This window comes from Plectropomus leopardus, chromosome 6 (assembly GCF_026936395.1).
Source record: "Plectropomus leopardus strain MGB_pleo_1.0 chromosome 6, ASM2693639v1, whole genome shotgun sequence".
Taxonomy (NCBI): Eukaryota; Metazoa; Chordata; class Actinopteri; order Perciformes; family Serranidae; genus Plectropomus; species Plectropomus leopardus.
Genome location: NC_142181.1, coordinates 30,167,024 through 30,426,246, shown reverse-complemented (window position 1 = coordinate 30,426,246; position 259,223 = coordinate 30,167,024). Strand labels below are relative to the sequence as shown.

Here is a 259,223-nt window from a genome sequence, read left to right as displayed (position 1 = left end):
GTAGGTCTGCATCCCCTAAAACTACTAAAATGATGTGTTATCTGACGTATGCTTAAAAAAATAACTGTTCAGTCTAATCTAGGTCACTCTACATGTACAGCAACTCACAGCTACAACCTAAACCATATTACAAATTACATATTGGTGCAATATTGATATGCAGTATGTGAATTAATAAAGTGTTTATTACAAGGCCTATCAACCAAACATTTTCCTTTTTTCTCCATGTTTTTGCCAAAGTGACATCAACTCACCAACTCATGTGCCAAAAATTTCCCTGACTTTTCATGTTGTTGCTCCAACTGGAGGGTTGTTTATGTGAATTTGCCCTGTCGGAAACTTATTTTTCTGATTATTCCAACATGAAGGCATTCAGCCCTGATAAGTAAAATATTTATTTAAACAGAAACATTGTTGCGTTGAACAGCCTCTTGTTTCATGCAGGCATGCTGCCTTTGAACACCGCAAGTTTGGTTCAATTCAAAGGGACTGTATTGGCATGGGAAATGTGTTTACATTGCCAAAGCAATTGTTAAATAAAAAATAAGTCAAGATCTACCAGAATTTGGTTTGCATGCACTTCACTACTGATTGGCTAACACTTCTAAAATGTTATATAAATGTTTTCTTTTGTTTGCTGGGTGTGGAATCATTACCATCTCTCACTGACTAAAGTGAGAGCGTGGCTCATAGCCACAGCCTAACTGCTGCACTCCTGCAACCACATTAATTTAAGATACATAATTTGTCTGACTATATTCATTTATTTTTATTTTTCATTTATTTATTTATTATTTCCAGTAGTGACACTAGCAGAAAGACTGTCTCACTTTTTTTTCCTTTTTTTTTTTTTAAATGAAAAAGTAACAGCCAGTGGGGAAACTCCAATAGTCTATGAACAATGGCTATGGAGTATCTTTCATTTGGGACTTTGGCACTTTGCACAGAGCAGAAACCATCAGATTTAATAAATCTGAGAACATTTCTCTATCTGCCATTACAACAGCAGCTGTGCAGCTCAGTGCAGCTTGGTGTTTGTAGCCTGGCCTGCATTTTTGAGTTAACCAAATGCAGATGTCCTCAGTGCAGGCAAAACTCAAAGTCCACCTCTGCTTCCGCCCCCTCCTCTGATTGGCTGGTGGAAATGGCTGAAGTTAAGGGAAGACAAATTCTCCACCCAGCTGTAATTTAGGAGTCATGATTTCTTTCTCTGCTTTTTCTACAGACAACGGTAAGATGGCCACAGCACATGACAGAGCTGTACTCCAGGCTATATTCAACCCCACCACCCCCTTTGGAGACATCCCCGGCCTGAACCAAGAGGAGGAATTAATTGATGATGGTGAGCGTGAGCTTCTGACTTGATATGTCACTGCATATCATGTCACAGCTTTTTATGTTTATCATTTCATAGCATATTGAATTTATTTGAACGCATTCCATTTCTGGAGTAAAAAAAACATGACATTTTAATCCAAGTTGAGTTCTGGGTGACATTTCTGTGTTTTCCTTGCCACGGTACCTGTCAATTGAGTTTGAGTGCTTTTTCAACCTGTTTATCTCCTCCTGCCAGACAGTGGCTTTGACACAGAGTTGCTGAAGCAAGTGAAAGAATTGGAGATGCGGGGTGTCTCGGCAGCAGAGGCTGGGGATTTGCAAGCTGCACTTCAGCTGTTCAGCCAGGCAATCCAGATCTTGCCTCAGCGAGCCTCAGCCTATAACAACCGGGCACAGGCCCTGCGGCTGCAGGGGAACACAGCAGGTACATGCCACAAACTCAATAATAACCCTTTCCACAGACGCTGCAGTGTGCTGACATATCAGACGGCTGTTTCTGAGACCAGCATGACATCATATCAGAGCTTTGTCTACCTGATGCACTTTGTCAACAGTGTTACTGTAGAAGCTCTGAGTTTGCCTCGTGTCAGGTTTGTTTTACGTGCTGTCTGTCACAAGGGTGGCAGGATTGTATAAACTGAATGCAAAGAATTACAGGGAGTCATACTTAAATCGTCTAAAGCAGGGGTCTTTGACGTTTTTCAGGCCAAGTACCCCTTAGCTGATAGACAGATGGAGCAGGGACCCCCAACTACATATCCTTTAAAAAACTGAGGTACATTATAAACTGGGTTCACAATAGCATGTACGATAGCCTAAAGTGACATATATAAACACATATCCAATACTGAGACATTCAATTTATAAATATTGGCAGATTCATAGATTTATAATTATGTTTGTTTCTGAGTTGGACATATTTAAGATCCTTTGGCTTGAAAACGTACAAAACAATCCATTGGGACTAACGAAAATATCTTAACATAATAATATACCTAAATGGCCATTATGTTTAAATAGTTTGTAAATGTTAGCTTACTAGTTCATTGCATTGTCATGGACTAGTACCAGTCATTCATTTAGCATTAACATGATTGCACAAGAATTCATGTGTAACAGTTAGCCCGTGATTAATTATTTGTACTGTAAATTATGTTTTGTTTATGTTGTTTGTTTGTGTTTATTTAATGAAAAGGCTAGTTTATCTTTGCAAATAATTTTTTGGATTCATTCTTATGTGTATGCCTTGACCTTTTTTTTCCAAAAACAAACAAAAATAAAAAATATTAATAAATAAAATTATTGAAATTAAACTTAAATTACCAAACACACTCTGGCAGACCTCTGAGGACCCACTTGGGGTCACAGACCCCCTGTTGAAGGCCCAGAGTCTAAAGGCATAAGAATTACCTGTGCTTAAAGGAAATAAAGTGTCCCCTGTATTTTGTAGATGCAGTGTATTATGACAAATGACAAAAGTCAGGGGTTGTAACCAGTTTTGTAGTAATCAAGATCATATTGGACTAGACCATATTTGTACTTGGTCTTGTTGCGGTCTTGAACAAAGAAAACAGAGATGGTAACATTGATTTCATCTCCTTAGTGTTTGTATTGGTTTGCATATTAAAAACAAAAAAAATTTCCAATACATAAAATTCCCCTCTTCTGTTTACACTAATACACATACACAGAGAAATACAGAGCATGGCCATAAAAGAGTAAAACGAGGGATCTTCTTTTGTTTTTTTGTGTGGGTGTTTTTATGAGAATGTAGATGTTTCTGAGCAATTTGAGGAGTGCCTGTGGTTTTCATGTTCCACATATTACTGTAAATGAGTCATGCAGCTTGAGCGTCACGCTGGTCTGATCTTGGTCTTGACTCGGTCTGAACACCTCAAGGTCTTGTCTCAGTGTTGATACACTCAGGTCAGTGGTGGAACAAGTACTGACATCTTTTACTTAAGTAAAAGCAGCAATACCAAAATGTAAAAATACTCTTACAAGTGAAAGTCCTGTATTTGAAATGTAACTAAAGTAAAAGTATTGGCATAATAATAAGTATTGGCATCGAAATATACTTAAAGTACTAAATGCAAAAGTGCTCATTGAGTGCAGATACATGGACATGAATAACCCAGTATATATCCTGGAGCCTTTCAGAGAACTAGCATAGCTAACAAACCTCAATCATAAACAGGCTATTCATTTCCATGTAATCGCACTTATTATGTTGAATGGCCCATTTCAGAATAATATGTTATATTAATGGAAAATAATTAGTGATGCATTCAAGAAGCAGTAATGCTGATAAAGGGGAACCTAATTCCACATACTAGTTCTATCCATAATAAGATTTCACAATTCAATCGTTCAAATATCTGTTGTATTCATAATCTGCATCTAAATGGTCACTATAACTAAAGCTGTGAGGTGTATGTAGTGGAGTAAAAAGTACAATATTGGCTGCAAAAATGTAGTGAAGTAGAAGTAAAAAGCAGCATGAAATGAAAATACTCAAGTAAAGTAATACCTCCAAATTGTACATAAGTACAGTACTTGAGTAAATGTACTTAGTTACATTCCACCACTGACACTGGTCTTGGTCATAACTATGTTTTGGTAGTCTTGACTCCAACACTAGTTATAACCAACACTTGTGACATGACCCTTGTCATTTTGATCATTTTCCGTCTTTGGCACATGTGAGTGTTCCTGTGGTATTTTTACATACACTCCCAGGAGATCACCTCCAGTCAATCACAGTATGCACTCAACACTGCAGCACCATTTTTTTTTTCTTGCATCATCTGCTTCTAAAATTACAGATTCTATGTAAAGGTGATGCTTTTCAGTGTGTCTGTAGCCTGGTGCCAGCTATTGTTCATGCTGGCTTACAATTGAGTATTCCCGATAAAACACCTACATGTCTTTCAAATAATATGCAGAACTTGTGAAAAGGAAGCATCACTGCTGTATTGCAGAGGAATGCATTCATCTGAAAATGTCTTTGTACATAAATTGAGATTGCCATTTAGTTTTAGACTACTGTACTTTTTGGATGAATGAAAAATACCAGATTTTTAAATTAAAGTCAATTCAGAATAATATTTTAATTATTATGCAATTATTTTTGTTTTGTTTTTATTTGACTGCAAACTTTACAATATTTAGTGGAAAAATCATCGAAAGCAAATGAAGCTGCATTCCTCAGAGTGAATATTGCAGCAGACCCAGACTGTGAGGACATTTCTGATTGTAAATCAACTTTGAAGATGGGTATGTGCCTTACAGAGCTCTTCTCCCCCTTCAGGAGCCCTGGGGGACCTGGACCGAGCCATCTCTCTGAGTGGCAGCACAGGGCGTACTGCCTGCCAGGCGCTGGTGCAAAGAGGCCTTTTACGTAGATTAGCATGCCAGAGTGATGAAGCCAGAGCAGATTTTGAGAAAGCAGCTGCACTTGGAAGTGAATTTGCTCGACAACAGGCTGTGTTGCTCAATCCGTACGCAGCCCTGTGCAATAAAATGCTTTCTGAGGTGATCAACAAACTACGAAATCCTGAAGTGTCTGAGAATCTGTAGTTAGTGTAGACTGTTGGTCTTTACTTCTCTGTTACTGTATGAAGTCTGTGGTTAATAAATGATTAATTTTAGCTTTTAATGTCTTTTTTATTCCACAGAGTATGTTGCTGTATACTAAATGTGAAGTCACGTTTAGTATACAGTATATAATATCAGTGACACACATGGATCATTTTTCTCATTTTCCTTGCGGACAGCCTAAATTAGAATGTCAGTGTCCTCAGTGAACCTACTGTGTATAATGAAATATGATATGTAGGATATATGATACTGTGCTGGGCATTCAAACACCAAACCAGTTTTATTATGTGTGAAGTGTCAACAATCCACACAGACGAGGCACTTCAGCTTCTCTCCAGCAGATGTCAGTCTTGTCATGTTGAAAACAGTCAACAGCAGCAACATCTGCTGCCCTCCTTTCTTTGAAGTAATGCTTCTCACCATGGGAATGAAATAAGATCTTTTGGGTGAGGTCAGGTCATTTGGGACACTTTTTTTTTTTTTAGATTACCAAGAAAACAACCTAAAATTCTTAAGAGCACCTTCAGTGCTTCCAGATCTTGTTATGTGTCTTTGCTATAAAGAAAATATGTTGCCAAATAAAATAAATTAGACACTTTGAACTTTAAACACACCATGAACCTCTAGCCTAACTCACTGTGATGACTTGTTCAGCTAAAGTCAGTGGTGTAATACTTTGTTACTGTTCTTAATTTTTGGAAGTCCATGCGTAACTTGACTTTTTATATATCTGTCAACTTTCAATTTTTCTTTACTACATTTCCCATAAGCATGTTAGTTACTCATTTTAAAATAATAGAAGAATTAGGAAGGGACGGACAGAAGAATGAAGAAGGGATTGGATTTTGTTCTTTAAATCATTTTAGCTATGACGAAGACATAAGAAGTGTAATATACACCCCACTTTTTAGGTGGTGTATATTATGAAGAAATAAACTTTATAATTCTGAAAATTCTGACATCCTGCTTTTTTATTACCAGCATTTACTTGTAGCCTATTTCTGACTTTCAATACTTAAGTACATTTAATATGTAATAAAAATGGTTTTGAGACATAAGTACAGTAAATATCTGATACTTTAAGACTTTTACTCAAATAATATTCTAATAGGTGACTCTTACTTCTACCAAGTCATTTTCTGCTAGAAAATATATACTTTTACTCAAGTGTGACTTTGAGGTATTTCATCCACCACATGGTAAAATGGGACACTTGGTAAAGTAATATGGGGCATTCGTGTTTTTCTTTTTTTAATGTTAAATCTATCTTTAGTTCAGTAAATAATTTATTGAATCAATTATGTAACCTGACTATGTATTTAAAAAGGTCTTAAAAATTTCAAAAAGTGAGAAAAATATGATGTGACAAGGTGGCACACAATAACACACTAACAATGATTTTATGGCATCTGGTAGCCTAAACACTAACTGATTTTACTTTGGAAAAATGTTAAATTTTAGCTTGATTTTTTTTGTCTTTTTTTACCTGATTAAGTACTCACTCAAAAGACTTTGCCATACAGAGTTAAGTGTATTGTGAAAATATTTTGGTTATTTAAGTCAAACGGTAAACAAAATGCAAATACAACTTTTTTTTTTTTTTTTTTAAATTTCACCCTTATTGTTTTAGGTGAAATACTCTTATTATCAAAAAGAGGAAATGACATATAATCACCATGCCACATAGCTTTTCTGGCAAGTTCTAGGACCAATGGATTTTTGACATCCTAGATATAAAATTTAAACTCAAAGAGGCTTTATTGACATGACCATATTAAAATAAAGTATTGCCAAAGCACATTGTACATGGGGATTTAAATAGGGAAAAATACAGTTTTTAAAAAGCAATTAATAAAACATTCTTATAGTGCAAAAGGGAAAACCATGTCAACAATATTATCTAATGCAAGCTTAACATATGTAGAGGATTTTTATAGCAACAAAACAATAACATGTTTGGTGACTAGCTGCTAATATTTAAGGTGCTCAAAATGTAAAACCTCGTTGTTCTCATTTTGCCTGTTGTCCCAAATGACCTGACTTCACTCTATCAATTCAAAACAACTGGGATATAGGCAACGAGCAAATGGGCAAGTAATGTTCTTCAAACTGCATGAAATTAGTAGATTTAAAAGTTTATTTTTAAAAAAGTTTAAATTATTATTATTGATAATATAATTATTGATATTATCATTATTATTGTTGATAATTTAAAATTATTTTGCAGACATATTGTTATTTTTAAGCAGTTTTTCAGGTAATTTTCTTGTACTTTTTTTTTCAAATTAATTTGGGGGGCAGTCCTTCGTAAACTGCTCTTTGTCTTTTTCCCATCTTTTTGAAAGAAATCAAGCCAATTTGCTCAGGTTAAAGGGTTAATGTCCTCAGTGGGGTTATTTAACTTATTCACTATTCAACTGTTAAAAACACTGCATAAATACATTAATCTTTATGTTTTTTCTTTCTTTTTTTCTCTAACCTACAGGTAAAATGCTGTTTGGCGATGTAACAAGAAATGGCAGCTCAGTAAATCAAAAATCAATCTACACAAATTGTACTTGAATTCAATACATGTTCATTGTACGTCTGCAGCCTTCAGCATACAAGCAGTTCTGAATTACCTTTTGTTTCTAGCTGTATATGCAGAGGATACATGTCATGCCTGAGTGATTCTAAACACGGCATCACTTGTATTGCGGTCCGCCCACTGAGCTCTGGGACCATGAGCATTATCTTTTATGCTTTACTTCTCCGTGTCTGTCTCCGACCTCTCCCAGGCAGGCTAAAGCCACAGGGTCAGTGTGCTCCTCTCTCTGGTAGAAGGAGCAGGTTTTCAAGTGATCTGACATGGAAGGATTGTTGCTGAAGCTCCATCTGTCCACAGATGAAAAGAGAGAGCTGAACTCCCAAACCTGTGAAACACAGAGACAGAGGTGAAGTAGGTGTAGGAGGCTGCTGTCAGGGAATCTATCAACTGTACTGCACCAATGACCATGAGGATACATGTATTTTCAATATCTGTGGAATCTAGATTGAAGAGTATTTTTACCACATGTCAGGATGTTATTTCCGTATCCATCCATTACAAACATATACAAATGATGCCCTTCATTGGGGAGCAAATACCCAGCTGTCGCCCACTCGGTCTTATCAACATCTTGTTTCCATGAATGATCACATCTGACTTGTTATGGTAGCGCTGTGTTTACTGGCAGCGAGCCCTCAGGCCATTCCACATCACTGATATCATCAGCACACTCTTTGTCACCTGATCACTGCAGTTCAAAGAGAGTTGAGGTAAAAATAGACACTTGTGCATTTATTCTTTATTTATCTTTTATTACCTCCAGCAGAGCAGAGAGGTTGTTTGTTTGTCCGCAGGATATCTGGAAAAAGTCATGAACAGATTTTAAAAATAAATGGTGGAAAGTTATCCACACAGCCAAAGAACAACTGATTGGTATAGCATAATTGACTTAATAATTAGCCTAAATGATGTGTATGAGCCATCAAATGACATTTTTGTTTGTTTGTTTATTGTTTAATATTTGCTGTATTGTTTCCTATTTCTTCCCTGGGGACCAAATTCATTAACTCCCGGTTAGGATTCCTTTAGTGCTCATTGTTCGGGAGGTTTTTACCAGGAAAAAAATGATCTGCAGAAGTCTCTTTTTCTGAAAACAAATGGACTTGGTGATTTAAACTAGTAAAAACACTGAAAAAATCAGTTTCACATTAAAAAAATGTGTGCTCTCATGATGAAGGGGGTTGCTAACTACAGTGGCTGATACTGCAAGTGTTCATTCATTTATTTATTCATTAGCAGTGACGGCTTATCTTCTCAAGGGTCGTGGGGGGCCGGAGCCTATCCCAGCTGATATTGGGAGAAATTTAGCCAGACTATTGCAGGGCTGACACAAAAAGACAAACAACCATTCCTGCCCACATTCACACCCATAACCGATTTGGAGTCACTGATTAACCTGACCTGCATATCTTTGGACTGTGGGATGAGGGCGGATAATTTGTAGAAAACCTATGCTGACACTGGGAGAACATGCAAACTCCACATAGAAGGGCCCCTCCCCCAAGGTCCAAACCACATCAACAACAAACAAAGGAGTGCGTGAAATGTAGACATGATGTACAGATTAAGCAGCGATATTTGACGAGTCAGGATAAGAACATGTTGGGAAGGCCCTATTTAGAGCTAGTATTTGGTTTTTCCATTCTGGGCTACTGTACAAACACAGCAGTGCAACATGGTGATCTTGATGGACGATCACCCACTCCCTATTTAGATATAAACGGCTCATTCTAAGATAACAAAAACTCAGCAATTTTTTTCAAGTGATTAAACACGATAGAAAACTTTTATACAAAATCCTTTTTTTACTAGTATATCCCTCCAAATCCTACACACTGGTCCTTGAAGGAATCCTGCACACTTGTCAGCGCTTTATTGAAAGATAGCAGCAACATAATGAATTTAATGGTCTTAACTCAGTGTTCATGAGTCTGAATCACTTAGAATTTCATCCTCATACAGTATACAGTGCTCATAATTCCCAACAGGATTTAGATAATCTCCAGAAATCAAGGCAGCTGGGGGCGTCCACAAGGCTCAGACCACCAGCCTGCTGGGCGTCCCTGTGGCCTGGCAGCCTAAACCATGGGGTCTAAGATCTAGCTTAGTGGTCTGATGTAAACACAGCATCCCTGGTTTGAATCCCCCTGACTGCTGTTTTTCCAGAATCTCTTTGCTGTCAACTATCAAATAAATGAAAAATACAGTATGGAAGCTACCACCAGGTTAAAACTGGTTGTCAATAGATATATTATTGTGCGTCCTATAGAGCTTTGATTTTTTGCTGTAGAATGAAATCAGCCTTTTGCAAAACTAAATGATAGTTCTGCTGCCTTTTTACCAGACTATTGCTCAGACACCAGAAAAAAATCTCTCCCTGAACACTTCCTCCTGGTGCCTGACCCCACATGCAGCTGGAATATGATAAGGAAGGACACAGAAAAATGTCTCCACGTCTCCAGTGGCTACTTCAGTGGGAACCCATTAACTGTTGCCAACACGGCTGTGATTCAGTTTGTAATATTGTTAGAGAGAAGCACGGTGAGTCTGGAGAGTGTTTACAATGCAGCAGCTGTCAGGCTGTATGAACGACTGAAATTTTCTGATGACAGTAAACAGAATGGGGCCAGATACGAGAAGGGAACTGATTTAGAAGTTTGGCCTTGTGTTTACTTTCCCTTACAAGGTTTAGATCATATATGAGATGTAATGGCAGCACTCAATCAGTATATTAAATACATAAAATACATTTAATGAAAGAAACAAGGCTATTTAATGATACTTGCTTTCTTTCGACATTTCCAGGAACTTCCCCCATGGGAATATGTCTTTTTCTCCCACTTGAGGGACACCATCCCTCTCTCCTGCAGCAATGTGGCACACACCTCCCTCATCAGATGGGAGACTCGGGACAGCTGAGATAATGTAAAACTGTCAAGGTAAGCAGCAATGTGCTGAAGGATCTCCAGGGGCAGGCTGCTCAGGGGATCCACATTATGTGCACCGTTTCTCTGAGGGCTGAAGGTTTTCCCGCCTTCACAGAGGAACGGAGGGATGTCTGGCTGGAGGACAAAGGCGCTGACATCTTGACAGAACTTGATTGTAGCTCGGTGACCTGCTGGGTGAAACCTCGTCTGGGTGAAAGCACAGCCAAGGTATGCTAAGGGGCAGCGTTGTTGGAACCAACCACTCAGAGAGGCCTGGATGTCAGAGTGCACGTTCCTGAAATGAGAGCGGTATTCGTCGCGGCGGAAGAAGTGGCCACACATGTAGCTGAAGGCCGAGCTTGTTTTGTTGTGTCTTCTGGTGACGGATTCGGTTTCGACTTGTACATAAAGACCATGATGTTTGTCTGCAATGACATCCGCAAGCGATGCATCTGTTTTGAAAGGAGCAGATGCAAAGTTGTATGTCTGTGTCCCTTCGTCTACGTATAGACCGTCTCTTCCCACGCTCTCTGAGATTAAATGTCCTTTTAGCTCCTTTTCCAGAGAGTGCAGGAGTGTGGCGCTTACTTCATCACACTTTGGAAGATTCTCTACTGATATTCCCAGATCTGCAGTGTCAACACTCTGGTGGTAGGTCTTGACCTTTAGCGCCTGGTCTTTCAGATATCTACGTTTTGCTCGATAACTCGTAGGAACGTTAAATGTGCGGACAGTTTTCACCTCGATTGGCTCCAAATTTCCATAAACAAAATCTTTCTCTCTTGGTGTGCAAGCAGCAAGTTGCCCAAAGTCAATCAACATTGCCCCATTGTGTGTCAGATACATGTTATACTCAGCAATGTTGACTTCCCTGCCTAACCTCTCGAGGACCCCGTCTTGCCATGGCGCCAGGCCAGTTGCACCATTCGTGCTTGGATCGGCAGCAGCGCTGTCTTGGCTCCTGGGTGTCTCCCCTCGAAGGTTTGATGACTCTTGCTCTACTCTTGTCTTTCCCTTTTCCTCGTTCTTATTCAGGATTTTGACAGTTTGCTTGCATCCCTCCATCTCCTTGTTGAATATTTTCTCCCAGGAGCTGTACCTCTGAATACCATCCACGTCCTGGCTCATTGCCAGAGCATCCCTCTCCTCCTGGCTCAGCTCTGTTTCCATCCTTGTGCAGCCATTTTCTGTAAATTCACCACAATCTACAGAACAGGTTGCTTCATCTGTGTGACTCTTGACCCCGGCAGAAACATCCTCCTCCATCAATTCGGGAAAAATGTTCTTCATTTTGATGGATTGAAAAAGTAGCTCTTGGTCCCGGAGTGCCATGGCAACATCGAGGTTTAGCTCAGTTTGAGTGCTGTCTGAAATATTTTTGTAGAAGGTGAGATCTGTTTCTGAAACAGGCCAACGGTTCCACTCCTGAGAGCAGCAGACCACGCTGGCAGGACAGACCTCCAGGTGTTTGGCCAGCTTGTGGCGCAGCATCGTGAGAGGACAGCCATAGATGACATTGAGACAGGGGACAGTCTCATTTGGACACAGAAGCTGGTGCTCCTCTTGTTTGCACATATGAAAGGTGGCGCCGCAGTTTTTATGACACTTGATGAGCATGCATGAGACTGAGATCTGCACTGGGACTTGACAGTGGGCATTGTAACACGTAACACAATGATCATGGTGGCCGAAAGGTGTCTTTCTGTTCTTCACCTTAAGAGAGAAATAACAGGAAATATCCAAAAAGGGGCAAATTAAAAGCTAAAATATGATTTTCTACTAATGTGAGAATCAGATTTATTTAGTTTTACATCTTTAATTCTGATGAGAAACAGTGAAAATAAATGCACTTACCATTATGAACAAAATGATAATCTGAGGAGCCAGAAACACTGTTGGAGGATAAGATGAAATATTTCAAGTTTGCATTTTTGTGTTGCACATACGCTGCTTCCAAGAAAGATACAGATCATGTACAAGTCTAACTCATTTTGAACACTAACATAAAGAAGATGGTTTGACATTCAGACTTTAAATGCATCATTAATTGAATTTTAACCCTTTGAAACCTAGATCAGCATTACTTTTCTTGTCTGGCATTTGGACACCTTTTTAACAATAATTTAAACCTTCAGATCCAAACAAATTTCTTTTCTGAAAACACGGGGAAAAGGGCAATGAGCAACATGTCAAGAAATGTCAAGGAAATTGCAAAATTGTGTAGATTTCTAATAATTATTTCTAGAATGAAATGAAATAAGATTAAATTAGTGTTTTCAAAAAGACAGGGAAAAAACCCTGTATTTGAAATGATCATAATCACAAATTCAAAATTATGTCCTAAAATGTTATTTTTAAGCACTTTTTCAGGTCATCACTTTCTTTGTTCTTGTTTTTTCACTTTTTGTTTTTGCTATCTTCTTTTATCAGTTTTTTTGTTACTAATTTAACAACAATTTTTTTCATCATTTCTCATTAACTTGCTCATCACTTTCTCCCTATGTTTTTGTTCTCTCCAAGACATCAACCGAATTTGCTCATGTTCTAAAGGGTTAATCATGAATTTTAAAATATACATTAGATTACATACAATATAATTAATGCAAAGAAGACATTCACTTTAACAAGAATACTATTTGAAAAAAAATCTGCATGTGAGTAAATAAAAAGTGAACAAGTGGAACAATAACAGTAAAATGTCTCACCCTTTGCTTCTCTGTGCCTGTCACCTTTTGTTTGCCGGCACCCCCTTAATAACCTCTGCACTGTGTCTGGACATTATAAATAGACACAACAGAGGGGCGACGGGGCCAGTGGGACGGGGCACCATTGTCACCACAGCCATTAAGAGGCAAGGTCAAGTTACAGCCTCCACCTCTGCTTCACTGTGAGAGGGTGGTGATAATGGCAGGTAATCCAGCTCCACGACAGTTTAACTACCGTATGCTCAAAAACATCAACATCTCACCATGTGTAGCACTCTGTCTGTGCTGACAACTTTTATCAAACACTATCAGAAATAATGTGTTTGCATTTCCCTCCACTATGAAAGCAGTAGTTAAAAATAACTTTGGATCAAATAAAAATAAAATCACTTAAAAAATGTCTTGAACACTTTAATAGACGGGCAAATATACATATACTGTAAAATTAATTAATTGCTAATGAGTCATTTCAATAATAACAGCCTGTTATGGATGCTTTTTTTTGTTTTAAAAAAGAGCTTTAACTCTTTCAAACCTGGATAGCAATCAGCTTTCTTGTATTACGTTTCAGCATCTTCCACAAGCTGTTTGAGCATTTGAAACCTGAGCATATTGGTTTGATTTCTTTCTAAAATATGGGGAAAAAAGCCTATGACGCACTTGGCAAGAAATGTCACACAAACTGCAAGAAATTAATAAAGAGTATCAAGAAATTTATTTTTAAAAATAATTTAGATAATTTAGAGATGAGTTTCATTAGATAATTATCCCCAAAACAGAAAAAAATGTCCAGAAAACTATGTTTACATTATGAGAATTTGAAATTATGTTACAGAAATCGATCTTTCGATGTCTCTCTCTCTCTCTCTCTCTCTCTCTCTCTCTCTCTATATATATATATATATATATATATATATTCAGGTAATTTCCCGCATCTCCTCCACTAGATGTCAGTCACACACTTCCAAAAACCCAACCAACACTTCTGTCAGATAATATTCCTAACATGGATTAGTTAAATTCTTTGAGGTTACAATGCAAGATGAAAAAGGTATTTTTCATAGTGTTTTGAAATTGTTGCTTATAATACAGATTCATCATCCCCAGCCTGTGCAGCTGATTATATCCCAGTATGAACTGAAATTTGAGGTTGTTTTAGTATCCTTGTGTACTTTTAAAAAAGAAATGATCTGGGGGAGATTTATCTTCAAAAAGTGATGTTTTGGTTTAACACAGAAACTGATGCATCCTTACCACATTGTAACATTTATGTGATGAACCCAAACTGCTGCTTTGCTGCTTGCTTTTAATCAAATCACCATTCAGTATTGTTGTAACACAAACCACTGCTGCTCTACAACAGCAGTTTGATTGTGCGCATACAGAGCTCATTATTTGTACATGGCACAAATTGTATATAAAACACGTACACCTGTCACTCTGTGTTCTTTGTCATTCATGTCATCTCCTTCATTCACTTGCAGAATTAATGTGTTGTGGAACATAGTGGGGCATTGATCCAGTCTATCTAATTACACTCATTTACATTAAAGGCTGCCTGAACGATCATCCAGTTAACTCCCCCACATCACCCTGCAAACACCACCGGACACCCATTTCCACCCTGTGTAAAATGTGCTGGATCCAAGGTGTGCATCTGGAAGTCTTCACGCAACTTTTTTTTTGTCTGCTGGCACAGATTAAGATGAACAGCTTATCAGGGGCAGCTGCTTTGCTCTCTATAGGCTCTGCAATCAGCATACATTTCATAGAGAGAGAGAGAGAGAGAGAGAGAGAGAGAGAGAGAGAGAGAGAGAGAGAGAGAGACTTTGGTGTTTGAAAAAATACCTGCTTTTTCTGTGTCTTGTTGCCATACAACAGCAGCACTGCTCAGACTGGAGAGGTCTGTTATTGCGGTTAGAAGAGTCAAATACAGCTGTAAATGTGTTTTAAGGCAGATGTGGAAATAATGGATTAGTAGCTATGCTAATGACAGTGTTGTTTAATAAAGACAGCAGAGCATTAACAAAAAGCAGTGGATTGCTTTTTTGTGCATTGATCTGCTCCATTATTGTTTACAATATCATACTACTGTATGTCATAGACTGATCAGGCTGTGTCATTTTAAGATTAGAATTTGAATGCAATTGAATGCAAGGATTAAATCATAATTGATATTGTGGTGAAGTTTTCAGCCACACAGTTTTAAAGGAATAGTTTGGGAAGTAGTACTTTGGGAAATGTGCTGGTTTCCTTTCTTGCAGAGATTTAGGGGATTGACACCACTCTCATTCTTGTCTGTTAAATACAAGGCTAACAACCCAGTTGCCTGGAGAAAATGCTGGCATTGTACATTTCTGGAAACCATGAACACCTTTCATTTACATTTTTATATGTGTCATATCAACCTTTCTAAAGTGACATAATCTCATAATCTATGAGCTGACTCTGTCATCAGGAGGTAGAGGGGATTGCGGATGTCATGACACCTTGGCATGATGCCAAAGCAGTTGTGTTTATGTGAGAAATTGCTGTGTTTCCAATGGTTTCATAGTCACCAAACATGGGTGTAGACCCAATGCTGTTTTCTTATTTTCAACTGGCATAGTGGCATGAAAAGCAGTTGTTTTTTTTACAGAGACATTGTAGCATTTCTTGCTGGGATAGTGCCAAAAAAGTAATTGTTTTTTCTTGAGACAGCAGCTTTTTAGCCACCCAATATAGGTGTTTTTTCAGCAACCCATTGCCGTTTTTCCACCTGGGATAGAGCCATGGAAAGGGTTTGTCTTTTCCAAGACATCACTGCATTTCCAGGCAAGGTTGTGCCCTCAAAACCAAGTATTTAAGCCACAACATGATGTTTCCTTGAGTTTTTTTGGCCTTAACCTAACTGCACTCAAGATAACAGATCTGTCGTACAATGCAGAGATAAAAAGAAATTAACTTGCATGAAGCATGAAGAGTAAAAGACAGTTGGAAAAGCAAATCTAGCAATAAATAAATAAAATAAATCAAATCACTTATCATTCCCTCTAAAGCTAATTAACACATCAGCCTTTTCTCAATATTCTAATGAGTACAAACAGTCATTTGTAGTTTACAGAGGTGATGTGCCAGACTATTTTTGGTCTGGTTTGGCTCCCGGCTACTAAATAGCTCTGCACATAGCCTCAAATTATATTAAACAATGAGATAAAAAATTGTCAAGGGCATTTAGAGAAGCTGGTCCACTTTGTCACTTTGAACAGGCTAGCTGTTGGCTTGCTAAACTAACCCTTAACTTTCAAAGACATTCCACTGAGCAAAAGAGTCCTTTTGCAAAGTAACAATGTTTAACGGAACATAGACGTCTCATTTAATAAAATCCATTTGAACACTCAGCTTGAGTTATGCAACCTGGCAGCTCAAAAAGAGGATAATTACAGCTTGTCCATTTTCTGTTGTGCGGATTTGAGCAATTCTGAGGCTATGGGTTAATGATTCATGCAAGCTCCATGTCATTTAACTCTAATTTAATGTTCTGGGATGTGACTGGACAGCTTTAGATGGCAGACTTGATTAATATTCAAGGCATTCAAAAGCTGTCAGCACACAGCAGGACTACTAAAAGCAGCAAGTTTTATACTGAAGTTTTGCCGGCTTCTACCAACACACCGAGCACAGTGCATCGTGATTATGGTCGGCAGAGCTTCCTATAAATCTTGCCCAATTCTCAGAGATTTTCCCTTCTTATTGCCATGCCTCTTAAAAGATTGCCCCTATTTCGGGATTTCCATCTGCTTTATTGTACCTGGAAAAACATATTAATAAGGCCAAACCACTGAGAGAAATATGGGCCATTGCTGAATATCCAAAGACCCGGGAAACTGTGTTGTTGCTGTGTTTATTACAGAGTTCGACCCAGCAGAGGCCTATAAATAAGCTGCAGACTGCTATGGAAATGCATAATGAAAGTGAAAACATATCAACTCAAAGCACAGCTCAAATACTGAACTTCTAGGAAAGAAACCAAAGACTGCAACATGCATGTTTTGGCTCAAATGAATGCCTTTAAAACACAAATAGATGAGTCACTTGTTAATTATTTGAATCTATTCTATCTATGAATGTAATACATCGCATTCCTCTTTACATTTTGTCTCCACGCAAACATGATATTCTATAATTCTACAATTTCATTTAGCAGACGCTTTTATCCAAAGCGACGTACAACACAAGCAAGTATATTATATTATATTAAGGATTATGAAGACGCAGAACGTGTTTCTGTTAGTAGTACTCACTTAGACTTCTGCAATGCCGCTAATGATACATCATGCATTACCTAACCTTATTAGTTAGACGTTTTCTATAATCCCTTTACTTTAATAGAGTAATACAAAATCATTTTAGAATAATCAATTAATTAGTTGTAAGATTAGTTGACAGAAATTGTTAGATTAATCGAGAAAAATTAAATTATTAGCTGCAGCCCTAATGTGAGAAGAAAAGTGCGTGATGAAGCGCTGTATATGGTCATGCGTGGAGTAAATGTGATGTGCATGTGGGTACTATATGTGATTGTGTCTGGGTTTTTGTTATTTTAATGTTGAGTCTTGGGAAATTAGCCATTGGATAAAAGAGTTTTTAAATAACAAATGGATAAACATTTTTTTGGGGGAAAAAAAGCACATACTGTATGTACTTAAATCAAACATTTATCAGATATTAAAATATTAAAAAAAAATCTTTTGCTTGTTTTCAGTGGTGGATTTTCTATAGGTGAAAAAGGACTGGTCACTGAGGATTCCAAATGTGCTAGATCCAGCACAGCCACTCTGAACCTGTTCGATGACAATGTTTTAAAAATGTCTATTCAACTCATTAAAACTATAAAACATCTTCATCAAAAGTCTTTTAAACCTGACACTGCAAATTACTTCACAGCTGCAGGATACAGTTAATGTACACGCCTTTGGGTGAGTATTATCCTACAAGCCCCTCCTGGACGACATACTGTAACATATGGTCAGCCTAAAATAGGAGAAAATGTAGATGGCCCAACTTCACACCTAGTTTTCACTCTCTCATTATACAGCTCTCCTCCCTCCCTCCTTCCTTTTAATTAGGAGGGTCTCATACACGCTTTATTTTCAATCCCTGTGCGGTTCAACTCTCCAGCCTCGGACCTGACTGAGTAAAAATGAGACGGTCGCTAACCCTGACCAATGAACATGCAAATGTTTATGGGCATATCAATTTAGCTTCCAGCCTTCCTGCTCCCAATATTCTGCTTTTAATTACAAAGACTAATTAAAAGTACCTTGTAATGAAGTCGGTGTAGGTTCCCCCAGGGCAGCGTACGTTGTGTCATTTTGCATCATTAATGGAGAAAACGCTGAGGAATGACAAAAATCTCAAAAAAAACTGTAAATGAGACATTTCACTCCGCTTGTTTTTGTAATGTTGGGAGCTAATAACTGCGAAGAGAAGGAGGACACAGTGTGGGGGACGTTTCCTGCACCAAGTCATTTCATGCCTGAGATACAGCTGTAATAAATGATAGGTCATATAAAATTCATGAAAGTAGTAAAAAAGCTTGTTGTGGACAAGTTAAATAATAAAATTCACTGGAGCCATTTATCAGCTCTGTCTCGTCTCTGCAGGAGGAACTTTTATATGTTAGAAAGTGCACACCCAAAGTCGTCTCATATGTACTTCCACACACAAATCAAAAATATAAAATCTGAACTGAATTCTTGCCAAACCTCGATTTTTTTGACTCTCTGCCCGTTTAATGTCCAGTGGGACTTGTCTGGTTGTGTGTGCGGGGGTGTATGTTTCCATGCATGTGTGTTCCATTTGTTATTTGTAAGCTTCTGTCAAATCTGGTTTGACAGTTCTCTGCCATGCAAATGTCGGGAGAGCATAAAGCTGTGCTTGCACTCAGATAGAAATTTGGAAAAGAGGTTGTGTTTGTTTTGTTTTTATATTTCCTCCACATATATTTCTGTATGCAAGATCTGTATGGCCTACACCACAGCATTACACAGTAATGGAGCAGTTTTTACTTGCTGTGATGGAAGAGCTAGCTATCTACCAGCTATGCGCATGACCTGCAGCAAATGGCAGATATGTAAGGTCATATACAGCAGTTGCTGGTACATTTTGGGTAGGGTAAAATAGAGATACAGCTGCATTAGTGTTGTAATATTGACAGCTGGCAGAAGCACTGATGATATTATATAAAGTGGTTATGGATACTATGCGGTACATTGAGTCGTGTTATTGTCATTTGAAGTAATATTTCTGTCCATGTGATTAATACAAGTTTTGTGCTTTTTTGGCTTTCAGCAATTTTCAGTCCGTTCTCATTCCGAAGTCGTCAAATACTGCCGCTATGTGAGTAATTTCAGTGTAAGATACTGACACCATGTACCACCTGTTGCTGCAGTATGATAAGTGAACAGGCAGCCTCAGCTGACAACGTGGCCACACCAACTGATGACGTCAAGTTGAAATGCTGTTAGTAACAATGTGATATAAGGGCCTGGAGGGTGCCTATAGGGCGGGTGACACGGGTGGTTGATAGGTCCAACTAACCATGAACACTTGGGAGCCCTGTGTTTGCTTTCAGTATGAATGCAGAGCCAAAACATGATGTTTTTTTCATAAACTTAACCAGATTCTTCTATTGCCCATACCTAACCATCTGTGCCTTTGTAGCCATATCCTAACCATGTGCTTTTGTTGACCTACCTGTATTGATTGTGGTATCCTGGAACATCAACAGCAGACGCAGGACAATATGTTAAGTGTCATATCGTCGTTGCTGGCCTCAAACCTTGTATCTCCACATTCTTTTTTTTTCATAAAAAAATACTATTGGTCAACCGCTACGTCTGTCAGTCACAGATCTCCTGGACTCAGTGCTGTATGTGAAAGTATCTGGACACAAATCACTCATTTTCTCCCAGTGTCTGCTGCTCATGTGTTATGCATAATTCTATCTGGGATACACAGAAAAAAACCCAGCAGAATGTCATGCAACAGACACTGATAAAGATAATTTCTTCTCATGTGGTGCAGCTAAAATAATCTCTGTGTCTTTCTGCTGTTGTGTGGTTGAGTGATAAGGAGCAGACACTGATAAGAGACCTCAGCAGAACCACAGGATGTCACTCTCATCGCTAACCTTGTACTTCCCAAGTTTGGCAGTGCACCTTAGTGTGTTTGTGTGTTTGTGTGTGTGTGTGTGTGTGTTACATGTGATGTTATCATACTAGAAGCACAAATGATACATTGGATTTGCAGTATTTTTGTGCCTGCTGTGACTATGTATGCAGTGCTTATGCATATGCATTATATTGTAGGGTTCTGTGTCATCTCGTCTCCCACCACCAACTCCACAGCATAACACATTACAAATAAAAGATAATAACAGCACAAACTATGCCTCGGAAATTACCATAAAGTAGAAACACCTCTGTGAAAGAGCCTAAAAAAAAATGAACATTATAAGTATTCAGGGATATTTTATGGAATTGTGTTATATTTTACAGGTGTTCATATTATCTAATTTTTACACAACAACTTTTGTTTCCAACACATTCTCACTCCAAACTCCCTAGATACCAATGATTGGTCAGTTACCTTACATGTCAAACTATGAAATTATATGTACCCCTCCAGTGTCAGTTTTGGACACTTAGGGGCATGTAAAAAAATTAACATAGAACATAAGTTTTACATATCTATTGCTTCTATGCTTGGGCAGTATCATTGTATTATGGTACACCAGTATATTTGGAAATCCTGAAGGCATGTTTTTTAATACCATAATAAATACAGGCGCTCCTGTTTCTATTAAACTTATTATATGTAGCGCACAGCATGCACCACCAGACCTCTGTCTCTACTGGTGGAACAGACAGCTGAACTAAAAGACAGGCGACAACTAGTGGTAAAGGGAAAGGTTACAGGACTGTAAAGACCCGGCAGCCAGCAGGCAGAGAGAGACTGCTGGGAATGATGGTGTGTTTTTTTTTTTTTTTTACATCTGACATGGTTAATTAAGCATTTATTTTGACCAAACTAGAGCTGGTGATTGTTGGGGCAGTGGACTTAATAATCAGATCACTAGCAAAAGTACCCTATAGAGTTTGGGTGCATTTTATTTTGTTTCTGTCAAGTTTGAATGAAGAGTTTTTAATGTTAGCGCCACAGACTTATACCGTCATATATCATATACCCCTGTGAAATTTCAGGAAGGTATGAAATATTACATATCGCCCAAGCCAGTTAACTTTCTTAGGTTTAGGCAACAAAAACATGTGGTTGGGGTTAGAAAAAACAGGATTTAGCTTAGGATAAGTGTTTCTCACTAATATAAAGTAATGTCACATGACATATGTTACAAAGGTCATACAAATACAAATATGTTGCTATTAAAATAACTCAATTGATTTACTGGACACAAACATCAGTGTCTTTGGTAAAAGTCCGGAGTTTGTTTGACCCATCCACCTTCCCTCCCCTCACCCTGTGCTAACTTTATCCGTCTTTATACTGCAACATTTGCTTGGAGCATCGAAAAATGCAGCCACCTGTGTGTATCATGCCGCCTCTAAAGTATGCCTCGGCCCATCTTGATCTGATGACAACTGACCAAGCGGCGGTATTTTAAGAGATGTTTGAGTACGGTTTGCTGCAACCTGCTTTGCAACCCAAACACAAAGAATTAATGCAAAAAGAAGAAAGTAAGGACAGATGGATAGATTGAAAAGGAGCCCCTTAAACACCTGTAATGGCTGACTAATTATATTGATTCAATCTAATTACAAAAACAGGACTAATAGCTCCACTGGAGCTCCACTAAATTAGAAAAAGTGATGGACAGCAGTTTGGTGTGTTAGTGGCAAACAAGTCTTCATCTACGTCTGCATCAACAAATACAACCTCTGCATTTAAACATTCTCAGCATCTCCATCCAAAGGGATTCTTCTGAGACGGTGGGTTCTGTTCTTATTCCATCAATGAAATCTTGACCTATAAAATTTATGCGCACTATGTAGCATGTGGAGCTCAGCAAATTCTGTTCAGAGGCAGAGAAGACCTTTGGCATACAGACATTCACTCCTTTTCAACTCGAAAAGTCCACAGTCAGGATATTCTCCACTGAGCCACATGGATCAGAAATGTATGAAATTCCCTGCTGTGTTGTTCTCCAATTACTGCCACTGATGTTTACCCCTGAATTGGCCCAGAGTCTCACAGCATGCCCTCCTGGTCTCAGTCTCACACAACTGCTGCCTGCAGCTCCTCTCCAAACGGGGGCGTGACTCAGCTACACAACTCCGGGGGAACTGCCGCTCTCATGCTCCATTAGCCCCTGCGTCCCCAGTGGATGAAGAAAAATGTATTCACTACTGGGATGCTGCTGCCACAGACATCTAAATAGCAACCGTTCGTCCTTACTGCTGTGTCCTCGCCGCTTTGGATGACCTCGTGACTGGAAGCACGCTCGTGGTTAAATCAGGCGAGGAGAAAGTAAGTTTATAATCACAGCAGGTGAAGATCAGGAGGTTGACAGTGATTGTTTTATCCTGAAATTGCGCTGAAGGATGAAGCACTGGTTATTTCATGCAAACATAAGTGGCTTAAAAGGTGCACAGATTCGCATATCAAGTGAATTTTTCCAACAAAGCAGTGCAATGACTTTCAGCCAAGGTTTTTGAGGGTTTACTGCAGGAGGAGGGATGATGGCATTAGGTGTCAGGGACTATGTAGATATAGAAGTGACCACGTAAAGCAGGTGGATTTGCCGTGGCTAAATCCAGAGGGAAATCATGGAGTTGTCTCTGTCAGACAGCCAACCCTGTAGCTCTAAATGGGATGAATCACAGAGCAAACGCTCAGGTCACTGCTGCAGTATTGATTACCAATGGAAGATGTCTGATTCTCTTTCTCAAGTCTCACTCTCTCACCCTACCACACACACTCAGACACACACAGGCACACTACTGAATTATACTTTGCTCTTCGTTTGAACTCGTTTGCAGTTGGACTGTGTGTTGGAAATGTTAATACACAAGCTGTAAGACATACAACAGCACACACTGTACATGGTGATTGCTTTAAAACCCATTTGCAATTTACAGGGAAAGTGTTTTGCAATGGGCGTTTGTTGAACATACAGTATCATTCATTGGGCGGACATTAAATTTGAAAGCTTGGTGGGGTGTTTATTGAAGTCCTGACCCCGTCCTCCACTCATTAAATTGATTCATGGATTCAATAAGTGGGGCACAGGCGGCAGGTGTGCATGTCGGTGTGCGTACAAGGCTCACAGGCATCCATCACGCTGATCAGGTATCTTCTGCTGCTTCTCCATGCAGCACTCTCACAAGACCCCTGCAGATGTTGCTGGCTTACAGCCAAGCCTAACCCAAGGCTAGACTGTACGCAGGCACATATACATGCACACACACATGTACAGGGGTGCACCGATAAACACACACACGAAAGCAGGCGTCCTCACAAGCCCAAAGCCTCCGTTTCATTATACTAACTGTGTTTCATTCAGGCCAAATGCCAAATGAGGTTAAACTGTCTTCTGGAAAGAGATCATTCATGTTCCACTGGACACTGAGAGCCTTATCTGAAGCCTCACAACTAAAAATAGGAACGATTCAAAACATTTTTTTTATCTTCGGTGTACTGATGCCAGTGACTTTTTGATGTTTGGTGAGGCTATCAAAGGTTAGCTAGTATCTAGTATACAATATGTGTAAACAACAAACAGCCTGTGGCTAAATGCCATCTGATGAAATCGCAACATCCATGGCCAGTTTGTCTGGATGTGTAAAAATGAGAAGTTTTTATCACAATGACAGAGAAAAGATGATTGTATTTACAGAACATACAGTGTATTTACAGACTCACACTGAAAGAAAACATCATTATTAATGATGGGTGAAAATGAATGAACAAATCCTTTTGAACAACTTTTGAGTTTTCAATGTCCACTGGGTCAGCATGTCCAAATGTTCATGAATCCTGATGACTCGCTAGGCCATTTTTGGACATTCATGGATGGCATTTCAGTTGACACTTGTTCAATGCATTGTGTCTCTTAAACATTTACATTTGTTTTTAAAGGAAAGGTACGGTTTCTGCTAGTCACATGCATACAATATTTTTTTTCAAAATGAATTTACAATCTATTCAATTCAGTTCAATTCAGTTTTATTTATAAAGCCCATTATCACAAAACACAGTCTGCCTCAGAGGCCTTTACAGCATATGACATCCCTCTTCCCTTAGACCCTCACATCGACTAAGGAAAAACTCCCCCCAAAAAGACCTGTAATTAGGGGAAAAAATGGTAGAAACCTCAGGAAGAGCCACTGAGGAGGGATCCCTCTTCCAGGATGGACAGAAATGCAATAGATGTCGTAAATAACAATAAAATCACAGTAATGACAAAAAGGAAAGAGAATGAGAAAGAGAGAGAGAGAGGGGAAGAAAGAGGGAGAGAGGGGGAGAGGTGCATAGCAATAATGGTAAAAGTAACATATCATATGATAATAGTGATAGACGTAAGATTACTAAATGCACTCTATGATAGCATGTGATGTTATGTGCAAATATCGTAGGTGTTGATCTCGGTAAAACTATTTGTTTTTAGGTTAAGTTTAGGCGACAAAAGTCTATGATCAGGTCCAGGCAACACAAGCACGTGGTTAGGTTTAGAATAAAACATCATGGTTTGGCTTAAAATAAGTACTGCTGTTATTAATGTCATACCTCATGTGACATACATACTAGCACACTACTTTGTTGTTAAGATAACTTCATAGACTTTTGGAAGCGCACAGTGGGCTCCCAGGTGAAAGTCTTGTTTGTTTGACCCATCCACCTCCAAAAGGAAAGGATGGGTTCAAAGGGTGCCTTTGTTTGTTGGCATCTGACACTGAGATCCACTGAAAAAGTGGCGATATTTGAGGAGTTGGGGTGTTGCCTGCTGTATCAGAAACAGCCTCGCCCAGTGCACATTGTACTGCTATGGCAGGAAATTCTTTGCATGTGTTTCTGATGCCAGTGCCACTGACAAAGCACTGGTATTTGACTTGTTAGGGGTCAGAACTAGTGCTGTCGGGTACTGCTCACACTGCCTGCTACTACTGTATAAGTGAATGAAAAGTGACTGAATCAGAATCAAGCTGAGACCTCTCAGCCAAGACCAATAGTGCAATCAACTGCTTCTTGGATGGCTGTGTTTCCAACATCGGTATGTTCATGAGCTTTAAGTTGTAATTTCGAAACATGGACACTATCAAGAAGATGTGTTGTATTTTGTTGCTCGGACCCTTAAAACATCACATGGATAAGGAAACGGATCAGGTGAGCCATGAAATGTGATCGGGAACTTAGTTTTCAGATTTTTCTAACACAACGTGAATGCAGCAAAAGGCTGAGAAAGTAACTTAGACTTCTGCTACTTAACCCTCAAAGAGCAACAGACTGCTGGTAGCTTACATAGCCTACCCACACACATTTATGTCAACAAGATGACTGTAATGGAGTGTCATGGAGACACTGATGTAGTATTTTGCAAAAAGTATCAAAACTTGAAAAGTTCAAAACATTTACATATCTCATCTTGGAGGAACCAATACTGTGAAAAGGATCGGCCTGCCTATCACTAATCGGCATCACATCGTTAACTCAGATTTCACTGCTTCATATGGTGATTGGATCCTATTTTTTTCTTACATGATGCTTGATCCAGTGTTCATTAGAGAGAACATGGAAAACATTCAGCCGTGAGGAAATAAAATGACCTGCGGCACTCCTGCCTGAACCTGTAACATTTCCCAGAACTGACTGACTAATAAAAACATGTCATGCAAAGTTGCTTGTTGTTGACTCATTAGCTTTTCAAAATTAAAACTTTTTGTGCATGTTTGCCTGAGGTTCTGAGTCATAACTAAAAAAAAAAAAAAATCAATCAAATCCCAAAGATGATACATGAGTTATGCTATGCAATGGTCATTTTAATTTAATTACTTGCTGCTGGTAAACGAGATGAGCCTTATTAACAGTCTGTCATCCAAGTTATTTTCCAGCCCCCACACAAAAGGATTATTTGAATAGACACTTAGGTGCAAGATACAGTGTCACCAAGACAGACTCTGCGAGATCTGACAGTGGCAACTCATTAGCCCAAAACAAAGCCATTATCATATCACTTAGCACCATTTTTCTCTTCAGTTAGACTGAGCAAAGAAGTGCTTAATAAATGCAGATTGAAAATAACTGATTTGAGTTATTACACACAACTAAAATTCAATTTCAGTGTAAAAGGACATAAAAAAGGCTCAGACAGGTCCATTTGCAATGAATGTTTTAAGAGGTTTGGATGCAAGTCACAAATTTAATGACTTTAGACTTGACATAATCAAAAATGACTTGACTTGCACTTTAACGCCAATGACTCATGACTTCACTTGGACTTAGGCCGTTTGACTTGAAAATACGTGATGTCTTCCCCCAAGCCCACAGATTAAAAAGTTATTTAAGTTATTTATGTAAAGTATTAACATGGATAATGCTCCAGATCTGTTATGTTTAATCCAATCCAACAGCAGCTTTGACAGTGCTTTTTGCGTAAGATTGCAACTCCATAAACCACCTTTGTCATCCACATGAAACGTCACTGGATGGCGTCAGCTGAGAACATGGCTGGACAGATACAGTCACAGTGTTATTATACGCCAGTGACTATCCGGATGGCACCTGCTGTGTCACTTGAGAATATGGTCGGACAGAACCTGTCAAGTCCAACAAAATCCCTGACTTGATGTCAGAGTCTGATGTTTGTCTTCTGTCTGAATGTGATGGGCTTTTTTTTTTACATCTTACTATGTGCTTTATTCCCCAAATCTTAACCATCCGTGACAGCATGTGCGTTTATTGATGCTGTTGCCTAAACATAACAATGTGCAGTGTAATCCAACTATGTGCTTGTGTTGACATCATGGTAGCAGTGTCCCAAAACATAAAGAACAGACACAGAAGGATACTAAGAGTGTAATATAAAGACAGGGAAGTCCACTGCAAAGTAGCATGATGTGATGACTTGGGATGAGAACCTGTAGGCCATCAGATAGAAGAGTGAGTCGTCCACGAACAGTAAGGTTGGTGGTTTGATGTTATCAACATGTCAAAGTATCCTTGGGCAAGATAGTGACCCCAAAAATAACTCTCAATGATCCATCAGTGTGTGTGTTTCAAAAACTGAATAGAAAGTGGCATCTTGTACAGTAGCCTCGGCCATCAGTGTATGAATGTGTGAGTGTGAATGGTACTACTCATAGTATGAAAGAACTTAAGTTTTGTTCGCAAAAATGAAAGCTTCTAACAAACTTGTTTTAACAAATATAACATTTAAAAAGTAGTCATGATTTTTGTAAATATCATATATTATTAGTCTGTTGTTAAAATGGCATTACATTTGGTAAGGAGCACTTTAGGACTTTAGGACTTGGGACCTCTTAGTCTTGATTTGAGACTTAATTTGAGATTTGTCTTTCTTGACGTGGGACTCCAGTGCAAGGACTCAGACTTACATGTGACTTGCAAAACAATGATATGGTCACAGCTCTGATTGTTATTAATGTTTAGGAATTAGTGCTTTTTTATTAAATTGAAGCTACATAGAAAAATATTGCTGAGCAATTCCAAGTAATCTAACTTCTTATCATTCTCTTAAAAAAAAAAAAGAGTCCAGGATGGCAGCCAAAGCTACTAATCACTGTGGCAGCTTTTTATTACCAAACTGCTTATCAATCCACCACTGCAGATCTCCCTGATGGATGCAGATTATCGTTGGTTTTGTGTTTGCCGTTTGTCTTATGCGACATGCTAGCTCGGTAGCCAGCGGGCTTTTCTTGCAGTAGCTCTGTCGTATTTACAGTTCAGCTTGTGCTGATGGCTTGTGGGATTGTCCCAAGAACAGCTATTGAGTCACTTTAAGCTTCAGACCTCAAACATAAAGAATAAAAGATTCTCTAGATGCTTTTCATCTCTGCTTTCCCAAGTACAAAGACAGACTGAGTCAGTTTAAAGTCTCTGAAGTAAAGTGTATTTATAGCAGCAACAATCACATCAAAAGAGAAAAGAGGACTTAAGAGGAAAATCTCCCTCCTAAACCTCTAAAGGATGATGAAAACCCAGGTTTGTGAGTCTCTTCTACTGTATGTCGGACCACTGCTGTCACTGCAGGTCACAGTCAGCTCTTTGCCACAGGCTCTGCACGCTGCTCAGGAAGGGCTGCAGACAGGAAAACCCACTGGTGTCCTCATCAGCGCCCCAAACACCTACTGGAACCGAAGCTTTAGGCATGAAACCACAATTAAAGGCAAGTGCACTTTCCCTGGCGTCCTCTGAGCATTACATCTCCCTCTACCCTCTTTGCTTGTACACGCTGGTGCTCCATGGCCAAACGTTGGCATTCTGAGTTCTGCTTAGAGCTGTGTGCACTCAGCAAAACTGAATCTATTTTACTCCTAGTTAGAGGTAAGGAGCCATGTCATTCTCCTCGCTGTCCCCACATGCACCTACAAAGCAAACTCCCTGAGCACGTGAAAAAGAACAAAGATGATGGAGCATCTGTCAAATTTTTGTTATTCTTTAGTAGATCTGTCAATGACCGACCGCACAATGTGAACTGAAAACTAGTATTTACTGAAGTGATGAAGTTAGAGGGCATTTAAATTGTCAGTTGGAAAGGTGTGACTACAACATTACGTAAGAGCAGAGGACGAAAAGCAGTGCATACACCATTTCTATGATTCAGCAAACTCCTTTATATAGGCCTACTGTCTGGAAACAATGACAAAATAATTGAAAAACATCAGAATACTCCAAAGTCATTTATAAGTCAGTACTGTAAGGGGTATATGACACTGTATTTTCATTATTTTAACTGTGTTTGTTGTACATTCAGCTGGGAGAGATGAAAAAATGCCAAGATGGATACTAAAAACATTTGATTTCTAAGTGCAGTGTTGATATACACAGTTATCCCACACAGAAAGAAGGCAACAGATGACTCTCTAAAGAAAAATAAATAATATCTGGTGATGGGAAAATGGCTCTGAGAATAAAAAATAAACTATACATTCCTTGGAAATACATGTACTTCTCACTTTTCTGCGAATTTAAATCTTGAGATAGTGTTTTAAACTCCTGATTGACATCAGTGCAAAAACAATTATGGAACAGACGTTCAAATAAGTACATGTATGTAATTTGTGTACAACCTGAATTATAAAGTTTTAAAGTATTTGAGGCCCTGAAAGAATTTCTAAGGGAGCCACGAGTCCACGAAAGATACATAAAATCAGGAGTCATAACAATATCCAAAAGGTATGTGATAAACTTGTCTAAACAAGTCCTTATATTCTTAGATGCTCAGATTATTTATTGTACAGAGAATAGAGGGATATCAACAGTTACCTGCTGAGAATATTGTTGACCAGTTACACATGTTGGTCAAAAGGTGAAATTTTGTTGCACTGCCCTTTGCACCCCCTGGATTTTGTGGGAGACAGACAGCTGAATTGTGGTGTTAACGTGAAAACATAATATCCACTGCCTGCCTTAACTAGCCATGGCTGTTCTGTGCTGCACACCAACTGGGCCTGGTGGGATCTAGCAAGCAGCGCTGCTTATTCGGTGATTACTTCTAGTGTCACATATTGGGTTTCAAAGTCATTCATTCCATCTGCTATCAGGCTGTTAAACCTTGACAGTAGTTTCTGGGAATGGAAATTTCATTTTACTGTCTTGGGTGTTCTCAGCTTGTGTATGCTTTGTCTTGCACCCTTATTTTTTTTTTAACATTTCTTTTCATTGTTCTTTAACAACTGAACTGTGTACAACTTGCGTTGCCCTCGTGGCCACACGAGGTTGCTATTGTGCCAGTCAACATAGTGGTTTATTTATTTGCTCATTTGTTGTCTCTGGTTTGCTCCTTGCTCCTGTCTGCTGTTGTTTTGTGGATGTTTGTGTGGTCTGTAGACTGTTGAAACTGAATTGCCCTTCTGGATAAAAAATGCTCTTTGAACTGAATTAGTTTAGGATGAGGCACAAGCGCAGAACAAAGGCAGACAGTGGTTCAAATCCAAAAAAGTTATCAAAAATCAGGCAGGTAACAAAAGTCAAAGTGCCAAAGAAATATGGATCAAAACTAAGCTGAATTTCATCCATGTAAACAGCGAGGAACACCATGAGGAAAACTTTAGCAGGGAAGGCAGTGGCGACGACAGGGAAACTGACAAAGGACAAGGGGAGAGACACGAGTATTTATACGTAGGGAACTTATTACAAGACCAAAACACAGAGATAGGCTAACAGCTAGCATGTGGCAGGGAACACGAGGGTGGATCAAACAAGTCAAACAGAACAGGTGTGCAGGTAAGACTCTGGGATCAGGGAAGGACAAACGAGACCAATAAAAGATAGGTGTCGCAGAAATCAGGCAGGAAACAGACAAAGACAGGAAGAACTAAGAAAGCAGTGAAACCCCAGGGGAAAGTGAGGATAGGGTTGCATTTGAGAAGTCCAAATAATGTCCTTTCCCAACAAAAATGTCACAAGGTCAAGGAAAGATGTGAAGAAAAATTCATAAGGACTTAGGAAAAGATGACTGTGGTGTTTAAAGAATTTGACTGCATTACCTTCGGCTCTGTAATGATGCAGATGTTATTGAATCAAGTCTGCTGTGATGAAACTACAATGTTTAGATGATGGCACACCAAAAGCACATCTTCATTGTATTGGTTTTATTGCACCAAATAGTTTTTTTCTTCTAAGTTGTTATTTTATGTGTTTTCTTAAACACTTGATGATTTGTTGCCTTCTTGAAGCACTCTTTATCTTGAAAAGTGCACTATAAATTGAGAGTATCATTATCATTATGATCATTATCATGATTATGCTAATTATTATACTTTTTACCATTATTGTTATTATCTTTTAATATTAGTTTTGGGCTTTTTGCCTTAATCTGACAGGACAGCTTAAGTGTGAAAGGGGAAGAGAGAGGAGATGAAGCAAAGGGCCAAGGTTGGAACTGAACCCACGGATGCTGTTGCAAGGATGTAACCTTTGTACATGGAGCCCCTGCTCCACCAACTGAGGCTTTATTATTATCTTAAAATATGCCCAATGCAATCTTACTTTAGTCTTTCATGCACATTAGGTCAGGTTATACATGAACAACCCGCTGAAAAAAATTACATCATTACCAAGGTTTATAAGAAAAGGAAAGAAGAAGAAAAAAACCCAAAACATAATATAGGCTCCCAGTCACAGAGGTGAAATTTAACGTTGTCACATGAGATGGTTGCTCATACTTACCCGCCTTTACGCTCATATTTGATGCTGTGAAAACTAATAAGATTATATGCGGTGCTGAGTCAATGGAGCACCAGACCAAAGGTAAAAGCCTCTTTTATTTCACATAATTTGCCTTTTTTTTCTTAAATATTAACTGGTTAGTTATGGTTAATGGGTGTAGGGCTAGTCCAGAGTTGTACCATGTTCACATTCCTGTGGGGGGAGTCTGAAATAGGCTGAGGTACATTTAGAGAAAGCAGCAGAAAATTAAAAAGCAGTTGTGCAAGGTTACAGAACTGGCAGCTGTGATTAGTCTTGTAGCTGACAGCAGTTCATATCTGTGCATGCATGGTTGACGTGGTCAGCCTGTCACAAAGAGGTGATGACACCACTCACTGGCACGCATGTTGTAGCTGACTGGTAACTTCACAGCTGAAACACCTTCTATCTTAGCTAATGTGTGAACTACACTCCCAGGAGGCAGCCCAAAATAAAAGGTAAGAGAGAATTGCATACAAGCTCTATGTGTGTTTACACCAGTACCAGGTTCCCAGCTCCCACCACTGAGGCAGTGTGGTCAAAATCTGACAGGCATGTAGGCCTACCTGCTGAATTCTCTGTGGTGCATGAAAAGAATTGACAGTTCTCATAGTTGGAGGTTCTGTTGTTAGGAATGTTGTACCCTGACAATAATTTTCTTGGGTGTGAAATCTCTAAATATAAATGAAAGCAACGTACTAAGGATGTATTTATTTCTTGTCAGAGCCTCTGAGATCACACATTCAGAGACAGCTGACATACATTATCTTCACTTTATTTGGGTGGTGTAATTTAGAAGACAACAAGTGTGTTATTCAGCGTCTCTTCACTGTTTGTTGCATCTCAGCGAAGCAGTTGCTCTAAATTCTGCTCGTCTAATCAGAGGCAGACTGAGAACATCTTGGGACGTAGGTGAAAACATTTAACTGCAAAATAGGAGAGAAAACTGACCTGAGCCTGAACTCATGTTAAACCCTAACCTTACCTGCTGCTGAATGCTGAAACATTGTTCAAACTAACAGAACTTTATTTTAAATCACACACAGAGAATTTTAAAAGCAAATTGAATGGTATTTCTGAGAGACTTCAAACAGAATTTAGATACAGAACCCTCTGTCTATTATCTGCATTCATTTTGTCCATACTTTTGCATGTTTTCTGAAAGCTGACAGATATAGATTAAACAGAACAGTACCATCAGCGGTTACTGAGGCAGTGTCATGTAGTTCAAGCAAGATACGGTTGTGGGTGATGAGGAAGCAACATGTTCTCATCCCAAGTCTTCAAAATTTTGCTGCTTTGTCAGGGGACATCTGCGTCCACATATTACACTCCAGCCCGTGCTCACTCTGAACTCATGTAGCGCCATTCTGTCAGTGCATTTGGTGTGTGAGCGTGACACCAAAAGCTACCTTCTGCAAGCGTCAGATGAGAGCACGCTGGGTCAGTACCGGTGACATTGTTATTATACGCTGGCAGATGGTACTGGGCGGGTCTACATGCAACGTGCACAGGCGGCGTCACTTGAATGCACTTACAGGGTGGATAGGGAGGTGGATGGATCCCACAAACAACTAACTTTATTGCGGGAGTGTAGAGTTTGCTTCCCGTTTGGATGTGTGTTTTTTTCCTATGCCTCACCATGTGCGTCATTTGCCTAAGCCCATGACTTTTTTACCTAATCCAAACCATCATGACAGTCTGCGCTGTTGTGTAAACATTAGGAACATGCTGTTTGAAGCCACCATGTGCATTTGTTAACATCACAATAATGGCATTCTGAAGCATGAACAGCTGACCTAGAAATTTATCTAAAACATCATAAGTAGAGGCGGAAGGTCACTGAGAGACTGACATCACAACGAGTTGGGATGGGAACAAGTTGTACACTCTTGGTATCCCTCTGCATCTGCTGCCGATGTTTCAGGATGCCGCTATACGGTTATGTCAATAGCAGCACATAGTGGGATTACACTGCACTTCTGTTTGGGCAACAAAAGCAGATGGCAACCAACACCAGAATGTTAGCAAATGCATATGCTGGCACGAATGCTCAGGAATAGTAAAAAAGGACACACTTTAAGGTGTAGCATAACACATAACATTAAGCGAAGTGAACACCGACCTCCAGGGTGAAAGTCCGAGGTTTGCTGGACCCATCCAACACCCCTTGCGCCTACACTATAGGGACCTGCTCCCGTGCTCTGGCATATCACTGCAACTGGTTCTGTCCAGCCATGTACTCTGCTGATCATATATATCATACAACAGTGAAAGGTGGCTTTTTGCGTCAGAATCTTACACCAGAATCCCTGCGAAAGCGACAGTATTTGATGACTTTGGAATGAGAATGGACTGATGCCACTGGAAATCATCGGCAGTTTAGCGTAGCTCAAGCAAGATACGACCGTAGGTAATAACGAAGATTAAAAAGTGGAGCAGTACGAATTGGTAATAAAATGAAAAGATTTCGCAATCCATGTTGCCATGTTTTCAATGTCCTTTGAAATAGGAGGGCAGTGACAAATGGACGTATCTATTTTCATACGTAAAGGGAGTTTAAATGAGCCTTTAGAGCCAAACAAAATGACAGCTCTTAATGAGAAAAAAACAAAAATGTGAAACATGGGGAGAAAAATCCTGAAAAACAAAAACAAGACAAACCCTATTTTTGAAATTTTAATTAACACTCAGCACATTATTTTATGTCTCACTTTGACTTGTTTTTTTTTTTTTTGTCAACAGAAAATAATGATTTGAGCTCTGAGTGAGCAGCAACTATATTTGATAAAAGCTTATTTGGAGGCTGTCAGGTGAAAAGCTTAATGATTTGGGTCATTCGATTATATTTGAACTGATGGACATTTTTTGCAGCATGTCAGAAAAATAAACAGTTTTCATACTTTTTCATATAAACTGCTCCCAAAATGTTAGATTATTTTGAGCAAAAAGTAGCATTTAATTGTAAAAAAACAAAAATATCCAACACTTATAAATCTGCTACAACTGGAACAGACGGTTTGATGTTAAAAATGACTCCCAGTTTGATTAACAAACCTTTTTCATCCATATATCACATCTTTAATGCCATGTTTTATTCAGCAGAGTTCCTGGAGACTAATTGATGAGAATGTACATTTTGGTGTCTTAAGTCTATCTATATTCATGTACTGCTGCATGCTCTGTTATTCACGTTAATTATCTCCAAGCCAGAAAAGACAGAAATACATCTGCAATGTGAGAATGTTACATTGACTTGATAAAATTTTGTGAACTTTTAGTGACAAATAATTATTGGGAGAACAAATTAGATACAAAGAAATGAATATGGAATCTGACACGTTGTTTAAAAATATAATGATATAATATGGATGTTACTTAAAAAAAATTATAGGGGGATGAAAATTTACAGCCACAGTAGTAGGCGATTATTCAGAAATCCAAATATTAAAATATGAAAATGTTAACTTCATGTGCATGAATGTGATCAAAGATCAACTGATTCATTTTACTGAGAGGCAGCTTAAAGTCAAGCCCAGATACACAATTTGGAAGTTTTAGTCTGAATTATTCTTTTGATTAAAAAGTAATTTTTAGTTTTTACAATTGAGGAGCTGCTGTTGGTACCTGCATTACATGTATGCCTGCAAGGACTTTGTCTCTAAATTAACTCATTAAATAACATTTTCACAAAATTGCTGTTATTTGCAAATGACCAGTACTGTTATCTTTGGCCATCTTTTGGTAGCAAAATCATGAAAACTAAATAGGACCTTTTGAAAATCGGTGTGTACAAAGGTTGCCCTCTGACTTAAACGCCTCATTCCTCATCCCAATAACTGTAACATAAATGTCCGGGTGACCATTATGGTTATTGATGGCTTTGATGGCAGTCATTATACATGCTGTGGGCAGCATATGCTCTTCCAGTGCTCTTGAAAGTCCTGCAGGGTTTAAAAAACTCTAAGAAAGGACGTGTGTCTGGAGCTCACTGTTTACACCAAACCAATTATGTGTCCCTATTTTCACAGCAATTGCAAGCATGAGCAATCATGTGCATTTAAACTCAATATATCTAAATGGTGCTTCGCTCATTATGATGGTATGAAATTAACCCAACTGAACTGTACATGATGAGTCTTCAATAATATCAATAGAATGACCCCAGCTAAGTAAAAATAAATCAAAGAATTGCACTATATAGCAAAATAAAGCCTTTTTCTGATGGCGCACACATTGCTAAATTGGTTTTATTCTTCAGTGTAGAACGAAATGTGCTTTCATTGACATAAAATATACTTTCATGGTCCCCAATGGGATGAATGACTTTGATCATCATGTAACATTTCTTCTAGCGCCATCATCAGGTAATATTCTAATTTGGTCAATGCTTTGATTAACTACCCACAATACTAAAGACGATCCCATCAGCCTCATCTATAATTTGTGTTTAGAGTTAATCCTAGGCAAGGGTCGGACAAAGCACATTCATCTCTTAGGTGATTGTGATCTGTTTGATTAAGAGACAATCCACTCTCAGATTGAGGCAATCAAATCCAAAACCTGATATTATATAATTATATTTCCCTGACATCACCAAATGGTTTTTGTGCCTAAAAAATAACCACACATAAACCATGGCGTAAATAAATGTAAAGTTTTAATGTATCTCCTTCATTACAGTGACCAAATGTAACTTATCCATGGTTTGCATAAATGTGCAATGCCATCATTTATTCTCATGAATTATTTGGAAACAAATTTTGCTAAACATTAGCATTTTAGGACTGCACAGCCTCAAATAGCAGCTAATTTAGCTGCATGACTTTTTTTTCTTTTCAGATGTCTAGAATATTCTAAACCTGATTGTATATAAAATATTGAAATGTATAAAATACCTTTCAACATCTTAAAGAATTGTGCAGATAAAAGCTAGATCTGCACCAAGAGAATTTAAGTTATCAAAACAGAATTTGTCCTTTGACACTTGGCCAGAACTCCACAAATTTTATTGAAATGTTTACATTATTTTGACGTATTACAAAATTTAAGAACAAAGGTTCCGTCCTTACTGGGTAAGAAATCTGTCAGTCATTAAAGAAAAAAAACGCTCTCTGCCCTTTTATTTTGTTGAACAGTGAAAGCTATAACATGTCATGAGGCCCCTCAGTCATCACTCAATCAATCATATAACATGTCATGAGGCCCCTCAATCATCACTGGATAATATAACTGTGTCTACATTCACGGTTACTGATTTTCAAACACTTGTTCCATTGGGAAAAAAAAAGACATTGCAATTTCAAGCTACATTTCTCGCCAGTGACTTCAAAAAGCTGTGATGTTCTTATGAGTGATTGCTGTTTAAGCAGGGATTTGCTGACATGCTCTGAGCATCTGTTCCTCGCCTCTTTCTGAGCAATATCTCCACTTTTGATTGAGATGTCAGAGGTAAGCAACCCACTGCAGACTAATGGATGGAGCTTGAGTAAGGATTTGGATGGGTATTTCAATCTGAAGTCTAACTGGGGAAAAGGAAAGCATCGTCCGAAAGTTTTGGAGTAATGTGCTTTCACATTACAGTGCAAGCCACATGCAGCTGTTGTTTTAGTATACATTTATTCATAGGTCTCCTCACAGAAACATAGGCTTTATGAAAAAAACATTTGAGGGGGGATTTAATTCACTCTTTTCTTCAACCTCAGAACAGCAACTTGACTTCCTCTGTTCATCCTTTCACTTTCAATTGTAACATACAATGCTGATCCTTCTCAAAAGGCCATAAACAGTCTAAATGGAAAGTAAATCGTTTTTAATTCAATGAAAATCTTTAAGAACTTGTCTTGTGGACACTGACTACATCAGTGAATATGATAAGGACATTAGGAATTGCATTGAATATTTTAGCATTTTTAGACATTCATATCAGCACTTTTCCAGCTCAGACATTAACACTTGAGGTTAAATTATTCATCCATAAACTCGTGTTAGTACAGTTCTCACATACCACTCCTCCAACACCTTAAAAAAACAAAAACAAAATAAAAATATTACACACAATAAAAACACAAAGGTCATGCCAACCCACTATAGTCCTCATTATGCAGGATAATGCAGGCGATAATACTCAGCTTCCATAAAACCACAGAACCCAGACAGCTGAGCACAGTCCAGCGTATTTGGACACTTTAAACAGTTAAGAATAATTCTTCCACAGTCTGCTCTGCCTCGCTCCTGCTGCTTTGGGATTTTTTCCATTCACTCCGCCCCCACCTTTCTCTCCACCTGGCCACTCCCCCTCATCAGCCTCATCACCTCCACCTGGTGCTCCCAGTAGCTCTTCATCTCCAATCAAGACAATATTTAAGCAGCCTCACTCCACTCACTCTTTGCCAGATTGTCTTCGCTTCCATGCTTGACCTTCCAGCACTCACTCTTGAGTGCTGGACTGTTTTACTGTTTTACTGTTTTCAACTTGGCTCACCTCTGACCACCTCTCCTCATTTCTGCCCGAACAGTCTTCTGTCTCTGACCACGAGTTTTGCCTGTGCACTTCCTGGTTCTCATCTGCCTGTGGCTGTGCGATGTTTTACTGCTTCAGCTCCGTTGAGAGACATCGCCATTCTTCCAGCCGTCTTCAGAGCCTCCCGCTGAGTGAAACATCTCCTCCGTGTGAGTGCTGCTGGTGTTTATTGTTCTGATGCTACATGGATTCCCCGCCTGTCCTTGCTGATCCCACTGCCTGCTCCTTCTGGATTTGTCTGCTCCACTGCCTCCCTGCCTGCCTGATGCCAACTCTGCTTCCTCCTTGACCACGAGCCCTGCCTGCTACTCTCTGGAGTCCCCGCTTTTCCCACAAGACCCCTGCTGTAAGTGTTTATGCAACTTACCTGATACAGTCACCTCAGTCCGCTCCACATTCACAATTTCCCTGCTCCAACTCTGAACTGTCACCTGTGAACTGAGCTCACCCCAGTCTCTCTACAATCTCTACTTGACCCATGAACTCTGCTCCTCCCCAGAACTGATAACTGTCTAACTTAAACCATAAAATTATTCAGAAAATTAACAAATGTGTGTAAAAAAATTTAACAGGATGCAGACAATTAGTTTTATGTGCAGGTTTTTAATTGGCTTTGCAATCGTTTTACAACAAAATAAAGGTGACATAAATCTGATGAGGGAGCCACAATAGTGACTAAAAAGGATGTCTTTAACTGAATAATGACCATACAGGACTCCATGCATTATGATGTGCTCATACACTATATAGATAAAAGTATTGAGCCACACCTCTTAATCATTGGATTCAGGTGTTTCATTCAGTCCCATTGCCACAGGTGTATAAAATCAAGCACCTCCCCATGCAGTCTGCCTTTATTAACATTTGTGAAATAATGGGTTGCTCTAAGGAGCTCACTGAATTTGAGTGTGGTTCCTTTAATAGGATGCCACTATTGCAACAAGTCAGTTTGTGAAATTTCTTCCCTCCTAGATATTCCACGATTAACTGTAGGTAGTATTATTGCAAAGTGGAAGCATTTAAGAACCACAGCAACACAACCACAAAGTGGCAGGCCATGTAAAGTTACAGAGGGGGTTCGCGCATAGTGTGTAAAAGTCGCCAAGGCTCTGCTGGCTCAATAACTGCAGAGTTCCAAACCTCCTGTGGCATTAACATCAGCACAAAAACTGTGTGCTGGAAGCTTCATAGCAGGGGTTTCAATGGCCGAGCTGCTGCATGTGAGCCTTACATCACCAAGCACAATGCCAAGCAGCAGATGGAGTGGTGTAAAGCATGCCGCCACTGGACTAAGGAGCAGTGGAAATGTGTTCTGTGAAGTGACGAATCCTGCTTTTCTATCTGGCAGTCTGATAGATGAGTCTGGGTTTGGCAAATGCCAGGAGAACGTTGCCTGACTGCATTATGCCAATTGTGAAGTTCGGTGGAGGAGGGATAATGCTATGGGTCGTTTTTCTGGGGTTGGCCTGGGCCCCTTAGATCCACTGAAGAATCCACTGATCTTAATGCTTCAGCTTACCAAGACATTTTACAATTCTATGCTTCCAACTTTGTGGGAACAGTTTGGGGATGGCCCTTTTCTGGTCCAGCATGACTGTGTCCCAGTGCACAAAGTAAGGTCCATAAAGGCATGGTCGGATGAGTTTGGTGTGGACGAACTTGACTGGCCCACACAGAGCCCTGACCTCAGTCCTATCGAACACCTTTGGGATGAACTAGAACGGAGATTGCGAGCCAGGCCCTCTTGTCCAACATCCCTTGTCTGACCTCACAGATGCTCTTCTGGATGAATGGACCAAAATTTCCACAGACACACTCCAAAGTCTTGTAGAAAGCTTTCCCAGAAGAGTGGAACTGTTATAGCTTCAAAGAGGGGACCAACTCCATATTGATGCCTATGAATTTAGAATGGGATGTCATAAAAGCTCCTGTAGGTGGCCCAATACTTTGTAAGTTGAGACTTCATGGGACCTGTGGCTTATCCTACATGTGCTGCCAGAAAAGTCTACACACATTCTCTCCTGCAAGGAATGCAAGCCTCCTCTCTCCTGTCCAAGAAAACAGAAGACATCATGTTAATAGGTGTGAAAACTATCACCCACACAGACCTCCTGCTCTCTGCTGCTGCGCCATGTCTCTCAAACCCTCAGCTGCCTCCAGTGTCCAGCGTCTAATAGTGGTGTGGAGAAGTGTGAGAGCCTTCAGGTTGGTAATTGTGAGCCAATTGCATCATCTCCCATGGATGCATGCTCAAGGCAGCCATCATTAATGACAGAATAGTGTGTGTTATTATATATACAGTACATATAGTGTACAGTATTTTATTAGTATGGTTTTGAGTATTTAGTCACCTTATAAACACTTTTAGCTATGCCAGAATATGGGTCTATGTCTGTTGGCCCACTGCTTTGATCCAGACTGAAATATGTTAACTACTATCAAATAGATTGCCAACAAACTTTGCACAGACAGTCATACTCTCCTGAGGATCAATTCCACTGACAACATTTACAGAATGACCTGGTAAAAAAACCTGGTGCAGATATCTGGTGATCAGACGATAATGTATCTGACTGACTTTGGAGATCCTGATGTTTTGTGCCACTGGTCCACATTTGTGGTTGAGAGTGAAATGTCTCAACAGCTGTTGGATGGACTGCCTTGACGTTTGTTTCAAACATTTATTTTCCCCTCAGGATTTTTATTTTAACCCTGGTTATTGCTTAACATTTCATCTAGTGCTACCATCTGGTCATATATGATGATGACTTAATACCTGTAAATAAATGACATAAGTCACAGCTGTACTTAATGTTAAGTGTTAATTATTGTGAATATATTTACATAGTTTAACTATGTAAACTCATCTACAGCATTACTTAACTCTGAGAGACTGAAGTCATATACAGAGCAAGACAGTCCACATGGGGAGGAGGGAGGGCTGGTGAATGAGTCAAACAAAACTTGACCTTCACTCAGGAGACACTGGTCTGTGTTCATATTGTTTTAATACAACTTTAGGCAATTATGTGTGGTCGTTGCGCACAGACAATTTCAAAACATCAACCATGTTCTATAATGTGCTTCAGCTGTGCATTACAAAGATAAGGTGCCTAGTGCACCACTGTGAGATTCCGAGGTTCGATCGAAAGCATCAGTATGAGAATGTGTTGATTGGCAAACTGACGTCAGCATTTATCTGAAAGCATCACTGTTACTAAGTAACGCAGACAAGAAAGTTTGGCCACAACCATTAATTTTAGATGCATCATGTCAAAGAACTGTTGTGCCGGATAGGTGGGATTAATGACCTGTTGATTACGCTCAATAAAAAGTCAAAAGAATATCAACTTCATTGGGATTAATCCTCTGCAGACGATAAATGTCTGTACTACATTTTATGGTCACCCCTCCAGTAGTTTAAGATACTTTCTCACTAGTACATAAAAAAATTGCTAGAAAAGCTAAAAAGTAAAATGTTGATACAGTGGATGAAGTTCTGGACCTGAAAAAGGTTAGAAAAAAGAATATTTCCTCTTAGGGGAATCCCAGAAGTTTACCTGGTAGAGTACACACCCCATGTACTAAGGTTGTGTCTTTACTGTGGTGGTCTGGATTTGATTTCAACCCTGGGCTCTCCTCGTTCTCACTCCCTGTTTAATGCCACACTATACTTCTATACTTTTTAAGGTAAAACACAAATAAATAAAGAAATCAAAAATAATTAAATAAAATAAAAACCTCATATTTAAAAGCAATCTCACCTACCATTTTAGTCTGGCTTTTAATTGAACCTTATTTATTTTATATATTGACTATATCAATTTAAAAAAAAATCTGTTTTAAGAAATGATACATCATTTTATTTTTTACATGTTTATCTATTATTATACTTTATGCTGTTATCCTTTTATTTAGCTATTACCTACTCTTTAAAGTATTTTTATGTGTCATTGTTATTATCATATGTATTGGTTTGTTTATTTTAATCTTTTTATCTATAGGTCTTATCGTGCCTCTGGTGTTTCCTCGCCTATGGTAGCCTTTCCTCAGTTCCTGGTTTTAATGTATACTTGTATTTTAGTGCGTTACTTAATTACTAAGTCTTTTAATCCATGTGCTTGTTTGTTATATACTTTTGCTTGTATGAAAAGTGCCATACAAATATGATTGAATGTGAAAGGTAACATAAATCAAAACTTCTGTAAAAAGGGACCTTATGGGCCTTTCTCACGGAAAACATTTTGAACAGCCAAACACAGGTGCAACTAATATCATGAACAAGTGCATTTCACTTGGGTATGCCAGTGTCAGAGCCCTGCTAGTCTTCATGCTGCCTTACTGACCTCTAAAGAGAAGGGAGTCTTAATTAAGGTTTTTCGTTACACCTGTGCTCTTCCTGCTATGACAAGTGAAAATGTCTGCAACAGTTGGGTACATGAGTCTTTGCCATTTCAACACCAGTTTTCCCTTTAAATGTTTAATAAGCTAAACGTGCTCATAAATTGTTTTGGAATTAAATTAGTGTCACTTTCTTTCTCCAGCAAATGTAGGACACAAAGAGTAGTTGGTTAGTCCTCTAACTGTTTGGTCAGTTTAAAAGAAAAAATCTAGATGAAAACAGCACAAGCATGAGCATATGATGGATGTGGCAGCTTGTGTTATTGAATTTGATGCTGTTTGTGCTGGCCATTATTGGTTTATACACATGCATTTGTTTCCTTAATTGCAATATTGAGATTGTGGAAGTCCAGCGTGATTAATTGTTTTCTAAAAAAAAGTGGACCTGCAACACTGAGGGAGTCTGCAGAGTTTAGATGCACTTTGAACCACTTTGATGCAGCACCACTGAACATGAGCTATGAGGTTGCAAAATATTAATAAATCCATTAAAACTGCACATATTAGCAATCATAACCACATGTTTTAACAGTGTATATACTTCTAAAGCACATCAGTGAATTCAGAATGAATGGATAATATTTTTAATTTAATTTCAGAACAATTTATCACCAACAACACTAACTAATGCTTATAAATGAATGAGAATAGTTTTTGTGTTTTGAGAAGCCATGATTTCATCCATTTATTCATGACTGCATTTACATGCACACTAATGTTCTACTGTTATTCCAAATATGAGATTATTCTGAATTTGATACAGGTCACGTAAACAGCATATTCTGTTTGGATATTTAGCCATTTTAGGTAGAATATTTGGATCAACGCATGTGGAATATGCTGGTATGCTTATTCAGATATTAGAAGCATTCTTTGGATTTATTTACAGCACATTTGGAAAATTTGTCCAAACTGAGGTTCCTACTGCAGTTTGCTTGTTTGTACCAGCACTGTTTGCAAGGCTGGTGTAGAGATACATGCCCAAAACAAAAGCCCACATATATGGTCAGAAGGAGAAACACACCTGCTTTTAAACATTATAAAGGACTTCAGGATATCACCAGGTTTTTTAATGAGCACAGGTATCGCAACAACCTTTTAAAGAAGATAATTGGAGGTGTGAAAGAGGGAGGCTGTGTTTGCATGGTTGAACAAGTCCTCCACTTGTAGAAGACTTTGAAAAAATCCTGCTTTGATGCAAATAAGCAAAATGAACCAAGCAGCTCCAGCCATTCTACCGCTACATATTTTGACAGTATAATCAACATGTTAGGGCATGTTATACAGGGCTGCATACAAACAGATATATTAGTGAAACATTGATTTTAATTAACAATGTAAAACGTTCATGTACAGCAATAATTTCCCAACGATCCACATGTCACAGCCCCTGTCTCTCATTCCCCTCCTGCCTCAGAGCTGCAGCTCATTACAATCAGCCTTGCATATAAGCCTCTCCAGCACTCTCACTCGTTGCCAGATTGTTCTTCAGCGTCATGCGAGACTTTCCAGCATTCATCTCCTGTCTGATCTCCCGGTGCCGACTCTGCCTGTTCCCGACCTGCTCTCCTCGTCTGCCTCCCAGTAAACTCACCTTCCTTCTGTCCCTGACCTCGTGCTCTGCCTCAGCGTTTCTGGTATCTGACTGCTCTGCTGGTAACGACTCCTCTGCCTGACCTCGTCTATCCTCCTGCCTGCTCCCCATCGGTGCCTCTGCCTTCGCGGACTGCTCATCTGGCTACGAACCCCCCGCCTGCCTCCGATCACTCCTCTGCTCTCTCCCCGTTGGCACCCCCACACGAACAGCCGGCTCTTCGGGCCACGGAGCTTCCTCCTCGTCGTCATTGGCTGAAGTAAGCTGCGTCTCTTCCCCTCGTCTGAGCCCCAGAGACACAAACTTTATTCTGTGTTGTTGTTCTGCTCCGTACCTTGTTTGCTGTGTTGAAAATAAAGGTCATTACCAACTGTTCCTGAGCGCCAGTGTACTGCATTTGGGTCCAAACCACACCCGTTTCAGTACAATCTGGCCACAAATGGACCCAGCAGACCCCGCCTCTCCCCAGTCTTGTCTAGCCCGGGTGGAGGGAATGCTCTAGCAGCATGAGGCTCAGCTCGCCTCCAACGTGGCAGAGGCTCGTCAGTCAGCTTCGGCTCTGGAACGAGCGCTAACCTCGCTAGCCACCCAGGTACAACAGATGGCTACCTCCATGACTCAACACGCCACCCCTGCCCCAGTTCCAGCCCCACCTGCTTCGACCCCGGCGCCATCTTCGAGCACCACATCCGAGCCCCATGTGGGGGCGCCAGAGTGCTATGCCGGGGATCCTGAGGGCTGCAGTCCTTTCCTGACTAACTGCTCAATCCTGTTTGCCCTGCAACCCCACACCTTCGCCACAGAGGGAGCAAGAGTCGCCTTCGCCATCAACCACCTCACTGGAAGGGCGCGTTTGTGGGGAACGGCGGAGTGGGAGAGAGGCACGCCAGCCTGCGCCTCCTTCCAGGCTTTCGCAGAGGAGCTACGCAAGGTGTTCGGACCCGTTTCCATGGGCCCCGACGCCACAGGGGGACTCATGAGCCAGAGGCAGGGGGATTGGACAGTTGCTGACTATGCCATAGACTTCAGAACCCGAGCTCGGCTCAGTGACTGGAACACTGCTGCCCAGTGTGACTCCTTCCTCAATGGGCTAGCTCCTTACATCAAGGATGAGCTGGTCTCGTTCGACCTCCCTAATTCCCTGGACGGACTCATCGAGCTGACCACGAGACTGGACAGGCATATACAGGCGAGGAGGAGAGAGCAGCGCCAAGAGGGAGTGGATCATCAGGTTTCCGTCCGCCAGCATGGGTTTCCTGCTGCCCCCGGCCGTCCCTCAGAACCCGCTCAAGGAGGGGCGGAGCCTATGCAGGTGGGACGCATCAGTCTAATGCCAGAGGAACGAGAGAGATGACGCCGAGGGAATCTCTACCTCTACTGTGGCCAGGCCGGTCACTTCGTCTCCAGGTGCCCAGTAAAAGGGAGGGCTCAGCAGAGGGGCATCCTGCTGAGCCAATCCCAGAACTCTGCCCCCAACCCTCGTCCACTGTTCCACGTCCAGCTCCTGCTGGCGGGGGGATCTCATACCCTCTCCACCTTCATCGACTCTGGGGCAGATGTTAATCTAATCGACGAGGAACTCGCCCGTCAGCTGGAGATTGAGCAGGTCCCTCTTCCTCATCCAATGCTGGCCAGCGCCCTGGATAGTCATCTTCTGGGGACCGTCACTCATCAAACCACACCCATCTCGATGCTCCTGTCTGGCACGCACCATGAGACCATCAGGTTCTACATCCTAAGGTCTCCCAACCTTCCCCTAATCCTCGGTTACCCCTGGCTTCGCCGTCATAATCCCCATATAGACTGGTCCACGGGGTCTATCCTGGGTTGGAGCCCCTCCTGCTGACAGATCTGCCTCAGACAAACGGTTGCACCCAAGCCGCCTGCCAGCTCCTGCTCCACCCCACACCTCTCCAAGGTGCCTCCAGACTACCACAATTTCCGAGAGGTGTTCAGTAAGACGAGGGCCACCTCTCTGCCCCCTCATCGGCCCTACGACTGCGCCATCGACCTCCTGCCCGGCTCTACTCCTCCCAAGGGTCGCCTCTACTCCCTGTCCACACCTGAAAGGGAGGCTATGGAGACCTACATCAGTGATGCCTTGGCCGCCGGGATCATCTGACCCTCCTCGTCTCCTGCTGGGGCGGGGTTCTTCTTCGTCGACAAAAAGGATGGTTCTCTGAGGCCCTGCATCGACTACAGAGGTCTGAACGACATCACGGTAAAGAACTGCTATCCTCTCCCCCTCCTCGCCTCTGCTTTCGAGCTGCTCCAGGGGGCCACCATCTACACCAAGCTGGACCTCCGCAACGCCTATCATCTGGTTCGGATCCAAGAGGGGGATGAGTGGAAGACAGCCTTTAACACCCCCACAGGACACTATGAGTACCTGGTGATGCCTTTCAGGCTCACCAATGCCCTGGCTGTTTTCCAAGCCCTAATTAATGACGTTCTCAGGGACATGCTCAACAAGTATGTGTTCGTCTACCTAGACGATATCCTGATCTTCTCCCGCTCCAAGCAAGAACACATACATCATGTCCAGACGGTTCTGCAACGCCTGCTGGAGAACGCGCTGTTCGTCAAGGCTGAGAAGTGCGAGTTCCATGCCTCTTCTGTCTCCTTCCTGGGGTACATCATCAGCCAGAACCTCATGGAGATGGACCCCGCTAAGGTCTCAGCCGTTTACCTCCTGGCCAGTCCCTGACTCTCGCAAGCAGTTGCAACGTTTCCTGGGGTTCGCCAACTTCTACAGGAGGTTCATCCGAGGCTACAGCGCAGTGGCTGCAGCTCTCACCGCCCTCACCTCCTCCAAAGTCCCTTTTCGATGGACCTCGGCCGCCGAGGAGGCGTTCCAGCACCTGAAGGGGCGATTCAGCTCGGCCCCCATTCTCCTGATTCCTGACCCCGAGAGACAGTTCGTAGTGGAGGTAGACGCTTCTGATGTGGGGGTGGGGGCCGTTCTCTCCCAACGTTCTGCTGAGGACCAGAAATTACACCCCTGTGCCTTCTTCTCCAGACGTCTGTCCCCAGCAGAGAGAATTTATGACATCGGTAATCAGGAACTGTTGGCGGTGAAGCTGGCGTTGGAAGAGTGGCGCCATTGGCTGGAGGGAACCAAGACCCCCTTCCTCGTCTGAACGGACCATAAGAACTTGGAGTACATCCGCTCAGCCAAAAGACTGAACTCTCGCTCTGGGCTCTGTTCTTCGCCAGATTCAACTTTACCCTCTCTTATCGACCAGGTTCCCGCAACGTCAAACCTGACGCCCTGTCCAGACAGTTTCTGGTCTGGGAGGAGAACCCCTCCAGCCCGGACAGCATCCTCCCCGCTTCCCGTCTGCTGGCCGCTCTCACCTGGGAGGTGGAGGAGCGGGTTAGAATGGCTTTGGAGGACCAGCCAGGGCCCAGCTCTTGTCCCCCAGACCGCCTATTCGTCCCTCAGGAGTTGAGGTCTGAGGTTCTGCAGTGGGCCCACGGTTCCCGACTCACCTGCCACCCTGGAATTCTACGAACCAAGGAGGTTCTGCAACGGCGGTTCTGGTGGGCCACCCTGGATGAGGACACCAGAGGCTTTGTTAACGCCTGCCCAGTCTGTAACCAGAACAAGGCCCCACGGCTGGCCCCTGCCGGCCACCTGCAACCTCTGCCTGTGCCTCATCGCCCCTGGTCCCACATCTCTTTGTACTTCGTCACTGGGCTGCCGCTGTCAGGAGTCAACGCCACCATTCTGACAGTAGTGGACCGCTTTAGTAAGATGGCTCATTTCGTGCCCCTGCCCAAGCTCCCATCGGCCAAGGAGACTGCTGAGCTAGTTCTGCAACACGTGTTCCGGCTCCACGGCCTCCCGTCCGACGTGGTCTCCACCAGCCTGTCCTCTGGATTTCATCCCCAGTCCAACGGTCAGTCCGAGAGGCTGAATCAGGAGATGGAGACGGCACTCCGCTGCATGGCCTCCAAGCACCCTGCCTCCTAGTCCACGCAACTGCTGTGGGTGGAATACGCCCACAATACCCTCATCAGCTCCGCCACTGGACTTTCTCCTTTCCAATGCGCTTACGGCTTCCAGCCTCCCCTGTTTCCTGCCCAGGAGAAGGAAACCGTCTGCCCGTCAGTGGAGGCATTCATCCGCCGCTGCCGCCGGACCTGGACACAGGCCAGGTCTGCACTTCTACGGGCCGCAGATCGATATTCGACAGCTGCCAACCGTCGCCGCTCCCAGGCCCCCCCTTACCAGGTGGGACAGAAGGTGTGGCTGTCAACCCGGGACCTTCCTCTGAGGGTGGAGTTGAGGAAGTTGGCTCCTAAGTTTATCGGTCCATTCCCCATCGAGAGGGTTGTTAACCCAGTGGTGGTTCGGCTCAAGCTGCCCCGCACCATGCGGATTCATCCCACTTTCCACGTCTCCTGCTTAAGCCGTTCCGGGAGAGTCCCCTGCAGCCTGCCTCTCAGCCACCTCCACCTCCTCGCATCATTGACGGGGCCCCTGCTTACACGGTGCACCGCCTGCTACGCTCTCGTTGTCGTGGGAGGGGCCTGCAATACCTCGTCGACTGGGAGGGGTACGGCCCGGAGGAGCAGTCATGGGTTCCAGCCCGTCAGATCCTGGATGCGCGGCTCATTGAGGAGTTTCATCGCCAACACCCTGACCAGCCCTCCAACACCGACCCTCAGTCTCCTCCTGCATCTGGGGCATCTGGATCTGAAGAGGATGACGTGAGCTCAGCCTCAGAGGAGGACAAGTCTCTCTCTGCGGACGAGCGTGCTGGGACGGAGGCCTCCGAAGTATTATAGCTCTCCTCCAGGCCCCCTCCACCTTCCCGGCTCCTCTGGGACTGTTTGGGACGTCAGGGGCCGTCCCTTGAGGGAGGGGTTCTGTCACAGCCCCTGTCTCTCATTCCCCCCTGTCACACTACTGCAGTGTTTTTCCACTCTCCCTCCCTCTGCTCCACTTTACCTGCCAGCCACGCCCACCTCATCAGCCCAACTCTGCTCACCTGCCTCAGAGCTGCAGCTCATTACAATCAGCCCTGCATATAAGCCTCTCCAGCACTCTCACTCATTGCCAGATTGTTCTTCAGCGTCATGCGAGACTTTCCAGCATTCATCTCCTGTCTGATCTCCCGGTGCCGACTCTGCCTGTTCCCGACCTGCTCTCCTCGTCTGCCTCCCGGTAAACTCACCTTCCTTCTGTCCCTGACCTCGTGCTCTGCCTCAGCGTTTCTGGTATCTGACTGCTCTGCTGGTAACGACTCCTCTGCCTGACCTCGTCTATCCTCCTGCCTGCTCCCCATCGGTGCCTCTGCCTTCGCGGACTGCTCATCTGGCTATGAACCCCCCGCCTGCCTCCGATCACTCCTTTGCTCTCTCCCCGTTGGCACCCCCGCACGAACAGCTGGCTCTTCGGGCCACGGAGTTTCCTCCTCGTCGTCATTGGCTGAAGTAAGCTACGTCTCTTCCCCTCGTCTGAGCCCCAGAGACTGTGTGAGGGCTTTCAGCCCGAAGAACGAACTTTATTCTGTGTTTATTCTATCTGCTCCGTACCTTGTTTGCTGTGGTGAAAATAAAGGTCATTACCAACTGTTCCTGAGTGCCAGTGTACTGCATTTGGGTCCAAACCACACCCGTTTCACCGCGGACACGAAACACACAAACAGACATGGTGACAACCGATAAAAACACTGAGTACACCAGTTTTGTGAAAAAACAACAAAAAAAACCCACTCTTGTCGCGGAGGGGTTTCCAACTACAGTAGCTGATGCAAAAATTTAAATGTCCCTGTTTAGAGTCGTTTTGGGCTTCCTGTGGAAACATGGCTGTACAATGGTGGTGGATTTTGTGGACGAGGACCAGCTGCCTATGTAAATATAAATGTCTCATTGTAAATTAACAAAAAACACAACATTTTTATTTTTAGGTGATTATACACTAAATAAAAAAACTATTACATTATATTCAATTTTTTGCCAATAAATCCACCTAAATCCTATACACGTTTAGTTTAAGTCCACTAATGCAACACATGTAACATATTAAAAAAATAAGGTTAGAATTTTATATCACATTTGAATATGACTTTATTTTTATGGGTCTTTGGTCAGCTTCTCCAAGGCAAAAAATATGTTGCAAAGTCTAAAGAAAATACATCCAAATTATACATGAATATTGTAACGAAAGACAATTAGAGCTTGTCATGAATTTAAATGTGGCTCTATTTCCAGCATGTTTGTGGTGGACCTAATATGACCTTTTGAAGCTTTTTCCCCATTATGTGTTTTATGTTTGCTCTTCCTAACTGTTGTTAATTTAAAAAAATATAAAGGAAATAAGTATGGGCTGAAGGTCTTCCCAAGTGGCAGTTATTCATTAAAAAAAAAAAAAAAACATACTCACGTTGATATTCCATTTACCAACAGTTGGTAATAAAGCTGCTAATGTTTAGTGTGTCTCATTTTATGTAACCTATTGTCCCTGTTGGTCAAATCCAGAGAGACATTTCATTATGGGTATTGAAATGTCATGCCTCCTATGAATATAATAACAAAAGGTTTGATTGGGTTACATACTGTACATGCACCGTGTTCGTGGCATTCTAGGTGATGTCGACAGGAAGCAAAATGTGTCCACGTGTGCCAAACTCAGGAATCATTTTCACAGCTTTGTTTGGTTTTGTAACATCACTTAGAGGCGCCCTCTTTTTCTTCTCTTCTTCCTGCCTCTTTACCCCCTCAGTTGGAGTTTTTAAAATCATTTTACCATAAAATAAATGATCACTTTTGGCTGGGTGTGGAGTTTTCCATGATGCCGACCTGCCGTTCCAGCTGTGCTTTACTGAGGTCGTAACACATGCCATCTAGCCCAGATGCTTTGCACAGGCTTTAAGTATTATTCTTGTCTTGACACTTCCATTTTGGCAGTTGGTCCACAGAATGGGCTCCCCTTCCTCTACAGTAACATGAGCAAAATGTGTCCGTGAACATAAGGTGATTATTATGACAGTTCTTTCAGCTAACTGCTCTTTCAAAGTAGTTACTTTCCATGAAATACTCATGATAAGCACATGTGTGGTAACATTTGCAGTCCAATAGAGGTGTGATGGTTCCCAAGGAGTGGCAGATTTATCCTCCCCTGCCAACACAACTGAGTCCCTATTTTCTTGTTCAGTGAAGTGGAAGTGGGTGGTTCAGCACTGTTTGCCAATGTAATACCAAACAGATCTTATACAAACACAATTAGAGCAGTGTTTGGATCTGTTGTGCATAAAACTGATTGACAATCGGAAAAACAGGCATTAGTGAGATGCATTGTGCAGCTTTCTGAGCTATTGCTGTCTTTAGAGGAGAAAGGAAAGGTATATGCCGACTGCGAAGGTGACTTACCCTCAGAGCTGCAGGTTATTATGCTGAAAAATAATCTGTGATTCCCCAGAGGAAAAAAGTAAAGAATACATTTTCTGTCACATCAAATGCTTTGGTTTCATTGATGAGTTTGACAGGTGATCTTTGACTTTTGACCATGTCCCTATTTTCCTAAGACCTTTTGACTGATAGATCACATGTCCCACCGGCCGAGGTACACTTACTGTCTGAAAATCTGGGTATCAAAAAATTAATCAGACAGAATTCACAAAAAACTTGTAATTATCATCCAAGACTTCCTTCTTGTGACCTCCTCCTCTGCTCCACCCCAGCAAAGACAGCATGGTGAGAGGCTCACCTTGCAAGTGGCTCTTATTGTTTAAAAGTCCTTAAATGGGGATACAACAATGTTGCAATGTCATTTAAGTTTTCTTTCTTGTATAACTGTGAATCTCACCCCCCAACAATGAGCTTACAGATCACATGTCGCGCTGAGTGATGGGCATTGTTTGCAAGTCTGGGTATCAGGGAAGAAGTGATGGAAAAGAAGCACGCACATCTCCCCTATAAAAAGGCTCCCCTCAAAGGGCTGCCTCATTCTCACTGAAAGAGAGCCTCCGAGACCTGCAAGACAGAAGATGGCATCTAGTAAGTGTTCTTTTTAAATAATTGAATTTTTTTTCTCCTTATACATTGTTTTACACTTTTATTTATTGGGGTTACTGCATTTTTCTTTAAGACAACAGTGGATACTGAAATCTTAAATTTAAATCTTAAATTTAAAGAACTTTAAATGTAATATGTTTTCTAATATACAAAGCTGCTTCACATGTACACATTGATTTGATAATTATAACATGCTCTTTTTGCATTTGCAGACAGCCCAACTGCACTTCCTGATCAGCCAGAGACATCAGCTGAATACAGTGAGTTTAAATATTTGTATTTAAACTGATATGGTTTTATTGTGTTCTTTTACTCTCATGAGTCAGGCACCTTTTATCTGATGTTTTGACATTTCTTCTTTTTATTTGTCTGTAGGATCTCAAGAGAATCAAGAGTGGGGATTTGAAGGTAAACTAACATTTTCTTGTTTGTCTTAATGTTTCTAAAACAGTGTTTCAAGCATATGAGACTTCTTTTGACCACGCGAGATCCTGCGAGATCTCATTGTCCTTATGGCTGAGGTTCATGAGAAACAGTGTCAGTTCACAGACTACAGTAGACCAGTACACACTGATGAATGTGGATGGGTAGTTTTACTAGTCTTGTTTGATCGTTGATGATACAATAAGGTGAAAAGTGCTGTTATTATTTTTATCTTTAAGAAATTCCATTTATATGTCTAATTATTTTGTGGTTCCTATTTAATGTTGAAATGATACATTTCTTATTGTTTCAAGGTGCACTTGATTTAGTGTTGATTTTTTTGGTTTGTTTTATTCTAGGCTTGGAAGAGGCTTTGAAGAAGGCAGACATGCTGTCAGTTCCTATAATGGTGGAGGATTCCCACTCTGACTCTGATGCAACAGATAATTTCACAGCAGGTAGACTCTTTTCTCAGATGTATAGCTCAAAACTGTTACCTTTTTTTAAAAAAATACATCTTTTACATTTTTTTTCCATTGGCACCAGTGGGATTGAGGGCAGGAGCAGAAGCAGAGAGAGAAAAAGAATTGCAGGCAGACGCAGCAGGGAAATCCAGCAGACCGAAGGATTCGGACCGGGTTTTAGTTGCCAGTGAGTATCTTTATTGTTATCTGTTTTTGTTATTTATTTTTTAGTTATTGTTATTTGTAAGACTACATTTTTCTTTTTTTCAACAGAAGAAAAAGAAGCAGCGTCAAATGGTGCTCAATCAAAAGCAATGACAAGAAGAACACCTTGGATTGCTGGAGGACGCCAGAGATCCCTTGTTGGGGGGAGAAGAAGAAAAAGAACAGGAAAAATTGCTGGCAGACATGGTCTTTTCGGAAGTGAGGATATTTTACACTTCTGTGCGAAATTTACTGCAGCCACAGTAAGATATTTAATGCAAAATTAAATAAAGAGTTGGTTGGAGATTTGAACATAAGCTTTGTCTCAGGGTTTTATAATTATTTTTAATCATAGGTGAAAATAATCAAGGCATTCCGCTCTCTGATCTTAAGCATCTAGAAAATTTGAATGAGGCTCTAAATGTCTTGACACAACCCTTTACCAGTCAAAATGGCGTCCAATTCCTTCAATCAAAAATTGATGCTCTGATACACAATATTAGTAGACAAAATGATCCAGACCCTGCTCTCATAATGGTTGAACCTCCTGAATTACAAACCCAGATCTTGTGACTTGTGACCATCCTCCACCGGCTCTGTCCACTGTGTGTGGCAAACAAGTCTTGGATGATCAATAACCAGGGCTATCAAACGTGGATATGATGAGTGGTGAGAATACTCCACATATGCCTAGAGTTATTCCAAGAAATAGAAATAGAAATTATACAGCTACTAAATTTTCCCTCCCCAGAGTTTTACAATCTCACGGGTTCTGCACAAGGGGTGGGAGTGTAACGGGTGTGGTAGGACCCAATTACAGCGCAACAGAGCAGGTGAGTAGTTGGTTATGACCTTTATTTAATCTTTTGGCATGGAGAATGGAGCAAAGGTGATTAGAATCAGGTTGCCGGTAAGAAGGGTGAGTTAGCAGTTCTGGGGTGGAGCAGAGTTTGTAGAGACTGGGGTGAGCTCACGTTCACAGGTAATAGTTTGGAGTTCGACCAGGGAAACAATGAATGTATCAGGTAAGTTGCAGAAACACTTAAAGCAGGGATCTTGTAGGAAAAGCGAGGACTCCAGAGAGTAGCAGGCAGGACTTGTGGTCAAGGAGGAAGCAGAGTTGGCGTCAGGCAGGCAGGGAGGCAGTGGAGCAGACAAATCCAGAAGGAGCAGGCAGCGGGATCAACAAGGACAGGCGGGGAATTGTTGTACCGTCAGAACAATAAACACCAGCAGCACTCACATGGAAGAGATGTTTCACTCAACAGGAGGCTCTGTGCTTCAGAAGAATGGCAATCTCTCTCGACAGAACCGAAGCAGTAAAACACCGCACAGCCACAGGCAGATGAGAACCAAGTAGGGCATAGGCAAAACTCGTGATCGGAGACAGAAGGCTGTTAGGTTTACCTGGGCAGAGATGAGGAGAGGTGGTCAGAGGCGAGCCGAGTCGAAACCAGTCTGAGAGCGAGTGTTGGAAGGTCAAGCGAAGACAATCTGGCAACACACTGTAAAAACGATAACTAGTAATTGTTGATTTCATTAAAGTTTTCAAATTAAACTGACTCAGAAATAAAGCTTTCCATTTACAACTCACAAAAACTTGTCTGCCCAGCAAATTTCTCTCATTGTTGTCCTAACTAAGATTTTCTAAACAGCACAACAAAGATTATCAACTTTTGAGTAGATTTTTTGAGTTAAGTTGGGAACCAGTGGGAAACCCCATAGATGACTGACCTGCGCATGCACACATGGTCTGAACAAGTTTGAACAGACCAAACGGACGTTCTACTGAACCTGAGCAGACCTGAGCCGTGTGATGGTGGATATTTTCTGTACTGAAAACCCCCCAAGAAAAGTTGACCAAACGTGACCAAAGTTGGATGTGAACTGAATTGTTTCGACCATTACGGATTTTCGCCTGGTCTGCAGATTGAGTGTAGTGTTTGGACATTTTCTGGACAGAAGCGGGAGCTGACGACCATTTTGCCCCAGCAGGTAAGCTAATTAAGTGTGTTGTTAGGGTTTTCTAGCGCCTAACAACATTTCCAGCCCTTCACCTACTTCTATGCTAAGGTTTTATTTCAGAGCATCGGTTAACATTGACCAACAAACAAACTGCCGCCCATGTAAGCTACGCTGGTGCAGGCAGACGTCCTCATGCAGACGCTTTCATGGGTCGGTGTATGGTAGACGTGCGCCAATTATATGACAGTGATGTAAGTAACGTGCATATTAGCTAACGTTGTTTTTCTTCTTTTCAATAGACACCGTTTATCTGTTGCTTTACAATAATGTATAAAGCTAACTTGACAGTTTGACAGCTGGTGTGACACTGTCTAATGTCCTTAATTACTGTAAGTTAATTGTCACATACAAATTAAAGTTGTGCTTCATGCTCTGTGTTATAAGATTGCTACATTTTCAGAGCTTTTTACATAATGGGAAAGGAGACAGAATATTTGAGGAATAACTGGTGTGTGTTGTTGATGTCACATTACATATAGTATTAATTTTTTCATAGTTATTGTATTTTTATCATAGTAACAAAGACAAATGTTTGAATTCATGTTTGCATTTATGTTACATGTCATGTATGTTATCAATTATATGCCAGATATAGTAGAAGATATAGTAGAAGAATGGTCATATATAAGTTAATATGATTACCTACATACTTTTTTCGCGTTGTCTCTGGTTTTGGCTTGTTGATGTATTCAGCTCCTGCATCTAGAGATTCCTTCTGTGTGTTATATATGGATGTTTTATCCCATAATGGCTGTTACAATTAGATTTCAGGCAAGTAGGGCTGCAGGCGATATTGATAAAATTCTTAATGTGATACTTCAAAGTCTCTTTAAACTTAGGTTTTCTTATAAGTACATTCAGAATATATTACAATGTTTTTGACCAAATACTTTTATTAATATTGCAACAATATTGTAGTGATGACAGTTGGTGCTTTCACAAACTATGGACATAATGAGACTTTAAAATCAGTAATCATCAGTAATATGGATATAACAACTAAATGGGTAAAGGAAAATAATAGAACAGCAAGGACAGTCTGGTAAGTTAGGAAAATTACATTGGCCATTTGATATATCCTCTTCTCCTTGCATGACAAATTCACCCTGGATATTGTCTATTCAGTCATGGAACATCACAAATTGGGGAAATAGAGCTGTATTGTTATTTTATGTTTACAAATTACAGCGACTGTTGCAAAAGTGCTTTTAGCAAAACTGATTGTGTCCTATGTGTCTCTTGTGTTTCAGGGGTGGATTTCATGGAGTGCAGATTTTGCAAATTCACAAGCTCCAGTCAAGAGACTCTTCTGAAACATTTTCGCCTTCATCACGGACAAGGTGCACATTGGCCTTGCATTCACACAGACTGTGTATGTGTATTTAAAACACCTGGAGCATTACGATCACACCTCTCAAGATCACACTCAATAGCGAAAATCCACAAAAGTTCAACATTTCAATGTGAAATGTGTGATTTTAAGGAGATTTGCAGTGAAAAAACTTTTTGGAACCATCTTGGACATCATTTAAAGAACCGAGAAACTGTACAATGTCCCTTTCTAAGGTGTACCTTTAAAACAAACCTTCGCCCAACCTTCAGTTCTCACAGAAGTCGAAACCATAAAAATTGTACACTTGAGGATTTTCGAACAATTGCAAGAACTGTATCTGAAGATGAGATAATTGAAAGTAAGCAATCTGATAGTGAAGCAGGAACATCAGCTTATAATATTGTGAGACCAGATGAGGTTGAAGAAATTGTAGAGGATGTGGATAGTGAGACACTTGAACACAAATTGGCTTCTCTCTTTCTGTGTATGTAAACAGTGTTGCATGTTTCTCGAGCTGCAACACAAAAGATTGTAGAGGATTTGCGTAACCTGCTCTCTTTCTCTAACATTCATATTCTATCTAACATTCGTATTTTAAAAGATTTGTTGATGTGTTGTCCACTTCACATGAAGCGCAGAACTGGTGTTTTACCTGTTAGTTCCCTGTTCATTGATTTTGAATTGAAATTTCTAAGAACTTTTAACTGCTCTAGTTCATCATAGTTATGCCCATGTAAACCTTCAGTGTCTGGGTACACAGCCAATCATTTGTGGCACTATTCTATTTAATGTGCAAGTGGTCAAGTTTTTACAAGACAGTCAGGGTGTGTGTATGAGTGACTATGTGTTACTGGACACTTTTTTCCCCCATACTTTGTTTTTCTTTTTTGGTTCTGGACTTCAATTTTAATGTCTCTGCTGCGGTGCTCAAAGCACCCCAAAAAAGAAACCAATACTTTTTTACAGAAATTGACCCGACTACCCATGGCATTCTGAAATGTACTTGAGGCACTATTCAACTAATTAAATAAGATTTCAGATAACATTCAGTTGTGCTTTGTTTTATTCAATATCTATTTATTGAGCATTTTTCAAATATAATTACAGCAACATACATTTTCCTTTATTTATATAGGTAAATTTTCAACTCACTGGAGTAAGAATTGTATGATTATTCAACAAGATTATCTGTGTTTGGTGAATTTAGGAATACATGGCATTGAAGGAATAATTGTATGTTTATTCAACAAGAATATCTGCATTTGGTGAAGGCAGAAATACATGGCATTGAAACTAGAATTTCTTCGTTAGCCTTCCAGGATTATCCTAATTAGGTGAACAAGAAGATCCAAGTTGGCAGAACTCTTGTCAGAACTTGTAAACCTTAGTTAAGTCAACAACAGTAGGCAAAAGTTTAGAAAACTCAAAATCTCTTGCATCACGTTGCCTTGATTTTTTAAGTTTTCTCAACTTTTTCTTTTTTACAGTGCAGGAGAGAGGCAGAGCAGACTGTATTAGGTAGATAGAGCCTTATCACATGCAAGGCAGGGGGATGTGGTGCAGTTTGAATTAAAGGGAGAGAGTCTTCAAAACAATATCTCTCTTATTGATAATCATGACGGGGACGTGTCTCTGAATGAATTTCAACATCTTCTTGACAGATTAGTACAATCTAACATGACAATTATGACTGACAGCTTACTAGAACAAATCATGCAAGTGGTGCATAGTTCTCATGGCGGCGCAAAAAGAAAGCTTGAACACATTTTAGACAATGACATTGTCAAGAAAAAAATGCACTGCCTGACGATCACTTAGGCTTTGCCTTTAACCTAGCACTTTTGCTGCATCCCAATTAAATCTGGATGAGGCTACTGTACAAGCCTTTGAAATACAGAATCAGATGGGATTATCTCCCCACAGTCCTGTGTCCTTAATGATATTACTGTGGTGGTTGCTGCTTTTGGAGTGCTTGTGTGGCTGTTTTGTGTGCATGCTTGGTGTTTGTTGTTCTGTGTCTTCTGTGGTGCAGGGGCTGGGTGTGGCTTCCAGGAGCTCAGAGCACACTTCCTCACCTGCGCCTCATCAGCAATCACCTCCCTCACTGCATTTAAGCTTCAGCCTCACCCGACTTCAGCGTCAGATTGTTTCCACTCCTACTGTGGTAGATCGACCGTCTCTCTCATGAGATTCGCTCTTGTAATTTTTGTGATTATTGTTGTCTCAAGTTCTCAAGCTCATTGTGTTTTTGTGCCTTCCTCTTTCCAGCGCCTACCATCTCCAAGCTCCAGTGCCTTGCCACCCAGCCTTTGCCATCGTGCCCAGCCACTCGCTTCCACCCCATCCTTAGATCATCACCACCCTCTGCTTTACCAATCTCACCAGCACCCTTCACCTACCTACCTACCTTGGAGATCCCCAGCTCCCATTCCCCGACCGCCATTCCTCACCCCCTCCTCCTTATCTTCATTAAAGCCCTTTGTTTGTGCATCTCAAACCTGTCTGTGTCCGCTTTTGGGTCCACCTCGCACACACGGTGTATACACACCGTAACAGAACAATCTGACCAAGAATGGACCCAGCAGGCCCGGACGCTATCAAAAATGCCCTCTCAAGTCAAGGAGCTCTCATCAGTCGTCACGACGAAATGCTTCATGGAGTCATGGAGTCTCTGCAAAGTTTGAGTGGTCACATCACCCACATTACAGCACAGCTTGACTAACTCACCCTCCACGCTGCAAATCCCAGTGGATCCAACTCCGTGAGTAACCCACCTGTTTCAACTGCGCCGCCTCCCCTCCCCCACGCAGTAAGGGAGCCCTTTATTCCTCCTCCCAAACACTATGCGGGAGATTTGGGTTCATGCGGTCGGTTTCTACTTCAGTGTTCCCTAGACTTTGACCAACAACCTTCCAATTACCCCTCTGATAAATCGCAGATAGCCTATGTAATGAATTAACTCCGGGGAAAAGCTGCTCAGTGGGCTGCCGCGCTTAGGGATAAAGGTTCCCTGGCTTTGCTGTATTTTTCGGAGTTCTCTACTGAGCTTCGCAGGGTTTTTGACCAGCCTGTTCAGGGTAGGGAAGCCACTAATCGTTTGTTTTCTTTATGCCAGGGGGATAATTCGGCAGTGGCTTATTCAATTGACTTTCGTATTTTGGCCGCTGAGCATGGGTGTGATGAGCCAACCCTTATGGGGGGTTTTCTTAGGGGATTGTCAGAGGAATTGAAGGACAAATTGGCTTCCCGTGATGAACCTTCATCATTAGAAAATTTGATTTCTCTTGCCATCAAAATTGATAATGACCGTAGGGAGAGAATCAGGGATAGAGTAGGGACACCCTGTAGGTATGCCCCTTCCCTTGCTGCTCACCCTCCACCCACTGTTCTCCGTCCCTCTCAGTCTTCGTCCCAGCTTCCAGCGCCCCCTGTTGTACTGGAAGAGCCAATGCAGCTTGGCCGCACCCGACTTCAACCTGCAGAGCGCCAACACCTGTTCCTGAACGATCTTTGTATCTACTGTGGTCTTGCCGGACACTACATAGCTAACTGTCCCTCATCGCCAACAGACCGGGCTCATCAGTAGAGGAGAGCGCACTGGTGAGCCAAACAACCATTCCCTCTAGCTCTCCTTTCCGTATCTCCCTTTCAGCTAGTTTTACACAAGGTAACAGTCCCATCCCTATTCGCGTTCTGATTGACTCTGGGGCCGACGATAATTTTGTTGATTGTCCCATGGTTAAGAAATTCAGTTTTCAATGATAGCTCTGTACGGGTGGGTGGCATTGGATTGAGAAATCAGTCTATCACCTAGGTTCACATCCACCTGCGAGAAGATTGTATTGATGGGATAGTTTTTCACCCCCATGTGGACATTCTGCGCCAAGTTTGTTTCATCTCTGTTAACAACTTGCAGACGCAGAGTGTTACTGAGGTCCAGGTAGTATTCGCTCATAGTATTCCCACTGAACCACCAACTCTATGGAGTCACAATCCATAAGAGCTGCGACAGGCATTATCTCCACATACTGGCTTTGATCAATAGAAAGCTGATTGGGCAGAGCTGCAAATAAGTCCAGCTCTGACATGCTGCACTCTGGAGATTAATGATATAAAAGAGCCATCACAATATTTTTAGAGTCAAGAGAATACATCACTGGACCTTCTACTCGTGGACCGTCTTCTCTGCACTGATTTGCTTTAAACGTTGATTTTGCTGCTACGCGATGCCCTGGGGGCCTTTTTCCAGGTCTTTGAGCAAGAAGCATAAGGCCAGATCCATCTTGATCTTCACTGGAGCTTGTTTGTGAGTCACTCTTCTGACGGTCCTGTTGACTACATTCAATGCAATATTTTGTGCAGCGATTTTAAGATGGCGAAACCTTTTTTAACCATTGGTGTAACAAAGCAGAATAATTTTGAAGATATGGATCCCAGTCCCTTGCAGTACATCATAGAAGCCCCGTGGAACGCAGGCATCCCATTTCCTACTTGATTTTCATAATAACTAAAATCAATAAAGGTCGGGGTTAGACTCTGCTGGCACCATTTTTTTTTTTTTTTTCACTTAGTTTTTTATTGTTGATTTCTACATCCATATATTTGCATATACAAACCTTACATGTACAACCCACATTCAAAACAATACAAAAATATGAAATACATATTTGGGAGTCACATCACCAGCAGTTCATCTTTTGTCTTAGTGCCTTAATCTATATCTGTTGTTTCTGTCTGTCGTCTTTGTCGCTGTTTTTGGCTTTGAATAGTGTCCATTTCTCCCACTTTTCTTCCATCTGTGCTTGTTGTAGTCTCAGGCGATATGTCAGTCTTTCCATTGTGTGGATTTCTTCTACAATCTCAATCAGCTGGTCCTGACTGGGAGGGTCCACTTTACCCCAATTCCTCGTAATAGCTTTCTTACTTGCTATCAACAGTATTTTGATCAAATACTTATCCCTTACTGTTATAGTCTCTTTAATAGAATTAAAATTACAGAAATATAGCACCATGTAGCTCATAGGAATATCATACTCCAGAATCTTTTGTATAGTTTTGTGTACAATTTCCCAAAACTTCTGTACTTTATGACATTTCCAAAATATGTGTGAGTGGTCTGTATCTACTGCTCCACATTTCCTCCAACATGATGAGTCTTAGTTGAATGTTTATGTACCATCAATTTTTGGTATACAACAGATATGATTTTAATTTTTATTCCGTTGTAAGAATTTATTATCATTTGAATCACACCATTCATTTCCATGGAGGGATCCACCCTGATTTCCTTTTTGTAATAGTCTCTTAATTGGAGGTACCTGTAGAACTCATGCTTATCTAAATCATATTTGTCTTTCATGTTTTGGAAACTCTCCAGCTCCCCGTCCTTCTGTAAAGTGTACCATGCTGTGACTCCTTTGTTTACTCACTGTTTGAATCCTTTATAATACATCGCTGGTTTGAAATTACTGTCAAATGCTACCCATCTAAGCACATCTCTTTCTTTCTTTATCCTGTATTTTTTCAATACTCTGAACCATAATTCCAGTGTAAACACTGTAATTGAATCCATACAATTTTTAATTTTCTTGTATGCATCTTCGTCTCCAATTATGCTCTGAATTGGGTATCCTCCAAATTCTTTCTCCATGTCTTTCCACTTGGCTGTATAATCTGGCGTACACCAGCATATAATATGTCTTATCTGGGCAGCATAAAAATATTCTTTAAGTTTTGGGAGTCCCATACCCCCTTTATCTTTTGGTAGCTGGAGAGTTTCATATCTAACTCTAGGTTTTTTACCTCCCCAAACAAACCTTGATATTATCTTGTCCCAGGTCACAAATTGTGTTTGGGGGACCTCTATAGGTAAGGACTGGAATAAATAAAGAAGTCTTGGTTGTACATTGATTTTTATAGTCTCAATTCTTGAGTTGAGGTCTAGGGGCAGTGTAGACCATCTCTCAATGTCTTTTTGTATCTCTTGACTTATCTTATTATAATTTGCTTTGTAAAGTTTAGACAGTCCTGTAGTGATGTTAACCCCTAGATATTTAATTTTCTTTGTATTCCAATCGAAGTGGAATGATTCCTGAATCTCTTTTGATGGTGTATAATTAAGTGCTAGAATTTGTGTTTTTGATACATTAATTTTATATCCCGAAAGATAACCATACTTTTCTAGGAGGTTCATCAGCACAGGTAGTGATATATCTGGTTGTTCAAGGAAGGTTATAACGTCATCAGCAAAAAGTCCTATTTTGTGTTCCTTGCCATTTACTATAACCCCCTTAATTTCTTCGTTTTGCCGTATCGTTTGTGCCAGTGGTTCTATGAAGAGAGCAAATAGGGTGGGTGATAAGCAGCATCCTTGCCTGGTTGATCTCTGTATATTAAATTTGTCAGTCAGGCTTCCATTTATTTTGATTCTCGCAGTGGGCTGATGGTATAATGTCTTTATGCACTGTACTGATTTACTACTGAATCCAAATCGTTCTAACACTTTATATAAGAATTCCCAGTTTACCATATCAAACGCCTTTTCTGCGTCTATGCTTACTAGTATAGTACTTAATTTTTTCTTTTGTGCTTGATCTATGATATGCAGGACTCTTCTAATATTATCGTGTGTTTGACATCCTCTTATAAATCCTGTCTGATCTTCCTCTATCAGTTCTGTTATAAAAGTATTCAATCGGTTAGAAATAATTGTTGTATATATTTTATAATCTACATTTAATAATGAAATTGGTCTATAATTCTCACAGCGTTCTTTATCCCTTCCTGGTTTTGGTATAACTGAGACGATGGCTTCAGCCCATGATGGAGGTATTTTATTGCTGTGGAGTGTCCAATTAAAAGAGGCCATGAGTAGTGGCGTCAGCTCCTCCCTGAACGTCTTGTACCATTCTGCTGGGTATCCATCACTACTCAGAGATTTATTATTCTTTAATGTGTTTATTGCATCTTTCACTTCCTTTACTGTAATATCAGCCATTAATGTCTCATTTTGTATATGGCCTATTGATGGTAAATCCAGTGTATTTAAAAAAGCTCTCATTTCCTCCTCATAAGCGGATGTGGGTTGTGTATATAATTCCTCATAATATAACCAAAAGATTTCCTCCATTTCCTCTGGTTTATCTGTAAATTTATTTGTATGGGGATCTCTGATTTTATGAATATTATTAAGCACTTGTTGATTACGTATTCGCTTTGCTAACAATTTCGTTGCCCTTGAGCCTGCTTCATAATACTTTTGTTTCAAGAATGTGTTCCTTTTTTCAACCTCATCTAGTAATATGTCATTTATCTTTGTTTTCATTACCTTGATTTCTTGATATATCTTTGGATCTTTTGTTTTCTGATAGCCCTGTTCTAATTCCCTCAATCTCTCTATATTTGTTCTATATGACTCTAATTTAACTTTTTTTTTGTGTGCTGTTTCAGCTATCAATTTTCCCCTGATAACTACCTTCATGGCATCCCATAATATTGTTGGGTCTACTATTCCATTGTTATTGTCTTCTATATATCTTTTTATTTCTGTTCTTATTTTCTCTTTTCGTTGTTCACTGTTCAGTATCCCCACATTCAATCGCCATATAGTATTTCGTTTTCTACTTCTTAGGCATATTTTTAAATAAAGTGGATTGTGGTCTGACACATCTGCCCCTCCTATCCTACATTCCTTCACTCTATGTTTATCCTCTTCATTCATTAAGAAATAGTCTATCCTTGTATGGACTTTATGAGCAGCTGAGTAATGTGTGTAGTCTTTTTCCTTAGGATGTAGGCTTCGCCATATATCTATCATTCCCATCTCTTTTAATGATACATTTATAAATCTTGTTAACCGCATTTTAGTTCTTTTGTAACTTGTAGTATCCATACTATGATTCATAACTACATTTAAATCACCTCCACAAATTAAAATTCCTTCTGTTTCTGCTATAGAACATCGAAAAGGGTCTTGAAAAAGTATTTATTGCTCTCTGGAGGCGCATATACATTTACCAGTGTCACAGGTTCATTTTCTACTCTTCCCTTTACTATTATATACCTTCCTTCTTTGTCTTTGATTTCCTTTTCATACTCAAATTGTGTTGTGTTTGATATTAATATTACCACTCTTCTGCGCCCCTCTTTATATGTACTGTGATATAAATTCCTGTAACCGTACCTTTTTAATTTTTTGTGTTCTGGTCTAGATAGGTGTGTCTGTTGTAAGAACATAATTTGTGCTTTTTCCTTCTTCAACTTTGTCATTACCCTTTCTTTTTTCATTTGTGCATTAAGACCGTTCACATTCAGCGACATTATCTTGATGTTGTTAGTCATAATTATGATTTACTACTCCCTGAAAATGTGCTCCCAAACAATGCAGAACAAAATAATCATGAACATCCATTAACCGCACATAAACCAAAAATCTGGTAAACTTCCAACCTGGGGGTATTCTTTCACTTCTCCCCAAATCCCCGTTGGTGGGTGGAGGGGAAATCCTCATCTCTAATAAGGGCCCCTCCCTAGACCTTGAACTACACCCAATTTGTGGGGTACCACAATGTCTAGACATGTCCAACTTAAGTAACTCGACCTCTCTGAGTCAGTTTTTTGTATATTGTATAAACTAAAGAAGTCTGAATGATTTCAGATATTCACACTGTGGATCTCTTCTTTTGTCAGTCATTTTAACCCTTATATGAGCATAATTCCGTACAGTGTTTAATAATTAGTCTTTGTTAAATATTCTGTTATGGTCTTTGTCTATACCTGTTTTTCCATTGTCCACTTTGTTGTCTCCTTCCTCGAGCAAAACGTTTCTAAGATCTCCACTGGTAGTTTTGTAGCTTTTCTTTCGCTCGGTGTGCCGTCCCGGGTCCCCGTTCTTTCCCCTTCACTCGCTGCCACACCTCCGCTCCTCGCTGCCTCTCCTCCGCCGTAGGTGTTGTGTTCCCACCTGGCTCGTCAACATTGTAGCCTCTCTCCTTCATGTCCCGCGTAGCTTCCCTGGCACTTTGGTACATCTTCGTTCCGTTGTTCCAGTGTATCCGTATTTTAGCGAGTGGTGTCTGGAAACGGATACCTTTTTCCTTAAGTATTTTTTTAATGCCCACATATGCCTTTCGTTTCTGGACAATTTCTGTTGGGTAATCGTAGTCAAAATATATTTGTTTGCCCGTTACTTGTATCTTTTTCTACCAGGCTTTCTTCAAAACCATTTCTTTCGTCTCAAACTGTAGGAAGTTGATCACGATTGATCTGGGGGCAGCGTTCGGGCTCGGTTTTTGGGCGTGGGCTCGGTGGGCTCGCTGGATCTGGAGATTAGTTCCTTCAGGGAGCTCGAGCTCGGTTTTTAGAAGTTGCTCCAAATATTTGGCTGTGGAGCTCCATCTGTGTCCTCTGGTAGTCCGAAGACTCGAATATTGTTCCTCCTTGAGCTTCCCTCAAGGTCGGTCAGTTTTTCTTGCATTCGACGTGTTTGCTCCATCATCTCTGTTATCGTATCATTAGCGTCTGTCCTCCACTCCTCAACCTCTGCTATGCGTGCCTGAGCCTCGTTGATGCTCGCCTGTTGAGCCTGTAGCTCTCGGTTGTTCTCTTACGGTCTATTTCTTGTCGGAGACTAATTATTTCTTCCTTCATCTCTCTCTTCAGCTCGTCTTTAAATGTAGTCAGTTCGTGGCGCAGCTCCTGTTTCAAGTCCTGAATATCTTTACTGATAGTAGCTAGCCCGATTCGCAGCGTCTCCATGCTGTCGTGTCCGTCCATTTTTTCAATTTGATCTTTTCCGTGTTCGCTGACGTCCTGTTCGGAGATTTCTTCCATAACAGGTTGCTTTTCGACTTTGTCTTGCTTGTTATTATTCGTCCGACTTCTTCTCTTGCTTGTCCCACTCATGCCTTCGTTTTGTCTGTCGAGTTCAGCTTTTGTTGTGGGCATATTTTAACCGACTCTGGAGAGCTAATTGACTATGCGCCTACTCTCTCCGCCATCTTGGATCCCTTCCTGCTGGCACCATTTTTAATTTTTTTTAATTATTATTTTCGGCAAGCCTCTGTGTTTTAAGTGGTTTAAAATGTAATGTCAAAATCACGAATGTGAAAATTACTGGTTGGTTTTGATCCATCTTTATTTCCACTCGATTGTTTTCAATATGTCTTTTTGTCACTCGTTGTAGTAAGCCGAGTTAAAGGTTTTAGTGACCATGTCAACAAAATTTCCCTCTATTTGAACAGTTCCTATGAGTGTCCGACAAGCTGTGATGGCACCAGATCACATAGCAGAAGAACTGGTACTTCCCTGCTTTTATATCAGATGAATGAGGGGAGCTTATAGGGCTCAGACTGCATATGAACCATTCACTGGCGACGTGTACAGCATTGGCAGAAAAAACACACTTGATAGCATCCTTTAAAATTAGTGTTTTAGGGGGTTATCCCTAAGAGTGACATCAGTTGTATCCTTTTCAGCATTTATTGTCTCAAAATGACTCATCTTTACCAACCGTTTATAGCTTGGCTTCATAAAAGGTCCAGCAAATGAGCTCTTCAGTGTAATCTTTTATTTTATATCAGCATGTGAATTCTCTCCTGACAGTGCGGCTTAGATTTCAAACTCCATGTGCAGACTGTATGACTGATGTGTCAATAATGCACGACAAGTTCTTGTTTAATTCTCGCAGTGTAGGTTATTAAGCTGCATAAATAATCATCAGAGCAGAACTTTTTTTATTAGACCTGTTGGGCGGAAATAAAGCACAATTTCAGTGCAACTCTCTGTGGATAGTCATCTGACTGAAGCTCAAAAGGGACAAAAATAAAAGTTTGAGTGGGCACCGAAGGAGAGAGTCAATGAAGCGAGAAGAAAACATACCCAAGGTTCAAAATGTTAATGAAGCCCAAGGTTGTTCAGGGAAGGGAAGTTTAAGTTCTGACAAGCCTTAATAACTTATTAATATGAATTTGACATGAAAAATAACTTTGACAAAAAAACGCCCTTCTCACTGGAATAAGCCTAAAACATCAAAAACGTGTTGACAGTAAATTGATGATTTCAAATTATAAATGCAGAAAAACACTTTCAATCTTCCATCCCTTTGTGTTTGCAGAACAAACGCTTTCTCCATGAAAACAAAATTCACTGACAGAAATGGCTTTTCATTCAACTGTTAAAAGCATGTCTTTACAATTTGTAGCCCAGACTGTTTTTATCTAATATATCAATATCGAGATTAAGCTCGGGAAAGAAAGAAAGGAATGGAAGCGCAGAACAGTGGGGGGTATACTTGTGCTCCACAGCAATCAATATACGTATCAGTGGGCTGCTTCCAACTGCTGACTGACATCAAAGAGGCCGACTGTAGGGGGCTTCTAGCCTCACGCAATGCAAATTTGGCACTGAGGAGTGCTGGAAATAAAGTGGAGATGTGAGTAACAGAGCACAGGGTTCTGAAAATACTCTGCATTATGTCTGCATGTTTCTTTGTTCCCTTTTGCATACATACAGTGCACCTGTGGCTCCAACAAGTCAAAATATTTTAATATTTTCCAAATTTTTTAGCTGTTGGCTCTTTTAGATCAGGCCATTGATAGCAAACAAAACAAAGCATTCTACAAGTGTCAGTGTACAACAGAGTTGAATTAGAAAGACGAGAAAAGATAATGGAATTTGTACGAGCTCAGTCTTCAGAGGGCCAGTGGAGCCATGCAAAAAGCTGTTACGATGTCTGAAACTTTTGCAATTCATTTTTTTACTTCACTTTTTCTGTATGTGACCAAAGATATTCCAGAAATTAAAGTGCATCATTTGTTTGTATGGTAAACTTTGCTCGTACATACCCTGACCCGTGTTGTTAAAGAATGGCAATACCTTACAGGTGTTCCAAAAGTTACACGTCAACATTAATAAATCAATTAATTTCTGGCTCTGCTGACCATAGAGGGATTGCAAACTAAGGCAGCTGATGAAAAAACCCAAATTGCGCTATTTAGAGTCAATCAGTCTGGCTGTTTTGTGGACTTTACGTGGTGGTATTACACACCATCGGGCAGCATGATATATGATATAATGCAGGGTGGCTGGATGGCCCCTTTTGCAGTGGTATGATATGCTCCTGGGCGGTGTCAATTTGAAACACTGCCCTGCGAGTGACAATATAATGAAATGAGCTGGAAAGTCCCTATAGGGTGGATGGATGGGTCCAACAAACCCTAGACTTTCACCTGAGAGCCTGATGTTTGCGTCCCACGTGAATGTTCAGCCAAACCATTTTTTTTAAACATAACCACTTGCTTTTGTTGTGAAAACAGAAATGTATTTTGAGAAGACACAATGCATTTAACAGGTGTAAATTGACACTCTGTCTTGGAATTTCAACAACAGACACAGGAGGATAGCTAGCGTATCATGTGTAGACGTGATCAGCACTGACCAAGCGGTGCTATCTTGACGAGTTTAGATGCGAAAGTGTTGTCTCGCTATGTAGATATAAACTGACTTATAAAATGACTTATTCTAAGGTAACAAAAACACAGTTCTTATTGTCAGGTGATTATATACTAAAGAAAACATACTTATTATATTATATACCATCTCTGCCAATATATCTCTCCTGAATCCCACACACTTTTAGAATGAAAAACAAACAACTACAAACATATCGTCTTTATTCTTGAAAAAGGTCACCACCCAATGTTCTACTGTATGACTGCTCAAATAGCAGAACAGTACATTATTGAAAACTGATCAGTAACGTCATGAATCAGTGTGTGGCGAGCAGTCTGCCAGTGAAGCCTGCATGTTTCAGCTTAGCTTCAGCTCCCAAATGAAGGGGGGGGGGGGGGGGCGCACCATTTCCTCTAATAAATTTAGATCTCCTGGTAATGTGAAACTTATCTCAAGTCAAATATTTGCCTGTAGATGCTGTCAAGGAAAGTAAAGAGCCAGGGAATGATGAGAGACAGCTCTCTGCTGGCCACTCTGTTTGCTCGATACTCATGGGAAGTCCTGATACATACGAGTCAATAATGGAGGAAGCACCAAAGCAGATGTCTGCTCGGTGGACGAGGCTGGCCTGACTAAATGTCTTCTGAGAGGCAGTACTCTTAAATATTTTTGACTAGTCTTAAAAAACTGTGACACTGAAATGAAAATATGTTTTTTTTCTCATGTTTTTTTTTTAAAGCTATATCTAATATTTCAGTTTCAACCTTTGTGTAAAATGTTCAAAAAAATGTTTCTAAATGATTTTCACTGATTTTTAGGATGAGTGAAACACTATGGGCGCCTGTGTGTTGCACAAAATAAGCACAAAAAAGGGATCCATTCACAGTTTGCATGACTCTTTGTAGCTGTGGTGATACTGGTATTAACTGGTTTTCTGTCACTGAAGAAGCTCTGCTGAGCTGCCGGTCAGAAAAAAAAGGATGCACACTGAAGCGTTACCTCCTTTCATGAGCTGTCAATCCATCAGGCTCACATCACTGCTGATAATGTAGGTTAACCCTCTCTGTGCCGCTCTTCACAACAACCAGATACAGTAGAGGTGAATTGGGTTTTGTTTACAGTTTTTACTGCATTAAAAATGTAACCCTTCGATGCATACTGTTACTGTTACAGCTCGTCTGATATCAGTATTTCACATTCAAGTATTTAAATTTACTATGTTTACCTTGTAAGGTCTCATTTATATTCAATGTTTGATACATATACAGAGATTGACGAAGCCTTCTGTCCGTACTCTGACTTCATTTCATTTGTATTTGTGCATGTTTTTGAAAGCTTACTCTGTAAAATATGACAAGTTGAACTTACTTAAAATAATCTTGGAAAAGTAGATATAACTGATCATAATTTATGTTAACTTATATCTATATAATGTAGCTATATTTACAGATTTTTGTGAAGTTGTTGCTACTTAAAATGACAACTGAAATGACCTTGTTCTTTCTAAATTTGAGAAACTTCAGTAACCAAGTTAGTCTGATTAGAGGATTTTGCCAATGATGAAGTTAGGAGATCTGCCAGTTCTGTTTTGTTATCATGTTTAAGAATATAAAAATATGACTGACTAGTTTGCAACCAGCAGAATACACTTATATAGCTCAGGAAACCTCTTTTCCTTAAGTTGCTAAAACTTGGAAAGATTGATTTAATTGAACTTGTCATATTTAAGTTTCAACAACTTCACAAAATCAAGTAAATGTAACAACATTTTAAGTAAACTTAATAATAATAAGGCAAAGTAAACACAAATTAGGACTAACAAATTCTGAACAATCAATTTTCAAGTTTTTTTTTTTTTAAGTAAAATGAACTGCTCAGATTTTGCAGTGTAGGGGCATGGACAAAACTGAGCCATACCACCAGGAATCAGAGGGGTGAGGGAGGGTTACGGTGCAATATAAGTGAAAGATGACCGCAAATGCAGACATTTTAAAAATGGTGAAAAGAGACAAATAAACAATATAGAGAAAGAATTCTCAGTCCATGTGTCGCGATTAAAAGGCCTCCGTTAAAAGGTAAAATGTCCTCTACCATCACCTTGTTTGTTGTTGCCTGAAACGTTTGACTCGGTCTTCTGGTGCCAACTATTGGCAACATAAAGGAAGCAAATATGAGGGCAGTGACGTTTACAACATTTGAAACAGACATCTTTTTTTCATACGTAAAGGGGGTATAAATGAGACTGAATGGTTGTGGGTTTTTGCTGTTTGTTTCATGTTGTATTTTGAAAGTCACTCTCCTAATATGTAATGTCTTGTTTTACTTCCTGGCTTTATCTTTTTCTACTTGTTTTCTATCTAACCTGCGTTTTATTAGTTAATTAGACCCTTGTGTATTTAGTCCCCGTGTCCTTAGTTCCTGTTATTTCCTAGTCTTTTGAGTTGCGAGTTCATTCTTTTGGTAGTGTTCCAGCCCCTTATCCTCAAGTTCAGCTTTTGTTACTGTTTATTACAGTAATATTGTCATATTACTGGTATTGTTGGATCAGCATGTTACCTGCTTGCCTTGAAGCCCCCATTTATAATCTGTTTTTGGGTTTTTTTTTCACAATAAACCGTCGAACTCTCCTCGCTGCATTATTCACTGTTTCTGTGTAGGTTCAAACCTGTGAATGGTGAGATTATGACTGAATGATGGAATACACAAGGAACTAATTAACTAATGAAACATAGGTGTGATAGAAAACAGGCTGGAAGTAATATAAGACATGACACATTAGGAAAGTGACTTTAAAAATGAAACAATAGTCAAATACAAAAACTCCAGTATGCAGTAGTAATATAAAAGGATGTAGAATTTTAAAATGAAAATGAAAAAGGAACTTCAATACATGTTTACACAAAGCGAGAACTGTGGATTTTGTCCCTTGTCAATTACATTTGTGAGCAAAACCTGTTTCTGTTTAAAATTGTGAACCTCTCCTTTAAGTTTTGTATGACTCATTTTCCATAAGTGGGTCAATCTTCCCTCCCTATTATTTACTCACACTGTGGGCTATATTTGCATCATTAGTCACCTACATTTTTATTACACAGCTAGACAAATTTACATTTGATACATATCTTTATTTTCACCTTGGAAAGTAAAGCAATACATATTCACTTACCAGCTAATATAAGAGAAATGTTGTTGTGTATAAACTGATGCCATAACTACATAGCTGAGCCAGCTCTGAATCTAATGTGAGTAGCATTACTGAAAGAGATGGACTGTATACACACACACACACACACACACACACACACACACACACATATTATTGATCTTTTTACAGAGGAATGTAGCTTCCAATGAGGAAGGAATGGAATGGAGCGAATCATGTTGGTTTACAATAACTTCCCGGTAGATACCCCCACGTTATGTACATTAAATATTATGGTGCTGGGCAAACGCCGCCTCCATTGGCCAGTTTTTAGCCTCCTTAAACAGCACATGTAAAAGAAGTTTAAGTTTGTGCTGTATTTAGTGTATTTAAACTGTTTTACCTTTGTCTTCAGGCAGTAATTTCGGGGGGGGAACTAATTGTTGACAAAACCGTAACTTTACTTCGTAAAACAGTGGAGTTGCTGGCTGTCTCCATCTAGCAATGTGTAAAATAAGGCAGTGAAAATTTTTAACTGCTATCGATATTTTTAGGTGGCTAAAATATGTTTTTCTGCAGCTTGCATCCACAGCAATGCATTGCTCAGCTTCTGTACAGGTAGATTTGGTTTATCAAAAACGCAAAGCAACACAATACACAAAATAAGCACAACAGAAATGTCAGATAGGTCAGACCAGCTTGTTTAGCTAACTATCTTTTTTCAAAAAAAACACTACAGTTACGTCTGAAAATGAGAACAGAAATAAGTTTGCCAATAACAAATATTTCCACCACTGAAATCAGTTGTTAGTTGTCTACTTGGAAGTGACTGATTTTGATGCTGTGGGGTTATTTTATTTTTTATTTTTTATTTCAGTGAATCAGCCCTTAATTATTCATCCCAGTGTTACATACAAGACGCTCATTTTCATGCTGAAGTTGTCCCTCCAAATGAATCTGTATATTAAGGTGTATAAATGATGGCAGTCACAAAGTGCTGCAGACAGTGTATTTATTCAGCAATAAGCTGTTGTAAAGAACAACACTTAATGGGGATGGGATTAATGCTTTCAAGTCTTGGCTCGGGAGACACAACAGCTCTAAAATGAGCTACAAACCATTTGATAAATCATTCATGGAGTCAGACCAGTGCATTTAGTGGTAGAGCACTCAGTCCTGTAAGACCCCCCTGAGGGTGACTTCATTTGTTTAGCTTGCTTTTGTTGAAATGCTATGATGTTGTACAGGAAGAGCTATTTAGGGAGTGGAATATCTAACAGCTGCCCAGAGGTTCAGTTCAGGGATATCACTGTATTAGTTCAGGGTGTTCCTCCATCATCTTTAAAATAAGACAGGACAAGAAGATGTGTATGGGAGTATCCACCTTAAAAGAGAGGAGGGAAGAGGAGATATTGATTTATGACCTCCTGCAGCTTTCTTCCCTCATTCATCATGCTGTCCCTGTGCACGCTGCCTTCACTCCCCGGTAGGGAGCTTCTCTTCCTCTGTGTGCAGCTGGCCACTCATCCTCATGTCTGGGTAACAAGCTGTGTGCTCAGACCCCCAGCAACCCCCTCCAACCCCCGTCCTCCCCACTTTACTGTCACACTCCTACACCCAGAGACGTACCATGACAGGATTACTCACAACACGCTAGGCTCTGAAATATGGCAGAGCCAGATATGTGCGGACGAATACCTCCTGTCATAGCCCATCAAATAGCTTTTTTATTCCTGATTCATTAACAGAATGCTCTGTTTGTCAGCTAATTTGTTTTACTCAACGTTTGTCTTTTATAATTAAACATTTTTAAGAATTATTGGTTTTAAGCGCAATCTTGTCATTCCACCTTAAATGTAGCTGCGTGACAATTGCACATACGAGTGATATTTGCACGTGGCCTTTCAGTGAGTGGGTCTGACTCGCACAGATCTCTGTACAAGAAGTAACAAGCCCTTGAAACAAGTGTCAACTCCTTCATTATTCAACAAAACAAAGTGACAATTGCACCTGTGTGATACTGGCTCATCTCATCATGCAGAAGAAGTCTGATGCTAATTAGCACCATTTCTCGCTGTGGGAGGTCTAAATAATTTAATTGCTCGACGTGCTCCATCCAGAGAGCTATTTCTCTAAAAGGATTTATTATTTCGTCAAATTTTAATGACCTCCTCCAGAAAGTCATACACTTTTATTGCATTTTTACTGCTGCATTCATTTAAAAAAACATTTTGTGTTTTATTAATGCATTCAAACACAGGGGTCTACAGAACTTATGAATATTCAAATCAGGCTTTGCCCTTTTATAAGAAAAAAAGCCTTTAGTGATATGCTGTCACGGGGAAAAAAAAGGAAGAAGATTTCTCCAGGAATATCACAACACTGTGCTACAGTCTCTTTTTGACTTCTTTTCATTTTCAAGCCTCTGTTTTGCATCTAGAAAAGACAACACAATGACACAAGGCAAGGTCCCGCTAACTTAGTGTTTTTTTCTCCCAGGTCACTGATGAAAATGAGAATGTCAACTCGGTTTGACGTTGCCATTTGAATAAGATCTTCCTCTCCTTTCACGGCGACGCCAGTGGCTGGGTCATCTGCCCTTCACCCTTACAAAGGTCTCATGAAGCTTCGCCGCCTCCCTCACCTAACATTACCATTGCTTCTCATCTTCCATGAATATTATCCTGCAGCATAGCAACAGCACATTCTCATTCCATTCCCTTTCCCTTCCTTCAAGGCCCTCACAAAGTCAACCCCAATTTATTCGCCAGGGATAGACTCATCATCGCTCTGGCCTGCCTCTCTCCAAGCTCCACTCTGCATAGGGATGACAGAGCCCTACTGCTCATTCGCATGCAGCTGTTCCTACTGTATTTCATATATCTTGACTCCGAGTCACAATGATCCCTGGTCAGTTGGAGTAAATTAAAAACAGCTGCTGCATTCAGATGAATGAGATATTAATAATTCAAATGATACCAAAGATTTAAATGCCTGCAATTTAGTGGAATATTAAATCCATTCTGTATCATTCTGTACATCCTGCCATCTCATAATGCTGCTCTTGGGACAACAGTTTAAGTGATGTTTCTTTGGGTTGGGCTGGTGTTAAAATTTTTCAACCGGTTTTATCAATCCAAACACAGGATCTGACCAGTATACTAAAATTTGTTGGGTTTTTTTGTACAGAGTATAATAATAAATCATATAAACACAGCTGCATCTCATCCAAGTGAAAATTCACCTCCTGTCTAACCCTTCCCTTTCGTGATTTTAGTTTTTGTGTTATATTGTGGTGTTGTGGTGTTGTGTTGTGTGTATATTTGTTTTGGGGTTTTCTGGTTTTGTTTTCCTTGATTCTTGTTTCTTGTGTCCTGTTTCGTTTTATTTTGTAGTATCACTCCTCTTGTGTCGACTGGTTTTACTTCCTGTCTTTGTCTTTTCCATTCTTGTGTTACCCTAATTAGTTTCACCTGTTCTCACTTTCCCTTATGATTCTCCCTCTCTTTGTCTGTTTCCCTCCTGTTTTTTGTCATACCTGTCTTTTATCAGTTCTGGTTTTTCCTTCCCTGTTACCCGAGTGTTCTCTGCCACATCCCTATGTTTTCCTCCTTCAGCTCTGCCCAGCTGTGTGTCATAGTCCTGATTACTTCCCTGTATATATAAACCTCTGTGTTTCCCTTCGTTCCTTGCTGCTTCTTTAACCCAAGTTCTTCCTTGTTATCCTTGTTTGTTTCAATTTAGTTTTTTTTATTTGTGTTTCATTTGTACTTTGTTTATTTTTTTTTTGATACCTGTTTGTTGTATGTCTGACCACTTGTTTTTGTTCTACATTCCCTCCCCTTCCTACCCTGGGTGGTTTAGGATGACCTGTGAAGCCCAAGTTGTTTAATATAAAGAGTAGCAAAACAAAGCAAAACAAAAAAAAATAATAGTAATAGGACTGTCACATATACTGCTAGTACACATATACTGTATTTATATATCGAAATGCCTACAGATATGTCTACCTGAAAAAAACCCACTATCAAGTGTGTGCTATTGAGATCAGACTGGACATGTCATGACTTAGGAGATGGGTGAGTAGCCATAAACAGAATAAAAATAACATTTTTATTTTGAAATTTCCTGGAAATTATATACAACAGCAAGTAGTTTGTTATTAGCAATGGTGATTTACCTTAACAGAGACTTTTATGGTAATCTACCTACCTCCAGCTGCTTCCTTATTTTGATTTTGTTGTGAAATGAGGAGGTTTAATATAGATTACTCCAAATTTCAGCTTTATGAATCAGATGGTCATCATCCACTGCAGCACTTTCAAAGCGAGTGACATGAGTAAAAAGAAACAGGAGTGTGACAAAAGGTGAGCTCAAAACAGCACACCACATTTTTTTGTGGTCAATTTGGACACCTCTTTCCTCAGCTTCAAATCAAGCAATAACTTCTGAGGCTAAAAAATGAAGCCAATGAGGAAGTTCCAGAAAACTGCAGTTCATCGAATGGCCACTTGAGGCTGGCTCCAAAACTAAGTAAATCCTGATAGACCCCCATGTTAAAATGCCCAACTGTACAGCAAAAATAAACATGTTTACAGCCTAGTATGAAAACATTTTTTGGTCACTATAGCTAATTGAAACATTCATTACAACTGTGCGGGGGCGGAATTTTTTAAATTGACTCAACCAATTACATTACAAGCCCAAAGTTACGCATATTTAAGGGCTCAGATCCACCCTTTGCTCCTCCACAACTCCATCCTCTCCTCCAAATATAATCACTTCTACCACCCCCCCCCAAAAAATGCAACAAATACACCAGTGGGTGACACACTATGTCCATAATTTGTGCCAACTCTCGTCTCATCACCCCAAAAAACACATGAAGTTTTCGGTAAACAAACAAACAAACAAACAAACACAAAGTGCGCCTTTGTACCATGTACCTTTACTGAAATTTGATCTCTTTCATGTTGCAGGTCTGGAATCCCGTAAATTGTGCACAGTATGTCAAAAACTAGTTTGTAAATAAAACATGATGTTCTGTTTATCACATTGTCATATTGCTTGATATCAACACAATACAAGCTGGGTTAAGCAATTGGCACAGGTTGTTGCTGTGGACTATTTTATTTTTGCACAAATGTGCCTCAATGACAAATGCCGGTTCAGCTGATTTACATAAAAGCAAACTGGTTTAAACTTGTACACTGCACCAGACTGGCAAAATGGGAAATCAACTCAACTCTACTGCTTCTACCAAACTATAAAACAAAACAAAACAGATTCTCTCACTTACCTCTACTGGGCAAGGCTGATAGTTTTGGTTCTGTTCTGTTGAGTGTTCTTTTTGTTGTTGTTTTTTTGTATGATGCTTGTCATTTATTTCTGTGAGCACCACAAATGAAATTCAATTCACCCTCAGCGTACTGGGATGGAGGTTCAAATCTCTGAGACAGGTTTTTCAAAACTTGGGCAAACAAACCAGAAATATCTGAAGGGCTGCAAACTGGAGAAAGTGTTTTTTTTTAGTTTTTTCTTTCTGTTTTTTTTTTATTTGTAATTTGTGTGAACTGACCCTTCAAATTGTTTGTGTCGTTGGAAAAAGTGTCTCAGCCAATCAATCTTTTGTCTACTTTAAGTTTGCAATTTGCAGCTGTGTTGGACTTGCCATGAAAAATATAACAGCCTGCTTGTAAAACTCTTGGTGAATAACATCAGGTGCTCTATGTCTAACAACAGTACCACAGAAATTACCATGGCTTTACTCCTCTTGACTATGCAGGGAAACATCAGAGGAATGTCAAGCAACCAGTGGGCTGAGACCCATCTCATCCTTTATTTACCTTTACAACAAGCTGGAGTTGTTTCCATCTGTTATGTGAACAGATGAGCCATAAGGATGGAGAAGAAATGCAATTTCTACTCAGGATCAACCCCCATGGTTAGCATAAAAAAGTTTGTTTTTTTATTTTATATTTGCCATCACCTCATGTTGAAACTATCTCTGTGAATTTCTACACCATCTCCAAAATCTCCTCACCAACATCAGCAGAGAACAAATGAACATGTCAAATAAATCTTTTCGATTGGGAAAAATTACTTTGCATTTGAAGACTGAATTCTCCCATTTTGTGCCTGTGTGGCTCTCACACTGTGAGCATTGTCATTCTTTGATAACTCAGTCTGAATAGTATCAACCTGGGCCAGCAGCAGCTGCTGCTTTTGGATTTGCTGTGTTGGCTGACTGATTCCAAAGCTGGAAAAAAAAGAAAAAAAAACCCAACCAGATCTTCCCCTAGATTTTACTGTACCCACATCATGCCTGCCACCCAATTTTATGTCCTTCAAGAACAATTCTAGTCTGACTAATGAAGCCAAGCTGATTTAGAGGCACCCAGGCTGCACAAATTGAGTGCAGCATCCCTTTCATTCCATCTCCTATCAGGAACAATGTTGTTGTTAGAATTTATTTTGAGACTTTCTTTGTGCACTAATGTGTGACCGGATGCTCTTCTCTGACAGGATGCTGATGCCAAAATGAATATGTTTGCATTTTTAAAAATGAAAATCTTCATTACAGCAGGATAAAATACCCTGCTCTGAGGCATTTAAGCACATAAAAATCCAGAGCATCTTTCAGCTAAATGGATCTTGTTGTGAGCAGATACATTTCAAAGGTGTGGTTCATCCTGTCCACGCCGCTGTTGTCTCTGGGTGATGGAGAGCATGTGTCTGTGGCCACGCGTGCTGTCGAGTGCTCCAGATCACCCGCTGCAGGCGCGACCTTCCCTCTCTTGCTGCTTAACCTAATCAATTATGGTTCAGAACAGAAGCCAAGAGAGAAGGGAGACAGAAAGCCCACGACCTTGTCAGAGCCCTGAGGAGACTGTGAATAATTCCCTTTGAGCCCCATAAAGAAGGTTTCCATGGCAGGAGAAGAGTAAACGTAGCTTGTTGGGCAGAAGAGAAGAAAGCTTAACAATTATATATAAGGCACTGAGGTAAAACCAGAGGCAGCTTAGCAATCTAAAGGAAAACAAACTCCCAATCTAGACAGTTATTTGTGTCTGATGTCAGGACAACATTTCTGCTTTGACTGCAACTGACCTCAAGCTGCTTCAGGAGGGGCTGATATAATGTTCCGAGGTCAAGGCCATGGAGTCTCCAGTGGAGGAGACCAGATGTGCACCATTCCCAGGAAAAAAAATCTTAATTTTAAAAACGCATGTCCTATTACCTGTATTATCTGCAATAGATAAATAAAAATGAAACGTGAACGAATGCAACACAGCATTAATGATTGACACTTTTCTTAGAATTAATGCGGGCTATCTGACAAATATAACATAAAAAAAGACATTAATGTTAGTTGAACGCACCTGCGAGCACCATCATTGGTTGCGGGGTGAATATGTGGTTAATTAACAGCAGGTAGTGATAGCTGATTGATTAGCACTAGCACACAAAATATATGTTTCCACTCCAAGCAATTACTAAGCGGCAACAACTGGGGCAGAAAAATGAAGCCAAAGTTTAAGTGGCAAAACCTGTAGTTCCCCAACTGGCCACTTGAGGCTGGCTCCAGAGGTAAGTCAATCCCCATAGACCAGTTTACAGCCTAGGACAGAAAGCGTTTTTGGTCTCTATAGCAAATTTCAGCATTCATAAATACTGTACACACATATGCACATATATTCAAGGGCGCGGTCTGTTGACATACAGGCTGTCTGCGAGGCAGTTTTTGAGTCAAATCCTCAGCTCCACCCACTTGTCCAAATACAGTCACTTCTGCCCCTCCACCAAAGAAAAAAAAAAAAAAAAAAAAACCAACACACTGAGCTTGGCTACTATATGGCAATAACTGACACTTTAAGCAAAATATTGATTATTTCCATAATTGTATTTATTTGCAGTTTTTCACTTTTTCATACATCTGAATGTATGAAATAGAGAGACAGTACAGTCCTTGACATTGTACCCACAGCAGTCGAGCTTTGTCTTCTGCTGGGGTACACCAACACCACTTGAACAAACTACATGCAGGACTTCAGTACACCATAATACTAGAACTGGTAGTAATAATAATGGCAATTTGATATAGTTTATTTATGATACTGATCCCAATTGCTAATGATTATTTTGGACAGCAAAACATGTGTTTGCCTATTATAGCATAGCAAGTTTTTTTGTAAAATATATATGTAATCAGTATATATTGGGGCAGGATATTTTGAGCAAATTTGAAAATTTGATGGGGTGCCCCCCCCAAAAAAATGATATCATGATTACTGCCTTGTCACAGGTATACTCTGCATGTGAATGTAAAAAATATAAAGTGTGCCCTTTAGGAAATGAAACAATGTTTTATTTTCATACCATGATCAAATGTTTATGTTAATTAATGTGCAATTTGTACAGTTTATATTAGCATATGATCAATGTGCTTTTTCTGTGATGTGTTTGTTCTTCACTTATTTTCATGACGTGACTTGACATATAGTTTAGTCCGGCCCAGGCACATTCAAATCTGTCAGATCTTTATGTAAAGATCTGTTGGATCTCTGCTCTAATTAGCTAATTAGTCCCCTCGATCCAGAAATTGTGACTTCCTTATTTGTGACAATTAAAGGCCATGGTAAGTCGTGCCAGAGATCTGTAGATATTGACTGAGGAGACCCATCCACTTGATGACTCCTTTATGTAATTTATGTGCAAAATACTGTATATATAGCTCAATTAGCAGTTATGTATCTAAGGCATCTGTGCCTGAGAGAAACCGATTTGACACTCTTACAAACACAAACACCTTCAAGCAGTGACAGAAATTGTTTACATATCAATACAGAGGAGTGTTGATGTTAATGAAGCTTAAAGCTCAGCAGTCTGGATCTCCAGAACCATGACTCTGCCCCTCAGACAAGTCCTTAATATTTTTGTATGTTTTGAAACATGTCTGAAGGAAGTCATTTTCTCTATTGGGAAGTCAAAGTTGTTCCACATAGGTGTGCAGCAGGGGGTACATTTGAAATAAGTAACATGAAAATATTCCACTGCTTTTTCAGTGATTGCCGTGTCGGACACTGACAAAAAAAGCCATCTCAATGTGGGACGACATCAGTTTGAAACTCTGATAATGAGGAACTTAAGAAGCTGCAAAGTCCACATTGGGTGGTTGGAAGACGTGATGGATGGGTTCAACAAACACTGGACCTTCAACTACAAGCCTGATGCTTGCTTCTCATATGAATGTTGAGCCAAATCATGATGGGGTTTTGTTGCACATAAATACAAGGTGTTATACTTTTAGTTTGAGAAAAACTGTATGCATTTAATCAGCAGAAACTGTACATTTCCTGCAAAAATGAGAGTGTATTTTGAAAAGACACAATACATGTAACAAGTCAGCCTGTTCTCATTCTGAAGACGGCAAATACTGGCACTTTGTCAGTGTTTTAGTGTAACATCTCACTGCCAAAAGCCCCCTTTCACGTCCACATGATACACTGCTGGACAGTGTCAACAGAGAATGCAGCTGGACAGAAACAGTTGCAGTGTTATTATACACCAGTGGACAGCTGGATGGCACCTGCTGTGTCCACATGATACACGAACAGGCAGCGTCACTTGACAGCGCAGTCGGACGAAACCTGTCCCATGTCCATGATACACAGCAGGACAGAGTCAGGTTGAAACGCTGCTAAACCCCAGACTTTCATGCTGGAGTTTAGTGTTTGCTTCCTGTGTAAATATTATTTTTTACACCTTACCATGTGCGTCCTTCCCCTAATCCTAACCATCCATGCCAGCATCTGGGTTTGCTGACATTCCGGCTTTGGTTGCCATGTGCTTTTGTTGCCTAAATATAACCATGTGCAGCATCATCCCACCATGTGCTTGTGTTGACATCATGGTAGCAGCATCCTGGAGCATAGAAGGATACCAAGAGAGTAAGAAGCACAAGTCCACTGCAAAGCAGCAACATGTGATGGCTGAGAACATGTTGAACAGATGTAAACTGACACAGCATCCTAGAATGTCAATAACAGAAGCATCCAGGATACCTTGCACATCATATGCATGTGTGCAACGTCAACTGAACATGCGGCAATATGTGACAAGTTAGAAGTTAGAGTATGTTGACAAGTTCAAGACTAAATTCTGAAATATGCATTTCAGTGGTTTAAAGTAAACTTTTAAAAGTGAGAAAAGGATTTGTGAACGTGCAAGCACTTTATCTGCAATGCTTATTTCACACCCAACCAGCTCTATACACATTTACATCTGGAGGCTGCCCAGTACAGCCACAGCCTGTGCTGATATTAGCATTCAGGGCTCAAGGGAACCATTTTAAAGGACACATCAGAGCTTTGTGTTAAAGGAATTAGTTTGGGGATTGCAACCAGCAACCTTTATAGTCCTTATGTTCAGGCTACATCACCCAGGTTTAACATAATCATCTGTAATGACTGCAGAGCTCTTTGTCACAACATTACTGCATCCTTTTTATAAGGCACTTAAAAAGCAGGCTAGAATTATATGAGTTTATGTTTTACACAGCAGTTATTCATTTGAAATTGTTTTGCTGAAGGGTTGGGTGGTAATGCAACGTAGAGCTATTTCAACAGCATGAATTCCTGTCTTTAGAGCAGCTTATTACCTTTCGCTGCTGTATTATAGCCTGGGGAGGGCAGGATGTTGAGTTTGCATTACTATAAGACACGTTTCTAGGAGTTTTTCAGATCCCCTACAGTCTAGTGGGTATTTTAAATCACCAAAGTGTCTTTTGAATGGACTAATGCAACAACAAATCATGCAGAGTGACTCTGAATATAAAATGTGCTTTCGTACAAGCACAAATACACTGACACTAGATTTGTGTCCTGCCACTGTTTCTCTTTCCTTTTTGCTTCGTTTGACAGTTTGCAGCTCAGTGAGCCATAGGCTAAATTTGACCTGAACCTGAGTCAGATCTAAACTTAGGAGATTGGGGTGATAAAGTATGCATGTTCCCCTTACCACACTGACCTCAGGAGCTGAAAACCACTGAAAGATTTTATTAGGAAAGGTTCCAGTGGAAGGTTGAAGCCTCCCATCATCTAAGTGCTTTTTTGAAACTTTTCCATGCTGCCAAAAGAAAAGATACAGAATGAAACCCTGCTTTATGCCAGGATGTTGTTACAATCACAACTATTGACACAAATGCAGCCAATTCCTTTAGATTCTGCAAACTTTAGTGCGTTTTGACTATTTTAAGAGGTAAAATCTGTAGAGCTGCGTGCAGCATATTGTTTCACTCAGTTTCTCTCTCTCTTGCTCAGCCTCTCTCTATTATGAGACTACTGCTGCAGGAGTGCAAGCTCTGTGTCTGGGACAGAGAGGGACAAAGCTAACTCTTAGCATTACATGGCTAATGTTACCCAACAGTTTAAAGGTTAAAGGTTTACGACAGAGTTGAGCCATTTCGTTGTCACTGTGAGATTACCGACTCAGTGTTGGATGTTAATAGCTGCTTCTGCCCACAAAGCAAAATAGTATGTAGGAATGAAATCATATTGCACCGTCTTAACTGGTGTTAATAAAGCAGAGAGACCAGGAGGACAGTGACTCAGGGGTGGTGGTCCTTCACCACTCTGTCAAACAGCAGCAACAGCTGATCGATGGCAATTAGCAACAGATACTAAAAAAAAAATAAGTTGGTGGCAATACTCATAATGATAATCTCTGAACCTGTGACAGTCTTACAACCATATCTGCAATTTTCACTTGCCCCAGCAATTCCATTGCAAGACAAACAAACACAAAAAAGACCTACAAACATACAACATGCATTGCAATAAAAAAGCTGCTGTGAAATCAGGCATTTCAGGCTGCAACAACCCCAACAACAGCCTGTGCAAACCTGGACGGACTGGTATGCCTTTAAGCCAACTAATAGCCCCTTTCCAGCAGAATTAGTTGGTGTACAAGGTTTTTTTTTAAACAGAGCAAATCCTGCTAAAAATAGGCAATAGACTGCTAAACCTATTGCTAGTAGACCAGAGCTATGTACATAGCTCAGCAGCAGATGTATGCCTTTCTCTCTCTCTCTCTCTCTCTCTCTCTCTCTGTGTGTGTGTGTGTGTGTGTCATGTTTGGTTAGTAAACATTAGAAAGCAGCATGAAGGCCAGGGAAAATGTTACAGTGGTTACTTATTTTTAATTGCTTTTAGTTATTCAGTCTCTCTTTCAAACTCAGTAAAGACTAAATACATATAGCACCTTTCAAAACAAAGTTGCAAAGTACTTTACAATGAAACATAACAAAGCTAATGAATGTGAGATGGACGGTATTTGGTGGTGGCCTGGCATTGCAACTCGCTCCGATCTTGCTGTTAAAGGGGCTGAAATAAGCATGTTGTATTTCCAAGGCCGATCAGAGCTAGAGTTGATAAATACCCATAACCTTTCCCATTACATTAAAACCCTTTCATGCATGAATTATCAAAAAACAGAGCAATATTTTTTTGCATATTATTTTTTACTTGTTAGGACATGAAGAATGATGGTACATATTTTTTTTTAATACTCAGAAGTTTGAGCAAGTTACGGAAGTGTCCACTAAAGTGGACATCATGCAACCATGTCACGCGTAAATTATGACAACCTAAATCATATTTTTACGTGTTTAATTTGTATCTATGCATAAACAACAAAAAATGCTTTTATTTCTTTTAACAGATATAGATTTGTCACATGTCCACTTGAGTGGACGGCATGCTTTCAAGTTTTCAGTTGAAGAAATATGAAGGTAATGGTAATGGCAAACAATGTTTAGTGCAATGCAAACACGCTGAACCTCGTTGAACACTGGACCTCATTTCCCAGCCTTTCCCCTCTCTTTTCTCCTTGCTTTTGTTACCACCCTCCCTTCAACCCTCATTCAGATTCTTGCTCTTGACTCCTCAGCCCCACCCTACCATCCCCTCATGAACTGTTGTTTTTCGCCAATGAACACTTTCAAACATAACACAACAACAAATGCAAACAAAATACAAAAAAATGTCCAGGCAGAACATCCTTCTTTTTCCAATCCGGACATTCTGTAGAGAGGTCAGGCATTTACAGTGGTCACATCCAAGAAGTGAAAGACACTCCAATGTACCACTGTTTGTTTTTGTGTCTGTTGGGTTGCATGGTGACAAATTGATCCATAAAATCTACTACTCCCATATGCAGATTCACACAAAAAGGTCTTTAGTTGTTCAGTCGTAGAAACGTCTTAATTTTTCGTCTTTTGTCAAGGTCAGATTTTCTTTTCCTTTTTGGAGTGTATATAGATTTATATTGTTCACAATTTCATTTATCAGATCTTCAGGAAAAAGATACACAAAAAAATCTATTGGTTCCATTCCCTCAACAGGTTTCCATTCTCCTAAAGAAGGAGGGAAGTCTCCCTCAAACTGGTTGTCTTTGGTTTTTTAGATATTTCTGCTCTTTTTCTGTCCCTGAGCTATATCAGGTAGAACATCCTCAGCTCTCCTAGCATCTTCAGCTCCCTCATCGTCCTCACCTCTACTGTCACTACTGCTAGCATTTGCTCTATCTTCTTTGCCTGGCTGTCATTCATCATCACTGCCACTAGCATTATCCTCACTTTACTCAGATCGTATTTGCTCCACTATCCTGTAGGCTTGTGTATTGTGCTCTGCACTTGAGCTCTACAAAATAGAAAGCCACTGACTGACACTAACATAATGGCAGGAATCTGCACATAATAATGTTTTTGTTGCAAAAACTGCAAGCTACAGTCTAATAACATCAATCAATTAATTTACAGTAAAAGAGTCACTGCAGATCAAATATTTTGAAGAACAACAAAGCTGCAGTATATAGCCAGCAATGCATGACTTCCAATTCAGTGGACAGATGATTAATCATAATTTCCTCCCAATGTAAAACCAATACTTGGAATTTTCAACAATAATATTGCTCATTAGTTGTTACTTGATGTATAACATTTTTTTTTACCTGCAAGGGTCTTCTAGTATAGAAGAATTTGAGAGATCTTTCTAAACTACATGGGATTTCTGACCCGAGATCAGCCATGTTGGATTAGAGGGAATTTAGGTACACTTACAAAAGTTGGCCAGTGGGTGGCAGTGTGTTAGATGACTTACAAACGTCCACTTGAGTGGTTCATGTGTAACTATTAGACAAAAACCCATGCATATTCTAGAAAACAGCTTTTAAATAGCTGTCCACTGGAGTGGCAACTATGCGCGAAAACCCAGATGTTGCGTAGTAGGTGCGTGTGGGATTTTGTGCAGTGGAGAAGGGGCTTAGTGAGCAGGAGAATCTTTTTGCCTTTTACTGTATATGTTAATTGATTTGATTAATTAATGATTACAGTGGGGTCCTACTTTAAGTTATGAAACACTTTTTCTTTGGATTTTTGTAAAGAAGGCTGCAATCAGAGCACTAATCATGATGTCTGGTCAAAACCATGTGTTTGAAATTCTGGAAAACAAAATGCAATAAAAGTGTCTTTAAAGAGCAAAATAGTCTGTCATCAGGAAGACAATGCACATATGGAGTAACGAATGCCCTGTCTGCTTAATTCTGCAGTTGGTTTACCTGCAGTTTGTCTGGCCTCCACACTGATTCAGGCAGCAGCCGATGCTAGCTTGTTTGTTTCTAGCACATCAATCATGGTCACCTCCTAATGACTTATTCATTAACTCCTCCAAAACACACATCTTGATGATGAGACTGGATGGAGCATGTTTCAAGACACACAGTTGCCGGGTCTGCAGTCAGCATTCTGTGGAATTAAAGCCACTATTAATCAATTTTAGCCGAGCTGGAACAGATCCCAGACGCATGATCCTAAGAGCAAAAGATGGAGAAATGTGCGGGTGGAGGGAAGGCAAATTCAAATACTAATGATGCCTCGTAGACCACAAATAAACCATGATAACTGCAGATAGATCGATAGATACTGTAGAACAATCCAATAGTGAGTTGGCTTGATATTTGCCTGAAAGATTCCCTGATGTTTGCACACTCATATCTGAAACGATTATTTTCATATTTGTGACCAGGAGCTTATTCCACTGCTACATCCACTGGAGATCACAGCAGATGAAAGCATAAGCTACATGGCTAAAATATTAACTAAATGTGAAGTGATTGGCTCCTTAGGAGGCGCCATGCCTTGTAAGCTGTTTTTGCAGCTCTGTGACGGAGATATTACTGTGATCAAGCACAGATTCAAAGAGTAGCTCTAGGATACAGAGCGCCTTTCGTGTGCTTCCTGCAGGGAAAGGAGGACAACATGTGTCCAGCTGTCAGGCACAGCTGCTGGCCTCTGAAGTGATACCCTGGGAGGGTGCAGCCTGCAGTGGGTGGTTGCAACACAACACATGAGGTGGCCCCATCAATTGGGTTATGACAGTGCTGCAACCCCTTTTAAATATCAATGTGTCCTTGGATTTGTGCTGCTCTGCTACGATTATTGATCTCACATAATAGAAATATTAAGGCCTTAGTATTTTCCTCTTTTGAAGGAATCCATGTCATTTGGTGTAAAATTGCATGCAGCTCTGGTAAACTGAATGACTACATTCAGAGGTGGCAAAACAGCTCTATTTGGATAAGTACAAGTGATTTCAAAGCAGCAATTACTGTACATGTTTTTGTTTTTTTCATACAACAGGAGATATTGCTCCTTTTTTTGGATATGTTATTTTGTTTTGTTGTTTTTTTTTGTCAGAAGAGACACAATTTTCATTGTTCAGGCTGTTAGCTCTGAACCAATTTTGCATTGCTGTCAGCTCTCAAAAACAGAGAAAACTTGACTCATACTCGTTGCTGTGAAACACCTCCTATTGCTCGATTTCGTCAGTGGCTGCCACACATTCTTTGGTATACTATGCTCGGTTTATCATCTCTGATTTGGAATAGAGTCACAGGTGGAGTGAGCGGTGCCTCTCTCATTAAAGAGGCTCTTGGCTGTGCTGTGACACATGGATAATCCAACAAGGAATCAATCATTACGTAGTTACTGAGGTAATAGGTGAGCAAATATGTTTCCTAGTGGCTGTCCTTATTATTCTGGGGCTAGTGGGCCCCCAGGAGACAGTGGAGCCAGATGGAATTGAGGTGTTGTCACTACTGAGTGAACAGGTAATGAATTACTCCAGGACAAATGGGCTGCCACATGGGAGATGAGAAATCCTCCCACAAAGAGTAGAGATGGAGGGTGAAAGGCAGAATCCAGTAATACACTTTTAACTCAACTTTATTCTGAATTAGGGCTCGTACCGTCATGGAAAACCTGGAAACGTAATGGAATTGGCAAATAAGACAAAAAATACCCAAATTTTTCTCTTAAAAAATCAATAACATTTTTCAAATTAAAATAATAATAATAATGATAATATAAAGGAAAAAAAATCCATCTCTTTCTTCAAAAAAATCTCCAAAAATGTTAAAAAAAAATTCAAATCTATTTTAAAAATCTATTCTATTTTTTTTCATTAAAATTTAAACAATTAAACAATTAAAAAAAACACAATTTTACAGAACAGATTCATTAAAGTGCTTTTCTTTAAAAATCACCAAAATGTTTAAAGAATATTAAACATATTATTCTTTTCTTTAAAATTGCCAAAAAAAAAATGTATAGAACAAACAAATCACTAGTTCTTTTCTTCAAAAAAAAAAACATCTTGAAAATTTACCACAAATTCTAAGAACAGTCATGGAGATGTATTGGCAAAAATGTATATGAACCCTGCTGTGCACTTTTTCAAAATTGACTTAGCATCATTGGATGGTATGGAGTGTAAATGGCCAGGAAAATGAATGAATAAGAAATGGAGACAGAAGCACAAAACAAATATCTTCCAACCTAATTTGGCATTATAAACCCAATTTCAGATGCAACCAAAGGGATTGTGACACAGCTTTTTCAGAACTGCTTGAAATTACATGATACATGATACTGAACCTTTCCAATTATAGAGTCCAACCTCCCCTCCCTCTTCTTTTTCTGGCTCCTGTTCTTGAAACCAGCTGATTTGTTATGACATTAGAGTAATGGTATTTCTCTGGTGACAGTCATTGCTGAGGGATATGATTACGCCGTGGTAATTATGATTGTTATTTCCAATCACAGCTGAATGGAGTCGGAGTCTGTTATTTCGGCAGCACAGACAGCACCAGAGTGACTATCTAGACTAGATGATTCTGATGGGGGCGATTTGAGATACAAGCGTTCTGCTGGCACATGCACTGACAAATGCATTCTGTATTTCTGCAGGGAGACAGCAGACAATCTCACATTCACTGCAGGTGGATCTGCTGGTCGCTGAGGCAGCTGGATGACTTTGACAACACTTCGGAGAGGAGGGAGAGCCCACATGGAGCCCAGAGAGTGCAGTCTGACCTTATATTCAATATAAAAATGAACTTTTGCATCTTATTCTTTGATTCCCATCACTACAACAAGAGATTAAACATTTTGAAAATATACATTACAATATTACAATACTTCTCCAAAATACTTCAAAATTGTGGTAAATGGGATACATTTTGCCATTTAAAACATGAACTAATATATAATGATATGATCAAGGTTCAGACAAAGCTATCTGTTCTCCAAATTATTGAGCTGATATTTTTGTTTAAATTGAAAAAAAAGATTTTTTTGGTCCACATGGTGGCAGCATTAATAAGGTTTGAACACAACATCAACAAATTCCATTTTGTACTGCCATGGCGGATACATCCGTGTTTAAAACTAGGCCTTTGGCTCAGGCACCCGCTCAAAAATGACATGTCCAAAATGAATGTCTACATGAATAATTTTGGTGTCATACTAATAAGACTTGTATGATTTGAGTGAGAGGAAAGTTGGCAGAGATTTTGGTGCATGATTGCTGAGTTGACATTATATGCAGAAACATGACAGACGAAAGTATTAATTTATATATTGCATATTAATTTTTTACTCACATGTAATTAATAATATGTGACTGTTAGTTGTTTACTAGTCGATAACTACATACATCTATTTATTTCTTTTTTAGCTTTTTCTCTGAAAGCAGCTGTCCAGAGCTTCATATGTTGACATTGTTATGGCCAATCATGTTACCCATTGCTGAATCATTAAAACTGATGCTCTACATGCATTTTGTATATGCATAATTTATATTTTCATTAGGCCTACTTATTTTAAGTAATGTATGCCAGACAGCCATGTCAACATTTTTATGCCTCCAACAGGTTCAATGTGACCTCACAAAACATTTCAGCTTGGCCAATAATGAAGAATCCATATGCTAATTATGACAACATTTCACACAAGTGTCTAATGGGATATGATGATGAAGTCATGACAATATATCCATAAAGTCAAAGGTCAACTTCACTGCAACATCATTCTATTCTGCAAAAACCCTTTTTTGTCCATTATTCAACACCATATCACAGGAACAAAATCCAGATAAGTTACTAGAAATATATTTACAATGTTTAATTATCAACATATTTATATATACAGAGATAACGGCTCACACATTTATAATAATATTACATTAAATATTATAACAGCAACAGTCCCTGTAATTGGCAGAATCTACTGTTTTTGTTTTCCTTATAATAACATTAATCTTGTCTTTGTAGTCTCCTGATTGACCAGCTCAGTCACATGTGAGACAGAAACAACAGTTTTTGTTGTAAAGCTGATGAAGAGTGAGGAACAAGAAAAGCTGCTTAAGAACATTATCTGTCTCAGTCCTGCTGATTCGTCTCATTAAGAGTGATCCAGCCACCAGAGTTTACATTGGTAGTACTGGTTTCCTTCCTGCTGTGAGAACTGCATGAGACGAAACTGAAGGTCTTGTTACTCTTTCAGAAAAAGAAATACACTGAATTATTTGACAGAATAATCTTAACTTCACTCTTCACTTAAGATTTTTGTAGCCTCTAGCTGATGGACTCGCTTGTCAATATGTGACCTAAGAATGGAACTTCAGGAGATCATAATCCCTGTCTCTGTTCAAAAACAGTGCAAACATCCTCCTCGATCTCTCTTCGGCCATCCACTGAATCCTGGTGGATGACCTTTTACCTGTCTACTATTAGTGCTGAGAGCAGTTTAGCTCTGGTGTCCACAGAAGGCTTTCTTTGTTCATTAAGGTCCTTGCCATTTCACATTTTATCACAAAGACTATGAGATACTGTTAAATGCTCAGAAAAAAAGCTAGTAATTGGACCTTGAGTTGAGATTATTTTGACCTTGATGTCAAGCCTGAGGCCAAATATGACATTATGTACTGGTTATATTATGTACTGTGATCTAAATGTTGTCACAAAATATATTCATGCTCCCTGCCATTGGAGCAACACTGGCTTTCAAGACATACTTGTACTCTATTGAAGAGCAGGATTGGTAAGTAATAGAATCCAAGTAACCAAGTTACATATTTAAAAAACAAAATGTAAGTAATTCCATTACAGTTACAGTTTAAATTGGTGGTATTCTGTTACTGTCTTTAAAAATAGATTACTTGAATGGATTACTTCATTTGTCTTTGCTAATTTATTTATTTATTTTTCAAATACTGTATACTAGCAGCATGCATCATATTAGAATTAGAATGAAGTACCCACTCACCTTTTAAGTGGTCATGTCTCCAGCTAAGCATACAGCTGATAGGTAGCCTATGTGGTTTGTTTTTTGTGGTTTGTCGTGTGTTATTGGCAGGAAAATACAAGACCCTGACAAATGAGTTTAGCATGATGATTTTCAAAAGTTATCTAAAGTGCATGTATTTAGTAATAGTATATATTATGGTGGTGGGATATGTTTTATAAGTGACCCCCCCGCCCAACAATCCTAAAGTGTTTTCTGATGAAAACACAGCATCCTTTACTTTTTAAGTAACTAAAAATGTGCCTTCAGCTCCCTGACAGGTTTGATATTTTTAATTAATCCACACTGTGCTCTGATTTCTGTTGTTGTTTTTTTTACACTTGCTTTAAATAGACTTTAAATCTTTCATCCCTGAGTGAGACTCCATGCAGCCACTTGCATACATAAGCAATCTACCCAGCAGATGTTGGTGTTACCAATAATGAAAAGAATCAGTCTAGCAACCAAATTATAATTTACCACCTCCATCTAGTCAGCATCTGCTGAGCAATAAATATAAATTGCTTAAATTTGTTAAGCATGTTAATGTAACTCCCCATCTGTACTATTATACCTTTATGCTTTCTGGACATTTATATGACAAAAAAGCCAGACAGTTGCAAGATTTACACCCTAGCATTTTTTAGAAACATCATCCATATATTAATTTACCAGAAATGTAGAATATATAAACAGTAGAATGTAGAATATTTCATTCGATTTCACCAAAAAATATATGCTTTCTTCAGAGTTTGAAAGAAAAGTTGGTGCAGCAGTGTGTGCAGTGGTAAAGTGGAGAGCAGTGTAGCACAACACAGCTCTCAGGGTGTGTAATGAAGATAAATTAAGACGTTTTGTTTCGTGGATAGTGCTGTGTTTGCTCAAATGCTGAGGATTGCCATCTCCTTAGCCTTTCCTTGGGAAATTAGGATTCAGTCAGCTGCAACATCACACACCACCTTGCAAACCGCAGATGTCAGATACTTGCGTCGTTAGAAGTGTGAAAGTGTTCATTCCCACACTGACAGAGAAAGAGACAGACTTGAGCGAAGGGAGATTATGTAAAGAACAGGTTCTGCCAAGTGATATGACTGATCAGACAGGTGTTCAGGCCATGCTGTTGAGTCCTACAAGACGTGGTAACTCACAGGACAGGCTGCTGTCAGCACAGGTAGCTAGAATTTACTTAATCATTAAGTAAACCATCTTAATAATAACGAAGATCAAATTTAATCTTTCTGCTTTTGAGACATCTGCTCAAAGTTATACGGCCAACAACACCAACAATAAAACATACATTTAAAATGGAAAAATTAACTTAATCAATTAGACACTTACTTACGAAACAAATTATACCCCCAGAGCAGAGTTCACAAAATGAAAATAATCCCGCCCCCACTCATCCACTGTATTTAAATTTCTTTTTTATTGTAGTTGTTTTGTTGTTATTAATAATAAAGATGAGGGTGATAAGAATTTTTACACTTATCCCTTCTTTAGTCATGTATTTGTGTATGGCTGCTTGTCTCTGTGTATGAAACTTTAACCATTTAAAACTTGAGTAAACTTGCTTAATTTCTTTCAAAACATGGAAACAAAGCAATGGGTATCAAAATACGTAAGGGCCCCAAAATTCCCAAGAAAGCAATAAAAAGTACAAGAAAATTATGTGAAAAATACAAATAAATACAATAAATACATAAATAAAATAATGAAAAATGAATAAGAAAGGGTTTTTTCGGGGGGGGGGGCAACAACAACAACAAGGAAAGGGTGAGGGTTTAACAAGGATTTAACAATGCAGTAATTCCATAACCTAATTTTAAATATTTAATTATGATAATTAGAAATATAGTGTTTCCTAGCTTTCCCTTTTTCCCCAGACATTTAAAAAACTAATTTTCTTAATCTGCAAATTACTTGCAATTTGTGAAACATTTCTTTCTAAGTACCTCATTGCCCTTTTTCCCCCATATTTTGGAAATAAATTGCACTCATTTGCTCAGAGTTCAAAGGTTTAAATACTTATAATAGGCCACTGAAAACAGCACTAGACAAGTGATGTCACATTTTTTAGGGTTAATTTACCTAAAGAGCATAAAAATATGCAATGGACTTTTAGTTATGATTTGTACAAAATGTCTTTAAGATGTTGAAAGAAACATTGCAATAAAATATTCAAAAAAAGTATAAATCCAGCTTCACAAATCTGGCCTTTTTCTAGTGTGTCCACATAAAATTTCAATAATGGCTAAAGACAGGAAGGAGATTTGTTTTTAATAGTTTCCTCTGCTCTGCCAGCAGCTCACAGATTTTACCCACCAGTGTCATATAAAGTTTGTCTAACCGTTTAGAAAGTCCAGCATCCTGCCACACAATTCATGTCAACACTTGTCATATGTTGTCAGGCCGCAATTTCTAATCCTTTTCTTGCTGCAAAACTCCACCTCTCTAATTATATGCGACTGTTGTGTTCTTACCACCAGCATGTTGTCATTTTCTGCATCTCCGAGGACACTTTTATTGAGCATGACGCCAGTAAATTAATACACTGAGAGCTGAAGCTTTCTTTTTTATAATCGCCATCAGGTGTTGTTATGTTTTATATGAAAATCATATATTTGTTGTTTACAAGTCTGACTGTCCACAATTGTTTAAGGGAAAGAAGTGAAGCCGTCTCAGATGAAGGGATAAACCTGTGTGAAATTCGCATGGGAGTGTTGTAAAGTTTGGCTATAAGTGTCCTTTACTCAAATAAATACTACCCTTGTGTGACTGACAAATCCTCCTGAGACCCAGTAATTCATATTTGTCCTCTGTGAGGGACATGACACCAAGACCTTTAATTCAAACACCATACATGCAGTCGATCTGAGTCCTGATGTCCTGTGAAAAGGACATCCAGGGCTTTCAGGTCCTGTGACACACGTGAGGATGTAACCAATAGAACATGTGGGCTGCAGTTAACATGTTTTATGGCAGTCATCAAATTCATCAGGATATATTAATTTTGTTCCTTAGAATGAGATTGTGTTTCATTTATGAGAGTCTTGAACAATATTATATTGAGTTTTTAGAAGTATAAATTAATTTTAAGCCTGTCAAAATGGACACATTAAACCATGTCCTTTGTTGGGGACTGTGAGACTTGCTTCTTCTCCTTTCCATCCATTTCCCAAATACAACTCTGAGAGAGGCAGAAAATATTATTTTGAGGAGTCAGACATGAAGATTTTTTTGTTAACACACATACAAACACATGCACATACACACTCACTATGTATAACCAGTTAAAAGTGTGTACAGTACAGTTGATATTATATTTCTTAAATTTGAATTTAATTATATAATGCAAATTTATTTTACTGTAATGTATTGTTGTGGAAAGATTGACCCAATATCCACCCACAAGGGACATGTTTTAAAACATTAATACATTACTTTTAAAAAACATATTTGTTATGTGCTTCATTCATTCCAATAACTTATATCATTTTTTTTTTTTTTTAATTATTATTATTATTATTTTTTTTTATCCTCTATTCAGCCAGGGTCCCATTGAGATACAAAAGTCCTAGTCACAACAGTGGCACAATCAGTACAATCAGTTTCACTCTAAAAAAAAAAAAAAATTATGTCAAGTAGTAAAACACAAACAATACATTAAAACAACACGATAAAAAAGTGAAAGAAGAGGGACACATGAGCCATACCAGTAACATCCATACTCACTAGGTCAAAGACTATTTAAGCTGCAACATGTTTCGATTTTCCTTCAAGGCATTTTTTAAAAATGTTTAAGGATGGGAGTGCTTCTAAAATATTAAAACCTTTTTTCTTCTTCATCTACAGACCATTCGGATTTAGTTCCCCATGAAAACTCCTTTGCTTTTGTTCCTGATAATCGTGTCCTTAAGTATTAATGTCTGAGATGGTGTGTTTTCACAGGCAGTGGACTTTGAAGTGTGAGCAGGCTTGCCGTCTTGTTCCTGTTACCCACTTAACAAATTCATGTGATTAGTGGTGCTTTTAACATGAGGCTTTAGGAGGGCATGTTTCTGGTTTTATCTTCAGTTTAATTACACCTTCCTTATCTTTTTTCTGCACCTTAGGTAGGTGGACGAGCACGATGAATCAGTCGCAGAAAACTTAGAAAGAAATCCGTCCACTGAATCTGGTTCCTGAATGTGCAAAGACTGTTTTTTCCCCCACATTGTACAGTTATGCTTTGCACAAATGTAATCCATCCTAAAAAAAAAAAAATCATTACTGTAGACTAAATATATACAAGGTGTATCAAGCTCATGATTGAGGTTTATTCTTCAGTATTTTGATTGCTTGTTATTTTTGCTTTTCTTTATGTTATTTTGCAAATGCACAGTAAGAGGGGAACTTCTCTGCTGGATAGATGCCACTGCATTATAGATAATTTTATAGTTTATCTTTACAATGTCAAAAATAAATAAATAAATAAATAACACCTAACAGTTTCCTACCATGCAGTTTTAAAGCACAGGACAAATTGAATACACCATATCCTTTGAATCTTAAAACATTATTCAGCACTGCCAGGCAGGGCCCGCAACTACTAGGCTCAAAGTAACAGACATGAAAAATAACATTCCTGTCCTCTGAAATATATTTCACTGTGTGTAGTATAAGCAAAGCTCTCCAAACGATATCAATGCCAAGCTGCAAAAAGGCTCCTTAAGATACTGCTCTTCAAACGATGGCATCTAAGAGCTGATAAGAGCCACAAGCATTGGAAAGGATCAATTGTGCACTAGGAAGAGCACTCAGTCATGGGTACTGTTTAATTAATGATGGGGGATAGAGATAGGCTGTTTGCTTCATATTGTCAGTCAAACACTCACAGAGGGTGGCAATATGAGCTATGTAACTGATACATGAAACAGAAGGAACTAATCCATACTCTCCAGTCTAGTACCATTAATGTTCTGTTAAAAGGCCTGCTGCTCGACACATACACATTTTAGTTTCTTCTGGATGCAGAAAAGCAAACACAATACATAATAATATTATATGGAGTTTTAGTGCTGCTTTGAGTTGTGAGTAAAATGTAAAAGAAGAAAAAACAACAGTGCAAGTTCCTTTGTTGTTGTCTACCCTTGTTTAACCCTCTTGGATCCATCCCCCGAAAATGCAAAAAATTACTTTTAAAATGTTGGGGGAAAGTCTCTAGGAAGCTATAGTTAAAATTATCATAATTACAAATTTGAAATAATGTTAGAGAATTATTATTAAGCATTATTAAGCATTTTTTTCAGGTCATTTCCCTTAAAAAAGAAACAAAATAAACATTACTTCTTTGCTTTTTTGGGATAATTTTCAGGTAATTTCCTTTATCTTTTTTTTTCTTCTCCTTTTATATATATATATATATATACACATACATATACATAACATAGATAGATAGATAGATATATTACAAATGTCTTGCTAATTGTGGGATCATTTCTTCTTAAGTTGCTCATTGTCTTCTTCCTGAGGTTTTCAAGGTTTAATTTAGTTGACAGGAAACATCAAGCCTTTTAAACTTGAAATAAGTGTTTATAAAATAATTTTACAGTACAAACAAGTAATCGATCCAATGGAAATAATAAAAATGAGTGTTCTCTCGCTGGTTATTTTTTCATGTTTTTTTTATACATGTTCATATTAGTCAGAATCTGGTGCTTCACCTTCATATTCACCCTCTTATTTCTATAACATTATTCATCACTCCCCTGCTGCTAGTTTCTAAGTGAAGATAAGATTGGATAAGAGCATAGCCCCCTGAGAGAGCTGCTTTAAAACAAACAAATAATTCAATAGGTTGACTACATATGGGAAAACAAAGCAAATTAAAGTCATTTCAAGCTTCAAACAAAAGTCCTCTCCATCAAATAACTCTCCCAATCTGATTCTGAAGCTCAATGAGGTGGTAAAGTGGCTGATTGATTAGTAGAAACTACATTGATCTACAACCAATTGTGACCATCAATAGAAACTTGTCCTGTCAAAAAAACCTCAGGCAAGGTATTAAACCCCTACCTGTCACCCTCAGACCAATAAAAGTCCATTTGTGGTGAACACCTTAAATGTTAAAGTTATTTGACAGGAAACCCGGAGGTGGTTACTGGAGACAGGTCATGTTCAGCGCCCTCCACTGGTCACATTGTGTAACTGCATGTGTCGGTTTAAAAAGTTTTATTTTGAAAGTCAGTGGTCACTATTTGGATGTTTTTTACCTGTAGTATTATACATGTATCAGGGGAAGTAAGCTACAACTTACATAACTCTGCCTTGATGCCAGGAGTCAAAGGATATTAGTGCTAACAAGTATGACAAGGCTGACAAGGGCAAACGTGCCACAGCCCAAAATTTCCATTAGGAGAAATGTGCAAATGGTTTAAATACAGAATCTAAACAAAACACACACATCCCGAAAAAAAGTGCACTGCTTATCCACTCAACACTATTGAGTTCTCTGGGCCTCTAGCGATGTGTATCTGTTGCTCTTTTATTATATTGTTAACGACTCAGGCCAAATGTAAAATAGAGTACCTTTTTATGCCGCCTCTTTTGTCCAGTTTTCTTCAGACATCAAATAAACATCAATATCAAAAACAAAACAAAACAAAACCAAAAACAAACATCTTTCTCTGGTTAAAAATCAAGCTGTTCCACTTGGTATCCTCCTAGAGGCCGGGGGAACTTACGTTGTGTTGACTGCAGCATTTTGCATTGTTTTTTGTGTTTGTTTTATTTTATTTTTTGTCTGTAGCATATTTTTTGACTTTGCATTGTTTTGACTCACCATTTCCAAGTGGCAGCCTTTAATTGTTGGTGTCAATGTTGCAAAGACAACTGGATGGCTGTTTGTTTTCCTCAGACACTATTTTCCACAGAGGTTACTTCTGTTGTTCCACCATCCACCATTTCCACCACTGGGGACTGTAACTATACTATACTAACTATAACTCTTTGGCAACTGGGGAGTGCTATTGATACCACTACTTTCAAAAACAAAGTGCTATCATCTTCCTGTTTGAGTTGAAGTGCTTTCTATGCGGCAAAAATCCTTAATTTTCCCCAGAGATCATACCATGGATGTGTGAAGATAACTGGTTACAATGTTAGGGGCGGGCCTGTTCATTACTATAAAATTTGCTCCGTGGTACAGGAAGCCAAAAAACTTTAGCTTAAACTTTAAATTACCTGGATCTTCTGCACCCATTGAGCAAGCCCACTGCCATTTATTTTAACTCTCAGAACTTTTAGGACATAATGATTACTGACTCATGGTATACTCTTTTTTTTTTTATCATGTTATTGTCTTATTTGTCTTGTTTAATTCCTTTTCTTATTTTTGTTTTATTTCATATTTACATTACATTTAACATTAAGCACTGTTGTCACTTTATCAGGTTAATCCTGGTCCTGTGCTGTGGATTGTTTGTGTAAATAGGAGGGCCGACTCACTCATTGTAAAATAAATCTACCTATGGGTATAATTGAAGTGACCTTACCCTACCTTACCTTTTAATTACGACCATGTAAGTGTTCTAACTGTGGGAATCTGATGTACCTAAAAAAATAATAATAATAATTTTTAAAAAGTATTTGCAGAGGTTTCTATGGGGAAAACTCTTTTTCGGCCCAATGCAAGATCCAGAAGTTGTAATTACACAGTTTGGCCACTATGTGAAATTGGCATCAAAGCCCAACTTCAATCCTGGGGGCTTTGGGAATGTTTCAGGTGGCATCATTGCGTGGTGAAATTATTTATTAGGCAAATTTATTATAATTTTTATTATTGTTTATTATTAGGGAAACCTATTTAAAAGGAGATGGTGTCGGTATTCTAAAGTCAGTACACTGTGTTTTGTGTGCCAGCATTTAGGTTACTTCAAAATCATCTAAAAATAAAATCGTCTAAATAAATATTAAATAAAAAAATACAAAATAAAAAAATAAACAAACAAATAAATACACTTCTACTACCACTGTTAGTACTACTAATTCTAATACTAATAACAAAAGTCTATTTCCACTTAAATGTTAGCTAAATAATAGCTCAATAAATAAATAAAATAAAAGGCTGGCTAAAAAAAGGAAAACATCTACAAAAGAAGCTCTGCAGAGGAGGCAATTAATACAGTAAAAATAAAATAAATTGTTTTCATTGTCAATATAGCCAAAATCAGCCTTTATATTCTGCACCTGTTAGTTGAAATAGACGTTTACACATTCATGCCACTATTTGCACACGGCATGCATCTCTTGTTTTTACTCTTTTCATTAAACCAACTTTACCATTTTCTCTCTTTTTCTTTCCCCAGAACTGCCACAGCCTACAAATAAACACGCAGATTTTGACCAGGATAACCCTTTACGTTACGCAGTGGCAGAAACTGATTCGATGCCACTCCTTATAACTAACTGAGGGCCACCTTTCTCCCCCTCAGCAGCAGCACAGAGAGACGGGATGCTGCGCTGCAGAGACACACAGAGCCTCAGCCGGCTGCAGCGGTGGAAGCCAAGCTCCGTCCACCACGACGCACAGCGCCGGCACAAAGCTCCCTGAAGTGGAACAAGAGGTTCGGTTTCGCTCGAGGGGGAACGAGCTGGAAAGAAATAATGTCCGTGCATTGCTGTTTTTTCACTTGAGGATGTACTGTTTACGCTGGCTAACCAGATAGAGCGACAGAGACGAGGACCCGGACTTGTGTTTAATACCGCTGCCATTCCGCCGCCTGTGTCGGGAGGGAGAGACGCTACGGCGGGCACCGCAACCGGGAACACCGGGGAAGAGAAAAGAAACACGAGGGACGACTTTTTGAATTTGTGTGAGTAAAGTACTTTCGTGTTTCCATTTGTTTTTGCTCATGTTGTCGCTTCATGTAGCTACAGCTGCGTGAGTGGACGCAGGTTGTCCAAAGAGAGACAAGTTCTGCTGGAAATGCCGCTGATTTTAATCACAAAAAACAGCTGAGTAGTTTTAGATGTTGTCTTTAGCTTCATATCAGACTCCCCATGCTGTTTCAGTAACTTCTGCCTTTTCACGAGGAGTCAAAATGAAGCATGTGGGCGATGGAGCTGATTGTCCAGATGCCCAAACACACTACAAAGTGTCAAAATGAAGCATTTCATTGTACCTTGAGGAAATAATTCCCCCTGATTTGAGCTCAAATTAAAGGTGATCTACACTTAAAAGCCTCGACAAGAGAGACTTTTAAATGCATTTACACTCAAGTGAGATGTAGCTGCTTTTGATAGGAGCTCAAATGGAAATATTTTTGAGAAAGAAAATTCTGCTCTCGTCCTACAAGGGCAGAGGCAGGTCCCTTTTTGTGTTTTGGGGAGTGCATCTTTAGGTTAGCAGAACAGGAGGCATCTAACACACCACTTACCACACAAGTAGACCCACAGGAATTATCTAATCAGAGATATGCAAATTTCCCAAACTCTAATTTTGCGGCTTTGCTGCGGTTGAATGTTTGGTATAATGCTATCATCTGACGGTGCTGGTGACAGTGAGGGTTGTGCATAGTTGCTTTGGGCACACACACACACACACACACACACACACACACACACACACACACACACACACACTCTTGTTTGATCTTATTGATTTGGCTTTTTCAGGGCTGTGTTTGGATGATGCACAGAGAGCATGGGGTTTTATTGAGACATTATTCAATTTGGAATGTTGTTTTCATTTTTATTCTTGGAGTTTTTGTGACTTTCTTCTCAATGACAGCAATTAGCCTAATGGTGACGGATAGAATAGAGACTGCCCGGGGAAAATGCAACCTTTAAAAGTGTGTCTGCTGTCACTAAATCCCCTTTGTGCTTTGGCGTCTGCTCATTTTTAATGCAGGTCCATTCAGTGACACCAAGAAACAACATCTTTCTATTTTAAGGCAAGTTTCTAATTTAAAGTCACCTAAATATGCCACTACAGTATTCAAGAACCATGAATATTTGGACCACTTTCTAAAAATACTGAAACTAATTTGTGCATGCTTCAGTCACTTTAGAATTTGGCACAAATAAAAACTCAAATATACATTAGAAACCCTGCAGACAGAAGCATCACAGATGTAAACAGCACCAAATAAAATGGCAGATGTACAACATGTGGGATAAATCAACAATCATTTTCTCCTCAGAATTATATTTTTTGTTATTCCATGTATTGTGATGCTCAAAATTCAGTTGTGTTGCATGCGGTGGGTCCTGACCCCCGCGTTGTATTACATACTGTGTGGTGTATGCATGTGTGTAAGGGAGAGGGGGATATGCACAGAGAAAAGTGGCCTACTCAGTTTTTTTTCGCTTCAAGCACAATTTCATTCACAGTTGTTTGAAGGATTGTGAGTTGAGCACATCCATCTTCGACTCTCATGTTACATACGCTGCACTGTAGTTGCACTATATTGTTTGCAACATGAATGCAATCAATACACAATTTTTGCTATGATGTAAAGAAATTCCAGTGGATTCAGCAAAATCATTTGGCTTTTTGTTTCTGTACACAAACTGCTCCCCTGACTTTTTGTCAGTTGTTTTTTTTACTGATGCCAACTATTGAATCATTTTACTGTAAAGGCAGTAACAATCTTTAACTGAAAATAATGAATTGGAGGCTTTTCGACTCAAGGGTGCTTTGAGTATGCGACCATGCAAAAAGTGCTAAATGTCAGTTTCCATGTACAGCACTAACTATTAGGGATGGAAATCACCAAAGACCCAACAATATAATATCACAATAATTTGGTCATAATACAATATTATTGTGGTTTATAATGTTGTGTGATATGTTGAATATTGCATTAACATGTATTGCAATATATATTGCATTTTATTACCTTTTTCAATTGGGATGCACAATACTGGATTTTATGCCAATATCTTATATGTTTATAAATAACAACTAATTTGGCTGATAACCAAAACCAGCATCAATATATACACTTTATTTGCCAACCAAATTTTAGTGATCATCAGGTCTCTTCTGTAGTTGAATCACCAGCATGTTATGCATACTCTTATCACAATGGTCCATAAGCAGATGGAAACATGAAATAACATGCTTTTCAATGTAGGCCTATGTAATATTCATTCACTGTGCAAAATAAGAAAAAATAGCCAATATCAGCTGATAGCAATGATGTGCTATATTATCTTACATCCCAATTTTTCAGCTGTAAATAATGTCCCCAAAGGAAAAATGTGTCAACATGAGTTTTTTTTTTTTAGTAAGCATTCCAAAGTTAAAGTTTCTTACTTTAATCATTTTCAGTGCAGCAAATTGAAAAAGCAATTTATTGTTATTCTAATAGGCTACCAAAATTACTTCATTTGTATTTGCAATATTAATAATTTCTATAATAAGAAAGTTTACCTATGGATTGATACAAAATTGCTATGCAGAGTATGGCAATACTATGCTGTATTGATTTTTTCCATCACCCCTTTTAACTAAATCTTTGAGTCATAGGGCTCTGACCGTCAAGCAGATGGTCGGCCAGTGGTTAGTGACGGTGCATTGTTTAGCGTATGATGCACAGTATTTTGCAGTGTGTAGTTGTTAATAGTCAGCCCTTGGTGCCTTTTTTACGCCAATTTAGCAGGTTGAATTGGCATTGGAGATGGCAAAGTCCGTCTGTGAATAAAATCACTCTGACTGGCAGTTTAACTCAGCATGCTAGAAAAGAAACAGAAGTGAGGGAGCAAACTGGGAAAGTCAAAAGGGCGTGAGAGCAAAAGAAAAAGAGAACATTATTTCTTTTAACCTTTGTTTGCCTATAGTAATTTATTTTTTATTTTTAGCAGAAAAGGTACTTAATTGTTTGTATTAGTGTTTGCTAGAACAGTGGTTCCCAACTGGTGGGTTGTGGTCCAAAAGTGGGTCACAGGTCAATTCTAAATGGACCTTAAATTATCTAAATCCAAATCTAAATCTAAATTTTAAATCTAAACTTTTAAAGGGAAACACTTAATTTTGAAGCGCAGTGAATTTCCATGCCAAAGTGTTTTATTTTGAAGTTTCATTTTCCTGTTGTAGAGTAGGAGAAGGTTTTTTTTGTACAGCTACTATTTTATTGCCCTTTTTCTTCTTATTATTTGGTCTATTAACATGCTGTTGCTTTTCAGCATTGTCTTCACTGGTCTTGAAGCAATAATATGCACTTTTTTTTGTTTACAGTGCTTTTATTTATTAAGTTTTAAGTAACTGTACTTCATTCTTGCAATGCGTTTTATTTCATCGTGTTCAAAGCCCATGTGTTGTTTTTTTTTGTGAAATAAAATCGAATATTTGGTCATTTATCTTCTGTATGGACCTTGAACTAATGACGAAGGAGAAATCTGGACCTCGTGGCTGGACCAGTTTGGAACCACTGCACTAGCACATGATAACTATCATTTGTTCTTTCAACATCTGGTTGTGTTGTTAATGTGCTTACTGGCTATTTAAAAGTGTCTTGAATCAGTCATTTCCGTTTTTGTGGTTTCCCTTATTGAATACAGACTACTGCTGCCTGCTGGTGCGGAGAGTCATTCCTTTCATGCGGGCACAGAATGTACATGCTAGTTGGCTATTGGCTGTTGCCTTTGCAATGTGTCTAAATGCAACTTTTTGGTCAAGATACAGGTGACCTAAGCCAACACAACAGTCGGCTTTTGCCATCAATAGTTACTTGATGTTGATTCAGTGGGCCTTTACTGTGCGACTGTAAAACAGTGTTAAAATCATGTAACATACGTCACAGTCTGATGCTGCCATGGCTCCCTGTTGGTGTTACACAGTACAGCGTCCATTAGGACTTAATGACGGGAGTCTAACTTGAAGGCACGCTTGTGATTTCAAATGGACTATAATTTGCCATAATGTTAATCTGGATATATATTTCATGAGACCTTATGTGCTTAAACGATTTTCATATTGGCCCACACCACCTCTTAGTTTAATTTTCTGAGATCATCTGAAAAAGCTTCATCTCACCAAGAGATGTATAGTTAAAGTCGCCAGACACACTTCTAATCAAAAGGAGCTTCACCTGCACATCAGGGGAATGGATGGAGGGAATGAACAGCTGTGCCTGTTTCACTTGGCACGCGGTAGAGGTTACCCCTATCCTTATCACATGTAAATCAGTTATTTGCTTGCAATACATGCCTTAAAATGTTTGTAAATCCACTTGGGGGCAGGTGTGAGATGAAATGCAAATGAGTTGATAGGCTAACCTTGATGGAAATTGAATATGTCTTGAAGTTCCAGCTGTCCCATCTTCTTAAATGAAATGATTATTGACATGGGCCAACAGACATGGATTTCGAGTATAGCTAATTGAAAATGACAACTCTGGTGAAGGCGAGCCCTCCGAGGCCCTTGGGACACTTGAGAAAAATGCATACCAGCAGTGACAAGAGAGCGGCTGGGGATAGAACGTGTCTCACGGAGACAATGGCACCAAAGGGAGTCCTATTTTCACTGACAAATCTGAGAATACTAAAGGGAAAAGGGACAAAAATGTCTCGCGGATCACACTTCGTACTCAGCGTGTCCCTGTTGTCTGTTTTTCACAGGACGTCAGGAAATGTATTCAAAGACAGAGTGAGACTGCACAGAGGGAGCACACAGAGTGCGATGTGTTAGTGGTAGTTGTATGGTGACAAAAGTGAAGCTAGGAAGTGTTGGGAAATTGCAGGGCATCCTGAAATCTGTAAACAACATATTTTTCACTGTCCGGAGTATGCAAGGGTGTAATTTTGCTCCCAAAACACAACAGTGAATAACAATGTAGGTCCTGGGCATGTCTCCCTACTAGAATTTGAGATGACATGCATTTGTTAGATTAAAGACATTCTTTTTAAGAAATGTTGCTAATCTTGACAGTGGCAAACCCCTTTCCCTGGCTGCCTTCCTATCTTGCACTTTGTTTGTTCGAGAGGCCCACTGGTCTTGCAGAGCCTGGAAGACAAACGTCCCTCAGGACCCATCTGACAACTTAATTTATATAATTGCTTCGAAGCATCTGCGTAAGAAAAGACTGACTTTCAGCACCCTCCTCCACTTGTCACTGTTATGAATGACTTGGATTTGATGTCCAATGAGTCAAACAGACAATCTCGAGTCACACTCATGTTGTCGTGCCGGAGCATGTGTGAACTACAAAAGAGGCACTGTTAATTTGATTACAGTGTTGCATCCTTCTTATGGAAAACAGTCCCAGTCTCATATCTACATCTTTTTGTTTGTGCTCTGATCTCACTCTTGTGATGCAGCCAGCAGATTGTACACTAAATCCTTGCACTATGACAAATGTGTACATATGTTAAGCAGTAATCTAATTACGATGAGTGAAATGACAGCATCATCGAGCAGCCTCTTCTCTCTTGATGTTTGCAGCCCACAATCTCAGTTAGCAGTCGATCTAAATGGCTGAAATAACTTGTTTTGGTTGGCTATTATGTCCCACAGCCTCAGGTTGGTTAATTATGCAGCTCCCTTTATCTGTTTGTCTTTGTGCTGTCCTCATTGTGTTAACTTTGAGCAAGTCATCTGCACATACCTGCAGGGCTCGTCTGTGCCGCGGCTTAAATGGGTGGTTGTGAAAATGTTAAAGGTTATTAATTGCATGTATGGAAACGAGGGAGTGTGATTTATTATTATTTTTTTTTTTTACCAGAAATGGAAATAAGAATAACCCATGATCAAAAATATGTGGCTCTTTTTTCTTTATTAAGATTTGGCAGTTATCTGGACAACACAGCAAACCTTTTGCCTGTAATATTAAAATCTATACAGTACCATCCTTTAACCCTTTGAAGCTTTGACATTGATTTTCTTGTGCTGCATTCAGATTACTTTCACAAGTATTTATAGCATTGAGCAAATTGATTTCTTTTAAACGTGTGAAAAAAGGCGATGAACAACCTGTCAAGAAATGTCCAGCAAATTGCAAGAACTATATATTTATAATTACCCTAATTATATATATTTATTAATTCAATTCAATTCAATTCAATTCAATTCAATTCAGATAACTTTATTTATCCGTTAGGAACTTCATTTGTGTTAAAGCAGTGCGTATACAGTTAACATATATGACAGCTCAACACAAGAACAAACCACACAACAACGTAAAAAACATCCATAGGGGCAATCACACATGCTTAGTCTTAATGGCTATAAGCCACAATAAAAACTGCAATACAGATCATAAATAAGGCTAAACATAGATAAAATAGGATAAAATAAAAATATAAGTCTCAACATTCAGCATATAATAAATACATTAACGGCAAAGATTAGAGGAATGATGCACAATATTGGATTTTTTGCTGATATCTAATCTGTTGATATATAACAACTTGTCCGATAACTCATACCAATATTAACATATCCACTTTTTTCCCCACCTTGTTTTAGTGATTCCCGACATCTGATGGAGACATAAAATACAGTGCTTTTCAATGTATGTAATATTAATTTATTGTGCAAAATAAGAAAAATAAGAATAAGAATAAATCAGTTTTTGATATTGGCAGAAATCAGCATGTTGGCTGATTCCAAAATTTCATTTTAAGGCCAATATCTGCTGATACTGATGACATGCCAATACTTTCATGCATCCTTAATATTTAAATGTTTAAAATTATGTCACAAAATTATTATTTTAAAGATTTTTTTCAGGTCATTTCCGCATTAGTTTTTAATTTATTTTTAATTTCAACTTTTTTGTTTTCAGGTAATTTTCTCAAACCTTTGACTAATTTCTTTCTTTTTGGGTAATTTTTTTTTTTTTTTTTTTTTTTTTTTCAAAGTTGCTTATTTCCTTCTTTCCATTTTTGAAAGAAATCGATCCACTTTGCTAAAGGTTTCAAAGCTTTAAACAAAGGGATTTCTACCTCAGTCACATTACTCATGTGTTGAAATAAGCTGAGGTGGTAGTAGGTCTGATTTGTCTTTGGAAATAGTTTGTCAGTGAAGTGAACACCAAGTATTTGTGGAGATGGTGCGGAGAGAGTAGTGATGATGGTGATGTTGGGGAATAGCCCGGGGATGGAGTGTTTTTCAGTAGGCAGCTCCTGATTTTATGTGACAGTAAAGGGCCTTATCTTCCAGGGCCGTGATGAAGCACAACACTCTTTGATTTTTTATCTTCCCTACGTCTAACAATCTCATGCTCTAGACAGATTAGTAAGATGAAGGTGTAAGAACAGGCTCTGCAGATTCAGGGGAGTCAAATGCAGTCAAATACAGGGTCTAAGGCTATATCTGCATCAGGCTGATAGTACAAAATGAAAGATTAGCTGAAATCACTCACATACTTCTGACCTTCGGGTTGGAAGAAGTCAAAAAAATATGATTTGTCCTATGGCGTGATTTGATTATTTTTGCGTTGATGAACAACTCTTTGTGTGGCATACAGTAAATGGGATAGAAAGGAGTGGAATGGGAGAAAAGTGGGATAGCATTCAAGATTATTGTATAATCTTTAGTTGAACTTTAGTAGCAGCATGTTCTTGTTCTCTCATAGTCTCTTCAAATTTTTCTTTTTCTTTTTCCAGAGTGTCTGTTTGCACCCGAGTGAGAGTAATCACACTGCAGCTATTTGGCTGTTTACAAGGTGCAATATCAGTGTATACTAAACTGTGCAATGTTTATACTCACCTACGTGTAATAATGTCAGTTCAATCCAGCCTGTCTTTTTATTATATTTGGCTTTTTTTTTTTTTTACTGTTTATTTGTTGTTTTGTGACTTTTAATGCTACTTGTTATATTGCATCTTGTTTTGCATTATCCCCTTTGCTGCTGTAATGATGCAAATTTTCCGCTGTGGGACTAATAGAGGATTATCTTATCTTATTGCTATGGATCCCACTTTGTGCTGTGACTGCCTAGTACTTGTCATGTTGACATGCTGAGGTTGGGAGAGGTTAGGAATCGGGCAAAGAGGTCATGGCTAGGACCAGCACCGGCCTGTCTAGGATACTCTCTGAGATTATAATGGTAAATTACGTGGGTTAGGGTTAGTAGGGAAGGATTAGGCTAACTTGCCCTTCCTCTTTCAATCCATATTTCTCTCCCACACATGTTGGTGGTCTAGCAGCATGAATTTAGATCACGTCTTAAAACATATTTGCTCAGTAGAGCAATGGGCTGCTGTGGCTGAGGTGGTAGAGTAGGTTGTCCTCTAATCAGAAGGTTGGTGGTTTGATCTGTGGCTCCTCCAGTCAACATGTGTCCTTGGGCAAGATACTGAAACCCCAAATTGCTTCTGATGGCTGTTCCATCTGTGTGTGAATGTGTATGAATGTATAAAAACTGTTTAGCACTTTATACAGTAGCTGTGGCCACTAGTGTGTGAATGTGTGAATGTAACTTGTGGTGTGAAAGCTCTGAGTGGTCGACTGTCTATAGAAGCGCGATACAAGTTTCTTAATTTTAGCACACCGTTTATTTTAACATGTCTAATTTTATTATTGTTATTATCTCATATGGTCATTGAGTATTGTATTCTTTTATTTTTGTGTTATTCTATTTATTTGATTTTGTAGACCCCAGTACAATCTTCATTGCAGTTACTTGCCAACTTTCCTTATCTGCTTCATTGATTGTCTTTATTTTTATTGTTGGAGTGGCTGTCGTTTGTATTTCTTGAAATTACAGGATTTTATTTGCCTAACTGCTGCATTGTTTTAAATCAGGGATCAACCACGTAAAGCATGTATTTGATATAACCGAGATCTGACTGTCGCTATAGTCTGCGATCTCGAGATCTAGTCATGTTGTCTGTTCCTTGTGCATGGACTGAGCTGGGAAAGAAAGCTTTTATGTGCTCTGCACCCCTCACTTGGAAACAAAGAGAGCTGGTCTCTGCCTCATTTTAAAGCTTTCATTAGTACAAAGGTGAATTAATCGGTTGTCACTGTGCGTAGGTGTTTTAATATTTCTACATGGTATTGTATATCTTTTATGTTTTTTATGCTGGTTATCTGTACATTTTCTTATGCTGCTGTCTTGGCCAGGTCTCCTTTGAAAAAGAGATTGTTGATCTCAGTGGGACTTGGTCAAATATGGGTTAAATAAAAAATAAATAAAAAGCACTTTGTTTCAAGAAGCACTTTATAAGTTAAGTTGATTATAATTATTATAAGCAATTATAATTGACTCTAGCTGCCTTTAGTGCAGGGGTGGTCTAAACCATTTTGTGCTTTTAAGGGGTTAGCGGGGCCCCGGAGAGCTTCCACTATTTTATATAAATACAAAGTTTAGCCTTTGGGCTGATTTTTAGGCTTTTTGAAGGCCCACCTACTGGTAATCAGTTCCACTGTACGATACCCCTGGATTGAAGTGGAACAGTAGCAGTAAGATGTGGGTGAAACACAGGACGATCACATAGGAGACTTGGTTTTAGCCCTGTGTTGGCTTATTATTCTAAGTCTGAGCTGACTTAATATTTTCAGTTTTTAGGATGCATCATTTTGTTGAATGCCCACTGTGTACAAAACTTTAGCAGAATAGCTGAAAGGACATGTTTGCGTTAACGTCAGAAGCCCACGAATATACACCCGGGTGCTTATGGCATCTACCTTTTTTTTTTTTTTTTGAAATGCAATAGCATAAGGGAGCACTCTTAGTCCCGTTTGTACATTTATTTCTGCTCCTCATTACCTCAGACAGGGCACCGATCCCCTGAAGAATTAGTTGGGGGTGTTTTTTTTCCCCCACTTAAAATTCATTGGAGACCGAACCTTTCTTAACAAGTCTTTCTCTATTTCTCGGGTGTCTTAATAAGTCAAACCTCCAAAGACATGGAGAGTAACTCTGAGCCGGCATCGGCAGTGTCGACAGAAATCAAAGGCACCTCCAGAGATCAATGAAATTTCCTGTAATGTTTGTTATTACACCTGATTATGTATAATTACCTTTTTACATTTTGATCTTTCACCCCAATGAAATGTCTTAAGGCTGGTTAACAATCCTCTTTGCTAGCTCATTAATGTGGAACTGCTTCTGAGCCTCTTGTAAAAGCATGTCCTAAAACAAAGAACATGCCCCATTCCCACAAATTTCAATAATTCATTGGGTCTTAAATCTTGTGTTGTTGCATCTTTCATATGTTTTTATTGGGTTTTTAATCGGCTATAACAATGCCATCTTTGTATTAAATGCTCCTGTGAGATTTAAAGCGTGAAGAAATAGGATGAGTATGTTTTTTTTTATTTTTGACTGACTATGAAAATGCTTTTCAAAGCTTTTTTTTTTCTCCATTTAAAGTGTAATGTCAGGCTTTGTCTGAACAAAAACAGTTTTTAAACCCATAAAAGTAATCTCCGAGGTCAAAATGTTGTCAATATTTCTTGGGAGGTTTTTAGTCAAGGCTGTCTTCGTGTCCACTAGCTCCTGGTGAAGATGCATAGTGATGTGTCTTGCAACCTGGTGGGCATTTAAAAAAAAAAAAGAAAAAGCAGGAATCCTGTACATTAACAAGAAGAGGAGTGTTTTCAGGTCACCTTTCTTACAGTACTAAGTCATGCATCCTGCAGGCTCATGATGAGTTGCTGCGTTCCACTCTCATGCCTCCTTTCTCCCGAGAGATGAAATGTGTATGGTAGTATCTGTCAGAGTACAACTAACAGGGCTGCTGTGCTTAGCTGTGCTTGTGCACTACCTCCCAGTTCATTGTCATGTGACAAACACTGGATTTATTCTACCAAAGTGAGGGAGATGTAGAATAATTTCCTCAATATTGCTCCGTTATGCCATGACACAGCAGCACTCATATGAATGAATAATGATGGATTTTTTTTTCCCCCAACAGTTACTCTGTGATGAAAATCTTGATGATGCATTTACTATGAGCAAAGTGAATGACCAGCCTTCATGTGAACTGCCAATATTAACCAGAAAACGGCATCATATTCTGCAGGAATACATCAGTATACAGAATGTAGGCTTTAACAAATGCAGGACTTAAAATCAATAAAATGTCCTCCAGATATTAGGCTGATGTGAAGCTTCATTAGGCATTGAGATAAGACAGAAGCACTGGAGCATTTTACGGGGAATAAAGAAAAGAAAGCTGCTCTATAGAACTTTTATCCAAAGCTACTGTTGTGTGTTTGTTTCTTTATCAGCTGTCAGCTTGCTGCAGGTATAGCATCATGGCTGCAGTGATCCTGAAAAAAAGTTCTAATATTACATAAACCCTGCTTTGTGTATTATTTTTTTCCCCTGCATTTCATAGCTCTGCCATTTTTTCAGTATGTGTAGTCATTTATTCATACAGTTGACATTTTAATTCACAAGTCAAAGTTCAACCTTCTTTGTAATGTCTCTAAAAACGATTAGCTCTTAATAAAACGATAAGATAAGCAACCTGTGAGCAGCAACGGGTGAGAGGCTACTGAATTGTCTCATTTTCCAGCAGTCCAGCAGATCAATAAATGTAATAGTTAACATAATAGAAGATTATTGGGAGTTGTGACAGCAAGGGATGACGGAACAATATCGTTAGCAGATATGTAAATTGAAATATAAAATTGCAACCGCACCCTGTCACAGTAACAGAAACCAATTTGGCTTTAGACTGTTGGTTTTTTTAAAAACTTCCCTGAACATCGTGGCTTTGAAATGATTCAGCTGACTTGCTGAATCATTTGAGTCTTTAAAAGCAGCTTCCGACCATTCAGCAACTGGATGTTTGTAGTTAATCAGCATCTTAAAACATCTGCTACACAGACAAGCATGTTGGTCAGGAACAGACATATATGTATCTGCTGTATCCAGTGAGAACAATTAGTTGAGTTTCAAAAGGAGAACCGTGATGAATTGGTCTAAAAATCGAAAGTGCTTTAACCCTTTAACACCTGGATTTAAATCAGTTTTCTTGTTCATTTCTTGTACGTTCAGATGCCTTTCACAAGCCTTTAAACCTTGGGAAAAAAGCAATGAGCATCTTGGCAAGAAAAGTCCTGCAAATTAAAAAAAAAAACTGTTAAAGGTGACAAGAAAATGACCTTCAAAAATTAGCTGAGGGGGTTTAAGAGATATTATCAAAAACCTGGGGAAAAATGTCTATATTTATATTATATTTATAAGTCTCATATAGTATTTAACATTATGTTACATACTTTTTTTTCTCCTTTTTTTAAGCACTTTGTGAAGGACATTTTCTTGTTTTTTTACTTTTATTGTTGCTAATTTTCAAGTAATTTTCTTGTAACTTTTTACTAATCTCTTCCTAATTTTTTGGCCATTTCTTTTTAAGTTGCCTTCCTGCCACACCTTTTAAAGAATTGAAGTCCATTTGCGCAGGTTTCAGAGGGTTAAAGGACCATTCTGTTTTTATTCCATGTCAGATTCTATTTGCGATAAATTGTGTATATTTTGTTGTCAACCATTTTCCTGTCTTTGTGGTTTAGATATTGGTCTGAGCTTCCCTTGCCATCCACTCAGCCATTAGTTTCACTTTCTATTTGTGTGATATGAAAATAAAATGGGGTTTGAATAAGCCTGGACAGTTTATTGATTTAAAAAGTCTTGTGAGTCGACTGCATTCAGTAAAAGTGCCCTGTGGAGTTTTGTTTTACACAAACTGAACTTGCATTTGCATTACTCACCACATCACATAGTGTGTTTCCTTGAGGTCTAATAATAGTCAAGTGCTTTTACCTCCATGTGAAACATATACTATACACTCTTGATTTGAACAGGCAATGTGAAAATAGGGGCACAGTGGTAATGTAGTTTATGTTTCAATTAAAGATCAGCTACACCATCAGGCAAATGTTTCCTTCTATTTGAGCTCGTTTTAGTATTTTTGTTTAGTTCTCAGTCCCGCTGTATGAGTAAATTGTCTGCAATGTAAAGCCAAAGCTTAAGATTTATGTGCTTACACTGCACAGTCTGATCGTCCTGAGTGCTCACACCGTACATGTAAAATAGACAGTAAAACGGTCTGTCGACCCCTGTGGACTGTTCTCTTAATAATGTAGAGACAGACGTCCCAAAAAGAGCTGAAAAGATCATTTCTGCAGAAACAGGTCTGTCCAAGTTCTGATTCACTCTCAGTCTCACTCTCTTTCTCTTCTTCTCTCCCTGTCACATGCATACACAAGTTGGCAAGTTAGCTGCAGCAACAAACTGGGTATAAGCTACACTTTGCAATTGATTGGTTGAAAAAAAAAGGCACTAAGAATCGACTCGTGGCTTTGCTTCAACTGTGCGGGAGTCTGATGACGAACCAGCAATATTTCTCACATGTCAGAAATTCACCCACATGTCTGATGGCATGATCAGTCCTCGCCCCTCCCTTTCTGGCAAATGACACCAGACAAAGCTGATATTTGGTCCGACTCTAACTGACTCCAAAATGAGTTATGTGGCTGAAAAATAAGTCAGAAACATTTGCCTAGCTTTGATGTTAAAGTATGGAGAGAGGAATCACTTAAGGAGACTTTTGTGTTTTGATGCATTCTAGTTCTTTTGGTGAGTTTAAGTTCCAGTTGAGCTTCTAACTGTGGAAAAATGTCTTTTTATTTATTAATGCTACAGTGTCTTTTTTGTTGTTTCTTTTAACGTGTGTTTAATGGATTTTTAAAAAAATTTAATTAAGGTATTACAACAAAATCAAAAAACAAGCAAGGTACAATACAAAACATTCATAGTGAGGCATCACATTAATATGAACTGGTAAGACAGGACAATACAGAACTTTTTCAAGGTTCAAAGTAGATAATCATAAAAATGCTACCTATATAATGCTTCCTAAGTCTTGATGGTCCAAAAATATAAATACATAAATAAACAGATGTATTATTTAATTTAAAAAAGGTCAGAAAAATGGACAATAATCTTGAATAGTCTGAAAAAGAAAAAAAAACACAAATAAATGGAAGTACCCATAATAATGTTGTCATCAACAAATTAAGGCAAATAGACCTCCGTAGCCTTTTCCCACTTTAGAAATTTAATAAAATGTCCTCATATCTTATCAAAAGGAGAATACTTACCCTCAATCATAGCTGTAAGTTTTTCAAGGACAATAAATTGTGACAGACTTGCACGTCAGGCTGGTAAACTTGGTCTGGTTGCAGATTACCAAAATTTGGTCTTCAGTGTGTTTTGCTTGTAGTAAGCAATAAAGAGTCATTCTCTTATTTGCGTTGCTTAGTTTTCAATTTACAGGAAAACATACGATACATAGTTTGGGGCATGTACTGTGCTGTGTTAATAGCATTTAGAAGAAGAGTTAAATTCTTTAAGCCTTTTTTTGCATCTAATGTAATTGGTCTAATGTATTTTGAAGAATTGAAACCTATTTTTTGAATATTAAAGAGTACAAATTTGGATTTGCATTAATCACATTTTTTATTGGTACATCATAATCACTTTGCCCAATTACAAATAATCTCTTTATTACAATTAATGATCATGGATTTAAAAAATCATGTCAAAAAAAACCCAAAACAATTCAGCTGCTAATGGCAACCAGCAAGTAGCCTCATTGTGTTTTCCATAGAAGAGATGAAGGCACCCCCTGGGAGCCAGACAGTGGAGATCATATTCAAATAAATTGAGAATTAATTAGATCTATATATCATTGCCACAGATGTGCCATGGGACCGGACAGAATTGCACTGGGGATGAGTGTGCGGCATTGAAAACTCTCAGCTACATCTCAGAGGCTTTTTTTCCTGCTGTGTCTCTTAAAAAGTGCCGATCTCTATCACAACACTATCACATTTCTATGAAAGCTATTTTCAGAGGATGATGGGAGGTTGCAGGATTTTCCAAAAGCACCTTTACTACTATACTTTACTATAGTTACCATGGCAACCTGTGCCCTTTGATTAGAGCAGGAGAAATCAGGTCACATTATGGCGATGTTTGATGTGACCTTTTCTTCACAACAAACCTAATAGTTGGATTCCTCCTCCCAACCTGCCACTCAGTGTGCATCTACGCTTCTTACCTTAATTGTCTGCATTCAGTCAGTCATCAACATAAATCAAAACATGAATTTTAATCAGGATTAAAAGCATCTTGGCTAATTCACAGAGTGTACCATCAAAGCCAGAACTTTAAAGAGGCCATCTGTGCCTTCACGCTCTCTCTTTGCCATCAGTATGTCATCAGGGGATAACTCAGTTTGTAACTCTACAGTTTATTGTTTAATGGATTTTGGAAAGAACTGATAAGTGGGAGTATATAACGTCAGTGCATGCTAATGATGCAGTGGGAAACATCTCATATATATCATACAGTATTTAGATATATCCTGTAAGTTATGGGAAAGAAAAACTCTGCAGCAGGTTGAGTTTGAAATGTATGTGACTCAAATGAATAGCCGGCAGTGTTGCTGTGTCATAAGTTATGATTTCATTGTTATTCTAACTCGCTGTTAGCAGAGAAGCAACACTGGGCATGAGGGGACTGATAGCTGTGATTACCAGCCGCTGTCCAGCGGGACTGGTGTTGTTTTCACCTGGTGAGTCTGTGTGTGAGTAATCGTGGCAAAATGTGGACCTGAAGACACCTATTGTGGCAGGAAGTACCACAGAAGCAGTGTTGAGTGTTCTGCCTGGCTGTCTGTACTCAGAAGATAGCTTCACAACCGTGCAAGATGCAGCCACAAAACTTTCAAGTTGTGTCGTTGAGGTTAAAATAAAGGGCGAGTTTAAGGTTGAGTGTTATCCTAGCAACGGTGCCAGAAGAAGGGTAGGAAGTAGGGAAGGGCCCCCCCCCTTTACGAGCCTGGCTCACATGTCCAAAACAGAAGGAGAGGAGGAGCAACTAAAGAAGAAATGACCCAAAAATTAGGAAGAAATTTGCCAGTCTTGCCAGTCTTCCATGACATTATTGTTTATAACAACATTTTCTGTCCTTGGTTTTGTTTCCTGATACATCTAGCTAGTGCTAGTACCGTATGTATAATACTAAACAAAACTAAACAAAAACAAATATCACTGGGTTCTACCTCAGCTGTCTGAATTTCATTTAATTTTCATTAAATGTTTATTTAAAAGGGTCATATACAGCATACATAGAGGATTTTATAGGACAAATATTCAATACAATGTATCACAGCATTATAGCTACTATAGCTACTAATGTAAAAGGCCTTTCCCTACAGAAGGACCTCCAAAATAAAACAAATGACATGAAACATGACCACACACGGCAATTTCACAAAAAATATTTACCTGGAAAATCCTGGCTATTTTTTTGGTAGTCATGTCCTCCTCCTTTAGGGTGACATGCTTTGCTCCCCGAAACAACACATAGCTGTCCATGGCTGATGGGGCTGGTGGCTCCTGGCTGCTGGTCCAGATCGATAGATTGTTGCGGCTAGCAAGCTAGCGTAGCTATGTTTGCTAACGCTCGTTACAAAACTTCCGGGTCACATACATCCAACCAATTAAATATTAAAATCAAATTTATTCATGTGGCCCGTTTTTCCATTTCGTATTTTTGATCGGATCCTGAAATTGAAATATTAAAAACCAGGCATTTTTTCGTTTTTTGTGTTAGATTAAAAAACGAAAAACAAAATAATCTGTCACTTTTTTGTTTTTTCATTTTTGATTGCCCATTGAAAATAGAAAGAGCGAATGATACACGGATTGATTCACACCCCTACTTAACACCATTCATCTGTAAACATTCCCCACAGCACGGTGTCATTGTTTTTATGTTAACAGCGTAACATTCATGCACAAGTAGGTGTATTGACTGTGTTAACCTGAACTGCAGAGATCCAACAAAGAGCCTTGAGACAGTCCCCTCATGTGCCAGATCACATACTCATTAAATCTCAATTTTCAGCCAAGCTCACACAATAACACACTCACATGCAGAAACTGTGTTCTGCCGTTTCCTGTAAATAGGGACACATTTGAGTGCTAAGCTTCAGGTGCTTTAAGCTGGGATGTGTGTGCGTCTGCAGCAGCTTAGGATGGCCAGCTTTATGATTCTGCAAAACTGTGTGCAGTGTGTGCACAGATGGGAAGTAGATGCTAGATCTGTATGACGCTAAAAACACCATATATTAATGCTTATGGGGATCTAAACAGCCTCATCAAAACATCAGTAAACCCACTGAAACCTGGAGCAACACCTTTTTTTAATGCTGCTTTTAAACCTTTGAACCCTCAGCAAATTGGTACTTTTTCTTTTAAAAACATGGGAAAAATGCAATGAACAACTAGGGAAATAAGAAAAAGAGGAAGTGAAACTATATTCATAATGATTAAAATGACATTTTAATAATGATGCTATGCAGTTATTATAATAAAATTTTTTAAAGAATTTCTTCTAGGTCATTTCCTTGTTTTATTTACATTTATTTTTCATCTTTTTTTCAGTTTTTTTTTTTTTTTTTTTTTATAAATTTCTTTGTTGCTCATTGCCCTTTTTCCATGTTTTTGAAAGAATTCAAGCCAATTTGCTCAGGTTTCAGAGTGTTAAACTAAGGTTCAGCCAACACAGAGAAATATTACAGAGGGGTGCTTCTGTGTTGATTTTGTCATTGTTTTAAAGTCAGAATGAATTGATTAATTCATATATATTCTCAAAGGAAAGAAATTGTCCAAGACCTTAAAAAAACTAGGTGCCTTTAGGGGCTATGCCTTTTGGCAGACTTAAGTGTCACATTGTAAATTTGTTTCATTTTAATTACAACAATTATGCCACTGCACAATGTAATTCATATTAGGTTACATTGCATAAGCTACAAATTACACTTGGAAATGTATTGAGCATGGGCAGTTGTAGCCCCTTAAAGCCATTTTAGAGCCAGTAAAGACACCGTGTTGCCTGAACTGTCTGCGCTCCTCATCTGATGGGAGGTTTGAAATAAAACAAAACCTTTACAGGAGGTTCAGTCATCTTTTGAAGGATTAGGACCCCAGCATACTGAGCAGATAGTCAACCATCAAGTGTCATTGGCCAAACGCTGATTATCTATGGCTGACAACTGTCCGATACTTTTAGTTTTTAGTTGGCTGTTAGTAACTGACATCCCTATTATGAATGAATACATGCTTGAACTTGGAATTTAATCTGACATGTTTTTGTCCAAGCTGATTTTATTCTTTTTGAACCTTCCGCTGTGTGAGCTGTTTCACTCAAAGCTGTTTGCCCTTTGATTGTCTATACGTAACAGCTTTAAACAGCTGAGTTGGCTAATTAAGTATTCATGGCAACATGTAGTCTCTGATGTTTTGAGAGGTTTCTTAGGTGCAGATTTTTTATCCTTATGAGAAAGGTCAGATGCCCCATTACTTTAACTGGTATCTATATGGATGGAACAGGTGGAACATTGGCATTGTACATTTTTGCAAGCAACAGCAATGTCACATTTGTACATTTATATGTATGACGTAATTGAGATTACAAGTACATGGGCGGCATTCCTCATCAGGAGGGGGAGGGGGAATACTAGATGGCATTAGACCTATGCTGCCAAGCAGCAGGCAGCAGCTTGCCACTGTTGGAGACCAACAATGGCTAGTGTTTTCTAATGAGAGTACAGCCATGTTTTGTAGCAGGTTGGAAAAAAAAGCCAAAACATGATGTTTTTTTAATCCTAACCCTTTTTTTTATAATGGTCATACTGACAAGATACCACATTTCCCCACAATTTCAGTGTCCTCATATATCAGACATAAAAAAAATATAAATACTTAATACTTAATGTAACCTTTCCTATTTATGTTTCAAAATAAACCATCTGACAAAGTTTCTGTGGTCACAATCCCATTAGTTTTAATACAAGGCATTTTACTGTGTAAAATTTGCAGGACAGTTTTGTTGACAATTAGCTGCATTAACTTGCACAGCTTCATACATGAGTTGAGTATCAGTTTTAATTGTGTAAATACAGTAGTTGTAGCAGCAAGCAGCTATGCAGCAGCAACAACGCTGTCAGTGTGAATGCCACAGGCGTGCGAGCCGCAGCAGTTCAGCAGTGTTCGTTCATTACTTCTTTTAGTAGAAGTAGAAGACTCTCTCCAAAAACACCTTTTCAGATTGAGATGTAGCACCTGATGTTAAGAACAGCAAATAGCATGCCGTCATGTGGAGTTAGGAATGAGTATGGCTTTTACTGGGAAGCAGGTGCAGGAAGTGTTAATGTTGTAGTTTCTATTAACAGCATACTAACATCACAGTGGGTCAGCCATTAACTCCAACAGCATTCACTCGCTAGTCTCTGCACACACCTGCTTTCACACAACGGTTCTCTGCTCCCTCTCTTATGTAGTCGCACTTTACCTGCACGATGCTCTGCATGTGTGTGTTTGTGTTTTATTTAAGAGTGGTCAAGCTCATTGGCTTTCAAATATAGATTTTCCAAATTTAGACACCACTTGCATCAGTGTTTGTGTGTACTTGGATGCTGCTTCTTTTCTGACAAAAAACATCCACATGTAGTAGATAGAATGATTTTTTTAAATCCACATAATTCAAACTAAGAAAGAATGGTGTAACACCACGACCAAGCAAACTTGAATCTGTGTTTTCATCATACCGTTGTATTTTTGCACTGAAGCAAGAGTTTTATCAGAATATACTATAACAGTTAAAACAGGAAGATAAACAGAAGCCTCGTCTTCTGTTTATCTTCCTGAAACTAGAAAATATCACATGTTCAAAGACCCCTCAGGGCAGATGCACCACTCTGACAAGTGGGAGACGGCACTTGTAAATGACAAACAGTTGCGGAGCGAGTGGTGCATCCTCCCTGGGAGCTTCTTTGGCTTTCCTCAAGCATACACATCGAGAGTAGATTTTTGGATAAATAGAGAATATTCAACTGACAAAATGTTTAAATCTTTCAATTAGACAAAAAAGGGTTAATTTGTCCCTATTAAAAGAAATAAAAGTTTTCATGAAATTGTTTACACATGAAAGATTTAGCTCTTTTTCTGATTTATTGTGGAACAAAAAGGTTGATTTTAAACCCAGAGATTGATAGGGTCGATATGAGACTGGGAGATGAAATGGAGGTTTGATCTTAGAAAGGAAGGGCAAACAATCAAAATTAATCAAATTATTGTCCAGAAATGTTGTTGATTAATTAAAATGAAAAATAATTATGAGAAAAAAAAAACATAAAAAGCAACCTAGTATAAGCAAGAATGACTAAAATTAGAAGATACAAAGTAAAACAAATGCCAACAAATCACTAACTGCTCATTTGATCCAATGAGCCGGAATGAAACGGGCTCCTCGATTAAGCTCAGGTGTGGGTAATAAGGCGGTCGCTGGAGGTAAACACGTGTCATTCAAAGAGCTGAAGGTCTTCCAGTGCAGTTGCCACAATCTGCTTTTGCAGTGTCGCAGATGGGAATCTTGAGAATAATCTGCCTTCGATAAAAGTGACACCTCGAAAAAAAAAAAAGGCCACTTCAGAGGGACTCATGCTTATCGCATGCTCATTCTTAAGAGAATGTGGTGATAGTTGCAACACTTGTTTCTGTTATTTGTTCACCTGGCGCAAAAATGCTGTTCTTCACCTTCCTCGACAGCTTGGCTGAATGCTTGATAGTGGAACGATTGATTAGTTATCAGAATAGGTGATGAGTGATTGGTTAGATGTCCGTATATGTGGCAACAGAATTTCATGACCTCTTTTGCAGTTACTTCTACCCTAAAAGATAATGCAGGTGGTCTACAGCTGCAGTTATCCTCTCATGTCCAGCTTCGCTTTCTGTCTAGCTCCTTAGAGAAAAAGATTTCTACAACAACACTTTTCTCAGGTGCCACTCTCGCTGTGCTCCTTGTGTGGCTATAGACCTTCAAAATGTTTTAAAGGTATACTTCGCTGCTTCTCAACCAGCCAACTTTGTATCAAAATAATCTAACCAGTGCATAGATATCCCTCCTCTGCCCACAGCGAAACACGGCCAAATGACGTCATTTACACCATCAGCCACCACCATCAGGCATTTCGCTTGCTCTTGGAGCTTTTGCTCAAACTACAGGTTGAACTTCTCCATTTTCGTATTGCCTGCCACTTGTGCCACCACTGCAGAGAGTATGCAGCTGGATCAACAGACTTGACCACACACACACTGCACAGTGAAAACAAAGGCCAAAAAAATGGAGATCAAACTGTAAAACTAGGCAGTGCTGATCAAACATAAACCAAGATTCTGTCACAGAATCCTTAAATATTTTCAGAAACATGTTTTGACTTACTGTTTAACTGTAATATGAGATTGCCAATTGCCATGCATCACATGGATTAGTCTGTGTGTGATGTCACCCACCAGCGGGAGCGTTTATTGGTCTGCTGTGGCATGCTGCATTCTAGTAGTTGTAGGTTTTGTAACTCTTAAGCTAAACTCCTTTTTCTTTTTTTCCTCTGGTCATTCAGCACCAGTTTCAAAAGTATTTTTCCTCTTTCTACTGCAGAGACGGCCTAGTTGTATGTGAGAAGTCTCTTTATGTAAGTGAAATACTTCTTAAAGCGATGTTAATAAGTGTCTGTATTTATTTAAATACAGATCCATACAACTTATTTTTATCAAGTGTAGCTAATTAGTTGTGCAAGATGAAAATCATGTCTGGTGTGTGCTCTACAAGCTGGTCTCAGAACTGTTTAGGCTTAACTTTGGATGGTTTCATCGTGAAAGAACCAACACTGTCAGTCAGTTTTATAACAAATTGCTTTGGCAGAATTTTAGTAAAGTGGTTTTTTGCACAAAAGAAGGAGTTTTACCTCAGGTGTTTTCTGTGACTGCTCACCAGTTGGTCGAGTGTTAAACTATAGCAGCAGGGATTTCAATTTCTTTTAATGACAAATCTCGACAATAACAGAGCAAGCCCTGATATTTGGAAGCAATGTTGTTATCTGGTGCTTGCTTTTAAAGAGAAGATAACTGAGGAAAATGCACAATGTTGCCCTGCAAAACAAAATGGAGTGGGTTGGGTGTACCAGCATGACTCAGCCAGAGTCGCTTCCAAAGAAACTTTTCATCTAAGGCTTTATTGATCGGTTGCAAGATTTTTTTCTTTTTTTGGAAATTCACTTTGAGTTGAGATGAAGACTAGATCTGCTTCCTTGCTCATTTAAATATCACATTTTATATCGAGAGCAGTTAAATATGCCAGAAAGATGTTAGTTCATACACTGCTGATTATTTTGGTGCTTTGTTAACTGAAAGGATTTCTTAACCCCAGAAATGATCATTTGTATATCACCCCTTGTTATGTTGAATTTGTAAAGGAATCTTTTTTTTCTTCAGTGCCTTCATGGTGAAGAAAGATTCCAAAAACAGGTAAAAAGTCTTGATGAGTTTAAGTGGAAGGCACCACCAACAACAACTGTTAATATGTAATATATATCAAAATATCCATTTACAAACTCTCACACCTCATGCAGTCAGTCCAACTTTTATTTATCCAGTTGTAGGCACAAACACATGCCTTTTTGCAAAAAGCCTATTAAAGATGAAACGTATCCTTCCTCTCTTCATAGCCAGACTTTATTAAAAAAAGAGTCATTTTAATTCCCTGAATGCTAAAGCTGCTGGCCTATGCCTCAATCATTTGTTTGTTAGTTTTAACTAACCTTTTAAAATACTAAAGTAGCACATAAACACAAACAAACAAGCCGATGAAGAGAGCAGTAAATCAGCAGCTCCTGTGCTCACTGAGGTAAAATGCAGTTTTTGTAAATGGAGTCAGGCTTTGAAGAGAGTGTTGGTAAGTTTTAGTGAAAATGGATGTGTTTGGGAAGTACTGAGCATACAACTGGTTAAACGAGACCTGGATAATACTGCACGAATTGTGTGTCAGTTTGTATATGGATATTTAGTTCTGCTGTTGTTAAACATGGGATCCTTAGACTACAATTCATAAAAGATTTTGTCCGAATTTTGATTTCTTTACAGATTCCCGCAACACACTGTGAGTAAATGATAAACAAATGGTTATCTGGGAGGTGGAATATTCCTGTAAATCACAGTATTATTATCAATGCTACTACTGTGTACACCCATATTCATGTGTAATGTAAGTAGCCCAATAGGTAAGTCTGAGATCAATAATTATTATATTATTTCTTAACCTGAGCATATATATATGTATTTACATATGAAATTTGAAGCTCACATATGTCCTTTTTTTGTATTTTGAAGACAACACTTGGATTTATAGTCACTGAAAAACAGCAAGAGATGTATGTGTTCATATATGTGTATGCATGCATCCTTATACAAAAGTGCAATGTATACATGTGTATACGTGTGTGTGTGTGTGTGTAAATATATATATATATATATATATATATATATACACACACACATGAATTAGTGTATAAATATTCATATGGAATTTACAGTTATGGTGGAATGATAACTATTTCTTTCTCAGTGTAAATCTGGGTGGTTTGAGCTGGGTGGTATCAACCTTTGGCCTGGGGAGTGTGACTTGTCAACCGAGATAGTCCTACTGTAAAAAATGTCCTGAATTTGTATTTATAGAGATCTTTGATGTGGGGGGTTGTCACAGTAAGGGAGGAGGAGGGAGAGATTATATGAATTATATATAAAATGCTAAATTATTTGTTCACAACTGATCTAAATGTAAACACAAAGCATTGAATCTATATTTGTTATACTGCCATGAAAAAGCCATACAAATTGATCACCAAAATAAGAAAAAAAAAAAGAGAAAAAAACAGCAGAGGTGAGTGGAAAAACACTTATCGGTATCCATAAATCACTTGTTTATTTTTTAAGTATCTTATAGCGACAGGTGACATTTAAAAGTGACATTTTAAAATTTCTCTTCCTCATTATTGTTAGAATTTTTTGTGAAATGGATTTAGTCATCTCTTCGTAAATACACAAATAACAGTCCTCCCTTTCCCATAATCCCCACCAGCTGCAGACATGATGAACACTTTTGTGGCGTACTCCTCCCTCAGTCCAGGAAATGACTGTCATTTCAGCAGCCTCACTGTGCATCCCTGCATTGATTCTTGAAACAATGATGGATTTTAACAACCTCGGACAATGCATGTCATGGTGATAATTTAGGCTTTTGGAATATGCCTCATTTTTACTGCAATGACAATCTGCACAATCAATAACTGGCGGTCTGCAAGGTAATGTCCAGAGAATTTCCAAAATCTAAGGAAAATAGTTCCAGTTATTTATTAGGAGAGTTGAAATTCCTGTATGCTTGCAGTCCTTCTTAACCTATTTTCCAACTCATCTCAGCTTGCCCTGAATTCTCCCACATAACTTCATGTATGTGTGCCACTTCAAACAGTAGCACCTTGCTCATTGGGCTTTGAAGTGTCAGTGTCTCCTCATATTCGGTCTCCTCTAAGGATACATAAGCATTTCAGGCACATACTTCATGCTCACTCCTTCATCATGACAGCCATCACTGGCTGCACATGTAATTTTGCCATTGTGAAAGGTGCTCACTCCATTCAGGTGTGCTCTATCTGGTGGTGAACACAATAATTGCCTGTGCTGCTCTTCTCTTTGGTAATTGTCTTTTGATTGAGGTCATCAGGACAATTAAAACCGTTGAGGGGTGAAAAGTGGTAGCAAGAGACTTAAGACAGCTATACTGGGAGGTAGAAAGGATGAACAAAACGTACAGAAGAGATAATTGCGTGTCAGGAGACCCTCTGAAGGCAGGAAAGGGCACTGTACAGAATGGCTTTGTCTGCATCGCTTTATCTCAGTGTATTAATCACAGCCTTATTTAAATCTATTGAAGGGAGCAGGAGGGTGTCATCAGTGATCACGTGAGCTTAATTCTCCGTTCTTAAGTTTGTTATGTCATGAATTCAGCTGGAATGATACAATGACATGGCACTTTTTATGAACAATTCAGTAACAAAGGATGAGTCAGAATGATAATCACCTAATTCTGTGATGTCACTCCAGCAAACAAAAGGGAGCTGCTTTGTTGACAAAAAATAAACAACCTAAAAAAATGCTGTCAACTGGTATTAATGACAACATCACCTTTGTTTTTTAGAATCTGTAAAAACACAATTGGTTTTGTCTGTATTGGGAAATTTCTCATGATTTTCATCTCCACAAAGATCCGTGTTTGTGTGTCAAACAAGACGGGAGATACGATTCCCCTTGTTTGCTGTAAGGGCCCCTTAGTAAAATCATTGTAATTTTCATGAAATGCTGGTTCTTAAGAATAAGACACATCACTCAGGCAAGTTTTGTCAAAATCGGGTCAGTAGTTTCTGGGATGTCGCTCATGACGGAGGAGATGGAGACGGATAAACTGCTCACATAATGAATAGGAAACTGTTTCTGAACGTTCACACATCGTTTGCCTCAACTGTAGCAGTCAGCTGAATGTCAGGTATGAGGCCAGAGTTAAATATGCACTCATCTCCAGGAATTCCTCCTGTTTTGTGTGACAGTCACATTTATTTTATCTAAACTAGCCATGTGAATGTGTAGCAGTGAAGCGTAGGCAGAACAAAGTTGTCTCTTCTGTCTCTGTGTGGGAGATGGCGGAGGATCTGTACTATAACACACTAAATAGTCTGAGGGTGTATGAGGAACATTTCTCAGGGCTGAAGTTTTGTGGTTTTCTTGTTGTGATGTCTTCATGCAAGGCTACAAAAAAAAGCTTAATTGCCCCCGTCAAGGACGTAATGTTTCCGGCTCTTTTTGTTTGTTTGTCATCAGGATTACAGAAAATTCCTGGCCTGATTTTCATGAAACTTGGTGGAAGTAAGAATCTATTAAACTTTGGAGCAACTGGAATTATGGAACAGATACATTGCAGGCCATTCTCATGCACTGTTTGTATGTATACCTATGTATACATACAAACAGTGTACACATATGTATGTATAAAAATAATGCACCACAATGTGTATAACACACATAATTATGAGCTATTAATTTGTGTATTTCCCACATAATTGTGAAGGCTGAGACCATGTGACCAATGGACTGACATGAGTAAAGAAGGAGGTATTATAAAGAACAAGTAACAGCTGCCATAAGGTGGCAGGTTGGTGTGTTGGATGGGTCAAACAGACACAGGACTTTCCACAGGGAGACCGGTGTTTGTTTCCTGTGTGGAACCTATTTTAAGGATCATCATAAGCATCATCATTACAGTGTGTTTTTCCTTAACCAAACCAGTGCAACTTTACTTGCCGAAACCTAACCTCGGTAACTTTACAACGGCAAACCATATTTCTTTTCCCAAACTTAACCTACGTAACTTTGCCTAAAATACATGACTCTAGATTGAGTATGTATCACGTTGACGCCCTTCATAGCGTGCTGGTTCATTAGATGTCATACAAACCGTTTTTATGTGCACTTTTGTTAGATATCAAATGAACTGCTGTATGAGGATACGTTGGCCATGGCAGAACAAATGCCATACATCATAAAATCCAGTAGATGGTATTAAAGTTTAATAACGACAAAACAGCCATGGTAGAAAAATGATTACCTCTTATCACAGCCTATATTCACAGGTGATCCTCTGGGATAGCCTACACATATAGTTGCTCAAATGTTGGTCATAAACAACAAAGTTTCTTACCATTTGGCAACATAAGTCACTGAATCTCGTGTCTATAGTCAGACATTTTAATTGCTGTCTTTGTGTTTTTGACTCATCATTTTCACCTACGGATGTTTTCTATCAAATGCAGAGCTGCTTGATAGAAACATCATTCTCACGCCAGCTAGCGCATGGTGGATCCTCTGAACAAATGCCCGCTCTTTTCATACATGAGCTCAGTTGAACATTACATGGACTTTGCACTAAGGAGCTGGCAGGGTAAATTCTGTTTAACGTCCCATTCAACTCATTTGGAAATTTACATTCGCACATGCAGCTCTTCCGGGTAAAAGAGAGCCTAGATAAATTCATGACTTCAGAGGGGGCTTAACTTTTTTTTTCTCAAACTAAGGTGCAGCTATGGGAATGTAAAAGACACACTAATTATGCAACTAATTATGCTCTCACCCAAATGTGAATTGTCTGCAGTCCACTAGAGATATTAAGGAAAATGTTGGGACTCAACGCTTCACGAACACAAACTATAATATTGACTACAAATTAGAACGACATAATGAATGCGCAGCTGAGATGATTAGGCCTCAGCTAGGCACAATGGTATTTTTTACATAATTCAGATAATTTTAGAATAGTTTTTTGAATATATGTAGACATATAAAGTGGTTGAGCATGGAGATTTACACATCATAGTACACTGGACTCTTTGCCTCTGAGTACCCCTCTATTTGTCTCTGTTACAAACAGTCGCAGCAATCATCCAGTTTGGACTTTCACTCCAATTTAGGAGGTTTTGGGCCATTATCTGACCAAAACTTGGAGACATCCCTTCCAGCTGAATGGACGGTTAAGCATCAAAAGTAGCAATGAGCAGATACATGAATACACCAACTGAAAACGCTGAGGCTCCAGGACACTGATGGTTATTACACTGCATATTTCCTAAAGAGCAAATAATTAACAAAGTGTTTAGCCCAATTAGAATTTCATTACCCATTTGGATAACCATCATGACCCTGTTTTAATAAACGCCATCCCTGGAGTTGGATCGAATGTTGTCATAAGGGGTTTGGCCTGTCTTCACTCTCAATGGAGGATTCTTATGAATAACTAAAAGGCTTTAAATGGAAATACGTCATGTTTCTTGGAAATTCTGATAGCCAGTAATGTTCCGTTCATAGATTCTGTGCCTGTAAAACTCATCAAATTAATTTTCTGTAAATTAATTTTTAAGGGCAGCTACCACTTACAGTATAAAGGATACTTGTACTCTTGTATCTGTAGATGGTCTTAAAAATATTCTTGAAGAGAATTTCTAGTCTAAATATATCTTACATTCTGCTAGTCAAAACAGCTAATTCACTATCTACAAACACAGTGCCTCCCTGAGCTGTAAGGCTGAGCATCGAGTCTTGAATCATGATGTCACCAGGTGACCTTTCTGGAGCTGATCCAGTGAGACTGAATTAATGAATGGTGCTGTGGGCTCAGAGGATTTCCGTTTTAAATATTGCATCCAAATGAGCTTTATTTGAATGTAGGGCTTTCAGCTGTGATTCAGAAAATGTCCCCGTGTCCCAGTAAAATCACCATGGGTGCTGTCATAGCGTCCCAGGAGTTGTGTCATTATTCACTGTCTGTGTAGCAGCTCCAGGATTTGTCCGTAAATGACATCATGACTACAGTCTGACTCTGCTTTTCAAGGACAGACTCTTCATATTCAGTATTAAGCTGTGGAGTGCAATATTGCAAAAAACCCTGAAAAAACATATTTCAAAGGTGAATGTCCCTTTCAATAATCACTAGATACTCAATAATCAGCAGTAGTCTGTTTATAATCCTGAAATAAAAAGTCATTTTGGGGCACACCTTTAATATTTTAAATGCTTAAACGTCTCTTTTGGTGTGTAAATGCCCCATGCTTGCTACTTATTTTTAGATAGCAGTCTATGACTCCTATGGATCCCTAAAAAGTGAAATGAGTGTTTTATTTTATTAAGCAGTGCGGGGACTTTAATCTGACAGTGCTGGATTTTACCTGGTTACTGAACGACTATGATTCTTTTTATCACACAGACACGTATATGAATGTTCACTCAGCTCTGCTTTGTTTTCTTTGACAATAACACCACTTAAGACTGGGCAGTATAGCAAGTATAGCAAGTGTTTACAATAAATCTGCTGTATGTTGTTGATGATGGAAAATATGTCTCAATGGTTATTCTTTTGGTAGGCTATAGTCCAGAAGCAGGAACAGTGCAGTGCTGTACATCCCCAAGATGTAAACAGTGGTAATGGAATAAAGTTGTTACCTATAGAGCTTAGTTTTCTGTTTCACTAACAAGTGCATGTTGTATGACCTGGATTATTATTTCCTCAAACAAAAAAGAGCTTTTCTATTGCTGTATGTGTGGGGTTGATGCAAACATGTCATTATACATATCCGAGTCATTTCAGAGGAAGCTGGAAAATGAGTCAATGCATTTGCTTCATTTGTTGCAACCCTGTCTTCTAGATCAGTGGTTCCAAACTGGTGGGTTGCGGTCCGAAAGTGGGTCACAAGTCCATTCTGAATCGTCCACAAGTGACTCATGAATGAAACAAGTTTGTAAGAAACACACTTTATTTTGAAATATAGTTAATTTCCAGCACAGAGCTTTTATTTTGAAATGCTGTTTCTGATTGTTCTTTCAGTATGTTTTATTTCTCTGTGTTCTAAGCCACTGTTTGGTTTACATTTTGTGAAAAAGAAATAGATAAATGATGTGGTAATTTATCAAATGTGTAGACCTTGAACTAATGACTGAGGAGAACTCTGGATCCTGTGGCTGGACCTGTTTGGAACCACTGGACTAGAAATGATGTTTATGCATCACTAAACTGATTTTAAAATTTTGTTGCGGTGAGAATATAGTCACTGCCTGGATTATGTTCAGACACAATGTTTTTTTTGAGTTGATGAAACACTACAGATCTGTGCAGGATTAGCTGGGAGATGATCATGGTGTAGAGTGGACATAGAAAGTGCAGGACTATGACTTCAGACTGTGACCGTGATTTCAGACATTATAACAAAAACATAATGCAGTGCTCATTGAGAGTGCATAGTGTATTGTGAGACATTTCTGTGACTTGCCAGATACATTAATCAGCAACATATCCTCATTATCAATTGATTATGTAATTTGCTCAGCATTACATTTCTCTCAAAACATATTTACTGTTTTACTTAAGGTATATATCAGTAGTTTCTAGGAGACCGGGCTGCCTTTGACATTTTCCACCATTGTAAACATTGCTGTGATAATAATGTGATGTTTTGTTAAACCCTGAAGAGTACGGTTCTTTTCCTTTGGAAAATAGACCAATAACCACTTTTGACTGTAAATTTTTTCACTTACATCTAAAATATTTTTATAACCAGTAAAATGTAATGCTCTTTGAAGATGTTTCTTCATACTTAGAAAATTAAAATGTATTGTTATCAGTCCACATGCTTCAAAGTCTTAAGGAGTAGTGCCAACCAAATGATCTTTATTTTGCAATTTTACTGTATATTGCCTTCCCACTTGACCATAATCTGGTTTCCACTTTTTCTCTCTTCACTATAAGAAGCAGTTTCTTTAATTCCTCATTCACAAGAAGAACTACTTCTAAGTACAAACACGTCAGTATGACATTTAATGTTGAATGTTGACGTTCCGGTTACATTTCTTATTGTAAAGTACAAGGCAGCTGCAGGAAATTCTATTCAGATTTTGCTTTCAGATTTTATTGCATGCTCTACAGTAGAGTTTGTACTGATGCAGCAGGCCTCTCTGGTCCAAATACAGTTCTAAATGGCATGGGGATGTTTTGATAGCTGCGGGCACTGCGTTGGAATGCTTTAGGTGTGATGAAAAAATAATGAACGCTGTAGACGTGGAGATTATGGGATATTTAATTGATAAGCTGACCCCAATCAGACATTTGCTGGATGATGATATGATGGTAAAAACACAAAACAAATATTTGAGAAAATCTTGTGAATCTATAAAACACAATAACAATGAAGTTACAATATGTAAGCATTTTCATCATAAATTATGTAGCTAATTAATTTCACCTTCCACTGTTTGCCTCAAAATTGGCTTTTTCATGATTTGAGTTCCATTAAGTTTGAAATGTTTCTGCAACAGGCCCAGTTACAGAGTCTATCAGCCACATCAGAGGGAACAATGGTTAAAATGATACAACAGAGCTGAGAGTGTGAATGTGCAGTGGGCAGGACCCGTTCCAAAACAAAGTGAACGTTGACACTCGCTCGCAGATTGGCTGCATTTGCCACCTGCTTCTACACCACCTCTGATGGCTTTATAGATGCTGTTTACCTCAGCCACGGGCTACATGCCGCTGCTAAGCAGACAGCTCATCAAGCTGAGTGACAAATGAAGGAGCGGGAAGCTGACCAACTGAGGGGCTTGATAGTGGGACAAACGACACAACCTGCCTCAAAGCATAAAGCTGATACAGATTTTCTAGCTTTGCCACTGGTGGTTCTATTGGCACTTACCGAGGGAGGAAAGAACACACACACACACACACACACACACACACACACACACACACACACACATATATATATAGTGTTTACTACACACACATTTTCCTGCTGTAGTTTGGGGACTGAAAAGGGTGCAATTCTGATCAAAACCATTTACCATTATCCCCTTCTGCACCTGGTCCCTCCTCCTAGCTTTTTTTTAAGAGTTTGCTTTAACATGGCTTAGCTAAAGGCTAATCTAGAAAATATGTCAGTTTAACAAAGGCCTTGTTTTGGTCAAAGGAGTGAAACTGTGGTAAGAGTAATCCTCGTATTATCATGTTTTAACTTCATCCTCTTGCACTCGGATTAAACTCTCCAGTGTGTGTAACGAGACTCATTCTGCACAGTTTTTAGCTCGTATAGGCTGAAATACAGAAATGTCTCTGAGTTTGCTGTCTTTTTTTAACTAGACATTCAAAGAAGTTGATTTCAGATATTTATTTATTTTCTCTCTGAAAAATACTATAGATAAGATGGTAAAACGTTTTTATTAAGGTACACATGTTCACCATAAGCTGCTAAATAGTATGCTTATTAGAAGTATTTTTGCTCTGTATTAGTCTTTATATAGCCCTTATTAATGCTTTATTCTGAATGATCACATTCTACAACTGCCAGGCCATTAATTAATCAATAGCATCCTAATTACTGCTTATTGATGGGAAATAGTGAAAATATTGTTAATGAACCCAATGAAACTTGGATTTGCATCACTTTTCTTGTTTTGATTTCTTTCAAAAATATATGGGCAGTTTGGCAAGAAATGTTGCACAAATTTCAAGAATTTAGTAGACTTAGAAAATAATTTTAATAAAGGTAGGAAAACATTTCCAGAGAATTGTATTTAAAATTAGAATAATTAATAATAATTAATAATTTAAGCAGTTTTTTCTTCTTCATTTTTTAGCATTCATTTGCTTGTTTGTTTATTTGTTTGTTTTAAAGGGTTGTGAGTGCAAACTTTCAGATAGTTTTTATTTATTTATTTATTTATTGCTAATTTATAGGACAAGACAGTTTTTCCCAGATTTTAAAGGGTTAATCATGATCTTAATATTGTTTGCTAAATGTGGGGTTTAGGGATATATATTATTGTTATTCAACAAAACAGAATATTTTCCCCATTTTAAAGCCCTGCTCATAACTAATTCACGAGTAGTTTGACACATATTAACCCACACAAGTTCCTGAGGTTGTCTCCTCTTCCCACTTGGTAAATCCATTACAGTTCAAAACAACAAACAGACCGCATACTTAAATAATTGGGCAGTACATTTTTAATATGTGAAAATGTGGGATGTGGTTCATTAACAAAGGACATATTTCTACTTGTGCTAACTTTGTTCTTCTACTGAATGGGAAAATATTTGGTACATCTTAATAGACCTCAATTTTTCAAGGTGTAAGCCATCACGTTAGAATGACAAACATAGTATGTATTAGATAGACTTGATTTGGAGTTATTTGGACACTGTTAACAATTATATTTTGTGTATTATTATGTAAAACAGACCATTATGAACCGAGGGAGAATGATTACTCTTATATGACAACTTTATATGGCCCATACTTAGGGAAGCATATTAAGATCAAAATTCATAAACAACAGCTTCTGTACTTCCTATTAATAAGCAGGAATTGGGATGTTATTAAATGAAACCTCTAAGATAATGGCCTAGTAGATGGTCATGCAGAATAAGGCATCAATAAGTTCTTTATAATGACTTATAAAGAGCAATTATGCTACAAGCAGCATGTTAGATTTAGGGGAATTTGAAGCATCCAGTGTTAAGGATTGCAGATTGCAAGCAGCACAAACTTTTTCAGTATAGCATTCATTCAGTGTTCATTGTTGAAGAGGTTTTTACCAGGAGCTGAATTATCCACAGAGGTCTCTTCCTCTCCAAAACTAAGACCATTGTTATTATTAAATCCAGTAAAAATAACAAATAAAACAGTTTTACTTATAATATGTAATAAAATATGTGTTTTACTGATGATGCTCATTGTGAAGGGACTGCTCACTGTGGTGGCCAATGTCAGAATGCAAAAAGGGGAAAATGTGAATGGCCATCTCTAGAGACAGTGTTTGGTTTGTCTGTTTGGGGCTTCTGTAGAAACATGGCAGTGCAACATGGCCATCTCCGTGGACGAGGCCTCACTCCCTATAAATGACTCATTCTACAGTAACAAAAACACAATGATTCTTATTGTCAGGTGAATATACATGATAGAAAGTATATTATGTTATACGATGTATTCCACTTCTACCAATATATCTCCCTAATCCCACACACTGGACCTTTAATGGTAAATGAGAATTTCTGGGACACATTAAACTAATTATAATTTGGTTGTACAGTTTGACTGCTAAAATGGAAAAGACAATTTCCATTCAAGGTCAAAGAAATTCCAAAGCTGTTACAACACAAAAGCTAACAATAAACCCGACCTCACCCACACACACAAAACCCTAATATTTTATGAATTACTTATAATCACACAGAAACTAAATATTTACCTGCAGTACTTGCAATATTGACAAATCACCATTTGGCAATTTTGTTTATGTTTTTCACATCACATCATATACCATCAGAAACAGCTGCTATATGACAAAGACTGCTTTAACCTTTTGAGCTTTTCCCTAAAATGTTGCAGTGTTTGTTCACACTGGATTCATGAAGGAGTAGTTACACGAGTCTACTCTGGTCTGGAGTTGTCAGAGTAACTTAAGGGGAAAATGCACTCCAGCTCTTGTTTGTACACGATGACATGTACAATTGCCTTAACATTTAGAGATGAAAGCGTGAGGGGATGGAAAGGCCCTGTATTGTCCAGGTCCAAGTGTCACTGTAAAATGAAGCTTTTGAAGTAGGTCAAGGCACACTCGCAGGTGGCTCTTCAAATGAACTCTTCTGCACTGGCATTTGGTGCTTGTGTGCCTGGTTTGTTACAGGTCTGCGTCCACCTACAGTATAGGCAAATGTATCTTTTTGTACAGTATTGTAGAACTATTCAGCTGTACAATTTCATTACCATGTATTATGTACAAGAAAATCTACTTTGATATTCATGTATGTGGAGAAAATGCTAGCATAATATAGCACAATATATCTGTGATACACACCCATGACTTAATGTCTTAATATCCACAAATCAATGAATAAGCGCAGCAGAGACATGTATCATGGAGAGCAGTGAAGTGTCATTCACTTGCTGCCTCTTACAAATATTTTAGGATAATTACATTCAAATGGTAACTGAGGAGAAAGCAGATGTTTGCTTCTGCTACATGAAGGTACTTATGCCGCTGCTGTTGGAACCATTAGAACTATGCTATTACTATCATTAACATCACTGTAATCACTACTACCCCAACCACTTATTATTGTCATTAGCACAAATTACACAGTGGGTGTCAGCACCCGCATTTAGTAATCGGAAGAGGAACCAAGTTAACACCATGGTACCCATCAGTAGCCGTGTTTACATGCACACTTTTTCTCAATCTGATTGAAATCAACCTGATTGGAGATTTTGGGTCAGCTGTTTACATGGGATCTCCTCTATGTAAATGGAGAAGCTGTGTGACATGCGCAAAAATTATGAATATAGTAACTTGACAGGCCTGCCAGCTCTCGCGCTTACCATGTGACACACGCAACTGAAACTTTTCACACACCCTCACACCACTGGTGTTTTTTCTGGCAGTGAAAAAAAAAAGGATAACTTCTGACAGCAACACAGGGCTTTCTCCCTCTCCCCTTGCGCACCTGGGTAGGAGTGAGTGAGTTACTATGGTTACAGGGCTGCTTGAGCCATTCGAGCGTCTTGTCTGACCCACCCCCCAAGAAGCTGAATTTAACTGCTAAAATTGATATTTATCGTCTGTTCAGCACAGTATTTATTTTGATGCTCTTAATCAGGCAACAAACTCTCTGCTGTAGTCCACTTCTGCTTGGAGGTCTCTATTTTCTGGAAGTGGAGAAATGTACATTGTCACATCCCAGTATGTGAGGATGGATGATACAAGTTTTCTCTTTTTATTGGTTTATGAAGAGGTTTAAACTCCTCCTCTGCAACCGATTGATATTTGAATCAGTTTGGCCTGTTTAAACCGATTGAAGTGTTGGTATGGATCATTTTTAACCTGTTTGGGCTTTTAAACCTATTTTAATCAGATAGTAGGCTCCATGTAAATGTACCCAGAGAATAATAATATATGAGTGGTGGTAGATGATGACTTGTGTGTTTGTGTCCCTTTTTTTCTCATTCTGTGTCCCCTCTTTACATTTAGTATAAAACTGCTCATGAAGAGTAATGACAAGAATTTCCTTTGATCTTTTTTGTCTGCTTGATTACTATATTGTGTGTGTGTGAGCTGTCAGTAACAAGTGCTTTACTCTACAATGGCACTGATTAAATTTCCAGTCTCATCCATAGACTTACCTTCCGTGATGCACAAGATGCATGCTAATTGGAAGTGGCGACAAGGTGAGACGAGGGGGTGTGAAGACGATAATTACAATCAGAATCTGGATATATATGGGTATTACATTTGTCATCATGGCCTCAGCTTGCCATCATGACACAACCTTTGTTACCCCTTTGGTAACGAATAAAAAAAAAGGTCAGATCTGTGACATTTTTGTGTGTAAGCATGGAGCGAAAAACCGGCTTGTTGTTGAATAATCCATAACAAGTTGGTGAATTTCCCCCAGTAATACAAAAAAAATGTCAGCGCTGACAAAAGCGGTACATATACTTCAACAATACTTGTGAAAAGCCATAGAACAGGCTCACGCTGCAGTGCAAGAAATCGCTCATACATTTTTTACAAGGCTGTCAGAGGCACATTACTGTGTCGTTGTCTTGTATTGTCTTTGAATGACACGATGCTACTGCTACGAGTGGCTGATGAGAATACTGTGGTTATCAGCCGATGTTTGTGTGACTTGGTTTGTCAAACCTTCAACCCGAAAAACCATGTCTGCATTTGTTTCATGTGTAACGAGCACTGTGGAAACACAGGCAGGAGACGGAGCAGAGGCATCACATTCAGAGCTGTCAGTGCACCTTGTTGCACCCTGCACACTACCTCATTAATTACCATCTGGCTGAGCTGTGATCGCCTGGACAGAAGTGTGGCAGAGTCCAGCTCCACAGCCCTCTAATGTATAGAGCACACACCTGGAACATTTGCACTATGAAGGGTGATGCTGTTTTAGGCTGCTCCATGAAAGACCAAGCAGAAAAGATTGCTCTTAGGCAAACACAGATATGAGAGTAATCATCTCTTTTCAAATGAACCCTTACATATTGTTCATATTTCAACCTTCACAGTATGGTTCAGGTAAATTTTGATCCAGCCCAGTACTCTAGTCATAACAAGTGTCTGTATCAAACTGTGAACCACAGGTCTGGTTAGAATGTATCATAGCTTATGTTATACTAATACTTGGGCAATTCATTCTTAATAAATGTTTCAGAGAGTAGGTAGAGTGTATTTTTTAGGTTTTACAACTCTCCTTTATGGAGAAAAAGATGTCTTCTGACACAGTACCATGTCTTATTTTACCTAAGAATTAAAAAGATTAAACAAACAAATAAATAAATAAACAAATAAATAAGTAAATAAATATTTAAATGTATTTTGCTGAATTAAGAATGGCAAGAAGATTCTGGCGCTGTTCGGTTTATTGAATAACCATTTTACAACCATCAAACACTGTCTTCATTGCTCCTCTATAAAAAAAAAATAAAAAAACAAATCCTCATAACTGCTATCTAGATATTATTTTATATATATATTATATATTACCATTAACCAATAATGAACCATTACAATGACAATTTAAGGGGGAAATTTAATTTTTCAAATTTACAGTGGTCATACCACCAGGGAATGTTTTTGTATAGCAGTCTGTGTAATGAAACTATAGAACAGAGAAGAAGTGGAGGTAAAACAATGTTCATTTATAAACCAGTTTAAAATAATGTATAAAAATATGATTTTCACAAGGTATAGGGATGAAAAGGGGTTTTACAGTCACCAGATGTTTACAGGGGGCTACTGTGAATTAATTTGGTTACTTAATATTTATTTTTTCCTAGTTTATCTTCATCTTTTTTTCTGTAAAAAATAATGTTAAATTGTAGACATTGATTTTGGGTATGTGGATGTAGTTGTATATGTTTAATTTATAGGTGTATAGGTTTAAATGAAAAGGGAAGCTGGTTAATTAAATTCAGTGACTTAGGGAGAAGGGGTGGAATTAAATAAGTGGAGTATTTCAAATCTAAAATCCATTCAATAAGTGCAGGTACAATTTGTCCTGGAACAGCCTCAGTGTTCAAAAGAATTGTTGCACCTGTACAAAAGTCTACGATTAAAATAATAATATAAATCATTTTTCGGCATTTTGTTTCACTTTAGAAAAATGTATCAAATTTCAAGCTAAAAGGATGATATTTGTAAAAGAATGATATTTTTAAAACTGGACAAATTTGACCCAAACAGTATGTAAGGGTTAAAAAAAAAAAAAATTCTGTATAATTGTTGCAGTGTGAATTTTTTTCTTTGCTCTAGTTTTTCCCACATTTGTCGGCAGATATTCCTACCCAATTGAACCCATTTTCATGCCATTATGCTCTGAAGCCTGAATGTTTTCCATAGGTTTGTCTCCTGTGAATCAGAAATGATTCCACCAGTTTTCTTCCTGTATAAAGTCTATGGTTGACTGGAAAGTGAAAGCTGAGACCACAAAGGACATGTCTGGCAGAGTTCTGTGAGACATTGAGCAGTCAGGGAGGGTGAACTTTACGTTTTCTGAGTCAAGACCAACTTTATTTGATATACACACGGGACCAGTGCTCTCTGATACAAACTTGACAGGAGATCAGAGAGATTCACATCCCAAACCTCACTGTAAGTCACAACTAACCAAAGAAGTAGTTTTTTCAAGATAATGCATTGTCTCTGAACATCGAGGATTCACTGTAATCATGATTTATACTTTACAACTGATGTGTATTTGCAGTAAACTGTATTTTGCACCTTTATTTTATTTATTATTTAAAATATTAAAGATTATTTGATACCACTTACATTTTAAGTATGAAGACTATACGTATATATTGATACCAATACTGAAATGATTCTCATTCTTTGCTCCTCTCCTTGCTTGAGAATGAGCCGTGAAACATGATATCTTGGTGCACCACTCCTTATGGGACGAAACATCAAACTGTGCATTATACGTTCAGACTGAGAGTGAAGCAGTGTAACTTATCAAATTGTTAATCAACTGTGCACATTAGATATTGTAACATGAGGATGTGTTTGGCACTGCAAGAAGGCAACGACTACATTGTACAAATGTCCAATTCATAAAAGATCTCTCACATTTCTGAGAATTTTATTACCCAATCAGGACTCAACAAGGATTGCCTGATAGCCTAGTGAAAGTAAAATGCAACGCAGGCTATTAAATCCAGCAACTCACTTACACATTTTAAGCCCATTTTAAACACATTGTTAACAAGTTTCTTTCTGGAGGGGGATGATGAAAGCAGCTAAGGAGTCATCTCACTTCCTTCTCATCTCTATTAACCATTGCACACGAGAAGTATCAATTTGGCACTTGCAGAAATGATGGTGGGTAAAGAAAGAATTTATGAGCAAGTGAGCATTTCAGTTACCCTGGGAACTGGAGCTTAGTTGGGTGGTGTTAAAGGATGTGGGTGAAACTCCAACTTTCCAGCAAGTTTAAGAGCAAGGCGGGTAAAGCAAGGTTTTTATTCAAAGACATGTCAAGTTTCCGAAAAAATGTCACAGGAGTGCCACAGCAAGAGCTGTGTAGTCTTTAGTCTTTGTTGTTAGCTTAAGCATTAATGAATAAAATAATTAGTATAGGAGAAAGTAAAAACTGACTTTGAGGAGGTTGATTTCTGACCAACTTGCATGACTGGGAAAGTGAAAAAAACAAAACAAAGCAAAGCATTAACTCTGAGTCCTGCAAATTTTAAATATCTCAACAACAAAAAATATGCAAGTACTAGGGATGTATGATAACACTGGCACATCTTTGGTATCGGCAGATAGCGTCTTTAAAATGAATAATCGGAATTGGTCAACATGCTGACTTCTGCTGATGTCACAAACCAATATTAATCTTTGATTGACAAAGTGAACATGTTCAAAACATTAACCTGGAGTTGAAGTATTTTTCTTATTTTGACATACACTGACAAGCATTGTATTTTATGTCTCCATCTGCTGGTGGGCTGCAAGATAAGAGTATGCTTAATATGATGTTAGTTCCACTACAGAAGAGACTTGATGATCGCTAAAATTAGGTGGGTAAAAGAGGATATATCGATATCGATATATCATCAGCCAAATGAGTTGTTATATATTGGCATGATATTGGCAAAAATCCAATATTGTACATCCCAAAGTAGTACATTTACTTATAAACTGAATTGACAGATTGGGAAACTGGTGAAGGATCATTTTCTTGCTGCAGCAACAGCATCTCAGTTAGCAGCAAGAGAAATATTGCTATTTTAAGCTGGAAGAAAGGGGCAAAACTGTCTTTTCTCTTACAAAAGTTCCATGTCTTCTTATTTTGAACCCATATGAGAATATATATGCACCTTTCATTTAAGAATTCATGATGTAATGCTTCATGAAATCACCTGTCAAAACTGCCCCTGCCACTCAGTCCATTTTCTTATGACAGCTTTTTCAACATGGCTGTCACTTCTACACCACTACATTTTCATCGCACACTTGAAATTTTGGCCTTTTTGACTTGTTTCCTGCAATACTTTTGCTTTACCGTGTTTTTTGGTAGTATCTGAGGTTGAATAGTATTGTTTTATTTTCCAAAATGAACCAAGTCAAACATGCAAAATTTGTAGTTTCATGACAGTTCTCAGTGCCACAGAGGTTTGGTGTGAACATGTTGTTGGAGGAAATTTGTTATGTATTCTGTAAAAACAAACCGCAGGCCAGAGATGATAAAACAGAGCTACTGGTGGATTTCTGTGGAAATCAATGTGCTTTTCATTCCAGTTTCCAGCTGGTGGCTGATGTGGATGTTGTTCAGTCCAACTTGTACCAAGGAGTTTGTTTGACAACAGGCTGCCGAGAATAGAGTAATGTGCTGAAAAGACAGAGAATGCCTCCTTTGCTGAGGTTACTTGTATGTTTTAATGTATGCAACAGGCTTCTGCTCATGTTCTGTCACACTGCTATGTCTTAATTTTATGCTCCTGCGTGCAAGTTGAAGGTCACGGTGAGGCGAAGGGATTTTCCAAGAAAAGGAGAGCAGCTCTCATCGGCCTGTGCAGACGTCTGTCTAGACATCAGACCTTCAACTATTTAATTCTTTGCATCGATGAGCAGAGAGAGTGAAACTAAGAAGTTTGTTAAATTATTTCCAGCTCCAAAGAAAAGGCTTAAACATACAGAGAAGAGTGGATTGATAGCAGATAACATATGGCGAACAACCTGCAGAAGGACAGCAAAAACATCGTATATTACAGGGGTGGAAATGGATAATTGTGTTTGTCTCTCTTTCTCTCTCTCTCTCTCTCTCTAAATAACACAAAGCCTAATTGCTAAGTCACTAATTGTTTAACCCACTAGTGCCATTGCCGGTGCATTCTGGGAGGATAGGGAGCAAATGAGGTGAGGTGAAGACAAGGAGGCATAAAACATTAATGTATGATGACTCCTACTGGATCTGGACATGCCTTCCTCAACCCACAGAGCTGTCTCTGCCGCTGCATTAATGATCTAAATGACAGAAAAACTGAAATGAAGATGAGAGAGCCTGTTAGGAGCAGAGAGAGAGAGAAGCACAGAAAAGGAGTATACATTCAAACTTGTTGACAAAGAGAAAATATCAGACAAAAGGAAAAGTAATAGACCTAGAATAACAAGGTCAGCAGATCTTACTCTCTCTCCCATTAGCATTGTTTGCAAATAAGATTCTAGTTTTAGGTGCAGATGCACTGTTTACAGGTAATTTTGCCCGAATATCAGTGCTTGCTGTTGTGGTCGGGTGCTGATGCTGAACTTTAAAGGGTGCCATTGAAGATTAGAGCAGTAAAATATCAAAAAAGCCTCAACCTTTGGATTTGTTGTTGTGCATATTTAATCTGACTTTTACAGAGTAGCCAGTAAGATTATTATAAACTCGGTCAGCAGAAAAAGAAAAAAAGTTGACATTGTAAGTTTTTGCAAACCACTCAAACATTACATTTGTACCGTTTTATGTATTGTATACATTGAGACATTACTTTTCAATAACACTGTGGTTAATGTGTGGTCAGGTTTAGGCACAAAACTCCTTATTTATGGTCAGAAATAAATCTTGTTTTGGCTTAAAATACCTGGTTTTGAGGGCACAATCCCTGCTAAAAAAAGCTTGTCTTGGTGAGAAACCACCACTTGTCATACCACTACTCTGTGAGGGAATGCAGTGATTGTTAGTTTATGGAGCACTATCCCCACTGGAAAAGAGGAAAAAAGATAGAAAAGATCCACGTTTTTGGGCTAAAATGCGTCTGGAAAAATAGCCTTGGGTTGCTAAAATATACTCACATTATGGGGCTAAAAATCCAGCAGGAAACACAGCAAACGGTCACTAAAAAAGCACCACATTTAGTAAAGAAGACGCTGGAAACACAATGACAAATCACAACTGGTTTTGTTGTTCTTTTGGTCGGCAGCTTGGTGGTCATTGTGCCTAGCTGAACATTGTTCAACATACCCTCCATCTCCCGATGAAGAAGTCCGTTTACCTACTATGTCACATTTGAAACGCTGTTATGACATGCATGAAAGATGCACATGTAAGGTATTCATGGTTTGCAGAATTGTGAAATTCCAACATTATCGTCTGGCGATGGCTGATTATTATACAGGGGATCTTGCTAGGACTCAGTTAATAGGTCAGGTAACGGGATCGTCAATGTTTATTAAGCCAGTAAGAGATAACATCCTTGTTGCTGCACAAGTAAGTCCTGCTGTCAGGGTCTGTGCATGCAGGGTGGAGGTAATCTGATTGCTGCTAATATTCTTTGCTGCTAATATTTTGTGCAATTTTATCCATAAATTTGTGCAAGTGAAAGGTGTATATACTGAAAATAGTCTTGTGTGTATTTAGTAATTTATATTGTATATTTTGGTATATTTGTTGGGATCAGTAAAGTTTATCTTATCTTATCTTATCTTATTGATGAAAGTCGTGTGTCTTTCTGTCTCAGTAACATAACTTTATATATGTTAAATTTGTGTGCAAGATTTGATATATTGCAGGTACAAACACACAGTGTAGCAACAGTAACAATACTTTAAGTCTCTAGCGAAATTAATCCAACCACCAGATAAACAAACTTTTAAAAATGAGCAATGATAGGAAGACAGTATGTAAGGTATGGTGTTTATGATTTGAGTGTGAGATTGTGCTTGTAAGTGTCTGTATACGCAGGAGCTCCACCTCGTCTGTAATTTTTTGGACACCTTGGTGTGTTTAACTGCTTATGTAGATGACTGTATTAATTCTGGAAATGTCTAGTATTAAGCCAAAGGGATATGTAATGTTTGTTCAGAGAGTCATTTATTCACGGCAGCATCAACACATTCCTCAGACTGCATGCCAAAGGACTGTGTTGCTATTCTCAAAATATTCACACTGTGTACATGTGCCAGTTTGATACTCTAATCTGAACATGAGAGAATGTGTGTGTCTGTGTGTGTGTGTGTGTGTGTGTGTGTGTGTGTGTCTGTCTGTGTGTGTGGTTGTGTGTTTGTGTGTGTGTGTGTGTGTTTGTCAGGAAGGTATTTAAACACCTTCAAATATCACTCTACCCTTCCCTTTTTATATGCTTTAAAGGTTGGAAGCATGCTTAACCTAGAAACAAGAACAAACTCATTAATGCAAAATCAGAAAACTTGCTCACTTTTGTGTATAAAGTAAATGAATACACTGACAATGAGTGAAAGTTAGAGATAACATTAGAGCTAATCCATAACAGAGCCTCGTTTGTGCTGTGTGTCACAATCTGATTGATTCTATAAAGTTAACAGTTAAGTAGTATTCAGGGAACTTTTAAGAGCTGCGATGGACTTCAGGTAATTAGAGAGTGTGTGAAGAACCCATGAAGAACCGAAACCTACAACATACATTAACTAGAAGGACACTCGAAGAGCGCAGACCCCTGCCAAGACCAAATGCCCCATCTCGCAATCTCAATGAAAGTAAAAGAAATTCACGTACCTGCCCCATGTTTTGGATTCACTCCAAAATTCAAAAGGTTTGTCCTTGGCCAATGCCACACCATTCAACCAAGTCTCATTAAAATCAGGCTAGTAGTTTTTTTTGTAATTCTGCTGACAAACAGAACTGAAAAAAACATAACCTCCTCACTGCACAAAAAAAAAAAAAAACCCAAACAAGAATCCAGAGATATTATCCATCCATTTTTCCATCCATTTTCTTCCGCTTATCCAGGGTCGGGTCGCGGGGGTAGCAGCCTAAGCAGGGAAGCCCAGACTTCCCTCTCCCCGGCCACTTTGTCTAGCTCTTCCCGGGGGACCCCGAGGCGTTCCCAGGCCAGCTGTGAGACATAGTCTCTCCAGCGTGTCCTGGGTCTTCCCCGGGGCCTCCTACCTGTGGGACGTGCCCTGAACACCTCACCAGGGAGGCGTCCTGGAGGCATCCTAATTAGATGCCCGAGCCACCTCATCGGGCTCCTCTCAACGCAGAGGAGCAGCGGCTCTTCTCCGAGCTCCTCCCGGATGACCGAGCTTCTCACCCTATCTCTAAGGGAGAGCCCAGCCACCCTATGGAGGAAACTCATTTCGGCCGCTTGTACCCGCGTTCTTGTTCTTTCAGTCACTACCCAAAGCTCGTGACCATAGGTGAGGGTAGGAACGAGGTGACAACGGGTAGATCGACCGGTAGATCGAGAGCTTTGCCTTTCGGCTCAGCTCCCTCTTCACCACGACAGATCGATGCAGCGTCCGCATTACTGCAGACGCTGCACCGATCCGCCTGTCGATCTCCCGCTCCATCCTTACCTCACTCGTGAACAAGACCCCGAGGTACTTAAACTCCTCCACTTGGGGCAGGACTTCGTCCCTGATCTGGAGGGGGCACGCCACCCTTTTCTGGCTGAGAGCCATGGCCTCGGATTTGGAGGTGCTGATTCTCATCCCGGCCGCTTCACACTCAGCTGCGAACCGATCCAGTGAGAGCTGAAGGTCACGGCCTGATGAAGCCAACAGGACCACATCATCTGCAAAGAGCAGAGACCCAATCCGGAGGTCACCAAACCGGACCCACTCAACACCCTGGCTGCGCCTAGAAATTCTGTCCATAAAAGTTATGAACAGAATCAGTGACAAAGGGCAGCCCTGGCAGAGTCCAACCCTCACCGGAAGCGAGTTCGACTTACTGCCGGCAATGCAGACCAAGCTCTGGCACCTGTCATACAGGGAACGGACAGCCCGTATTAGGGGGTCCGAAACCCCATATTCCTGGAGAACCCCCCACAGGACTCCCCGAGGGACACGGTCGAATGCCTTCTCCAAGTCCACAAAGCACATGTGGACTGGTTGGGCAAACTCCCATGCACCCTCAAGGACCCTGCCAAGGGTCCAGGGCTGGTCCACAGTTCCACAACCGGGGTAAAAACTGCATTGCTCCTCCTGAATCCAGGGTTCGACTATCCGGCGGACCCTCCTCTCTAGTATCCCCGAATAGACCTTAACAGGGAGGCTGAGGAGTGTGATCCCCCTGTAGTTGGAACACACCCTCTGGTCCCCCTTCTTAAAAAGAGGGACCACCACCCCAGTCTGCCAGTCCAAGGGCACTGCCCCTGATGTCCATGCAATGTTGCAGAGTCGTGTAAGCCACGACAGCCCCACAACATCCAGGGCCTTGAGGAATTCCGGGCAGACCTCGTCCACCCCTGGGGCCCTGCCACAGAGGAGCTTTTTAACCACCTCGGCAACCTCAGCCCCAGAGATAGAGGAGCCCACCCCCGATTCCCCAGGCCCTGCTTCCTCAGCGGAAGGCGTGTCGGTGGGATTGAGGAGGTCTTCGAAGTATTCCTTCCACAGATCCACAACGTCCCGAGTCGAGGTCAGCAGCGTCCAGTCCCCACCATACACAGTGTTGACAGAGCACTGCTTCCCCCTCCTGAGATGCCGGATGGTGGTCCAGAACCTCTTCGAAACCGTCCGGAAGTCGTTTTCCATGGCCTCACCAAACTCCTCCCACGCCCGGGTTTTCGCCTCGGTGACCGCCGCCACTGCATTCCGCTTGGCCTGTCGGTACCTGTCTGCTGCTTCCGGAGTCCCACAGGCCAAGAAGGCCCGATAGGACTCCTTCTTCAGCTTGACGGCACCCCTTACCGCTGGTGTCCACCAGCGGGTTCGGGTGTTGCCGTCCCGACAGGCACCGACCACCTTACTGCCACAGCATCGGTCGGCCGCCTCAGCAATGGAGGCACAGAACATGGCCCACTCGGACTCAATGTCCCCCGCATCCCCCGGGACATGGTCGAAGCTCTCCCGGAGGTGGGAGTTGAAGCTCATTCTGACGGGAGACTCTGCCAGATGTTCCCAGCAGACCCTCACAATGCGTTTGGGTCTGCCAGGTCTGACCGGCATCCTCCCCCACCATCGGAGCCCGCTCACCCCCAGGTGGTGATCAGTTGACAGCTCCGCCCCTCTCTTCACCCGAGTGTCCAAGACATACAGCAGCAAGTCCGACGATACGACTACAAAGTCGATCATCGAACTGCGGCCAAGGGTGTCCTGATGCCAAGTGCGCATATGGACACTCTTATGCTTGAACATGGTGTGCATTATGGACAATCAGTGGCGAGCACAGAAGTCCAATAACAAAACACCACTCGGGTTCAGATCGGAGGGGCCATTCCCGCCAATCACGGTCCTCCAGGTCTCACTGTTGTTGCCAACGTGAGCGTTGAAATCCCCCAGCAGAACGAGGGAGTCCCCAGAAGGAGCACTCTCCAGCACCCCCTCTAAGGACTCCAAAAAGGGTGGATACTCTGAACTGCTGCTTGGACCATAGGCACAAACAACAGTCAGGATCCGTCCCCCAACCCGAAGGCGGAGGGAGGCTACCCTCTCATTCACCGGGGTAAACTCCAACGTACAGGCACCGAGCCGGGGGGCAATAAGTATTGCCACTCCTGCCCGGCGCCTCTCACCAGTGGCAACTCCAGAGTGGAAGAGAGTCCAACCCCTCTTGAGAAGACTGGTTCTGGAGCCCATGCTGTGTATCGAGGTGAGGCCGACTATATCTAGACTATAACCTCGCGCACCAGCTCAGGCTCCTCCGCCAGAGAGGTGACATTCCACATCCCCAGAGCTAGCTTCTGCAGCCGAGGATCGGACCGCCAAGGTCCCCGCCTTCGGCTGCCGCCCAACTCACACTGCACCTGACCCTTATGGCCCCTCCCATGGGTGGTGAGCCCAGGTCCCATGTCACCTCTTCGGGCTGTGCCCGGCCGGGCCCCATGGGTAAAGGCCCGGCCACCAGGCGCTCGCCATCGAGCCCCACCCCCAAGCTTGGCTCCAGGGGGCGGCCCCGGTGACCCGTGTCCGGGCGAGGGAAACAGCTCCTGGTATTGGACCACTTTATACTACTAGAATCTTCAGTTCAAGATTAAATAAGGATATGACCAATAGCCATGACTGAAGACCAACCTGGAGAACACCATGACCTGTGTTCAATATCTAGAAGTTACTTTTATTCTTCTGTGTATGCCTCAATAGTCGTGGCCAGAGGCATTGTGTTTTTGGGTTGTGCATGCGTCTTTAAGTACATTCATCCATCCCATTCTTATGATTGGGATATCCCAAGAACCCCTTAAGGGATTTTCTTCAAATTTTGCACAAATGTCCACTTGCGCACAAAGATGAACTCATTAGATTTTGGCAGGAAAAGGTCAAAGGTGAATGTCAATCTGACATTGTCCTTCTGATTCTTGTGCACGGAATATCTTAAGAAGACCATGACCAATTTTTGTTTAATTTTGGTACAAATATTCACTGGGAGTCCAACACTGAGTGTTGTTAGAGGGACATGAATAACCCATTTATGAAGCATACTCAAGTTATGATCATATTCGGGATATGATGCTTACTTGAGCACAAACAAATCGGATTATTCATACTTCCCCAATACACCAGAGTTTCTTTTAGAGTTCTCCAGTTATCATATTTGGGTTTCTAATTAACAGAATAAAGTGTTTACATGCTCAAATACATAAACGGGATACTCCAGACATCTGATCATGAACAGGTCAGTAAACACAATCAATTGACTGATTTGAATTTGTTCAAAGGTCACTGTGACCTCACAAAACAGGCCTTTGGCCATAACTTAATAATCCATATGCTGATTTAGACAACATTTCCCTAGTTTGAATGGTAATAATGCTTATGTACCACATACAGTATGTTCTGTAAATAGCAAGAAAAACACAGGCTCTGTAAAATTCACAAACTTCTCTTTCTTTACATCAATTACTGCCAACAAAAACTGCTGTTTTATGGGAACATATGCTCCCACCTATGCTAAGAAAAAGTCCTACCTATTTTATTTGACATTAAATAAATTAAATAATCCTTCATTATCCATCTGTTAATGAGCCAAATTGCAAAAATGTCACTTAGTGAGATCAGCACAGTGATTCAGATTGACAGTTGTTGAGTTCTGCGGTGTGCATCTGGATGTACTGTATGTGGTAACCAGACTGTATATACTGGATGACATACTGTACATCCTCCCACTAACTGATGTTTTTTTCTCTGTTTGTAGGCACAGCTTTAATGAAGAAGCAGACCTGCTAACATTCTTGCAGAAGGGACCCTCTTCAACAAGTATGGGGTCACCATGGAAACCATTTCTCCTCCTGTCTGTCATCAGTGGCCTTTCAGGTAGGGAATTTCAAGGGTAGTGCAGGTGATAGAAGGAAATAATTAGAAAGAATAATCTTCTAAAGCACAGATATTATGGATTATGGTACCATACACACTAAAATCTACTGTAATGGCACAGCAATAGTAAGTGTGACACAGCTGGGGTAACATCATTTATGGATGTGAGAGATGTCTTGTGGCGTGTCACACTTGGAAAAAAGGAGGAATTCACATCTTTCAATTAATGAATTTTGCATAGAAATCTGAGTCAAAGTGAAGATGTCATGGCTCATTGAGCTTTCCTTTTTTGTGAGGCCATTGAGTGTCACATATTTGACAGGGTTTTTCATACCTTTTCACTAAAGGTCTATAGTGGCTGTAAACAGCAGCAGCTCTCAGAGAAGCCTCAGCTGGTGACAAGGCCACATTACTGCTGGAGTTTCACAGTTGCATCTATTTACATGAGATCATTTGAATAGCAGGTTTGATTAGCCTGACAGATACCACTTGATAAATGCTGTGTTAATGTCACTAGTGGCCCAGTAGAAATCAACATTTCAACATGGCAGGGCAATGCTACATCCACCAAAATGAGATTTCTTGTGTAAAATCTTAACTGGTGTGATTAGCAATAAAGTGACAATTTTTCAGTTCCAGATCAAGCATTTCCCTTGCTCAGTCTCGAGCATGTGTTTGCCAGTCTAATGGGTTCTGCCCTTTTAATGTTTCTTTCAAGCCACCAGAGGAGGGTTCATGCACTCTGTGACTCTCTCCGAGCTTTGTTTCTGAGAGTCAAACACACTGCGCTGACCTCACTCATCCGCTCATTAGACCATACCATTAAAGGGAAACAACTGTTTCTCAACTTTTGAGCCTTGTCTTTAAGTACTTTTAGATACTGAATGCATTACGTGTTGTCGTGGGAGTAAGACTTGTATTTTGATAAGGAAACAGCCATAACAACCGGTGCATATACAAGGTGTTACCTTTCTATAGCTCCTGTGAAAGAGTTTTGAAAAGTGACAGTTTGCATGCTACAGATGCATAGGTTGCTGTGTTGTGTTGATGTTGTGGTAAGCAGCAGCCTTGGTCTCACTATAGCTTTGACAGTCTTTCCATCAAAGTCCTTTAAATTCCAGTGTCATTTCAAAAGGTAATACTTATTTCCGCAAGAACTGTTTCGTAGGAAATGCTTTTAAATGATTTTTACCTTTGATTATTGTCCATGTGGTGTTTTACATTCAAGAGGGTGTAACTAGGTGTTTTTATTCACATACTTGATATCTAATTCCGTCTACACTGTTGCAGCTTGCACAATTGCAATGTTGCAATTATATCTTCTTGTATAGACAGGATAATAATGTACTGTTCAGAAAGCAACAATGCAGTAAAACCAACAGGATAGCTGTCTCAGGATGACATATCTTTGTTCAAAGGTAAGAGTGTGTTTTAGCATCCTGGGGTGGCTATTTTGCAGTGAATTCAATGAGTGTGAATTGTTTTTCTTGTTGCTTTTGTGTTGCTGAGAGCCTTGCGCTTTTCTATGTACTCGACCTGCGTTTCTACAGGAGCGCCCTAAACCCCTGAAGTTAAAATAACTAAAAAACTCAGAGCAGAAAAAAAAAGTTTTATTCCATTGTCCAATCAGTCCAATTGAATTGAGAAGCAGACCCTCTGTGGTTGGAATGCCAACAAGTAGTAGTCCACATGGTTTATGTGAGGCTAACTAACTAACTTTCGGCATGGCCCTAGGCAAGCTGCAAGACATAGCTCTGCACAAATTGTTGCCTCAACTACTTTCTTACATTTTACCAACTGTAATTAGGCCCACTGATGGACAGCTGATTGTCAAACTGTCCCCAACTCATCCTTGAATAAGCCTTGCACCAACTGTCATCCAGGGGAAGCTCCTGGAACGGCTGGTGGTACTCCCTGTGATTTCTCCTCTTTCTGAGGTTCTTATATACCCACAGGGATCTCTGCTTCCCTGTGAGTAACGAACTGTTTTAGAACAGCCTCCCACCCTTAAGGTCTTTGCACAATGAGTCCCTCTTTTTTGGATGTGTTTTTTTAATCCATCATCTGAAACAAAAGGCTGCACACAGAAATCTTGCACACTGAGTCTGATGCATTTTATTGTTCTATTCATTGTGAAAATTCACAATACAAGACAATATGTAAAGATACATTTGCACCCTTTCTTCTCTCCTCTGGAGGTACCTCTCTGGCTGTCACCAGTCTCTCCCTGTATCTTGCATTTGGCACTGCAGCTTCACAAAGGGACTGAGCTGTCGACTCTGTCTTCACACTTTAGCTCTTTCTGTCCGTGTGCGGTCCACATCCTCATCATCACCTGAATATCACCATCTGACCTGTTAAAAGTGACCTGAGTTATGGAAGGATGCTGTGCGCTCCATTTCCCTGTCTTGTTGTGGATGTGTCCTGCCACCACATTTTCTTTTCTTAGTCTTGGTCAAACACTCTCCAAAGACTTTTGACGGATATAAAAAAGCAGAAAATCGAACCTGTTCTGAAAACCTTAATGACAGACCAAAGTTTTAGACTCAGTGTGCAAATGTGATCAATGCAACGTTGTATTTATATTATTTTGTATTTATTGTTAGTCATACATCAATTTCGGATGAAAACATAGGACTCGGTATGAGAAGGCCTTTAACCCTTTGAAACCTATGAAAACTGATTTGATTTCTTCCAAAAACACAGACAGAAGTTACAAGTTATGAATTACAGGAAAGAAAGAAAGGAAAAAAAGGTTAAAGAAAGGTAAAAAAAAGAAAACAAAAGAAAATGACAACAACAGCAAAATCAATAAATATATAGATAAAATATTTGATGATGATGATGACAATAATAATAACAATAATAATAATAATAATAATAATAATAATAATAATAATAATAATTATAATAATTATAATAATAATCTATAGTTTTCTGGTATTTTTTTCCTTTTGTATTATTTTTAAAGTCTAATAAATCACCTCTCTCTTTCTCTTTTTAAAACTAATTTCTTGTCATATTTTCCTTATTTCTAGCAATTTGCGGCACATCTCTTGCCAAGTTGCTCAGTGCCTTTGAGACATGTTTTCAAAAGAAACCAAACCAATCTGCTCAGATGTCAAAGGGTTAAAGGTGTCTGATTGCAGCACAAAAAAGATGTTGCTCCAGCTTTCAAGGGGTTAATCTGAGCCAGAGTAAGTGACCGCCGCCCGTCCGTTTTTATGCACATTTTAAGGTACAGATCCGTGAGTTCACTTCACAGTTAAATACTGGTTAAGCTAAGGACAGGTGATTCTGTGCTGTTCAGTAACAATTAAAAAAAACAAAACGACTCAGCAAGCAGCAAAATGAGCTCTGATCAGCCTAAAGCTGCTACAGCGACAGATGGAGTTAGTCTCTTGTATGAAGGCTGACAGTGTGAGAGCCGCTTCAGTATCATAGTATACTGTCGTATATATTCTTTTCTAAATGTTCGCTGAAGGTAAAACAGGCCTGTGACTTCATTTGCATAAGCTCTTGGAGTGTTGTTGTTATCTAATCGAAAGCATTTGAAACAGTAGTCTTCAAAGTGTAAATCTTGCCTCCCCATGGAGTTAGTGAAAGTGATTCAAGAGAGGCATGGGGATGTGGAGGAGAAACGGTGAGGCTATCTGAGGATATCTGTAAAGATAACTCGGACCTTATTGACAAAACAACAAGCTTAACCAAAGAAATGGCTTTATCAACCCCGCTCTAACAGTTGTATTCCATCTTCACACTGTTTACTATTTTGCAGTGTCATATCTTGCTTATGTCACCGCCTGCGAGGCTCATCTGGCTGCAGAGGTACAGCAGAAAATAAAACAGAGGTGGATATTAGCACATTTAAGTAATTTGCAGTACTGACAATTCAACTTCTGGGTCCTGTGTGGTTCTTGAAGCAGATCAAGGCATGATGGAGTAAAATTAAACCTCTCAAGGGAAAACGAAAGTCGCCTTTATTATGTGGTTGTCACTTACTGTTCTGCTCTCCAAGTGTTAAGTGTAAGGAAATGTAGGAAAACCTATTCCCTTTTTTTGATGAGTATTTATATTTTAAAAAATATGAAATGGTTTCATCCACATAATTTGTAAAAGTGCTCAGTCAGTCCAAGTCAATCAAACTGTGGAATGACTCAGAATGATACACTGTCAAAGAAAGAAAGAAGAAAAAATTCAACTTCAGTGTAATCGCAAAGTGCAACGACTGCTGTTGAAAGCTTTTCAGACCAACACACGCACTTAGGAGATCTCTCAGAAGTGTCTCATCTGCTGTGGGTGTCTATCTGATTTATGTGAGATAACAGCAAAGGCCACGGCTGCTACAGTACAGTAGGTGCTGCTGTTGCTGCAAACACCATGAAAAAAGAAATGGAAAAACTGAATGGAAAATCAACAGACTCTGGAATACCAAAGTCTACTGTGGGCCTGGACGATGAATTAGACCCACTGTAATGTAAAGTATTTATGTTATTTTCAGTATTTCATAACTATGTGCATTATTGATGCTTGTATAAAGTTGGGAACATGGTGTGAATAGTTCCAGTGTTGCTTAGAAACCCTCAGTCAACAGAAAGTATGCACATGAACCTTATTGTTGACCTCATCCTGACTCTGTTCTGGCTCTATTTCTAAAAATGGCACACACAATAATTGTCTGCTACTGTGAGTATCGTCAAAAACAAAATGTACTTTAGCCTCAGCATTATAAGTATCTTTTAAAACAAGACACAGAATACAGAAGAACTTGAGCTGCAGTTGTTTTTGAATAGCCTAAGCATTATATTAGAAAATAAGCCACTGCAGAAAAGCTAGAGGTTGTCTGTTTATCAAGACTTGAACTAGTTTATCAGGTTTATAAACAGGGACTTAGTGGCTCGTGCAGTTAATTTGTTTCACTTGAGTCAATTCTGTCCATTGATTTTTGATCCCAGGATCTGGTTCTGTGGTACCTTGGGTGCAGAAAGTTGACAGAATTTGCTCTGCTTGTTCATTATAGGTATCTCAGCCCCCACTGACTCCTGTTGTCTTACTGCTTTGCAAAGTAATTGCTTCACAGCAAAAAACAGGTAGGCTCTTTCTTAAAGGCCTTACAGGGATTTAACGGGATTGATTTACCAGCCTTTACATTACATACTTATGTGGAGAGACATACAGTATGTGATAAGTCTAATTTTGTATCCAAAATTTCAAAGGTAAAAACAATTCTAGATTTATTGGAAACCTAAACAATCAACCCTTTGAAACTTGAGTATACTGGTTAGATTTATTTAAAAAACATTGGAGAGGGCAACATGCAACTTAACAAGAAATGGCCCCGAAATTAGCAAGAAATTAATTAAAAAATTACAAGAAGATGACCTTAAAATAAAAACTAAAAAAGTAAAAACAAATACATGATGAATTAAATAAAAAAACAACAAGAAAATGAAAAAAATTAAATGCATTTTGCATAATTATATATATATATATATATATATATATATATATACATTTTTTCACTCACTTTTTGATAACATCTTATCATCCCCCCAGCAAACACGTGATCGATGTAATCAAAGGTCATCGATTACGTGAATACGTCAATTCACATAACACGCGTCGACGCGTTGTACCGTTTCACATAGCGCGCATAATGTGAGCGTGAGCAGCTCCGGGCATGTTGTTTTTTGTTTCCGCGCTCCTGTATCAGGTTAGATCGTGCACACTGTGCGCCCGAGCAGCGGTTGTCAGGCTGTCTGAGCTGCGTGTCAGCTGCAGCACATCTAGAGAAACTTGCTCTTTTTTTGCGCGAGACGCTCACGTTTGTTGACTCTATACCACTTTATTCTGCAGTTTAAGGAGGAAATACAAATGTGTTTGTTTTACCTCAACTTCCTTATGTCCCTTTCAAAACAAAAGCTATCTGACTGTGTCTCTGTGGACAGAATGCCATCAGTTGCTGATACAATGCATTTTACTTTGAAACATTTACAGCACGATGTTGTCAGCTGTGCAGGAGCTTGTGTAACTTCATAAATGAGTGGAATATGTGCTTATAAATATGAAAATACAGCACTCCTATCAGCAGGCAACGATAAGGCTGGACTATTTTGATGCAGAAAGAATGTACTGGTTATAATTATTTCTGTTAGAGAAAAGTTATAGTGTTATTCCAGTTGCACTGATTTTACTGTAAGATGTTTTGTTGGACTGCTACATTTGAGGTTTGTTACTGTAACAAAGAGTAAATGTTTTATTAAGTGGCTTGAATTTTACATTGTTTTATATATTTTGCTGTTTGATTGCTAAATGTAGATTGCTCTACATTCCTTTTGCTTGAGCTCTGGCATTAATTTTATTTTGAAGAGACTTTATATCAAACTGTAAAACACAGATTACCAGTTAAGACTGGACTATTTTTTTGTTGGGGAATAATGCCCTGCAGTGTATGACAAATTTTAAAATATTATTTTTGGTAAATGCGTTATAATAATTGAGTAATACCAAAATAATAATTAGATCAATGAAAAAAAAATCTATAGATTAATTGATTAATCGAAAAAATAATTGATGAGTAATTGATCAAAAATAATCGTTCAGCCCTACTTTTTTTTTTTATCACCTTTTACCTTTTTGTGTGGGTGGGGGGTTGGGGGTCCTGAAACCTGAAAAAATAAAACAATTAAAACATTTTTTTAAGGTTTCAGAGGTTTAAAAGTTGGTAAAAGGCATCTGAAAACAGCACAAGAAAATTGATGGTGATCCAAGTGTTAAAGGGTTAATATATTCCAAGTTCCAGACTTAATACAAACTTAAATCAAGCTCATGAAATCAGCCTCCTATGCCGTTCTTGGCATGACTGGAAAGGAAATTGGAGAGGTTTTTTTTAAAAATCTTTTTACATTCAATCAAATTATATGGAAATTATTAAACTATATGTCACTAACCTTTCAGCAATGATGATGTCACATTTTTTTCCCATAAAATAAACCATGAAATTATAGTTACATTAGCAAAATCTATTTGCATGACCAAGACTACCCAATTTTATGTGACGTCCTATTTTGTCCCTTGTTAGTATAAAGGACAAAAATCATTGCCAGCCTGGATTTTTAAGCAAACAGACCCTTATTGTGTAACATATTTTTATTAAAAATTGCTGTTAAGGATTAAGAAAAAAAAAACACAAGCAATGTATGAGTTAGATTGTCTGGGCACTTTTTGCATAAGGGTTGTGAGTTTGAATTGAATTAATCAATTTTAAGTCCTGAACATTTGGTACTTTCAATAAGAATAAAACTATTTCGGTGCAGTAATTTCATTATAATTTGATGGAAAATCGATTATGTCCACGTACAGAGAAATCAATTTTAATGTTGCCCTCATTCATTGTCACAATATATACAGCACACACTCCATTATCCCATTTTGTCCATTTATAAAATTTAGATATGCATTATCTTCCTCTATAAAGTATTTTTGTTGGATGAGAGTGGGAGATATAAGTCTACAGTGGAGACAAATGGAATTTTATGGGCCGAAAAGGAGATACACACCATACATCAGAATGTCCTCAGGCATATTGTAGTCTACTAACAAGCAATGACAGGTCTTTCCTTGTGTTTGTTCTCTTTCTTCTTTGGCCTTAGGAGGAATTTTCGGAACTCAATCTTATTTGGTTATTTTAGAGGAATGACTCTCAGTGGACTTTTATTAGATATTGAGAAAGAGACTTGTATTTCTTGCCATTATCGATCCACACATTAACAGCTGAGCACTGCCTTATCAATAACTGAAATCAAAGAAGTCAGATCAGTGTACATTTTGTCTCCAGTGCTGATACCATGTGGGTATAGGCTTTTAAAGGACTGCTTAACAAAACAAATGACTGTTTGTATGTCAGTTACTCACCCTGTGTTGTGTTGAATATGTGGATAAAACTTTTTTCTCGTATGCTTTTGGTGAACATTGAATCCAAAAACAGAGAGGATTCTTGATAAACTGAACTCATGGGGGTCCAGGTTTAACAAAAACAAAACTATATCAAAACATCCATTCACAGAGCTTACGATGTTGTACCCTTAGTTAGCACAGCGACTGTGCAGTCTCATTTATTAAGACAGAAGCTCAATACTTACCAAACATAAATTTTTGCTAAAACCGCACTGTTAATAATTCAGTTAGAGTAAAACTTACTTCTGCTGTCTTGAAAACCAGACTCCATTGACAAAAACAGTAATTTAGCTTGCTGAGTACTGGAGCTGCTGGTCTACCGCTACCCCAGTCAGTTTGTTTGTTTGTTATTGTGTGAACTTTGTGTTTTAAAGGGCTAGCTTAGATTCACTAAAGCCACACAATAACACAAAATACCTAACTGAAACTAACCATCAGCTCCTGTGTTCAGCAAGTAAAATTACAGTTTTTCTCAATGGAGTCTGGCTATGAGGAGAGCATAGATAACTTCAGATATCTGCATCACTTTTCTGTTCAGTTTCCTGTCAAAAAAAGGGCTGTCTGTTTGGGAAGTAGAGCATAGGAATATGCTAGAAAAACAATGTTTTCTTCACAAATTCACCATGACATGGGCAAGTAATGCAAACACAAACAGTCACTTGCAGGGTGATGTGTTCTTTTACACTATGAAACAAAAAAAGCTAAAACTGGTTACATGCTAAACACAACAGTGTTGAGTTATACGTATTTAGATGCTGTCTTTGCTATTAATGGACCATAAACTGTAGGTAGGTAGGTAACAAAGAAAATCTATTAAAGTTGTGGTTTTCCACTTGAGTCAAAATAGCACTGAGAGCTGAGTATGCTTTTAGAGCCCACAACTGTCGGAAATATGTCACATTTTAGTAAGAGTGCCACACTTCAAACTGGTTTTTAATATTAGCAGCAGCAGGAGCCGTGAGCAGCCACTCCCAGGGGTGTGATGCAGTCTTTGTCTATTATGATACTTTTGACAAGATGGCTTGTGTAATGGATTATTGACCTCCTCTTCTCTGTGAATATTGTGAAAACGCTCACTGTGAAGACAACAGTTCCCCTGTACTATTTGATTTTCCTCCGTACCTGTCTCCGCTGCCCAGTCCTTATTCATCCCATCGATATTTAAATCATGCGGCAGCAGCAAGGGCAGCACAATTAAATCTCTCTCATGTTTAAAAGTGGGCTGGGCAGGTATGATGTCTGGGGCCATTTTTTTCTTCCTTGCAGTCTGCCTCTGATTGAAATACAATGTTACTCGGAGTGTCAAATGTGGAATGGTAATTCAAATGTTCCTCCGCTAAATCTGAGGTATCTCAATATTAAAAGTGGGTTGTGGGGAATATAGATGTGTGGTGCTGTATAAGTGATGCATGAAGTCATTTTCGCCAAGGGCAAAAGAGTCGTGCACCAGAAGTATGTGTTGCGTACGGGGAAATGGCTGAGTATTTGCATGCACTCCATAGAGCTGGACTGTGCTATAGATACATTGCTGCAATTGTATACTTTGAAAAATAAACATTAAGATAAGTAACTCCCATTCAGTAGAGGTTAACTGCAATTCCAAATGTCCTTAAGAATAATTGCAGTTCTTCACATTATTCTTACAAATACACCAACTTCGGGATCTATTTTCGGTCCCGCCATCAGGGGCTAATGGAGTTTCTCCAACTGGCAGGAGGACCTGAGTTGTGACAGCCTGTCCTCTTATACTCACAACTTAAGCCCAGGAAATGAAGTAAAAAAAAAAAAAGTCATTGTTGATTTCTGTAAGCATGACAAGTTGGGCTCAACATTCAAGTCTTGGCAGTCGAGCGTCTTTGGTGTGTACAGTGATCAACACTATAATCAGCACCAGGGGATTTGGGAATTTGGCACCTCCGAGTACACAAGTACATACAATGAGCCTGTGTGCTGCAGCCAAAGTTTGTGAAACAGAGTCTTGCTATCATGTGCCACATAGCCTGAAGCCAATTACTAAAGTTTGTTGTCATTTGTTTAATATTCTAATCCGTCATGTCACTTCAGAATTATGGTTCACCCCCAATATTGGTGTTAAATAAAAAAAAAAAAAAATACACCAGGAACTGAACATGCTGGATAGAGATTTTCAGACTCCCTATTAAAAGGCATGACAGCATAATACCATACATCATACAACACGACTGCGGTTTCAGCATTACTCTGGCAAGGTTGAATCAACTCATACAGTTTCCATAGCACACCCAGAATCAGGGAAAAAAGACTGGGTTTTAGCAAGTAGTTTGCTGTGATAGGAGGTGAGGTGAGGTTGCATATGATGTATGGATTGTTCTATCTGTAATGATATCCCACTGAATAAATGGTCTCAAGCATAATCAGCTTCAGTCAATATAATCTCCCTGTGAAGGTCTTCATTAATCTTACAGGCTATGGATAATCATGTCTGTCTACTTGAGTCCCCATGAGCGTCTCACCTACTTACTGTATGTTTTCCTAATTAATTTTTCACACCACGGTCGTCCAGAGGCTGCAGAAAAGCCAGAGACTCGCACGTTGTCTCATGTGCTGTGCCAACACAATGACCTGATACAAGCAGATCTAATGCAAGTAGATGAGAGTCTCACTGTTTCCCCAGGTCTTCCCTCGGTTCACCTAAAATATGTCATCTTCCCTTATTCTCACCTTCACCTCTGTTGTTAGCAAGGGTGTAGGGTTTGTTTCAACACTTAGGGGGATGGGTGCACGTATGAAACAGGGTTTGGGGACTTCTGCCAGCAAATTTTGAGAATCAACAACACTTAAAGGGATAGTTTTAATTTTTGGAATTTAGGTTATATGAGGTACTTATCCATAGTCAGTGTATTACATACAGTGGATATCAGTCAGCACGTCCACAGTTTGGAGAGGCTGGAGTCTCAACCTATAGGCTCTTTGTTGAGTAAGTAGTTACATGTAACTAGTTACTGTAATTAAATTACAAAATAATTTAATTGTAGTCAGTTCAGTTACTGAGAAAAAAAGTATGTAGTTTAATTACAGGTACTAATCAAAATGTTGGTGATTACAAAGGGGTTAAATATGTAAAAAAAATAAAAACATTCACTTTACATCTTTGTGCTGTTCAGGAATGCCTTCTTTTGGCATATTTTTGGACAACGTAGGTCAGCAAAGCCATTGAGACAAAAATGAGTGCAACATTCATGCACTTATGTTTTTAGGGCTTTTCAGCTTTTTTGCCCTGTTTAAAACATATGTTAGAAGAGCAATCAAAAATTAATCAAATGTGATAAATTACGTTACTTTGATAAAGTTATAGATACGTAACTTTGGAAAAACAAACAAAAAAACTTACCATCCACAGCAGTAGATTGCTTAGCTTCCATATGGGACTCCAACCTGCTTCACCAAATTGGGGGCGTGCAGACTGCCATCTACTGTTTGTGATATACTGTCTATGGAAGTACCTCATACAACCATATTTAAAACAAATTCTGGTGAATATTTCTGCACCAATTTGTGCATTTTTGCATCAATTCCTGATGTAAATGTATCTAAATTGGCCAAATAAAAGTCCTCTTTTGCTTAATGATTTTACTGATGGGGACAAATGCACATGTTCTAAATATTGATGGGGACATGACCCCCATGTCTCCCCAATATCTACACCAAAGGTTGTTGGTTAGTTTGTCTCAAAGATATTTAAGTCTCCTCAGAGACCTTATTCAATGCTGAATTTATATAGTATACTCTTCATTAAAGTAAAGCCCCGGTCTGCTATCCATGTGATAATAATGACAAGGAAACAGGAATGTTTGACTCTTTGTTTTTTGTTGAAGTCCTAAATGGCCCCTGTCTCCTTCGGTGATGTTATCATGAAGGTGTTAAGACCCAAAACGATCTCCGATGGCGTTGCTCTCGTGCTCCCTAAAATGCAGCAGGTGCAGCCTTTTCAACAACGAGTGTTTCTGATTTCGCACCCTCTGAAAGATAGGGATCAGTGGGATCTGCAAGGGTCATTGCTTTTATCAGATGAAGGTGACAGCTGACAACAGCAAGTGTCTGTCAGCTTCAGTAGTCAAACAAACAAAGGAGACATTTTTAGTATGCTGTATTTGTCAGGGTTTGCCCCAGTCTGAAATGTTATTCTAGAAAAGGGAAATAGACCTATACAACTTGCACTTGACGAAATAGGCAACATGTAACTGCTATTACTGATAGAATATCCCCCTATAATGTACAAGCAAACATCCATAAAAATAAAAGAATGTAATTTTATTTCCATCCACAAAAAGGAATAACCACCTACATTTTTAAATTTCCACTTCTGTACTTCAAGATTTCCACATTAATTAGATTCCATATGCACACTGAAATGTTTTTAATTTTTGGTGTTTTTATTGATAAGACCATAGGCAAGCAACATATTCGTTTAATTTTTTCCAGTCCTAATCATAAAATAATGAATTTGTGAGTGAACTTAATGAGAAATCGATCCAGATTTCCCCAGTTACCACTGTCTGTAATTGGGGTCAACCTTTCAGTCAAGATTTGTTACTGGCTTACCAGTTTCTTACTGTAGGGACTCCTCAATACATCAAGTACAATCCAACTTAACTTCCACCTGCACTGACATTAAGATAAGCCGTTATTGATCCCCAGAGTGGAAATTTGGTAATAATAATTAAAACGGAGACAGAGAGAGTATTAAAAATACCTTTCAGTGTTGCACTGTGCAATAAGCACCACTGCTAAAATTCTGCCTTCAAAATGATCATCGAGTCAAATCAGCGCCTCTCTCATATGGTGGTAACATAACTGAATAACCTAACCACAAAGACATAATCATATTACAGAACATTATAGCTCGGCTCAGTTGTTTTCATTATGTCAAATATGCACAGGGATTAACACTGTGGAATTTTTTTATGGCTTTGGCTCAGTCTGAATCTGCAGTGACAGGTTGCTTCAATGCATCTTGTTAGATTTTTGTGACATCTTCCTCTATTTTTTTTCCAATTTACTTCTCCTTGTCCAGTGTTGCTGACGGTCGGGTATCACAAGTTTCGATACCATTTAGATTAAGCGTGCTATGATTCAATTACAAAACCTATTAATTATTATCAATCACATATCAAGTGTAAATTTCCTTGCATATTAATGTGTTACCATGGCAGAAGTATGCCAGCTGGCATTTAGATGATATGACATGTTTACATTCCTGTTTAGTACTGTAAGAGAAATTAGCCTTTTTGTATTGACTATTGGTGGTGCAGCTGTCATCATTTAACAGGATTGATATACGTTACTCTCTCTGACACCTTAATTGTCAGAGAGATGTTTGAGTGTGTGTCATAAAGTCTAGTTTGCTGCTGACAGTTTGGTAAGTAAGTAAAATATATATATATATATATATATACACACACACACACACACACACACACACACACACACATACATATATACATATATATATGTAAATATGTTTGTATGTACAGTATATCAAATCCATCATGTTCAGCCAATAGCCTTCTTCATTACCTTCTTCATTTCCTGCAAATTAGAACTTGATCACAGTGACAGAGATGGTTGATGAGTTTGTAGGTGACACTTGGAAGGCCATTATCAAGACTTGCCATAATTAACAGCTCATTTTCAGAGATCCTGAAATAGAGGATCAAAATGATGTTATCCACCCACTCCCCAGAATAATTTCATTAACATATGTTTCTGCAGTCTATGTTACAGTTGTATGTTTCACATGTAGCGGAGATGTCAAAAATTTACATTTCTTTTTTTTTCTTATTCTTTTATTTTTAAGGTGTTTATATGTTTAGGTGCAAAATATTTTGGCTTAAAACACCCTCTTTTGTCATGCCAAACAAGCCTAGATGTGTCTCAAATTCTCATAAAAAAAAACGTGCTTTTGTTTGTCTTGAACAGTGGTATCACGCTATCCACTGATCCCATCTTTTTTGATGAGAAACTCGTCTTTGATACATGTAATCTAAACCATGAAATATGTCTGAAACATACAAATTTTAAACAACTGTGGTTTGCAGAAACATACAATGCCAACATTTTATTCTGGCGACTGGGCTGATATGGGAGGGACAAAATTGCCCAAAAAGAATTGCTTAATGGTGCGAAAGTGGGAAAGATCAGATCAGAAGGTGGATTAGCATTATAAATCTCAGAAATGATTTGCATGGCCAAAAATTAAAAAAACAAAACAAAAAAAAAAACATAAATAGATAAATAAAGATTTGATTAGTAAAAAATACATGCTGACAAATTGATAAAAATGGTCAGAGAAAATAAATAGGATGGAGAGGTTTTAAACCCAGTAATTGCTGGTAATTAAAGCTCTTTTAAAAACTTGAGAAATGGCATAAATCATTGAGTACAGGGTACATCTTTCTAAAAATAATTATGTTAGGAAAACATTGTATTACAAAACCACAGTTGAGCATGTATAGATTTAAGGTAATTGATATGGCATGATAAATGTGGGTTAGACATCAAAATGTACTAATATATATATATATATATGATCATGATGTATTCACTGATCAGCCTAAAATGAAGAGTGTGCTAGATTTATTGTTACATTTTGTCTTAGAAGCTGGAGTTAACATAGTTTTCATCTTTACCAGTTATCAAATAGTTGGAAGGATCTGCATTGTTCAGCTAAGTGTGGGCATCGGCTGCTGTGGGAATGTGGTTTACACCTCGATAGAGCTGATTCTCAGCAAGATAAATGATTTAACTGACTACCGACCAAATACTAATTGCTTTACTTATCAATCTTCAAACTCACAATACCTTTAATTTCAAATAGAGTTCCTTACTCCGCTTCTCCCCATAATATGTAATACAGTAATTGCCCGCTCTCCATTTGAAGATAGGAGTATTTTTGCAGCTGACAAGTCCCTAAGGGCACATAATTATTTCTCAGTTTTGTTCAGTTCTTTTATAGCACTTTATCATGCAGTGCAAAACACTCCCACCCCCCTTTGCAGAACTCTGATTAGACTCTTGCTGAGCTTCAAGCTTCTCTCTTTTGCATTTTTCTTTAAGCATTATATCGGAACAGAAATAGCTCCATGTTGTCACTGTTTTCAGCTAGTTGTTTCTGTATTGTACACTTGCCTTGGAAAATATGTATTGGTGATTGGCTGTCACGGGTGAATTAATTGTGTGTGTAATCTTGAGTTGTTGCATTCATAGCATCATAAAAGACAACACGCTGGCACATTAGCCTACATAATGTGGATTGACTTTAAAAGTGAGTGGTAGAATTATGTGGTGACAGCAATGACTAGTGACAGCCTCAAGTAAAGTTTACATTTCAGAGAGGATATTACTCTGAATCTCTGTGGACTCCTTTCCTTTAAAGAAAGCTGTTTTAAGCTGTTGCAGTGGATGGGCAGATACTGTTGGAAGCCATAAGGACTCTGATGCAAGTTCAAAAAATGCACTGCAGGAATTGAACAATGCCATCAGCAGCAACATCAACGGGCAACTGGATGGAATCGTCATAGTAGCTGAAATTTCATTTTTTAAATGTTGTAAATAAATCCACCTTACCTTACCATACCTTTTTTCTCCTGTTCTGTTACACTTGCATTTTATTCAATTTCAGACTTTGATGACGGTGGTTTTTAGAATGCAAAGTATCTGTTGTAGCTTGTAAGAAGTGCATGTGACACTGTACAAGGTACAAGATGCAAGGTAGATTTATTAAAATGTGTCCTTGATCCTGCTACATCTTTGGAGTTGAAGCATGAGTTGATTAAAATGACCAGATACTATGAAAATTCACTCTTTTAGCCAGAAGAAGGCTAATATCATCCACATGCGCTGCCGTCGTCATAGCATCTGTAAGCGTCTTTACACGGTAAATGGTGACTATGCTGCAAAAAAGCTATGGAAACCAAAGGGGAGGAACTCCTAGCGTTGCTTCAGGAATAGAGAATAAAGAAGTTTTCACATAAGAAGTTGGGTGTTTATTGCCTTTTTCACCTCTTTTTAACAATTGTCTTGGTGTTGATTTGGGAAATTATTGCTCTGTTAAGTGGATATTAAGCCTGAAGTGGAATTGATGTAGGCTCACTGAAGCTTCAAAGCTCCACATCTACATTTTGATTTTTCTTTAGAAGTCTATTACATCACAGAAACTATGCCCATGTTTTTCTACAGTACATAAATTTCCTGCAGACTGTAAGAAATGCATTCTAGGTTTTTCCTGCTATTCTGCTCAGAGCTGTCTCTGACACCCCCTTATCCTGCTGCCTCAACTTTTTTTTCTTTTGTGTTTCTGTTCAGCAAGATTTCTGCCTTGTAAAACATTAGTTTGTTGAATATTATTTCTCATGCAGTAGGAGGGGAAAGTGAGTTGAGCATATCAGTTTTACAGAGGAGGAGGAGGAAAGCACAGAGAACAGTAGATTACAGAGCTTATAATAAGGTACATTGTTAAATCAAACAATAAGTGTTCTGATTTCTGATCTCTGCCAGGCATAAACCTGCAGCGGATCACAGGTTTAGTCAAGTGTATGTGCATGTGTAAGTGAGTGAATGTGTATCCAGTATAAACTACTGGACCAATTAGTCTAATATTTTGTGTACACATTTCTGACTGTATGCTCAAGGATCCCTTGTGATTGAGGTGATTCACAGTTGTTGAAAACAGCTGTTTTTTGACTATTTTAGACAATCACAGACTGCTGACTCCTCACTCCTCTCACACAGCCATTATGGGCCGCATGTCCCGAACAAAATCATGCAAAAAAAATGCAGAGTAAAAAGGCATTTCTGGCAATTGGCTAGGCTAAAACCAAGAAGCCTTATTGTCTGTTGCAGGCTTCATTTTTGGCTTCATTATCATGGTTAAAAAACTGACATCCAAAGGAAAGTTTGGTCTCGTTTTGGACTGGAGCATCTGCACATTAAATTCATACCAAATGTGTTATGAGCCAAACATTGTTTTGTTATGTTCACCACTATCTTGACTGTAAGGTTAGCATTTGCTAGATTCTCTTTCACCAATTGGGCATTGATTTAAGATATTTTTTATAGATATTTATCCAAGGCACCATACTTCAGGCCAAATCTTTATCCCCTTTGAGTAGTAGACTAATTTTACTCAAATTAATTCCTGTAATTGAGTCAAATCACCAATTTGCCTCAAGGGCCTTTACAACCTTTATAACATACAGCATCTTCTCGCCTTAGACCCTTGAATTGTAAGAGGAAAAACTCCCCAATAAACCCTTTAAAATGAGTAGGAATTAGTGGTATCTAGTGGTGAGAATGCGAATTGTATGTAGGAGAACTGTGGTGGCCGATGCAAAACATCAATGGCCCTATTGAGACTGTGTTTTGTTTGTCCATTCTGGGCTTTTGTAGAACAACATGGCAGACTCCTTGGAAGAGGGCCCGCTCATTATTTACTGTGGATTTGTTATAAACTCTGATTCTAGGATAACAAAAACACAACAGTTCATATTTCCAGGTGATTATTAATGAACAAAAATATGATATGAATATGATATGCCATTCTGCCAATAGATGAACCTTAAATCTATACACTGGACCTTAATATGAAAAAAAAGAGATAAAACCTCAGATAAAAAACAACAAAGGAGGGATCACTCTCCCATGACCAGTGTGCAGAGTAAACTAACACTATAAAGTAAAAGTTTATATATGATGTAACTCTTCTCTGTGTTTCACCTTTTTTCCCCAGACTTTGCAAGAGCTGTTGCAGCACGGCCTATATCATATGCAGCGGTATTACGAATGAAACCAGACAGCTCGTCAGTGCTCAACTCGCGCAGCAGACCTCGACAACACCACGGCGGTGGGCTGGTGACTCCTGACTGGCCTGCTTTCTCCAGTCATCCCCTGTCAGCCCTGAGTCTGCTCAGCTCTCAGGAGGACTACAGGAGTGAAGGTAAAACTAATGGTGCGGTCAAACCTACAGTTTGTTTGCTCTTGTCTGAACCAAAATGGAAAAGTTTTGCTCTTTGGGTTGCTAAAGTTCACATTCATACTCACAAACAAACTGTGCATTTAGGTAAATAACCCCGCAAAATAGCTCATTAATAGTACAACTCAGAGACCTCCTGCATATATTTCTCTTGCAGCTTTGGCCAAGGATAATGAACACTTGTGTATACTTTGGCATAATTTACCCACTGTGGTGTTCATTAGTTAAGAAAACGGGAAGAGGAAGCTGAATATGATTATCTGTAAAGAGTGATTTGCCTTCGGTTTGTTTTGTTAGGAGTTATTGCTCGCTATAAAATGTCAGCATCTGCCTCCTTCTGCCAAGAGAGCTTTGCATTTTTGTGCTTTTTCCTGTTATTAGTCCAGGATTACCCTCTCAGCTCTGACCGACTGCCTCGTAATCACACTGTGCAGGACTGAGACTTGAATTTTCAGGTAGTCTTAGTGCGAACAGGAGGTGTCACTTGACTTCAGATGACATTGTTCTCACCTGCCAAAACGAACCAAACTAAAAGGCTGGACACACTGGACACAGAGTTGGAAAGAAACCCCCAGAACATGACCGGTGTAAATGCACTCTGCTATCTCTGCTCTCTGCCAACAGTCTGCCAACTCTGGTCTCACTTTATGTGCGCAGGCCTCCTGCCTGTTTAGATCTGGTCTGGAAATGAATCTTACCTATCCATCATCACCATCCATGGTCTGCAGTGACCAGGGTCACGCCCTTTGTGAAATTGAAGTGGGATCACAGCAATATCCAGCTCTCTGTGTGTTCCTGTCAGTATAGAAAATATAGATATGATGGACATCTTTGTCAAAAGGGAAGATTTAATATCACAAACACAGCATGGATACATACTGTCATGAATCTACATCGGTCACTTGCTCACATCGTGACTTACAGTATGAATAATCAAGGATATAATGACACTTTGATGCTTTAATATATGATTAATCACATCATGCTTATTACAGCTGGAGTGCCTAATTAATGCAAATCTGAAGTAGCTGCTGAATTGGCAGGAAGGATCTGAGCACATATTGGGTGTAATGAGTCATTCACATTACAGTAAAAACAGGCAGAATATATTGAAAGTAAATGTTTTTCTTTTTCTTTCTTTTTTACCTTTTTTCTTCTTCACTCCTCTTTGCGCCTCTCTGCCGATCTTTCTGTCTTTCTTACTTTCTGACAGCATTATCACTATGTAGCCGTAAAATGACTTACATCTCTATAACCAAGGTGAGAGTAATGTCTCTCCATTGTCAGTGGTGACAAGAGCATTATACCACTGCACTGGATTGATGTTCGGTGGATGAAATGGATGCCAAAAAGTAATACACCTTTGGTGGCTTAAAGGGGATATTGCTTTTTTTGGCTCTGTGACTGACAGATGGCCATGGCACTTGAAGTTGAGTGATTTAAACAACTTCTATGCTTTTGTGCCTGTGGTTTACTCTCGCCCTCTCTCTCTCTCTCTCTCTCTCTCTCTCTCTCTCCTTCTCACACACACACACACACACGCACACACGCACACACAGACCATATGTCTTCAAGCACTGATATCTGTTTGTATTTCATCCATGTCTTTCATGTTTTCAGATGGTCACAGCATGTTTTGTAGGTGGACACAGCTCCAATTAAGCAATAATCAAGCAACTAGATGTCCTACAAAACAGCATTACAATAAACTATGACCAAAGCATTTATTTACATGTAGGAACACCTCTTTTTGCATTGTCGTACTTATACCATAGTAACTTATCGAGAGAATAAGGATGTTTTTTGCTTTGATTGTCCCTTTATTTGATTATTTTGATGTCAATCTAATCCACAGTTAGTTTCACCTGTCATCTGAAGCAGAATCCACAGCCTTTTCTAATGTCTCACTACTGTACACCATATTGTCTTCACTCATATATATCAGGTTTACCTGTAAAACAGAAGTAGAGTGCTGTCAGAAAAGACAAAAATACTATTTTTCATTGTTTTCTGCTTTAGCACACTGGATTCAAAATGAAGTTATAACTTTGAGTGTGTAAGTGTCAACACTCAGCTTTAATTTTGAGGGTGTTGACATCCACATCAGGTGAACATTATGGGAATTGTTTCCCTTTAAAGCTTCATCCCACCGTTTTAGATCATATATAATAATATATAATTCTGGCCTTTCTGTGACCCACAGACTTCAGCAAACATTTGGTATCTGTCCTCCTGATGCTCTGCTGGCCCCTGATAGTTCATTGTTATATTTTAAAATAAAATTAACATGGCCCACTCCTTGAGTTAAATGGTGGCAGGTGGAGCACACTGGTATTGTTGAATGTAGGTACTGTAGGTATGGATAGATAGGAGAAAAATAAAGTATTCTAGTGCTACTTTTTTGCCTCAGCTGAGGCATTAGGTTTTTCTTGTTGTCTGTCTGTCACATTCTCGTGCAATACCTTAATAAAATAAATAAATAGTGTATCTGGTGTATCTGTGCGACGCACAACAGGAACATATTTTAACACATGGTTAATGCTAGAAATGGTTGTAGTTAAGTTTAGGCAAAAAACAGGTAGTTAGGTTTAGAAAAAGATTATATTTTTAGTTTTAAAAAAATGCATGTTTCTTAGGTTATAGGATGTTAAATATGGATGTAGATATCAGATGCCCTGAGGCGTGACAAAGCGTCAGTTTTTGACCCCCCTCGAAATCAATGGGCTGAATCTTTATACATGAATCTAACACTGAATCTTTGGTGTCCCCCTTGACACTGTGCTGATTGTATAGATACTGTGTGCTACAGGGTTGAGAATGTGTGTGCAGCATCCAGGCTTAAGAATATGTACCTTTGTTGCAGCAATATTCATATCCGAAACATTGTTTACTGTCATGGCTATAGATGAGTCTGGAGAGACATAGATGTAAACTGCAACTTGAGTGGTTGGCGGGGGCACACAACTGTGAGGCAGTAATTCTAGTTTAGCACAAGAAACAATACAAGCAGTGAATTGCTTTGCTTTATATGCATAGCAAGGTTTGCAACTTAATATCGGTTCATTTTCCTCCACTGATTAGGGTATTATTTCAAAAGCTTTTTATTTCCCTGCAGAGCAGTAAATCGCTGACAAAGGGTTGCTGAGTTTATACATACCCTGAGAAAAGAGCAATGATTCTTTTCTGTTGTTGTCAGATCATTCCTAAATTGAGAGAAGTACTCAAGACTGGTGACTTGCATTGTTGTATTATTCACAACAATCACATATAATGTTACCCATATTTAATGTAATGATGCCGTTTTAAACAAACAGCATGCATGTCTATATACTGTATTCAGCTGCTGTAATGTGCCATCACAAACACAAAGGGCACATCACTAACTATGTTACCTTGGTTTAAAGTCTGCATAAAAAAAGAAACAAAAGACACAAGATTCAGCTGTCGTCTGAAATTCTGAGATGCAATATGCCTGAGAAACCCTCTACAATAAGTGCATCACTTCTGTGTTAACAGAAGGTTAGATCAAAGAGTAGAGCACTCCGAAAGAGAAGAAGAGAATTGAAACAGGGACTGTCAGGCAGAAAATAGTGGACCAACAAGCATATCGATATGTGGGTGCATTTGTGCCGAGGAGAGTTCAAATCTTACTTGAGAACCACTTTAAATTACCAGTGAGTGCACTTTAGATCAAGAAACGGCATTGGCGAAGATGCAGTTATACTGGCACTGTAGGTATTGAATAACATCTCACACATTTTACATTACATAAGCAAGCTTTCACTGAAATCTTTAGTTATTGATTAAGTTATTTTACTGTAATCATACCTTGGACCTTCTTGCTTGTCTAATCTCATCTGGGTTTTATTAGTGTTTTTTTTCCCCCCAGATCATATTAAAGAGAGATCTGTCAATTATGTATTTAACCTTTTTGACAACATTCTAACCCTTTAAAAACAGACCTCATGCAGCCGTAGATTAGGAATCATAATAGCATTCATTTTGTTTGCAGCAGAAAGCAAATGCTTCCCTCCGTCAGGCAATTACCTTATGTTATCTTACCGTATGTGCATGCAAACATTGTATTTTGCTGTAATTATGCCGGTATGGTCCCTGTCATGGCTATGGGAGATTGCTGTTTGCATATTCCTGTATGTATATATTGATCTGATCATTTTTCATGATCATTATTATCCACTCCTGATAATGTTTTGCACTCTGTTTCCATGTGTACCTCATGCACACTGCACCCCCCTAGGCACAAACATTGACAACAGCGTGACAGCACTTCCTCAGCACAATACTACATCTAACAAAATTGATGGTGGATTGCACCCATTGTCTTCAAGGTCCATTAGTATGCTCATTTTTAGGCTCATACTTTTAGTCTTGGTTGCTACCAGAACATGTTTACATGCTTTAATTTTCAAAAAACATTTTTCTTATACGGTGTGCCTGAATATACATTTATTCACCCTTTTGACTAAAATACTCTGTTTTAGATGTTCTTTAAGCCCACTCTCCCAAAGAAACCCAGTCTGCTATGATTGGTCAGTGTTTTTTCCATATCTGTGCTTTTTGCTTCTCTGCACCGCATCATTGCAGTAAGGGGAAAAACTGCAAAAGAAGGGACTCATTTAGCATGTTTATGTAGCAGTTGTGACATCACAACTTCACAGAAATCCTAATGGCTTGTTTAAAGGCACACTTACAGAATACAGACTGTGTGCATTTCTCTGTAGATTGGATGTTTTGATGCCTTTACAGTATTTATTTAACACCTATACCTGGTTTATGTCAGAAAATACTTTACAAATTGTTTTTTGTCTTTTTTACAATATCGGACCTTTAAATGATATATCGTCACTGCTCCCCAAGTCAAATTTCTATACTTGCCGAATACCTTCAGTATGCCATGTCATTGAAGTCATGAGTAATACAATATTAATGGCCAAAGATAGTAGCTATTTACAGTAGTTTCACAGAATTTACCAGTGTGTGATTCTCAGATGGGGTTATTGTTTTAGGATAACATTTTTACTGCTTGTTATATTTTTTGTAATTTTGCTTGTTAAATTTGTTATTTAAAAAATACCCTAAAAAATAAAGTAAAATAATATACAGGCCTGCCACAGACTATTAGGAGCACAATAAATAGTGTTGGAGGACTGACAGAAAAAGGAAAATTGGGTTGTTGTAGCATTTCCCCCCTGACAAATAAAAAAGTGGTTTAATTATTCTAAAAAAAGGATGGAAATAGATTAATAAAAAGAGATAATAAATAGTATGTTGGCACTAAAGATACTACTGGACACTGTTGTTTGAACATATGTGCTTTAATGTGAATTTAGTTAATTGTGGGAAAAAAAGCCACAGTGGATGTGTTCACACCCAAACATGGCCAAGATATTTTACTGCAAAGCTTGGACACACTGGGTTAAAGCTCGTGTTAACAGCATTGTTGGCTCATCTCTTGGCACCTTAAGGCAAACAACAGCGAGTACAAAAGATATAAAAGTAATTGGACAATAGCTTTGAGGTCGAGCTTAAAGGTGCGGAATTTCTAAATTTTTCACCATATGTCCAACGAGGTTAAGTGTATCATAACAATAGGTTATTTCTGGCGTAAGAAGTTATTATTTCTCCTTTGGAAGCACCTCTAGGCTTTCTCAGTGAAAACAAATTTAGACTCTGGCTGTGAGGATTACTAGAGTGGCTTCCTAATTTTGAGAAACTAGCTGAGTTATCCGATATAACACAATAAAATCATCACCTGTCAAAAATTTGTTGTTCGCTGCAGAAACTGCACTCTTTTTATTGCTATGCCTCCGCTTGCAACAGCCGGGGCCAGAGACATTATGTTCTTGGTTTGTCCTTCCATCTGTCCATCTGCAGCATTCTTGTCATTACAAGATCTCAAGAACGCCTTGAAGGAATTTGGCGCAAACATCCAGTTGGTCTGAAAGTTAATCTGATAAGACTCTGGTGATGACAGGTCAAAGGTCAAGGTTACTTTGACCTCTTCTGTGTCATTCTTGTAAATGCAATATCTCAAGAAAACTTTTAGGGAATTTTAACAAATTTGGCACAAATGGCCCAGTGGACTCAAGGATAAGTTGGTAAAATTTTAGTGGTCAAAGGTCAAGGCCACGCTGACCTTGTATTCGTCTCATTTTTATAAATGTGATATCTCAAGATCACAGTGAGGGATTTTATTCAAATTTGGCCCAAACACCCACTTGGACTCAGGAAGGAACTAATTTGAAATTTTTGGTCAAAGGTCCAGGTCACAGTGAACTCATAAAACATGTTTTTGGCAATAAATCAAGAATTCATATGCCAAATCAACTGTGTCAACATAATGTTCTGCAAAAAAAAACCTTTTCTGGCAAATACTCAATGTCATAGATCAGGAACAGAAGGGGAGATATTTGGTCAGATACTCAACTGGTGACTTGAAACTGCTTATTGTATAGACCTTCTTTGCTGCCCGAGGGAAGATTTGTGGAAGGCATCCATGTTTTCACAGACATTAATGTAAAATGTAAGCGCAACTTGTTTGGTGCATAGAGACATACAACCGCATGGCAGTATTTCTAGTCACAGTGTATTTTGTGAGCTCGGTAGAAAGTTTATGCACTAACCAAACTGGGGAATAATAGAAAACGTAATTGGATGTTAAAAATGAGTGGCACACATGTTGCCATAATTACAATCATCCCTGTCTTTATCTTCTTTTTCCCTTATAGAAAGTGAAGAGTTTGGGCCTGTTTTTATCCACGAGCCAGACAACGTTATTTTCCCTTTGGATTCTGATGAAAAGAAAGTGGTGCTGCACTGTGAAGCACGGGGGAATCCACCGCCCACGTACAGGTGTGACATATATCTATCCGTCTTCTAATTGCAGTCCTACTTTCACAGCTCATTAGGGTGTCATTCATTACAAATGTATCAATTCACCCTCTTCCTCTTGTGTTTTTCAGTTGGTACATCAATGGGACAGAAGTGGATGCTGAGGCAGACTATCGCTACAGCTTCATTGATGGAAACTTGATTATTACCAATGCCAGTGAGGTCACCGACTACGGGAAGTACCAGTGTAAAGCAAAGAACAACTTTGGGACAGTCCTGAGTCAAGACTCTCTATTGCAGTTTGCATGTGAGTAAAGTTCTTAACTTAAATATTTGAACAATTCACAAGGTCTAAATGACCAACAAAGATCACGACTATAAAGATAAAGCTTTGAATTATTGCATTTGGGTGGATTAAAGGTCTAGAGGTAAGGATGAGAGGCTGAAAATCGAAGGCTGAAGGGTGAGGGATTAATGGTTCAGGATCAAGGAATGACGAAATGAAGAGATATTGGGCTAGGGATGAAAATATGAAGGTGGAGGTGAGGGGTAAGGGATTACAAGGTTTCCAAATATTGTAACGTAACAGCAACCTTATTTAGCTGTCGACGTAACCTTGATCCAATATGTGTTGATGTTTGACAACTTTTTGTTGACCATCACCAATATTTGTTCATGATGGATAAAAGGATGAGGGCAGAAATGCAGGTCATGGACGGGTGGGTAGATGAGTGTGATGATGGATGATTGAAGGTGGGAACACGGGAGGGAACTGGGGGAGTTCAGACACTGAATGGGCGGGGCGTCTCTTTGTAAACTCAGATTCGGATAGAGTGCCCAATGTGCTTTGGGGGCAGAATAGATCAGGTGAGTTTCAGTGCTCTTAGAAGGAAATGGGATTTGTTCGAAGTGTGATCTCTGTTCCTAAAAATAGTAATAAAACCACATTCATATATTTCTTAAACTCTACACAGCTCTGTGTAGGAAAATGTGTACATTTTAGTTTGTGGGGGTGAAAAAAGTATGGCTCTCACATGAGCTTGCAGCCCTTTGTCTCTTTGAGTTAAAATAAACCTTTTTTGGTTCCAGGGGTAAATAACCACCACGCTGTCTACAGCAAGGTTTCTGTTGCTGAGTTTAGTTCCCATCGGCTCCATCTGATACTGTTGAGTTGCACTGCTAACAGGGTATGTGCCCTCAAATGCCATGTCTCAAAGGTAAATGAGAGCAAAAAGCACATTTCTTACCCCAGTAATCCCCTGGCCTAACTCCAAAACATCATCACAGGCACACACACTCTCACACACACACTCAGACCCATGGCACTGTGCTCAGAGGAAAATGCATTGTTGGTTTTGTCTACAGTTTCCTCAGGAGCAATGACCATAATTGCCTTATTGGCATGTCTTCAGGGAGCTCACCGTTCTCACTTCCTAAAATGTTTCTCGAAAGCATATGACATGGTCTCATGTGTTGTTATGGGGACTTACAGTTGTTGCAAGAAGTACTTTGAAAACAAATGGCCAGATTAGCTGTAAACTATGTAAACAGAAAAAAATGAAATCCCTTTTATAAAAGCACCTTTTCCCTCAGGCAAACAGAGCAAAAGGTTTCGGTTTTTTTTTGCCTTTTTGTTGTTTGTTTTCCTTCTCAAAGTTGCATATATATCAGCGTGATCAAAAAGTGAACAAAAATCAAGACCTAAATTAAATATAAGCCAGGCTGCATTGGCAGGCAGAAATGCCCAGATGGCAAAACACAGACACATGCTTCAAAAGTGCAGCAAGTTTCTGAGGGACAGAAGCTGCACCTCAACATTTACACTCATCTATCCTCTCAACTGTCCATGTCTTTTCCTCCCCCTCGCTTCATTTGAGTGTCAAATCTGTATGTTTAAAAAGAAAAAAAAAATCTGAGCTTGAGTCTTTTCCTCTGAAAAACTGACCTCGCCTGAAAATGAGCAATGTGACATGTAGGCACTCATTTATTAGTCTGAGCTAAATACTGTACATTTGCTTGCATTATCCATCATAGTGGCGATATGCAACTTTCTAGAATAGTATTTTGCTTATGGTTTGTTTAACGGAATCAGTATAATGTGAAAGTTTGCATTTCATTTCTTTATCTGTCAAACCAAGATGACTGCTCATTCTTTCCCACTTTAAACAAATCTTAATGAGTCACAGATGTCATACAGTGCAGACGGTTGAACAGAATTATTTTAGCTTTTATGTGTTTTTCCTCCATTTAGATGATTAAAGCTCAAACCCAATGCTGATGAAGAGGGACATCATTTTGGAAAGTATAACCTTCCTTTTTGACAACCGTAAGCTTAGCAACTACCAACATGAGTAGTCTAGCACCTTAAAATGCACCATCTGCAATACCTGCATATTCCTTCAAAAAATGGAATACATTAAAGTTAATCTTAAGTAAAACCAAAATTTATTCTATTCTAGCTATGGCATTGGCAGATTTTAACCACACGTCTACAACCTGGTGCAAAAAATAATAATAATAATTTTGGTCTTTATAAGGGCTTTGTAGCTAATTTACTCATTCATGACAACTGTACTGGGAGTTCATTTCTATATAACTCAACTATTTAATATTTGTAAGACTTAAAGTTACCCATATTAAAGGGCAGGGCCACTCTCCGCGAAGTGTAACCACAGCCTATGGGTGTGTTACCATCAGTCTCTTTTGTTTGCATTTTCAAAGTACACATAACAAAAACCCGGTGGAAACAAAGCCAATTTGACAAAATCTTGTAATTTCGCAAAACACTTGGGGAGATAGAAAAGTTGGTGTATTGATAAAAGTTTGATATTATTAAGGGCGCGAAAACTGATTCAGTGAATAAATGATGACATAAAATCAGGATGTACCATCATTGTATAGGCTACTGCAAGCTCTCTTTGTCGTCTATTGATGGCTTTTTACACTCTTACGCACACAGCGCTGCTACTGGAACTCAACTGTACAGTTTGGTCTCTGTTATCGATTGTTTTCCTTTGTTTAAGGATTGACCATAGATTGAATAATGGATGACATCATCCGTTGGTTTGTAGACTGCGATTTTGAAGCCACAAGTTCGGCATTGTAGTTGTTGCCATGTTGTAGTTGTTTTTTCAGTGTGATTTATAAAAATATGTGGCATATTTGCATGAAGACCAGTTGAGTCAGGTCTGCTCCTAAACAGTTCTAACCTCTTGTCCAAATATAGTCACTTGTGCCAAAAATGCTGAAATCAAGGCTTTTAAATGGGAGTACACAAACCAGTGGGTGTCATCACTGTGGCTAGAGCCATTACTTTTATACAGTCTATGATTAAAGCATTCAGGCTCAAGCAGGGGTTATGTCTGGGGTCATGTTTGGTTGATTGGCAGGTGTGTTAGCTGCGATGATGGCCACTTGTTTGTCACACCTCAGCTTTACCCTTTGGCCACCTTTGCACAAAATTGGATTTTCTATCTAATAACAGCCAGGCCAGTCAGTATCCAGTTGTTAGGGGCGTGACAGGGCGTAATGTGGAAAGATGCAGCACAGACAGACTGCACCAAGTTTGAGGTATTACAGAAAAAAATAGCTTATAATCGGCTATAAAATGATATCATTAATATTCCACTCTGTTGCCAAATCAAATCATTCCCAGGCTGTGCGGTACAGTAGCAAATTTTCTGTGGCCTGGGGGTTTGGAGGCACAGCCCTAAAATATCACTCACTGAATAAACATGTGTGGCTATCTCAGTTGTACTATTGAGTCAGCAACAAATCCCACATGCCACCAGCTGTTGTTGTGTCGAGATATGAAAAAGCAGTCAGAAATGTCAGCGTGGGAGGATTTATGATTCTCTCCACAGTGGTGGCACATAGTGTCATCATACTGTTAAAGACATACGGAAACAGTTATTTGTTCTATTTGTGGATATAGTTAAAACACTGTATTGAGCTTCACTGAGGAGACCTGTTCAGGCATTTCAAACTATTACCAAATTTATTTTCCCTTTCATTTCTTGCATGGCAATTTAGTGTCTGAAGTGACACATTTGTTTGACTGTTTCCTCGGCTCTGTGCCGTGCAAATATTCAACAGCATCAGTGTGTAATAGCTTCATACTCAGTCTACGTTTCTTTGAAATGTGACCCTTCAAAGGGCCAGCCACAGAAACAAAGAGAGGTGCCCTGAAGCACACATTTGGATGCAGAACCTTCCTTCTCTCTTTCAGCATAACAAATGGTGGGTATTTATCACTCAGCGTGGAGCTCAACTTTTTTCCTCCCTTTTCCTGTTGCCACTGCACATATTCATGCATTGACACAGATGTTGACTTCTTTAACTAGTTCAGATGCACATGAGCAACTCTTTCCTTATAAACAGAGTGTATTAAAGAAGTAATTATATGCTTTATTAAGGTGTTAAGACTTGAAATACAATAATCTAACTTGTCTGACGTGTGTTCAGGATGGATTCGGGCCTAAAATATTTAGCTGAACCTTAAAACGTTTAATATTATATTTTTAGCTAAATTCTAAATGGTTGGTACTGTAAGGGGCACATAAAAAAATGGCATTAGTTTAATTAGTGTTGATTTGTTATTAGTGTTGATTTGTTGTTGGTTGGTTTGGTTTTAATGATAATAAGGAATATATATAGTTTTTGTCTGTGCTTACAGGTCCAGTGTGTAGGATTAAGGGGGATGTACTGGTAGAAATTGAATGTGTTATAATAAGTATATTTACTTTAGTGTATGATCACCTGAAAATAAAAATGTGATGTGTTTTTATTACATGCAAACAATAGGTGACTACGTAAACGCAACCAGAAATCCACTTCCATTCATACTGTGTTGGAAACGACTCATTTGCTGCACAAAGCAAGCTGGGATACCTGTGATGCGGACCAAGCCGGCAGCATGACGAGAGGTTGTGACAATTTCAAAAATCAAAAATCAGGTGCTCATATCAGCACAGCCTCGAAAGCTGCAGCTGTAGCTCAACAATTTTCCAAACAGCTCCTCCCTCCAGGAAACGCTAAAGTGAAACTAATGATAAATGTATCATAGTTGATCATCTATCCATGTAAAACATGTTTCTCAGTGAGTGTCCTAGTTAGAAAAATATTATTCATGTGAATCAGCCATTTCCAGTTGTTCTTTGGTAAATAAAATAGCCTTGTGTGTAGTTAGATAAGGGTAGAAACGGGGGCGGAGAGATTGTAGGATGGACACAAGCGACTGGCTGAGCAGAGCGGATGCAAATTGAGGCAAATTGATCACATATAGTGGGCAAGCACCATTTAAATGAGCTGTTTATATGTTCATAGGGAGCAGGTCTTCGTCCAAGGAGATCACCATGTTGCACTGCCATGTTTCTACAATAGCCCAAAATGGAAAAACCAAACACTGGCTCTAAATAGGCCATTTGAATTTTTGCATCAGCCAAACAGTTTTAGAAAAACAGGTTTTTAATGGGAAACTGCTTTGTTCAGTGTTTTTACTGGTTCAAATCATCAGATACATTTGTTTCTTAGAGGGTGTGAACTCTGCGGATAATTTGGCTCATGATGAAAACCTCTTAGAGGTCTGCATCTTGAGATATCAAAGTAAAACGGTAAGCACACATTAGCAGGTGCTGGGCTAACAGCCAGTCTACGACAAGCCAAACAGCATCAGAGAAACACTTATTTGTACCGTGAATCTGCTTCATTCAGTATGCAGATAATTTGTTAAAAAGCTTCTGAACGTTGAACACTGAAGGGATCCTAACCAAGAGTTGAACCTTGGTACAAAGAAAAGCGTTTCAGCTGGTTGCAGCAGTCTTTAACACTACTTTTTCTTCTTCTACACTGCTCCTTTAGGATATTTTGGCATACTGTATCTTGGTGGGTGCTTTCATTATCACAGTTTTTAAGCGTGAGAGAAAAAAAACAACTTTCAGTTAGTTAAACAGGGTTGGCTAAATTAATTTTTGCCTAAATGAATTTGAGGATCTGGTTGTAGTTATGTCCATATTGCAGCACTCCTCTATACGCTGTAGTCCAGATGGTTGATAAGTCAAACAGTCGAACTGACTACAGCTCTGTTTCATGCAGAGAATCAGGAGAGACGTAGAGTGGACCAGCCAGTGTGCACGAGGACAGCTTCAGTCAGGCCTCTCTATATTCTAACCACTGGTCATGTACTCTGCTCCAAAGATGCTTCAGTAGGATGCTTTTTTTTCTCTTTGTTTTGAAATTCTGAGCTGCTGAACTCACACTTGGGCTGTTTTTCAGCCGTGACTTTGAAGGCAGCAAGCAGAAAGGAGGCCTCTGATCTTTCTCCCCAAAGAGTTCTTCCCTCTCTGCAGACGTGAGTCTGGCGGAGGCTCAGGTATCGAGCCATTCTGAGCAGTACAGTAGTAATGAAATTAATGGAATGCTTTGACTTCAGCATTGGACAACCCACACACACAAACACACCTCTGAAATATTCTACAAACCTGAAATGATCAGTAGTTTATCCCACTGATTGAATTCATACTGATCTTGAAATAACTCATTTGCATTGAGCACCTGCTCCTGTGCTCGCTGCAAATTTTATCACTGCTTGTCTGGATTTTAAACATTTATGCAGACATAGGTTGACTTCACTGACCATGCTGTTGTCACATGATTAAAATGTAATTAATATTGATTCACTTACATAAGTGCAGCTTGTGAAGGGGAATAATAGGTCACAGAGTTTCATTTGAACGTTTCTTGGTATCTCTTAAGTCCATAATATATGAATGTTTCTGACATTGATGTCTATCTTTGAATGTCTGAAACACCTGGTTTGCCTTAAATACTATTTTTCTTCCATTTATTTACATGTTAAGCGAGCATTGCTGTGGCACTTCTGCATTTTACTTCCTACTCGACAGTCAAACAGCACTCTAGGTTTATGTGCCTTAGTTTTTTTTTGTTATTATGGTGGCTGTTACTGCTCATGCTAACCATAACTTATTTAAAGCAACCAATGTTGCTGCTGCCTAAAATTCAAAATGTATAATTGCTAGTGTGCCTGGAGATGTTTCTCAGGAAAAACCTCCACTATTACTGGCTGATTTCAACAACGAATGTAATGGGTCTCTTTGGATTTACTGTACTGTAGGTTGAATTGTCATCACGCTGTAGCAGTTGGTTGCATGGAGCAGCAAAATGGGAATACATAAAGATGAAATTACATTCAATATTTATTAAATCAGGCAAGCCTTCTAAGAAGACTTGTGTTTCCACAATATGTAGTCCGGTTGAATAATTGAAGGGGAAGGAATGTCTGCAGAAACACACAGACTCACATCTGGGTGCTGCCAAGTACAACAGCTGTGTTGTAGGTCAGTAATTACTGTTGTTGTACTGTACAGCAGTTAGGTGTGAAAACACTTGGTCAGTAGTCCTTCGACGGATGGCGGGTTCTCTCTGTGTTGTCCATTCACTTTACTCACTTTACTCACTCACTCATTTGAGTCCTTACAAGCTTTATCAATTGATGAAAAATCTATTTAAGCGACCTATCTTCTTTTTGCACATCATTGCTACAAGACTAGCAATATTGAGCCATATACTAAAAAGGAAAAAGGGGTAGAAGGTAGCTACAATTAAAAAAAAAAAGGCAGGGTTGTTACAGCTGCTGGTGAATCGATGGTGAACATAGTGACAATCAGTGACTCTCGATGCCTGTACTCTGGTGGCAGGTTGTTAGCACAAATAAATCAGCACTCGTCATTCACATAATTGGGCCAAGATGAAGGGATTGAGTATTGCTATGCTAAGTGCAAGGCAGATCACAATATATCAAAGCAGCAGCCTCAGTTCGAATGGAGGCACCTCACTGAATGGACTGTTGAATCAGTTAATTGTAATAAACATAATAATAAATATATTAATAAGTATTATTAGTATATATTTGTAGTACTAGACCTAGTAGTATCAAAACAGTGTTGGTGTTATGTGTAAATTAACCGTGGTAGACTTCCTCCATCTAACCAGTGCTCAGAAACTGAAATACTGAGATCAAATGATATTAAATATAAACCAGGATTTTTGTATATTGCTCGCCTGAAATGCTTTCAAAAACATGTTTTATCTTACAATTTAACTGTAATATGGGATAGCTGGTTTCCAGCTTGCTGCCATTGTGTCGAATGGACAAGTTTGCACTATATCACTCATCAGCGGGAGCCTTTATTGGTGAGGTATGGCACAGAGCATTGTGGTAGTTGGAGAATTTCTACCACCTGAGGAAAAGCAAATGCAGCAGCCTTTTTCTCTTGTTTTTCTCTGGTCATGGAGCACTAATTTTCAAAAGTATTTGCCAAGAGAGGGTACCAGGAGTCATCTGCATTTTTTGCTTTCTGTGTTATTTTTCCAACATTGCTCACTGTTTGGAAGTGATAATACATGAAATATTAACTCTTCCTCTGTTCTGTTTACACACTGTTGAGCTATCTCTTCTGAATGATTTTTTAAAATGATTCAAATTAACCTTTTATTTTGTCCTTTTTTTCCTAATTATCCTGTGTGCTCTATTTTTCAAATAATATTTTTAAAAGCTAGGTGACCAGAAAAGAAATCGGACAAGAGCCCACACTTGTAATAAAATAAAGACAAACATGTTGACAGGAAATTGACTGTGTGCTACATTTTAAGATGAAGGCTGTGAACTATGATCATTACTAAATGTGCCAGGAATTATGAAGGAGTGCAGGTTTTCACAAGTCATCGCTCTGAGGCACAATTATCCAACACGTCCAGGTTAATGGTAAACACTGCCCCTCAATGTGATGAAATGAAAGCAGTGGAGACACAGAGACCCGCCCTGGGTCAGCCGCTTGTCGCTTGATTTTCACACTTTGGTGTTGCTCAGCTGGAAATTAAGCAGGCGGCATCAGGGTCTGGAAAGCTGCAGCCCTAGGATTTCAGATCAAACCTTCTTTGTTCTGCTTCCATGGAAAAAAAAAACAAACACGGCCACATTAATACATCCAAAATAATGCCAGTACATAATGTCAGTGAAGGAGTTTAGGTAAGAAAAAGAAAATCTTAATATGGATAATTTAATCCATCAGTCTATTTCAGTTCTAAAGCATACATTAAATGATCGAAACTGATTGTTCCAAACATTAACTGTTTACTAAGAAAACATCTAACTTCACTTAATTTAGCATTAATTACCGTCTTAACACTAAAGACCAATTCACACAGGACTCGTATTACACAGAGACTTCTTTTCATTTGTCATAATTGAAGAGGTGATCTGTGAACATAATCCCATCAAAATCTGCCAATGTCTGTCATTTGTCAAGTAAAAATTCCACCACAAATTACCTTCCATAGGTCATGTGCCAAACACAGAGGTCATGTGATGATATTAGTACCCACGCAAATAGGCATCGCCGCGATTTGAGTTTGTATTTGAGTTTTTGCGGCTCTTTTCTGGTAGAGAATAAAAGTTTTGAGAGCAATTTAGATGCAGGTGGCTCACTGCTACACAGCATGGAGACCCATTTGGAGAAACAGCAAGCTGAAATCCATCAGAAGAGCGAAATCTCAAAAGATGATAAGATGGATGACATGTGACAATGTTTGTCAGAATCAGTTCTGTTTGTTTAATCAACACTTAAAAGGAAAAGGAGGTTGATACTGTACATCAGTGCTTGCTGTGCTGTCTATTGTTTCTGTGTTGTGTAGAGTAGAGTCACAAATGACTGTGTGCATCATAATGTCAAATTTTCTGTGTAAATTCAAGTGAAATATAGATTGTACATGTCCAATGAAAATGCATAGCACCTTGTGTGAATTCAAAATCATATGAGGTTATCTGGTAATACTAGCAGGTGTTATCACATGATCGTTTGGCTTTCTGTATAGGCTAAATCCTGTATATCCACGGCATCGAGAAAATGCTTAGTTACTCATTCCTGACTTAGACTGATTTTGGAGATTTGGGGTATTTATAGGTTTGCCTCACCGTCCACTTTGTCTGAACTTGATCCCCTGTATCACTCAGCCCTGAAATATATCACAAAAACTGTCTTCAGGACCCGTCATTGAACCTTATACAGCATGGCAAGACGGCTATCCCTCACTTTGCCTCGGTCACAACACTGGTACATTCTAGTCTGTAAGATCTTCTCAGGTATATTTCCAACTTACCTGAGCTGGAAATTTTTATCATAGTAAAGCAGTCATGATTGTAGGTCACAAATGGCTTCAGTTTAAAGAGTCTTTTACCAGATCGGAGGCAAAACAAGTCTGTTCTGCTATAGTCCCTGGTCCTGAATGACCTGCAGACCAAGCTTATAGCCACAACCCATATGTCTTTAAATTATCTTAAACTTAGAATAAAAGGAGTCATCACAGCTAGCTGCAGCTGCTTTCTTCAACAAACACATTCTGGATTACATTTCACTGCCTTTTAAATGCAGTCTATGATGTATTGTATTTTGTATTTTGACATACCTGTTGTCGCTATTGTGTTTTGATGATATTGTGCTATTTGTTTTTTTTTTTTTTGCTTCTGTATGACCCTGTCTTGGCGAGGTCTCACTTACAAAATAGGTTATAATCTCAGTGTGACTTCCTAGTTAAATAAAGGTTATATATTTTAATCATCACGAAAAAAAATAATTAAAACATTTTACATCTCGAAAAAGCTGCTCCAATAAAACAAAAGAGATAAACCTGAAGAAAATTAGGCAGGTTGCATGAGTTTGTGATCAGATAGCTGGACCTATGAAGACATTTACTACCTAATAGCAGTGCAGGGATAAACAATGGGGCCAGTTGATGATGTAGATCTGTGTTTTTCTTTTTTAGGATAGGCCCAGGCTTCCCTCAGTATGTTCATATTTGACAATTTTGACGCACATGATGTGTGGCCATAGTATTTAGTGCAAATGCTCGTGTGGAGCCCGGGGTGGTGGATCGGCATGTAAACTGTTTGATGCTACAGATCCTTATTAAAGTGTCGCCCAATGGCAACATGATGATGATCAATTCCAGTTGCTAGTGCAGTAACAAGGTCGAGAAGTGATCCAAGAATAGAACCCATTGTGTGTGAACACATGATCAATCCCAAGGCAACAGCATGAGGAATCAAGCTGTGGACAAAAGCTTTATCGCCATGCCACCAACTCAAATTTCAATAGTCCTGCTTCTACTACCTTGAAAAAGGAAATTAAGTAAAACTATTATTACTAAATTATGTTTACTCTATATCTAATTGTGAAGTGCAATCACCTTGTTTTTTTTAACTGTTGGCAACATCAGTAAACCAAGTTAGGCTGACTTAACTTGATCATAACTAAGACAATTTAGCCAATGATGAAGTTAGGGTATCTGTTTTCTTAACATGTTTAGGAAAATAGAAATAACTATAATAAGACTAGTTTGCAAGCGGCAGAATACAGATATATAGCACAGTAAACTTGGTTTTGATAGAACTTAGATTGATTCAGCTTGTCATTTTAAGTAGCAAAAACTTCACAAAATTAGGTAAATATAACTAAATTTTAAGTAAACTTTACAACTGGATATGAAGTTATATAGATTAGGATAAGCAGTTATATTTACTTAATTTTTCAAGATGTTTTTTCTAGATTAAAAAAAAACAGTGATACAGTGTATGTATCATAACTGTGTTATATTTGCTGAGAAAGATTGTCTTTTTGTGTTGTTCCAGATCTGGGTGCTTTCAGCATGAAGACCAGAGGTGGGGTTTCTGTGCGTGAAGGCCAAGGTGTTGTACTCATGTGTACCCCGCCACCTCATTCACCAGGTAAGAGGTTAGACCTTCACTCACAGTCACAGGAACAAAAAAACATTTTCTTCTCTTCACTGCCTTTGAATTGTCAATAAACTCATCACTATTCATCTTGATTCCTATGACAACAAGAAAGGTTATTACTGTGCCAAGGTGAATGATTGTTTTCACTTTTTATGTTTCTTATTTTTTTATTTATTGCATTTTATTTTTGTACCCGTCCGTTCTCCTCTCCATCCATCCATGCTATTCAAATGATGAGAGCGATAAGTTATGGCGACAACAGAGCCCGAGATTCTCACAGATCAAATTTGCTGGATCATTAGAAATGAAAAGAAATGTTACACAGCCAATTATTTCCCATAGGCCAAGCATAGGCGCCGCTCTGTAATGGCATATCTTGAATATCCCTCTCTGCAGTTGTCCTCTAATGTAAGCTCTTATGTGAGCCATGAATCATCCAGGCTTTCTGTTTGCATCAGCTCCGTCGTACCGCTGCACTGCACCCGTGGGAATGTTTGCCAAGTGCTCTTCAGCTCCCATTTCTGGATGCCATTTTGAATGACATGATAGCAACCAGATGCTTAATGATGGGCGGATTAAAGGGTGGTGGAAATGATTCTCATCCTTAAAGTTCTGCATCAATCAGAGCGCAGGTGTTGCTGCAGTTGTATGTCATTTTTTACACTTCATTTACAGGTCACAACATACATAATTTCATTTTTTTTTCACCTTAACCAGGGTTTTCTCACTCATTGACATAAAATTAGAATCACTGGAGATAATGTTATGGAGTGAGATCTGTGGAATGGAAATGATTTTCTGTCATTAAGGGTTTGTTACAGTCTTGCTGCTGTAGGGTATTACACTGACGCATGTTTCAGTCATGATGACATACTAAGACCCTCATGTTACATTGCTTGTGTCAAATCGATTGACTGGATCAATACAGAATATGTTATTTAAATAATCAGTCAATCGTTAAAAGTTCAATTTAGAACAATGAGATTTTATATCAAATACCATCAAATAACCTCGATATCAGAAATGTAGTGTGGTGAAATAGTGTGTGAGTCATTTTTATAGTTTAATCGTTGCCGTCTTGTTTTATAGTCTGAATGAAGTCGCTAAAGTAATTATGACAGAGGCTGTTAAATCAGCATTTATGAACCAAAGACGGTAAACAAATAAGAAAAGGTGTAACAGATCAGCTACAAAGTGACACTTGTACCATAACTGAAGCACATTGAATAACTGCCATGTACAATATTATGACTTTAAAAAAATATTGCTGTCAAAGATTTTGGAAGGTTTCCTGTGTTTATGTGATAAAAACATATTTAAGGTGTAACCGCAGTGGATACAAGGCACTTCGCAAGACAACCTTGGTTAATATTGATGAAAGAAAACATTTTTCCTGTTTTACAAGCTTAAAAGGTCCTTTAACTAAAACTCTCTTAGCTTTTACCGCTTTAATGTTTACTTTTATTTATTCAAACAAAAAGGGTTCTTATAATACGGGAGACAGGGGTTGGTTGGCACACAGCAATTTTCTGGTCTTTTGAAGGTCACAGAAATAAAACTGTAACATAAAAATTTTTTCTTCACCTGCACTTATCTCCCGTGTTAAAGCATCTGAAAGTCACTGACTTTGTTGACTTTGTTGGCAAGGTTAGTATTTCACTCTTTAAGTATCAAAAGTTAAAAAAAGGAAAAACAAAACATATATATATATATATATATATATATATATATATATATATATATTCTGTCAACTAACCGTATAATAAAACTGTGTAAGATTGCGATATTGGAAATGTGTCACTTCAAGTTAATAGACAAAGTAATCAGCTACATTTTGATATAAAATTTTAAAGTCTTTGAGTGATTGTACCTAACCAAAACACTGGTTTGGGGTTGGTTGGAACATGTGCCAAACAATTGTACAGTTAACAGTTACTAACTGTAACTGTATTTGTAAGAGATAAAATCTGTTTTTGACGGGGCTGGTTGGTACAGATGCACATCTGACATTTACCACAAATCCCCTTATTTTTCAAAAAAATAAAATGAATTTTTCTGTACATGAAAAGATATTTATTTGTAGTAAAAACCTTAACCTTCCATGTACTGCTGGTAGGAATATTCCAAAACAAATAATGCCAGAAGAATACAGCAGATAGTGGAAAGTCTGCCAACAGACCCTGGTCTCACCTAATTATACTAAACTTAAAGACTCAACATTGTTAAAGCCATATTTGTCACCTATAGTTTATGAGATTGTTGAAATATTTTCTTCTTAAATGTTGTTAAATTGCCAGCAAGCCTCAGCAGGCTGTTGGACCTTTGTTTTGATGCTTATTTTTCATGTTTACTGATTATACTCAAATACACAGTCCAAGTTAGGCTGTAATGTATTTGTCCAATGTTGCTGATACGAAATGAAAAACGATCTCCAACAGCTGAAATAATTTCAAAAAGTGCCACAGCCATAAAATTTGCCGGCATGATGAATGCCTGGGTGAGTCAGACCGTGTCACCACTGAAATGCACATTGTATAGGGGAGTGTTAAACATTGTTTGGGTAGAATTGGTTGTGGGAGGATTCAGAGACATTAAAAATGCCACTTAAATTAGAAAGGTCTATTGAGTAAAAAATAATTTGGAATCACTGCGATGTGAAAAGTGTATTATTTTCCATTTCATGGCTTTGAGAGCTTGTGATCCGTTTTTATGTGTGTCTTAGGTAAATAGTGTTTAAAATAAATGACAACTGTTATTCGCTACTAAGAATAAAAATGATCAAAGACAAACTGTGTTCCTCCACCCTGCTTCCCTCTAGTAAGTGGTCATTTCCACAGTTTAAGCAGATGTTGCTGACTTTACAAATTAATATGTTGCAGTATGGTAATATGTTGCAGTTGCTTAAAGCCAAGCTTGAGTAAAATTACAGATATCTTACCAGAAAATTACTTAGGTAGAACTTATAGTTACCGATTAGAATATTGCCCGAGTAAAAATCTTACTGTATCTGATGTTTACTTTACTTAAGTAGCAAAAGTAATTTTATTTTATTAAATTTAACTAAAAATTAAAAGTAAGTGTACAATTAAATTCTGTTAACAAAAAAGCAAAGAATTTTAAAATTTCTTTGTTAGTAACAAACACCACCTTAAAAGTGGAGTGTATATTACACTTTAAGAAAAACTATTTTTTTTCTTTTCATTCTTTTTTTCTTTTTGTTCTTTTTAGTCCTTTAATTGTCTGATCATCCCTTCATCTCTTCCTTTGCTAATTTGTAATAAGTAACTAAAATGCTTGGGGGAAATGGAGTGTAGTAAAAATACACATTTCATTTAGGAAATGTACTGGAGTAAAAGTGAAAGCTAACAAAAATAGGAAAAATGGAGATCTGCACATCTTTGGAACAGCAGTTATTCATTATTTACCAAGAGGACACACACAGTCTAAAGAAGATATTGTTGTCCATTTTCTTAAGAACAGACAGTCCATGAATGCAGATGAATTTGTTGCTGAGTTTGACATTCCATCCATCCATCCATTTACCCATCCATCCTATAACCCTCTTATTTCTATTCAGGGTCACTTGGCCAACTTTACTTCAAAGACAATTTTTTGTTTTTTAGCAACTGCGTAATCCGTCTTTTTCAACAACTTAATTTGTGTATCAGCATGCATTGTACAGAATAATAAATACATGAGCACATCTGTGCTGCCAAGTGTGCCGGGAATCAGGAGCTTAAATTCTGCATCACAAACTGTTATTCATGATTAAAAGATAAAAAAGACTCAACCTAGGTACAAATATTTAAATAATCAGTCAAATGTTATTAACTTTAGTGACGGAAAACTTTTCTCCGTGCCCTGTCTTTTTTGGTCAGATTATGAAATAGTTAAGAGAGGATGCCGTCTGTCATTTAATGACCTTTCACACACACACACACACACGCACACATGCACACACGCACACACAAAGCCAAGCTGACTGGAATCAATCCACCACTGAATCTCAGTTATCATACGCCAGTTTTACCTTTCTGATGGTATCACCAATTAATTAAAATAACCTCGCTGCAAATAACAGGCTCATTAAGGCTCGGTATAATTGTCTCGGGTTTTTTTCTTTTTCACCTTCTGGGGCCTCGGTTGTTTTGCTTTTTTCTAGAGTTTGGATAGACTAGCAGTCATTTTATGCTGATGAGTACTCTGATCCTTTGTTGCCATACAAATCCCATACTCATTACTTCTTTAAATTATTATTCATAAGTTTTGAGCCGTGATTAACAATGCCGTGCTAAATTATCAGTGGTTAATAATTTTCTTAATATTGTCAATCAGATGCAGCTTTTCTATTATTTACTATTATTTTATTTTATTTTACAGTGAAGTTTTTGCTCATTCATGCAGTGAGACTTGAGGGAGCTTTTGGGTGCTTTAGTAATTATTTGCCAAGCTTTGCCACACATTTTAATTAGTAATAGTGGAGTACTACAGATACTATTCTGCATGAAGAATAGTTACCATCTAGGTTTTACTATTTATACTGTTATTGATAGCTTACAAGGAGAGACTGAGGCTAGAAAGCAATGAGACAGTTTTTTTTTTCATGTACTGTGATATATTTACATACAGATATATAGACTTCTGTGAAATCATTTTTGTATATGATTGTTTGTGAATATCTGATGTCATTATATATTTATGATGACTTTGCTGGTCTCGAAGATATTGGTGCTTGGAGTTGACCTGATTGAGTGTGCATTCACTTCATTGACTGCACCTGTGACAATTATCCAGTGCTACTCTGATTGCCTGGCAGCTGACACCAGCCTTGGTTTATTTGTGAGCTGCACATGCCCTGATGAAGACAGTGAGTTGAAATGTGTAGGCACTAAGCCAATTTATCAGATGCATTTTAACCTTTGCAAAGCAGTGTGCCTTGGTCATTTTATGCCTCTGCACTGGCAGGAGCCATGGCTGGAGTTATTATGACTTCTGGCTGTCCGTCTGTCCCATTCTCATTAATTAGATATCTTGAGAACTCCTTGGGGGAATGTCTTCAAATTTGGCACAAACGTTACTTTGGACTCAACAATGAACTAACTAACTGATTTTGGTGGTCATACTTCAAAGGTCAAGGTCACTGTGACCCCATCTGTCACATTCTGGTGAACGAAATATCTTAAGGACACCTTTTAAGAATTTCTTCAAATCTGGCTCTAACGTCCAGTCCAAGTCAAGGATGAACTGATCAGAATCTGGTGGTCAAAGGTCAAGGTCACTGTGACCTTGTATTCATCTCATTCTTTTGAATGTGATATCTTAGGAAGTCCTTTAGGGAAGAAATTTGGAAGAAATGCTCTCTTTGGCTCAAGAATGAAGGAATGAGAATATGGTTGATTGTAACTTTGACCTCGCAAAACATGTCTTTGGCCATAACTCAGGAATTTTATTCTCTAATGTTGTAAAAATTTTACACAAATGTCTGGATAAAATAATGAAGGGATGACATTTCATATCCAAAAGGTAAAATGTTAACTTTGGTCATTGTAGTTTGATTATGACTTATTGATCACAAAGCATAGTACAGTCTAACCTCTCCTTCTCTTTTGGTCTGGCACTTATTTTGATACCTGTACTTGTAAAGTAGCTCTCCTAAGCCATTCTACTCTATAGAAACACAGTAAGGTTCTATATTTTTCTTATCTGTGTGTCCTCTGCTTGCTTTTATAGAGATCATCTACAGCTGGGTATTTAACGAGTTCCCCTCATTTGTTGCTGAGGACAGTCGGCGCTTCATTTCCCAGGACACGGGAAACCTGTACATCTCCAAGGTGCAACCCTCTGACGTAGGAAGCTACATCTGTCTGGTGAAGAACACGGTGACGAATGCAAGGGTCCTGAGCCCTCCGACACCTCTAACACTGAAAACTGACGGTGAGGCTCTCAGATTTATAGCACCTCTCACACGCGATAGGCCCTGATTTGTATAAATGCCCTAGGCAGACAAATCTAATGGATTCATTGGATAAACCATGGGGAAAATATCGCAGTCCTCTCCCTGTTTATCTGAAGGAGTAAAATGTTTTATTTTTTTATATCTATCACACAGTTTCCTCCCTCTGAACTTGTTAAGCGTGGATGAGAATCTAAAAGCATATTTTATATTCTGCTGGTACATTTCATTGTGTTACAGTGCATTTGGATGAAATTTTTCCAGATCAGAAAGGTTGATAAAAGTGGGTCGGTCTTCTGCTTTCCACTGAGCCTCGTGCTAGCGGAGGGCGTTATGAATTCCATACACACCGTAAATAGATAGTGAGCAATGCTTTAACATTAGTGTGGGGAGGCTTCTTCCCTCACAATGTGCTTTGGTGAAACTGGCCATCAGGGAAATCATTTTCCAGCATAAAATTAACTGAATCAATGGCCCTTGCTGTGGATGGGATTTCGCTCTTTTATACTAGCCTCTCAGGAGCCATGCTGTGGAGCTGTTTGTTGGATTCAGGTGTGGATTTCAACTACAGGCTTTTTACATCTGACTACACAGAGATACGTCCATCACTTCACACAGGTGCCTGTCATTGTCAAGGTTTCAAAGAGCCACTGAGATTACATCCCCAGTGAAGCTGTGAAAGGGCCTCTGTGCCTTGGAACCAGGTTTGTTCCAAATGTTGCAACATGAATTTACCTCTTAAGGATTACAGCCCTTCCAGCAAGATTCCTGCTCTGTATTTGCATAACCTTGTATGAAATGGCCCTCAGAGACATACATAATACTTAGCACATAACCGTGCTAAATTGGTTTGTGTCTCTCATTAACTGAGATGCAAAAAAACACAGTTATGAGGGCACATGGTCAGTCTGCTCACAGTGTATTAATGTGGTGCATAGACGGATAAAGAAAAAAAATGTTTTCGTGTGTATTTTTCAAGGATGAGTGATGGAAAAGGAGTCAGCTTTGCAGCATCCATATAGTGATGTCTGTCTGTAATGTGCTGATGATACTTGCGCTGAAGGACAGCACTCTCACCTGCAACACAGCTCGGCCAAATCAAATCCCTACAGCTGTACCACCATTATGCCAAAGAATGCCTTGGCATCTTTTGCCCTGCAAATCTCATGGTGTTCAGCAGGCTTCTGTATTGTGAATTTGGGTCTAGAATGCCGAAAATTACATTGGCACACCTCGCAGCAGACACCCAAATGTTCCTGTGCTCGTGCGCCCCTCAGTCATTGGAGTCTGACCAATCAGATGCCGCAATCTGTGCCTCAGTAAAAGTGAGTGATTATTACACAGTAGACAGTTCAAGCTGGATCTGTGTGCGACTCACCACTCTCAGCTCCAACCCTGACTCTCTTAATCAAAACAAGCATCTGGGCTCCATTATACCCCGCTGGAAGCCATTGATCGTCAATTCGCAATCCACCTTGAGCGGAGCAGGGCTAAGCACTGAGCTCTAATGCACTGTTTTTAAACAGATATACAGCTCATCTCAGAAACACACCCACTTTGATTTATCTGCTTGGTGTAAATAGAGGCGAGTGCATAACATTACTGTGGATAGCAGCAAGTCGAAAAATGGTTCTGAGTCAGAACACGTCATGCATTTGTTTGTTATTAAAATGAACACAACAACATATTGAAATTGCTGTAAATAAGAATATCAGATATGCTATGCAGTCTCTTATGGAATTTTATAGATCTCATTATTTATTATAATAATGCTCTTTTGATTAAGGAGAACCTGTTGTTTTTCCATATTTTGTCTCCTATACATAATGTTACAATGAGGGATGTCCATATTAAATATAGCCAAAGTTTTAAGTAATGAGGTAATCGTGAAAATAATGTCTTTCCTATTGTTTTGAACACTGGTTTTTAACATTTTTTTCCTTCTTTGGGTACAGTATGATGTCATACTGTGCTGGATTGCCTTATATGGTCATCTGCTTCAGGTTGCCTACACTGCTACATGAAGCTACATGCTAACATCAGGAAAACATTTAAAGTTGTTTGGCAATGTTGCAGATTTCTCCAAGATTTCTGATCATATAGTGACGGTGCAGAAATGGAGAGAGATATTTTTTGGGGGATGGAGGGCACTGTAAGATAAATTCACTAGCCATAACCGCTTATCCTATTAAGGGTCGTGGGGAGGCTGGAGTGTATCCCAGCTGACACTGGGGGAGAGGCGGGGTACACATTATCACAGGGCTGACAGGTGCAGGTTTTTAGACTGTTGGAGAAATGAGTAGAACCCAGAGAAAACCCACACTGTCACAGGGAGAACATCCAAGCCCCAGCCCAGTTTCACACCCGTTACCCTCTTGCTGTGAGGCGACAGTGCTAACCACTACACGACCGGGCTGCTTCGAGACTTCTCAGACAGATGGTGAATACAGGATGTTCCAGCTCTAGACAGTATAATATAAATGGACAACATAACAGCTCCCCAAAAGTGAAGGAAAAGCATCTTGATCACCCCCCTGGTGGCTGACTGCAGTGCAGATCATAAAGCCCACCCACTCCATGTTAATAGATGGTACATACAAGAATAAAAAAGATATAAGTACACATCAAATAAGTTTTACCCAAAGAAGGTTTCTGTTTTTTTAGATAGCTCTTGTCATGCTGATGTTTGTTCGAGTGTTTGTTTTTCTAATTAGTTTGGTTATTTTAAGCTATGAAAAGGGGGTTAGGTGTCATGATGGACAGCTGTGTGCACCAGTTGGTGTGCTTGCTTTATTTAACTTTATTTATATAGCACCTTTAAAAACTGAGTTTACAAAGTGTTTTGACATACAAGGCAAAAGAGAAGCAAGAGGGGTTATTTGCAGAGGCAAAACAACTATAAGAGCCAAACAACAATGCTGAATTAATGCCAGACAACAGAGAGAAACAATAACAAAACAAAAATAACAATAACAACTCATACCAGTAAGATTAAACACAATTCAAAGAATAAAAACAGTATACATGGAAATAAGACTAATTGTAGATTCAATGGTGCTGCTTGCAGTTGGTTGGATGGCGGGACTCCGATAACGGAGACTGCTACTATCCAGACTTCGAATTACATTATTGGTGCAAGGTAGCAGCGGCCATGTGCGGGTTATTTTGGCTTCATTTTTGTTCAGTGGGAGGAAAAGGAGATATGTTTTCCACTTTATATACAAGCTTTTGTTTCCACCACAGATAAGAAAATTACATGTCTTTTGATCTTTAAAGGATGTAAACATGTTTTTATAGAAACCATGTATGAATCTGAGAAAACAGGCAAAATAGGTCCCCTTAAATGGTAGAGATGTTTTGCATCCAACATTGTGGTTGACCTTACAGTAGTAACATATCATGTTTACTTTATGTTTGCTTTTGCGTAACAGTTTGGTTCTGCCAAGAAGAGACAATGCTTTTATGGGCATTTCTTTATTATAAACTAATTTTAATGGAAACTGCTATATTGCTCAAGCTGATTGACACCTCATTTAATACATGGAGTAAAACAAAATAGAAGCTACATCTTAGTTATGATTTTAAAAGATTTGTTTACAGCAGTTAACTGTGTGAATCATCCATCTATAACTAAAACTCTTCATTAGCTGGGTATGCGAATTCACCTCATTTATGTTGCAAAAAAAGAAAATGTAGCAATTGTTTTTACATAGAGAGTGCTTCCAGAGATAAGCCTCCAGTTGTACAGTCCTCGTGGTGTTATTATTGTCATAAGACATTTTCTCTCTCCACACCGACAGTGATATCAGCGAAACATAATGTTTGCAGGCGCATGTTATCTCCATATAGGCATGTTTTCTGCATTACACTGTAAATTGTTATTGAAGACCATCGGCCCAGAGCCATATTGGATGTCAGCATGATGTTTACTAACCAACATATTTTCAGTGTTGTAGTCAGAACAACTCATTGTCCTCTGCCCTATATGTACACATTCTACTATCCAGAAAACCCTAGCTTACAGTCTATAATACAAATAAATTACAGTTATGGTACAGAACAGCATAATTGAAATCTCTATCTGGAGCGAGAGGACTGTTACCTTCAGTGCTTTAGAAAATTAGAATTTCAAAAATTATTTTGAATGTGTTTCTTGAGGACATGCAGCAATTGTAAACATTACATTTTCCCCAAGAAGAGATGTTTCTAGGAAATCTAGTCATCAAAAATTGGTAATTAAAGTCACATTATCAGAGATTGTCTGGTACGTTACAACATTTCATGTGATGTTAATCATGTTCTCTGTATAAAACATGGCTGCACTACTATTGTGGTGTAGAAGGTGGAATTAATGCCTGCAGGGCAACTTCCTCAGTGATTGCAACAGTGGGGGTGTGACAGTCCAATCACAATTAGGGAGACTAGATATCCAGGAATAGGCTAGGCAGATTTAAGCATGTGTGGAAATGGAGTAAGTGAGAGGAAAAACTATTACAATACTACTACACTAAAAATCTAAAATCTGACAAGCTGATAATAATAATAATAATAATAATAATAATTAAAATAATCTTGGAAAGCCATTGCCTTGAAAAAGGAATGTAAATATAAATATTAAGTTAGCTTAAAATGTAGCTGTATTTACACAATATTGTGAAGTTGTTGCAACTTAGAAATGACAATTTGAATTACCTTGTTCCTTTCAAGTGTTGGCAACTTCAGTAAACTAAATTAATCTGACTTAATTTGATCATCACAAAGAGGATTTTGCCAATGATAAAGTTAGGAGATCTGTGAGCTCTGTTTTGTTTACATGTTTAAGAATATGAAAATATGACAGACTAGTTTGTAAACAGCAGAATACAGATATATAGCACAGTAAACTTGGTTTCTCTAGTTACTAAAACTTAGAAAAACTGATTTAAGTTGCAACAACTTCTAAAAATTACGCGCATGTAACCAAATTTTAAGTAAACCCAACAATTAGATATAAAGAAAACATAGATTTAGATTAATGATTATATGTACTTTCCTTGGCAGTGGGTTTTCTAGATTTTTTAGTAACTGCTTGTCAGATTTTACTGCATTGCATGGGGGAAATTAATTGGATTATTTAAGATTATCTATATTTTGCAGCATCTGAATTTGTAAAAGCCAGAAACCTAAAAAAAATCTGTTTATGAAGGTTTGTATTATTTGTTCTGGGTTTTTTTTTTTTTAACAGGGTCTCAAAAGTTATCCTGCATTAGTGCCTGTGTATTAGTGGATCAGAGAGCCAATAAAATACTTACTTTTTCAACATGTAAAGCATGTAGTCCCAGTAAATTTCAGGATAGACATTTCACTCTGAAATTGGTTCACAGAGGAACAAAGCACAACAAAAAAATGTAATTTTCATGTGATTAATAAATGAAACTGGGACATAAAATATAAAGCTATACTACAAATGAGAGCCGTTAATGTTTTAGCACAATGCTCCAAGACATTATTTCTTTCAATTCTGTCAGGTCCAGCCACTGAGACTGAATATGATATTGAATATACTATGGCATGAGCCAGTGAAATATTGCAAATTCATTATATGTGAAGGGCTGCTTTGGAGCTATAAATGTTGAGAATGAGATTGAAATTGAAAAGTTCTTTGAAACAAATATCATAAAACTCCTTTTCCATACATAGTGGGCCACAATTCAATAACCCTGCTCCTTTGCAGCATTCATTTCATCACATAAAAAGTGTCAGGTACACGTACGAGCTGTAATGGTTTCTCAAATGTCATGCCGGTCATTTGTCTTACTGATCATATGTGTTACAGCACACGTTGAGCAGCACCGCGTATGGTCTAATGTGTTTTGTTGTGACTGCAGAAAGGTGCAAGGGTTAGCAGTATGTCCCTCACATGGAATGATTGTGTGTACATTCAACATCCTTCTGTAAAGAGTAAAGGGCTCATGTAATATTCATATCGCAAACTCCTATTTAATAAGACTGATAATAGTAATTAGATCCCAGATGAAGGTGTTTTCCTTTGATACTCCAAATTTGCTCAATGCCATCTGACATTGTTCTGGCAAATGGATATAAATGGCCACCTTAACGTACAGATGAATAAACAAAGAAAGCATGTCCTCGGGCTATGACTTAGAGCTGAGGTGTTAGTCATAGCAGCACTTAGCAAGACTGATAATGCTTTATCACTTGTGTCCTTCGCAATGTGTTGGGGAATTGTAGAGTGGCTTACTAACTCTTGAGGACGATACACTACGTTTTCCTGTCGTCACTGGAGAATATTTGTTAGTACATCATCTTAATGGTTTGTCTTTGTGAGCTTTTCTACCATTTCTTATACAGTAGACTTTTGGTTGTGCATAGATTGTAATAAGCTGCCTATGCAAAGTTTTGCTCACATGAATGCAGGGCCATAATTAGCCACATAACATGGGGTCCATTTTCAGTTTACACCTTCTTTGTCCCAACCCTCGAGGGTGCTCTGGGGGTAACTGACCCCAGGAGAAATGTTTTAAAACCTAACACCTAAAACTAACCATTTTAGAGCATTTTGAAAAAAAAAATCTTAGATCAGGGGTAGGGCTGGGCGATAAATCGAATATATGGAACAAGTGGTAGTGGCGGTAGTATGAGCAGGTGAGGCATGTGTTTTCCTATCTACAGAGCTCTGATTGCGACAATTCAGTCACATTTTGCAACCTTGGAGCACAAGTGTGACGTGGAAATCTTATTAATTCCAACATAAAAAAATAATACTAATTTCTTAAAATGTCATGTACCTTGTGTTTAACTTGGCTTATCCTGTTTATGCTTTATTCCAATATGCTGCTCCGTTTTTTGCACTGATAAAAAAAGTTTAAAAAAGACATTGTGTAGTTGCTCTGTTTTTGATCTAAACCAGTGTAAAATAAAATAAAATAAAATAAAAAAAACAACTTAAACACTATAAAGCAAAGGTGCATAGTTGAAAGAAATGCCAAATGGTGTGCATAATGTGCAGTCCCACACTTGTACACTGGGAGATTCAATTCACTATGTGTCTCTTGAGAGGCCTTTACATCAGAAATCCTCCAGGAAATTTTGATTTGCTGCTACATTTTTTTCCTCTTCAGTAGTTGCTAACATATTCATAAAACAGGAAGCAGGCCAATAGGAAGTGAGCCTCTCTATTATATTTCAAGTCACCATGCCCGCTGTCTGTGTAGCACACTGCAAGAAAAGATGGAGATGATGGGAAATGGGGGGGGTAAGTAGTGGTTTCAATCTGCTTGCTTCTTATGTCTGCAATTCCTCTTTCTTAACCTTTTTCAGGTGTCATGGGTGAATATGAGCCCAAAATTGAAGTGCATTTCCCTACATCCGTCCTGGCTGCCAAAGGAGTAACTGTCAGGCTGGAGTGCTTCGCTCTGGGAAAGTAAGTAAACAAGGACATATTACACAAATTTAGGCAATTGTTTATTATAGCAGTATTATATTAATCACCAGGAACAGTAAACTACAGCCTATCACAGCTCCCTTGCGAAGGGATCCTTTAGATAATACTGCTTGTGTTTTTCTCTCTTCTTTGAATTACATTATTCCATTACCTGAAAGGGAACCGGGCATATCTTGTCTTGAGGCGCGATGTTAAGTGAGTGTAGAGAAGTGCAGCATCGTAGCTCGGCTGTTAGATGGCATGTTAGCGCACGGGGGGAAGACTGAATAGGGAATTCAGCCCTAGGGACCCATGTGTTCTCATAATTGAGAGCCCTAATGTATCTGTGTTTCCTGGGTGCTTTCAGGCTCTGTCATGAATGTAGAAAGCCAAGGTTATGTCTATGGAAAAAATGAAATTGGTAATAGTTGTCTGCCAGGAGGGAAAACACACTTTTGTCCACTGAGACTTCAACCCAAAACCACTTACCACGGTTACTAAAGTTAGCATTGCTGGCTTCATGCTTCACACTACTATTGCATTTTTAAATCAAAAGTATATAAAGAATATATTATTTTTATCTATTTTTCATTGGAATAGAAAACTAAAAGCAAAACATTTTCAAACTGCTCCTCTCTAAAGCAAGGTTGAAGTGGTGTCTGACATTACAAGAAATATTTTTTATTGTACAACATAATCTTTTATCAACCCTGCTCCATTTTGTTTATAATTATTCAGCATGAATTATTCAGTGCTGACTCCTATCTTAAGTGCAAACAGTCTCTAATCTACAGAAGACTAAGGACCTCATAATTGTTTTCTTTGATTTAAATTAATTATCCACATTATGTTTAGCCATTTCCTAAATATATAGACACTGCATTACAGTCTCACACCCTTTTGTTTTTCCTATCAAGCTGAGCAGGAGTGTTTGGATGCTTGTAGAACAGCTGAGCAGCGTGCTCTGTGCTTCCCTCAATGAAGTAATTTGTTCATGATGGCTTTCAGTCAGACAGTGATGCCAGTGACTTACCCTTTTACATAGAGATGAATGATTTATCAATGCACCCTATTAAGAAATGCCAGTCTTTATATAGCTCTGAAAATGAAGTTAAAATGGGTTTTGTTCTGCTGTTGATCAATATTTATGATGGCACCACTCGCTAAGACTGGGCAGAAAAGCTCTTTGTGTGTGTGAATGCCAGAGCTCCTTGATATGATTGTCTGTTGTGATATTTACCCGTGACGGTACTCTGTAGGCCACAGTCAAGGGCAAAGAGAACAATGAGACGATGAAAATGAAAAAGAAAAAGAGAACAATAAAAATAGTCTAATAGTTTTGCACTCTTGTCACCTCATAATGTTGTAATGCTTAGTAATGACTCCAAGAGTGATAATTACCTCCCCCAGGCATAACCCTGGAGGGGATCATATGCATTTGGTTGTGTGTGTGCACGTCTGTCTGTCTGCAGCGAATCACACAAACTATTTGATCAATCAGCCTCATATTTAGTGTGCACATATATGGATTTAAGCTCAAGGACCTCTTGTGGTTACGGTAATTAACAATTGTTGCACGTCCACAACTAATCTCTCATACTACTGGACCAGTTGGCCTAATGTTTTATGTGCACATTTATGAATGTGAGTTTAAGGACCTCTCATGGTTGTTGTGATTTACAATTATTGTCTGTCCGCAGCTAATCTTGCAAACTACCAGACCAACCAGCCTAATATTTTATGTGCACACTTATGACTGTATGCTCTAGGACCTCCAGTGTTTGTGGTGAATTGATAGTTGATAATTGACTGACAATTGTTAAAAAAGAACAACATTTTATTGACTATTTTTTCCATCATTAACTGCTGACTCCTTACTCCTCCTAACTGTCTGTCAGGGACTCAAAAACTGACATCCACAGAAAATTTGGGGCTCTTTTTGAACCAGAGCATTTGCAGATTAAATCCATATCTAATATATTACGGTCCACTAAAGTAAGGAACAATACAAGCTGAACTGTTTTTGTTATCTTTACTGCCATCTTGACTGTCAGGAAGCCAAGAGGGACAAAGCTTCTGCACTGTACTTGGGCTGCCATGGCTGCGTCTCAATTTTGTCCGGTCCGTTGCACATTTTTATACCACATCAGGAATGTTTTAGAAGCACTAGCAGACTTGATTTGGTGATTTTTTTCTTTTGTATTTGTGCTTCCATCAGTAAGTAGGCTATGTAGTTGTAAATGGTTTCTTTTTTGGGATTTTTTAATTGTGCTTATTGCTAGTCCCCTGCTTAATAGCTTGTAGCTTAAAGACAAAGTTACTCTGTAAAAACTCTGTGAAATGCGCTGCGGCTCTGTCAAAAATAGATGAGGCGCATATTTTTAGTGGCCCTGAGATGCCTCTAAATTGCGCTGCAGTGCGTTTGCTGGAATTATAAGAATTGTCTAGAGGCGGCAAGATCAGCCAGGGTGGCCGCTTGGCTGCCTGGTGGAGATATGCACTCCGCTGAGTGAACTTTTCTAGTTAATTATGATTTTGTAACTTGTGTGTTCTTGGAAGTGTATTTTCATTTTTTGTTTACTGTTGTGGAGCATCACTGTGCTTCCGGTGTTTCAGATTACTTCACATACAGAAAAAGATGATTAAAATCAATTACAACTTTAGTTGGAAAGGGGCAACATTACGGCTCTCCTAATGGACTTATATGTTTTATATGTTTGTTAAATAATACATTGGGTTCGTATACATGTCGGTTCTACCCCTTTATAGCCAGCTTATGTAAAACAGTATAATTCACCTAGAGTTAAAAAAAAAAAGTATATCCAGGTAGTATGACAGTGAGTGTGTTCAGCTTTTCATAGATGATCTTCTGCTTATAGATCTTCAAACCACAAACTCAGATTTACAAGAAACTGTGGAAAGTGCAGTGCTGTTAGATGCATTAATTTCAATGTGTACTGAAGTATGCAGTGCAAAAGGCCTTGTACATTTGATGGGTTACACATTCTCCCACTCATTTCCACTTAGAATATAATATGTGGCATGTGGTAGATGCTTTCATCCAAATTGCTTTAAGAGTAGTGGATATAGATATAGTTTTAGTTTCAGTGACCCCAGAGGGAATCAGACTCTTGAAACCCTTGCAGTCATTGAGCTATGCAGGGCCGCACATTGTCAGCAGCAACAGAAAGTGCCTCTTAATGACACCACATTTTTATACTCTTGGTTTAATGTCTTTGAAATACTGTTATTTTTGCTCATACAGGTAAAACTTGGCTTTGTGTTTCAGGTAGATTCAGCTTTAAAAAAAAGTGTAGAATTTCCTAGAGGGGCTAAAAAAATTGCAAGCTTAGCAAATGAGTTAAATGGGCAAGTAATATCTAAATTTTAATGATCTGAGGCAAACCAATTCCACTATATTTTCGTATTAGATTTAATTTTCAACCTTTATTATGGAACAAGTCCAGATGAGGGCACAGCAATTGTGTGGAATGCTAATTAAGATGTAATCTACAGAGCTCGCCTTTGGGCACATTCTTAAATTAAAAACGGTAACACGTTACATAAACTCTGGTCATACAAATCCACAGTATTAGTGTATGAAATACTCAGTTTGTACCCTCTGATAAAATTGACATGAGCCCAGCTTCAGAGCCCGGGAGTTAATGCCAACAGTTTCACACAGAAGAGACTGACAGGCAGTTCTTCGTTTCTAAACAGAGTGAGCCTATTCCCCCTGCACACCCCCAGTCCTGTGAACACGTACAGGCTTGGTGCTCATTATTCAGCTCCAAAGAGAAATCCAGCCACACACTCTGGAAGATTCACCCTCATGTTCCAGCCCCTCTAAGTCTCTGTACATTTGCTGTGTTCTCTGGCTGGTTGAGAGTTTATTTGGAGTAAAGGTCTCTAGCACAAATCTTCATCAATAACATGTAAGGTAGGGCTTTCTAACAACTGCATGTCATATTCATGAGTACAGATTCAGTCTTTGTCTGTTGTTAGCATTTTATTTATGTTGTTCTTACACTCCACAGGGGCACTGAAATGAAAATGCCAAGTAGGAAGAAATGGATGCACAATTTACCACAGATATTTGATTTTTCCTCAGGCCACAGATTTCACCTTGTAACCGTACTGTACCGGGAGGTATTTCTTGTTGATTCATCATGCTATTGAAATGTATAGCTGTCTGTACTACAGATGAGGAGATACTATGATGACAGTGACATATGGTAGTTTTTCTTAGTCCTGTTGCCAGAGGAAAATGTTGGCATTGGTCATGTCTGAAAACCAGAGATATGTTAGATTTGTACATTTCTATCAGTCATATCAACATTTCTAGTGTAGTTTTGATTCCATTTAAATGAGTTGACATTGTCATCACCAGGTGGAGGGGATGGTGGGTGCTGTGAAACTGAGGTGAGATAGCTGCAGCTGCAGACCACAAACCACAAAATTGCAGCATTTACAGTGGCTATTGTGCCAATGAAATTGAATCTTTTTAGTGAAATATTGGTGCATTTCCAATGGTGATTGTGCCCCCCAAAGCTTTTTTTTTTAGCAAGACATTGGGAACATTTTTTTGCACGATTATGCTACCAAAACTGGGTCTGTTTTAGACCTCACTGCATTCCTAGCTGTGATTGTGGCACCAAAGCAGGTGTTGTTCAGCAAGATAATGGTGGCATTTCCACTGGCAATTGCTCCAGCAAAACTGGGTGTTTTTAAGCAAGATGTGGGCGGCATTTCCAACACAATTGTGCCAGCAAAACTATGTTTTTTAACAAGAACCAGTCGCATTTTTAGTGTGTTTGTGCCACCAATACTAGTTGTTGTAATTATGCCAGCAATACTGGGGGGTTTTGAGCAAGTCAACTGCAGATTTTTGTAAAATAATTGTGCCACCAGGATTTTAATGAGATATCAAAGGCATTTCCAGCACAATTATGCCACAAAAAACTTGTGTTTTTTAACCAGAAATCGGTGGCATCTTGAGCTTGATTGTGCCACCAACAGGATTTTTCAGCGAGACATTGGTGGCACATCCAGTGAAATTTTGGCACCAAAATGGAGTCTTTTAAGTCAAAACATGATCATTTCCTGACCATAACTAGGAGGTTTTTGTGCCTAAACATAAATCTTAATCATGAAGACAGAGTTGTGCAAACCTGACATTTTAACATACACAATAACTTACTAATGTTTCATATCTGTGGCTGGCAGAGACATACAATGCCAGTGTTTATTCTGGCACACTCTTGTTTCAGACAGCATTTGACTGGATTTTTATGACAAATTAAAATAGGTGAATTATACTTGTCAGGGATAAACTGGAATGCATGTTACATAAATATTAATCAGTGAGTGATGTAACCATCTATGAATGTGCTATCATACTTTATGATGCATTGTGTTGTATTAAGAAAAACATTTGTTTTTCCACATTTTGGGGGGTCATGACATTATTTTTACTGATAGAACTTGGTTCCCAAATTTATGTGCAGAAATGTGCTGCTCTAATAACTGAGCCTGTTTGACTATTATTCAGTATGCTGCTTCACAGCATCGGTGATGCGAGGAAACCTTAAAGCATGCTGTAAGGTAATGAGTTTGCTATTCAAAAACACAAAATAAAAGAAAATGTTTTAACCAATATTCTACAAAGAAAATATGGGACAAAAAACTCCTGTCCAAAATCAAAGAAACCCTTTGTGAAGAAATGCTTTGTTTAATACAAAATATGCTCTGAATCCTAATTTGAGTCCACTGCAGCCTACGGAGAGCACTTCAGTGTCCTTGTGAATTTTCGAACAGATAAAAAAGCTCAGGGATGTAACATTTCCATCTTGGCTAAATGATTGATGGGTTCACTGGAGGTTTGTATGGTGTCACATTTCCATCTTCCAGACACCTGTCAAATCTAGTTGTCATACAAGAACACTGCTGATCCGGAGTCAGACATTCACTCTCTCTGCATGTGCACGTCATCTATTATAAGGATCTATAGGTCGATCCATAATAAACAGGAATCATAAAAATCTCTTGGTGGTTATTAGTCTGAATCCAGTATTGTCCTGGTCCCTCTGAAACCAGGGCTCTAATGTGTGGGCCATTCGTACAGTGAATATGTCATGAGTGGTCAGAAGGTCAGTGGTTTACATGAAGAGCAGAGCCAACATTAAATACCCATCACAGTCTGTCTATACGTTATTAGAAATTAAGGACCTCTGGAGTCTCTAGGTCCTTGCTATCATTTTAAAATATCTAATTATTGGGAAAAAAAACAAATAACTATTATTTTCATTAATGATTATTCTATTAGTATTTGTATGCCTCCGTGCCGGTAATAGCCATTTTCGGAGGTATGATGTTTTAGAGTTTTCTGACCAATTCTCAAAAACAGTGGGGGGCAACTGTAATGCTGTGTTCACGTGAAATCCGTCAGACGGTAGTCGACAGACTGGCGAGACCTCCTGGACAGCAACAACAAGAAAAACAGAAAAAATCCAACAGAATGTCAGCAAGGCAAAATACAATAGGCATGATGATATATTGCTATGGTGATGTGATTTTTTTTTTTTGAATAATCAATTAAATAAAATTATAAAATTGTGTATTATTTTTTGCAATTTTGGAGCAATTAACTTAGCTATAAAAGAAAGATTTCTCTTCAATTTCTAATGCAAACTTAAAATGATCGTTACATTCTATATTACCCACCTGGTATTCCACCCAGCTCAGTGCCGATCACCTCCCATGTGTCTGCTTTTCTTGTGACATCTCTGTAGGGTTTCAAATTTAGATCATACAATTCTGGGTGTTGGTGCACCAAAATTACTAGCTTTTCGTTGTCAAGATCAGACATGTTTTCTCCTTGTTGAGCTGCGCAATATGCGGTTGAAAATTTTGTTCCAGAGGACAGCAAATTTTTTTTTTTTACTTTGGAAGCAGCGCTGTCTGCCTTTGCCGTTGCCGGTATTCTCCCCAGTGGCCTCGCCTAATTTTACCATTCTGCTCTCGTTCACTAAAATGACATCCAGTTTGACATCTACCGTCTGCTGGATTCCATGAGAAAGCAGCATAAGTGCAACTTAAGTGGTTCATGGAGGCATACAACCAAGATGGTAATTCTAGTTTTTCAATGAGTCATGTAGTCAAGGGAAAGGGTGAAAATACTCACAACAATTTCCTAAAGCTCACAGCGATGTCTTATTAAAATTAAGTCAGCATTAAGCATGAGTGGAGCCTTTTTTTCCACATATAAAAAAGACACTTTAAATTTAAATGTAGAATAAAGAAAATCTGTCAAGGTTATATATTTTAAATAGTATTAAGGTGAAGGTACATGAAAATATGACTTTAATTATTGTAATGAGGTCATTGTCAGATGAAAAATTCGTTTTCCTTGACTGTTATGTTCTCATGTTCAAGAAAAAAACATTATTATTATCAATAGTGAATTGCACCACTGCAGCTCACACCTATACTGTGTGTAATTACGGCTTGTTCTTACACTGTATTGTTGGGTACACTGTATAATCCCACTCCTCTCTCCTCACAGTCCAGTGCCAACAATCACATGGAGGAAGATAAATGGCAACATCCCCAAAAAAGCAAGACTTCGGAAGTCCCAGGCTGTGCTGGAAATTCCCAACATTCAGCTGGAAGACTCAGGAACTTATGAATGCAAAGCCGAGAATCCAAGAGGAGGCACTGCTTTCAAAGGACATCTACAGGTCTACAGTAAGTCTCAGCATACATTCATTCTCGTTTAATGTGATAGTCTTTTGCCCTTTATTCAGTCATCTAACATTGCAAGAGCATAAGTGTTGATGTGTTGTCTTCCATGAACATTTGTCTGAATTAAGGCTGGCACAAGGTCAGATTTCACTGCACAATCATCAATATCTATAGATAAAGTAAATGAAACAGTAATTATGCAATCAGTAAAATTCATCTTTGTCTTCATCTTTTTGGTAAAATGATTATGATACACTCAAAATACAAGTGTAGGTAGGTGGAGAGGTAAACAAAGCAGGATATTTAATCTTTAAATATCATCAGCATGGCTTATCATGACATCCCTAGTCTGAATATGATAGTCTAAATGGCAGTTGCAGAAGAATTTAACTTTCTAGATTCATTTTGGTTGTTCTGCACAGTTTCCAAGGATTTTTCATGATATAATCTTTTGTAGTTACAGTATTCTCACATTCAAGCCTGGGGACCAGTCCTTGTCCCCCATGAAATTGCTGAACACCTGTTTCTAAATATTTTTATTTTTACAACACACATACATTTAAGTTAACAGATAGGAATCATCAGTTTAAATTGAATAAGTATCAGTTATTTGGAATATCAGTAATTAGGGCCAAATTGTCTTGATTGATCTCTTCTCACATTTGAATGTTTTTTTTAAATCAAATCTTTGCTTAGAGTTTTGTATGTGCAGTGGTTACATATCAGTATCAGAACAGGTTTTTCTTAGTTTTCTAATCTATGCGAGGTACAAGTAAGTGTGCTGAATTACTACCTTTATCCATTATCATAGACGAGGGTTCATGTCCTCCATCCCTCTCTGTCTGTGCCGTGTGCACAGGCCCAGGATAATGGACTGCCTCAGCCTTGGTGGGACACATTTTCAAGGCCCTGCACTTCTTGGCAACCTCCATTCTGTTGACATCACAAGGAGAATAGGAAGCTAATTTGTAGCAGCCTCACGCTAAATGTAATTTACACAGGTCAGCTGGAAGTTTGAACTTGCATTGTGAGGGAGCCCTTTCTGACCATAATCATTCAATCACACCACACACACACACAAAAGTATACTGGAGGAGCCATATGCAAAGCATAGCGAAAGTCGTGCTTGGCATGTTACTGTAAGAGCAGCAGCTTAATGGTCGTGTTTTCCTCCACTTTGCACACATTGTATAAGAAATACACCACTGGAATGTACATACTTGGGTCTGGCAATTTGTGTAATACTTTACATCAGGGGTCTTCAACGTTTTTCAGGCCAAGGCCCCTTTATCTGAACGAGAGATGGAGCTGGGATATGTAATAACTGAATATGTAAGAAAAAAAATATACTGGTACTACAATAACGTGTTGATTGACATAAAGTGCCATTAATAATATTTTTTTTAAATAATATTTTTCGACAGATTCCTATATTTTATGATCATATTTTAATGTTAAACATACATATGGAATGCACAGTGATTTAGCGCTGGTTAGGGAGCTCACATGATTGCAAGAGGACCTATTAGCCCATCATCAGTATTGTGTGCTGCAGGGAGATGTTTTTTTTTTTAATGAACAGGCTGATTTATCTCTGCTTATAATATTTTTACTCATTTGTATTCATTTATATTTTTAGACATATTCTATTTTTTGAAAAAAAAAAACAAAAAAAAAACAGAAAATCTCATGTAATAATTTTGTGGCCATTTTGTGGGTAAAAGAAAATGAAGATAAAGTAAAACGTGTTAAAAAGTAATGGCTGTCGGAGCTGGTGTTCTTTCTGAGCTCTGTGCACACTGCAAGAAGAATTTGTTTTAACTTTAAAAGAGTTAGTGTCTGTCCTGCCTTAAATTTTTAAGATGACTTAGCTGATGATTACTTGTCTTGTAAATTCAGTTAAGTTAACATTTTAAGGCAGCCCGCACTCTAGCATTTTTAATTTAAAACAATTAGTTTCTTTTTACGGTGCATTTTAAGCTTCACACATTGACTGATTTGTTGTGGTTTATCACAATAATAATACCATGCCATTATGGATAACTATTAAGCTAAACTAAAGAAATTTTCTAGAAACAAATGGGCTGTTAAGTTCCGGCTGCACATGTTATTTTAACATTTTATACTCATTTTTATCATCAACATTCTAATTGTAGTGCTCAGCTTTTTCATTGAATGTCACCATGACTGTTTATAAATGTCTCATTTCAGCATAATGACACTTTAGAACAAAAAGTATACTTAGTATACTAAGGAGATGGGATTAAAGGGTGGGAATGGTTCGGGTTGCTGACCAACTGATTAATATTCTTCTCCCTTCACAAGACTGGCTGAATGTTCCAGTAAAAGGTCCTTGTAAATTTTATATTCTTGTAAATGTACAGAATTTGAAAAATGCACCACCACATGCGGTCGAAAACCCCAGTAGATGGAAAGAGACTACAAGATGAAAAGAAAGAACATACGGCCTATACAGTGCTCAGATCTGGAGTTGTGACAGATTCTTTGCAGCATGCGGAGTTGGACAGGAGTGGAGGATGCAGCCATGGAAACACAAGCAAGCAGCTACAGGCGGAAAGAAAAGAAAGAGAACAAAAAAGGCTTCATGGTTAAGGGGCCCCCAGGAAAGGCAGTTGCCTGGATTACCTATGCCATGAGCCAGGTATGCGAGTGGAAGGAGAAAAAAGAACATGTTCAGGAACATGATACAAAAAAAGCATAAACATGATCCACACTTGGAGAAGATGATGCAGCTCTGGGCTCCTTCAGAGTAAACCTCTTCTGCATTTTATGTTAATAATAGAATATTAATAATTAAATCAAACTTACTGAATGGGTTTCTGCAGTTAATAAGGATGTCTGCTTGGTAGTGCTTGTTGGACTTGGCATCACAGGTTTTACTCCTGCATAATCCTGGTCTCAGAAACAAACCCTGGATGTTTTCTCTGGTACACCATTTCAAATTTCCCCCTCCTTTCTTTGAAGTGTGCCTGTGAGCGAGCACCTCATTAGAATAGGTTTGCATTTTCCTTCAGTTGTTCAGGGTTAAAGAGCATAATAAGGAACCAGGGAAGAAAAAAAAGATGTCTTATTTCCAGTACATCGTGTGATTTATAGGTTATCTGTGGTAAGTGCAGTGCAAAAATACATTAGCAATGGATGTCAAGATGTCAAGGGTGGACTCAAGGATTTTTAACAAACATCAGTAAACAACATCAGTAACAAACATCAAAAGACTGTAAAGTGAAACAAAAACAAAATGTGCCAAATAAAAGCACAGCTGATAGAAGAGAAGGTGTAAACAAATAATTTAAACACACTGCAACAAAGTATTATTGAAAATAATATTTTATGATAAATACCACATGCAACTTTTTTTCTCCTCTACCATACATGTGCAACTTTTACAACTGTAGCATTGAGGGATTAAAACAAAGTTGTTTAATATTTTCACTGTCTAAGGGGAGCTAAGCCCCTTTTAAAAACTTCATATTTATGTTAGTCCTATAATCTAAAACAGTCCAAAAATATTAGAAAGAAATGTCTCCCAAATCCAAAAACAATAATTTATTATTATTTTACTATAATTTAAATTTGTGATGTCATAGGGTATAAAGTCTGAGCCATATATAATAAATTGGGAAATATATTATAGATGATAATAAGAGTACCCAGGAAAAGGTTCTAAAAAAAGACTACCACTTATGGGTAGACCACTGGCAACTGATTTCAATAGCAAGGATATGTAAAATTACCAAACTTGTTTATGTCTGTTGTCAAATTCAGCTGTAACTGTAACATTTAGAGATATTCAGTTAAAAATGGGGTCTGATCAATATGTTGATCAATAATAAGTTTCTGCCGTGCATATTTTATGTACTGTGTTGCTTCACTAACATCTTTATAAACCAAATTGGAACGAAAGCTAAGCAATGTACTGCTTTAGATGGGGGCCACAACAAAACGCACATTAGCCACCTAGACAAAGTCCTACCTAATTAGTTAATATCAGTGAAAGTGTGAGTTTTATTTACACTTTACAGTTTACACTAACCAATGGAGGCAGCAGTAAACCAGCAACTGTAATGTTCAGTGAAGTAAATTGCCGTTTTTGTCAAACGAGTCTGGTGGCTTTGAATTTATGGCTTCAGTTCAGTTCAGTTGGAAAAGATAAAGCGATGCAAATATATTTAATATTGCAGACACTTAAACTGATATTGATTTTTTTTTTTTTAGTTTGGCCTTCTTTTTTTTGGTAGCGAAACTCTGACCAATTTCAGTGCGATTTGACTTTTGTATATGATGCAGTGATTTTTTTTTTTTTTTTTCCCAGAAATTACTTTAAACAAATATTGATTGATTGCTCATTTGGTACAGAAAAGTAAACAAACATTTTGTGGGTCCATTAAAACAGGCTCCCACTCTTTGTATGTGAAGCACCTCCAGACTTTACACTTTATGAAATCACAAGTCTGAGACTTAAGGCTCGGACTTACTTTTCACATTGAACGTCCACAGACAGTTGCTGTCACCAGGACGCACATACCGTTCCTTTCACAGTGCTATTTAGACTTGGCCCCTAGCGGGAAATGGGAGGCCCGTGAGGTGAGCTTACCATCCTCCTACTGCCAGCATCGGGTGAATGTGAAGCTTAAAAATACACCTGAATACTTTGGTCTGTTAAATATCCAACTTAAATTGATCTTCACAGTGGTGCAGTGGCTGTGTCTGGCTTGTTTTGGAGTGGACTATAATTTGGGACAAACAACTACATGTGTAGTTGGCGTGCTTGCTATGTGTACAGTTAGTGGGGTTACAAAAATTGGCTACACATGGACGTCCTTAAAGGGGTCCCTATGGACCCTTGCGGACATGGTTAGATGATGAAATGTACATCACATGGACCAAAGTGGACCCTTGCAGATGGGCAGACACGGAAACTAGAAATTGGCCCTTACCTTTTTTGGTTCTGAGAAAGAGTAGCTCATGTTCACAAATTGTAATTGATCTTTACAGGGCCATGGACAGAACATAATATACTAAATTAAGGTGGTGTTCCCTTTTAAAATCAACCTCTTAACTGCGTGTTGACAAGAGTATTTGTGGATGCCTGTTTTTTGTTTTTTTTTCTCCTCTAAGTACAGGTGTCCAGACTTGTGCCTTGGGTGGGTTTCAAGGATATATTACTTATTCTAAATCTTTTTTTTCTCTGTCTTCAAGCCCTCCCTCAGTGGGTCAGAATGATTAATGATACTCAGATGGATAGTGGGGAGAAGCTCCAATGGGAGTGCAAGGCCATGGGGAGGCCCCGGCCCACCTATCACTGGCTCCGTAATGGTTTGCCCTTGACATCCCAGGTACCTACCTTACTCTACAGTACTCTTTCCTTTTCAATGATTATACCCCCAAACATCTGAATTTTTCCTATGAAACTACACGTCGACTAGATTCACCATTATCATGTGAAGTATATCTATAATCAGATGTGATGTTTTTTAATCATTTCCTCTCATTTCAGGGTCGAGTTGAGATACTGAATGGAGAACTGACCATTCATAAAGTGCAGCAGACGGACTCAGGAATGTACCAGTGCGTTGCAGCAAATAAATATGGAGCCATCTACTCTAATGCTGAACTCAAGATTTTAGGTAATTACACCTTTTTTTAGTAATTTAAATGAGACAAAAACAAAATAAACATTTTTGTCATTTTTATGTGGCAACCTTTTGGCTAGGCATATATCTTGTTACTCTGCAAAGAACAGAAGTGCAGACTGAGTATTGGCATCTGAATAAGGTACCAGATGATAGGTAACGGAGATTGAAATGCAAGTGGGGAACGCTGAACTGTGAGATGTGCTGATTGCCAATCAATGGTCCCTGATTTAACTCAGGCAGTGGACGGCATGAATAAAAGAAGGACCCTTATGGTTATATTCAATGAGGTGTCTGCGCACATCTAGTCGAGGAGAGTTTGGAACAGTTCTTCGTTATATCCGAAGAGAATGAAAAGCAATGACTTGTAGGTATAGATTTATACTAATGGGAGCAAACAGTGGAAGAGAGACATCAGTGGTTTCTTTGATGGAGTTTAATGACTCCATTAGGGTCTCATCTGTGCTCTATCGTTGGTCATCAAAGCAAAGCCTGCATCATGATCCTCATTACCTAAGAAAACAAACCTTCACTTTGGGGTGTGACTTTAATCAGGTATTTATTAGTCAGCGTTTGCTATTATTATGTAATACGCAAATATAAGTACGAAATAATTCTACATTTTTAGTGTTTTCATTATTTCAATTGAGTATTTGTATCCTTTTTTTGTAAATAGCAAAATGGGCATCACATACATGGTTGTGACATTTCTGACATTTTTGTCTGTATCTTGGGGGTTTTAAGCTGATGCATTCAAAATGTGATACAACCTAGTTAGACGTGACTGCTGTTAAATGGTGCAGCTGTTATTTCGGTAACACAAACAGAAAATGCATGGTTTAATCTCAAACACAAGCATGAAATGTCACCGGTGCAGGAGAGTTTTAACATGTACTGGGGTAAAATGTAACATAGTTGAAACAAGGAGAAAAACGCAAGACATTTAAAGCTTTTTGCTTTATACTATACTACTTACAGTTTACATTGTATTGATTAGCATAGCAGCTAATGGAGTTTCCTGTACTCATATGACCCCAGGAACAACAGCAACATTTAACAAAGGTAACGTTACAAAATCGAGTTTGATTACAACTCACAAGGTTCAACGACAAAATCATTGTCTTATACTTGTCATGTCTCCTCCAAAAGTACAACATGCTAAGGTAATTATCACAAGCCTATGACATTTTACATTGTATAAATTAGCCTAGTGACATGCAGTTTTATGTTACTCATATAAGACGAAGATTAATCACACAAGACTTAAAATGCCATTGTGTGGAAGCTTTATTGTCATCACAATTTATTGTTTCTTGTCTGTGAAATAGAAGTTATTTAAAGCTTTGCCTCCACAAAGGAAAATGGCTTTAAGCTTACAAAAATATACAGGAGGTCTCTGTCACTCCGACATATAGTCAAATAAAATTTCTGGATAACATGTCATCAGGCTATGGTGTTGGGTACGCATCTACGCAGAGCCTACGCCAGAGGTATGACACTGATTTAAAGCAGATCAAAAGCAGCAAATCCTGCTTCACCCAAAATTGTTTAACCACTAAAAAGATATAATAATAATAATTATAATAATGATGATGATGATAATAACAATAATTAAAAACTCTATTGTGCTTTGAAGCACTTTTCATACAAGCAATGCAGCTCAAAGTGCTTCTAAAAATATGCAACACAAAATAAAAATGACAACAAGATTAGACAATCAAAAGACAGTTTGCAATAAACAAAATATAAAAGTCAAGGTAAACATTACAGAGCCCGGTAAAAATGAGAGAATTTACATAAAATTACAATAGTAAGAATTACATTTAATATTGACATAGAATTCATATCATGTCTGCATAGAAACATGAACCTGATTTAACTTTGATTAATTTAACTACAAAACAAGTATTGCTGTTACAAAAATAAAATAGTGTTTTTCCTCATTAACTTGGCTAGGTCTGCCATAGGATGCTAATTCCCTTCATGAGCAATAAGGAATAAATCAAACAAGTGCAGACTGAATCGTTTGACTCGTAGCTCGTAGCTTGTTCCTGGATGGAGAAATTAAAAAATTTATACAACTAGCCCTTGTTACAACTATCCCCTACATGAAAATATTTAAGGACACTAAATGCAGAGGAAACTGCTCTTCAGACTTACATGTAAGGCTTCAGGCTAAAGACATAACAGTCGCACTGAATAGCTGTCCACTGTTCTGTGTTGATGCACTATTTTCTCCTTGTCATATTCTATACTGGGATGCATCTGGTGACACCCATTCCCCTCCTGTGTTTCCCAGAGGGACACTTTGATTTACTGTCTGCATGGCATGCCCTTTTTTGAAGGGGAATCTGTGGCATTTTGAAAATCTTTCTGCAAATGGACAAAGTTTCTTTGTTGAGGATCTATAAAATGTTTGTCCCTGAACCGTCAGATGAAAATGTTGTAAAAGAAGCACTTTCAATTGATTTAATTTACAGTGTTGTCTGCAAGAGTGAGAATTTTAATAAGCTTTACTTGAGCTGATGAGGAAGTGATTTTGCCTTCCTCAGAGTCACAGTCACAACAATGATGTTTGGGAGCCTGTGATGAATGTTTTCATAACTATACCCCCCGGGCATATCTTCCCAGTGACCTGTGCTCTGCAGAGATGTCCACAAGCAAACACTATCAGGACAGATTACATGGCTAATAACAGCCTGCAGATGAGCGATCACCGGAGGCTACACGGGGGCATCGGCTGCCCTCATGCCTGTGATCTTGTCCCAGATCCAGCTCATCTGGGAGGGTGGCGGGTGAAGCAATAAGGGTACCGCTGCCACCAGCTGCAGGCCTGCTCTTATTTTGATTAAAACAAATACACACAGCAACTGCTCTGTTTTTCTGCTGCCTTCCGTGTCTGCAGGGACCTCTGCCACTCAGGCAACTACTCAGCCTCAAAGACACAAGTGTTACAGGGAGAGGGGTCAGCCTGTAGCTACAGATGGGATTGAATTGTCATTGTGTGTAATGTCACCTATAAAGCATCATTCAGGATTTGAATAATCACACTTGACAAAGCCTTGCAGCCTGTAGATGGCCTTGATGTGGAATACAGCTGTACACCAGCACCACATTAACCTTACTGCCTGAAGCCTTATTTAGACCATTAGTGCCTAATGCATTCTCTCGAGCAAGTCATGATTGTTAACATTTTCATATTTATTATTCACTCAGGCAGCCTGGTTAAATATGGGTTAAAATAATTTTCATAAAAGCAGTACAAATCATCCAACCATGAGAGCATTAACATGATGACAGCTATTTAGTAATTAGGCTTAACAATGTATATTTATAGAGATGTGGGTGCTGAATTAGAAAAGAATTAAGACAAAGTATGATACATTATACAGTATATAAAAGCATGTTTAGTCATTGCATGTACAGAGGCATGCTTTGTAATACCTCACGTGGAAAGCCTAGTTATTACTTTGAAACAAATTAGCATTTTGATCAAGCAGTGCTATGAGTCATGATGTGTCAGTCTAAACCCTGTAGCATTTTTGAAATAATTACTTTGAAATGCCACAGTCGAAGACCTGTAACCAGTGATACATTTATAAATCTACCGCATAATTTCTTAAAAACTGCTTCGAAGAAGTTTGTTTTACCACCAGGGGGCAGAAGAACAAAAACAAGCTACAGTCAAGTTGTGCTCAGATGTTACGTGAGAATCCAATTGGTGGCATTTTCAACTGAGCAGAAAGCATATAGATAGCTCATTGTAGGTGCTGTGCTGACGACAGCTGCTCACATTTTTATACCAGTTTAGTTTTCGTAGTTTGCATGCTAAAAGAAGTGAATCATTTTCAGTCAGAAGTCATTTAATTCATTATTTGATCTTTAGATCAATCATTGTACATCTCTTAGAGAACATAATATCTGTTTATATATCTTTACTGATTCAGAAATAAATATAACATGCTTGTTTTGACAAGCACCAAATTTTGGAAATGATAAATCACATATGGCAAGAATATTAGTGGGTTGACAACTTAATCATGCCTCCGCACAGGCAATAGCCATGGCCAGAGGCATTATGTTTGGAGTTGTCTGTTCTAGTTAACACGGCATCCCAATAACGCCTTGAGAAAATGTAATCAGATTTGACACATATGTCCGGCTGGACTCAAGGATGAACTGATTTAATTTGAGTGGTTAAGGGTCAAAGGTCATGGTCACTGTGACCTCATCTGTCTCGTTTTTGTGAAGGCGGTATCTCAAGAACATCTTAAGGGAATTTCTTTAAATGTCCAAGGATGAACTGATTAGCTTTTAGTGGTCACTGGTCAAAGATAAAGGTCACCATGAGCTTGCCCATCTCAAGAACACCTAAGGGAATTTCTTCGCCTTTGGTACAAATGTGCGACTCAAGAGTCATGAATGAACTGATTAGAATTTGATAGTCAAAGGTCAAGGTCTCTGTGACTTTTTGGTCCTAAGACATTGATGTAAACTGTATTGCAACTGCACTTGTTTACAGAGGTTTATAACCGCAAGGCAATAATTCTAGTTTTCTTTCTCTTTGTAAATCATTGTGTTTCTGTCTTGTGCAGCCTCTGCCCCCGTTTTTGTCCACAATCCCATACGGGTCATTGCCACACTTGGAAAAGATGTATCGCTAGAATGCAAACCCAGAGCGTCGCCCAAACCAAGGATAACATGGAAGAGAGGAGACAGAAGAATACAGCAAAACAGAAGGTAGGTCAACCTTGTGCAGGTATCATGTTTCACTCTGAAGGCGAAGCAGCTTGTGTGTGAGTGTCTGTGTGTTTGCTAGAATGCATTGTTATATGAAATAATAAAAATATATTAAGTTATTGATCTGAGTAAGAAAATTCTCCAATCACACACAGCTTATGAGAGCCTCGAAGCTGACAAGGATCCATGTATTGCAGGACACCCCAGTAGGCAGGTGTTTGCACCTGGTGTTACACAATAAGGTTGTCATCTTAAACTTTAAAAAAAAAAACATCCTTGCAAACCTCTCTTTTACTTTTCATAAAATATTGAACACAGTTTGGCTTTATAACATGCTGCATATTGTGAATTTCTATTTTGAGCTACACCAGTCATTTTAATATCTGTGTACATCATCACATTGTTGCCATAGAACTCCCCTGCTGATTGATTTCCAGCATTGTCTATGTGGCTGATTATAACCAGAGATATTGAACAGATACTGTAAATATACAGTATTACTTAGTAGAAATCCTATGTTATTTATAATTCAGCATTCGCACAGTCATGAGAAACTTGGAAAAGTCATTGAATTTTCTAATAGCAATTTCAAGGCCTGGAAAAGTTTTGGAAAGCTAAATAAACCCTGAAAAGTCATGGAATTTTGTTTCACAAAGCTGTTTCATAACATATGATGTGTGCATCCAAAATAGAAATCAATATATTGGAGGTCGTGTTTCAGTATCTGTAATGATACCTAGAACTTTTATAAACCAGTTTGACGTCACTTTTCATGTAATGCATTAGTTTCTTTGTAAAACATGGATAAAAGGAAATGAGCTACTTGGCAACTTTTCAGCTAATGTTTTTGTACTTTTTACCAATTTCTTGCTAATATCTGGGTCATTTCTACTTAAGTTGCTCATGTTATTTATCCCCCGTTTTTTTTGGGTTTTTTTTAAAGGAAATCTGGCCTGGAGTAAATAATAGAATTTATTTTTGCTGTTATGACTGGGATAAACCATTTACATTTCCTTTGCAGGGAGTGGTAGATTTACTGGATCTCTATGTTATAAACAGTGTCTGCTTTTTTCCCTCTCACAGTTTAGAGAATAGAATATTATGAGAGGAAGTTAATTGCCCTGTAAAATATGTATGAAGTCATGAAATGTTTGTCTCCCTTAGTTATATTTATATTGTTTTTCATGATAGTTTTGTGGCATGACTTCAAGTATTATCACTCCAGCTCGGGCCCTTCAGGAACTGTATACGCGTCTTGTTGTAACACATCACAGTTTCATTACTGTAACTGAAATTAAGTGTCAGTACTAGAATAAAACACCTTAGGTACTGGGGAAGCTCTGGAGACTCAGTGGCAACCCCACCTCCTTCTCAGGGAGGCTGACAATTTAGAGCGTGCAATTGCATTTGGAATTCACATGCAGTTTGATGCATCATCTTTTATGAGAAACACCCCTCCGTTGCACCTAGAGGGGGGCTGAGAGGAGCGAGGGTCCATCAATCAAACTGAGCGACACTGCTGAAATTATCAGTCACTGCTGAGCATCCCAAGTTTTGAGTGAGAGAAGAAGACCTTTGTTTATCAGCCAAGATTCAGCTGTCTGTTCAGCAGCCTCGCAGCAAGGGCAGCCAGCTGATAATCAGATCCTTGGTGTGTTGCTCCTTCAAACACGCAAATCTTCATGCGTCTAACAGGTGAGCAGAGGCACAGTACTCAGGGATTAGTTTTACATGCTAATTTCAGAGGTTGGTGCAAATATTTCAAAAGACAAATGGTCTTCAGAGCTAATTTTGGAGATCCATTTTCAATAAAAGAGCTGGTTTCAGTAAAACTGATGGATGGGGATAAGTTAGTGAGTGTGTTGCCCTAAAATGGTGATTAATGACCCTGGCTTGTCTGGATCTGATAAAGCCTTTGAGGTATTTGTCAAACCCCTCGCAAATCTATTTTTCAGTGTTGTTGGCTTACACTGCGGGGAGATTCATACCTGTCCGAACACCTTGATCTCGTTTTTATCTGACTTCAGATGAAGTTGTGTCTTAAGAGAGTAGAAAATTTTTCACAAACAGTATCGGCAAAGCAGTTAGTTAATTTAGGCCCACAGAGTCATTTATCATTCACTATTACATGCTGGAATTACACATGTACAGCATGTGGTCCATTTTCTTTACAGACTCAAAGAATTTCTACATTCAGACTATTCTTTTTTTCTCCACAATCTCTTTATTGAATTTTTTAAATAAAACTGTTCAAAAAATAAAGTAATAACGGGTTATTTCAGTCGAGATGACACAAAAGTGTCAGTGGTAAGCAAGATACAAGCAATATAAAAACAAGACAGGACTAAGACAAGACAATTACTACATACTGAATCAACATTCAGATTCCTCTTAAAGGGACAGTTTTTGGTTTTTTTTCTAGAAATCATGGCCCGGTTACTCACGATAATCTACAGACCTTGTTCTGAACTGTGTCATGTAGGAACTTTGTACTCTTCATACGCTTCATTCTTGAGTAAGCCTCTTCGGCTGAGCTGTGACATTAGCTAGCTCAGTGGTGTTAGGAGAGGCAATAGGTGCACCCCTCCCTCTGCGTAGTGATACGGTTGCTTGATGAGAAAAAGATAAAGAAAAAAACCATACATGAAACATTGGAAACATGTCCTACATTTGGATTATTTTGAGTAACCGGGTTATGATTTTTGGAAAGAGACATTGCTGTTGGGGTTTTTTAAATTAATTTTTTGGTGTTTTCAACGCCACAAGCCGAGTGCTATCTTTTTCCACTATATTGGAAAGAAGGCAGACGTCTGTGGGACCAATATCTCGGCAAAAAAAATCTCCATAACAATCTAGATTGATAATCTGGTCTACAGGTAAAAGGGAAATATGTATTTTTGATTTTGAGGTGAACCATCCCTTTAGCTGTGTTTTTTCTAAATCACAAATCCAATTGACACTCTAATAGGATGTTTGATGCAGTTTAACAATTCCACTGTATAGTGAGCTAATGATCTGGATAACAGTGTTTAGGTGGGTCACCGCTCAACTGGAGATCAATCCTCTGGAAGGGTGATTTCTATCTTTGAAAGGTGAAATGATCCAGGAGAGCAGTGTGTTTTCAGGTCTAGTCCAGGGTGACTCCTGCAAGGATTTTCTGCCATTACCTATAGTAAAGTAAAGAGTTTATGGATGGAGAGACGTGCTATTCTTGGAAGAACAGCAGGGGGATCGAAGCAGCTTCACGTTTATCTGGCATTGACAGCTGTGCTGACTTAATGAAGGTTTGTAATTAACATGGATTTCCGCTAATGTTCAGGGCTTTTGTCTCTTAAACAGAAAGTATTAATCCCATTAGATTGAAAGTATGTGGCAGACTCGGTTGAAGCCCACAGACTCTTTGTTTAAGAGGCAGACAGTGCATGATTTGGCAGTTTTCATAGAAATTGCGAAATGTGTAAAAATGTATCATAGGCCACTGATTCCACAAGTAAATACTGAGTATTCTGTAGCCGTCGAGTGGTGCTTTAAGGCCTGGGTGTCCAGGGCTTCAGCCCCAAATGTTTTAATAATAGCCCTGGATATAAGCTATATGTATTTCAAAACAAGGCCTAATACTGATATTGAAAAAGCCCCAGCTCTTGTTTTCTGTTTATGAATTAAAGCCCTTAAAAAAATAATATATCGCTGATCGGAAACTTAAGTTCTGGGTCCTATGTCCTTTAAGCAGCACATTTTCTTTGATTGTATGTGCGAGTTTGAGAGAGCACACCACTAATCATGTAATAAAAATGTATACAGTATTACAGAAGAAAGGTACAATATTTTTTTAAGTATAAAATCATAAGAACTATTACAAAAAGTATAACTTTATAAATGTATACAATATTACAAAGTTAGATACAATATTACAAAAAGTATAAAGTCGTAAAGTATTCAGAAAGTATAAAAATGTATGCAATATTACAAAAAAGTATTGAATAAGAAGTATTGAATTGAACATGAAATAGATAGTCAAGTTCAAGTAGGCTACTCCTCTTATAGAGGTCTGTGGAGCACCCAGTGTTCTCAAATCCTTGAAACACCCCTGAAGCTGTCTATTTGGTTTCAACTCCGAAAAAACCTCTATATTTTTACTATGATCTGCTAATGTTTCCTTCATTTTTTCCTGAGGTTGACTTTATTTGCATATTCTGTACAGTAAACCCAGCAGTCCCTATCTTGTCCTTTCTGCCTCGTGTCCTTGTCGGATGTGAATTTCGTCCCTAATTTGAAAAATGTCTCCTGGCTGCAGATTGCTTCAGGATTGTCTATGTGTGGCGAGATTTTGTCACGCCTTCATGAGTTTCTCTTTGCCAATTACAATCACCTCGCCCGTGATGAAAGAGCTTATTGCTGTAAATATAAACGCCAAACAATATGAATTAGATTAAGAGACAAAAGTACCTCACACCCTCTTATCATTTTGATCGTCTGATTTAGGATAAAATGTATTTTCTTGTAAAAAATAACTTTGTAAATATTCATCCTCACCTCTGTAGGCCATGCTGGAATCAAATATAATGTACATATTTAGATGTTGAGTGAAAATGGCTTTTCCCTGGACACTGAGGAGTGGCTCAACAATCAGTTCACAATACTATACTTTTATATGATTCCTGCTCTGAAGCCATCTGCTCATACACCTGCTCCCAGCGCTGTTGAATCCTATACTATCTGATGTCAAGCACTTAATTCTCCAGCTGTTATTCACAAGTCAGAGCGAAATGTTAATACCATATTGCTAGTGTCCTTCAGCTGGTTAAGGGGCTACTTATGGATGCAGGCATAGTGTTTGTTTTTTCTCTCTATTACACTTGTGTTTCCCGAGAGGACAGCTCACTGATGTGCACATCTCGGTTTGACAGCTTTTTGCTTTAGATTCATTGAACGCAGCAATATTTAGAGTTTGTCAGGTGGATTCAGAAGCGCTGCACGAGATGAATGCAGGGCTTATTTAGATTTATGGAAATGTTGATGCAGGGGGACAAAGAATCATAACATCTATTTTGTTTCATGTTGTATAGTGTTCTCCACGAATTCTGAAAGTTCATTTAATTCATTTTAGATTATACCACAATTACTCATCCTCCTGTGTTCTTTCAAAGGCACAAGATCAGATATGGTGCATCATTGTACCCAAATTGAAAGTCAGAGGGTTACTGGTTTTCTTTGTTCTTGACATCAATACTTAAGTGTCGTGTTTTTTATCTTTTGCTGAAAGTGTGTCCCCATTACCTTAATCTGTATCTCTAAAAGCATCTGTGTTTTAATCCAAGATAGGGCTTCTTAATGTTATCTGCAAATCAGATTCATTAACATATTTAAATGCTGATTGATCTTTGCTGAAAGGGTTTATTTTCATGTTCCCTTGTTGAAGGTTGCACAACAAATACAAACACTGTTCTTGACTCCACATCCCTCGGTCCTCTGAGCCTTTTCCGTAACACAAACAACTTACAGTCAGACGCTTTTTGTCCTTCGGTTCAGTGATAATAATTTACTAGCTGTAAACACAGTTTTATTTTATATTTTCTGCTGGAATCTCCAGTGGGTGATTATTTCGAGAAATCTCAGAGCAGTTCGTTTTATCTCATCCCCGGTGAATTTTGCTATTCTTTTAACCCAACACAAACATATAACCTCATGCTTAAACTTGTGGAGCAAGTGTTGGCACGTGAGTTTGTTTCTCATAGTATTGATTTTTGTTTCCTTTGTCACAGGATTATGTTGTTACGGAACAATACTCTGAGAATTGTTAACTCCAGCCGAGCGGATGAGGGGAACTATGTGTGCCGGGCAGAGAATCAGTTGGGCTCGGCAGAGATGACTGCCATGCTGTGGGTAAAAGGTAAGTGATGCCCTGGGGGCCTTTATTTTCTGCCAAATTAGCACAAGTCGGCCACCAGTAAACAGTCCCCAATGTCACCGCCCCCCCACCTTTGCTCGGGTGCCAGGAAATTTATTGTGCTTGCTCAACCATGAACCAAGGGCTCTCACATTCAAGAATCATATTACAAGGACACACTTTAGCAGCGTTAAGGCCTCTGTCTCAGATGTACTGTAACACAGTCCAGGTCAGAACCAGGCAGGATATTTATCTGACAAAAGGTGAGTGTTTTTTGTTTTTTTTTGCCCAAGTTAGGGTCAGCTTCTTATAATTGCTCTGGCAGTGATGTCACAGTCGAATGCAGCTGCTTGACGCTAGCTTTTGGTTATCCTGAGGTGACAGTGTAGCAGCTTTGTGCTTCCAGAGGCCATGCGTGTGGAGCTTAGCCCGAGCCGAGTGGAAGTGACCGTGGGGGAGAGTGTGGTGCTGAGCTGCAAGGCGACACACGACACATCATTGGATGTGGCGTTCCAGTGGTCCTTCAACCAGAGGCCAATCAACTTTCAGCAGGATGGCGGTCACTTTGAATACATCCAAACAGTAAGAGCAAGAGTAAGAGTTCTAACCCTATCTGTTTATCTATACCTTTCTACTTACCTGTCTGTCTGTGTGTCGCTGTCTGCCATCCATTGTATTTCCCTGTATTTCCAAGTGTTTCCCTGTTAAGTGTGAACAGATGGCTTTTTGTTGTATCAACAAAAAGGGGGGGGGGTGCAAGACATTAGTAAAAGTTGGCAAGAAATTCACCTGAAAATTAACGATTAAATTTAAAATTTAAAATGTCCAGAAAACAATAATTATAATATTTTTATATTTTAAATTGTGTAACCAAAAATATAATAAAATAGAAAGAAAAATAAACAAACACATTTTTCAGAACTGTTTTAGGTCATTTTCGTGTTTGTTTGTTTTTATTTTATTTTTTTTGCTTGTGCATATTTTCAGGTAATTTTCCTGCAACTTATTTTTTGAAACATTTTTGACCATGTCCTTTTAAGTAGCTTGTTGCCTATTCCCCATTTTTTTTTCTTTTTTCTTTTTTGAAAAAGAAATCAAACCAATTCACTCTGGTTTCAGTGGGTTAACTGACTCCTCAACGAATGTGTTGATCTTGCACATAACTCTGTTAAAGTCAAAATGATTTTGTTGTTTCCATTTGCACTTTTTTATGTAAATAGTTCAACTGAATAATGCACCAAACACTTGTTGTACCGACATAAAGAATCAATGTAGCTAAAGGTCACACTACCTCTGGTATCATCAAAGACCAGCGTTGAAGCATTTGATCGCGTACATCAAGGTCTTGTCTTTGGTTTGAATTGAACCTGTGAAATTGTATCTTTTGTGAAATAAAAACACTGACAGAGAGTGAGTCATACTGGCTTTGAAATGTAATAGGGGAAATTCACTCAGTAATGACTTTGAATCATAAAATAGGAAGTTAAATGATGAGGAAGATAATACTAAAAGTGAAACCTTAATATGGTGTTTTTATGTGAGTTATTGCTTTTGTTGACATACGCAATGTAATACTGTCATCCTTTTTATAAAATTATTTCTTTGTGAAAACATGGTTTCATATTAAGGCTGCTTAGGGTAAAACTTGGAATCACAGACATTTTAAGTCAAAACTGAAGTAACAAATATTTAACATGATCATTCATTGACTTTACATAATGCATTTATTAAACTTTAACAAAAAAACTTTATGAATATAATTGGCACGAAAAAGCAAATTACAAAAAAGAACATACTATTACTACTACTACTACTAATAATAATATATATATATATATTTGTCTTTAATTATTTATTTATTTATTTGGCTTTTATTGCCTTTAATGTACAGGACAGCTTGAGCGTGAAAGGCGGAGAGAGAGGGGGCGACATGCAGCAAATGGCCAAGGCTGGAATCAAACCCGCGGCCGCTGCAGCGAGGATACAGCCTCTATATATGGGGTGCTGCTCTATCCACTGAGCCACCAGGCGCCCCAAAATAATCTATTTTTTAATTTGAAATAAATGAAATCATATACCATTCTTTAATATTAACATGGTGTGAGGGGAGGGAGAGACCCCACCTGTTGGCAGAAGAGCTGCGGACTGCAGTTACTCTGAGCAGCATGTATGGGAATGAAATACAATACAATATATTCCAAAATATTTCTATTGGTCAATTGTTGCTTTTGAAAAAATAAAGCCATTGAGAAAGTCTGAAAAGTCATTAAATCTAGTGAGAAAGTTTTAGCAACACAGAGCTCACCATTGTAAAGGGCTGTACTGGATTTATAGGCAAACACAAGACAAAAGATTATGGTACAATAATCCTTATATCTCAACCATCTTGTTTTCATAATTGTTGGAAGTCAAAATCATAATTAAAAAAACAAATTAATAGTCTAGCCTTATCACAAATCAATTCATAACAACTAAAAGCAATGGTCAGGCCCTTTCTGAATTATTTAGTCTAATTGTACCCATGCTTTCTGATGGTTTCTGTTCCACTTAAGTCCTCAGAAATAGATGCAGGGTGATGCAGGGTCAAGGGTCATTTGAGGAAGATGTCATAAAAATCCCCCCAGTGACAAACAAAATCTGCACAAACAAGGAGGCAGTTAACCTTTACATAACTTAAACTATAGGTGACATTGTTAACATTTCTATTTCACTCTTACCTTTGACCTTTTAACCCTGGTCAACCATATTTTGGTTTCTTAAAAGACTATGAGTGATAGGAGTCAAACACAGAAAACACTGGAAAATGAAAGCTTACTACACAATGTCACTTGTCCACATAGATTATGCTTTAAATTAAATTGAATTTACCCATTTAATTTTTTTTTCCTTTTTTAGCTGCATGATTTTGAGACATAAAAAGTACATTTCGATTAAGTTTCAGCGAGCTTAATTGAGGATATTTCTTACAAAGCCTTACATTCCCCCTCTCCATAATACAAAAAAAAATCATGAGCAACTAAACCATAAAATGAAGTTAAAAAACAAATTTGCAGGAGAGCAGGGAGTCCTCTTTATGTCACTATTCCTTCATCAGCAGTGGATGTTAAAATCACATCTGTCCTGATGTGTCCTCTGCTCCTACTCAGGCTCTGGAGAGAAAGTATTTGCAGTGACAATCCTTTACAGGCACAACAGATTCCTGGCTGATGCATGGTTTGTAATTTTAATCAGGTTTCGTGCTAAACAGCTGCCTGTAGACCTTGAATTATTCCCCGCCTTGCCGCGGGCGTTTCTCATTTCAGCAGAGAGAAAATACGACGAGCTGAAGAATGTAGCAGCAAGCAAGCACCTGAATTAAACAGGAATCTCTCAAACCACATGAGCCTCTACAAGATGTAAAGGAATCACACTTTCTTGTGTCAAGCACATTTAGGCTAGCTTAATACCTGACTTTTTTTTTTTTTCTTACTCTTTTCTTTCCCAATTGCAGCAGTCCTCCACGGTGGATCTGATGATTAGGAGCATTTTGTTGAAGCATGCTGGGAAGTATGGGTGCCGGGCCCAGACCAGTGCTGATACAGTATCAGCAGAGGCTGAACTTCTTGTTCGAGGTGAGACTGTTATGTGTCAATGCAGCAATATGGTACACAGTGACTTTTTGTACTCTTTACTGGAGGCAGAGACTCAGTGGCTGCCTTGAACTGAACCAATACCTTGAAAATCAATTTACAGGCAAATAATACACATAGCACAGATGACAATATGATGACATAACAATATAATCTCACAAAAAAAACAACAATAAGACCAATACAAGAAATCACAATCACTTCAGTTATTCAAATAATCAAGCTGATAGCACCAATGCATTTATGGTAAATAAAAAAGCTAAAATATATACACTGGTATGTGTAATTATAGTTCTGCACAGTCCCACTTTTCACTCAAGCATATTTTCTCCCATTTCATGTTGTGTTGTGCTATTTTACCATGATTTCTAGCAGTATTTTTTTCTATAATTGGCTTAATACTGCATATTTCAGGAAACTTGAATTCAGATTTGTTCTTGATTGAGTTTTAAAAATGAATATTTTACCCAATACATAATATTTTTGGTTGAAATTTGTTAATTACTTCAGACATTAGGAATTTGCTCCATTTAGAGACAATTTCACTGTGATTATTTCCACATTATTGCTCCCTTTTGACCTTTTGATCTTGACTAATTTTTTACAGTCACTGTGAGTATGGCTGGACAGACGGTCTGTCTGCATGATCAGGTTTAATACATGCTGTAAAAGGGATTGGCAAAAATGTCCAGTGATTAGATTCTGCGGCCGTTGCTGATAATATGATGTAACGATTATTGTCGGCACAGCTTCTGGTCATGTTTTAGGGCTGTGCCTCCTCCTTTCTGTTCTTTTAAAAAGACGTGACAGGACATTTTATAAAGACTACTCATCAAACCCAGACAAAATTAAGTTTTGTTTTGCTTGATGATTGAATATAGTGGGGCTCTGCAATAATTTAATTTAACTGTCAATTAACTTTCAGAGGAGTTGTGTTGTGAAGGTGATGGTATCATTTTACAGAAGTGATGTTATTTGAATCAATAATTCCACGTAAGCAGTGCTGAAAAATGAGTCTGTTATTTACATGTTCGATTTTCTGGATAAAATGGCAGCAGAGCGTACTTTATTTTACACTGGATTTTTCTCCATTAATCATTTCAGGCTATTTTGCCTAATCATTAAAGGGACATTTTGCTAACTTTAAACCAGTTTTGTATCACAACAGTGTGAATAGTTTGTGTAAGTGAACTGTGGTTAACATCCCGCCATCTCACCTTAGCCCAGATCTCCCCACTCATCTCCCAGCTCAAATTAGCTGGAGCTACAGATTGTACTTTTACATTTTCGTATGCCCCTCACATCCAACACAAAGAAAAAAGGATCAAGAGAGAAAACCGCCCCCTCTCACTCCCTGTCAAATGCAGACCAAACTTAGATCAAACTGTAAAACTAGGCAATGCTTATCAAATATAAACTGCAATTTGATCGAGCGGTATTGATGATTTCTGGCCTAAAACGTCTTCAGAAACCTACTTAAGTGCACTGATTGTCTGTGATACAAGAGTTTTGAACAGAAAATGGGCTCCATACTGTATCCTGTATTGTAAAAATGGAGGCCTAAAAAAGAAAAAAATCAAAAGATAAAACTAAGTAATGCTAATCAAAAATGAATCAAGATTCTAGTACTGTGTTGCCTATTTCTCGCGGAAAATGTCTTTAAAAGCATATTTTAATGCACTGTTTAGCTGTAATAAGAGAATTTGTGAACAGGAGGTAGACACCACAGTAGTTCCCTATATTGTTATTGGTTTTCTACCTCTTGAGCAAAAGCAAATGCCACAGCCCTTTTTCTCATTTTTTTCTGTTGATGTAGCACCAGTTTCAGAAGTATTTGCTTCTTTCTAATGCATAAAGAGCCTTGTTTTATGAAAAGACCATCTTTTCAGCTTTTACATATTTCTTACATATAAATATATCACAGAAATATATGCAGTGGGAACGCTCCAGCCGCAGTACAGTATTCTGCGACTTAACAGGAATGTTGGCCACACCCATCTTTAAATGTGACCTTCATTTTGATCCGAACTGTTTCATATCTGCAACTTGCACGGTTGCGATGTTATGGCATTCACACAATATATCCACAAACAGATGTAAACACCAGGCAAAATACTCAAAACGATTTTTCTGGTAGTTTCTGCTACAGTCAGTGTGACCTATACCACATTTTACCATGATGACACACAAACAGACTAAAGAGGTGAAAGCAATACCAGCCATCATGATGTTTCTTGCGCCTGATAAACATATTGTGACATTCTTCAGTATAACCAATCTCTGGTATAGTGTCTGATGTATTTAATGATTGTCATTTAACATTAACACTAATACAGGGGAGGATTTATGCCACGGCGTTGGGCACTCTAAAAAGATGGTGCTGTTCCTGTAGTGACACAAAATGCATCTTAATGTCCTGAAATGCAAATGCACCTTTCAGTGCAACCTTCTAATGGGCACTTTTTGGGGACACAGTACATTGGTTTTCATTGAGCGCACCAGCTGCCAGCTTTTCATTTACAGCTGTTCCCCCTAGAGTCCTTAGACGTTTGCTGCACTTGCAGATTACATTTACTTCTGAAGACTGAGGTAAACATATGTTCAGCTGTATTAAAACACAGGAGGGTCCACAACACAGTCATGCTCAGTAGAACTGGCAAACTGCCTCAGAAACCCCCCAAAAAAGAAAGCTTCAGTATCCCTGAATCGGCATGAAATGCTTGGCAGCAGATCTGTGTCAGCCCAAATCCTGGTTCAGTTCAGTGTGTTGTGTTCTTGCCTTTTGTTTGTCTGTGCAAAGATTACAACAGAGGATTGATGTCACCATATGCGCACAGCTGCACATTCTTCTTAATGCTTGCATGGTTGCATCCATTAGTCTATCTAATAGCAGCAATGCATGATGAAGACATCAAAAATGGACGAGCTGGGAATTGATTCAAACAGCAGCGGTGATTGTCTTTGCTCTTGTGTCATGACATTCCTGAAGCATTAGTGGTTCAAACTGTAATCTAATCTGTGTCTCCTAACCCTCTTTCACCAGGTCCTCCTGGACCCCCCGGAGTGGTGATAGTGGAGGAGATCACTGATACCACAGCCACCCTGTCCTGGTCTCGTGGCCTGGACAACCACAGCCCCATCAGCACCTATAATTTACAGGCCCGCAGCCCATTTTCATTAGGCTGGCAAACTGTCAAAACAGGTAATCAATAAGGAGCAAATTGCAGCCTGTAGATCTGTGAGGTTAATGTGGGGCTGTATACAAAGGCCTTAATCCTGCCCAAAGTCATGTACGGAGTTGGTGAATCAGCCCAACAACTGCAAGGTTGCAGGTTTCAAGACATAATTAAAAATTCTTGTGGCAAGGTTCATTTAAACTGAACTAAAATGAAAATGCAACTCTTCTGTTTTTGCTCTCATTGTTCACAAGTTTAAGTAAAAGATCCAAGACATTTTTATGTACTCAATAGATTTATTTCTCTTAAATTCTGGTCACAAATTACTTAAAAGGTGTGTTTAATTTTTTTTTTCCAATGTTCAATGTTTTTTTCTGATTACATAGAAAAAAACGGGATATTGCATTGTCATAGCAGCAACATATGACAAAAATAAAAATAACTGTGGTAGATTAAAACACAGTAAAAACCCAAAATATGCAAGCACAGGAGGCTATGATGGCTAAAGCAGGTAAGTATATAAATATATGTGCATGTCAAGTCAGTCTTATTTAGCCAGTTATTTAGGCATTGTCTTTGAAACTATCAGCTATTTCTGCAAAACTCGACACACTAACTGCAAAACATTCACCAAACCAGCAAAACTTTATACATCTCTTGCAAAAGCAAAAGAGTTCTTGCAAAACTCTTCAGGCTCTTTAACTAAAGTACACATAGTACATTCAGGACACAACACACGATCAATAAAATCATCCACACTTCATCCACACCTCTCTGTTCAATATTGGCCTCCTCTGTTGTCCAAATGTTTACCTGTGGCCTATTTATCGTACTCAAGCTCTGATCTGAAAGTGAAGTCATTATCTGAAAGTATTTTCACACGAGTCATTGTGTGGAAAGGCAATTGGCGAAACAGTGTAGGATGATCACTGTATTGCTAGAAGTAAGTTATTAAACTGAGTGTAAAGCATTAGCCCTGTCTTCTAGAAATTAAGTTTAGACAATTTAAAACAGAAAATATATTTTGAGGGAAACATAATGCTCAGCAAATTGCATTTTCTATTAACATAGTAAAGAAATGTTGCTTCATATATATATATATATATATATATATATATATATATATATATATATATATATATATATATATATATAACACTTTCCTGTCTCCTTTTGTTTTTACTTTTTTTTCTTTTCTTACTTTCAGGTTATTTTCTTGTTAGTGTTTACTGATTTCTTGCTCATTTTTGGGATATTTCTTGTTAAGTTTCCCAGTGCCTTCTTCCGAAGTTTCCCAAGAAATCAAACCAATTTGCTCAGGTTTTAAAGGATTAAGAAAGCAGTTTTGTAAAATAAAAACCTGATTTCAAGGAGGCAGGGTTTAAAAGCAGAGAGCGTGCATTCAGTGTGGCACACCTGGTAAATGCATTGGCTAAGTATTAATGGTCTCAGAGATCGTGCTTAAAGAGTAATTGTTAGTGTGTGAGCATTCAGAAAAAAACTCTAACACAATCAGACAGAAAGTAATGGAGCAAGCGTCTCACACTGTCACTATGACAAACTTTGACCAATACGTTCTTCTTAGATTCCTGTTTAAGAAGTTGAAATGCAGCTCTCTCTTGAGCTGCTTGAACTTGGCTGTTGTTCAGAAGAGCTTAGCAAAAAAGTAATTTGAGCCGATATCAAATGCCATTGCTTTGAATTTTATTCTGTGTCATATCTGCGGTTACTGGGAAATTAACCTTTTGGGCTCGAATTATAAGACTTATCCATTTTCATTTGGTGTAGATGTGCTTTCACTGCTTAAAAATGATTCAGCTTCTCTTTTTCTGTACCTTGACAGAAAAACCATCAATTACCATCACTTAGCGTTAAAGGATGAAGGCCTGCTAAGCATTGTGTGTAATCCATCTTAATATCCCGTGTGATAATAATAGCCGAGTTTAAGGTGTGATAATGATTCATCCCCACAGATATATAAATCATACTTTGTATACACTCCCCTCACATCATGTCTGTTCAACCACATTTAATTTGATAAAGCACAATTAGGACTGTGTGATGTATTGTCAGTGTTGAACTTGTTAAGATTAGCATAAAGGGGATGGGGCTTTTAGCTCCCACTCCTTGCAAACAGAGTTATCGGCTCATGTTTGAAGAGCAGCTCGCCTGACAGAGTGGTCTCATTGTGAGCTGCTTTGGATGATAAGAGTGTAAGCTCCTTGCCTCCACTCAACGTCGCTTTAGTTAGCTCAGAGAGACCTCCGGTTCATTTGTGACACGGATATGCTTTCAGTCAATGTTTGTTTGTTGTTGCAAGATCAATATTGACGAAGCTTGATTATGGCGGCCCTGAAGAAACCAGATTAGTAGTGTTACCTGCTTGTAATTCTGTTCAAAATGCATTCATAAATCTTGGCTTTTTTCAGTCTTGGGGTTTGATGTGTAATTACATCGCTCTCTAAGTCCTCTGTAGACACTGTGGAAATTGATTGAAATCAGCTTCCCTCTATGTAATGACTTGTATTTTCTAATGTGCTCTAAAACTGCAAGTAAGCTGTTGTTCAGGCATCAAAACAACATCATATACCAGATTTCAAGTAAATTGTGTATCGTCACCACCTGGTGCCACAGTATGCCAAGTGAATCTAGAGGGATGGCGTAGAACTGTGCAGTTCTTAAGACAATTGTACATTTATTTGTTTTCTGGCTCCGTACTCAAGCATGCAGGATTTGATACAAAACAATGGCGACGAGGTTAAAGTGTCAACGCACAGCTTTTGCTCAAACACTGTAGGAATTATCCCCCAGTTTTAGGGAACAGAAAGTAATTGGACAAGTTGACATAGTCTTGAAGTCTTTATATGAAGTCATCATATTTAATCGTATATAATCCTTTGCAGTTAATGACTGCCTGCAGCCCGCAGACAGCAGCAGATACCCGGTATCTTCCCTGGTGATGCTCTGACAGCCGTCTTCACTTATTGCTTGTTTCAGTCTCGCCTTAAGCAGTGAAACACCTGCTCAGTTGTTTGATTGAGGTCAGGTGACAGAACCGTCAAATGTTCAGCCTTAAAAAAACTCCTTGATTGCTTGGTCTGAATGTTAAGCGTCATTGTCCTGCTGCATTGTTCTTTTAGGAAGTTTCATATTTAAGCTTCTATGATTCCTACGCTCTCAATACAGATCTGAACACTCTCAAATAGGAGTGGCTTTATGCATTTTTGGGCCCAAGAGCTAATGTGGGGCCCTCATAATGTCAATATGTGGTGCTTGTTCATTAAGAGGGTGGAACTGTCCTGGAGACATAAAGGGTTGGAAATATTCATTTTTTAAGCTGATGCAGTTGCAAGCAATCACAAATATCCATATTTACTTGGAAAGCCCCCAAATTAAGATATTTTCATTCAAAAGCATGATATTATTGTTGCACATGAGTAAAGCATTATGTAGAAATAATGAAGAAGTGGCATTAGAAATCAAAATCTATTCTTTACTTTCATTCTTTACATTCTTTACTAAAATTAATGTAATGAGTAATGATGGTGCGTAGAGACATATTTGGGTTTCAGTTTTAGTCCACCTCTCACATAATCATACAAAAGCTGCTATTAACAAAACATGCTACAACAAAACAACCTGCCACTATATCCAACTGTGTGTATTCTATATTTCTAATAGTGGAAGTTGGCAATCCTACACAAACATTTTGCAGGAAAAAAGCCATCACTATTAGTGTGTGACCAGGAGGGCTGCTCAGAAAACTGTCAGCCGACAGAGAACAAAGCTGCTGCTTAGCTTCAGCAGCAGTTTAGTTGCATTCACTCTCTTGCTGCATTCACTTGCACTCAGACAGTTTTTGAAGATTTTCATATATATACTGTATATGCATGCCAGACTGACAGGATGGGGCCCATTTCAAGTGAATTAGTGAAGCTAACACTTATGCTCCCAAACTCCATCACAGCTGTAAGTTGACATTTTCAGCAGTGTACGTCAAAAGAACAGGAGCTGTTTTGTGGTGTTTATCCTGATTAAATGCTCCACTTTTGTCTGCAGACCCAGACCCAGTGACTGGGGACATGGAGTCGGCCATGGCTGTGGAGCTCAACCCCTGGGTGGAATATGAGTTCAGGGTGGTGGCCAGCAATGCGATCGGGACTGGAGATCCCAGTGCACCTTCCAGAGGAGTTCGGACCAAAGAAGCAGGTCAATCCCCCATCAGTACTGAACACACACACACTGTTTTGAACATTTTATTAGGAGTTTTCAAAATGAACAAAACAACAGAGTCACAAATTGACAGTACAAAAACACTAATTTAATCCATGAATAACTTAACTCACTCAACTCAAGTATAAATTAAAAGACAATTAAATAAATTTGCATGTAACCATTCACATAAAAACATATCTAATAAAGTTAAGTATAACACTACAATAAAAGGGAAAATAGGATGAAAAACAGGATAGCATTAAGCAGAATAACATGGTGCAGGCCACTATTCAGTCATATGGGATGGGAAATTCTCCATGTAGTTGACAGTAGGTTGCCATATTTTATAGAAAAATAAGAGCCACAGTCCAACAGGCAATCTGACTTTTGGCGACGCCAGTCTACTCACATTTTGACCGACATAAGCAATCACCCAGAGTCCAGAAATATTTGATATGATATACTGAGTGCTGGTGATTTATGTAGCTCGAGAGCTTACAAAAGCTGGTGCTTCCAACATGCCACTTCATGACCATGTTATATTCCAGTTGTTAAAAATCTCAGTTTTAATTTAGCAAAAGGGCTGAAAATAAGCTGCTTAAATGAATTTCAACAAGTTTAGTGTTTCTGCTAAAGCAGACTGTCCTTTAGTATCCTGAGGCAAAGACACAGCAGAATCCACTATTTATGGCAAGCACAAATTGACTGAGACAGTCTGGATCAAGCGTGCCGCTTCACTAACTGCTCATTTCTCGTCTATAAAATGTAATAATTACAAAGGTCAGTGGTCATTTGGAAGAGGCTTATTTAATCTGTCCTATCTCTTCAGCATGATTAACCGACTAATTACTGTAGCTGCACACAGTTGTGCTAAGTCATCCTTAGAGATATAATCTGGGATCCAAAATGTCAACAAAAGAGTGCAAAATTCAAAACACAGCACTGAAAGCTATCATTATCACTCTGAGTTTGATTGACAGGTAGTTTAATGCAGGCACAAACACCAAACAATAACAGAGTTTCTAATATTTTTCTGATGCTGTGAAAGGTTTGTTTACTCCTTCAAAACACATTATTAAAACTGTTTTATTTTTAGTTATGATCTGTTGACTCACTGAATGCATTTTTAAATAATTAAGACAAATTTGATTAATCAAATCCAACTTTAGCTCAAATCTATGTGCTCATAGTACATGCACTGCTATCTGAAAATATTATACAATAGGGTGTGCTTTTTGTGGCACAACAGTGATGCTTTCAGGACCGAGGCACTTGTATAATATTGATATTAAAATATTGTTATATTGCAATTTGACAATTTTTCCCAACAAAACAAATAAGTTATCAATTTGTATTCATGTTGAGGGGCAATTAGCTCTCAAAATAAAAATCTTTTTGTGGCTGAAGTCTCCCGTTTACATGGAATACTGGAAACAATCAGTCACGTCAGCAGAATCCTAATGAAACCGAGTTTACTACTCCAGCAAGAAGGTCGAACCTTGGTAACAACCTGCAGACATGTTTTCTAGTCCCTGTTGATTCTGCCTCTAGTAGCTCTGTGTCACCAGCACAGCTAATGAAAGATGCCAAACATTTAACTAAGTATGGTTAAGTCTAAAAGTCAAAATTAATAACAGAAAAAATAATTTCTAAAATTCACAACATGTTGTCAACAACATATTTGATGGCGTCTGGCCATTCAAAAACAATGTTTTCACTGCGGTCACAATCACTAATCCTTAATATTAGAGTTATGCGCATTTTCCCATCATGCCTAAGTTTGCTGTTTTGTGTTCCCCAAATGCAAATTACACTTTTTGTCAGTGTTTATAATGTGTCTGTTCAATACATGGTGGTTTATGGTGGTTATTGTCATCTTTGTGTGACTTTATAGTTTACACTATAGTGCTTGGCTGTTACTTTTCAAAATATCAGTGTGTGTAACTTATATCCATTGATGCTGCTCAGAAAAGCTTCTTGTCCCCCGCCTTAGAAATGTTACCGTCGTATAATTTCTGCAAGTGCAGTGGTTAAGAAATGGCACAGTGATATTTTTAGTGATGAGGAAGGTGTGCTGTCATGTTGATTTGAGCACATTTTAAACGCCTTGTTGAACAATCAGGTTGCTTGGTCGGAACTACTTGTTGTAAAATCTGCATTTTCATCTTTTCTTTCTTTCAAAAACACATTGATGTGTGTTTGCAGTGTTGGGTCAGTGATGCATTGTTAACCTTTCTGTTTCACACAGTCCCATCAGTGGCACCAGCGAATGTAAGCGGAGGGAACGGCCGCAGGCATGAACTGGTCATCTCGTGGGAGGTAGGGTCCTCTGCCAAACTCACAGGCGTGACAACACATTTGCAACAACACAAATGTCAGAGTAGTGCTTCACTTGAGCAAGCTCAGACTTTTGTTGAATAAACGGGAGTTAAGGAAGATTTTATTTAGTCTACTCTCCCTTAAAAATAATCTTTGCCATGCCCGGTTGTGTGTAGGGATGTCAACATCATGACATCTGTACTGTGGAATGCTTTAAGAACTGATCTTATCTACATGCTGTGTGAGAGCGGGCTTCGAGGTCCTTGAAATTCAAGATGCCTCCTTTACAGAAGTTTCTCTCACTTGCTGAAGAAACTGAAGCAGTAACTGCCACAGGTCATGCATTAATTATACTGGAATTCAAATTCTAATTAGAATTATTAGCAAGAGTTCACCAAAGTTTCCAGTATAATTTGAAGACTTTCAGTGTGAAACTTTACCATCTGCGCTCTAATTAAAATGCAAAAATAAATGTCATTGCAGTCAATAGATTAAATCAACATATCAAATGCTGAAGATGCTCTCTCCTAATGAAAACACTTCTTGAATGTCAATGTTTTGCATTATGTAAAGAGAACCATAACCCCAAATAAAGATGCTACTAGTTCTCAGGAAGAGGAGATGCCCAGGGATCTGTTGCTTTCAACTCTTTTTTTCTTTTTCCAATTGGTTTGTAGGTATTAGACAAGTTTCAAATGCATTTTTGCAAGTGATATTTTATTGAAAGAGTGTGAGTCCTCTCAGTCTTAAAAACCCTGGGCTCAATAAATCATCATGTACAGGGTAGTTCCCAATCTCTATAACCTGAAACAAAGTGGCAGCCTCAGAGGCTGGAAAGTGAAGCCAACACAGAAGTGCAAACATAGCAGAACCACTAACTGTCACTTGAAGCTGGCTCCAAAAACAAGTCTTTACAAACCCTCATGTTAAAATGCCCACCTTTACAGCAGAAATAAACATACACTATATACAGCCTGGTACAAAAAACGATTTTGGTCTCTGAAGCTAATTTCAACATCAGTGAAAAACTGTACAGGGTTTAATTTTTAAGTAATTCAAACTTTCATATGTTATTAAAGTTAAGCTTGATTAAGGGCGTAGCCGCTATGAGTAACAGGTGGGTGCTGTCCGTTGACAAGTCGCTACCACAGCAACAATGTTGGTTAGGTAGTGTAACCACTCCGTAACCCCAAGAATGTTGTTCAGCCTTACTTCCAACTTTTTCCCAGTGGTCACTTGCAGTATTGCAGCAAAAAAAAATCCCCTGTGCGCCAAAAATGCATTTTCCCTGTAAACCACCTCAAACTACAATCAAGGTCACTTATGCATTTTTGAGCCATGGAGGTTTTATATTTCTGAAACTGTCCATGAGCCAAGAAAAATGACTTAAAAATCTGTGATGCCATGTCATCACAATGTGAAGTCTATGAGCCAATTGAGAGAACTTGTGGGCGGCGAGCAGAAGAAACACCATTGTGTTAACTTACAAGCCAGAAACTTTTTTTGGCAAGCAATTCGATAGGACTTAATAGGATCCATCTTAGCATCCAGTATCCAGGTATTGTTATACAGCTTAGTTAGCTGTCACTATTTCAGTGTGTTTTGAATTCATGAAAGTTAATAGTAATGTTTTGGTCACCTCAGAAAAACTTGTTCAGTGTTTGGTTGCATTAAATGACCCTATAAGGAGTCAGATATTCAATTTTTCCAGTTAGTACATTTTTTAAAAAGTGTTTTAAGCCTGTTCCTTAGGGAAAAAAATGCATAGTATTAGCACTGTTAACCATAGCTGTAAATGCACAATGCTAACCAATCTAGCAGCAAGAATTTAGGTTATCTCCACCCCTTGGTCCAAACATGCTCACTTCTGGCTCCAAAATGGGATGATGGTGACAGATGGTGACAGCCAAATGCAAAATTTGAGGCTTCAAAACAGAGTCAAACAACCACCGTGTGACATCATGGTGGCTACATCCATTATCTGTGCGTGAAACAAAACTTAGTTTACAGTAATATGAAGTATCACAATATGATATTAATGGCCATGCTGAAGTTATACAGAGCAGATTGAAGAAGGGACAAGGAACAGAACATAATATACATAAATGCAGATTTTTCATTATGTGATTTCTGAGCTTATTTTTATGAAATTACCATATTGAACCTGTAAACCAATATTTCTCAACCTTTGCTGCCTGTAAACTTCTGAACCACAGAAGTGCCTGCAGTATTGAAGACCTATTAAAGCAAATGCACAAAATCACCAAATGATGATTATTTTTAGAATTTTTACTTGATTAAATATGGAAAGAAACCTATAGGGTGTAAATATTCATCCTCTAACTTGTGAAAATATGACTCACTCAGAATAAAAATATGATTATTAATGTGTATGTCAAGGAAAATTATCCACCCGCTGCTGAGAACATTCTCGATCCCGAGGGTTGAGGAACCTCTGTTATAATCCACGAGTGAAACAAGCCCGCTGAAACAAGGTTCCCTTTAAACATCCCTGCTGAAACAGCTTTGCCATTGTTCCCTCAGGAATTTAACTGTCACTAAGTAATAAATCCTGCATGTGAATGTGACTCAATAATCATGTAGAGGTTGCTACTGCATGTGCAATTCATTAAAAACCTTCACTTTTTGTTGCCTGGGAATACTTGTCACACGTTATTAAGGGGGATAAAGCACGCTTGATGGACGATGCAAGTCCTTGTGGTTCCTGAGCTTGAAGGAAACGGTTTAATGATTTTAAGATATACAGATGATTGCATTAGTTTAAAGTCAGTTGTATTCACTTGAGGTGAGATATGATGAGTAGCTGCTGCGGTTTCGCTCTGTGTGTGCTGGGGACCTGCGTCTGCTCGCCGTCCTATTCCCAGAACCATCAAAGAGGGATCTAATTAAAACATAGAGGAAAGTTTCTGACAAGAGTGAAGAGTCTGGAGATGTTCTTAAACGGTAGGAAGACAGATGTATTGAGGGATTTGCTGGAGTGTTTAAAGAGCAGAGTTCGGCAAAGAGGGTTGGCATCAGCTGATCTTCTACCCTGAACCACGAAAATATTTCCCATTCACTTTTCTCAAGACTCAGTGCAGCATAGTTTCTTATTAATTAAAAATTAATAAGAAACTGTATTGATCTTGGCTTCTTGTTTAAGATTTGAATGAAAATAGATTAATAAATGAATAGTTTTTGGCTGACAATTTACATAAAATTTGCAAATGCACATTGATCAATGTTCTTGACAGAGTTTTTAATTGATATTTTGTGGGTTTATCTAATTATCTCAGCTCTAAAATTGGGTTTCTACTCACCAGCATAAAAAATGTCATTAAGCACATTTCATAGACACATGCAAGTTCAAGGTGCTGCACAGATAAGTTAAAACAACACAATGCAATTTAATTAACCATTAACCAAATTAACCATTCAAAGTAAAACTAGCCAGTTAAAATATCAGAATTCAAAGTTAAAACAGTACAATTCAGAGGTAAAAAAGCACAATTAAAAGTAAAACCAACACAATTCAGGATTAAAACAGCACCATTAAAAGTAAAACCAACACAATTCAGAGTTAAAACAGCATAATTAAAAGTAAAAACAGCACAATTCAGAGTTAAAGCAGTTCAATACAAAGATAAAATAGTAAAATACAAAGGTAAAATAGTACAAATCAGAGATAAAAAAAAAAGTATAATTCAATTTTAAAACAGTACAATTTTAATGAAGAAGGAAAAGGGAGACAAAAGACCACAAGAATGAGAAAATCATTTAGATGATTTAAAATGGTTATAATGATTTAATGATAATAAGCTTTTGGGTTTTCAGTTTGGATTTAAAACTGCAATGGTTCATGGAAATTCTTCCCCAACAATAAACAAAAATATCTGCTGGGACAAAGAGTGCATAAATGCTCTAGCCAATGCCTGCTCTAGCCACTGAGCCACCGGGTGCCCCAGCATTCACTTGTCTCGATGTCTTAATGTGTTGCTGAGAGATCATTCCACAGCTGGAGAAGCCAAGATTCGGCTAAAAAAGGGAGCACACATTCAGTTGTTTGACGTTATAATGTCACTACCATGTGGTCACTATTGTAGCAATCCTTTTAGCAGGCAAACAGTTGAGCACTACAGCTGTACAGACAAAGGTAAATAGCCCAGGTGTGGATTCATTGAACTCACAGGGAGCCGTGACTGCTTTGATACTAAAGAGTGAGAGAGATGTACATTATGTCCAGTGAGATAAAACAAAAGTGGAGACTTTCTGCCTTATAGACATCTGATACCAGAAGAGAGGGTCTTGTGAAGGGGCTTAGGTTAGCAGCAAAGTGATCGTATTGACCATTTAAGAGGGGAAACATAGTAAACTTGTCTGCAGCAGTGTTCTGCATGCTTTTCTATAACTGAATTTTAATTCCACATCGGATGCTATGAGCAGGTTGAGCCTGGAGGAAAGATTTTGACTGTTCCGATGAGGGTGCAAACCAGACGGGAGACTGCTTCAGTCCACTCAGGCAGAATGTTTTTCCACAAGATCAAAGGTTGAAGTCATTACTGCAAAGATGAAGCACCTGTGTGAGATAAAGATTGAACTATGTTGGTCTCAAGGGAAATAAAAGCGTGGCAGCAGCAAAGAATACAGTGCAAGCATTAGTATAACAAATAGAGCCCACTCAAGTGAATACAGCAAAGACAGCAACAATAATTATTTGTGGATGCCATTTACAGACATATTTCCAGCACATGTGCATGCTGTTTTCATTGTCTGTCTTTGGCTCTCCTGATTGTGAGGTTTAACAACCCAATTGCAGAAGGAAAACAAAAAAAGTTGATTGTGTACCTTTCCGCACACCACAGATTAATTACATTTGTATGTTGTCATGTAGATGATACTTTACATTTCAGTCATGCTGTGATTAACATGTGGATTGGTTCATGCACAAAATTATTTGGTTATGGTGAGGTCAAGATCATGTTTTGGTTTAAAATACCCGCTTTTGGTGGCACAATCTTAGCAGGAAATGCAGTGATGTCTCGGTAAAAAAAAAAAACAACAGCTTTTTGTGGCACTATCCCAACAGAAAATGCTAAGCATTTCGGGAAAAAAAACAAAACTTTTCATTCTACTATGCCAACAGGAAATGCAGCAATGTCTAAGTAAAAACCTCTTTCAGTGGCACTATCCCTGGTGGGAAACAGATATGTCACTAAAAAAAAAACAACCGCTTTTGGTGGCTAAAAATCTGCTGGAAAAACAACGAATTCTGTTGTTTGTTGGGCTTGACAGTGATCTGCAGCTTTACCTACTTAACCATACACTATCCCCTCCAACTCCTGATGATAAAGTCAATTTAAATACTACGTCCCTTTAGACATGTGAATTTGATATGTTTGTAACATATTTACTGGATTGCAGAAATGTACAACATTTTTCTGCTTTTGTCAAAGTGGTGTTAGTTTTACAGATTGTCCTTACAAGCAGGCCAAAAACTCCTGCTTTATCATTAACAAGAGCACAACCTCAGGATCACAGCTCATTGCATTTTAAACAGGGAACCACTTTATTTGGTTGGAAATTTGTTTAACCATCCAGGGTCTCAGAGTTTGAGGGCACAACTTGGACACGATTGCAGAATTTGCTGACAAAGCTTGAAGAAGGCCAGCTGGGCCATGTATTACACAGAGCTGCATCAGCCAGGCCAGTGATTAAGATGTTGTGAATTTAAAATTTGGTCCCGCCAGAGAGGCACAATGATGATTAACCTTGAATCTCGCAGTCGTTCCCAATATATCCAGGGATGTTTATGAATATCTGTTTGTAACCTCAATCTTGACAATGGTTGTACAAAACGCAATAACTCTCACACCAAGTAAAGAGGATATTAGTGTGAACCGTTTCCAAGTGGACAGCTTGGCTCTCTGCCAGGTTCAGGGCACAGCATGTACAGAATTACTATGAGCAACGCTGAGAATTTGCAATTGAGATCAGTTGAAGGATATATTAACAGGGGAACAGTGAACAGATGTGGAAGCAACTGACAGTTATTCTTGTAGTTATTAAGTATGGGAGCCCAACTGCCACTGGGAGGATAACCTTCACATGAGGAGAAGTGCCCCTTAGTGGCACATTATGGGGGATAATGTCCATTCCAGATGGGATGGTGTTTGGTGGGAGACCATTTCCTGTTTATAAATTAGAGTTATACTATGTAAAGAGTGTCATTAGAGTAGCTAGTATAACACAATGACGACCTCCTTATAAATAAATGCAGGACTCCATGTTGGAAGAACAATCAAGTGATACTTAAAGTGACACAAGACCCTGACTGGAGTTTTCTTGGACATAAAATCTGAATAAAGGCTCCTTTCAGGCCATGCATAAATTTAATTAATTGCAAAAAGTAATTCTTAGTAAAGCAATTTCTCTCTTAAAGAAGTATTTCACTGCTGGAAAGATGATCTGTTCATGGAACTGGGCTGTCTATGTTGTATAGAGACGTAAATACTTTTAATATTGGTGCTACATGACCAGAGAATTTAGAGGAAAAAGAATTAATATTGGATTTGCTCAGGAGGTAGAAAACGTACCAGAATGCACTATGCCTCAACAGACTAATAAACGCTCCCATTGCCCTTAAATATGCATAACTTTAAACCTCAATAAAAAGTAAACTGTTGAGTTACGTAATAATGTACCCTGCATACAGCTGTCATGAGGTGCAAAATTGCCTATGAAGACCAAAACCATTTTTTTCTGCCAGGCTATTAACATGTTTATTTCTGCTGCAAAGTTGGGAATTTTAACTTTAACAGCTGGTAACAAACAATCTAGAATTACAGTTAAAGATGTAATGTTCCTGAAAACATTTTATGTGAGAAATAGGCGATGCAGTTACAGAATCTGTAATATTAGTTTTTTAGCACTGCTTAGTTTTACAGTTTGATTTCAGTTTTTTCAGCCTCCATTTTTACAATACAGGAAACAGTATGGCACCCATTTCCAGCTCAAAATCCTCATATTACAGCCAAACAGTGCACTTATATATGTTTCTTAGGACATTTTAGGTGAGAAATAAGCAATACCCTAACGTAATGTTGGTTTTTAATTGATCAGCACTGCCTAGTTTTACAGTTTGATCTGGGCTTTGTATGTGTTTGAGAGAGAGAGAAAGAGGGGTAACTCTCTCTCTGTCCACTTCTTTACACTTTGTGTCCATAGTGACAGACCTATGAAGATTTGGGAGATAAATTTGTGGTTTAAGCAACAGCCATGGCTGTAATAAAATGATAAAGCATTAGAGGCAGGGCTCTGTTTATTCGTATGAAATGTGTAAAGTGATGCATAAAGCCAAAAAAGTCAACTGTCATGCATAAATTCACCCAGATGACTGGCACTCTTCTGCATTATGCGGCCCATAGAGAAAGCGCATCAGAGACTTTTGCCAGCTGAGTCAGCCACTTCCTATTTACTTAACTTAAATGAGGATCAAATTATTTCATCCCGGGGCTCTTCTAAATAATATCGGACCAAATGGATCAAATCTCAAGTCATTTTAGAGGGGTTGTGATGCTCAAATAAATAAAATAAATCTAAAATAATAAATAATAAAATATAAAATAATAATGTACTGCTCACCATGTAAGTCAAAGGGAGAAAGTCTTTTTGGCCCTAAGGACATGACGTGATGGTTTAATTACACTGTCACGGCCACTACACAAAAAATTGGCTTTCAAGCCCTGGGCACTTCCTAAGGGCCTGGCAATAGCCCCAGAGCCAGAAGAAATCTGCTGGATTACCATAGTTAATTAACACACCCTACCCACATTGTTGCGATACAAAGCTGGCTGAAAATTGTCAAAGTATCCCTTTAATGATTCTCTTGATTCTCTAGAAATTGTATATTTGCTGCTTTTGAGTTACAGATTTCCATGATTGGAGCAATTTGTTTCCTCAACAAGTGCCTCCTCATAAAACTGAGTGTGAGCATTTTTTAATTTGACAATTTTGCAGATAAGATCAAATCACTTCTCAAAAACAGAGTGTACGACAGTTGAAAAATGGTGTTTCCTTTGCCCATTCAGGGTTAGAATAATTTGGTCACCCATCGATAAGTCTGTCAGAGGATCACAGGACAATGTCGCTCAGATGCAATGTCTTCCTTTTTTTACTTGCCATTTTAAGTCGTTTTAGCTCTGCCCTATTTCCTCCCGTTTCTGCTAAATGCTCTTGGAAATAAATCAGGACTTCGTCAGTGATCAATGGAGATGGATATTAAAGGAGACGGAGCAGGAATGTTAGCCCTTTTTGGCAGTCGAGGCATGTGAGCGCATGGCAGTTCTGCCTCTCCAATCATCTGTGGAGAGTTGTCAGAGCCTGGACGGCCATGGTGGGCAGGGTTATTAAGCAGGATGAATGACTAAACAGTCTCTGCAGCTTCATTCAGCCGTCTCATTAGAGTCGACGGTGAGAGACTGCTGTTTCGCGGGGAGCCATTGGGAGGACCATTAGTGATGCCCCCACAGTCAACGTCACTGAGCCCAGCAGGCCCCCACCAATTCATCCACAAGACTTACCTCCTTTCTATCAGCCCCCTCACACCGTGTCCGCACTTATCAGCGACTGTTTCAATTCCCATACCCACAAGTGTTTCTAGACTTAACTAGCTAATTTGTTCATGCTGTTTTTTAAAGACCCATATTCCTTGGCATGTCTTTAAAAGCATTGCCAGCTCTGATAATAACTTCGATGGAAGCTAATTCATTTTCACTGATCTTCCCTGTAATTAGGCAGTCATAGTGATTGGTCGTTGTTGAAGGAAATGTGAACTACATCTCCATCCACCGCAAATCCCTTTGCAGACTACATGGCTAATTTGGGTGATGCCTTCAGGGGACAATATTACTTTGAAGCTGATGCAAATCAACACATTAAAGCATGCTGAGTTTTTGTTGCCAAAAACAGGTGTACAGGTGTTTGTCATTTATTAAATTTAGCCAAAGATTTAATCCCTGCAGCTCGCATTTTAATTAAATTCTAGCTCACTTAATGAATTGGCATTTGACTTGATTAAGCGTTGAGCAGCTGTGGAAGACAGCTCCCAGTTTAACCACTTCAGGAAAACCACAGATAAGCATTGAAGCCAGCACACAAACCCTATGTCCCAAAAAATCCTCCTGTCAGACATGGAAAGATAAATAGCTACATAATGGGCGTAAGTGAGCCAGATATGATTCGTTTCCATTTCTCAAGACTGACTGCATCTTTATTAACACTGGCAGACAGTAACAGTAAATGGGTAGGAAATTGAAAGCTGGTTATACGGGAAGGAATGAGAGCCTTGCTCGCACAGAAGCAATTCAAATTTGAAAATGTGCAAATTATGCACGTTCAGTCACAGAGCTGTACAGTACTGCTGCTGGTACAGCAAACTAGTTTGCACCAAATCTCACAAAAAGACACTCTTGGATGATACCTTCTTTTTTTATGCTTCTGTGCCAGCGACAGCAGTGGCTGCAAGCATTTTTTTTTTCAGGTTGTCTGTCAATCCATACATACATTTGTCTGTTCCATTCTTGTAAACTCAATATCTAAAGAATGCCTTGAGCATTTTTTCCAAATTTAGCATAAACATAAACCTTAACTTAAGGATGAACTAATCAGATATTTGTGGTCATAGGTCAAAGACAAAGGTCACTGTGACCTTGTATGTCTCATTCTTGTGAACACAACATCTGAAGAAAGGGTTGAAGGAATTTTTAGTTCAAATTTGGCACAATTGTTCACTTAAACTCAGTGATGAACTGATTATATGTTGGTGGTCAAAGGTCAAGGTCATTGTTGATGTCTGATATCTAAAAAAAAGGGGGTTGAAAAAATATTTTTACAATTTGGCACAAATGTGCACTTGGACTCGAAGATCATTTAATTAGATTTTGGTTATCATGATTCAAAAATTGAGGTCACTTTGACCTCATCTGTCTCAATCTTGTAAATGCAATATCTGAAGAACACCGCCCGGGGGGGACATTTCGTTAGATACTGAATTAGTGACACTAATCTTGAAACTGTGCTGACTGTATAGATCTTCTGTGCTGCCGGGGGGGGGGGGTGTAACGCATCCATGTTTTCACACACGTGGTGTAACTTGGCTGGTGTGCCGAGGCATACAAAAGAGTTGTGGTAATTCTAGTTTTCTGATATTTCCAGCCTGTGTCTGAGGAATTCCAAAATGGTGAGGGCTTTGGGTATATCGTTGCATTTCGTGCCAACGGAACCAGAGGCTGGAAGGAGAAGATGGTTACTTCAGCGGACTCTACGACATACAAATACAGAGACGAGACCTTCCCTCCCCTTACGCCATTTGAAGTGAAGGTTGGAGTGTACAACAACAAGGGAGACGGGCCGTTCAGCAAAGTTGTGATCATCCACTCTGCGGAGGGGGGTGAGTTGGTATTTGTGGTTGCATTGATTTTTAAAGTGCAGAGGAAATAGTTTTTGGCATTTTATGATTGTCACAATTTTAACTTGTTTCACAGAGCCGAGGGAGGCACCATCTGATGTGAAAGCTTATAGCATTTCTTCATCGGAAATTAGGGTCACTTGGAAACCGCCCAGTCCTGGACCAGGAAAACCAAGAGGATATGAGGTACACTGTTACAAAATGCTGTATTTTCACAGCAACTTCTTTGTTGTTTTTTTTTTTTTAATTACAGTAAATCATTGTAAATCTTGATGCTTTTTGAAACCAATATTACAATGTAAACCTCACATTCAACTTCAGAATGCTGTAATAAATGAAATGCTAATATACTTTTGAAGTAATATACAGTAGTGACCAGGGCCGGCTCTATATGGCATAGGCGATATAGGCGGTCGCCTAGGGCGCCATCTGCTGGAGGGGCGCCGCCACGCCGCCAGTCCCCCTTGGCCTCGAGGGAAAATAATAATAAAATAATAATTTTCTATGCCCACTGGCGCCCTCACTTAGTGTTTTCTGTCTAGAAAAAAATATATATAGTAACATTACAAATAAATAAACAGTGACATGTTCCTAAATTATGTGTGAGCACGTGATGTGTCGTTATTGGGTGCGTAGGTGCGGGTTAGGGTTAGGGCGCCTAGGGCACCAAATTGGGTAGAGCCGGCCCTGGTAGTGACACTGTAAAATTACACTAAACGACTGGCAACTACAGCTGCAGTAGTTCACCGTAATTTTATAGGAAAATTTGTTACAATGTACATGTAAATTGTTTATGTTTAGGTACACACTTTCACATTTGCATACAATATCTGACCTTTGTGTATTGAGGCCTTGTTTTTGTTTGTTTTTTGTAAGGTTTGGGAGCAGTATTTTTTTCAGTCATTCATTTTTTGTTCACAGGTCAGCTACTGGAAAGACATGGAGCAGGAAGAGTCAGGGATAAAACAAAGAACTGTAAAAAACGAAACATCCATGGTCTTGACAGGTCTAGATGGCAACAGTGTGTATCTCATCACTGTAAAAGGCTTCAACAGCATCGGCCAGGGTCCTGCCACCACTGCTGTCACAGCCAAGACTAGGAAAGCCCGTGAGTACAGCGCTGACACTAATCACATCATACTATATATGGAATAGAGGCTACCTGTTAAGTTTGCTCCAAATCTCCCTGTAAAAAAAGGGGAGTAATTGACCTAGTTGGTTGAATCTCTGTTTAAATGTCTGTGTTAATTTGCACTCAGTGTTGCGTTCTCTTCTTAGCTCCTGCTCAGACTCCAACCAATCTCATGTGGATTCAAGAGGGGAACAACGTGTCTTTAAGCTGGGACCCAGTGAAGGCAAAAGACAATGAGTCTGATGTCATTGGGTACATGGTAATGATCAGTCTCTTAATTCATAATGAATTTCATGTCATTAAGACACATAACAACGTTTGTGCAAAGACTGTAGATTTGCTAAGGTGTATTTGTTTTTGATTATTTCAACTCAGTGTCTGAGAAATCATGCCTTTACTGTCAATTAGGTGTAACAACAAGCTCTGCAACCCCCATGGTTTTCAGCGGGTGAGAGCGGCAAACAAAAATGGTAGCAAATTCAGAAACTTTCATCATCACAGTTGGAAACAAAATACCACACAAATGTTGATGAACTGACACAGAATCCAAAAAAATTATCAATTTTAAATGCTGACTATTATCGGCATACACAACAACAAAAGGAATAATTGTCAGGTGAAATGCCCCCTTGGTAAAGAAAGATGACTATTCTTTCCTGACATTTGCATGCTCGCAGTCTCGTTACTTTGACTTTGTGTTTAAAGGGACAGTTCACCCCAAAATCAAGGATGGGGCTCATGGGGCTCTAGTCCATGAGCAGATGCACACTTCCTTCTGCTCATTGATACAGTTGGTGGTTGTAGCTCGGTGGAAAGAAAATAATTCCTATATGAAACTGCTCACAACAAGGTCTGTGGATTATCTTGAGTAACCAGGTCATGATTTCTGGAAAGAGACTGATGTTGAGTATGTGTTGAAATCTAATTTTTGTGCATTTTGAGCATGACAAGCCAAGTGCCATCTGGTTCCATTATACTGGAGGAAAGGCAGACGTCTCTACTGCCGTTATATTCAACAGTCGTCAGCTCTCACCAAAACAATGTAGATGGACAAACAGCACTACAGATAAGAGTTAAAATATGTATTTTTTGAATTTGAACTGTCCCTTTACAGTACAAAAAAATTTAGCTGCTCATCTCATTTAACAAAAAATAAACAGGAATTTCACTTTTGGATTCCTGAAAACTAAAAACACCTAATGTTGTCCTGTGATTTTTTACATCTCTATTTAATATGAACTATTTCAACCAGGTAAACCTAAAGTGGCTGTGTTGACATGTCCTGCAGGTGTTACTCAAACAGGAGGGCAGGAGCCACAACCAGGTGACAAGAACCATTAACCCTTCCACCATGCTGTCACTGCCAGAGGGAGGCACCTATATCATTGAGGTGCGCGCCCTCAGTGAAGGGGGAGAGGGAGCGGTCAGCTCCCAAGTCCGAGTGGTCACTTCCTCTGGTAAGCTTGATGCTAGTTAGTGGCCATACACTAACCTCTGGAATTCAATCGCTATGCACAGGCTGTTTTCTCTTTGTAGCGATCTTATGCTCTGCCCTTAATTGAGTCACTGCAGCTGCTGTGCGAGCCAAGTTTTCTTTGGCTAATACTGTTTTAATTACCTCGCCCACACAAACCTTCCTACTCCTGCACAGCCAATTAACTTCTAAGCAACAGGACAAACTGAAAGTTTGCAGTCCTGTGTGTGACATTAGCAGCCAGCTTTTCAGGGCAATAGCTTGCTGTTTTCTTTACAGTGTTCCCAAACAACTTTTCCATGACATTTCAAGGACTCAAAATATGTGTTATTTTCTTGGCCACTTGCCTGGCATTTTTCAAACATTAAAGATTCAAACCCTATCCACACAGAATTTCAGCATCCCACATGATGTGTACAAGGACCATTGGAAATTTGAAAAAAAAAGTTTTTGACAACTGGTGTCATTTTGGCAATTTCTGACAAAAGAGAAAAGGAAGTCTATAGACCAAATCATAAAGAAAATCCCCCGTCACATATATAAAATGAATATTTAATATTTCTTGAGCGAATGTTACTTCAGTTGGTTAGTTTTTAGCCACCTAAAAAAAGGGCCACTGCAAAAATCAATATAAATTTAAGTGTAAAATAAATATTTTCATTGCAACACCTCGCTGTTAGACACCCCCTTCTAACAAGGAACTGAAACTATTTTCCCAAAGCCACCAGACTCCAACTGAAACAGTCATTTTATCTGGCAGAACAAGGAAGTTACTGGACTACTGCTGCCTCGATCAGTTAGTGTGTAACACTAAAGTAAAGCGGTGAAATAATTTCAAAAATAGCACACTCTTAAATGAACAGTGTGTAAGGAGATTGGGAGATTTAGTGCCCTGTGTTGAGGATTGCCGTTTGCAACCAGCTGACCACTTCGGATTAGGATTCCTTCAGTGTTCATGGTTGAGGAGGATTTAACTGGGAGTAAAATTATCCAAAGAAGTCTCTTCCTCTCCAAAACCAACCAACCCAGTGATTTAAACCGGTAAAAAGACTGAATACAGCGGTTTCATGGTAGAATTCTGATTTCCTGACACTGTTTGCATTTTTTTGACATGCCTGCTGTGCCTGTATGAAGAGAGATGGAAGGCGGGAGAAAATGAAGAAATGTACACAATGAACAAACAACAAACATTAACAACGAAGAGATAAAACCAAAACTTTGTCACACACTATTGTTTATTAAAGCTACGTTACATCATCAACTACAGAAAATAAATTCACCATTATGTTAAATGAATATAATTTAATTTTTTACACACAACACATACCCATGGATTCTCCAAAACTTTCAATGATTTTTACTAGTTTCATGACTTTTTTTAGGCCTGGAAAATATGATTGTAAAAGTCAATGACTTTTCCAGGTTTTCCATGATGGTGGGAACCCTGTATTTAGCATAAGATGAATTAAATAATTCTGTTTTGCATCTTCGTTTTCATCAGAATCGACTCTTCCTCCTCCCTCCTCCGTAGGTGTTCGGGCAAAAAGCAACCAGTGCTCGGTGCACAGCCTGCCACAGAGCCTAACATGGACTGCACTGCTCCTGGTCCTTCTGGTGCCTTCAGCTTCCTGGTGAGGCCACTGTGCCATCCTCATTTTTCATGGAGGGAGCCACCACTCTTCTGCTCCCTTATTCCCTCTGACTGCCTGCTTGCTTCGGCCTTAACCATCCCAAAGGGCCCGAGGCCTGCCAGAGGGGGTTGGGTCTGCCAGTTACCACGCGGCTCTTCAGAGTTCATCCTTTTAAGTTCCCTGTTTCCTTTGAGGCTCCGGACATTTGATTTGCACAGCTCTTTCCGACATGACGATAGTGTTGTACTGTAGTGTACATTGTGTGGAAAGATTTGTTTAATCATTTCCTCTAACATCCTGTGTTCCCCTCATTGACTGGAATCTAACCACTTCCAGACGGCTCTTACAGCTCTGGGGTTCTACAGAGCATGAACAATTCCTCGAAAGCTGCTGCGGTAGTAATACAGGGATCAGCCGGCCTGTTTCTTTTCATTACTTATCTGCATCAATTTACCCCTTGGCTGCCTAACAAGCAATGCAGCAGAAGCTCAGTAGAGATAAGTGCATTGTTTTCTTATTCACACATTGAGGAGAAAAAAAGTTTTTTATGGAACCAAGAATCTTACTATTTCCAGACTTGCTTTTTGTACATTGTGTTACCTTTAGAGAAAAACACCGTGGTGTGTGTCAGCTATGTCAAACTCTCTGTTTTGGTAGTGATTAAGCAATGCTTGGTGATACAGTTTGTTGACTGTTGGATGTATGGAGATAGGAAACAGGTTGTTACCTGTAGTGCCCGAACACATCAATAGGCAAAGACGACTCTGTACGGACTCTTGGTGTCAGTACAAATAAATGTGATGTATATTTTTTACATGGTTGTTGTATTTTCTAACTGATAAGAATATGTGTTTTTGACAATGCGTTAGCAAAACAACTAACAATTATTTTCATTACTGATCAGTCTGTTGGTTATTTTATAGTAAACTGGGTCAGAATTTTGTCTATAGACCAAATCATAAAGAAAATCTCCAGTCACATATCTAAAATAAATATTGAATATTTGCTGATCAAATGTTACTTCAGTTAGTTAGTTTTTAGCCACCTAAAAAAAGGGCCACTGCAAAAATCAATATCAGTGATATATCAAGTGTAAAATAAATATTTTCATTGCAACACCTCGCTGTTAGACACCCCCTTCAAACAAGGAACTGAAGCTATTTTCCCAAAGCCACCAGACTCCAACTGAAACAGTCATTTTATCTGGCAGAACAAGGAAGTTACTGGACTACTGCTGCCTCGATCAGTTAGTGTGTAACACTAAAGTAAAGCGGTGAAATAATTTCAAAAATATTAATATCAAAAATAATAATTCTCTTAAATGAACAGTGTGTAAGGAGATTGGGAGATTTCGTGCCCTGTGTTGAGGATTGCCGTTTGCAACCAGCTGACCACTTCGGATTAGGATTCCTTCAGTGTTCATGGTTGAGGAGGTTTTTACCGGGAGTAAAATTATCCAAAGAAGTCTCTTCCTCTCCAAAACCAACCAACCCAGTGATTTAAACCGGTAAAAAGACTGAATACAGCGGTTTCATGGTAGAATTCTGATTTCCTGACACTGTTTGGCTTGTCACAGAGAGGTTACTAACTGCGGTGGCCTGTGCTTGGTTTGTCTGTTCTTGGCTTCTGTAAAAACATGGTGCTGCAAACATGGAGTTCTCCAAAGATGATGACCCTCTCCCTATGTAGATATAAACAGCTTATTCTAAAGTAAGAAAAATGCGATTATTATCTCATGTGATTATGCCCTAAAAAAGCATATGTATTATATTAGATTGCATTTCAGTCAATATGTCCCCTGATATAGGTTTTTTAGGTGGCAGAAATATGTTTCATTGCAGCCCGCATCCACAGCAGTACGTTGTTTAGCTAACTACGGGTACAAATAAAGTCACCTCCTCCTGTGCCAGTAAATTCAGTTAATGAAAGATGCTTACAGAGTAACAGTATATAAAATAAGCACAGCAGAAACGTCACATAGGTCATACCATTTTGTTTATCTTTACACATAACAGTTACAGCTGAAAACGACAACAGAAATTTTCAAGTCTCCACAATAGGAATCTTTTGCCAGTCAGGATCCAAAGGTATTCAATGTGCAGTAAAATAAAATGAAGGAAAGCATCAGATTCCAATATTTCAGAAGGTTGTGTTCAGAAGTGTTTTTGTTTAAGAAATAGATTAATTGATAATAAAAAATAATACATTTTTTTTTATTAATCAAATGACAAATTGACCTCAGCAGTAATGCATCTTCAATATGTCCCTACAATCAAATTCACTTTTATTATTCTGCACTTTATCTCTAACTGTTGAAATGTCCCTGGTCTATCAGACAGCCCTGCACTTTGAGAGGCCTTTCCCAAGTGTTATGTAAAGTACGGGTTTATTGAATTCCACACACGTGGCATTAGAGGCCACAACATTTTCTGTGATAAAAGCACCACTGCGGAGCCAAATAGGGCGGCATCAAGAGTATCTCCCCTTGCTCTCGGGCTCCTCTCTTGCCTTGTCTGCAGTAAAAGCTTATCGCTCACTGGGCAGAAATCCAAATGAATTTGCCTCAAGTGTAATTAATGTTAGAATGGAGATCTGTAGTCCTAAAACCTGCTTGCTTGAGCAGACCTTTTGCTTGCTGTGCCTCCAGCTCCCTGGACTCTCCATTACAGAGTCAGAGTAACCTGGCTCACCCGATCAGGTTCAGACAAGGGTACTAGCTCAACCACAAGAGATGGGACCACACAGCGAAGCAGAGGACGAAAACTGCTCCAAGCGGTGTCTATCCCGTGGATACTCCTCTTCCTTCAGACCTCTCTGTTTTGGTTACATTTGGAGTGGGAGGATGGTGAAGTTGGTCTCCTCTTTCTAACTTGTACAACGTTTCCGTCTGTAGTGCAAAGCATTAAGCTGTTTAATGTGGATGGAGGGGTTTTGCGGTGCTTTTAGCCTGTTCAATGATGTCGGCTCAAACACATACCTCCACACAAGTGCTAATGTACCGACCTTTAATTATTCATGCAGCACCTGTCTGTGTTAGAGCATCTGATTTATGATAATGGATTATGTATCCTGCAAGGGGACCCATTTGGTTCAGAGAGCCAGAAGCTATAGTGTCAGCAATTAAAACATGAACTCCCCCTAGGTTAATGTCAGTGTCTCTGCGAGTGTGTGCATGTAAGTGTGTACTGGGATACACTGCACCTTTTAGTCATCTACAGTATGTTAGGGATGATTTCAGGGCTAATATATTCTGCTCTAGATCAACAAAGAGCCAGTTTTACAGTTAGGATTGCTTGCAATTGCATTTTGTACAAGACAAAATATATTTTCATTGAGTTTATGAAGCTTAGGCTGCCATTAATCACTATTAGCATTGTAATGTTTTTTAACTGATTTAAATATAAAGGTAGTGCTTTTGTACAACACATTCCCATCCCAAGTCATCACTTATTACAGCTTTGCAGTGGACTTCTGCGTCTTTGTTCCTTTTGCATCTGGTGCTGACTCTCAGGGATGGTGCTACAAAAGCACATGGTGGAATGACGCTGTGCATCATTATATTTAGACAACACAAGCACCTGGCAACCAATGCAAGTCTGTGGTTTGTTCTTGCCCTATATTGGGAATTTTGTGCTCCTTATATTACATTGTCACTGGCAGCGTTTCGACCTGATGGTGTTAAGTGGTGTGTCTTGCAGTTGTGACAGGATCCGTCTGGCTGCATTCTCATCTGACACACCACGTTCGCAACTGTTCTCAAATGTAAACACATAATATTGCCGCAAGCAGTTCTGTCCGGTCTCTATCTCAGCTGATGCCGTCCAGCAGTTATCATGCAGATGCGAAAAGTGGTGTCAGATTCTAATGTAAAAAACACTTCAGTGGTATTTTCAGCTTGATCTCATTCCAGAAAATACTGCTTCTTTGACAGTGCCTCTGATGTAAGAGTGCCAAAAACCACCTATCACAAGCACATGAAATGCCGCTGGACAGCATAAGGTGAGAACATGGTCGGACAGAACATGTTGTGGTGCCTTCACACACTGATGGATCACCCGACAGAACCTGTCGTGTCTGCATGAAACACAGCAGGATGCCGTCCAGCTGAAACGCTGCCGGAAATGACGTAATATAAGTAGCACGAGGGCACCTGGAAAGATTGGTGGATGGGTCAAACAAACTCTTGACTTTCATGCAGCAGCCCAGCATACACTTCTTATATGAATATGATGTTTTTTTCTTCACCTTATCACACACCTCCTTCCCATAATCCTAACTATCGGTGCCAGCATGTGCATTTGTTGACATTCTGACTTTGGTTGCCATGTGCCTGTGTTGTCTAAACATAACCACATGCCACGCCATCCCACCTTGTGCTTGTTTTGACATCACGATAGCGCCATCCCAGAAACAGCAGACAGCAGACACAGAAGGATACCTGAAACTTAATATATAGACACAGAGGTCCACTGCAAAGTGGCAATATGTGACAACTTCAGAATAAGAACAAGCTATTTACTGTCAGTATCTGTTCTATATTAATCTAATGTTTGAATTTCTCACTTTTTTCTTGCCTCATATCATTTTTGAAGGGGACAGAGTCAGATCAGTATAAGCTTCAGGCTTAAGTAGTGGCACTACCCTGAAATTTAATAAACTTTTCTCCTTGATAGGGTTAGCAGCACATATAATCTAACAGCAACCCTGAAGCTGATGGATTCAACATCTCTGCTCCAAGGACGCTTCAACAGGACGGAAGCTGACTGTTAGGGCGACAGGAACTGCAAGATGAAGGACACATGCACATATACTTTATTGATAATGCTTTTGCAATAAATATTTTTTGACTTAACATTCCAAGAGAGATTCAGAGGACACCATTTGCACATAACACAAGTTTTTCTCTCTTCCTTTACACTCTCTGAAACCTAAACACCCTCAAAGAAACCTATGGTTTGTGATATTTCAGCAGGTATTAGTTAATGCTACTTCTGTCTTCATCCATGTACAAATGTCCTTTAGCCTTTAGTCAAGTATTAAATTGTCCTGATGGCATTGTTGTTGAAGGATTCGCTCTGTGATTGAGAGCCAAGCTGTGACTGCTTTCCAGAGGGGTCACAGTTTAACCCTCATGCCAAAAATTGCCAGAAGAGGAGGGTCCTCCAACAGACGCTGCTGCTGCTACACTGAGAGGTAAACTGTAATATCATACAGTTAGAGACTTGCTGTGCAACCTGTTATTTTCTGTCTTGTATTTGATGTTTGCACAAGCAATTACCAAAACTGTTGTGTAACAAAACTTTGGGATTCAATTAAGTTTTTCAACAGCTGACACTGTGAATGACACCAAAGTGGTAAAATGTAATGTGAGAAGTTTTTCGTCGGTTGTGAAGTTCATGAGTCAAGGCAGGAGTCAACTTTACACCACATTAGGATCACAGGATTAAACTGGGAAATATAATGTTTCTCAAATGTTTCCACAAATATTGAGGTGCAATATTGCAGTGTATCTGCATTTAAAGGGACAGTGTTTAAGATTTAGCAAGATTTAGTGGCATCTCCCAATTGCAACCAGGTGAAACTTGGTTTGTTGCTTCTGTGTTCATTTTTCAGGAGGCTTTTACTGAAAGCCAAATTACCCCCAGTGGTCTCTTACTCTCCAAAACAAAGGAACCCAGTGATTTAAACCAGTAGAATCACTGAATAAAGCAGTTTAACATTAAAACAAATAAGTGTTTTTTCCAACACGCTCACATGGTGGCTAGTGAAAAAATGCACAAACATGAATGGCCCTATCTAGAGCCAGTGTTTGATTTGTCCATTCTAGGCTTCTGTAGAAACATGGCAGTGTAACATGGCGATGTCCGAAGACGAGAACCTGCTTCCTATAGAGATATGTAGATAAACAGCTCATTCTAATATGACGAAACACAAAGATTCTTATTTTCAAGTGATTATACATAGCCCATTCTCACCCCCAACTCCTCAAGTACTGCCACTTTGTCAGTGCTGTCGGCGTTAGACACGGACACAAAGAGGCACATTTTGTGGCACTATGATAAACACCTGGTGTTGGCGGCAAGTACTGTAGTATAAAAACATTAGAAAATCTCTATGGTTGGGAGGTGAATGAGCCCAACAAACCCTGAAATTTTACCCAGGAGCCTGCTGTGTGCTTCTCGTGTGAATGTTGATATTATGGTTTTTACTAAACCTAACCATGTGCTTTTGTTGCACAAGGAAATAAAAGTAAAAACTAAGTGATTTACCTTTGTAAGTTTATTTTGAAAATGAATGTATGCACAATTTTGAAAAAAACTCAATTCATATAAAGTAAATTGACACCCTGGCCCATAATGTCAATAACATATGCAGGAGGATTCCAAGTGTCATATTTTGTTGTGAAGGTCCACTGACAAAGTGGCGATTTTTGAAGAGCTGGGATGAGAACATGTTGTTATACACTAAAGAAAACATACCTATTATATTACATTTTTCCCCAGTATATCACCCTTACTCAGTATATCACCCTTACTCATACACACTGAATCTTAAAGTTCTTAGGAATTGTCTTTTTTAGGACCACTCACAGATTCCATTGAATTAAAAACCATAATTGTGGTTTCCCCCTAATTCAATTTCGCCTGCAATTTTTCTCAATAAGCTTTAATTAAGCGTTCTCAGTTCATAATTTTCTCCCAATGTATGTCTGGTTAATAGTCTTATGGTATAATTAAAAGCTTGTGTGTGATGAAACCTTCTGTGGTAATAAAACATTCTCCAGATAAGATCAGTTTCTGAGCTGTTGAGTGAGATATCAATTCCCTGTCTCTGCTGTGCTACAAGACATTCCGAGTTTTTTGGTATATAAATGTAAAAATATAACTGTTGGGACATCTGATACAGCCAGCTAATTTGTGTTTGCTTTAGGAGGTTTTCTGTGATGTTTGGATTTTCGGCCCGCTGGTCCCCCCTGGCAGTGGCAGGGATGGCAGAGAATAAGAATTAGGGAAGTGTGCCATGTTCTGTTGAAGACTGTGAACAGAGGGATTAAAGGAGCAGCTTTGCGGGGAGAGTCAACATCCAGCATTGTATTGCACCAGTCCAGTAATTATTGAAGTTATAATTGAAGTTGTCTTTTGACCTCTAAAACCAGCTGTGCTGTCAGGAAGCCGCAGCACACAATGTGCTGTGCTGTCGAGCTTTGCAGGACATAAAAGATCCCTTTTTTGTTTGATTGTTTAAAGTACCCTCATAGTACCATCAACAACTTATTTATCAGACTGTTACTCTCCCTTTCTGCTCCACTAGTTACCAGACAATGGTATCGAGATGGTTGCCAGACCATCCGACATTATGGTCAAGAGTTCAAGGTAACTCAAAGGCTACGTTCCAACTGCAGGCAAATCCAATTTGTATCTCAAATCAGATCTTGAAGACAGACACTGCACATTGTTATTTGAAAGTAATCAGATTAGATTTGTGTGTCCAGACATCTCTAGCCCATCCTGAGGGGTTGTTAATGACGTAGGCATCAGTAACTTTGTAGCAATGCTAGGGATGTGGCTTTTTTTGTGCTTTTTGTGCAGAAGCATGAGAGATGGAAGTCCGTCAGTTCACCTTCCAAACTAATTTTGGTGTCTGTCGGCCAACTATTGTTCCTCATGTTGTCCTGTTTGGCATGGATCTGCTCAGCAGCAACTTTGATTTGAGCATCCAGACTGAGACACATTTGCAGAAATCTGATTGAAATCACATTTCTCCACATGTGGTTTGGATTAATTTGAAAAAATTGCCTTGTATAAGGTTTTTTTCTGTTCAGAATTCCTAAAATCAATACATACAATCTGGATTTGCCAAAAAATGATTGGGTTTCACAGTCTAAACAAGGCCTAAGACATCTTTACAACTACTCTTCAGTTTGACAAAGTTATGGATATTCCAAGTCAAAAAATCTTCATGTTTTTGGTTAATTTCCTGACTTTTTTATGCAGCACAAAACAAAGGAAAAAATGTAGTTCTACTCAAGCTATATATAGAAATCAAATGAGCTGTTTTGTGATCAAATTAACTTTTCACATTTAAACACCCAAGAAAATGAATCTGTTCACTTTTAGACCCTCAATAATGCAGTGTTTCCCTCCTTTCTCCTTT

General features: G+C 38.8%; 3 protein-coding genes across 4 annotated transcripts; 2 read left to right on the top strand and 1 right to left on the bottom strand.

Annotated features, from left to right (window-relative positions):
- Positions 1-1,157: 1,157 nt before the first annotated feature.
- ttc36 (tetratricopeptide repeat domain 36) lies at positions 1,158-4,988 on the top strand. The gene is made up of 3 exons (XM_042487180.2): positions 1,158-1,342; positions 1,574-1,762; positions 4,649-4,988. Exons 1-3 carry the CDS (start codon positions 1,198-1,200, stop codon positions 4,915-4,917), a joined length of 603 nt encoding a protein of 200 aa, XP_042343114.1. The 5' UTR covers positions 1,158-1,197; the 3' UTR covers positions 4,918-4,988.
- A 1,684-nt stretch (positions 4,989-6,672) lies between these two features.
- Positions 6,673-13,929, bottom strand: LOC121943607 (F-box only protein 40). The gene is made up of 4 exons (XM_042487169.2): positions 13,158-13,929; positions 12,307-12,344; positions 10,312-12,165; positions 6,673-7,850 (listed from the first exon to the last, which is right to left on the bottom strand). The coding sequence occupies exons 2-4, from the start codon at positions 12,307-12,309 to the stop codon at positions 7,668-7,670; spliced, it is 2,040 nt and encodes a 679-aa protein (XP_042343103.2). The 5' UTR covers positions 12,310-12,344; positions 13,158-13,929; the 3' UTR covers positions 6,673-7,667.
- An 86,182-nt stretch (positions 13,930-100,111) lies between these two features.
- On the top strand, positions 100,112-251,883 carry cntn5 (contactin 5). Of its 2 annotated transcripts, none has more exons than XM_088079196.1 (24): positions 100,112-100,700; positions 148,884-149,002; positions 166,725-166,931; positions 173,717-173,840; positions 173,951-174,126; positions 185,524-185,619; positions 191,359-191,562; positions 198,902-199,004; positions 206,569-206,750; positions 211,968-212,104; positions 212,266-212,395; positions 216,997-217,141; positions 222,904-223,031; positions 223,435-223,622; positions 226,519-226,639; positions 229,701-229,859; positions 233,893-234,042; positions 236,297-236,367; positions 246,580-246,814; positions 246,909-247,018; positions 247,754-247,940; positions 248,111-248,223; positions 249,253-249,421; positions 250,970-251,883. In XM_088079196.1, exons 2-24 carry the CDS (start codon positions 148,948-148,950, stop codon positions 251,071-251,073), a joined length of 3,294 nt encoding a protein of 1,097 aa, XP_087935322.1. In that variant the 5' UTR covers positions 100,112-100,700; positions 148,884-148,947; the 3' UTR covers positions 251,074-251,883. The 2 variants fall into 2 exon arrangements, with proteins under 2 accessions (XP_087935322.1, XP_042342443.1); XM_042486509.2 differs by having other exon boundaries at positions 100,113-100,700; positions 223,435-223,610.
- The last annotated feature ends 7,340 nt before the right edge of the window (positions 251,884-259,223 follow it).

Bases quoted from the DNA above. Each gene is read 5' to 3' on its own strand.
- ttc36 (XM_042487180.2), top strand. From the start codon at position 1,198: ATGATTTCTTTCTCTGCTTTTTCTACAGACAACGGTAAGATGGCCACA. The intron at 1,343-1,573 runs GTGAGCGTGAGC...TCCTCCTGCCAG, and splicing joins GGAGGAATTAATTGATGATG to ACAGTGGCTTTGACACAGAG. The intron at 1,763-4,648 runs GTACATGCCACA...CTCCCCCTTCAG, and splicing joins GCTGCAGGGGAACACAGCAG to GAGCCCTGGGGGACCTGGAC.
- LOC121943607 (XM_042487169.2), bottom strand. The intron at 7,851-10,311 runs GCAAGTATCATT...TGTGTTTCACAG, and splicing joins CCTGGAAATGTCGAAAGAAA to GTTTGGGAGTTCAGCTCTCT.
- cntn5 (XM_088079196.1), top strand. From the start codon at position 148,948: ATGGGGTCACCATGGAAACCATTTCTCCTCCTGTCTGTCATCAGTGGC. The intron at 212,396-216,996 runs GTAATTACACCT...TGTCTTGTGCAG, and splicing joins TGCTGAACTCAAGATTTTAG to CCTCTGCCCCCGTTTTTGTC. The intron at 223,623-226,518 runs GTAAGAGTTCTA...TCCCAATTGCAG, and splicing joins TCCAAACAGTAAGAGCAAGA to CAGTCCTCCACGGTGGATCT.